The following is a 288,358-nucleotide window of genomic DNA, read 5'->3' on the forward strand; positions in this document are numbered from 1 at the left end:
GCCCATGACACAAAATGCTAGATGCAACTATTCCGTCATCAAAATTGAGATCATGCACTCTATATCTGTCATCCACAAACTTGACAACAACACCAAGTCTTGCAAGTGTAGATACAGAGAAAAGATTCTTTTTTATCTTTGGTACATAAAGTGCATCAAAAAGTGTGAAAGAGTGGCCATTCGTAGAATTAAGTACAATCTTTCCAACTCCCTTGACCGAATAAGAGACATTGTTGGCACAAGTAACTGTATTCCCACAAGGGACATACTTGAGAGAGGTAAACAAGTCACGATGTGAAGTAATGTGCTTTGTAGCACCACTATAAAAGTACCACACATGTGAATCTATAGCAACTGACATACACGCATCATGGATAGAAGGATCATAAGTACATTGTGCACTAGTCCACTTTGCATCTACATCAACATCACAATCTCCTCTCCAAGAAGATTCTACAATAGCTGCATTTGTAGTGGATCCAGTCCCCTTCTTGGCCTCTTTTTCCTTCAACTTAGGACCTTGCTTTTATCAAGTGATCATTAGCCTTGCAATAATGGCAACACACCTTCTTGTTTCCCTTTTCATTAAAAATCCCAGAAAAGGTGTTGCCAGCAGAAGCATTAGAAACATGTGATTTTCCACTATAGAAGAACCATACCTCCATGCCTTCTACCATTTCTACCTCTACTCATATCTCCATCTCTCTTGTGTCCTCATTATTTCTCTATCACAACAACCTTGTGTGAAGAAATACTAGTGCACAAGGTACATCTCTCCCCAAAGTCCTTATTGCCTACAGGCAAGAATAGGGTTTGGAAGGGAAACTTCTCTTCTCTTCACTTCTCTCATATCTACATTTTGCACATACTAGAGTTATTCTAGATGAATAATCCACATGATGTGAATTTATATCACTTCCACTCTGTGCGATCTATTACAATTGATGTATGGATTAGTCATAAAATACATTTTCAACAATGTATAGTGTTTCTTTTTGGCCCAGAAAGGCTCAATGAAATACTTCTTTCACCGGATCCCATCATACTACCCCTTATAGACTATAGCAACCTATTGATTGCATAAATAGGTTGCTATAGTTTGGGATAGCTTATATTGATTGCATAAATATGAAATGCAATCAATAAATGAGCGTGTGTGCATCTCTTACATCCCAACAAGATTGCTCAGCTATAGGCAAAACAACTCTAGCAGCAATAGACCTGCCAGAGCCTACAACATCCTCAAAAGAGTCTGCAACATCCTCATTAGAGCCTCTAGCATCCTCATTAGAGCCTATACCCACAAAATGCGAACATACATCAATACCCTGCATAACATTCCAAATACCCTTTGACACAAGAACATATGTCATCATGTAAGCCCACATTGGATAGTTAACCCCATTGAGTTTAACCTTAGAAGTAGCAAACATCTTGAAAAAAAATTTGTTGTTGTCAGCCATGGTGATTGACTGCACTTGATGTGAACACTACACAAACAAAGGAAAAACAAAATAGAACTAACACGTGCTATGTAGTGCAACCAAAAGAGGATTGTAAGGAACCTATTCTACAAAAAAATTGCACAAAAGGATGGAATTACCTGTGCAGTATTGCTTGAAGTGGCAACAACGACCGAAATGAGCCCGAATCAAAATTTTGAGCAAGCCAGCTCTACAAGCCTTGATGCCCACCAAAGCTCACCCAAAGCATAGAAAGTGAGCAAGCAGGTGCTGAAAATGCTAGCGACTATGCCCGAGAGGACGCAACTTACTCTAACATCAATTGTTGAAATTAGGGTTGTAGGGATGCACACAGAGCTTGGAGAAGATGAAGAAGCTCAAGGCACATAGTAGAGAGTGTATTTATCAGTGCACAATAGAAAGATAAGTTAGACCTAGAATGATGGGCATATACAAATGCATGGGGTAAAAAGACCTTCTAGTGAGGGAAAAATGCCCCGGTGGTCCTAAGTGTGTTCACACACATCACTACCACATATAGGGTAATAGCGAGTGCACATACTACCAAGCATTATGCCACTTATGAAACAACTACAAGATTCAAATGCATCACTTTAAGAAAGGCAAGGATGTCTCGATGGTAGCACTGCCAAACCTAGAAACACCAAATCACGATGGAATGTCAACAATGATGCAAGTACCAACAATGGTCCATGGAGAGGCAGGTATTAAAGTACCACTGGAAGGGGGCAAGGTAGAGCTGATTTTGGAAGGATAATTTTTAGTTGCTACACTTGCGAAAAATATGGACACTTTGCAATAGGTTCAAAGGCGTAAAGGCTACTATGGGCAATTTGCTTCAGAGGGTAAGGTTGCCTAGATCTCCACCCAGTCAATAAGATAATGAGGGCTTTGCCTCATCTCCAGCCCTTATATATAAGTGTGGCATTCTGTCCACATTGGTATGGCCACTTGGGCAGTAGGGCTGGGAAATCTCCCCCTGAACCCTGCCTTATTGGCTCTACAACCAGAACATGATTGACCTAGTCGTGACTTCTATAGGCTATGTGACATCACTCCCACTTATAAAGAGTTTTCATCTTCAAAAACAACATGGGAAAATATTTCTTCAATCAAATACGACATTCCCAAGTTGCTCCTTCCTTGTCGAAGTCTATGCACTTAATTAGTATCCCTTGTTACACTTTATGAAATGTCTATCTATCTCAATACCCTAGAATCCTTTCTAGTTCATGCATTATCTTTGGTGGCTCTATCAAGTCAACCAAGATCTTTGGAGAAACTACGTTCTCCAAACCATAAATTGATTCTCTAGTTTGCTAACATGGAAGACATGGTGAACTTGAGAAGTCTCTGATAACTCAAGTTTATAAGCTAGGTCCCCGATCGTTTTAAAAACTTTAAAGAGACCATATTAGTGTCACACTTTTTCAAATTCATGATTTTTTACTATGCAAGAATCTTTAGGAATAAAAAGTCACCTTCTACAAAGGTAACTTTTCTTTGGTAAAAACCATACATCAATATGAATGGTGTAAATCTAGTTGCTAAATGTTTGAAATTGTTGTAAGCAAATTCCAAAATGGGTAAGTATTCTTCTAAATTAGATTTCTTCTTACTTACATAAGAATGCAACGTATCCTCTAGGATTTGGTTAACCGTTTTGGATTGACCATCAGACTACGGATGATCTGTTGTACTCATGCTCAGAGTAGTATCTAGCGTTTAGAAGACTTCCCTCTAAAAATGACCCTATTGAACTTTCTATCTCTATTTGACACTATATCTATGGGTAGGCCATATAGCTTGTAGAGATGTTCAATAAATAATTCTCTCGCATTTCATTAAATTTCTTTATGGAAATAAAGAAAATGAACTTTGCAATAAACTTTTCCATTTTGGTTAACCTACGTACAACTAGTCTTGGGTAAAACGGTAATGAAATCCATGGAAATGTTTTCCTACTTCCATTGAGGAATATCCAAATGAAGGATTAGTCTCCCAACCTTGAGGCATTCATGTTTATTGACCTGATACTTATTGCATTCCAGTACATAAGTATAGATGTCCTTAAACAAGCTAGGCCAATGAAATCGTCTTTTAACAAATGCATAGGTCTTTTGAATCTCAAGATGACTCGCACTTGGACTATCATGATTTTATTTAAGAATGTGTGCTTAAAATTTTTCAATAGCTGGTACACACACTATAGCTGGTACACACACTATACCCTTGTAAAGTAAGTATTTGTTGTCAACGGAGTAGTTAGCATACTTCTCCCCATAATGAAGTTTGTCACCCCTCTTTAAGGCCGTAGCTATCAAAGGTGATGAAGGGTCTACATTAGAGCTCTCAAGCCCCAAATTACATCGGCCAAAAATCTCGATCAACCTCTCCAAACGAGCTCTCACTTCCCTACCCGTTGTACCTACAACCAGTCTCTGTCGATTGTTGACAAGGGAGGTCATTGTGTCTGTGAAATGGTGTGATCGTGTACAATGTACTAGACCTCTGTAAAAAATGGGATCATGTTGTAAGGAATGTAGTGACTCTAAGAACTCATTCTTGAAGATTGTAAATCTAAATTCAAGATCTGGTTATCATCAAGTTAGAACTCAACTAGAAGATGTTGTGAAGATAGCATTTAGGACCCGTTTTGGGCATTTTGAGTTCTTGATTATGCCATCAAGATAACCAATGCACCAACAACATTTATGTCACTAATGGATAGAATTTTATATCCATACTTAGAAAAATTCATAGTAGTTTTCCTAGTTGATATATTAGACTATAGTAGATCTCAAAAGAACACTTAGAACGTGTACATCTAGTGTTTGAGCTATTGAGAAAACATAAAATAATTGTGAAAGAAAGAGAATGTGATTTCTTTGAGATCAAGATTCATTATCTTGGTCACATTATATCCGCAAAGGGAACACGGATGGAACCTGAGAAAGTGGAAGCCATTCTCAAGTGGCTAGCACCAAGAAATCTTGACAAATTGCAAATTTTTCTTGGTATATCATGAAAATATGTGAAGGACTACACAAAGATAGCAATCATGTTGAAAAACTAGTTGAGGTAAAAAATAAGAGTATAAGTTGGGGGGAAGCCCAACAAAAGATCTTTGAAAAGCTCAAGGTGGCTATAGCAACTATACCTTTTTTTAGCATAGTGGATCTGAATGAGTCGTTTGTCTTGGAGAAAAACACAAGCAATGAGGATGTTGGAGCTGTGCTTATGCAAAGGGACACCCAATTACATTTGAAAGAAAAAAGTTAGACCGTGCCTAGTGTAACTACTTGGCCTATAAGCGAGAGCTGCTAGCTATAGTACATGCACTTAAATAGTGGAGACGCTATTTATATGGTGCCACTTTTGAATTTTGCATGGACAATGAAAGTCTTAGATGAATTTAAAATAAGAATGAATTGAAGGGAAGAAAAGCTCACTGGGAAAAGATCCTATAGGAGTTTAGCTTTCAAAAATTTCTCAAATAGTGGGTCTTGTTCAAGGCCATCATTTTTACTGTGTTTTTCTACATAAATATTACTTATAGTTTCAATCATGGAAACTATAAGTAATTACTTTTATATGCGTGCAACATCTTCTTTCTCTTTAACTAGAGCAATCTAGAGTTTCTCTTTATCTTTCTATAGGCTTTTGGCATGTTGTTTTAGATGCTCTATTTCTCAGTGAGCCCTTTGAGTGTCTACTTTAGCATCTTCTTGTTAGATTTTCATTCACCTCCAGATGCGTCACACAATGTCTACATGCTCCTCACCACTCACGTGCACTGGCCCTTGGTTGTGGGTTGGCCACCCGTACACCTGCGTGACAGGGATCTCAAGCACACTTAGGGTTGTTCATCACATTTTCATTTACAACAGCATATTTTAAAAGAGAGTGACAAGAAAATACCTCTACTTTATGGCCCCTAAGGACTACTCTGTGTTGCTCCATGGAAGAAATTAAAAGGGTAGAGGGGACAATATGGTCATGTTATAGTTTGATGACCTTACCACCATGCTCAACTTATAGGGTCATCATCCTATAAGGAGACACTACGGTCACCTTGTAGGGTGATGACCCTACCACCATGCTCAAACTATAGCGTGCTATGCAAATGACTCAGAATTACTCTAGGGCCCAGTCTATACAACCACTCCCTACCTAGGTACATGTCTACTCTAACCAAGTGTATGACCTAAAAGTCAAGGAAATCCTTGTAGTCCTTCATGGCTAATGAAACTCCCAAGACCATGATATTCCATACAATCGTATCATGAATGTTGGCCAACCCAACTTATACTCATGATTCCTTGCGGTCTTGGTCAACCTTAACTTCTTAAACGATGAGTAGTTTAAGGAGTTATGACTAGCTAAAATATTTATCAAAACAATGACTATGGCCACCTATGGTACTATACATGTGCACCATGTCATGAGGACCTATGCTAGGCTACCACATAGTGGTGTCACTGAAAAAGCATGATACTCATCACAGTGGCACAATCACCTCCTTGAACTCTCCAAAACTGAGAGGAAGCCTCTACATCATGTGTGATTGCCTAGACGATTTACTATCTCTCTTGGGCTCAGTACCACTACTTCTAGCTTTGAGCTTTGGTCGTTCAGCCTTGGTGTGCCCTACCTCATTGCAGCTAAAGCAGTGATTTTCTTTCTGCACTTTAACGTAGTTCTCTTTTTTTGGATTTTGGAGACTCTTTTCCTTTTGAATGGTTGCAATCATTTAGTCCAACGAGCACCTTGACTCCCCCGGTCTGTCCTCTCTCGCTACCTCTCACTACGGGACCCCTTTCTCTTAAACCTCAACCCCTTTCCTCTTTATTCCAAGCCCTATCTCCCCACCTCACGCACCACGATGTCTGATGTTATCATAGATTTGTGCATATTTGATTGCCTTGGATAAATCTTTCGAGTGAAAAGTCTTAACTACTCTAGATAATCATTTGTGAGGCCTCTCTTGAAGCCCCACAATATTTGATCATCTTGGATAAGTCTTTTGACTGAAGAGGCTTGACTACTCAAGATAATCATTTGTGAGGCCTCTCTTGAAGCCTAACAATATTTGAAATGCATGAATTTCTTTCAACTTGAGCACTATCTCTCTGAAGTCCAAGACGTATTGAGTTAGGGACTTGTTCTCCATGGATCACTTGTCCCATAACTTCCAGTTTCTTTCTTCTTCATTGCCTGGCAAGAAATCCTTTCAAAATATCATTTCAAACTCCACCAAGTGGCAAGATGAATTGTCAAGCTCATCCATCACTTGTACACTTGACAATCAATAAGAAGCTAGCCTCTATAGGTTTCTCGTGGCTAGGTTACTTTTGCAGTGCATGCATGTTTGACCACTTCACTAGGAATATAATCATAGAATCTTTGTTCTACTCTCTTTCCTCACCTCCAAAGCTAGGCAATTTAGAGACGAAGTTGTCTTTACAAACAACCATGTAGGTGCATCAGCTTGGACTCTCATAATACAGGTGAGGCTATGCTCACTTGTTCCATGTGCATCCTTCTACTATGAGAAAAAGGAGAGCCTTACGAAGGGACTATCAACGCATTTAGGCATGTGGAGATGCTATATAGTATCATGACTACATCACTCTATACTATTTCTAAGGTGGTCAATTTTGCATTAAAGTATTTGAATATCCTGCTCTAGATCTCCATCTCTCTCAGGACATTAGCAAGGTTGGCTAGGTCATGGTCCTTGCCATCATAATCCAAGGTTTCTTCATCATCGCGCTTGGTGATGGCAGTCTCCATGAACTCTAGCTCATTGTCCAGAAGTGGGTCATCAAGGTTGGCGATATCTACAAGCGTGCCGAGTCCAATGGCAAGGTCTACAAACGTAGAGAGCATTGGTAGATCATATGAGGTGACTAAAGAGCATGCTCTAGAACGTGTCACGTTGGTAGGTCACGTGCGGTGACCAGCGAAAACACTCTAGAACAAAAGGGAACCTGACATCTATGGCCAGATAGCTCAGCCAAGGTTAAAGTCGGCTATCGATGGGAGCAAACTCAAAAGACGTGGAGAACTGGACTGTGTTGGGGGGACACATTATAATGGGCAAATTTTTTTATTTTTCTAGCAAATAAATGCTTGAAAAAAAAATGATGGAGATTTGCACACGAAATTCTAACAAATGAGTGATAAAATAAAATAGTCACCCCCTCTCTTTGGAGAGTCACGAAGTGACGTTGAGGGTGGCGGTGCATCATACAATCCACTATGAGAGTTGACCATGCCAAGAATTTCATAGCCAATGAAGCTTGCTTGAAACTTCTTGTTGCTCGTCAACGTGAACACCCCTTAGTGAGCTTAATACTTGAAATATTGAATCAATCAATACTCTCTTAAAAACTTAGAGATTTTGTATTATTCTCTATCTCTATAATGACAAAGCGAAGAGAGAGAGAGAGAGAGAGAGAGAGAGAGAGAGAGAGTCAACCAGGCATGTTCAACTTTGCTACCTGATGGTGGTGGCACCATCGAAAGGGCGAAAGGCAGCAAGGTGGTGGCACACAGCAGTGGAAGCTCATGGTGGGGTGGTGGTGCGGTGGGGTGCATGTAGCACAACAAGCAAATAGCAAGAGTAACTATGGGTGCACGGAATTGATGACTAGAATAGGCCAGTGGAGGTGGCAACACAAGGCAACAGATGGGTGGTATGTAGCGGCGTTGCTTCGGTGATGCTAGTGGTGGCCAATAGACAACAATGACATGGGTAGTGTAGCATTGGGTGCCTATGGCAGACTGGTAGGGTCCAACGTAAGGCGCTACTACAATGTCTATCAATGGTAGCATGACAATAAACTACAAAGTGGCTGCACCCTTGAGAGATACCCCGCCCAAGGGGTCTATGAAATAATACAATTACACTTTTATACCATTCAATATACATCACAGTTGCGAAATCATTCAAGCATAGGGGAGGAGTTCTCAGTGTCCGACCTAGCATGTAGTTTAAGCCATGAAGCAGTAGACTACATCCAGAGGTACCTAGCGACTAGTGCTACCTTGAATGTGTAGTATGAATGAAAGTGTACTCGAGAAGGTGACCAACTAGAGGGTGAATATATGTGTACACCACATTACGGGAATAGATAGATAGATAGATAGATAGAGAGAGAGAGAGAGAGAGAGAGAGAGAGAGAGAGAGAGAGAGAGAGAGAGAGAAAGAGAGAGAGAGAGAGGAGTGAAGGGTGAAACAGAGTGTGCAGAAACATAAGAGAATGACAAAATAGAATCTTTCAATGCGTCGACTAAATGAAATAAGTAGCCATGAATAATTGCAAGTACCAAATCTGGGTATACCATAACTTCAAAATATAAATGGCTAGCAGATTTATCAAACCCTATGTATGGATTGATCAGTCCACCCATCCACTTTTTCTCCTACTATGGACATAGAGAATTTCACTTCATAGGGAATGAGCCAAAACACCTCTAACCTACTTGAGCTAGACATAAGCTGAGGCTGCTTTGCCTCCCTCCATGACCCTGAGCTATGAAAGGATTCTAAACACCAGTAGATGTTGGGAAATCAACACCAACCATACCAATTTAGGCACCACACCTCTTTAATGCCCAACATCAAGTGTTTAGGCAAATCCAAGGTAAGATCCTCGACGCGTTAGCCATGTAGGTTGTTGAAGCCCTGATGCACTAACTGTGTAGGAGCTTAACAAATAAGAAAAAGATATAGGCAACACCCCCAATCCAGCAAAGCCCTAGTTCATTGATCCTTTCATCTAAGGCTAAGCAATGTAGGTGATACAAACCATGTAGCGACAGCGTCATGAGAAACATAAATCATGAGTCCTATCAAAATAGCACTTTGCATGTGCACAAACAATCCTTTCCAGGAAATCAAGTACAACGTTTGTACCCTTACATGTCTACCATAAACCATCAAACCACTTCATAATCCAATCCAAGATATTAAACCATAATCCAATCCCATCACCTTGGTGAGCACTCCAACCAACGCATGGGGATGCACATATGACCTGCAAAACCACTTTTTCACATAACATGGTTGTAAAAAATTTGGCAGCACAGCCATAACAAAAAAAATGATCTAAAAACCACATCATCTTTCACAATCCGAATCACAACCATAATCCACAAGGCATCTCAACCCTTTATCATAGACCATAATCCTTACTGAACCAACTCTCACACTTGGAGTTTTGGCTATACATGCTACAACCAAACCAAGCCATCACACATGGCCCTTAGGGAATGATTTTTTTTGCATAAAATAATTCCACCTAGCAACTAAATAGACCTTCAAAATTTTATTTTGATAGTGTTTAACCAGATGGATTATGACCGCACCTCACCCTTCTAGCAAATAGAGCTAGTTTTGACCTAGAAGGGTGGAAAGCAGTATACACATGCACATGATACCAGTGATCTAAATACATTTATTAGAAATCTTAATCAAGGTTTTGATTTGGTTGAGTGGGTTCCTTCATCCGATGAATCTATATAGTGGTTCTCCAAGGAGCATGGGGTCAAATATTGACAAGTGTAGTCTATAGCAAGCTGTATTTTGATCATAACTCTTTACTCGTGGAAAATTTTCATATAACACATAAGAGAAAAAAATTTAAATGATGTGTTTAATCCTTGGTTCAAAGGGTTCACTTGATTCATAACGTCTTAGGAGATACAATCAAAATAGTGTTCGTACCGCTATGTGACATGAAACAAAAAGCATTTTTTATGCACCTACATGATTATAAACACATTGTATCTATATATTAGCATGCTAAGCATCATGAAATAAGCATGAATAATTCTTGTACACATCCGGCAAGCCCATACATACCTACATATACGAAAAAGCAACCATCAAGAGGGTAGTTACTCAGAAACGAAGTAGAGAGAGAAAGAGATGATGCTATGGAGTTGAGAGCTTCTTACCTTGATTGAGAAATGATTACCTATGGTTGAAAGGCTTCCTAATTTTCTACAAGAGGGTGGTGATGACGGCTACATAGAGATTTTCACCACGAAGTCGATGATGAGCATGTACACCGTGAAAAGAGAAGAGAATATAGTAAGCAAGTGGAGAGAGAGTGTGTTCTTCTGCTTCTTCTTCTTGCGAATGCGAGAGAAGTTCTGAAAGAGATCTTTCACCACTCTGTATAATACATATGTATAGCCTTGTGGCAATAGACACAATTGTCAGCACTGAAAACTGAGTAGAGGAACTCCTTATATACTGTTCTTGCAAGTTCGGAGTGTTCCCCATGGCAAACAGGGCGCCCTCTCTTCTACTAGAAATAGATCTTGCTTATGGGAAAAGACTTCAATCTTTTCTAAAAGCAAGGATTTTTCTTTTTTGCAGTCAATTCTAGTCTTACCCTTCAATTTTTGTTCAATAAAACAAGTATCACAACAACTAATAAGACCATCGTTGAACGAGGCTTCACCATGATGCCCTGGTGTAATTACAACTTTCTTGTTTTACCTTGGAATATTTATAATTTCCATCAAAATTTTTGTTTAATCTCGTTTCTTCACCATATGGTCGTTTTGTACCCAAACGGTGATTAAAAATATTATTTTTAGGTTTAGGTTATCCAAAAAAACACATTATTTTTTGAAAACACCGAAAAGCATGGAAAGCTAAAAATTACATGAAAAACAAAAAAAGGAAAATTTTTCTTAAATTAGAATTTCAGCTACGTTGCTAAAAGATGAACCCATAGATGATGAATTATTCTGGAGTATGGCAATGGATGGGCCAAATCCAAAGTGGTAGGATGCGTATGATTTTCTCCAATTATGAGGATTTCTAGAGGATTGGTCCAAGTCGAGTAAGAAAGAACTCATTATTAAGATTTTCTCCAATTCAGAGGATTTCCAGAGGATTGGTCCAAGTTGAGTAAGAAAGCACTGATTATTAAGAGTCTAAAATTAACTATCATAAGTGGATCATTAGATTTGCTAGGAATTGATGCAGTGCTAAGAAGATACGTGCCTATGCAAGGTAAAATACAAGTGATAACTAAGGGTCATAGTGGGAGATCAGGGGGATCATTTCTCCACTGATATCACTTACAAGAAGATCTTATATGCAAGATTATGGTGTCATAGCATGATGGAAAATCTAAGAGCAGTTACAAGATCATCAAGACCATTCTTACCAAGATTGTGCAAAAGGAACCTCATAACTAGGATGATAAGCTTTAGATGGCACATTGGGATTATAGAACAACTTACAAGATCACGATTGATATGACTCCATTTTTAATGGTGTACGGTACAGAGGTAGTAGTGCCCATGGAGTTTGTTGTTCCTAGCCTTTTTTGTTCGTAGCCTTTGGCCATTGAAGATGATATGGACTATAACTCAACATTGATGAACATGGTAGATGAGCCGCTAAAGCTGGATGAGATCAACAAAAAGCTTGTCATAGATCTTTGCTATGGGTAGAAGAGGAACATTGAGCTTTCAAGTCATGACTGGCATCATCGACAAGAAGGATAAAGAACTTGAAGAGATACAATAAGAAGTATCCTCAAGAGAAGCCCAATGTTCTGTGCCTCATCAAAACATCAGTAAGTATGTGCTTGAGAAAAATGAGCAAGCCCTATCAAAGGTATGGAGCATGGAGGTGATCATGGAAGCCACCAAGATCCCATGTGATACTACAATAATCCAACAAGTTATCAACACTTTTGACTTTGATGTAGGCACAATTAGCATTAATTGAAGGACTCTTTAGATAACACATTCCCATATTTTCAACATGCCCTTTGATTCAAAACCCCAACATTGCTCAATAAATGTGATTAGCAATTTTCTAAAGGAAAATCTCAATCTAGGAAGAAGCGAAAAGATGGGAGCCAGGGCAGGGCGTTCCCATTTCGATGCTAGAACACAAAGTAGCCTACAATTTTTTTCTTGAAGCCATCAGTTTGAAAAACAACCCCAAATATGTATCTAAACGATGTTCACCGTGATTCTGGCCAGAATAATGAGCACCAAAGTAGTAATCAATTTGAGTTCGATCTTATTAAATAGTGTGGTGACCCAAACAACAAAAGTACAAACTCAAACAACAAAAGCATGGTATGTCAAGCTGTTTTTCTACTCGGCAACCAACAAGTCCTATATCAGTGCATGTGAATGTTCAAGATGCCCTACTGAAGATCAATGGAGGTGAAGCACCCAAGGACCACACCATTGGTTTGGATTATCAAACAAAGAAAACTACTCTAATGACTACAAGAATGAAGAGGCCCTATCTAGAAGAGACAGAAGTGGACCATCAAAACCAACTAACAAGAAACAAAAATTAATGAAGGAATTTTCGGATCAACTCAAGGCCCAAATCTATCAAACTATTTTTGCATCAACTATCCAAATAACCATAGAGTCAATATTTGAAAAATCCCTAGGAACCTCAACAGACAAAGGATTGTGTTTTTGGGCACTCCATAAGAGACTACCATGAAATTCCCAAAGAGTTTTGATCAGGCCACTACTTTTGAGAAACCATTGTGGTAACTTCTTCTATTGTAGAAACATATAAAGATTGGCTACAGGCCCTGGAAAAGAATCAAATGGTAAGCAGTTTGGTTGTGGACACCTCTGGAAAGCTACGTATACCATATCGAGTGCCTTTGCTTATCTACCAGACTGATAGGATAGAGAAAGAAACAATCACTTATGGATGCATCGCCATAATCTAGAAGGGATGGAGCACTATATTAAATTCCATAGGTCAGATGATGGAATTCATAACTATGTGCATGATTTGTGGCTACCAATCTAGTGTTGTATTTGCTCATTGTGCTATTTGCATAGTGTTTCACCTTGTAAAGCCACTAGAAGCCAATCAAAAATTTTCCTTGTGGTAACGAAACTAAATCTAACATCTCATTTCACCAAGGGCAGCCATCTCCTTATCCTTGCCGACTCCTTTCTTGTGCCACTTTGAACTCCCAACAACATCCTATCACTTAACTTTGACTCATTCTAGGAACATTGTATGAGAAATAGACCTCCTCTTGTATTATGATGTTTATAGATGGCATGACGAAGAGGCTCTATTATGGTTTTTTTTGGGGCTATCATGGCCACTAGCATCAATATTACCATTGACATTAATATCACATACTTGATCTAGTATTCATGTTATAGCCAACATTGGTGACAAATCAATACCATCATAAGCACGGAATTCATGAGAATTACTATAGACAAATTGTTGTGGTTGAAAAGTTAATAATGCAATCAAATCATATATTGAGACATTTAACAATCCTTTCCTTCAAATTTTGGCGCTCATCAACATTGACATGTAGATTAGTATGGGGGTGCATTTTTTGTTGCCAAGCCATGCAGTGCATGCATCTTACTGATGTGTGTGTTAATCTGATATTTTGACGTGGTAAGAGACCCATAATTTAAAATATTATACAAGTTTTTGTCCAAATGATCTTATTCTATGTTTAACAACATAGACCATGCCTAAAACCTAATTCTTATCCTATCATTATAGAAACCCAACTTGAGGTAATGCAACAAATTTTATCAACTTCTAGTTTAAACAAATTTTTCTTTAATTTCTTAATTGTACAAAACTTTGAATTTTTGAAAACTTAGTCTTCATCTTTCTAAATTTTAAAGAGTTTCTTCATAAAAAATCATTCAAAATCAATACAAGTCCTTGGCAAATATCCTTTACCTTCCACTTGCAGAGATATGGGCAACATGAGATAAATATTATGAAATTTATTGTATTTGGATTTCATTATGACTTGTGTAAGATATGTAGATCAAACCAATGAGTAGTACCGAATCTAACTTTTTGAGATTGAGGAAGGTTCAAGAACAAGTATAGATATTTTTAATAATGAAATGTTATAGGTGTATAGCATTTCCATATTGTGAAATAAGGAAGGTATTCGGGATTACTAAACTTTAGTAATTGGGATTACTAAAGTTTATTATGCTATATTATGACAGACAACTAGTAGATATTGTTAAGTTAATTTCACAGGTTGTGAGAGAACTTTTTTGGAAACCTTGAAGTCGAACCCGTCAACTCTTAAATACATTTAAAAAGTAGTTAAGATTTTACTTAAAGAAGGCACAATCAAAATGCATAATTTGTGAGTTTGGGTTAACCATGTGAGGTGGTTTTTCATTCGATAAGTCATGTTTTCTTCATGTGATAGATATAGAACCTTAGTTTATCATCATGGTTTACAAGACTCATCATAAACCTAAAGGGTAGCTGCTATTCGCATGAATATGTTGTAGAAGAATAAGACTTACATCAATGTTCATGCATCAAGTCCTATGTTTCAACTCTAGAGTAATGATAATAAGAAGAATGCCTAAAACGAATAAGAGGAAGACTTACATCAAATGGTGAGGGTCATTTGCTCTTGGTGTCAAGTTCTAGGTTTTAATTCCATGCAATACATGTCCAAAATCTTCCCTAATGTATGTTTTCAACATCCAAAGGCCTCCACATCTTGTACCATTTATGCACAATGATGCACCATATAACTATCATGGTCTAGAACGTCAACTTTCTCATAACGACATCATTCTATGTGGATTGTTGTAACATTTAATGGCCTATAATCTTATGTGTAGCGGAAATTAGCATGAACATAGTGGGCATTTCATTAGAATAGATTCCTAATGAGAATTACAAGAGTGCTTGGGTGGAGAGAGCAACAAAAAGCATACACCTAGTTAGATAGCATCGACAATACTTTCAAAAGAGAGAGAAATTAAGCTATTGACAACAGTTGAGGACCGGATTTGCATGGAGCCAGTCCCCCCTCCAAAAGGCTTTGTATTATGGTTTCTCCCATCAAGAGAGACATTGTACAATACAATTCTTTGTGTTCCTTCAAGACTAGCTAGTGCAATGAAGATGGAAGCTTCATACACCAAGCAAAACACTTAATCAAACACAACTTGAATTATCCCCGTTCTCAGACCCAAGACCTCACACACCTTCGAAGATGGTGAGAGCTAGCAGGGTATGAGAGTAGATTGAGAAGAAAAAGAAGTATCTTACGAGAAAGATGTACATCTCCTCACATAATCACTCATATTAGCATAGCTTAGCTTAGTAATTAGCTTGGTAGAGAAGATGAGCATGCATTGAAGCTTGGCTCTTGGTTGGATTTGCATCCATATGCCAAGAGAGTGTTGATGTAGGCTTCTATCTCACAAGCTTGGAGTAGGTGATGAGCTCTCCATTAAAGCTTGGGAGGAGATAGAGTATTTTCCCTTCACACATGGTCAAGTGTGAGAGTGTGTGTGTCAATGCCAAGCAAAAATCAGCCCCCCCTCTCTCTTGGGCGAGCCCTAGCTGCTAATTAGGTCTGGCTTTTGCCTCATTGGACCTCCCCAGGTCAAGCCAATAGGAATTAAGCAGCATAAGTGATAGCCTTCTGACATGTGTCCCCCTTTCCCCTTTTGTGAGAGCTTTAGGTAATTAAATAATTAAACTAAACTCTCATTGGACCCCTTTGCCTCTTGGCCAATAGGAATCAGGCAAGCCATGGGGCTCCTGAATGCTCATTGGACCCCTTGGGAGACTGCCCAATAGTCTTCTAGGAGACTTAATTCTCATTGGTTTCTTTTATTAAATGTTTTTAAATTAATTAAACTAGATTTACTCTAGCTTAATTCTCATTGGTCCACTTCAAGGGTCTTCCAATAGGAACTGGGCACACCTTGTGGGCATCTGGCCTAGGGAGCTGACATGTGTCCCTCATTCCCTTTGTGTAAAGGGAGCCTGTGTGTGTGTGTGTGGCTTTCTCTCTCATCCCCTAGCTTTGGGGCTCGCCCCCTCCCATGTAGGGATGTGCAAAGACTTTTAGGGCACACACAAAGCATCCAATTTTTCCTAGGGTTGACCTTTGGACACAACCTTTGAATTTTGGAACCTTAGCATTTTGGAAGTCTTAATGGGCTGAACCTTAGGGTCTTTTTGGCCCATTGTTTCACATGGCTCTTTTGCAGATGGCCCCCCCTTTGGATCCCTATTTTCCCTCCTTTGGATCCCTACTGTGGCCGGTCTGCTAGCTTAACCAATATTCTAGCTTTTTCTCCCTTGGCACTTCCCCACATTAAATGATCAGTTTAATATGAGAAAATCATTTAGGAGAATTAGATATTGATTATTATGACATTACCTCTCTCTTGAAATCATAGTCGTCCTCGACTATGGTGTAGAGAAGATAAAGCATATGCATGAGTCCTTTTCTTAGCGGGTAGAGGATCCCTATGTTACCCTACGACATCATTCCATAATGGATGACTAGTCCATTTGGCGCTTGAGAGCCTGAGGCTGCCGCAAGCATGTCTGTACATTAGTCCTATCAGTCTTCCATAGTAGAGTGACAAGCTCTACTTGGTGTTTGGGAGACGTCGTCTCCGCAAACTTGATCTAAGCATGCATAGTACTTCATTTTTGTGCACAAATAAAGAAAAAGAGAGTCTTATAAGACAAAAATTTTGTTCATTTTTAACATTTTGTACATTTGCTTACTCTTGGGAAGCATTGTAAGCATTGACAAGGTTTAGGTTATCCTTTAATTGTATGCCTTGCATCCATCTAGCATCTTCAAAAGGATAATTCTTAAACTTAATAAGATATCGTCGGATAGTCTTACCGCCTCTTAATACCTTGTCTTCATGTCGGAGAATGGACTCGGGCTGCAGCACCTCCTCGTGGTCCTCGATCTCCGGTGGGTCTTCAATAGTTGGTTCTTGAGGTGGCTCTCCTTTGTAAGGCTTTAATAGGCTCACATGAAAAGCATTGTGTATGAGCCAATGATTGGGCAACTTAAGTTGATAGGCCATCTCATTGATTGGCCTAAGAATCTGGAAGGGACCATAATACCTTTTTGCTAGTTTAGCATAGTACTTTTGGTGGCCCGTAGGATTCTTGCCCGTCGTGTGCCTTAATCGAGCCTTGGGAAACTTTAACAAGACCCAATCGTTTTCTTTAAAGGCTTGGGCTCTTCTGTGCTTGTCAGCAGCAGCCTTTTGCCTTTGCTGTGAGATAGAGATAGCATCCTTAATCTTTTGGAAAGATTCTTGTAGGTCTCGGCTATACTCATCTGCAGCGAAGATCTTCCCATGTACCTTAAGTAGCAAGGGACTTTTTGATCTTCCCTCAATTACCTCGAAAGGTGCTTTTCCTGTGGAAGTATGTACAGTGTTATTGTAAGCATACTCTACTAAGGGTAAGTACTTCTCCCATTGGGATCTTTGATCTACTTCCGTTACATAGGCTTTTAGTAGATCAAGAATGGTTAGGTTAGCTATTTCACTTTGGCCATCAGTTTGTGGATGATAGGCCGAAGAGAAGTTTAGCCTTGTTCCTAAATTCTCAAAGAGACCCTTCCAGAAATTACTGGTCATTCTAGGATCTCTATCCGACACTATGGACATTGGCAAGCCATGGTACTTGAAAATTTGTGAAATGAAGAGGGTTGCCATTTGATGGGCTTTGATAGTCTTTTTGACAGGTATAAAATGAGCTTGTTTACTGAACCTGTCTACTATCGTCCATATTCCCGTATTCCCATGGATAGACTTAGGCAATCCAAAGATAAAATCCATGGATATGCTCTCCCAAGGTGAATTAGGGATTGGCAATGGTTGAAGCAATCCAAGTTGCTTCCCTCTATCAAATTTTGTCTTTTGACATACCACACATTTGGAAACATACTCGTGTATGTTCACTTTCATGGTAGGCCAATAGAAATATGTTTCAATTCCCTTTAGGGTAGACTGAATCCCTCTATGCCCCGCATATGGGGGAGCATGAGATTCATACATTACTTTCTCACGTAGTGAGTTAGTAACGCATAGTCTATTGCCATAGAGAAGATAACCATCTTGTAAAGTAAATGGTTCTTCTTTCTTCCCTAATGCAAGGGCTGAAATCACATCTCTAAAATCGGGATCAATAGCATACTCATCTATCATTGAAGATAGATCATTGTGAGTTGCTATGGAAACCGCATTCACTCTCGGTCGTCTTGAGAGTGCATCGGCTACTTGATTATGCTTGCCAGCAATGTGAGCAATATGAAAATGAAATTGCAAAAGAAAATTTGCCCACCTCATTTGTTTGTCGGAGAGCTTGGTCTGCGTCATGAAGTACTTAAGACTTTGGTGATCCGTTCGCAGAATGAAAGGAGTCCCCAATAAATAGTGCTTCCATGAGTCTAAGGCATGTAGAACTGCAAGGAGTTCTTTTTCGTATATGCCTAGAGCTTGCTCAACAGGGTCGAGCCTTCGACTCTCATAGCCTATGGCGTGCCCTTCTTGGAGCAGAACAGCCCCAAGGCAATCACCACAAGCATCACATTGGACCTCAAATGGTTTTGAGAGATCCGGTAGTGTAAGCACAGGTTGAGAGATAAGCTTTTCTTTAAGCTTTTCGAAAGCATTGTTCTCCTTAGCAGACCACGTATACCTAATATTTTTCTTTGTTAGGTCATGTAATGGTCCTGCAATTCGTGAGAACTTTTCTATGAAGCGTCTATAGTATGCACACATACCTATAAAGCTTCTTAGTTCATGAAGATTCCTTGGTTTAGGCCATCCTTTTATTACCTCTAACTTGGATGGATCCATTTGGATTCCATCTTGAGAGATAATGTGACCTAAATATTGAATCTCTTGCAAGAAAAATTCACTTTTCTTTCGATTAACATAAAGTTTATTCTCTCTTAAAACTTGAAATATTACCTGGAGGTGTTGCTTGTGTTGCTCCAATGAATTAGAGTAGATGATAATATCATCAAAGAACACTCCAGTGAAGGTTCGATGAGGCCTGAACAGCTTCTCCATCAAGCGGTTGAATGTGGCTGGTGCATTGGTCAAGCCAAAAGGCATGACAATGTATTCGTAAAGACCAAATGTAGTACGAAATGCGGTCTTTACAATGTCTTGATCAACTATCCTTATTTGATGATAGCCACTTTTTAGGTCAATCCTACTGAAGTAGGTCGATCCTTGTAGCTTATCAAATAGGTCTTCTACCCTTGGAACGGGAAACCTATTCTTGATAGTGATCCTATTTAGTGCTCTATAGTCGACACACATACGATATGTGCCGTCTTTCTTTTGCACTAATAGCACAGGTGAGCAAAATGGAGATGAGCTAGGCCTAACCATGCCCTTCTCAACTAACTCATGCACTTGCCGCATAATCTCCTCTTGTTGAGCTTGAGAAACTCTATAAGGAGGTTTGTTAGGCGGTGAACTTCCTAGAAGAAGTTCAATTGCATGGTCGTCATTACCTCGTTTAGGAGGTAGCTCACAAGGGATGTCGTCAATAAAAACATCTTGAAACCCCTTGAGAAAATTAGATAACTCTAATTCCTTTTGGTTGCTTTTATTTTCTTTTGTTAAAGCATTAGGTTCATTTTGAGAATCTTTAACAAAAATCATGTACACGGAAATAGAGCTCTTTATTGACTTGTTGAAAGCTGGTGTATGTACAATGGGGATGGTGTTACCCATCTCCTTAGCATCTATATACATGTCCTTTTCCCTGAACTTAAAGGAGATTCTCCTTTCAGGAAATTTAACATCGGCAGCCAGGCGGTCAAACCATGGTGCCCCTAGGATTACATCCTCATGCTTGAGAGGAGAGATAAAGAAGTCCTCTTTGTCCACATAGCCTTGGACATGAAGCCTCAATTTCCCGATTAAGGGAGTGACTGAAGCTTCTTGCCCCTTGAAGGCACTGTCTGCGGGTAGGATATCTCCCATCTCGTAGGATTGTATGCCTAGCTTGGTGGCTAACTCCATAGATATGAAATTGTGAGTAGAACCAGGGTCAAAGAGAATAAAAGCATCATGTTCTCTTACCTTTCCCCAAGCATGGCATAGAGAAGATCCTTTGTGGTGAGTTTGGTGAATCTCCTCCTCTTGGATTTCAACCAAAGAAGCTCTAGGAGGATCTTGGCGGTTGTTCTTTTGGGGACAAGCGCGGTATGCATGCCCTTGTTCGCCGCACTTGAAACACCGGTTATCTTTACGATAACGCTCAAGCTCTTCAGGAGAGAGTTTATTCTTTCCTTTGTAAACTCCCTTCTCTTTGGCTTTGTTGGAATTGCCCTTAGGAGACTTTTGGACATTGTCCTTCCCCTTAGGCTCATTGGAACCCTTGTTTTCCGGGGGCTTATTATTTCTTTTACCCCCCATTTGGAAATTGATTCGCGAGGCCACCATAGTATGGTGTATTACCGCCGATATGGTACGTGGCCTTTGGGAGTTGACATACTCCGCCATTTCTTCGGTTAAGCCCGCACAAAATTGTTGCTTTTGCTCTCCAAAATCCAACTTTTTGAAGACAGTGGCTTTGAGTTGTAGGTCCCAAAACTTGTCTACATATTTGTGGATGGATTCATTGGGAGAGAGCTTTAAGCTTCGCCATTCGGTGAGTACTTTGTCTTTGGCATCGGTGGCTAAAAACTGCTTCATAATGGAAGCTCTTAAAGCCTTCCATGTTCGTGGAGCTTCACCGTTGGCTCGTAGGCTAGACCACCATTGTCTGGCGGACTTTTGAAAGTGCATAGCTACATAGCGTAGCTTTGAGGACTCCGTGAAGCCCTCATCTCCAAACGCCGCATCGAATTGCTGGATAAAGGCCAAAACTTTGTCTGTAGCACCAAAGGTGCCATCATAGGTAAGGAAAGAGATGCTCTTCCCTCCCTCTTTGAATTTCTTTAGCTTGGACGACCTCTTCCATGCGGCATAGGATTTCCTATGGCCTCTTCTTTTTGATGGTTCAAAAGTTGCACCATCACTTGCTTCAGAAGATGAAGAATTTGAAGAAGGTGGAGAAGAGGGTGACCTCTTTCGCGCCTTTTTCTTGTCTTGATCTTTGTCGTCTTCACCATAGCTTTCATAAGAGGAAGAGGATGAAGAAGATGGAGAAGAGGGTGTCCTCTTTCTCGCCTTTTTCTTCTCTTGCTTTTTATCATCCCTCTTTGAATTATGGCGTGGAGAAGAGTGTAATGGTCTTCTCCGCTTTGGTGGTGATGGAGAGCGTTTAGCCCGCCGTCTTCGTGGAGCCATCTCCGCCGAGGTGACGGGAGACTCGCTTCTTTCTCGTTCCTTCGGTGGAGGCTCTTGAGTTCTCCTTTGGGAAGGAGATGCATCATCAAGAAGTAAGTTCTTGAGCCCTTCATATGGATTCTCTTCTTCTTCCCGAATCGGAGAGAGACCTCTTTTGGTAGTCTCACAAGGAGGCTTCCTAGGTGTTCTCTCGTTATGGTGATGAGCTTGGAGAATCCCGTGAGCACGGAGCTGCCGTTGCACTTCACTTTGGAGAGATGGATTGCCCATGGCTTGTTGAAGCCTAGAAACTAGATAGTTAACAAGCATTGAAGCATCATTAGTAGCTTGCTCATGAGCAAAATCAAAGTTATCAACATTAATTTCACTCTCTTTACTATTGTCAGCCATTCTAACAACTTTTAGGTATAAACTTTTTAGGTGTACTTTGGCACTTCAAGCCCTAGTTGCTACTCCTCTTTACCCCTTTAGAAAAAGCACTCAAGCTACTGTACCCGCGGCTCGAATACCATTAATTGCAAGGAATAGAAGAGAGGGTCTTTCGACACCAAAACAGCACCGGCTCCTGTCAAGCTTCTAATAGCTCAATAGTGGTTAAGCCGTAGGCAAGCCCCGTAGGACTCCACTATTAAGACCATAGCTCTCGACGGTGATGCCTTGTTAACTGCACAAAGGCAGGCGCACTGCAAGGCTGAAAAATCCCTATTCTACTTACTCACAGGCAGTTAATAATACCAACCATTTGTAGCTAGCTTGAGGACCTCCCTTCTTGAGCAAGAAAAGAGAAACCTTGAGCTCTGATACCAATGTAACATTTAATGGCCTATAATCTTATGTGTAGCCGAAATTAGCATGAACATAGTGGGCATTTCATTAGAATAGATTCCTAATGAGAATTACAAGAGTGCTTGGGTGGAGAGAGCAACAAAAAGCATAACACCTAGTTAGATAGCATCGACAATACTTTCAAAAGAGAGAGAAATTAAGCTATTGACAACAGTTGAGGACCGGATTTGCATGGAGCCGGTCCCCTCTCCAAAAGGCTTTGTATTATGGTTTCTCCCATCAAGAGAGACATTGTACAATACAATTCTTTGTGTTCCTTCAAGACTAGCTAGTGCAATGAAGATGGAAGCTTCATACACCAAGCAAAACACTTAATCAAACACAACTTGAATTATCCCCGTTCTCAGACCCAAGACCTCACACACCTTCGAAGATGGTGAGAGCTAGCAGGGTATGAGAGTAGATTGAGAAGAAAAAGAAGTATCTTACGAGAAAGATGTACATCTCCTCACATAATCACTCATATTAGCATAGCTTAGCTTAGTAATTAGCTTGGTAGAGAAGATGAGCATGCATTGAAGCTTGGCTCTTGGTTGGATTTGCATCCATATGCCAAGAGAGTGTTGATGTAGGCTTCTATCTCACAAGCTTGGAGTAGGTGATGAGCTCTCCATTAAAGCTTGGGAGGAGATAGAGTATTTTCCCTTCACACATGGTCAAGTGTGAGAGTGTGTGTGTCAATGCCAAGCAAAAATCAGCCCCCCCTCTCTCTTGGGCGAGCCCTAGCTGCTAATTAGGTCTGGCTTTTGCCTCATTGGACCTCCCCAGGTCAAGCCAATAGGAATTAAGCAGCATAAGTGATAGCCTTCTGACATGTGTCCCCCTTTCCCCTTTTGTGAGAGCTTTAGGTAAACCTTGTGGGCATCTGGCCTAGGGAGCTGACATGTGTCCCTCATTCCCTTTGTGTAAAGGGAGCCTGTGTGTGTGTGTGTGGCTTTCTCTCTCATCCCCTAGCTTTGGGGCTCGCCCCCTCCCATATAGGGATGTGCAAAGACTTTTAGGGCACACACAAAGCATCCAATTTTTCCTAGGGTTGACCTTTGGACACAACCTTTGAATTTTGGAACCTTAGCATTTTGGAAGTCTTAATGGGCTGAACCTTAGGGTCTTTTTGGCCCATTGTTTCACATGGCTCTTTTGCAGATGGCCCCCCCTTTGGATCCCTATTTTCCCTCCTTTGGATCCCTACTGTGGCCGGTCTGCTAGCTTAACCAATATTCTAGCTTTTTCTCCCTTGGCACTTCCCCACATTAAATGATCAGTTTAATATGAGAAAATCATTTAGGAGAATTAGATATTGATTATTATGACAATTGTTGTAAGGATATGGGTCCTACGAGCAAGGCCACCGGCATGATCGGACAGTGTGTATGCTAGAGGGAGACTATAAGATAGCACGGTTGGGTGAAAACTAGCACACGCATTACCACCGCCCTTTCATTGGTATCCGAGCTATTTTTGGAAAAAGGGAAAATCGGGTTGCATGTGCGTGCGATGTGCTGCTTCTCTCCCACGTTCCGCTGACAGCGACGTCTCCACTGTGCAGCAAAAGAAGACAGACACAATTTCCTGTGCGCAATGCGCATAGACAGACAACGACAACCGACCGCGGCCGCCTCACCTACACCCTCCACAACGCAAGACCAAGGGAAACTCAACTGATAACTCAACAGCATCGAGGCTCTGAAGGCTTCCGTTGGCACCGTTGGTTGCGCACGTAGGAAGTCCCGCTTAACCCTTGCATGAAGGAAGGTTGAACCCATCCCATGAGGGTAAGAGGCCAACACTTTATCATCAAGCTATTGACCTTTGTTGTGTATAACAAGGAAAGATAGCATACTTGTGTTTAAAAGAAAGCTAGAAGAAAAGGGAAGGCTTCAAACTTCAAGGAAGTAGTTTCACCCTTCCTTTTCACTTCTTAAAGGAAGGAAAGTTTTCCCCCAAAAATTCTTTTTTCCTCAAGGAGGTAGCTTCAAAGTCAACAAAAGCCTTCACAAAAACGATGAGTTTTTGTGAAGAATCAACAAAGGTGTTCTTACGACGAACGACACGTGAAGCGCTACAATTCTTGCAAGGCGAGGTTCGCATGCAACGCAAATCACGAAGCATACAAAACACAAAGACTTCAATTTCATTAGGTATAAGTTGAAGTTTTTTTTTCTCTTTACATTAGTGTGTGTTTACCATGGCCAGTGAGGATATCCCACCTACACACACTTTTGATTTTGAGCACGTAGATCAAAATCAAGGCACCACGGGTGCTGCTGACACTAATATGCATGATGATGATGATCTAGGAGATCATGGCCTTGTAGACATGGCTACTTTCAAGACTTTGGAAAATCGCCAAAGTGTACTTGAACGCAACCTCTCTGCACTCAATGCAAATGTTACCAATCTTACAGAGTTACTTGTGAAATTTATGAATTCACAGACGGCTCAAGGAGCCACAAGTGACACGGTTCAAGGAAACCAAGATTGCGCGACTCAAGGAGTCCAAGAGACAAGTGCTTCAGAAGATGCAGAAGGTAGCAATGTATTACTTAAGAATATCACCATTCCTGAGTTTCACGGGGAGAAGCGTGATCGCAACAAGGATGCGGTCAATACGTTCTTACACAAATGGAGTGATATTCATAGATTGAGACACACCCTGGATATAAAGACGTCTGTGGAAAGAAGTCTATTTCTTAAAGGCAAGGCCTATAAGTGGTGGATGACATTTCCAATAGATGCTTGTCCTCCATCTTGGGCTGCGTTTCAAGCTTCTTTCTCCAAACAGTTTTTGGACTCCAACGAAGAACATAAGAATTGGTTAGCATGAGATGTATGCCACATGTCTGGCCTCTCTCTCACACAGTACCTTTTGAAGTATCGGGAAATCATATTAAAACTAGAAGGTCTAGATGAATTCCAAAAGATACGGGGTTTTAATAGGGGTCTTGACAAAGACTATCGTCTTCATTTCAAGACTCAACATCCAAAATCTTTGGAAGAAGCCATCAGTCATGCCCAAAGATAAGATGACGACCAAGAGAGGAAAGGAAATGTTCCCTACTCTAAGAATAATTTTGCTAAGGGCAATGTGGCTAAGAGCCAATGGCGAGGTAGATCTCCCACACGTTCCAAGAGGAATAAGAGACAATCTACCTCTCCACGCCCACAAGAGGCTAAGAAGCCTAAGCAATCACGAGATACTCCACGTGGGTCTCTCAACACTGCTGATTTTGAGCGTGCACAGAAACACAATTTGTGTTTTAGATGTTTTTCATACCAACATAACAAGAAAGATTGTCCTCTTTTGCAAGGCAAAGAAAAGGCCATGCACACGGTGCAACGTTTCACATTAGATTCATCTCCTAAATATTGTGGTGTAGAGGTTCTTCATATGGAAGAAAAGCACAAGTGTCGTGTGTCTACTTCATTGTGGCAGCCTACCTTTGGCCCCCATGATTTGATTCACATGCATGGCACTATTAACGGACAACGTGTTTGTATTTTAGTGGATGATGGTGCAACTCATAACTTCTCGAACTATAAGCTAGTCATGAAATTGAAGCTTACACAGACTCCCTGCGCTCACAAGTATGTGGTTGAATAGATGTCTGGCAATGATAAAGAAGTATGGGACACGGTAGTTCAAGGGGTTGAGTTTATTGTTCAAGATCATACAGTGACCCTTGACTTTCAAGTTATGAACATGGACCGTGCTGATGTAGTTTTAGGATGAGAATGGCTGCATGGTTTAGGAAACACATTGCACACAAGTTATGAACACAACTCCTTATCCTTTATGGCCAATGGTAAACATGTGCTTTTTCTTGGTGAGAAAAATATACCATATGCACCTCTTATATGTAAAGTCGAGATTTCTATTTTGCAGAAAGTAGATTAAATAGATTAAGTCTTTTTGTGTTACTGCTTATTTCCAAGTCTTGTGAATTCTCAAGAGCAAAGTGTGGTAAATTCTAGTAATGGTATGCAAAGTGCAATGAATTCTAATGATAAACAAAGTGTTAACAAATCTAACGAGCAAAGTGCTCTCAACTTTAATTCTATAGAGCAACGCGCAATTGTTGTAAAGCAAACATTACAGGAATTACAAGATTCTCCATCCCAACATAACTCTAGTTTATTTTCTCCTTTTACATGGCAATAGCTGACTCACTTACTCACTTACTCACGCAGTATAGTGATGTGTTCTCAAGTGATTTACCACCGGGTTTACCCCCTACCCGTGATGTGCAGCATGGCATAGATGTCTTGCGGCACTTAACCGGTGAGTAACCACCTTATCGTATGAGTGCTAAAGAAGCCAAGGAGGTTGAGAGTCAATTGGTTGACTACCTCGCCCGTGGTTTCATTAGACCTAGCACTTTGCCTTGGGCATCACCAAATGTGATTATCTTGTAATGGTTTTTTAATTTCTGTACATGTAAAACTTATACGGATGCAAATTCTTGGTGTTCGCTGGAACTTCTCTCCCAAGGAGTTTAATGTTGCCTCTGTATATTCTTCATAAACTGGTTTATGGTAATTTGACTGCTAACACAAAGAAAGTTGAGACATGCCAAAGAGATTATTCAATGAAGGGCCAAAACCTCTATGCATACGAGGTCCACTTGATTGATTTACTAGCCCATTATTGATGATTGCTAGTTACCTTTTTAACTTTCGATGAATTGAAGTTTGGATGATATTTAGATGCTATAACCAATAAGCCGATGTCACTTGAAGGTTTTGATGCAAAGAACAAAACTTCTCACTTGTTTGTGATATGTGCCTTATAATCAAGCCAATTCAGTGTCACCTTAATTTGGACATTTGTGAAGAGAAAAACAATGATATTTCTAAACCCTTTAAGCACGTGTGGGAAAAGGTCCCTAATGTTAAAAGAATGCAAAATTATTCTTCAAGGCGGTCGACCACACACAACCACAAAACGGCAATAAAGTTACACTTTTGTGGTTACCAAGCCACTAATTTGACCATAAGCTTTATGTACTTGACCTTTTTGAAGAGCAGATACTATATTGGTAGCTTTCATTGCCTTTTCAACCTACGTAGATATTTTGCTTAAACTAAAAAACTCAAAGAATTGCTCTTCAATCCTTGTTTTTACATATTATCTTCATTTTTTTAAGGAAACCTCCACATAGCACAAAACTGAAAGGCTATCTTTGGCCACCTCATTGTGGGACTGTGTGTGTGAACCTAAGTGTAAGATGAAGTCACAGGAGTGGGAATGCGATCGACAGGAGGAAGTTAAGTTCGTTGTTTACGCTGACGACATTAGGGTTTCTTGAAAATCTGGGGTTTTTGGGGGGCGATCATTCCTTGCAGATAATCCCTCAATCTTCAGATAATGACCATCTCCCCCACACCCATTCTTGATGATGCTGCAGTTCGTGTTGCCGTGCGAGCTCGCCCCCTGTTGGAGAGGGAGCTTTCAGAGAACTGCCAAGAATGTGTTATGTACTCCGCCGACCGAAGTGAAGTCACCGTTGGCAAGGAGAGGAGGTTTACCTTTGATCATGTTTTTGGGCCCCATGTGGGACAGGAGGAAGTATACATGGCTTGTGTGAAGCCTCTGGTTGAGAGCTGCATTGCAGGGTATGTCACTTTATCTCAAATTTCTTTACATCAAATGCAGAAACATATTTTGTTAGGATGGCAATTCACAGCCTTTTGTGTCTGCATATTCGTACCAGTTAAATTCGTCCATGTCAATTTGTGGTTTGGACACAGAAGTGCAGTAATTATACATTCGTAGTAGTCACAAAGAGCTCATGCTCTGACACAGTCATGAGACAAAATGAAAAGGCTAGTTCTTTTTTAATCAAGTATAAGAAATAAGAGGGTTGCTTGAAAGGATGGCACACATTTTCTGGCCTCATCTTGTTTCCATAATGCAAAAAGATTTGGGTGCAGGGCAAGTGCATTGTATTGTCTATTGGAATTCATGTGCAGCTTCTTCAGAATGCCTGTTCAACGTGAAGCTTTTGGAATTACCCTTGTTTCCATAATGCAAAAAGATTTGGGTGCATGGCAAGTGCATTGTATTGTCTATTGGAATTCATGTGCAGTTTCTTCAGAATGCCTGTTCACCGTGAAGCTTTTGGAATTACCCGGCCCTGCTCCAAGATTGGGATTAATTAATTCCTGTTGACCTGCATATTCTGGCCCGGAATAAACCCACATGGGTTTTTGGTGCCCATGGTGTCACCGTATATATAAGTCTGGGACCTCCTCATAAGCAACAAAGGATACAATGCAACACTAGATCAGTACTCGTTAGGGAAGGCAAGGTGCTCTTTTTTGGGCATAGAAATATTTAGTTGAGGATCAATACCATCTAACCCAATTGGAAGTCAGTCTTTGTTGGCTAATACTTTGAGATATTTCAATAGATTATGCTGAAAAACATTCGTATTACCTTCAAGGTTTCTAGATTTTTGAGCATAGAGTATGCTTTGAGGACATCCACATCACTCACCATGCACCCTATACAGCCTGCTCTGCTCCATATAGGAACAGTCATACGTCCTCAGATTGGCCAAACAAGCACACGAGTACTACTAAAGACGTACTTACCAGTAGAAAATTCTCAACACCACCTACTTATATTGTGTGTGTTGTGGATCCTTTGATGGTGTAATGAGACTTGGTCTCGTGTTGCAAACCTTGTTTACTATCTGCGTTTGGCCTGACCTAAAGAATGTTCACGAAGTTCGAAGCTTTTTGGGCTTGTGCTCTTATTATCGACGGTTCATCCGGAAGTTTACAGAGATAGATTCACCGTTGCATTTATTGACTAAAAAAGGAGTTCCTTTTACGTAGGGAATGATTGAGGTGACTGCTTCTCAGACACTCAAAGGAAAATTGACTACCGGACCAGTGTTGGCTTTGCCGGACTTGCAAAATCCATTTGAAGTTTATTGTGATGCTTGTGGTCGTAGTCTGAGAACAGTTTTGATGCAAGAAGGTCATGTGATTGCTTATAAAGCAGGATGTTTTCACGGCCAGAATTGGTAGCACAGGTAAATAAGAAAGAGCTATTGGCAGTGATCCATGCTCTTACACAGTGGGGACACTATTTATTCGGAGCCGATTTTAGAGTCTTTATAGATCACGAGAGTTTACTCTACTTCTTGCCACAGAAGCAGCTTTCGGAAAAGCAAATGCGATGGGCTAACATCTTGTCACAGTTTTACTTTCAGATTGTCCATGTTTAGGAACAAAAGAATTTAGTGGTAGATGCATTGTCTCGGAAGCCCTTGGTTCTGGCTATTTCCGCGATTCATCACAGAAGCTTCAAGGATATGGTTGACCAGTACGCCACAGATTTTGACTTTGCAGATATTTTTACTCGGATACAGAATGGGGAGACAGTTTCAGGTTATCCATATGGAATGGCTATTTGACGCGGAAAACGATGTTGTGTGTTACATAGCCTTTGAGGAAAAAGGTCTTGACAGAGTGCCATAGTCCACCTTTTACGGGTCACCGCGGCATAGATACCACCTTGAAGGGTGTGGAGCGTTACTTCTATTGGCTAAGACTGAAAAAGGATGTAGATGATTTTGTTCGCAATTGCTTAGTATGCCAAAAGGTCAAGTTTGACAGGCATAAGGTATAGGGACTACTACAGCCTTTACCCATTCCCACCCGCCCCTGGGAAAGCATTGCTATGGATTTCACCTTTGATCTCCCCAGACTCAAAGTGGGCACGATGGCATTTGGAGTGTCATTGACAGATTTAGCAAGCAAGTTCACTTCATTCCAGTAAAGAAAACAGTCAAACCTGATCATTTGGCAAGATCGTTCATTGCTCAGATTTTCCGCTTACATGGCATACCTGAGACTATAGTCTCCGACAGAGATCCCCGATTCACGAGTTTGTTTTGGAGGGCCATTTGAGAGAACATTGGCACGTGGTTGCAGTTCTCATCATCATTCCACCCGCAGACAGATGGGCAATCTGAGATAGCCAATTTAGGGGTTTTGGATTTATTGAAGTCTTACATCTTGAATTAGAAGACTCAATGGGATTTTTTTTTGCCTTTGGTGGAATTTTCCTACAATAACACGGTTCACTCTTCGACGGGGAAGGCGCCATTTGAGGTAATCGAAGGTGCTACAAAGGTCCCTCCCTTTCTAAGCACCAAGGACAAGATTTTTGAAGCCGATCAATACATGAGGGACTTGGACACTGCTTTTGCCAAGGTTCACGAGGCTCTAGAGAAGTCTCAAGCACGGCACAAGAAGGCAGAAGATCAACATAGACGCGACTTGAAGTTGAAGATGATTGGGTGCTCTTATGTTTTAAGAAGGCACGCCTAAGGAAACGAAAGGGAAAGGAGCGGCTTTTTCCAAAGCTTAGCATGAGGTATTATGGCCCTTTCCAGATTCAAGAAAAGATAAATGATGTATCCTTCAGACTCAAGTTGCCAGATACTTGGAAGATTCACAATGAGTTTCATGTGAGTCTTTTGAAACCCTTTAAGAGTGAGGTGCTAGTTGATGGGGAGCCTGATGAGCAACCCAAAGTGGAAGAGAGCGAGGAGATACTCGTTCTAGAACAGATTCTGGCACATAAAGAAAGAAAAAAGAAAGGCAAAGTGATTCGGCGGTTCTTAGTGAAATTTAAGAACTATCCGGCATTGGATGTGAAGTGGATGGAGGAGGACCTAGCAGATACTCCTTAGATTTTGGAACTTTACCTTGAGGCTTTTGGATTAGCTTCGTCTATTCTGAAAGATCCCGCGGATGAGCAGGGTTGAATCTACTACAGACGGGATTGCACAAGAGGGGAGTCGCTCCGCTCCTTGTCACATATTGCCTAGATGGAATAGTGTCATTGATTTCCCTTTGGATTTTAGGGATACTGCTGTGCTGACAATATTCTACTGTATGACTTTATGAATATTGAAAATGGGAATTCTCGAACTTGGAACCTGATTGATGAATACTCTCTCATGTGATTTTGTTTGAGTGCGAGATTAAAAGATGAAATGACTGTAACATTTCGGTCTTGAGAATCTATAGACATGAGAGTATAGACATGTCCCTCTCGACTTTGCCATATGCTCGACACAATTCATTTGTATTTTCATGGTTTTCCATAGATATCAGGGACTAGTCCAATAGTGGGTCTAGCTCTCTTAGCTGGAGGTGGCCCTGCGGATCTTCTGTTGTGGGAGCAGAAGGTTGCTCTAGAGACGTCGAGGCTCGCTGAGGACATGTAGTGAATGTGTGTCCTGTTTGAAAACATTCGAAACATCGGCCTTCTTGTAAAAGGGTTTCTCGTTGACGCTGTGTCAGACAAGGCCTTTGAGGTTGGGTTTCACGAGACTCCTGAGAATTTGTTCGTTGTTGCCGAGACTTTTGGCCGGAGTTGGTGCTGTGGTAAACTCCAAGTTTCCCTTTATGAGTTTGTAGCCGACCACGGCATGGTCCATAAGCTCTTGCATGGTTGAGACTTGCTTGGATAGACAATATTCCTGCATGATGGTAGTCCAATGGTGTATCACTCACATTGGTCCTGCAAGGAAATGAACTTAAAGGACACCGGAAGGTAGACGTCGAGAAACCTTTGGTTATAGTTGTCCATGGTCTATGTAGCAAGCATTTTCAAGTTGCCTCATTCTGCCAAGATCTGGACTTAAAAGAGACAATTTATATAACTGCGTGCAAATATTGTCTTGAAAGCTTGCCAGATCCTTGGAGCATGCGGTTGCGTCGCAATGGAACTCCACCACTGCATGGCATTATCTTTAAGAAATCCCGCTGCTCAAGAAATCTTCTTGTATAGTTCCTCAAAGCAAAGATGCTATCGAATTACTATAGAATTGCAATGCTTTCTTCTGATCTTTCATCCTGCAAAAGGTGAAAAATTTAAATGTTGTGCCACCATCTTTGAAATCTTTCGGTTGGTTAGGCGCGTATCCCTGGTAGAGATAATAAGGGTATCTATATGGGCTCCAGCCATTGTGGCCTCGTGGTGGTGGTGGTGGTGGGGGAGGCAACGACGGTGGCAAAGGCGGTTGCACTGGATTAGGGTCAGATGACTGCACCATATTCCTGAAGACTCCCTAGATCGGAATAGACGGCTCAGAAGGTTGCCGGTTGGAAGCTCTCGTACTTTCTGGTGCCGGAGGAGGAGGCACCACCTGGGGCATCAGAGGGGGTAACATGTAATTCAAAACTGTTGAAAACTTTGCAGCATCGGAAGATTCTGTTGAGGATGCCGCGAAAGAATGTCGCCAAGCTCATCGAGGAGAAAGTGGGAGTATTCTGGTGAATCCATGAACGCCATGTCTTGGGTTCTTTATAGCTTATGCCCTGTAAGACAGAGCGGTGAAGACGGGAGAGCGCGCGATGCATGATGAAGTAAGGGTGGGAGTGGCTAATAAGTCTAGGATCAGGACACGATCTTTATATAAATTTGGAAGTGTCAGTTTGCTCAGTTTGCTCTTTGGTGGGACTGGTATGCTTTCAGAAAAGCACACCTCTGAAGCTCTAATACCATTCACGGGGACGGCACCACATGCCAATAGAAAAGAGCAGTCTGAAGAGACTTTTAGCACTTCAATAACAATTAAACTGAAAGAGAGAGAGAGAGAGAGCACATGCGACACGGAGTGGTGGAATTCCACCCTAGAGAGTACTGGCCCCAAACCGTGGCACCCCTTTCGGTATTTCTTTATATTGCTCAAACAAGGTACACTCTGTGGCTCTTGCTTTGCATGTGCCCGTAGTACAATGCCAGAGTGAGAGGCCACAGTTCATATCTAAAGGCCCTTGGCCATTCAAAAAGCAGTTTACATAAACTCAAAAGCATCTGGTCCAAAAGCGTTGAACCCAAAAAGCTGTCAACGCGAATTACGAAAATTTGTACACCTGTCATGTCAGCAGCAATTGGCGGAAATCTGTATTGGCTGCCATGTCAGCACTGTCAGCGAGCAAAACGCAGAAATCTGGAGGGCACCTAGTGGAGGCGGTCCTTTATTAGGAGAGATGGACAACAGATCTTTCCCATGGAGTTATCCCCTCAAGGCAGCCCATCTCGTGGGTATCCTAGTCAGAGATAAAGCACCATCTCTTGTGTGCCAGCCTAGGAGGGTATATGTCAAGTTCTAACTTTCTCTCTCCAGTTCCTCCTTGATGCCAGGAGGTGGATCGGTGTTGGGGACCAAGGTAGGGGCAATAAGCAATGTCAGTAGCAATCGTGGTTGTGTGTACCTCAGGTCTATCCATTGGGGCATGTCAGATCTATGCCGGACCACCTTTGGTCACTTGTATGAGCAGTTTGTTATGAGCATGGAGAGCCTTTCCCAAATCTCTCTCTCTCTCTCTCTCTCTCTCTCTCTCTCTCTCTCTCTCTCTCTCTCTTTCTCTCCAAGTGTACTATTGCGCTGTGGAAAGAGCTGGCATCAACCGTAGAACACGAAGCCAAACTTGCTATGCCATGGGGCAGTCCCACAGACAGTGACACTGACTCTCCAAAGGATGGTCACAAGCTGCACACGCTACCGAAAAGCCACTGTGTAATAGCCAACTCCCAACTGTTGTAGCTCTGTGTGCAACTAGCCATTGGAACAAAGCGACTCTCCTCGGCTGTCTGGAGTTCCACAACCGCTCCCAAAAACCTGACAAGAGCTCAGCTACAAGACCCTCCTCCTGCGAATGAAGTGTTGCAGCAGGACGAGCCTCTCTCCGTGCTGCCAGTATGTGCCCCCCAGTCGAACAATGTACTGAAAGAGGGGGATCCCAGGGTGATCGGCTGAAGAGAAGGGGTCTCTCCAAAACCACTCTCTAGGGTCCCACTGTACTCGTGCTAGAGGGCAGCTCTCCCAAGCCCAAAGACGCCAGTGACCTGTCTCAAGATCTGTCGGGTGAGGATCTATGACACAATTCCTCCCACAGATGCCCACTACTCGTATCCTCTGAAAACGACACTCTGCAACCTGTAGAGCCTCTACTTAGACTCTGTGTAGGCGACCCTCTCCTTGAATTTAAAAAAACATGGGGGATACAGACTCCGAGCAATAGACTCCGAGCAAGCACGATGAGGACCTCCAGTCCCGTGAATATCCCCATCTGGGAGCTGCCGTCTCTAAAGGGGTGAGCCAATCAGCTGGTAAAGCCTCTGTAATATCCTGACACATGCTCTGTACCCCTCTCATGCCTCGTATCTGGATGCTCTGTGCCTCCTCGGACAAACCTGAAAACTGAAGCTAGTCGCTGAGAGTGCGGGCGGAACCCTTCCATGGGACCCCAAGAAAAATGAGGCCTACTACCAACCAGGTGGCCTCTCTGAGTTCTAGCCATGGGGTTTCCAAACAAGGGGCTGTCTCAAGCGCTCCTTCGTGCAAGTGGGCTGATGCTGCTCCAGGCTGCTTCTCAGCTGCTCCCAAGACCTAAGCAGGCTCGCAGCAAACTGATCCTCCAACCTCCTGATCAACTTTGGGCATCTCTGTAATGATCCACTTGATGGAAGGGCTCCAAGGGCCTCCTGCATGAGGGACTCAAGCTCCAAGCCGGTGAAGCAACAACTCCTTCTAGGGCTCCTCCCTTGGAAGCAGTCCTCTAACCTCAAACTTCCCAAGGGCTCTACTCTTTTGTTGTGAGGGCCACGCCAAGGACCGTCGGTTGCACCATCTCCAAATGGATACACCACGATTCTTGACCAAAATTACACGGAACGGGAACGGGGAACGGGAACAGGGGCCTCCGGAACGTTTCCGGAATCCCCCCCCCCCCCCCAACCCCCAAAAAAAAAAGCGGAACGAGAACAGGGGCGGGAATGTTAAGCTTAAAATATGCTTAAATTAGGTTGGATTTAACCTTTATGTTAGTAGAGAGCCATACACACCCATTAGTTCAAGTAGAATCCTATTAGGCATGCTTTGCATTGTTTCTTCAGTCTTAAGGCTTACACGGGATTGCGCACTACACTCCACACATGAATTGGGATCATCCTTTACAAAAGCATCTTGATTCTTCATAGAAAGAACATTAGCTCAAAGTTGAATAGAGTCCGGACTCCACACAAAAGCTTGGAGCAAAAAGATGATAGATTATATAGATGGCTTACAGGGCCAGCCAGGCGCTACAAAAAGACATGTAGAGTCTAGAGTGCTAAATAACAACTGTAAGAGTCACTAGGTGACATGCCAAGACTCAATCACTCATGTGGTAGTGCAATACAAAAAGAGGGCAAAGCTAGCGGCCACAAAGGAAACAAATATCAAATTCCAATGAGCAATGAGTCATGACTCATGCTTGATGTTCACCTCTAGTAGGGGTAGAAGAGCATCCCACCTCACAATCTGTAGTGGTGTCCTGAATGTCATGAATATCATCCCAATCCTCCTACATAGGCTCATCCTCATGCGTAGATCCTCCTGCCTCTCCAAGCACCTCTACCCGTGCCTCCATCTCCCACTGTAGAAAAGGATCTGTCACTTTGGATGCTGACTTGCAAAGGATTCTTAAGTTTGCACTTACAAAAACAAGGTCATTTGCTTTCTCCACTCCAAGTCGGTTTCTCTTTCTAGATGCAATGTGGCTATATGCACTCCACAATTTCTCTAAGCAAGAGGAGCTAACCGCTTGGCTGAGAATGCGGACGACAAGTCGCTGAAGATCAGGACCATCTGAACTATTTTCTTGCCACCACAAGACGAAGGAAATCTTGGTGCGATCAATCTGGGCATCGGCTGTCCCAAATGATCCTCGCATATCCCTGTACAATGCAAGCTGATCCTTGATTTTGTGTTGCATGTCACGATCAGGGTGAAGCTTCTTTAAGATGGTGTTCCAATGTGTGTTCACCTTCGAATCATGCTCTTGTCCTGTATCTTGGAACTGTGTGTCCAACACAAAAGCTGCACCATGAAGAGGTGAACTATAGGCATTCCACCTGCTAGTGCAAAGGTCTTTGATTTCTTCGAGCTTATATGGGTCCTGCTCAAGATCTTCAAGTGCCTAGAGCATGCGATCCATTGCTTCATAGACCTTGCCAATGCATGGTTGCATACCATCCATCACTCTAAGTAAGTGGATCACTGGTTTCATCATTTGTCAATAGTCTTTAGAGACTCCCAGAACTCAGGATCCTCTACCTTCCCTGTACAAATGATCCCTACGACTGTACTTGCACGGGAAGTCCTAACAAACTCTGTACTGATGAAAAGTTTCCTCACTGCACTCTGACACTCTACAAAGCGGATTATCATAAGATAGTTGTAGGCGAAGCGGGTCTCACAATAATGTAGAAGCACTTTGTCCCCCAACCGCTTCAAGAACTCGGCTTGAAGTATGTTGTGGTTGTTGATGAAAGCAACCACCTTGACGTGGATGCAATGAGAGGCTCTATTCAAGGTAGTTTGCCGAAATCCTTCAAGAGGTTGTTAAGGGAATGTGCCATGCAAAAGGAAACCGTGATGTGAGGATAAGCGCTGTCCAAAATAGCTCCAGCTGCCTTGTTTGATGCCTCCCCGTCGGTGACTAGTCCTATCACAGGATCTGCTCCAATGGTCTCTATGGCGAAGGCCCACTCTCCCGCAAGGACATCTGCTGAATTTTCCTGTTCCGTTGCATCATGGGAGTGGGCAAAAGACATCTCCCCTTTGGAATAGGCAACAATGCCATGAATGGACCTCCTCCTAGTGTTGCTCCATCCATGGTCACGCCATACTTTGTCCATTGCCTCTTCATGTTGAGGGTTGCCATCTCCACAACGGCCTTCTCTCTGTCGAGTAGAGTAGTGTAGAGGGCCTCGGAAGAGGGTGGTACATAGCGTGCCCCATACTCTCCAATCCTCGTGCACATGGTCTTGAAGTACTCCAACCTACGTAGACATTGCACACAAGAGGTATTAGGATTTACTATCTAGATGAGAATGAGAATCGAGATGATTGATTGTGCGAAAATGATAGTAAGTCTTACCAGCCTTTATGAAGGGGATGCGACCATGATAGAAAAGCGGGCAACACTTGCATCCACATCCTCCTTGCTTTTTGGATCCCAAGTGGTATATAGGGTACGTTGGTGAGATTTGGGAGTGGAGATCGGAGTAGTATTAGGCGTTGAAAATGCCGATCGAAATGATGTCGCCGCCGTCTCCGTCGTTGCCGCATTTACTGCCACCACCAACCGATGAAGAAGGTGTAGAAGAGGGAAAAACCAAGTTGTTGGGGTCGATTGCGGGACGCTTAGGCCTTGCCGCTTCTTTCTCTTCTTTGTTGGCTTTGATGGCATCCTTGGCAGCAAATACCTTCAACAATTGCTCGTTGACATCCTTGCATATTGCTACTTGTTGTCTCTCTAGCTGAAGGAGGTGAGCACGGACTTTGGTTGTGCCGGATTGGCGTGCCGCATAGTTTGCACTTCCATGCGCGTGCACCACCAGCCTTTCTACAGTGCTGACAGTATAGTTTGGCTTTCCTGGATTTGGAGGAGTTCACGGTGCAGATTGCTACCTCTGGTCTTCCTGGAGTTTTACACAGCTTAGCCACCTGGCCACACTGGGTTACAAGTTCATGCATTGACAGGCTTTCGGTAATTCTCATGACGGTTCCTGGGCTTCCCCATTTTCTCCAGATGGTTTGACTACAGACACCACAGATCCTATTGGGCAGGGGACACTTGTAGGTCTATTGACACTTCTTTTACGACAAGGAGTTGTTTTCACACTCAGCTCGGGACCTTCACGTAGTATCTTCACCCTGCATCGACGGAGTACAGCAGTTTACTACGCTGCTCGTGACGGCATCTTTCCATGGAGATTTCTTGGCGGTAGAGACACCCCAGACTGCTGCTACACTCACAGAGTTCGTCGGAGTATTTTCTTTCAGTGGACATTGCAGTAGATATCTTCATCATTTGCCTCACATCTTCGGGTTCATGCGGTTTGTCAACGTTCGGTACTGAGAGGTGTTAGATTTACACCACTTTGCTGCTTCACAAGTCTAGGGCATACATGTACGGCTAGTGTCTCTTTGGGCTGGCCACCCTTTGCATATGCATTTAGACTGCATCACTGTCCGGCCGCCTACATATATTTTCATTTATCATTTTCTTGTTGGGTCGTGGGGGTATTTTCCAAGAATTTGCCCTACATCCCCTTGGCCACCTATTTATAGGGCCAGGGGGGTACCCACTTTCATCATATTGATTGTACAGAGGGTCTTATGCTCATGGTAGTCATGGGGGGCTGATCGCCTCGTCTTCACTATATCTTGGGTTTGTGGTCTACTGTCTCTCTCTCACGCTTCCGCACACGCACTCTCAGAATACTGATAGCTTTTAAAGGAAAAAAGATACCCCCCCCCCCCCCCCCCCCCCCCCCCCCCCCCCCCCCCCGCCCCCCCTCCCCTTGTGTGAGTCTTGAGAGGTTTGAAACCTCCCCCAAACAGCCACCTCTCTCACTCTAATTTTTTTGAATCTTGCTGCCCATTTCGGATGCACATTCTACTCGTTCCGTTGTTACGTTCCGCTTTCGGAACGTTGTTCCGTTCCTGGCATCCTTTCGGCGACCAGAACCGGTCGGAACGCCGATTCGATACGGTTACCTCCCATTCCGTCCGTTCCTTGCTAGTATGCAATTGGTGAGAGTTCTCTAATTCACCCTTGGTTCAAGGTCACTGACGCTTTCCCTGTTATGACTGAGCAAAGCGTCAATACGTTTTCTTAAGATGAGTGTATTTACAACTACATGAATTCCTCGTTCCCAAGTTCGATCCCCACTCCATAGATTGGAATCCCTTTTCCCCTTTCTTGACTTAAGTGAATGGACAATATAACACATTGAGTTCAACTTTCCGGCCAACAAACTAACCCTCCGGAATCCACCCTCCCACCAAATGGTTTCGTAAATGCACCTTTCCAACGTTGTACTATGATACTTGGAAAACAGTTTTTCAAAGGTGTCGAACCAAGAATATATTTCAAGCATTTGAAAGCAACATCATGCAAACTATTGCATACCCTTCAAGTGTACATTTATCACATCGTTCCTACTTTTAAAAAAAAAAGAATATTTTACTTCCTTTTTCCTTTAGTATTAGGAAAGTTATCTAATTATCTTTCAAGCAATCACATATACTTCTTCAAGCATATCCCTATCCTTGTCCCAAGATTCGGGTATCGTGTCTTCTCCGCCACGTGTGGAGGCGATGCCTTTGCACAATTTCCAATTCTTATTTTTCTTTATTTTATTTGGAGAAGACTTACAAAATTAATCTACCTTAAGTTCCTTTTAAATAAATATTCCGAGAAGTAGAGCAAAGGTCCTGTAGTAGGCTACAGTGTCACTTTCACAGAACACTCAATTAGTACGGTTGGTCTGGCCTGGTTCACACTAGTCGGACTCTGGACGGACTCTGTGGGCTGGGCTGGGCAGTGACACGTGGCAGGATACGGACGGTGGTCTAGTGGACATCGTGGCCAGGTCACCATAACCACTCACTTTGGAGATTGGCTTAGGTGGCTGACATTTATGAGCCGTTGGGTCATTATCATCATCGGCTTCACCTTTGGTCCAGCATCGTCGTCGAGAGCAGCGAGTCTTGCACAGAGCACTGTTTCACCATCCCTGCACATCTGAGCCTCGACACCCCCATTTGTACCTGTGAGTCCTGGGCTGGAGCTGAGTGTGCTGCCACGCCAGAGTCTGTACATGGTTCTTTGAGATAGTCGAGTCCACATGTTCTGGTCCACTGTTGTGTCTTTGTTGTTCTATTGTTATCCATTGTTTTTGTGTTTCATTCTGTTTGAGTGAGTTTCCATCTGTTGAGTGAGATTGTCACGCACATTGCATTGAGGGGCACCCACACTGTAGAGAGCACGACACATTATCCGCGCTACAGGTGCTCTCATTTTGGCGATCACGGTGGGACCTTAACTGAAGTCTCACTCTGTTGAGTAGCTGGTTTCTTCGCTTCGCTTGTGCAGCCTATTGGTCTGGTCCAATTTCACCCTTGACAACTTAATCTAGCTGGTCTAGTCTCTCGCCTTGCTGGTCTGGTCCTCTCTCGCCCTAGTCCACCCAGTCCTCGTCCTGGTCTAGTCCTTCTCGTCCCTGGTCTAGTCCTGGTCCAGGCCAGGTGGTCTAGTCACTCGCCCTGGTCTAGTAGAGTCTAGACCAATGTTCAGCCAAGTGAAGGTTGTCTTGCCCAAGTGAAGGTCTTCTTGCCCAAAGCTTGGTGGGGTTGGCGGTTACTGCATGACACATACAAGGAGGTCATTGGAGCGTGAAAGTTCACTACTGAGTCCTCTGAAGTACTACCACAGACGGCGTCAACCCTTGGTGCCCAGTAGAAGCATATTAACCCCATCACCCATACCTACTCATACGGCTACCTCTATTCCTTCGACCGGTTCTACATCCTCCATGTCACCTTCTCCGGTAAGGCTCTCCCCCATCTTGTTACAGCAAACTAGTGAGCAACAGACTCAGGAGCAGGAGGCCATGGAGGAGCTCACAAGTGTTCTGGCAAAGGTGAACATCAAGTTCCCTACCTTTAAGGGTCTCTCCACAGAGGATGCAGACGACCATGCTCGGAGGTTTGTCTCTCTTTGCAAAGGTCGTGGCCTCAATAGAGAAGATGCATACCTGGTGCTCTTTCCGTCCACCTTGGATGGTCTTGTAGATAAATGGTACAGTCAGTTTGCTGAAAACCACTTTACTACTTGGACCATGTTAAGACAGCAGTTCTGTGAAGCTTTCAGACCAGGGGATTATCAAGAGAAGATTCTAGATGAGTTGGCCAACCTGTTGCTCCAGCCCAAGGAGACATTTGCAGAGCTCATGACCAGAACAAAGTCCTTGGTCGCCAAGCTGCCTCAGCAACCAGGGGAATTCATGGTGAAGAAGTGGGTAGAGAAGGCTCTGCCTAAGACTTCTCAACAAAAGCTCAGAGAAAGCCTCCGTCCTGAAGCTAGTCTGGAAGACTTTGTTGCTACTGCTACTAGAATAGAGGGAGCAAGAATGCAGTTCACTGACTCTCCTAGGTTAGATACTGCCCCTATACTCGTGGACAGTCCAACAGACCCTTTGACTTCTTTACGAAGGGAACTGGAAGCCCTAAAGTTACAGCGGGCCCTGCAAGAAGAAAGATCCTTCTCTCTCAAACAGGAGAAGCCTCCACATCAAGAGGCTTATGATCAACTTAAAAGAGAGTTAGAAGAGCTCAGGTCTCAGCAGGAGACTAAGGCTATGGTATGGTGTAGTTCATGCCGCTCTCCAGGACACCCTCCACAGGACTGTCCCCTTCACTCTTATTGCCACTTCTGCGAAAAATCGGGTCATGAAGATAAGGATTGCTACTATATAAAGGGATTGCACAAAATACAGCAAAGTCTTAGTCCTACACTCCAACAGGGGTTAGCACCAGCATCCAACATGGTTTCCCACTACGGCCATCCCAACTACATGCCACCTTTGCTCAATACCCCTGCTGTCCAAGGTATGTCAAGTACTTTCCCGACTCAAAGTTTTTATAATGCTAATGCCACCTCAACCCCTCAGAGATTCTACACTTCAGCCTCCAACTCCATGCAGCAACCACCTCGTCCCCCGTTTCGTCCTTCCAATCGGCCCATACTCTGCTACAGATGCAGAGAATATGGGCATTATCAGAGCAAGTGTCCTTTACGTGAGGGGTCCCCTCCTTGTTGTCATTGCCCTGATTCGAAGGATCACTACAGTAAGGATTGTCCCACGCAAAGGGCATCCACGTCTTCAGGCTCGACTCAGAACCAGCAAGATTTCACCTTCCCGAAGATAAATTTGATTACTGTGAACACCGTGCCTCAACCATCACCTGCTACTCATGTGGTTAAGACACTGCAAGTGGAGGAGCCTGCTGGTGTCCTTACTCGGGCACAAAGAGCAGCTCTTGGTCTCAGTCTGCCCACAGGTCCACCTCGCCTGTTCCCACTTCCTCAATCTGGTCTATTTGACCCAAAGGACGAGTCCTTCAAAATTGTTCAGAGCAAACCATCTTCCCTGTTATCTGACATTGATGGAGCCTTCTTGGAAGCAGTGGCTGACTTGGAACAGATTAAGGTCCCAAAGGGAGCCCAGTTCGAAGGCGACAAGCCCACAACAAAAGCCATCTTGAAAAATACTTTTCAGCAGGTGTCACTATACGACATGCTAAGGCTCGACGCAACACTTAGAAGTGACACCCTGTCAGTCATTCAGTCTCTGTACCCGGGGGCTGGGCCTAGTGGCGGGCACCTCCTTGTACAGCCCTCAGAGTCTTATTTGATTTCCTATCCAACTGCTCCCCTCACAGATAATAAAAGTCCTCGTCTCACTGTATCTATTCTTGGGCACCAGCTATCCGGCGTCATCGTTGATGGTGGATCTGGAATCAACCTGATGCTCTAGTTTACTATGTTAGCTCTAGGTCTACAACCTACTCGCCCTGCCCCCTTCACAGTTACATTGGCCGATCAACGAACAGTATACCCAGTGGGCATCGTGGACAATGTGCCTCTGCAGGTACAAATCTTTACTTTTAACTTGGATTTTGTGGTGGTTCGTCTTCCCCAGGTTGAGGGCGGATTTCCTTTGCTCATCGGAAGACCATGGCTGCGACACACTAAAGCACTTCATGATTGGGGAAACGACGCAATGTGGATACAAACTTCTAGCTCCTTGATGCAACCCATCCTTTTGGAAGGAGGTATGGATCCAGCGGTGCAGCAAGTTTCTTTGTCAATGGAAACCAACCCTGAACAAGAACAGCCTACTACACCTGAAGGGTCAGACGAAGATCTGCTGGAGTGGTTGGAGGCTACTAAATCTATGCCTTGTTATGGAGTCTCTATTCACTCTTTGCCTGAAGGAACACCCTCTTCAAATGATTCCACAGCAACTCAATCTAATGTGCCACCTGAGCCTATGAAGAAGCATAAAAGCAGTAAGAAATCTCTTCTACAGCAGTTCACCCCCCTTCAAACATCAACCCCTTTGGTGTCTGCTTCTCAGACCAGAACAAAGCTCTCCTCTGTGTCTAGCAAACTCCCTTCACCGAACCCTGCCTGCAAGATGAATTCCAAGATCATGATATCTCTCTTGCTCATGATAGCTGCGTGCTCTTTATTTGCACCCTACCCATCACCCTACCCTTCCCATCTCCCCCTCAACCTCGAGCTAATCCTTCCCCCTCCCCTCGCCCTACCCTCCCCCTCTCCCCCTCGCCCTCGCCCCTACCCTCACCCTCGAGCTAATCCCTCCCCCTCCCCTCGCCCTACCCTCCCCCTCTCCCTCTCCCCCTCGCCCCTACCCTCGCCCTCTCCCTAACCTTCCCCCTTTCCCATCCCCTCGCCCCTCGCCCTAACCCTCCCCTTCCCCCTCGCCCTCGCGCCCCTTTCCCCCTCGCCCCTCGCCCCTAGCCCCTAGTCTCTTGCTTATGGCCCCTAGTCCCTGGTCCCTAGTCCCTAGTCCCTAGCCCCTAGCCTCTAGTCCCTAGTCCCTAGCCCCTCGCCCCTAGTCCCTAGCCTCTAGCCCCTAGCCCCTAGCCTCTAGTCCCTAGTCCCTAGTCCCTAGTCCCTAGCCCCTCGCCCCTTCCCCCTCGCCCCTGCCCACCCCTGCCCTATCTAATAAACCCAGCCTCAGCAGCAACCGCTTCTGCCTCAACAGATGATTTCTCGTGGCGGAACCGGCCACTACGCTACTCTCAGACGTCTAGGAATGGCTAGGAAGTATCTCTTCAAGGAGCCAATAGCTATGAAATGGCTGGAATGCCTTCGAGCACATCTGATACAAGCTTTATGCCGATTGCAGCTTTGGCATCAGCCTTAGCATCAGCTCCTCCTCAACAACAGAGATTGATGTTGGGCGAGAAGCTGTATCCAATTGTAGACCATTTAGAACAGGATCACGCAAGAAAAGTTACCGGCATGTTACTGGAGATGGATCAGCCAGAAGTTTTACATTTAATTGAATCTCCTGAGGCGCTGAACTTGATTCTTCCATCTTCAGAACCCACAGAGTAGGTATCAGAAACAAGAAACGGGATCATCTTCAGTAGCCTCAAGCTCCCTTTGCAACCCAAAAATTCTCGTCAAGGAGTCTGCGTTTCAGTCTGCTTCGTGAACCCTTCATGCTCTTCCTCAACAACTACGACTGGCCTCTGCAACTCCTTCAAGAGCCTCTCATATGCCTCCTTTAGAGCGACTACACTTCATTGGTTTTCAGCTTGAGAAGTGCCAAGAGTTTGCTGCAGCTCTTTACACTCTACTTGGAACTTCTTTAAATTCTTTGTCATCATCTCTGCATAAGAATCCGCCATCTTGTGTTGTGATCGAGCAAAGAAACCTCCTCCTCCAGAGTTGAATTCTCTTGCCAGCTGCAATCATTTCTTGCATGGGTGGGCCAAGCACCTGCTTCAAGAAAGATGTACATGCAGTACCGATTGGTTTTATTTCACATTTTTTCAGTATATCCTAGTTTTTCAATATTTCCTCTCACCGAGACGGTGAGCGGTCTTGTGGCGGGCAACTTGTAGCAGGCTACAGTGTCACTTTCACAGGACACTCAATTAGTACGGTTGGTCTGGCCTGGTTCACACTAGTCGGACTCTGGACGGACTCTGTGGGCTGGGCTGGGCAGTGACACGTGGCAGGATACGGACGGTGGTCTAGTGGACATCGTGGCCAGGTCACCATCACCACTCACTTTGGAGATTGGCTTAGGTGGCTGACATTTATGAGCCGTTGGGTCATTATCATCATCGGCTTTACCTTTGGTCCAGCATCGTCGTCGAGAGCAGCGAGTCTTGCACAAAGCACTGTTTCACCATCCCTGCTTATCACAGGACACTCAATTAGTACAGTTGGTCTGGCCTGGTTCACACTAGTCGGACTCTGGATGGACTTTGTGGGCTGGGCTGGGCAATGACACGTGGCAGGATACGGACGGTGGTCTAGTGGACATCGTGGCCAGGTCACCATCACCACTCACTTTGGAGATTGGCTTAGGTGGCTGACATTTATGAGCCGTTGGGTCATTATCATCATCGGCTTCACCTTTGGTCCAGCATCGTCGTCGAGAGCAGCGAGTCTTGCACAGAGCACTGTTTCACCATCCCTGCACATCTGAGCCTCGACACCCCCATTTGTACCTGTGAGTCCTGGGCTGGAGTTGAGTGTGCTGCCACGCCAGAGTTTGTACATGGTTCTTTGAGATAGTCGAGTCCACATGTTCTAGTCCACTGTTGTGTCTCTGTTGTTCTGTTGGTATCCATGGTTTTTGTGTTTCATTCTGTTTGAGTGAGTTTCCATCTGTTGAGTGAGATTGTCACGCACATTGCACTGAGGGGCACCCACACTGTAGAGAGCACGACACATTATCCGCGCTACAGGTCCGACTAACGAGGACAATTGGGGGATAGCTCATTTAGGTTCTTAGCCTTTCCAAGGTCCATTTTTACCAAAAAATTAGAAGGCTCTTTAATTACATCACATTCTTCTCCCTTATCTGATCCCTTCTTGGAATCCCTTTTCCCTTTCTCCTTTTCCTGTTGGCATCTGGTCTACCCGGACAAGGCCGATTTTTAGACGCTTCCGTGGGTTTCACCACCCGGCCTAGACACACTTCAATCCGATCCCAATTCTAGGGCCTTGAATGAACTTGAGCTCAAAATATAGACCAACGGTTATCAGTCCTAGCTAGAAAGGACCATCCCCCGTTGCATCCCATAGGTAAACACCTGCACCGGCCTTTTTCCAAACATGTAAGACAAGTTTCACACTTAAAACTTCTATGTTATGCTAGGGCTATCCACGTCAAATGTTCTCGGTAAATCTTAATCCTAGCTGAAATTTAGAGCGAGTTCCTTGAGTGATAATCCCTTGGTTCCTATTTCCATTAAATGTCTACTCAAACAAGATCTTAATGGGAGTTTAAGGTTTTGTCTCGACGTAAGTGTCAAGTTAACTCCGTCTTGGACGACCTCCATTTGTTTTTCTTGCATCATTTTCTATCCATGAGGCATCTTCATGGAAGCGAGGCGAGTTTTATGTTAAAGCAACATGGTTGTCACTTCGGTGAAACTATCTCTTTACTCCCCCCCTTCTTCATAATTGCAAAACAAATTTGAAAGTAGACGAACTTGAAATGAACAATGCATATGCTCTTTACAATGATCTTTGCTTTAGTGTGAACCATGAGTTGTAAACACAAAACTTTAGAATGTACCAACTTGTAATGTTAAGGTAAATACAAAACTTCCTCTTCTTTAATTGATTATGCAAGAATAGAACCCTTCAATGAATGCGACATTCCTAAGAGTGAACATGTTAGTGTAGTGAGAAATGCGCATGCAATGAAGTATGAATGGTTAAAACGTTCTTCTTTGAGATGGGATTTAGACATACCTCGCTACCGTTGAGAGGATTATTTCCGTAGCTAGGAGTGGTTTAAGGATTTGGGGTTTTCCAATTGACAAAAGTGGAGGGAGGATGACCCTACTTGGAAGGGAAATCCTCTTTCAAAGAGAACTCTTTTGGTTATGATAAAATAACCCTTCAAAACTCAACTCCTTCTAGAGAGAATAAGATATTAACTTTAGTACGCCACTAAAACTTTCACACACATAATTCATGCAAAAAAAAAGAAAAGTTGGAGGTCTTTCATGAGAGCATTATAATTCCTCTTTTGGAAAATAAGATTAGTGGGAAAAACAATTCCATTACTTAGTTACCTTTGATTTATGGCATTTACCTTTATAAGAGTAATTTAGGTAAGAAAATAAAAGTAGGTTAAAAATCAATAAATAGGTTTTTGTGCGAGATTAAGGGATAATTAAAGATATTAGTCACCATTCATCATGCATATTATCTAGGTAAATATAATCTCCTGTCACCAATGTGCAAGATGTACTGAAAAGCATTGCAAAGATCTGAACCAAGCAAGTCCAAGTACTCCAAGAAGAAGCTGGGAGTCAAACCATCCTCCCCTGGACAACTACCTTGGGGAAGTGCTCTAAGGGCCTCATGAAGCTCCTCTAGCTGGAGAGGAAGCTCTAGACTCTAACGCATCTCCTCAGTAACAAGGCAAGGCATCTGTGCCCAAACCTGCTCTCTGCATGCATCCTGACGCTCTAACTGAGTCTCAGCTGACAACAAATGATGATAAAAGTCAGTAGCAATTGCACGCATATCCTCTGGCCCTAGAGCAACCTATCGGTTCTCCTCAACTGACTGACATTGGTGTGCGCATGACAGGGTCCCACCGTCTCAAAGAACTCCCCAGTAACTCTGCCGCCCACCTAGGGCCACTGAGATGTCTGCCGATGGAAGGCAAACTCATGACGCCTCTCCTCAATTCTAGCTAGCTTCTATCGAGTCTACTGTAGTTGCTCCTCCAACCAAGGACTGTCTAGATGATTCTCCTGCAACCTCTGCAAGGAAACAATGCCCCGTTGGAGACGCTTCTCCTCCTCCTAGATGCAGCCAAGCGAGTTGCAGACGTTTGGAGGAAGAAGCGACTAAGCTCACCTAGTCTAGAGGCCACTATACTAGCAGGGGTGTCCTCCGTGTCCAAGCACTCTATCCAAAGTGCCACCACTCGCTCTCTAAGCTCTGGATCTAGCAAGATCCTCTCAGGAATGTGGAGCATGGTACCCCCCCTCCTCTGTCTGTCTGTCACAGTGAGGATCACTAACACTCTGCGGTCATAGCGAGAGAAAGATAAGCTGTCTGGGCTTCACAAAGACTGAATGTTGCCAAACATCAGAAACGCTCAAGGTCATACATTGACGCTCCCAAGCTCCCAACTCAGCCTCGTGCACACTATCATGGCTACCTCCAATCCTGTCAGAGGGGTCCTCCAACATGTTGAAGTCTCCCCCAACACATCACTGCTCTGCATGTGGCAAAGACTCTACAATATGAGACCAAAACTCTGCTCGTGCGCTTGCCACATTGGGCGCATATATGTTCACGAAGCCCATGAGGCAACCCTGAATTTGCATAGTAATCCCATGGGCCCTGCCTGGCACAATAATAGCTTTGCCCACAATGGCATCCTGCAACGAGTCTGCAATAGTCATACATACCCCTCCTTGGATACCACCAGGTCCAAATGCAGCTGACCAAAATGTCTCATAGCGACCATGCAAAATCTAATTGCATCGTCTAATGTGACTCTCACAGAGATGCTGCTCCTAAAGCATAAGAATATCAATCTCACCATCCACTAGACATGACTGAATCTCCTGACGCAACCGACCCCTCTCGCGCTCAAAATGGGGCCCTCCTAATCCCTGCACATTCCATGAGACAATCCTCATGCAGTCAGTGAGAGAAAACCGATGTTGCAACAGCCGCCATCCTCGCTATCTTCGAGGCCCAATTGGATGGGGAGTAATGTGCATCCGAGCGACCCCGAGATAGGTGTGACTATAAAGACCAAGAATAAGAAGAGCATACCGTGTGTCGGGCTACCTCCTTTGTCGAGGAGTCCTCATGTATATATACATAGCATGATGAAGGTCCTACCCCTTGAGCTGGATGAGGGCAGGATTAGGAGAGGATGATCACGTAGGGGGTCTAGTGGGTGAAATGGGAGGGGAGAGGGCAGCAACGGGGGGGATGGGAGGAGGCGGGGGGGGGGGGGGGGGGGGGGACGGTGGGTGGCTCGAGGGGAGAAGGGGCAGTTGATGGTGAAGCTGAGGTGGAGGGTGGAACTGTGGCCTTGTCCTGCTGTAAGGAGTCAAAACGGTTGGCCTGGTATAGGACGATCAGCAGGGTGGCCGAACTAGTGTTGGGTGGTCCCTGGTGGCGACGACCATGGACCTGCTGCCATCCCTCCTCTACCTGGGCACCAGTCCCGGAGGAGGATCTTGCCTGAGCTCCCTGAGTCTCTGTCTGCTGTGTCTGGCTAGCATTAGGAGGTTGGGTTTGGATCTGGGTCTGTGGTGAAGGTCTGGGCCTCCTTCGTGGACAGGCCTTTGCTAGATGGCCCATTTGTCAACAAATAAAGCACTGGTTCGGGAGGCCCGAGTACAACCAACCACCACTTACCCGGGGTAGTAGAACGACCTTTGGGAGGGGGTGGGTGTCAAACCAGAAAGCGTATTGTAGGTATGCCATCTGGCTTGGCAGCTACAGAAGTTGCCGTGTGAGGTGTCTGCAGGACAGTCCCAATCTCTGAGCCAATCCTGGAAAGGAGCGGGAGATACTCTCTCCTCAGGCCTGGGAAGCAGACTAAGATGGGAAGGTCTGCCTCCTCAGCGAGAACATCGGTAGGCGGATCAAATCCATGGCGTCATTGCCGAAAGTGAGCTCTAGCTGCTCGGATGGCGAGGGGCTCATCGCAATGACCTTGGACGCCATCTCGGGAGACTCAAACTCTGTCTGATAGTAGCTGTGCCCGAGGAGTGGAACGTCGATGATCTTGCCCACCTTTGCTAAAAGGCGGGTCTAAAGGAGATCTCGCACCTTCCCTCTGCTAGGTCTGGTGCCGATAATCTTGCAGATAATAGAGGTGGCCTGAAGGCGCGCCACCTCTGCTTCTAAGCTCGCTTGCTCTGTCGGCGACGGAGCAAGTTGGATGGTGGGTTCCGCGGGCTCGGGCTCGGGCTCGGGGGCTTCCATCGAGTCCCTCTTTGGCGGAGCAGAATCCTCCATCTGTGTCTGTTGCTATGACGACGAATTGAGGAAGAGCGTAGGCAAAGAGGACGACAAGGCGTGGTTGAGAGGCGGCAACACTGCACTAAGCAAACAAGGGGCAGGGTATGGGGAGGCGGGATGGGGGCGAAAAAGGAAGGGGGGGGGGGGGGGGGGGTTTGGGGCGGGTGCTGGCGGATTGCGATGGCTAGCGGGAGGGGTAGCGCATAGGCAGGGGTAGCGGGCTGCAGGGAGGCGAGCGGGAGCAGACTGAGGACAGTGCGCACAACAACACAGCGCCGGTGGGGGGGGGGGGCACCGAGCAGCAGCGAGCGTTTTCAACGATCCTCACTTCTTTGGTTATTTTTAGCTTCTTCTTTTTGAGCTAATGTAAGCTAAATACTAGAAATAAATACTACTACAAACCTACAAAGAAGAGGCTCTAAAAATAACCATCAATATGATCTCTAACATGGATGAAATACTCTACCATTGTCCCATCATGTTCCTGTGCCGTCCCTGTGTGGAACCTGTGAAGGCTCGCCTCACCATCTCGAGTGTGAAGAAAGTAGAAGTTGGAGGAGAGGGCTCTAGCGGGTCTGGTAATGGTAACTGCTCTCTACCGTGGGTGCATCTTTATCAGCAGCACAAGCAGGCATGCAACAACAGGGACTCGCCCTAATGTCTGTTCCATCGTCATGCTTTGTCATTGACATATCTGGTGGTGTGCTTGACGGTGAGCATGAATGGAAGGATTGCTAGTCTCGTCTTCACGCTGCAAGCAGTATAGAAAGGCATCACACAACAGGCCGAAAGCATGCCAGCAAGGCCGGCGGCCCACAAGGCTATTGGCAGCACAGTACGGAGCCGACTCAGCCAAGTGTGCTTGTTTGACGCCAAGTGCATTTGTTTGACGTCATCTGTGACGACGGTGTTGCAGTTGAAGCAGTGGTCATTTGCTAGTGCATAATGATTTTCTCTTTTTCTGTTAGAAATGGCGTTTTATTTAAGAGGTGGTTCACACGATCTCATTTATAAAGATCATCTAACCACGGTCAAGCACATGAAATGTGTGGCAAATGGCATGCAACCAACGAACCCTCCAAATATCTTTGTATATCTTCAATGACACTCCAATCAACGAGTCTTTTTTTAAATGTGTTGGGATTAGACACTGCCCCAGCAAGTGATGTGACTGGCTGGAGGTAAGACCTTCTTTGTGTCCCACTCTCATGATGGTAACGGGTAAACCTAAACCGAGGTTTGGGAGTAAACCAAAAACCCCGCATGATGGTAGCTCGGTAGTAGCACCAGGTTGTGAGCCAAAAACTCGTGGTGTCATGAGAGTGTAAGGGGGCGTACAAGGATGATGATTGTGCCAAGTTTGGCTGAAGGGGGCGATTGTTGGGGTCAACCCAACTTGGGCAGACACACCATTGTGTGAACATGTTTTAATGCTTATAAAAAGCCTAAAATCTAAATGGTAACTCCTTTTTTTTTCTTTGTCTACAATCGTGTATTTTATCCTCTCACTCTCTCTTCTCTACTGTTCTTTCCCCCTCCATAGCCATGTCTGTGAGAGAAGTTATAGGCTTCCGAACCCTCTATAGAATGGCTATGAGGGAAGCAAGTGAAGTTGCTTGAAGCGGAGTATCTATCAAGGCCATTCAAAACTCCTAATCCTATTGTGCCCATCTCAAATAGGAATCTCCATACTCTGTAAACTCGTTAGCATCCTCTGAGGTCCTAGAGAGCCCCATCTCACTGGAGTCTAGCTCTCTCAACATCTCCTTGGAAGTGTCATAGAAGGATCCCCGATGATACTCTGTGCTATCATTGAAATCCGCGAGTAGGATAACATCTCCATTCCTCGAGAACTCTCAAATATCCTTATGTTGTATTATGTATGGTAACTACCCCATAGGCAAAGCATAATGAGATGTGCTAGGAGGGATATAACATATGGCGATGTAGAGAGCTTTGCCCTCCTCCAGTCCATGACGTGCTAGAACGTTCAGGACATTTGGAAGACCCTATGACACACTGTGGGAGTGGGGGTTTTATGTTTGCCTTTTTCGGCCACTTGGATCCATTGGCTTCCTGTACTTGGTTCTTGGTGCGAGTGAGCATCTCTACCCCTGAAAAGGTCTCCCGTGCCCTCTTCTCCTCCTACTTGGAAGGTGAGCACTTGCACCTCAAAGATATTCACCATGGATGGCTGAATTTCTCCTCTTCAAGCTTGGTCAGGGAGCGGATGTCCTCCAACTCTTCCTTTACTTTGTCAACTTCTTCATCTCTTGCCTCCACTTTTATTTTGAGAGAGGCACATGCCACCTTGAGAGCCATGATCTTCTCTGATAGGGCCCTATTGACGATTTCAATTGATGGGATCCTGGCAGGTTTGGCCAATAACTAGTACAGATTTTGAGCGACTTGCTTGCACAAATTTGTATTGTCTTATTTTTAAGGTGGATGGGATACTGTCCCCTTCACCGGATTGCAATGATTTTGTTTTCTGTGGAATATCAGGAGTCTGAATCCATAGTTGCCAATTTGTGGCCTTTCATTGTTACAGATTTACTTTCATGAAAGCAAATCCAATCAGAATCAGCAGGCTGACCATTGGTTGCCAGTTTTTTGACTTACCTAACTTGGCTCCACATTTAGCTTAACTAGGGAGGAGGGAAAGGGAGAGGGAAAAAAAGTAGGGAGAGAGGAAGCAGCAGCAGCAGATGTGAAGGTTTGTTGTCCGTATATAAGTCATCAAGGTTGTTTTTGTTGATTGTGTACAGACTTAATTATCTTTCATTTTATAGGAAATCTTATTTTTGAAGTACTGGCTCAACTTATTAGTTAGTTTCCTACGTCCTGCTTGTAGTTTACTGTAAAATACCTGATGTGGTTTTCCGCTGCAACATCTCGTGTGACAGAAACTTACTGTGTTTGTTCTGTAAAGAATCTAAGACTATTTATAGAAAATACTGACCATCTTTTTGTGGAATGCTTACTTAGATATAATGCAACAGTGCTTGCTTATGGACAAACGGGTTCTGGAAAAACTCACACGATGGGAAGTGCAAACAGTAACTTCCTGCAGGAGCATGAGCTCGGAATTCTTCCTCGCGTCATTCGTCAACTTTACAAAAGCATAGAGGAGGAAAACCGGGCTGAGTTTCTGGTATGTTTGGTCATAAATTAAAAATTTAGGTGCTATGTGTACACCAAGGAGAACAAGATCTAACAATTTAATGCCCTAATACACATTTTTACGAGGTTTTGTGGGAAAAGCCCAAGAACATGGTCTGCTCCCATATTTCAAGAAACACGTCAAAATTGTGTACCTATGGAGTCTGAATTCTCTTAGTGGGGTATGTGGATATGCACGCGCTTTTATGGTGGACTATTTTTCACTGCACCCTCCGAGCATTCATTGGAGTAGGACCTTTTTGTAGCCGCTGGCATTGGCCTAAAGGATAACATCCCTTCAAAATAGGTATATGTCATGTTGATGGTCGTTATAGTGAATGATTCGTTCTTCTCATGCAGCGATTCACACATGGCTTTTGAATGTGCATCTCGGGTCAATATGCGGAGCTTTATAGAGCTTCTTATACCTTTTCAGCCAATTCCTCTGCTTGAGATTGTGGAGTGCTTGGATGAGTAGTGTTTTGAACATCCAGGCAGCTTCTCCTTTGGTCTTCATGCATTGACTGTGACAATGCGTATCGCTTGCTCATTCCCTCGGCCTGGATTGCAGAACCTGGAAACCATTTATGGCATTTGCACAAGCCTCTTTGTTGGCAGGAAAGTATCTGACTAAAGACTTGGAAGTGAACACTGTCTTATCAAAGGGTCCTTTTTTTTTTCCTAGAAGAAGATCCATTAGTTAAGAAAACTGCCCAATGGGCCACTAGCTGCCCCTACTAGAGAGGGCTACGTCAAGATGTGGGGAGACTCTCCAAAAGTAAGATATGTACAATGATGGCTAAATCAAGATAGACACCCCCTGAACCATGGTGAAGAAGGGCCCTGGTCACTCCAACACTAGTTTGGAGGAGTTTTCATCGGTTTATGCATCCACATGCATCAGAAGGAGTCAACATCAGAAGCACAGAAAGAATCCCAAGATACAGCAGTTGTGCCTCACCTTTAACAGAGGGGGATGTCACGTGCGCACTCCACTTGCGCTACGGGGCATGCTTTTGCTACAGTCTAGCGTCAGTCTTAGCTTAGGACCTAGCCTGGCACTTTGTGAGCCTCTAGCAGGACGTGCTTGCCCAGGCCTAGTTGCATGCCCTCACTTGCACAGTTAAGTCACTTAAGCATATAGGCATATGAACAATCACTTAATTCATTTATTAATAATTGATTTTGACATGACATTTATTAAAAGTAGGTATGAAAATGGCTAAAGGACCTATAAAAGAAGCCCTTTGGGCACCAATAGAAGGCAGAGGAGCAGTAGAGAGCCTCTTAAGAAGCACTAGCAGGACCAACGTTTTTGCCTTACAAAAGCCAACGTTTTTCGCGTTTTTCCCCACTAGCCATCTGACGTTTTCAGCCCAGCATCGCCAGCATTTCATCAAACCCGTGTTTTTTGATTCAGCTTCAGATCCAGTTCAGCGTTTTTAGATTCAGAATCAGATTAGTGTTTTCAGATTCAGATCAGATCAGCGTTTTCAGATTTCAGATCAGATTAGTGTTTTCAGATTTCAGCCATCTTCATCTCCTTGTTTTCATTTTTCAGCCCGTCGTCGTCCTTGGCGATAGCATTCAGTCATAGCCTCGATGAAGACGTAGCCTCTTTATCATCGTCGTCGTCGCAGTACCAAGCACCAACAATACCAAGTACCCGCAGTATCCAATCCTTAGCCTCGTCGTCGTCGTCATCGTCGTTATCGTCGCTGACGCAATATCAAGCATCTACGTAGTACCCCTTAGCACCTCATCAATACCCAACATCAGTAGCATCAAGTACCCATTAGCATCTCATCATCTGAACACCTAGCATCATTGTATTAGCATTGTGCAAGTAATAAGGCAAGTATTTGCTCTGGCAAGAGAGCAAGGGGGCCCTTCAGGGTGGTTGGGACCCGACATTCCGTGTCGTCTCTCTTTTCTCTCTCTCTCTCTCTGTGTGTGTGTGTGTGTGTGTGTCTCTCTCTCTTTCATTCAGTTTAGTTCAGTTCAGTTCTTTCAAGTGAAGTAAAGTAACCCTGTGTTTGTGTGGAGTACTAGTTTCGAGCTAAATCCTTAAACACTTCCATTGCACCTGACACTCTCGGGGTGGAACTCGGCCACTCCCCGTCTCGTGTGTCGTGCACTCTCTATCTCTTTCAGTTTAGTTGTTATGTGAAGTGCTTAAAGTTGTTGAGGTTGTTCTTTTCTGTTGGCACGTGGTGCCCGTCCCTAAGATAGTGGTATCAGAGCTTCAGGCGTGTGCTTTTTTGAAAGCATACTGGTCCTACCAAAGAGCACCCAGAGCAAGATGGCGCTTCCAAGATTTGCATGAAATTTTATTAAAGAATCTTCGTACCCCGACCCCGGACTTATTAGCCACTCCCACCCTTACTTCATTGCGCATCGGGCGCGCTTCCATCTTATCGCTCTGTCTTACAGGGCATAAGCCATAAAGATCACTTGCAAGAGAAGGATTAAGGATTTTTCAAGCCGCTATTTTTTCTCAGAGGCAGTGCCATGTAGTGGTGGATGTCTATAGCTACTAAGCCGCACACTCCAAAGACTAGGCAAGCTTTCAAGAAAATTTTTACCCGAAGTTACACGCCTTGAGACATCTTCCTTTGGATTACAGCTTTTGGTAGAGTTGGGTATCTTGAAAGGCTTGCCACGGAAACCCTTGTAGATTACGACTTGAAATTTCTCGACATCTCTCATCAACTATCTCTTCCCGAACCGATAACCTTGGAGGCTCAATGTAATTGGTATATCTTGGGGCTACCATCATTGCCACAGGAACATTGTCTGTCGAAGCTTGTGTCGATTGTTCAAGAGCTTATGGACCATGTTGCGGTCAGCTATAACCTTATCGAAGAAATCTAACCGTAATTTTGGTGCAGGTTTTAGAATGGAAAGCAAGTCGACTTTCGAGTTCGACTTCGAGCTTGATTGATATCGAGAATGCTTTTTCAGTTTAAATTAGCAGTTTTCAGAATCTGTTTGAGAACTTGTTTGGTGATCCTGTTTGGAATTTGTTTGAAATGGATGGTATTTGCTTTAAACCTGTCTTGATGCCGATTTGAACTGTTTGACTCTGGTTTTATAATATTGGTTTCAATGCTTGGCGATTTACTCTCGGGTGGAGTAATGAGAAATGCTGTTTTGGTCTTGTCTGAATCTCGGAACGATGCATACGGGATGTCAGGACGCAGACCGGATTTGTGGGGAGCGTTTCGTTGTATGCTTTCGTTTCATTCCAAATCTCAGACCATGATCAATCGGCAACGTATTTAGTAATCGCATCTAGATCCAGTCGGGACTCATAGATGTTCGATTAACTAATCCTTATTGCAATCATGTCTATAGAGATTTATGAGACCAAAATGCTGTAGTCATTTCGTCTTTCAGTTTCTGCACTCAAACAAGTCAAGTACAAATCAAGTTAGTCCGGTAGAATCTGGCCATCGATGCATCCCGTTATAAATAACGAGATGGTGTCTGCTGCCCAACTCTAGAAGGTATCTACCATATCCTGTGGTATCCTAGCCTGTGTCGTCTAAAGATCTGCCGATCCCCATCTCCTCCGGGTCAAGAGTCCTCATAATATCGGGCTGCTCCATGTCATATATCTCACACTGTCTGGTCTGGGTGAGGCCGTTGAAGTCCCCCATGAGGAAGACTTCTCCGAGTGTGGAGTAATGTAGGATATCCTCCGATAGAGACGCGTATGGGGAGTCACTATCTCTGACTTGTCTCGCACCCTCCTGACCCGTGTATCTAGATCCACGTGGAGGAAAATAGTAAATGGCTATATAAATCCATCTCTGATGTGATATCTCCAGACGTACCCATAGATATCTGGCCTCCTCATCCCTGCTCATGATCTGAATGTGACTCTGTAGAGTATGTCTAAATAAAATAGCCACTCCCCCCGACCCTCTAGCTGTACTCTGGCGTGTAGTATGCCTGAAAGCTGACTCCCACTGGAATCCGGTAATACGAGGTAGTCCCCTCTCCGGGCTCTCATGAGTCTCTGTGATACATATGAAATCATGCCCCTCCATGACCTCCTCTAGCATGTCTGGCCGCGTCCATAGAGAGCCATTGCAGTTCCATACTGCCCCTCTAATCAATATCTCCGGTGGTACTGATGTCTCATAGGCCATGTGGCCCTATTTAGTAGGGCGACCATCGATAAAGACCCTACCATCACGGTAGAAGGCCTTTCTACCCTCCCTCCTGGCCTGTAGGATCTGGGGCATGCATGCTCTCCTATGCTCAATCTGCATCCTGGTCAAGTCCTCATCCATATATATGGTCTCACCGGGCCGCCCACGTAGTATGGCTCGCTTTCTAAAGAAAGCAACTCTATCCTCCTGAGACTGCATCTGTAAAATAAGAGCTCTAGATCTAGTTGCATCTTTCCCTGCCCTCCAGACCCGTGTGAATGGCATGGTCGTGTATCCCATGCTCCGACAAAACTCCTGCGCATCTGAATCAGGTGAAGCCCCTTCTGGGAGTCCAGTAATACGCACGTTTAGCCTGCGTGCATAACGTAGCTTCTCCTCTTCCAGTGTGTCATGAATCTTCTTTCGCATTCTCTTCCTGCACTTCTTTCTTGATTTTTTTCTTTACTACCTCGATCCAATTCCCTTGCTTTGCATCTAATTCTTGTATCATGTCTTCCTTGAGCTCCGCTATGCATTCTTTTTTCAGTCCTTCTTTGAGTTCCTCTATTTGGGAGATTTCACCTTCTTCTCGTGCTACCCCTCTCATATGATGTATGTCCTCTTGCATGCGGTGAAGTTCTCTAGTGAACTCCTGCTGAATTTCTGCGTGTGCTAGCTTCCATGCATCCCTTTCTGCAGTAAGAACTTTAATCTGCTCCTCCGTTTGCTTCCTCTCCTCTTCCAATTGCTTAATTTTGTCCGACAACTTGCGCATCTCTGTGTTGAGTGCTTTGTCAGCCTCCTTCTTGACCTGGGAGATGGCCCGAGCTATCATTTCCTCCACCTCCCTCTTATCAAGGGGTGCCATGATGGGAGGGTGGGGTGAAGGAGGGGCGCTCGTGCGGGTCACCAAGTGTTGAACCTCATACCAATGTGGGACTGTACGGCAGAGAGCAATGCAGGTTGAGGGCAGGGCTTAGGGGGGGAGGGGTGTTCGGCAAGGCAGCAGAGGCGTGGGTTCAACCAAGCTGGTTAGAGTGTGCTGCAGCCAGCAGAGGCCGGGATGGCCATGACTGTATGGCTACTGCAGGCTGAGGGCAGGGCTGGCCGGAGGGGGGGGGTACTGCAAGGTGGCGCAGGTGGGCAGCGAGAGGGTGGCGTGGGTTCTGCAGGTGGGCAGCGAGGGTGGCGCAGGAGAGAGAGAGAGAGAGAGAGAGAGAGAGAGAGAGAGAGAGAGAGAAGAAGAAGAAGAAGAAGAAGATTGTTTTAACGTCGTAGAAAACTATCCCGAGAGAGAGAGGAACTTGACACAAGGCAAGGATTAGTACTCAATGAGAGAGAACTTGACACAAGAGAGAGAGAGAGAGAGAGAGAGAGAGAGAGAGAGAGAGAGAGAGAGAGAAGAAGAAGAAGAAGAAGAAGAAGAAGATTGTTTTAACGTCGTAGAAAACTATCCCGAGAGAGAGAGGAACTTGACACAAGGCAAGGATTAGTACTCAATGAGAGAGAACTTGACACAAGGCAAGGAGCGGTACACAATGAGAATGAAAATAACGAACCAAGAGAATATGTAAGATGGTGGTTTATGTAGCCCCAATATGGATCCAAATGAACTCACAGTGTACAGTGACCTAGTGACTGTGTCATGTGTAGGGTGCTAGCCTAGAGAGGTATCCCACAAAGTTGGCTCGAAGAGACATCACACGTGGGCAATCACATATACTCTTCCGACGGCTGATACGGCAAAAGAAGAGAGCTTTCTTAGCTCAGCTTGAGAGAGATATTTAGGAGTTGCTCTTGAGCCCGGAGTCTAGGGAGGCTTGGTGGCTCTTTAGAGAGCACTCACCCTCTCTTTTCTTGGACACAATATGCGTCCTCTCTATACAAAATAGCAGAGCAGTTACAATTGTCAAACCAGCCCGAGCCCTGTCCTCTCAATTCTTCTTTATTCGCAACAGAGATGGTGAGGCGAGCCATTGATAGACAAGACGCAAGGAGGGCATAGAATCATGGTGGTATAGTGGCATAGCATTTCGTACATGCTAGAGATCATCTTGATGGTTTGTTAGCCTTCATGTTCAATAGGGCCATGTGTGAAAGGCTTCCTTAGACTCGGAGTATGTCTACAATTGTACCACTACTCAAGTCTCGAGATCTGACTCTACCTACCAACTATCACACTATCATGATTGGCCACTCATTGGCCAAGCTGTATGCATCTATACTTGAGCATGAGTTGAGCACATGGGCAAAGAGAGAGGGTGTACGATCTTCATGACAGGCTAGATTCAAGAGGGGATTCTCTACACTTGATCATATCTTCATGCTTAGAGCGATCATTGAGGAGGGATGGGAGGAGAATTTATTGTAGCTTTGTGAATTTCAACAAAGCCTTTGACAGAATCCCAAGAGCCAGACAAATGCAGAGACTACACGACTTGGGAGTCCCACAGGCACTTGTATGGAGTATCATGGCACTCTATAAGATAGTTTTAGGGAGAGTACAGATAGCACAAGGTCTTTAAGAGCCTATTCAATGAGCCTATTCACTCTACTATTGGGGTGAAGCAGGGATGCCTACTTTCTCCGACTTTGTTTGGATTGTATATAGATGAGATTTCTAACTGCAGGGGATAGAGGGTCCTAGGTGTTCAGGTACATGGATACCTCTATCGCTTTATGCCAATGATATTGTGCCAGAGGCTATGCAGAGACATCTAGATGCATTACATGCTTAAGCACATGATAGTGGGATGTCCATCAACATTGGCAAAACCAATCTGATGGTATTTATTACTACAACACAATGGGTTAGAAGATCAGCACCTATTTTTACATATGGACACGAGATAGTGGAGTTTGTAGACACCTATACATATCTTGGTGTTGAATTCAGTGGACCTACTTTCTCCACGAGAGGTGCTACAGAGGCAAGAATGACAAGCAGATATGCACCATTAGGAGTACTAGCTTCAGTTGCAGCTAAGGCCATGGGACTACCGACAGTTCGGGTCATGACTACCCAAATTCTCCAAAGGTAGTTTTATTGCCTAGGGTGAGTAATGGGTGGATTTGCCATAGCGTGGAGTACTCAAGTCTCCCAAACTAGTGCTTTATTTGTAGACAAAATGGCCATGTTGCAAAGGCCTGCCCACGCACGAGAGCCTTGCCTACTCCACTGCCACAGCCCATCAGGGCTAGACAGTCACATGGGTCTGAGACCCCCCACCTCGGACCAAGGAGGGCCCCACAGGTACAACAGCAGCATTGACTAGTGCTTAAGAAGATGAGAGCTAGCAGCAAGACCCTGGCCGCCGTTCGACAAGGTCAGGCTCGTCGCCCCACTAGCACCCTGACAGTCGGCCTACTGCAGCTCGACAGGACTGGGTTCCTACGGGAAACTGCCTCGACCCTCTACAGCAGGATGACAGCTCAGACTTATCCCAGCCCCCCCCTCCCCCTCCTCCACCACCCTCTCTCCTTGTCCCCTCCCCATTCCCCCTGCCACCTCTGGAGTGTCTTCGACGGTGACCGACCCTCTCCATCCCCGCCTTCTTCCACGCTTGGGACCTGAGCAACCCTCCCCCACTGCACAACAATCTTTGGGCAGCAATTTTTCTGCAAGTAGATTGATTTGGGACGGAGTCCTCAGGCTACCCCTCATGGTTCAAACTTTAGCTTCGGGACTATTCCCAGAAGGCTATCCAATTTTGAAATTGACATACGCCAATATCTCTTCGGATATTCTTTTACGCAGTTCCTTGCTGACCCGTTTACAGACCTTGATGCTGCCTACTTCCAAGACTAAGTACATGTTCTATTTTTGCCAGCTTGACGAACAGACACCCTTGCCACAACATTGGGTTTTTCTTTTCCAATGTGTGGCAAGGATCAGCAGGATTCGACTATGGACATAGCACTTGGGTGGTTGAGGACCCTGGCCCTAGAGTTCTCTCACCACAAGGGAGACCTGGGGATCACAGAAGACCTTGTGGCCACTAGCCAAGTACACGGTGTCGGAACTTGATACTACAGGAGGTATACAGATTGCGGTTCATTTTTTTGTGGATGCCCGGTGCCCACCATGTTATGTATACACTAATGAGGGCAAAGAAGGTTGCCCAAAGGATTGCACATACATTTTTGTGTCATGTGATGCAGCAACGCTCGCCTCGAGGTTGGTCAGATGTGGGTTACTTCCCATCCAAGCCGGCCTGGAAGATTGCTAGGTTGGTTGTTGCAGTAGCATCAGTTTTCTATCATTGACATAATCTCGTGGAATGTGCATGCACTTGGTGTACACTAGGTTTTACGCCAGAGGGGTAGACTACGACAAGAGCTTCAAAGATGCATTGTGGGTGGCGTGATTGATATACTTATGCTTCAAGAGCATCACCCTTGTGAGATCCGTATTCATTGCTATGGATGGACCTTGTGTGGTTGTTATGAGACATTTTGGTCAGCTGCTTTTGGGCTGGGAGGCATTCAGGGAGGTGTATGTACGACTATTGTGGATTTCATGGTAGAAGGTCATTCTGGGCAGAGTATTATTGTGCCATGCAGGGCCTAGTGGATCACTATGTAGGTTCAAGGTAGCCTTGTGGGCTTCTTGAACCTTTATGCACCCAACCATGCTAGTGCACGGGCTGATTTCTTGTCACATATTGTGGAGACTTTGCCTCATGCAGAGCAGTGGTGCCTTGGGGAGGTCTTTAACATGCATAAGAACCCTTCAGATAGGATTGGGGATACTGTACACGAAGCTGCATTGGCTGCTTGGGAGCGCCTATGTATGACTGAGGATTTCGGATGTATAGCAACATGAAGGCTTGTTCAGCCCTCAAACAGTCTCTCTTTCTCTCAGTCATCCAACCGCAGAATAGGTGGGGTGAATCTATCTAGGATAGATTGTTTTATGCTAGTAACCGCATCTGTCACAAACTGGTGACATGGCTAGCCCCGGACACACATACCCCCTGCGGATATGATTGCCTGGAAAATGCACCCTAGATTGCGTTGACAGCCTGACACGTGGCAGCCCGGATTTTACAGTGCACATTGCGTTGAGAGTGTCGACGTGGCATTCCGTACGGATTTGCGTAAAAAGCGCTGGCTGATTTTTATGGCAGATTTTGGGCCTATTGCTTTTGAGTTAAAAGCTTTTTAAGTTAATGATTTTGGGGCTCTGCTTTTGGGGCATCCCTTGTACCAATATATAAGTTGATAGAGCCTCACTTCTAAGAGCATCTGGATGCAGAGTCTGAGAGTGAGCACCCGCCAACTCTCTTGTAATTTGAGCACAGATTAATATCAAAAGAAATACCAAAAGGGGCGCCAGTTTTTGGGGCCAATACCTCTGGGCACGGAACTACGCCGGGCCGTGCCAATTTTGTGAACTGTTTTGAAGTGAATCTCTGTTGTGTCGCGGTAGAATCCTGACTTGGGGTGTCCAAGTTTGTTACAGTGGTATCAGAGCGCGGCAGATTTCTCTTCTACTGGGAAATCCGATCCTTTTCTCGCGGCACTTATGGATTCCAACAAGAAACAATCGACTTCTTCTGCATCTGCGAATGCGGGAGGAGATCACGAAGAAGATTCTCATGAGCAAACAGAGGAAGAGTACGGCCCACCTCGACCTACTCAGTTCGAGATTGAAGAGATGGAACGCCGACAATTGGTTGACGAGACAACAAAGCAGATGGTTAAAATTGCGAAGGATCCGAAACTTGCAAAATTTTTGTCTCAGCAATCCATCGCAGAAGGACACACCCAGTGGGGCAGAAGGCCACAGAACCACCCATCAAACCGGCACTCAAGAAACCTCCTTCTCTGAGGATGTTTACAAAGCAAGAATTACAAGAGGTGGTTCAAACACAGATTAGCCGGCTTTTGGACGCAAACAACAAATCCAAAAAGCACGATAAAAAGCACAAGAAAGGGATTGTCTTCCCGGGTTATTTGGGTCGTCAATCTTCTTTTGCATCGGCGAGAAAGCAGAAGAAGCGTGTATGATTTGAAGGACTACCCAGTTCTTCTTCTTCTTCTTCTTCTTCTGACAGTTCTTCTATCTCTTCTCACTCGAGCGAAGAAGACACAAAAGGCAAAAAAGCAAAGAAAAAAACAAAGCTTCAGAAAGGGCAAGAAAAAGGCAAAGAAGCCTAGATTTTGCTCAATTCTGACAGTCCTATAGAGGAGTCATCCTCAGACAGTTCGGACTTCGACGATCATATGTTTTTACAAAGCCAACCAATATGACTTCCTCGAAGATAAAAGCAAGAAAGTAAAAGAAATCAAAGAAGGTGGACAGTCGATTAAGTTTGACTCTTTTTCTGGATTCCGAGATGCTCCAAGGGCTTTGGCCTTCATACAGTAGTTTGGCATAGCTTTCTTTGGAGGGCATTACTCAGAGTACTCCAAGATTAGGAGGGCTACATCTTTCTTCAAGGGAAATGCTCGAACATGGTGGTCCACCCTTCTTCTGAGAAAGGAAGCTCGAGTTAAATGGTTGAAATTCAAAAGGCTTTTTATTTCTTCTTGGCTGACTCGGGAGTACGAACGAGATTTACGAACTGCTTGGAATCATCTTCGGATGACCAAGGGAGATTCTTTGGACTCTTATTGCGAGAGATTTTGGAACTCTTTTCTACGAGCCTCTTCATTTAAGAAGGTCTCATTTAAAGAACAGATTAAGCACTTTTGCTACGGAGTCCCTACAGAGATCCGAGACTACTGCCTGGAACAAAAGTCGAATTCTATTCAAGAATTGATGGGTCATGCGAAACGGGGTTTTGCGATACATTCTGGAAATTTGACTTACCCCACCAATGAGATCTTGACTCAGAGAACCCAACCGACCTCTCACAATGAAAGTAGAAAGAGAAAGAGTTCCCAGGCCAAAGAAAAGAAAAATACACGTCCCTACCTAACTCTTAGAGAAAGGGCTATGTATCTCAAAGAAGGGAAGTGTTTTGGTTGCGGGGAATTTGGACACATCTCCGCAAAGTGCCCCAAAAAGGCACAGCAAGAACAGACTGAAGATAGGCCAGAGAGTTCTAGAGCAACAGAGGAACGTGGCAGAAAAGGCAGATGAAAACAGAACTGGTAGCACATTGCATGGGGCCCGAATCGAATTAGATGAACGAAAGTACAAAACTTTGCCGCACTTAGGGCAAAGTGAGAGATCACGAAGCCCTTAGTTTCTTTGATGGAGGAGCCAAGGCAAACTTCTTTTCACTTGAATTGGCCGCTTGATTTGGAATTACGCCCGACAGGCTGAGGCCACAGGCGGCGGACACAGTTCTAGCAGCACCTAGACGAGATGTTTCCATTACACCAATCATTGGCAAACTTCGTTTGCAATGTCAGGGGTATTTAGGGCACGAGGACTTCTACGTAATGCCCTTAGGAAGGTTGTGACGTCCTCCTCAAAATCCCTTGGTACCACAAGAACAAAGCCATGGTTGACTATCGGGCTGAGAAAGCGACTTTGACAAATGAAGGGCAAAGAGATTGTACTTGATGAAATTCAGTTTATTTACTCAATTTTCTGGAGAGAACTGAATGATGATTGAAGGTCGAATTTTTTGACCTCGAAAAGTGCCAAGATTTTCTCGACACATGCTGATTGTTTCTTTGAGGGCCTGCCAGGCGAGTTGCCACCATCTCGTCTTGAGGATCACACTATTGATTTGATACCTGGAAGCACACCACCAAACCGGCCATCTTATCGTGTTACCGAGAGATTATGAACCAAGTGAAAGACCTTTTGGAAAAAGGGTCTTATCCAGCCGAGTACTTCACCCTACTGCTCTCCGGTGTTGTTGGTTTTAAAGAAAGACGGATCTTGGAGAATGTGCATTGATTATAGAGCTCTCAATAAAATCACCATCAAGAACAGATTTCCGATTCCGAGGATTGATGATATTATTGACAGATTACAGGGATCCTCTTGCTTCAACAGGATCGATTTGAGAAGCGGATTTCATCAAATCTGAATCGCGCCGAGAGGTGTCTACAAGACAGCTTTTTGGACAAGCTTTGGTTTATATGAATTTTTGGTGATGCCTTTTGGCCTTACCAATGCTCCAGCGACTTTTAACCAAATGATGGAAAGGATTTTCAGAGAGTACAGATCTTTTGTTGGCACTTTCTTTGATGACATTATAGTCTTCTCCAAGGATGAGGCAGAACATAGAAACCATCTGCTAAAGGTCTTTCAGGCATTGCAAGATCACAAGTTAGTAATCAATGCCAAGAAGAGTGAATTTTTCTTACCAGAAAACCACTTTCTGGGACACATCGTCTCAGCAGCAGGAGTACAGATGGACCCGGCCAAGATTGACACGATACGTGATTGGCCCCATTTGAAGAATATTCATGAAGTTAGGCTTATGTTCTTACTACCGACGGTTCATTAGAAAATTTGCAGTGATCGCTTCCCCTTTGCACATTCTGACACACAAAGGAGTCCCTTTTTCGTGGGGGACCCACAGAGGTGACTGCCTTTCAGACTTTGAAAGAGAAATTGACTATGGGACGAGTTTTCGCTTTGCCGGATTTGCAAGTTATTCGAAGTATATTGTGATGGTTGTGGTCGTAGTATGGGTGCGGTCTTAATGCAAGAAGCCCATGTCATTGCCTATGAGAGCCAATTGTTTTCAAGGCCTGAATTGACAGCACATATTTATGAGAAAGAGCTTTTGGCGGTTATCCATGCTCTTTCGGAGCCGATTTTACGATCTTCACTGATCATCAGGGTTTACGCTACTTCTTGTCACAAAAGAAGCTTTCGGAAAAGCAGATGTGGTGGACTAACATCTTGTCACAGTTTCACTTCCAAATTGTCCATATTCAGGGACAGAAGAACTTGGTGGCAGATGCTTTGTCCCGGAAGCCGTTAGTCTTGGCTATTTCCGCAATTCACCATAGAAGCTTCGAGGATATGGTCGATCAGTACGCCACAAATCCAGATTTTTCGGATGTATTCACACAAATACAGAATGGGGGGGTAGTAGCGGGATATTCCATACAGGATGGCTACTTGATGAAGAAAACGATGTTGTGCGTTCTAACCGAATGCCACTGTCCACCTTTCATGGGTCACCGCCGCATTGACACCACCTTGAAAAGTGTGGAGCGTTACTTCTTTTGGCCGAGACTCAAGAAGGATGTGAATGATTTTGTATGCAGTTGCTTGGTATGTCAGAAGGTAAGTTTGACAGGCATAAAGCACAGGGATTGTTACAGCCTTTACCCATTCCCACCCACCCCTGGGAAAGTATTGCAATGGATTTCATTTTGATCTCCCGAAGACACAGAGTGGGCACGATTGTATCTGGACTGTTATTGACAGATTTAGCAAGCAAACTCATTTCATTCCAGTGAAGAAAACAATCAAGCCGGAACATTTAGCAAGACTGTTCATTGCCCAGATATTTAGATTACATGGTATGCCTGTGACAATAGTCTCTGATAGAGATCCCCAAGTCACGAGTTTGTTTTGGAAGGCTATTTGGGAGAACATTGGCACACGGTTGCAGTTCTCGTGATCTTTCCACCCGCAGACAGATCGGCAATCTGAGATTGCAAATTCAGTCGTATTGGATTTATTGAAGTCTTACATTTTTGATGAGAAGACTCCTGAGATTATTGAAGGTGCTACGAAGGTTCCACCCTTCCTAAGCACGAAAGATAAGATTTTTGAAGCCGACCAATATACGAGGGACTTGGACATCGCTTTTGCCAAGGTTCGGGAGGCTTTAGCGAAATCTCAAGAAAGACACAAGAAGGCAACAGATCGACACCGTCGCGATTTGAAATTAAAGGAAGACGATTTGGTGCTCTTAGGTTTTGAGAAAGCAACCTTGAGAAAGAAAAAGGGAAAGGAGCGGCTTTTTCCAAAGCTTAGCATGAGATACTATGCACCTTTCCAGATAAAAGAAAAGATCGGCATGTTATATCACTTGCTCATGAGTAGAGATAGTGGAGAGGCCTGGTGACGCATCCGCGAGCGAGGGCGCCCGACACCTATACATGATCCTCACCTTTGGCATGATTATGCAGAGCGCCTCTACCAGATACCAGGGCAGCCACCTATACCCACACCACAGAGACCACGACCGATTACAGCATCATTCTTACATCTCATATGGTGAGCAGAGCCATCTCACACCTCCTGCATGGACGAGCCAGAGATCAGTCTGGATTACAGGCAGAGCATTTGATTTATGGGAGAGATACCCTGGCACCACTTATTGCTCACCTCTTCAATAGGGCTCTAGTAGAGGGATTCCTGGACTCGTGGACAGAGCATACCATTGTGCCTATCCACAAGTCAGGGGATGTTATGGACCTGGGCACATATCGCACTATAATGATAGGGCCCATGCTGGCCAAGTTATATGGAGCAGTATTGGAGGAGGCATTGAGCACTCTAGCCGAGACGGAGGGTCTTAGAGCTCCAGGCCAGGCAGGATTTCGGCGGTCTTTCTCTACCATAGACCATATCTTCACTCTTAGATGTCCGGTTGATCAGACTCGAGTGAAGAAGAGGAGATTGTATTGCTGCTTTGTGGACTTCCGCAAAGCTTTTGACACAGTACCTAGAGAGAGGTTATTCAGACGACTGATGGATCTAGGTGTGGGTGAGGAGATGATTTGGGGGATATATGCATTGTATGAGCATGTTTCTGGCAGAATCAGATGTCCAGGAGGTATATCAGACACTCTTGTTAGCACCATTGGGGTGAAACAGGGGTGCCCTCTTTCACCTACACTATTTGGACTCTATATTGATGAGATTGTGGACTTCATTCAGCACAGAGGAGGAGATGGAGTGGAGATAGGCGGGGCTACAGTACACATATTGCTCTACGCGGATGACATAGTGCTAGTAGCAGAGTCTGCTGAGGGGCTACAGCGACATCTTTCAGCGCTTGATGATTTTTGCTTACAGCGAGGGCTTTCAGTGAACCTTGGTAAAACCAAGGTTCTTATCTTTCATACTTCAGCACAGGTCAGGAGGCAGAGTGCATTTATAGCAGCAGGAGGGAGCATTGAGATTACAGGGTCATATGTTTACCTTGGCGTGACCTTCACAGCAGCATCAGGGGCATTCTCGATGGCACAGGCAGCTAGAGACAGACTCACTAGAGGGTATTCAGCAATGGCATTGATGGAGAGACAGTGTCATCAGGCACACTTTCAGGAGCCCCGTACAAAGGGGTGGCTGTTTGATACACTGGTCACACCAGCACTTATGTATGGGGCTGTGATATGGGGCCTAGGGCTAGCTGCTTCTGTATGGACTCTAGTGGAGCCACCACAGATACTCATGATCTCTAGACTCATTCGCAGCAAGCCCTCAGTACCACATGACATCATTCGAGCCGAGCTTGCTGCACCACCTATGCTGGTTGAGGCACTTTTTCAGACTGTATGCATGCTGCACAGACTTCAGAGCATGGACAGAGATCGTGTTGCATACCGAGCCTTCTCGGCATCACAGGACATGGCATTGGTAGGGGATAGGACCTCATGGTATGCTCAGACACGGGATTGGTTTTCTTCTTAGGGACTGGATATTGATAGATTGCCGCCACTACAGTACGACACTCAGGCCCCCACCTATTCCCTCACACGATCTGAGAGGAATAGGGTCATTAGACAGGAGATATGGCACACCTACATTCAGAGGACATGGGTTGACCCAGGACATGAGCTACCATCGAAAATGCTACATTACCGCGAGCATTTTCTACAGCTATCAGAGCAGGGGTTCATTGAGACCCCCTTATACATGCAGAGATATATGCCACATCACCTTCGGGTGGCCATTGGGCAGCTTAGAGTGTCCTCGCACCAGTTGGAGATTGAGAGGGGCAGAGCCAGAGGCATACCACGAGATGAGCATATATGTCCCATTTGTCATACAGAGGTGGAGAGCGAGGAGCACTTCATGGTGAGATGCCCAGCTTACTCGGAGCTCAGAGTTCAGTTTGGCATAGAGGATACACTCCAGCAGTGTATAGCGAGGAGTGACCAGATCCAGCTAGGCCGCTTCCTGACCACTGCTTTTAGCATGCGTGAGCACATTCTACAGCCACTACAACAGGCAGGTGCGAGCACACAGTGGACTATTACAGAGTTCTTCCAACGAGAGGTGTCTAGCCAGAGACCTCCGACTCACGCGAGCGGGCTCACGCTTCAGCAAGCCGACACCCAAAGAGCGCGTCGTAGACCACGAGTCCCTGGCTATCTGAGACGGCGACCACATCATGACGAGGTACTGAGGATACGGGCACTACATCAGCACCACCTGGAGATGAGGTATGCATCTATGCTTTGGACCACCAGGCTGTAGGAGGCTCTTCGATCACCCTCCCCTATGTATGACATTCTCCACCCACCTCCTATAGTATGCTTTTAGCTGGACATTGCCCACCATCATGTGGCCTTGTATTATATTGTGTAGTCATTTTCTGCTGTGACAGAGCTACACACACGTGCCTACACTGCTATGTTGCACACACAAGGTAGCCACTATCCGTGGAGTCGGAGCTACCACCCACTCTCATACTCATTCACAGTAGGCACAATCAGTTTATTCTTTCTTTTCTCTCATTTTACCGACACCCAGATCACCACTTTTGTATATGATTTGGTCTCACAGGCCAACTTTGGCCTTTAGTAGACGTAAATAAAGCTCTCTCTCTCTCTCTCTCTCTCTCTCTCTCTCTCTCTCTCTCTCTATGCAGCCTCCGTCGATGCTGTGTAGTCCTCTGCAGTTGTGGGCGTTTGGATCTCCCCAGCTCAGTCGCTCGGTCGATCAATGTGCCTTTGGTGTGAGGCGACGAGCTCTGCTGTGGTAGTAACTCCTCCGGGTTTCCAGTGGTGGCAGCTCTAAAGAAATCTGTGATCTATCTCTGAGACTGGCTAGCCTCTCCTCTCATCAGGCTCTCTCTGTGTCTGGATCTCTTGTGATCTAGCTATCCCAGCTAGCTGCTTAGTTCACACCTAGTAGTTTAGGATTCCATAGTATTTTATTTTGTCATTCTGTCATTTCATTTTTGTCATCTTGTTACTCTGACTTTGTATCAGATCCACCACATTGTAACTTTGGTCTCATAGGTCACTTTGGCCTTTTGAAGACGTTAATATAACATTTCGTTTCTCTCTCTCTCTCTCTCTCTCTCTCTCTCTCTCTCTCTCTCTCTCTCTCTCTATGCAACTTCGTCAAAGTCTTCTGTTAGTACTTTCCTAAACCTCGCGACGAGAAATTACAACACGCTGAATTCTCTGTTTTCGGCCTCTAAAATACACCAAAACACGTGTATGATGATTCCCTAGCTTTCCAGAAGCTCTTGGGAATGTTAGGCAACAAAAATGGCCAAAACCCTAAACCTGCAAAAATACACAGCAGGCTGTAATTCTCTGTTTTGGGCTCCGTTTTGTGTGCCGGTTGCATCCTTAGCAAGCCGTCAAGTTCCTGCACCTGACGGCTACTTGCCCTTTGATATGGACGAGATTTCTTGCGAGAAATCTCTCGGAATCAACCTATATCTGCGGAGGATTAGCAATTAGCTTATCTGGTACCTGTGCAAGAAGCTCTTGCCTCGGCAATCATGCATAAACCCACACAGTTGTAGATACAAATGAGTAGCCCTTGAGCTTGGCATCACATTTCTATATTCAAAAGGGGAGAGAGGTGCACGAGAGCGAAATCATTGTGCTACATAGAACAGAGGAGAAGGCAAGATTTCCATCAAAGATGCAAACCAACACCCAATACACATGCACATTGTAGTCACTTAATGAAGAAGAAGGCATCCCCAAAACAACCCAAATGGATTTTTGGTGCCCCCTCCTAGCTGAGGTGTCTTGTAGAATCAATCTAGAGTTGCCAAGTGTCCCTTATGGCCTTTTGAGTTAATTTCCTAGTACCCACCAACTTATAAAGTGTCGCGTGGGGCCTAACTGACTTTGAATTGAGTGTAGCTACCCTTTTACTACTCGGATCTCAATGCCGATTGGCCCGACCAACTCGGGGCGACCTGGCCTTCACTGCCACAGATGAAACTCTCGGCCATCGGCTGTTTCACACTGGCCATGCAATGTCCGACCATTTGTGACTTCAATGGGAGGTTTCCAAAAATTAAATAAAAATCAAGGGTCGTCACACCTCGTGACAAAGCCACTGACAAGATGAGGAGGGCCAAGGCCTTTGTACCGCAAGAGACTATTTGTGCAGAGCTTGCGGCTCCCCTGTTGGTCATAGAGGCACTTACTAGACCCATCACTTTTATACACGGCATGTGGGATCTCCCAAAGATAGATATGCTCACCTAGCTTTGGATTCTTCTCGACATCTTGTCTCACAGGGAGACACATCTTGTTGGTATGTATGGATGGCATCAGGGTTTCAGCTACATGGATTTAGTATGGACAGACTACCCCCTTTGTAGTACTCATTGGATGCATGCTCTTTGTCTCACATGGACTGAGATTATTCGCCTCATTAGACACGATTTGATTCAGCTAGACACCAAGAGGACATGGATAGAGCTGAATGAGAGCTTGGCACGAAGATGGCTTTCTAGAGAGGGCATCTTCTCTAGCTCACAGACGATGGATATGTGATCAGGCTTGCCTATATGGACACTCATTTATCCCATGGGATATGATGTGCTATTGATCAGATGTGCACATCATCGCATCAGCTAGAGATTGAGACTAGCAGATTTCGGAGAGTACTAGCAGAGACCAGGATTTGCTAATTGTGTCATATAGAGCTAGAGACAGAGTTACATCACATATGTCATTTTCCGGTATACTATGAGATACGAGGCCGCTTTCACTGTCTACTCAGAGAGGGCTTTGGACATTTTAGCTTTTATTTTGTATCCAGATATCGTATCCACTAGGATTGTATCAGTTTGGTCTCATAGGTCATTTTGGCCTTTGAAGACGTTTAATATATATTTCATTTCATTTATCCCTCTCTCTCTCTCTCTCTCTCTCTCTCTCTCTTGTTTGTTCGTTAGGGATAAGGGGGGGGGGAGAGAGAGAGAGAGAGAGAGAGAGAGAGAGCTTTATTAACGTCTTCTAGAGGCCAAAGTCGGCCTATGAGACAAAACCATATACATGTGTGTATCCTTTGGATATCCAAAAAAGGATAAAAGTGCTGAAAAAAAATGATACAAACTTCTAGAGGTGGCTACGATAACCTCATCAGAGGTGGAGTGAGTACATGTGTATGTATATAAGGAGCGTATGGAGCTCTATTTCTAGTGGACGTGAAACAACTATATGCTCAGGGAGTACAACCATGAATTGCAAAACTAGCTCCATCCGGTACCAAATTGGGGGTGTAGTATATAATACATAGGTGGATAAGGTAAGAAAAACCCCTGTAGTATAGCAGCATGGTCGGAGAATGCTCGATGTATCTCTCTTTGTCTGGCTCGCTCATGCTGTGTTGGAATGTGGGGAATCTCTCTTTGGTGTGCTCGTTGAGCACGATATCCTACTGCTCTAGGTCGTCTCCTGGATCGGACCTCATGTGCTTGCTATAGAGTGAATCGCCTCGATGTGGTAATGACATGTGGTACTGGGGTCGCTTGATGGAAAAAGTTCGTAAGCTGAGACTATCTACCTTTACCGGGTGACTGTAGTAGCATATCTCTATGTCTTTGAATCTCAAGGAGGAAACTCCCCAACTATCTCTGATCTTTAGAGTATATGAGCTTTCACTGTGGGCTGTCCTATAAATAAGGCACAATAGCGACTTCGTATAAGCTCGAGAACTGCAAACATAGCGCTCCTGGCTCTCTACCCCTGCTGTGTCAAATTCACTGCGCTCTGGGAGTGTGAGATGCTCACCCCGTCTCAATCTCTAATCTATGTGATGAAACTCTAAGCTGCACGATGGTCACTCTGGCACTATGGGACATGTAGACATCCATCTATCTAGCCTCTGAATGAAGCCGTTCTCCAAGATGGTCATGAAATGATCCTTGTAGTACAACATCTTCGTTGGAATAGGCTGTCTCGGTGTGATCCATGTCTCCCTGATATATGGCTGCCAAAGATCCCGTCTGAGGACTCGAACCTCTCCTCATGGGAGAGGCGGATGAATGGCGAGTCCGTCTTACTAAAAGGGTGGTAGCTGCTCTATATCCATTGTGTCATTTGTGCATACCATGATCCACTCGCTCCTGTCTCTACTAGCTATTGGGATGCCTCAACTGCTCAATACGATAACTTGTTTGGGGGGAGCTATCATACTCTCTAGATAAAACATACCATTTGAAAAAGAGCCTCCACTAGCATGGGTTGTGCGGCTAGCTCTGCTTTGATGATGTCATGTGGCACTGAGGGTTTCCCGCGAATGAAGCAGGATAGCATAATGATCTGTGGCCTCTCAATCTGTGTCCACCAAGCTCCCGTAAGGCCCGATGCCCAAACTGGCGTTGCATACATGGGAGCTGGGGTGACTAGGGTGTCGAATAGCCACCCCTTGGGGTGGGGCTCCTGAAAATGTGCCTCGTGGCATTAACGCTCTAGCATTGCAAGTGCCGTATATCCTTGTGTGATTTTATCTCTGGCTGCACTCACCATAGAGAATTGTTGTGTAGTAGCAGTAAAAGTGATCCCTAGGTATACATATGAGTCAATGACCTCAACTCGCCCCATTTCTAGTGTAAAACATACTCTGCTCTTGATCTGCGTGGATGAATGGAAAATAAGAACCCTGGTCTTACCAAGGTTCACGGCGAGACCTCTCTGTGTGCAGAAGTCATCGAAGACCTGGAGATGTCGTAGTCTCGTTGTAGCCCCTCCTGTGACTCAGATACTAGTACAATATCATCAACATATAACATAATGTGAACAGATGTACTTGCTAAATCCATGTCCTCGCTCCCAGCTCAAAGGATATGCTGTGACAGCTCATCAATATATAGACCAAACAAAGTAGATGAGAGAGGACAACATGCTTCACCCTAATGGTGCTAGCAAGAAATGGTGAGGTGCCTCCTAGACAACGTACCCTAGATGAGACGGGCTCGTAGAGAGCAAAAATCCCCCAAATCATCTCCAAAGGGACTCCTAGTGACTAAAGGTGATGGAAGAGTGTGTCTCGTGGTACTGTGTCAAAGGCTTTGCAGAAATCCACAAAGAAGTAGTGCAGATTTCTCTTCTGTGCCTTTGTTTGATTGATTAGACAACGCAAAGTGAAAATATGGTCTATTGTAGGGAAGGCCCATGTGAAACCTGCCTGTCCTGGTGCTTGTAAGCACTCGCGCTTTGCATAAGAACTTAGCTTCGCCTCTAGTACTTCTCTATAAAGCTTGGCCAATAGGTGACCAATCATGATAGTCCTATAGTTGCCTGGGTCAAGTGGATCCATGGACTTGTGGATAGGCACAATCGTGTGCATAGTCTACTCTGAAGGCAATCCCTCCCCCAATGATCTATTGAAGAGCATCGCAATGAAAGTATCTACAACATATATAAGGTGCTCGCTCTGCATACTCATGTGATCTATGGAACGTTCGTGCTGTAGGCGGCGTATAGCTCTCTTTACCATACCTGCTGTGAAGAAAGTAGAGATGGTCAGGCGGGGTCCCCCAAGCTCTGGTATGGGTGGTTGTCTTGGGATTTGGTAGAGCCTATGTGCATAATCATGCCATCTCTGTGGATCCTCAATCGGGGTGGATGGGGGAGGCTCCCGTAGTGGATGCCAAGCCACTGCTGAATCCTTGCTCATCAGTAAGTGGAAGAGATCTAGCTCCTGTGCCTCCTCAAACTCCCGCTTTTTATGGCGGGTGAGGGATGTCATCTATCTACGGGATCTCTCTCCGTGATCTCGCCTAGAGCATGCTGTGTACATAGGCGCTTGTATAGCCCTTTCTACACTCATCATCATACCATCTATTGTGGGACATGGTCCTAGAACGAGTACTGTTGCTAGTGTGTGTGATATGTGGAAAGCTATCAACTTTCAAGAGCTGAATCATGTAAAACAAATGAGAGCTGTATAGTGAGTATGTCGAGGGGTGCGGATGGATCAAGCTGATATATGCCACTATAGACATGCTGAGTGTATATGTCGGAGAGAGCGTGTGTAAAGTAGATGGTGGTGTGGAATGTGGAGGTGGTTGGGGTATGTGATGGTTGGGTGTGCTGTCCAAGGAGAGAGAAATGTAGGTATGATCTACTCCAATTGGTATGGGTGGGATCGTAAGAGATGTGATCAGGTGTGCAGCCTCTCTAGATCCAATGACATAGTCAACTGTGCTCCCCCCCTGTGGTGCCGATGATGGGATGCAGGTGAGGTCTCTTGAGTTGGGCCACTTGGCCATCCTGTTATAAATAACGAGACGATGCTGTGAGCCAAGTTTGAGTAGGTGTCTCTGTCACAAACTGGTGACATGGCAGAGCCACCTGGACATACATACACACGCGTGCTGATGTGGCAGCTAGTACGGACACCCGGAAAATGCGCCGACAGGCTGACATGGCGGTACGGATATCCGCGATACGCGCCGATTGTGCTGACGTGGCAGCAGCGTATGGATTCCTGCTTTTTGCGTTGACAGGGTATACAGATTTTCCGCAAATTATGTTGACAGCTTTTGTTGGCAGATTTGTGATCAATCAATTTTTGGGACAATTGCTTTTTATTTTTAAAAGCTTTTGGGCTCTACTTTTAGCAACCCTTGGAACTCTTTATAAGGACCCTAGGGGCTCACTCTGCAGAGCGTGTGGACGCAGAGTCTAAGAGCGAGCACCGGCGGGCTCAATTGTACTTTGCTCAAAGATTAATATAAAAATAAATACCAAAAGGGGCGCCAGTCTTTGGGGCCAATATCTCTTGGCACGGAACTATGCCGGGCCGTGTGAACTCTCTTGTGATCTATGAACTAATTTGAAGTGAATCTCTGCTGTGTCGCGGTAGAATCTTAAATTGGGTTTCCAAGTTTGTTACAGTGGTATCAGAGCACGGTCGATTTCTCTTCTACTTGGAAATCCGATCCCTTATCTCGCGACACTTATGGATTCCGAAAAGAATCAATCGACTTCTTCTGCGTCCGCTGATGCGGGAGGAGACCACACAGAAGATTTAAATGAATTAACAGAGGAAGAGTACGGGCCACCTTGGCCTACACAGTATGAACTTCAAGAGATGCAGCGTCGATAGCAGGTTGACGAGTGCACAAAGCAGATGATTAAATTTGCGAAAGACCCTCGATTTGCAAAATTTTTGTCTCAGCAATCCATCGCTGATGTGTACACTCAATGGCAGAAAGCCACCGAACCACCAATCAAACTGGCAATCAAGAAACCTCCTCCTTCGAGGATGTTTACAGAACAAGAACTTCAAAAGGTGGTTCAGACTCAGATCAGTCAGCAATTGAAAAAGCACAAGAAGGGGACTGACTACCCTTGTTATTTGGGCCGTCAATCTTCTTTTGCATTTGCAAGAAAGCAGAAGAAGCGTGTACGCCTTGAAGGACTACCCAGTTCTTCTTCTTCCTCTTCTTCTGATAGTTCTTCTAGCTCTTCTCACTCGAGTAAGGAGGACAGAAAGGGCAAAAAGCGAAGCAAAAAGCAAAGCTTCGGAAAGGGCAAGAAAAAGGCAAAGAAACTGAGATTTCGCCCAGTTTCTGATAGCTCTACGTAGGAGTCATCCTCTGACAGTTCGGACTCCGATGACCGTATATTTTATGCAAAGAAGAAGCACTTCTGTAGAGCCAACCAATATGACTTCCTTGAGACAAGAGCAAGGAAACAAAAGAAGGTGGACAATCGATAAAATTTGAATCCTTTTCTGGATTCTGAGATGCTTTGAGGGCTTTGGCCTTCATCCAGCAGTTTGACATAGCCTTCTCTGGAGGGCACTACTTAGAGCACTCCAAGATTAGGAGGGCTGGATCTTATCTCAAAGGAAATGCTCGAACATGGTGGTCCACTCTTCTTCAGAGGAAAGAAGCTCCAGTCAGGTGGTTGAAATTCAAAAGGCTCCTTATTTCTTCTTGGCTGACCTGGGAGTACGAATGGGATGTAAGAACTGCTTGGAACCATCTTCGGATGACGAAGGAAGATTCTTTGGATGCTTATTGCGAGAGGTTTTGGGACTCTTTTCTACCAACCTCTTCATTTAAGAAGGTCACCTTTAAGGAACAGATTGAGTGGTTTTGCTGAGAACTCCCTACAGAGATCCAAGACTACACCCTTGAACAAAAGTTGAATTCTATCCAAGCTTTAATGGGGGGTTTCTCGATACATTCGGGAAATTTGACTTACCCCATTGATGAGATATTGACTGAGAGAACTAGACAGACCTCCAACAATGAAAGTAGAAAGAAAAAGAGTTCGCAAGAAAAGAATGATACACGACCCCGACTGATTGTTCGAGAAAGGGCTAACTATATCAAAGAGGGGAAGTGTTTGGCTGCGGGGAACAAGGGAACATCTCCGCCAAGTGCCCCAAAAAGGCACAGCAAGGACAGACTGAAGATAGGCCAGAGAGTTCGAGAGCAGCAGAAGAACGTGGCAGAAAAGGCAAGATCAAAGCAAGAGTGATACCATATTGCATGGGTACTGACACAAGCCTGATAGATGAAAGTATAGAACTTTACCGAGCTTGGGGCAAAGTGAAAGATCAAGAAGCCCTTGTTTTTTTCGATGGAGGAGCCAAGGCCAACTTCATTTCACCTGAATTGACGGCACGGCTTGAGATTACACCTATACCCGACAGGATGGGACCACCAACAGAGGCAGTTATAGCGGCGCCCGGATGGGACATAGCCATTACCCCTGTCATTGGCAAACTGCGTTTGCATTGCCAGGGGTATTTAGGGCACAAGGACTTCTACATCATGCCTTTGGAAGGGTGTTACGTCCTCCTAGGAGTCCCTTGGTATCATAAGAAGAACGCCGCGGTCGACTATCGGGCTACGAAAGCAACTTTAACTAATGAAAAGGGCTGAAAAATTGTACTTGATGTAAAACTTAAGGGCGAGTCCGTCCCTATTGTATCGGCTTCAGCCATTTCCAAATTAATGAAATCTAGTCTCTTTGTTTACTCAATTTATTTGAAAAAGGTGAATGATTGAACACATAACGAACATGTCTGAACTTGACAAAGAACACCAAGATTTTCTCTACACACATGCTGATTGTTTCTCTAAGGGCTTGCAAGGCGAGTTACCCCCATCTCGTCCTGAGGATCATACCTTTGATCTGATTCCTGGAAGCACACCACCGAACTGGCCACCTTACCGTGTTAGCTGAGCCTAGAATGAAGAGATCATGAACCAAGTGAAGGACCTTCTTGAAAAGGGTCTTATCCAGCCGAGTACTTTACCCTACTACTCTCCGGTGTTGTTGGTATTAAAGAAAGACGGATCTTGGAGAATGTGCATTGATTACAGAGCTCTCAGTAAAATCACTATCAAAAACAGATTTCCGATTCCAAGTATCGATGATATTTTTGACCGACTTCAGGGATCCTCTTGTTTCAGCAGGATTGCGGATATCATGAGATCAGAATCGCTCCGGGAGATGTCTACAAGACAACCTTTTGGACAAGTTTCGGTTTGTATGAATTTTTGGTGATGTCTTTTGGCCTTACCAATGCTCCAACACCTTTCAACCAAATGATGGATAGGATTTTTCGAGAGTATCGATCTTTTGTCGGCACTTTCTTTGATGATATTATATTCTTCTCCAAGGATGAAGTAGAACATCGACACGATCTGCTACAGGTCTTTCAGGAATTGCATGATCACAAATTAGTTATCAATGCCAAAAAGAGTGAATTTTTCTTGCTGGAGATACACTTTTTGGGACACATCGTCTCAGTAGCAGGAGTACAGATGGACCCGGCCAAGATTGAGACTATACGTGATTGGCCAGATTTGAAGAATGTTCATGAAGTTAGAAGCTTCTTGGGCTTGTGTTCTTACTACCGGCGGTTCAATCGAAAGTTTGCAGAGGTAGCTTCCCCTATGTACATGTTGACTTAGAAAGGATCCCTCTCTCATGGGGACCCACAGAGGTGACTGCCTTTTAGACACTTAAAGAAAAAATGACTACTAGACTAGTGTTGACTTTGTCGGACTTGCAAAAGTCATTTGAAGTATATTGTGTTGCTTGTGGTCGTAGTCTGGGGGCGGTCTTAATGCAAGAAGGCCATGTGATTGCCTATGAAAGCCGATTGTTTCAAGGCCAGAATTGAAGGCACAGATTTATGAGAAAGAGCTTTTGGCATTGATCCATGCTCTTACTCAGTGGCGACATTGCAGTAGTTGTACTTTGCAATGATCAATGAAAAATAAATACCGAAAGGGGCGCCAATCTTTGCGGCCAATATCTCTTGGCACGGAACTACGCCGGGCCGTGTCGACTCTCTTGTGATTTATGAACTAATTTGAAGTGAATCTCTACTGTGTCGCGATAGAATCTTGACTTGGGGTGTCCAAGTTTGTTACAGTCTCCCATAAGCTGTGGGGACTACTATGTATGCTGATGTCCTTGCTACTATGGCCTAATCTAGTGGATGTAGAAGCTCGGAGTCCCCAAAGTCGTATGTCTCTTGCTCGTTGAAGTCCCCTATGAGGAAGACTTCATCGAGGCTAGAGTACTCCATGATCCCGTCTATTAGGCATGCATAAGGTGAGTGTCTCCTGCTTTGCCTCTTCGTCTCTCACGATCAACGTTGTCGCACTCTGGTACGTCTGTAGTGATTGTAGCAAATTTGGATCTTGATAGGGCGAAATAGCATGAGGCAATGTAGATGAAAGCCCCCTCATGTAGCTCCACTCTGTCCACACGAATTGTGCCTCTAGGTCTCTAGTCAAGATCCGTATCCTGCCTTGTAGCTCCCGTCGATATAGAACTACTACTCTCCCTGAACCTCTGGAAGTGTGGTGGGGCATACACTTCTATGTGAGGACTCCCACACATTTCCTTGTACTCTCGGCAATCTCTCTGGGATCTCATGTGTCTTTATGAGAAGTATGATGTCTCAATCCTCCATCACCTCTGCTAGTCTCCCTAGATGTGGCCACAAGGATCTCTGAGTGAGGTGCCTCATAGTCCGCGAGTCCCTAGTCAGTGGCCTTGCCATCAATGATGACATGACCGTCTCTGTAGATGGCCCTCTTGCCCTCTTTGCAGGCCTGTGGTACTCGAGGCATGCATGCCCGTTTCCATGCATGTGAGATCATCATCAAGCTATATGGGTCACCCATGTACTACACGCAATGCGACCCTCTTCTTCATGAAGGTAGTCCTCTCCACCTCATTCGGAAGGTGGAAGATGGGAGCTCTCTTTTTGGTGGTGTCCTTCCTCGCTCTCTGTGTCTTAGCGGCTTGAGGCAAAGCTCTTTGGCATCTTCTTCGGGGGTAGAGTTGGGTGTCTTCATGATGCCCGTCACTCGCACATTGAGACGTCGTGCTTCTCTCATCTTCTTCTCCTCTATTGTGGTTTGTATAAGGAGGTTCTCACCTTTTTGGGTTTTCTCTGACTTCTTTGTGGAGGTTAGAGAGAGAGAGAGAGAGAGAGAGAGAGAGAGAGAGAGAGAGAGAGAGAGAGAGAGAGAGAGAGAGAGAGAGAGAGAAATGAAATGAAATGTTATATTAACGTCTTCAAAAGGCCATAGTGACCTATGAGACCAGAAAGTTACAAGGTGGTGGATCTGATACAAAGTCAGAGTAACAAAATAACCTAATCAATAGTACAAAACAAAGATATATATTATGGGATTCTAGATAGGTCGATGTGAGCTAAGCCGAAAAATTGAACAAGAATGGGCGGCTAGTTGGGATAGCTGAGTCACAAAAGATCTAGCATCGGTCGTTGGCGGATCTCATCAATTTCCTCCATGGTTAGTAGTCTGACCGGGGGTTGTGCATGCCTGGCTAGCGTGCTCTGAATCTTTTGACGTAGCCTCCGTCGATGCTGTGTAGTCCTGCGCAGTCGTGGGCGCCTGGATTTCCCCAGTTCAATCGCTCGGTCAATCAATGTGCCTCTGGTGTGAGACGGGGGGGGGGGGGGGGGGGGGGGAGCTTTGCTGTGGGAGTGGCTCTTGCGGCTGTCCCGTGTCTGCTCTGAAGAAGTCTGTAATCCGTCTTTGAGACTGGTTAGCCTCGCCATTCATCAGGCTCTCTCTGTGTCTGCGCAGCTCGAGCAAGAACAAACCAAGGCATCTTTGATCTTCGTATCCCATTACTCTTGAGAGTGGTCCAAAACCCTCTCTGAATAAGCAATGGAGAGAGAGAGAGAGAGAGAGAGAGAGAGAGAGAGAGAGAGAGAGAGAGTCCAAGCTTCACTTCGGGTCTTGCTTTTACCGTTTGCCAGTCTCGCCCATTCTTCATGGCGGCTTTGCCGGTCTCGAATTCTACACATGGCGCTCCATCACCACTTGCCTGTCGCGTGGACTACACTGGCGACCTGTTGACACGCATTGACTCCAAAGTACAACACTTGGCACAGCATGCCTTGGTTGGCCGGATGATTGGACAGTCTCCACCTCGATCTTCTATACGTGATTGGTGTCAGACTGCCTTGGGCACTACTCAGGGACAGATCTCGGAGGGGCATATTCATGGTACGTCTTTCAGATCCCGCCACTGCCTCAGCTCTCTTGGCTCGCTCTTCGATACTCTCGATCGCAGGATGATATACTTGACGAGGTGGTATCCCAAGTTTACTACTGAGGAGTTTGACAGTCGACATCTTATTCCCAGATTCCCTCTGACACTCTCCTTCCCGGATATGCCTCTCCATTTTATTGATGAGCATCTCCTCCAGATGATTGCTGCTCATTTTGGCATGGTAGTTCCAGGATCCTGTATCTTCTCATATGGTCCACCTCACATTCAGCTCTTGGTGTTTGGGGATACTTCATTACCAGATACAGTTACTGTGGCTGTGCGCGATCGAGACTACTCTTGCCGAATGGTAGTCAGTGGCCGCCCAAGACAGTGCTTATGCTGTCACGAGATAGGACACTTGGTGCGAGATTTCCCCACCCTGCCACGCCATCGGCGGCAACAACAGCCGGCTCGTGGCACACATGCTCAGCCACGTGGTCAGCGTCAACAACCGGTTCCTCCTACTACCACTCGAGCACCTCAACAGCCTACAGGTGCTCCTCGAGCTTCGACCCTCCATGTTCCTCCCTCCGCTTCAACTCCCACTGAGGCAGCATGGCAGACAGTGGGTCGTAACCATTCCTTCTGTCCTCGTCAGCAACCAACAATGCATGCAGCCCCTAGTGTTACCTCTCCTGCTCCCTCCCAAGTTTCCACCACCCCCTTACCCCCTGCTTCTCCTCTCCATTCTTCTTCTTCGGCACAGGATCACTTACCTCTGCTACCAGCTCCTCCTTCACCTGCCGTTCCCCCGCCTGCTCCTTCCCCTCTTCCCGAGGTCCCTGTTCCCATGCAGATGGATCATTCACCGCTATTACCTCTCCCTTCTCCTCCTCTTCCTCTCGCCCTTACTCTCCCCCCTCCACCTTCTGGTCCTCCCCCTCCCTCAGCAGCTCATACTTACGTCCCACGCAGTTTTCTCAGCTCTTGCCCTCTTTCCTGGGGCACTCATCGGGCTGAGATGTGCGGTGACTCAGAAGGGCCATTGCGGGTGCAGCTCTACCTTATGCATCACAAGACAGGTTGTGTTCCCTCTATAATAGGCAGTCGCTCTCAGCCTACCCATTCCTTCTTCCTTCAATTCCACGCTGCTCAGGAATGGTCCGAGAATCAGGTTCTACATTTTGTGCATGCACAATCTATGGCTCAGCTTCATTTATGGTTGTCTACTTCCGCTCCTGATGTTTTGTCTCCTCACTACCCTTCATGTATTGGTGCTATGGAGTGGAGTGATGTTTATGCTTGCTATTCATTGCCTATGGTCATTCATGTATCCTCAGATGTGGTGCTTCCTATGTCTATGCGCATTTGGGGTGTCAAAGCTGCAGCATCGGTAATGCAATGTAAACAAGCTGAGGTCCGCAGTTGGTGCAATAAGACACCATATTTTAGAGAGGGCTTGCGGGTTGCTTTCCTACCGCCCGAAGCTCACCCCTTGGATGGCCCAGCTGCCTTCAAGAAGATGCGTAGTTAGTCAGATGCTCTACAAATTCTTTCATGCAGTCTATGGATTTACATGTAGTTTCTTGGAATGCTAATGGTTTACAGACTTCTCGGGTAAGAGGTTCCCGTAAGCTTTTACTTCGCAGAGATTTACACGCTCATGTAGTGGGCACTGTGGATATATTACTAGTACAGGAGCATAAGATTGCCACTCCCTTTGGTAATCTCATGCCCTCGCGCGCCCACACTTTTTGGGAGCCTGCTCTGGGCCTTCATGGATAGAGTTGCGGTGTATGCATCTCAGTGGGGCCACGTTACTTGGCCGCAGTTCAGCAGCGTGGTACCCTTGTCGCTGGCAGAGCAGTCTATGTTTCTATTCGGATTCGGGAATCTATCATTGGTTTTATGTCAGTCTATGCACCCACTACTCCTCGGGAGAGGGCTACTTTTTGGTCCTCCTTGGCTGCTGTTCTACCTGCTGTAGACTCTTGGGTTGTTGGAGGCGATTTCAACAATGTCGAGAGCGACTTTGATTGGCGATCCATCACACCTCCAGTTCTATCATCCATTTCTCCCGATGAGTAGCCAGCTTGGGATCGATTTCTTCTAGCTATTCAAGGTGTTGACGCCTGGCACATACCCTCTTTTGGTCACCACCCTGCTACATTACATTACTCGTGGGGATTTCACAGACAGCAGGGGAGATTATTAGAGCGACTTGATCGTTTTTATATTGGCCCTTGGGTAGCAGCTCTAGGTGGATTTACTACTATTTGGAGAGGGACCAGCCTCTCAGATCATTTACCCATCTCATTGTTTATCTCCTTCACTAGATCCTCTGCACAGAGACGAGGCTGCCGCATCCCTGACAGTGTTCTCACCACTGAAGTTTTACAGCAGCAGATTCGTGACTTATGGTCCACGGGTGCTTCTTATTGTGGTCCCCCTGGAGAGTTTCTTGCTCATTGCATTACTCAGTCTAGTATTTACTGCCGTGATCAGACTGCTATTATTCATCGTCAGTTGAGAGTACGTGAGTCTGATCTTCACATTCCTCTTGGTTCCACTCAGCGCTTGCTTGAGGAGTGGCCTCAGGATGCTTATCTCGCTGCTAGACAGACAGAGCTCACAGAGGAGATTCGTCGCGTACAGGAGGCTAGGTCTGAGTTCACTCATCATGCTTCAGTATCTCATTGGATAGCTAAAGCTGATCGAATGAATAAAGACTTCTTCGCTGCGCATAAAGAGCGCCCTCCTGGCACCACCCTTCGGACTTTGTGCGATGCTCAGGGGACTCTACATATGCATCCTGATGTTATTCTTGATATGTCTGCAGATTATTTTGAGGCATTGTTCACTGCTTATGTATGCACCATTGAGGTTTTACTTGCCCGTGAGAAGATCTGGCATCACACTCGACACCGTTGTACAGACACTATGGCAGAGATCTTGTTGGCACCCTTCTCACTTACAGAGCTCCATGCTGCTATCGAGAGTCTTGATCCATCCTCCTATCCAGGAGAGGATGGCCTCACTAGAGCTTTCTTTTTGACTTATTGGGATGTATTGCATATACCACTGCTTCGCCGTTGTCAGGACATCTTTGCATCAGGATATATGCATCCGGATCTTTGTTCAGGTCTCATATCTCTTATTCCGAAAGAGGGTGACACCACTCAGCTTCGACAGTGGAGACCTATTACCCTACTCCCTTCGGTCTATAAGATATTAGCGTTACTGATCAGCCATCGCTTGAGACGGTTCTTACCAGATATTATTCATACTTCTCAGATAGGCTTTGTCATGGATCGATGCATACTGGATAATATCTTCACTTTTTATGAGACAGTAGAGTGGGCCAGATCATCTTCTGAACCTCTCGCTTTCTTCATCCTTGACTTCGAGAAGGCATACGATCGTGTTGAGTGGGACTTTCTCGAAGGATCATTAGCGAGGATGGGTTTCCCTTCGAGATGGATCTAAGGCATTTCCGCTCTCTTCAGGACTGTCAGCAGTGCTATTACTATTGGTGGCCGTGTCAGTCGCAATTTTGAGCTTTCTCGATCTGTCCGTCAGTGATGTCCTTTAGCAGCATATCTGTATCTGTTTGTAGGAGAGACTATGTCCGACTTTCTTCGTGCTCAGAGTCATGCATTTCGTGGCTTGACCATGCCAGTACCTACAGCTCCGGACCTTATTGATCAGGAGTTTACTGATGACACTATGCTGATGTTGCGCTATTTGCTAGCTGCTCTTGATGCCATGCGGGAGGCCCTAGAGGTTTTTTGCATTGCCAGTGGTGCACGCATTAACTGGCATAAATCTCATGGGTTACTGGTTGGCAGTGATGACATACATACTTGGGGGGTAGCTAATGGTTTCACATGGCTGCAGCCGGGTCAGACATGCAGATACCTGGGCTTTCAGGTTGGATTTGATGTTTCCTCACAGCAGCAGTTTGCACCCGTACTACACTCTATTCGTAGGAAGCTATGTCATTGGTCTTCACGTCATCTGTCGTTGGCTGGCCGTGCATTGGTCGCCAACCAAGTCATTCTGGCTACAGTATGGTATACGGCCTCTTGTTGGATGCTACATTCTGGTGTGATAGCTCAGCTCTGCCGACTAGTGCGGAACTTTTTATGGAGTGGCACAGATGGGACTACTGATACTCGTGCTCGAGTTCGCTGGTCCATGATTATTCGTCCTAGGTCAGAGGGAGGCCTTGGCATTATTGATCCAGAATTACAGAGCCGTGCCCTTCTTACCAAGCTTATTGTTCGGGGTCTTTTTCCCGGCCAAGAACCTTGGAAGATGCTTCTTCAGGCCGCTCTTTGCACAGTGACTCCACGCCTCGGCACTAGAGATGGTCATACTTGGTATACAGGGTATCGTTTCCTCTTTACGGATGCCCCCTTGTCCACCACCCTCTCACCCTTCATCCGATCGCTCCTTCAGATTTGGGTTTCCATGCGACGGGCTATCATACGCTCACCTCCCTCATGTCGTGAGGAGATTGAGCGCCAGCCTCTCATTTGGAATGATGCAGTTCTTGATTCTTCGGTTAATCCACCTTGTCAGCTTGGAGAGAGGACTCACATTGATTGGGCTGCTTGGGACACTGGCCCGGCTGCCTCTATGCGGTTGTTTCATGACACACGTATGCTGGATGCAGATTTTGTGGCAGAACATTATGACATTGGTCGCGGGGTGAAAGACAGACTGCTTGAGATTGACTTGGCCGTTCCTTCACAGTGGGAAGCAGTCATGCGAGGCACGGTTCAGATGCCTCCACATTGTGGCTGGGAAGGCCTCTTTGCTCAGAGCACTCTCTTATTAGTTTGTTTAGACACCATGCTGTTCACAGTTGCTACTGACTACTCTCAGGGGATTCATGCTAGATTGACATATGATGCCACCTCTCCGCACCCTGTCTCCCCCGGCGCTCGATGGGAGGCCATACGAGTAGTCGGCTCCCGCGGGAAGCGTCGTTGTGTTGACCCCCGTTTCGCTTCCGTTGATGCTACACTTTGGAGGCTCTGGGTGTGCAAGGGTCGTGCCCTATCTCAGCTTTATTGGGACCCAGGAGAGTGGCATTGGCCTCACTCTGAGCCCACCGGTGCACCTGTATCATTCTTTGAGTACACTGTCAGGATTGGAAGGTTAGCATTGATGAGATAGCAACCAGAGCAGCCCACTCGTATGCGTTTCTGGTTACATTCAGGTCTCTCCCATGCCTATCTACAACAGTTTTGGTCAGCCATCTGGGATTTACATGCGGCTCGTCGTATTTCTTTTTTCATGTGGATGATTGCACATGCAGGACTTCCAATTGGGACTTGGCTAGCTACTATGGGTCATGATCCGCTATGTACTCGCTGTCCTTTGCGACTACTTGAGTCACCTGCACACTGTCTTTGGTCATGCTCAACTTCTCATGTAGTGTGGCTTGTAGTTTGCTTTTTACTTAGAAGAGCGGGTGTTCAGCATAGATTTCTCACTTGGGGATCTATCTCATGGTTGATGCCGATGCCCGGACTGCATCTTTTCTACGAGGGCTCAGACACAGATCCAGCCCTTATGCTTACCTCGACTGGTTACCGGCGAGGGACTTTGGCTATGCTACCACAGATAGCTTGGGAGGGGGATCCTGAGACACGTGATGAAGTTTTCTCAGTCATCACTAGCATTACACTATGGAATGTTTGGAGAGCTCGTTGTCTTCACATTCTCAGTGCGGCTCCACAGCTCCTCCAGGATACCCTCACTGCCATTTGGCTGGACATCATTCACACACTGATTTGGCAGTGGGATTCTTCCTCAAGTACATCTCGAGCAGCCGAGGCTCGTCGATTTGCCTTCCTTCGGCGTTGGGCCCGATTCCCACTCTTCTTCACACTTACAGGTGGCCAGATTACATGGCATTATGCCCCTCCTCGGTGGTTTCTCCTCCACTCATCACAACGACCACCATGAGATTGTTCTAGTTGAGTTGTCACTATAGTGGCTCTCATTCTTACATTCAGCTTATACACCCCACGTGATAGGCTATTTTGGCATCCGCTGGCGATTATATTGTACTCAGTAATATACAGCCCTGACTTTTCCACAAAAAAGAAAGAGAGAGAGAGAGAGAGAGAGAGAGAGAGAGAGAGAGAGAGAGAGAGATCTTTTTACGTCTATTAGAGGCCAAAGTCGGCCTATAAGACAAATCAAGTGTACATGTGTGTCCTCCATCTATTTGGAAAGGAGAAAAGTACAAGGTAACAAAATGTGTCGTGTGGAAGGGGGATTTATGTCACGTGCACATCTAACCCTATGTGTACGTGGACAAGCTACTTCATGACATGGGTTCAATTCAGTTCATTCAGCCTAGATTAGGAAGTGTTCTGGCACTTTTGTGAGTCTGTTCGCAAACTGTGCATGTCCAGACACTTAGAGTAGATGCATATCCTGTAGTTGCACACAACATAATCATCAGATTTTCATATGAACCCATCAGGAGCATTTCTACAGTGCATAGACCTATTTTCCCTATTTTAGCCAATTTTCACTTATTATTTTTAAGTGACTTTTGTTGGGAACTAGGTCGGGCAATTTTAATAGCCAAGTATATAAGAAACCCTAGCGCTAGCACTTTTTGGTAGAAGAGGCAGCAGGAACCTTGTGTTCATCAGGCACCTTCTCAGCAAGACCCCCCTGGGCGGAACTCCTAGCGTTTTCAGCCACAAGAACAAGCAGCGTTTTCAGCCTTGCAGAGCCTCCAGCGTTTTTGCATTGTAGATCCACCTGGCGACAGCAGGACACGGCAGGACCTAGCGTTTCCATAGCAGACCATAGATCAGCCCTAGCGCAGCGTAACCGCGAAACGTTTCAGACCCGAAACGTTTCACCACGAAACGTTTCACTCTAGGCTAAGGCCTCACTGAAACGTTTGACCAAAACGCCAATTTTGTGTATATATGTATCGACAAAATAGGTGTTCATAGGATAAATTCTCTAAAGGAAATTTTTTATTTCAAGCGTTTCACTCCAGGCGTTTAACCTTGCAGATGAAACGTTTCGGCCATTTCACCCGTTTCGCGTTTCAGGCCTGCTGAAACGCGTTTGCGGTTACGCTGCCCTAGCATCAACAGATTTTCACAGCAAGACAAAATTCAGCCTAGCGTTTTTGTATTAGCTTGGCCTCTCAGGGTTTTGCATATTTACCGCGACGAAACCACCACGAGCACCAGCGTTTTCAGTTTTCAGCATTTAGACACAGTAGCCCAAGTCCTGAACCTCGCAGTTCTAACCTTCCCGCAGCAGATCCTCGCCGCACGGTGAGATCCAGCGTAGTTTCTAGTTTCAACCCGGTAAACGCAGATTTCAGCATCTGCGTTTTCAGCGCGTCGTCGTCGCCATCGACATCATCATCGACATAGAGTCAGAATTCAACAGATAAGGATTTGCAGATTTCAGCCCGTCTCGTCGTTGTCCTCATCGTCGTCGACATTGTCGGCAAGTCAAGCATTGTAGACATTTGTGTAATCAATAGTAGACCGCTCTTGCCATAGAGAGTGGGGCCTTCGGAGGAGGGTTTGACAACATTTTGGTGTCGTATTCTTCTCTCTCTATCTCTCAGTCTCAGCACGTTCATTCATAGTGTTCATCCACTTTGTTTGTGTCCATTGCAGGCCTCATTGAAGGAACGGAAGGTTCTCCCTTTTGTAAGTAAAAGGAACCTTGAGCACAATTCGGAGCAGTCATCTTGAGCAAAGCTGAACATTCACTTCCGCTGCACCTTACATTGGCATCAAAGCTTTGGCAGTGTTCTGTATCACTCAAGGAAAGAACCACAAGAATTTTTTTACTTGTTGCGGTCACACATAACCGAAGACCTCTTGGGCATGTCGATTCCTAATCGTGTTTCTGAAGAGTGACAGGAAACCCAAGAAAGAAGGGCTTGTCCAGCCTCTCCTTGTTTCTCTTTTCACTCATTGAGAGCGGACCGTGCACTTAGCGGACGGCCAATCGACGTGAGGTGGGAAAAAGCAACATTGGTGTGAGTGCAAGGCCGCCAAGAAGTGCGCCCACAGGAAAGAGAAGAACTTGGGTGAAGAGAAGATCCTTCTCTAACATAGATTGCAGGCGAAAGAAGAACCTCAAGACCCTCAAGAACCTCAAGAACTCAAGAACCTCAAGAACCCAACAACCCAAGACCCACAAGAATCCAAGTTCCTCGTGAACTTAAGAACCCAAGACTTCAGTGGATGGTCATCACCCGAAGCGGAATGGATACTTCGCATGGAGGTGGTAAGCATGGGAGTGGCGAAGAAGAGTTTTCCCCACCAGGAGTTTTTTCTGACCCTCCCCCTTCCCCATCTACGCCAAGGATTTCACTAACTCCTATGGAGGCTTTGGACAAGATGGTGATGGACAGGAAGTTAGAATGTGAACCAAGAAAGGCAGCAATTGATTGTAAGTACGAAGAAAGAATGGCTGCCATAAAGCGTGAGAGAGAGCAAGCACGCTCGGAAGCCCAATTACACAAAGCAGAATTGGCTCGCGAGCGCGAAGAAAGCCGGTTAGCCTTGGAGCGTGAGCATGAGCAAGCGTGCTTGGCGGCCGAACAGAGAGCCCAACACATGCAAGAGTTGTTGCGACTCTTTTCTAATGTGCAGACACAGATTGCAAAGGATCAGGAGAAGGAGACTCTCTCAGTCTTTTCTTCTTCAAAGCATGACACACATGATTTGCATGATAAATGTTAGGTGCAGCGGAATGATTGTTTGCGCTTTGCTCAAGATGAGTGCTCCGAACTGTGCTCAAGGTTCCTTTTGTTCTTATGGAAGGTAGAGCCTTCCGTTCTTAATGAGAGAATGCTATGATCACAAACAAAGTGAATGGACACTGTTCGCGCAAGTGTATGAGATTGAGAAATAGAGAGAAGAGAGATACGACACCAGAGACGTTGTAAAACCCTCCTCCAAAGGCCCCACTCTCGTCGGCGAGAGTGGTCTACTTATGATTGCACAATCTGCTACAAATGGTATGCACGGACTAACGCAAGTCTAGGGACGACGATGGGGATGGATCTCAGGCATTTCCGCTCTCTTCAGGACAGTCAGCAGTGCTATTACTATTGGTGGCCGTGTCAGTCGCAATTTTGAGCTTTCTCGATCTGTCCGTCAGGGATGTTCTTTAGCAGCATATGTGTATCTGTTTGTAGGAGAGACTATGGACGACTTTCTTCGTGCTCAGAGTCATGCATTTCGTGGCTTGACCATGCCAGTACCTACAGCTCCGGACCTTATTGATCAGGAGTTTACTGATGACACTATGCTGATGTTGCGCTATTTGCTAGCTGCTCTTGATGCCATGCGGGAGGCCCTAGAGGTTTTTTGCATTGCCAGTGGTGCACGCATTAAGTGGCATAAATCTCATGGGTTACTGGTTGGCAGTGATGACATACCTACTTGGGGGGTAGCTAATGGTTTCACATGGCTGCAGCCGGATCGGACATGCAGATACCTGGGCTTTCAGGTTGGATTTGATGTTTCCTCACAGCAGCAGTTTGCACCCGTACTACAGTCTATTCGTAGGAAGCTATGTCATTGGTCTTCACATCATCTGTCGTTGGCTGGCCGTGCATTGGTTGCCAACCAGGTCATTCTGGCTACAGTATGGTATACGGCCTCTTGTTGGATGCTACATTCTGGTGTGATAGCTCAGCTCTGCCGACTAGTGCGGAACTTTTTATGGAGTGGCACAGATGGGACTACTGATACTCGTGCTCGAGTTCGCTGGTCCATGATTATTCGTCCTAGGTCAGAGGGAGGCCTTGGCATTATTGATCCAGAATTACAGAGCCGCGCCCTTCTTACCAAGCTTATTGTTCGGGGTCTTTTTCCCGGCCAAGAACCTTGGAAGATGCTTCTTCAGGCCGCTCTTTGCACAGTGACTCCACGCCTCGGCACTAGAGATGGTCATACTTGGTATACAGGGTATCGTTTCCTCTTTACGGATGCCCCCTTGTCCACCACCCTCTCACCCTTCATCCGATCGCTCCTTCAGATTTGGGTTTCCATGCGACGGGCTATCATACACTCACATCCCTCATGTCGTGAGGAGATTGAGCGCCAGCCTCTCATTTGGAATGATGCAGTTCTTGATTCCTCGGTTAATCCACCTCGTCAGCTTGGAGAGAGGACTCACATTGATTGGGCTGCTTGGGACACTGGCCCGGCTGCCTCTATGCGGTTGTTTCATGACACACGTATGCTGGATGCAGATTTTGTGGCAGAACATTATGACATTGGTCGCGGGGTGATAGACAGACTGCTTGAGATTGACTTGGCCGTTCCTTCACAGTGGGATGCAGTCATGCGAGGCACGGTTCAGATGCCTCCACATTGTGGCTGGGAAGGCCTCTTTGCTCAGAGCACTCTCTTATTAGTTTGTTTAGACACCATGCTGTTCACAGTTGCTACTGACTACTCTCAAGGGATTCATGCTAGATTGACATATGATGCCACCTCTCCGCACCCTGTCTCCCCCGGCGCTCCATGGGAGGCCATACAAGTAGTCGGCTCCCGCGGAGAGCGTCGTTGTGTTGACCCCCGTTTCGCTTCCGCTGATGCTACACTCTGGAGGCTCTGGGTGTGGGAGGGTCGTGCCCTATCTCAGCTTTATTGGGATCCAGGAGAGTGGCATTGGCCTCACTCTGAGCCCACCGGTGCACCTGTATCATTCTTTGAGTACACTGTCAGGATTGGAAGGTTAGCATTGATGAGATAGCAACCAGAGCAGCCCACTCGTATGCGTTTCTGGTTACATTCAGGTCTCTCCCATGCCTATCTACAACAGTTTTGGTCAGCCATCTGGGATTTACATGCGGCTCGTCGTATTGCTTTTTTCATGTGGATGATTGCACATGCAGGACTTCCAATTGGGACTTGGCTAGCTACTATGGGTCATGATCCGCTATGTAGTCGCTGTCCTTTGCGACTACTTGAGTCACCTGCACACTGTCTTTGGTCATGCAAAACTTCTCATGTAGTGTGGCTTGCAGTTTGCTTTTTACTTAGAAGAGCGGGTGTTCAGCATAGATTTCTCACTTGGGGATCTATCTCATGGTTGATGCCGATGCCCGGACTGCATCTTTTCTACGAGGGCTTAGACACAGATCCAGCCCTTATGCTTACCTCGACTGGTTACCGGCGAGGGACTTTGGCTATGCTACCACAGATAGCTTGGCAGGGGGATCCTGAGACACGTGATGAAGTTTTCTCAGTCATCACTAGCATTACACTATGGAATGTTTGGAGAGCTCGTTGTCTTCACATTCTCAGTGCGGGTCCACAGCTCCTCCAGGATACCCTCACTGCCATTTGGCTGGACATCATTCACACACTGATTTGGCAGTGGGATTCTTCCTCAGGTACATCTCGAGCAGCCGAGGCTCGTCGATTTGCCTTCCTTCGGCGTTGGGCCCGATTCCCACTCTTCTTCACACTTACAGGTGGCCAGATTACATGGCATTATGCCCCTCCTCGGTGGTTTCTCCTCCACTCATCACACCGACCACCATGAGATTGTTCTAGTTGAGTTGTCACTATAGTGGCTCTCATTCTTACATTCAGCTTGTACACCCCACGTGATAGGCTATTTTGGCATCCGCTGGGGATTATATTGTACTCAGTAATATACAGCCCTGACTTTTCCACAAAAAAGAAAGAGAGAGAGAGAGAGAGAGAGAGAGAGAGAGAGAGAGAGAGAGAGAGAGAGAGAGAGAGAGAGAGAGAGAGAGAGATCTTTTTACGTCTATTAGAGGCCAAAGTTGGTCTATAAGACAAATCAAGTGTACATGTGTGTCCTCCATCTATTTGGAAAGGAGAAAAGTACAAGGTAACAAAATGTGTCGTGTGGAAGGGGGATTTATGTCACGTGCACATCTAACCCTATGTGTACGTGGACAAGCTACTTCATGACATGGGTTCAATTCAGTTCATTCAGCCTAGATTAGGAAGTGTTCTGGCACTTTTGTGAGTCTGTTCGCAAACTGTGCATGTCCAGACACTTAGAGTAGATGCATATCCTGTAGTTGCACACAACATAATCATCAGATTTTCATATGAACCCATCAGGAGCATTTCTACAGTGCATAGACCTATTTTCCCTATTTTAGCCAATTTTCACTTATTATTTTTAAGTGACTTTTGTTGGGAACTAGGTGGGGCAATTTTAATAGCCAAGTATATAAAAAACCCTAGCGCTAGCACTTTTTGGTAGAAGATGGGAGCAGGAACCTTGTGTTCATCAGGCACCTTCTCAGCAAGACCCCCCTGGGCGGAACTCCTAGCGTTTTCAGCCACAAGAACAAGCAGCGTTTTCAGCCTTGCAGAGCCTCCAGCGTTTTTGCATTGTAGATCCACCTGGCGACAGCAGGACACGGCAGGACCTAGCGTTTCCATAGCAGACCATAGATCAGCCCTAGCGCAGCATAACCGCGAAACGTTTCACCCCGAAACGTGGTGTTTTACCCCGAAACGTTTCACTCTAGGCTAAGGCCTCACTGAAACGTTTGACCAAAACGCCAATTTTGTGTATATATGTATCGACAAAATAGGTGTTCATAGGCTAAATTCTCTAAAGGAAATTTTTTATTTCAAGCGTTTCACTCCACGCGTTTAACCTTGCAGATGAAACGTTTCGGCCATTTCACCCGTTTCGGGTTTCAAGGCTGCTGAAACATGTTTCGCGGTTACGTTGCCCTAGCATCAACAGATTTTCACAGCAAGACAAAATTCAGCCTAGCGTTTTTGTATTAGCTTGGCCTCTCAGGGTTTTGCATATTTACCGCGACGAAACCACCACAAGCACCAGCGTTTTCAGTTTTCAGCATTTAGACACAGTAGCCCAAGTCCTGAACCTCGCAGTTCTAACCTTCCCGCAGCAGATCCTCGCCGCACGGTGAGATCCAGCGTAGTTTCTAGTTTCAACCCGGTAAACGCAGATTTCAGCATCTGCGCTTTCAGCGCGTCGTCGTCGCCATCAACATCATCATTGACATAGAGTCAGAATTCAACAGATAAGGATTTGCAGATTTCAGCCCGTCTCGTCGTTGTCCTCATCGTCGTCGACATTGTCGGCAAGTCAAGCATTGTAGACATTTGTGTAATCAATAGTAGACGGCTCTTGCCATAGAGAGTGGGGCCTTCGGAGGAGGGTTTGACAACATTTTGGTGTCGTATTCTTCTCTCTCTATCTCTCAGTCGCAGCACGTGCATTCATAGTGTTCATCCACTTTGTTTGTGTCCATTGCAGCCCTCATTGAAGGAACGGAAGGTTCTCCCTTTTGTAAGTAAAAGGAACCTTGAGCACAATTCGGAGCAGTCATCTTGAGAAGCTGAACATTCACTTCCGCTGCACCTTACATTGGCATCAAAGCTTTGGCAGTGTTCTGTATCACTCAAGGAAAGAACCACAAGAATTTTTTTACTTGTTGCGGTCACACGTAACCGAAGACCTCTTGGGCATGTCGATTCCTAATCGTGTTTCTGAAGAGTGACAGGAAACCCAAGAAAGAAGGGCTTGTCCAGCCTCTCCTTGTTTCTCTTTTCACTCATTGAGAGCGGACCGTGCACTTAGCGGACGGCCAATCGACGTGAGGTGGGAAAAAGCAACATTGGTGTGAGTGCAAGGCCGCCAAGAAGTGCGCCCACAGGAAAGAGAAGAACTTGGGTGAAGAGAAGATCCTTCTCTAACATAGATTGCAGGCGAAAGAAGAACCTCAAGACCCTCAAGAACCTCAAGAACTCAAGAACCTCAAGAACCCAACAACCCAAGACCCACAAGAATCCAAGTTCCTCGTGAACTTAAGAACCCAAGACTTCAGTGGATGGTCATCACCCGAAGCGGAATGGATACTTCGCATGGAGGTGGTAAGCATGGGAGTGGCGAAGAAGAGTTTTCCCCACCAGGAGTTTTTTCTGACCCTCCCCCTTCCCCATCTACGCCAAGGATTTCACTAACTCCTATGGAGGCTTTGGACAAGATGGTGATGGACAGGAAGTTAGAATGTGAACCAAGAAAGGCAGCAATTGATTGTAAGTACGAAGAAAGAATGGCTGCCATAAAGCGTGAGAGAGAGCAAGCACGCTCGGAAGCCCAATTACACAAAGCAGAATTGGCTCGCGAGCGCGAAGAAAGCCGGTTAGCCTTGGAGCGTGAGCATGAGCAAGCGTGCTTGGCGGCCGAACAGAGAGCCCAACACATGCAAGAGTTGTTGCGACTCTTTTCTAATGTGCAGACACAGATTGCAAAGGATCAGGAGAAGGAGACTCTCTCAGTCTTTTCTTCTTCAAAGCATGACACATGATTTGCATGATAAATGTTAGGTGCAGCGGAATGATTGTTTGCGCTTTGCTCAAGATGAGTGCTCCGAACTGTGCTCAAGGTTCCTTTTGTTCTTATGGAAGGTAGAGCCTTCCGTTCTTAATGAGAGAATGCTATGATCACAAACAAAGTGAATGGACACTGTTCGCGCAAGTGTATGAGATTGAGAAATAGAGAGAAGAGAGATACGACACCAGAGACGTTGTAAAACCCTCCTCCAAAGGCCCCACTCTCGTCGGCGAGAGTGGTCTACTTATGATTGCACAATCTGCTACAAATGGTATGCATGGACTAACGCAAGTCTAGGGACGACGACGGGGACGACGACGACGACTTCAGGGCTGAAATCTGCGGTCTTCTATCTGCTATCCATAAAAACGCTATGGCTGAAAATTTGGGACTGATTTGGAGTGGCTGAAAACTGCTGTTTTGGCTGCGTTTTTGAGGGCTGAAATTGCGGTACTTCTGCAATCATCTAGGGCTGAATCTGCTGCTGTTCATGAATGCTGAAAACTGTGACTATTTGCTGCAGAATGGCTGAAAATAGAAAACGCTGGCAGCTCTTGAAGGCGTTAGTAAAAACGCTAGGGGTCTGGGCATGTGGGCGATGACTGCAAAGCTGAAAAACGCCAGCTTGGGGGGAGGTGGTGAGGATGTCCAAAAACGCTAGTGCTGAGGGTGGAAAACGCCAAGGGCTTGATGCTCTTGATGGTTCTTGCTGAGAAGGTGCCTGTTGAGCGGGGAGCTCCTGCTGCCTCTTCTGCCATTTAGTGCTAACTTGGGTTTGCTTATATATTTTCTTACCCAATTTGCCCTACCTACTTTTGTTGGAAAGTCACTTAAATTAATAAGTGAAAAATGCCAAAAATAGGTAAAATAGGCTAAATGCACTGGAAAATTTCCCTGATGGATTCTGATGGAAATACTGATGATCATGTTGTGTGCAACCAGAGGATATGCATCTACACTAAGTGACTGGGCATGCACGGTCTACGAATAGACTCACAAAAGTGCCAGATCACTTCCTATTCTAGACTGACCGGAGTGACTGAACCTTGCTCATGCTGTAGCTTGTCCATGGACACATAGGGTTGGATGTGGCACGTGACATTCCCTCCTTTTCAAAGTGAGGTACTGGTACCAAACTGTATGGCGTCGAGGGAGATCGCCAATAGAATCCGGAATCCTGGAAGGGACTCTTCGCCGGCCCACTCTGATATGTGGGTCGTGCGGTACTTAAACTTCATAAAGGTCTGCAAAGCCTTCTTCTTTGGGCCGCGCCGAAAGCGACACAAAGTCTTCTGTGACTCCTTCGATGCTTCAACTTCGTCGAGAGTCGAGAGTCATGCTTCTTTCTTCTTCAAGAATCTCCATGGCTGAAAATTTCTGAAACCATTTCCAACACAAAACCATGAACATACCTATTCCATGTAAAGTGAGTGGAAAAAATATAGTCTTCTCTAAAGACTGTGTATGCAATGTAGATGAACATAGAGACGAAGTGACAACCCGTTCATCAAACACATGCAAACAATGAGATCGAATCTTTCTCTTATAATCTAGAGCAATCAACTGTGGTAAAACACAATGGAAATGCCCACGCTTGGTGCTCATACTGTCATGTGCTCGTTCGTAAACTGTGTCATGCCAAGGAAGAGACATGGAATGTGACTTCCTTACATACATACTTTTCAACTTTTCATGAGAAATCCGCATACATTCGTGCTCATCCATGAGAGAAACGTGCTCAACATACAATATGTCATGCCTAGAAAAAGGGATCACATAACGATGGTGACGAAAATACAGGAAACGATCACGAATGAAACACTCGAACAATGCGTGTGTATCAATCATGCGAACACATAATACTTCATGTGAGGGTTCTTTGGACCTAGGCTCAAGAGCCAAGATCGGTTCTTCCTGAATGATCGAATCGTCCTGTGGGGGTTCTTTAGACCTTGACTCAAAAGCCAAGATCGGTTCTTCGTGATTGATCGAATCTACATCGAGGTTAGCTTCTCTAGAAAAAGCATCCACTAACACATCATCCTTGTGAACAATCACGTCATCTTCATGCAACTCATCATGCTTGTGAGAAATCACATCTTGATCATGCAAAACATCATGCTTGTCATTGGCATCCAAATCATCATGCTTATCATCATTATTCAAATCATCATGCTTATCTTTGTCATCCAAATCATCATGCTTCACACATTCATGCAAATCCTGTGTATCATGCGTTGGAGAAGAAGAGATGGAGACAAAATTCACCCTAGCGTCAACAGATTTTCACAGCAAGACAAAATTCAGCCTAGCGTTTTTGCATCAGCCTGGCCTCTCAGCGTTTTGCAGATTTACCGCGACGGAACCACGACAAGCACCGGCGTTTTCAGTTTTGAGCACTTAGACACAGCAAAACAAGGCCCGAATCTCGTAGATGTAACCTTTCCACAGCAGATCCTCGCCGTACGGTGGGATCCAGTGTAGTTTGCAGTTTCAGCCCGGAAAACCGCAGATTTCAGCATCTGCGTTTTCAGCGCGTCATCGTTGCATCGTCGCCATCGACATCGTTATCGATATAGAGTCAGAATTCAACAGATAAAGATTTGCAGATTTCAGCCCTTAGCGTTTTCAGATTTCACCCTGTCTTGTCGTCGTCCTCATCGTCGGCAAGTCCAAGCATTGTAGAGATTTGTGCAATCAATAGTAGACCGCTCTCGCCATAGAGAGTGAGGCCTTCAGAGGAGGGTTTGACAACATTCTGGTGTCGGATTCTTCTCTCTCTATCTCTCAGTCTCAGCACCTTCATTCATAGTGTTCATCCACTTTGTTTGTGTCCATTGCACTCTCTCACTAAAGGGACGGAAGGCTCTCCCTTTTGTAAGTAAAAGGAACCTTGAGCACAGTTCGGAGCAGCCATCTTGAGCAAGGTTCAATATTCACTTCCACTGCACCTTACAATTTATCTCTAGGGGGTATAGGTGCGCATCTCTATGCTCAGGGAAGTACAATCATGAAGTGCATCATGCTGACTAGCTACTTCCTACATCAAACTAGGGGTGTAAGATCTGATACATGGGTGCGTGTGGTGTAAGGGCTACACGTATGATCACGGCTGGGTCTACCAACATTAGAGAGAATCTCTCCTAGGCTGCCTGGTGGTGGCACCCAGATCTGCATGCCATGGAGTCTCGGAGCTGTTTATCATGGAGCTCGGGAGTGTCTCCTAGCTCTAAGCATCTCAGCCTGCTGTAGAGTGACCTCTCTCTCTGTCTGTGTGATGGGTGGCAGCTCTCTATGCTTGTGTGATGGGTAGCAGTAGGGTGGTCGTCCTCTGGCAGAAAGACTGTAAGTTGTGTCTGTCTGCCACCCTCCGCTACAGGTGCCAATAGTGTCTCTCTATGTCTATGCATCCCACTAGGACGACCAAACTAGCGCTAATCTCTAGACTCCATGATCCATTGTAGGGTGGGCCGTCTTGTGAAAAGAATCTCATATTTGTCTCTGATACTCTCATATGCTCTACATTTGTAGACAAAGTGATCCTCGTCCTCAATTACCCTTTTTGTGCAAAGCTGGCAGAACCTCTCAGCTTGGGTGTATGGGCATCTCTTCCTGTCTCTATCTCTAGCATGTGTGATGATACTCGGAGCTAACCAATTGCCGTTCATGAGGTATGTGGCATGTCCATTTAGCATGGTGTCTGGATGAACCCCTCGCCTAGCATGGTCAAAAAGTGCTCATTGTAATACATCTTGGAGGGAAGAAGCTGCCTAGGTGTGATCCACCAGCGTGGTGTGGCGGGATCTATGCGAATGATAGTTATATTTATTGCCATAGTGTTATTGTATTGTATGGTGCAAGAACTAGTTTTTTACTCGGAAGTCATAAAGCCACTTGTCTAGTGGACGAGTTCTCATGCAATATAATAATTTCTCTGCAAGGAGTAGGACTAGTTTGTGACTCTCTCTAAGAGCGTGGGTCAGTTATGAGGTGAGAAGCCATAAAGACTTTGATGGCATGCTCTTTTTTTTGTAGGACTAGGAATGGTCTGACTAGATGGAACTTTTTTTTCCCGAGGAAAAGATCCTTCTATTAGTTAATGAAACTGCCCATAGGGCTACAACCACCTCTGCTACAGAGGGCTACAACAATCATACGGGGAGACTCTCCCAATGAAAAAACAGCATATGGACAAATAGGGCTAAATCAGGGGATGGGAGGAGGAAAAAGACACACAGGTGGACGGTAGTGCCATCTGAGCACACCTTGGACCATGGTGAAGAAAGCTCGAGGGTGCCATAGTCAAAGGAACGCCTCTCTACGCTCCCGCATGCGGTCTTAAGTTCCCTGAAGTCTCTCAAACTGTCCCTTGAGAGTATGGATCAGCTACAACCAAAAGTCTCGAATAATCTCCGTTGGTGGCACAAGGCGAGCCTCAAAAATGCGGAAGCAGCGGGCCCGCCATATGAACCAAGAGTGTCAAGCTCCCAAAACACCTCTCTCTCACTGCACCTCTCCTGTGGAGTAAGCTCTGTAGCAGGCTGGAGTGTAGGTCGACTCCCCTGTATCACTATCATCCTGCTGGTGGAGGATAGCTCAAACTGTAGTGCAGGGCCCGTGAGAGTGGACTAGGCAGCTGCCGCCCAAGTGTACTGCTGGGTTGTGGAAAGAGCTGGCATCAGTCGAAGGACTTGAAGCCACACCTGCTGTGGCATAGGGTAGTCCCAAAGACAGTGACGCTAACTCTCCAATGGATGGTCACAAGCTGCACATGCTTCCGAGAGGCCAATATGTCCAAGCCAGCTCCCCACTACTGGAGCTCTATGTGCAACTAGCCACTAAAACAATGTGACTCGCCACGGCTGTCTGGGATCCCACAACCTCGCCCAAAAAGCTGACAAGAACTCATTTGTGAGGCCCTCCTCCTACCAAAAAGGTGCATAGCAGGACGAGCCTCTCTCCGTGCTGCCACTATGTGACGTCCCAGTCGAACAGTGTACTGAAAGAAAGGGACCCCTGGATGGTCGGCTGAGGAGAAAGGGTCCCTCCAAAACCACTCTCCAAGATCCCACTGCACTCCTGCCAGTGGACAGCTCTCCCAAGCCCACAACCTCTAGTGGCCTGTCCCAAGCGCTGCTGGGTCAAGATCTATGACACAAGTCCTCCCACAGATGCCCACAACTTGGATCCTTTGAAAACAACACTCTGCAACATGTGGGGCCTCTATTGAGACTCGGTGTAATCGACCCTCACCGTGTAGCTCGAAAAACATGGAGGGTACAGTCTCTGAGCAAGCCCGAACTGCGATGAGGACCTCCAGTCGCGTGAAGGCCCCCATCCATCTGGGCACTGCTGACTCGAGAGGTGTAAGGCACTCAACTGGTACTGCCTCTGTGATGTCCTGACACATGCTCTACACCCCTCTCATGCCCTGTAGCTGGATGCTCTGAAGCTCCTTTGACAAACCTAGAACTGTAGCCAATCACTTAGAGTGCGTGCTGGACCCTCATCCATGGGACCCTAAGAAACGTGAGGCCTACTACCAACCAAGTGGCCTCTCTAAGTGCTGACCATGGGGTTCCAAACAAGAGCTTTCTGAGACGCTCTTCCGTGCAAGTCGGCTGGTGCTGCTCCAAGAGCGAAGCAGGCTCACAGAAAAACGATCCTCCAGTCTCCTGCTCAAGCCAACTCTGCGCATCTCTATGAAAATCCATCTGGTGAAAGGTCTCCAAGGGCCTCTTGCTTGAGGCACTCTAGCTTTGAGCAGCTGAAGCAAAAACTCCTTCCAGGGCTCCTCCCTTGGAAGTAGTCCTTTGACAACAAACTTCCCAAGAAGGGCTCTGGTCTGCTATGCTGGGTCTGATCCCCAACCCCCCTTGAGAACAAGGTAGAGTGATGACTTGCTAGGCCACTTTGGCCCGGACTATCTGAGTGTCGCGCCCTAACCAAAGGAAGGTCCTGATCAGCCTCTACCTGGCTGATGCAGGAACTCGAAAAGATCTAACAAGAAGTAATATACCACGTCGTAGCCAACAACACCTGGTTGGCCACTACAGCTCTCCCTGCCAAAGAAAGTCGTGCTGAGCTCCAATCTAATAGGTTCCTCCTGATGGACAGGAGGAGGGGAGCAATTTGCTGCTCAGGAGACAACAAGTCCAAGCCAATCTGACAGCCCAAGTATTGAACTGCAGTCCTTGGGGGGATCCATCTAAAGCCCTCACCTGGCAGCCGATCAGGCGTAGGAGCACTGCCAACCGAGAAAGCCACTGTCTTCCTCCAGTTGATCAGTGCACCTGATGCACAACAAAATGTCTCAAGAGCCTGCTCATACCTGTGTAGGTTTGCCTCCTGGCCCTCCAAGTACAAAGCTCAGTCATCTGCAAACTCAGCATCCAATAGCTCATTGCCCCGAATAGGGAGCGCTAAGCCACGCAAACCAACCTGCTGTGAAACCAAAATCTTGCTCATCGCCTCAACGTAGAGCAAAAAGAGGAATGGGGCAAGAGGCCAGCCCTGTCTGACCGAACATGTGAGCATGAAACGATCACCTCTACCTCCTGCCAAAAGCACCTGACTGTGTGCATGTCTCTAAAGAGCTGACACACCTCTAATCCAGGCACCTGAAAAGCCCATCCTGTGTAGAGTGCCCTCCAAAAAGTCCCAGTCAACTCTATTGTAGGCCAATCGAGAAGAAGTATCACCAGATCCTCACCACGGAGGTGCGCAAGGGCAGATGCCTCCCTAAAAGTAAAGACATTGTCAAGGATATTGCGCTCCTTGATAAAACCTGTCTGGGTTCCATGTATAATGCTCTTTAGAAGTGGTTGAATTCTCAAACTCAGAGCCTTGGCAAGAATTTTGTAGGCTGAGTTAAGAATGGTGATGGGCCGCTAGTGCTGAATCTCATCCAAGGAGCCACCTTCCTTGGGAATGAGGTAAATCAAGCCCGCACTCATGCTGTCAGGTATCTCTCCTATGTGTAATATGTACTGAAAAGCGATGCAGAGGTCTGAGCCAAGCAGGTCACAGTGTTCTAAGAAAAAACTGGGAGTCAAACCATTCTCACCCGGACAGCTACCATTGGGATGTGCTCTGAGGGCCACGTGGAGCTCCTCTATCTGAAGAGGCAGCTCAAACCTCTGGTGCATCTCCTCAATCACAAGACAAGGCATCTGTGCCCAAACCTGCTCTCTGCATGCATCCTGACGCTCTGGCTGAGGCTCTACTGACAACAGGTCACGGTAAAAGTCAGTAGCAACTGCACGCATGTCCTCTAGCTCTGAAGCAATTGACCCGTCGAGCCTCCTCAACTCGCTGACACTGGCGTGCGCATGCCGGGGTCCCACTGTCTCAAAGAACGCCCCCGTCACTGTCACCCACTTGGGTCCATTGAGATGCGTGTCAATGGAAAGCAAACTCATGACGCCTCTCCTTTGTGTTGGCAAGCTCATGGCGAGCTTGCTACAACTGCTCCTCCAACCAGGGACTGTATGGGTGTTGCTCCTGCATCCTCTGTAAGGAAGCAACACCCCGTCGGAGGCGCTGCTTCTCCTCTCTCGCTCCAACCAGGCAGGCCGTAGACTCCTTAAGAAAGAACCGACTAAGCTGAACAAGTCTAGAGCCCACTCTGTCAGCAAGGGAGTCCTACATGTCCAAGCCCTTTGCCCAAAGACCCACCACTCGCTCTCTGAGCTCAGAGTCCAACAAGATCCTCTTAGGGATGCGTAGCATCGTGCTCCCCCTCCTCAATCTATATGTCACTGTGAGGATCATTGGTGCATGGTCCAAAAAAGATGTCCCAGCCAAGGTGCAGACTGACCCACACTAGCGTAAAAGCGATCTATCCTAGATAGATTCGCTCCTCCCACTCTGCGATCAGAACGAGAGAAAGCCAAGCTGTCAGGGGGTGTGACAAAACCTGAGTGCTCCCAAACATCAGAAACCCTCATAGTCATACATAGCCGCTCCCAAGCTGCCAGCTCAGCCCCGTGCACAGTGACATGGCCACCTCCTATATGATCAGAGGGGTCCTCCAACATGTTGAAGTCCCTTCCAACACACCACTACTCTGTTTGCGGCAAAGACTCCACAACCTGAGACCAGAACTCTGCCCGTGCACTTGCCACATTGGGTGCATAAATGTTCAGGAAACCCATGAGGCAACCCTCAACTTGCATAGTAATCCATTGAGCTTTGCCTGGTACAATAATACCTTTGCCCACAATGGCCTGCTGCAAAGAATCCGCAATCGTCATACATATCCCTCTCTGGATGCCTTCAGGTCCAAATGTAGCTGACCAAAACGTCTCATAGCGACCACACAAACTCTGTCCACACCGTCTAATGTGGCTTTTACACAGATGATGCTCCTGTAGAATAAGAATATCAATCTCACCACCCACAAGGCATCGTTGAAGCTCCTGACGAAGCCGATCCTTGAAATTGGGGTCCTCCTAATGCGTGCACATTCCATGAGATGATCCTCATGGAGTCACTGAGAGAAAACAGATGCTGCAATAGCTGTCACGATTGTGACTATGTTAACAGCAATACATCTACTCCTAGTTGCAGATACGCGAAGTGCCTTGCCAAGGAGGACCCCTGCGCTTGGATGGTCACGACCCTTCGCTCAAGAGACGTGCCTCTTCACCAAAAGCCACACTCCTTCGACGACTGGTCACACCCCTTCGCTCTACGGGTGCGACTCTTCGCCCAATGGTTGCAGCTCTTCGCTGAAAGGATGTGTCTTTACATCTAAAGTCATGTCTCTTCACCATGAGACGTGTCTTTTCATTTGTGTCTCTTTGTCTCTTATATAAGGAGCCTATTGTACTTAGTTTCAAGCAGTCATTCATTCAATCAACACAGAGTCTTCTGAGTCTTGTTTTTGAGTTCAGTTCAAGTTTCTCAAGTCTTAATCATGAGTTTAAGTACTGAATTAAGGATTAGTACCTAGAATCCTTACAGTGGTATCAGAGCATTTTTTTTTCCCCGGGACCTGAAGGTTGTGAGCCTCTCACCCTCGCCGCTACCCTCTCCCCCCCTTCCCGGAGTTTCATGGAGGAAGCAAAAATGCGAATTCTATAGGCGATGTGTAATCGACACATGTAACCCCTACCTGCACCCTCACCGGACGAATCACACATCCTCAGCATACAGGAAAGCTCTTGCTTACCCGGGCTGATATGAGGTGGAAAATGATGGAATCCCTCGTGCACAGTTGCTGGTCATGCGCCCTCCCCGATTGCTCTACTTTGCGCCCCGCGCCCCTCTTCAAGTGCCGGCGCACTTCTTGCTGAGAGGGCGTGTGACCCTTGGTGCAACTCCCTACTCTCAGGTGATCGATCCCCTCTTCTATGCTGCTGCAATCAGCCAAACAGCACACTGGAGTTGTTTCTTTTTCCTACACTAGTGCCTTTTGGGTAAATCGATGGTGTCTTTTACACATTTCACACAAAGGGTAGCCACTTTTAAAATCTGAAGACCAAATTTTTTAAAGGGCCACTTTGGGCACCCACTTGAGCATTAAAAAAACTCACGAATTCAGCTAGTGTACAAACCCACGAATCCAGCCAGCGCTTGCATAAAAAAGAAGGCAACGTAAGCAAAATCCAGCACTGGCTCCTTGCCTCTCTCCTGCGTGCATTCTGACCCACAGCCATGGCAGATGATCACACCTAGGCGCCTATTTGTATCTCTCATACATAGATGATGTTCCGGAGGAGAGTTTGCCAGAGAACCCCCTTCCTCGAGGTTATTATTATTCCCGACACTCCATCGATGGACACAGAACCAGGAACAGATTCTAGAACCAATTCTCCAGTTGAAGTATATACCAATTCCAAGCCGGAATATATTCTAATTTTCGATTTTCCAGAATCAGTACCCGTTCGCGAACCGGTACCCGTTCCTGCGCCTCAGGTCGTGCCGACCCCACAGGATTACGTGATTTACGTCACCCACGTCACGGAACTCTGTTACAAAAGTGGATGGTGTGGAACATCTACAGACGCGCAAGTCTCGTCGTCTCCCACACTTCGAGTACATGCTTGGGAGGTACCCTACTCCCTGACAAAGTGCAGATTGGACGAGTCAACAACATTATCTTCCTCCAGTCCTTGGTGCGTGTTCACGGCAAGCTCTTAGTCCCGGATTACACACCTTTGTCGCCGCTCCAAAGGAGACACCTCCCATCGACGAGGTCGAGATCTCCATGTCAACGTCCCAGGAAGAAGATGGTCAGCAGGCACAGATGCTTGCCCTTCTCAAAGCTCAAATGGAAGCTATGCAACAGACTTTCTCAACAAGTCTTGCTTCCATCAACAATTGCTTGGACCAGTTACAGATGCAAAGCTTAGAACCGACCAAAATCGGAGGTTTTGTAGTCCAAATTTTCTCACCCAGAGCATGGTTTCTCAGAGACAACTAGACACAAAGTACCTTCGTGCGAGCAAAAGTCTCAGCATGAATATTCTTGGGAATGCTGTAGTTCTAAGCAACCAACCTCTTATCAGAATCATCAGCAACAGAAGCAGCAATATGAAGCTTGTAACGGATCATCAGCAATATCAAGATGGGCTTACTTAGTGGCACATATATCTGACTGTAGTCGAGTACTCGGTTGTGAACGCCGCGACGCTGGAGAAGTTCCCCCTCGTGAGCCATGCCCTACATTTAAGTCTTTCTTGTCTGATGGTGGTAAAGTTGAAGATTTATTGATCCTTTCCTTGTGCAAGAGGATTATGCACAGGTCTAAGAGGAAACAGGATAAGCTGCCAGTCAGGCATAAGATGTCTAAGCGCACACATTCTGGGCACACACAAACTAGACATTTAAGTTCAAACAACTCCCTCTACCTCCCTCTTCTCAATTGGAAGCCTTAATACCCGCTGAAACAGCTGAAGATTCAAAAGATTCTGGCTCTTGTGTGACAACGGACAAGCATAGGACCCCTTCTTTGGCCGTGATTTAGGCAGAAAAAGTCTCCTCGTCATCGCCCTTGCAGAATAAAGTCTAAGTCTTCAAACTTGAAGACTCAAGTCCTTGCCTTCAGCGGTGCAAAGGATAAAGCAGATACAGACTCTTGCAGCACAACTTTAGTCGCTACAATTGAATCTTTGGACACAACTTGTTCTATTGACAAACCTTTACAGATGGATATACCTCCAAACACTACTTTGTCTCAGTCTACGACATCCCTTCAAGAGAAGTTTACTCTTCGAGATAAACCAATGGAATACCTTATAGATTTCTAGCCAGTGGTCATCACTCAACAGAAAACTCAAGTCAGTTTACCAATAATTTCACTAGAAGCAGATACAAATTCAATCTTTTATTGGACAAAGCTCGAAGTTACAAACGACTTTGACAAAGGCACTTATCAAGATGCAGATATGATCAGGTTTCAGTTTGGCAAAATAGTCATGGTCAATAACAATGCCATGACGTGGGACTTAACAGAAAGAGCTTTGGCTGCAGAAGCACAACAACAATACATTTCCTTCTCCCGGAGTTTCTACAACTACCCTGAGTTTTATTTAAAGAGGGAGGGAATGTCACGATTGTGACTATGTTAAAAACAATACATCTACTCCTAGTTGTAGATACGCGAAGTGCCATGCCAAGGAGGACCCCTGTGCTTGGATGGTCACGACCCTTCGCTCAATAGATGTGCCTCTTCACCAAAAGCCACACTCCTTCGACGATTGGTCACACCCCTTCGCTCTACGGGTGCGACTCTTCGCCCAATGGTTGCAACTCTTCGCCGAAAGGATGTGTCTTTACATCTAAAGTCACGTCTCTTCACCATGAGACGTGTCTTTTCATTTGTGTCTTTTCGTCTCTTATATAAGGAGCCTATTGTACTCAGTTTCAAGCAGTCATTCATTCAATCAACACAGAGTCTTCTGAGTCTTGTTTCTGAGTTCAGTTCAAGTTTCTTAAGTCCTAATCATGAGTTTAAGTACTTAATTAAGGATTAGTACCTAGAATCCTTACAACAACAGCCAACCTCGCTATCTTTGAGGCCTGTTTGGATAGGGAGTAATCCTTATCCGAATGACCTCTAGACAAGCGTGTATGGAGTGACTGTCCCACCCAAGCCGAAGCGGAGCGTGCAGCTCGTAGGGCTACATCCTCTATCCAAGAATCCTCATGTACAAATACATAGCAAGGAGGGCTCTGAGTGTGAGCAAACAGATGCACAACAATGTGCTTGCAACTCGCTGCATCTAGTGGCATCACATTGAACTTGGCAAGAGGCCAAAGTGTCTGTACCAGATTTGTCACCCCTAAGTCCCCTGTGTGGTGTGAGAACTCAGTAGCCTGAATCTGGAGCCAGTCGAGAATTGTGTGTAGGGTCCACTCTGTAGGATACTCGAGCTGCAAGAAAGAGGATGTGTACTTTAAAGCAAGCCTCCTCCAAGTCAGGAGAAGAGTCGCCCAGGAACTATGTGAAGCTGTAGTCGAAGAAGTCCCAGCGTCTGCGAATGTCAAAGCTAGTCAAACCTCTAGGGACTGCTGCAAAAGGAGAAGTCTGCACCAGAAAAGGCGGTCTCTGCCGAGCAACACGGCTCGTAGAGAAAGCACTACCAAGAGATCGTCTCGCGGCAGATGCGTGTCCAATCCCCTACGTCTGAGGAGGAGTAAAGGAGGGGTCGGCAGATGAGGCTGTGGGTCCCACTGGGGAGAGAGGAGAGGCGATAGGCGAGGGAGGTGGAGCGGCAGCGTCTCAGGGAAGAGGAGGTGGAAGCGGAGGATCTGAAGTGGACAGGGCTTCCTTAGGCGTGTCCTGCTGAAGGGGGTCAAAACGGTGCCCTCTTGGAACCTAGTGCTGCTGGGCTGCAGGAGGTCGCCACCGGGAGGAGCAGTGGGGCGAGCCCGCCCCTATCAACGGTGGCCAGGTACGTGCTGTCAACCGTCAGTTGTCTGATTGCTCGTCTCTGTCAAGGTACCAGCGTGTGCGTCCTGTGTATCTGGCTGCTGGGCATGCTCAGCCTTGGGAGGCTGCATATGCGCTGTGGGTCGAGATCTCCTACGAGGACAAGCCTTTGCTAAATGGCCCATCTGTCTGCAAATGAAACATTGATTCGGGAGACCCGAATACTCCACTCTATGTCTGATCCAATCCCCACTCACTCGAGGCAGCAGTACCACCTTCGAGAGGGAGTGCGTGTCTCAAACAAGAACCCGCACAGTAGGTATGCCTGCGGCCTTGGCCACAACTGAAGGTGTAGTGCGCGGAACCAATCCTGCGAAGAAGAGGGAGGTACTCTCGCCTTAAACCTGAGAAGCAGACCAAAATCGGCAAGTCGGCCTCCTCCTCAAGCACATCTGTAGTAGGGTCCAAAACCATGATCTGAAGTAAGCTCGAGCTGCTCAGATGCCGAGCGGGCTCATCGAAATCACCTTGGCCGTCATCTCTGGAGACTCGAACTCTATCTGGTAGTACCCTCTCCCGAGGATTTGGACATCGGCGATCTTGCCCACATCGGAGAGAAGGCGAGCCTGAAGTAGATCCCGAACCTCACCCAGACTAGGCCTAGTGCCAATGATCTTGCAGATAACCGAAGTGGCTTGCAAGCGTTCCACTTTGGCCATCAAGCTCGCTTGCTCTTGTGGCGAGAGAGCAAGTTGAAGGGTTGGCTCCACGGTGTTGGGCGAGGGGGCTTCTGTAGGTCCGTCCGAGGTGGAGCAGAAGCCGCCATTCTGTGTCTGCTGCTGAATCGAGAAGGGCGAAGGTGATGAGATACTCACAGTAGGCTGAAATACAGTCTACCTACTTGCTGAGAAAGTGACGTGAAGGAGGATAGGGATGGGAAAAAGGGAGGGGGGGCGGGTGATAGAGGGAGCACGAGGCTGAGATGGGGTGGGCGGGCACGAGGCTGGGGTGGGAGGGGGCGTGGCTGAGGCTGAGGGGCGCGGGGCTGAGGCGGGCAAGCTGTGCGCTGGGGGCAGCTGCGCGCAGAGCAGGCAGTGGCAGCAGCAGCGCGCATGCGAGGGCTGACGGGATGCAAGGAGGAGACGGGGGGCCGACTAGATGGAACTTTACACCTCCATGATGGCTTTTATCTAAATGTATGCTGCTTTTGGTGTGCAAATTATTTTTTTCATAGGAGTGGTGGAGCTACTATAATGTACAATCGATGAGATCTGATACATCATTATTAATTTCATGCGCTTTTGGACACACTCTCTCAGAGAGTGGGAGGGTTATGGAAAAAGCATTCAGAAAGGCTTGGATGATATGCTCCATCATTTCTCAGAGTAGAATGGCTAGATAGATAAAACTTCGAACCATCATTTCTCAGAGTAGAATGGCTAGATAGATAAAACTTCGAACCTTAATGATGGGTCTTTTCTGTACTCCTACATCTTTCCTGTGTTCTCAACATTTCAATGCCTCGACGCATCTTTGTTTACTATTGGTTATGCGTTTCTTAATGCAGGTAAAGTGCTCTTTTGTGGAGATTCATAACGAAGAGATAAAGGATCTGGTTCACCCAGAAACCCCTTCTAAGTCAATTTTTATACGGGAAGATGCAAATGGAGACTTAGTTCTTGCTGGAGTCCGTGAAGAAGTTGTGACTAGCTTTGAGGACATGATGAAGTAAACACACCTCATTTCTAAAAATTAGGCTTTCATAAAACAAGCTCATCTGAGTTACTCTTTTTACTAGTGAGATGTGCTTTTTGCTTATAAGGTTTCTGGAGATTGGTTCAACATATCGAACCACTGGTAGTACACTAATGAATCAACACTCAAGTAGATCTCATGCAATTTTCACAATCATTGTGGAGCAAAGATCTATTGAAGAAAGCAGTGATATTGATGTAATCACTGCAAAATTTCATTTGGTAGGTAGGTGTGTCTATACAGCTCATATTTTAAGCTACTTGTGCATATTACCACTATAGCCTCTTGATTCACAGCTTCTGCATGTAGGTAGATTTGGCTGGGTCAGAGCGAGCTAAAAGAACAGGTGCAGTTGGAGTACGTTTCAAAGAGTCCATCACTATAAATTCTGGTTTACTGGCTCTTGGAAACGTGATCAGGTCAGTTTTCTCTTGGCTCAGTTTTTTTTTGCTGGATGTCACGTTAAATCTAAACTCACCAGCCTTTGACAAATGGCTCGATGATGATTAATCCTTGATACAGAGAAGTTTTTTGGGGGCCCTCTCACTTGTTTGATTCCAAACAAGGCAAAACGATACAGAGCTCTGAGTATTACAACGTAAAATTCTGGGGGAACCAAGTTCACGATCAACAAGGTCTTGGGATGGAGTCCCACTCACCTATGCTCTTCTTTCTCCTAGGGGAAGACATGGATTAAGTTCCCATGGCTAGGGTGAGGGTGAAGGGAAGCTATGGTAGGAGAGAGAGGGTATTCATCTTCATAGTAGAGGAGGGTGAATGATGGTGTGTATGCGTGTGGTGATCTAAATACATCAGCCAGAAGAGAGACCTGGAATGCATTGAAAGATTTCACCTCAGGATACGTCATAAGTGGACAGCTCGACAGCTCTTAGATATGCCAAATGGCTTGATGATGATTAATCCTTGATACAGAGAAGTTTTCTGGGGGCCCTCTCACTTGTTTGATTCCAAACAAGGCAAAATGATACAGAGCTCTGAGTATTACAGCGTAAAATTCTGAGGGAATCAAGTTCATGATCAACAAGGTCTTGGGATGGAGTCCCACTCACCTATGCTCTTCTTTCTCCCAGGGGAAGACATGGATTAAGTTCCCATGGCTAGGGTGAGGGTGAAGGGAAGCTATGATAGGAGAGAGAGGGTATTCATCTTCATAGTAGAGGAGGGTGAATGATGGTGTGTATGCATGTGGTGATCTAAATACATCAGCCAGAAGAGAGACCTGGAATGCATTGAAAGATTTCACCTCAGGATCTCTTAGATATGTCATAAGTGGACAGCTCGACATCTCTTAGATACGCCATAAGTGGACAGCGCCCCCCCCCCCCCCCCCCCCCCCCCCCCCACCACCACCACCACTTTTCAACAAGAAATGTTTCTCCTTCATATTAACACACATATGCTTTTCTAAGATCATTACAAGTGGGAATCGGGATGGTTTAACTTGAACTTCGTGTTCCCGTGACTATATTTTCTTTATGAGAATTGCAATGATTCCGAGGACCTGGCCTTGCCTTTTTTCTTTTGTCAATCTAAAAAAGGAATTGCATTTCAGGAGGCTTGGAGGAACTAGGAGATCTGGCGGTGAGGCGATCCTTTTTAGATAAGAGCTGTACAATGTAGTGCAAGTGGGGCGAAGAATGTAGAAGCTAGATATGCATGGATTAGATAGCATACAGTCATAGCTCAGAACATACGCACAGCCATATGTTGTTTTTTCCCAATGTATTCTGGTTTTGTTGCACAGAAGGGTCTCCATACGTGCCACTATATGAGGATGTCATGAAATATCTTGGCATTGGGGATGTTTACAGGAGATCTTACTGCCCGCACAAGCAATCAACAACCGGCTTTTTATGCGGCAAATAGTCAGATGTCTAGATTGTGCTAGATATCGTTGGACTACTAAGATCAGCTAAAGATAGAAAGTAGTTGCAGATGGCACACATCTATTTGTATTGGGAAGTGCACACAGGCTGGTGATTCTTATGGGTTATCACATTGGTTAGAAATGGATGGTTTCACATGCTGGAATAGTAAGAAAAAAACACCTACAGTAGATTATAGATTGGAATGCTAGGCTTGATACCAGGTGCTCGGAAGTTTAAGATCTTAGGTAGACCTATTGGCCTAGCAGAAGATCATGCTTTCTTGAAATTCACAGTGATACAGGAGCATGCATGAGACACGCAGTCATGTTCCAGTGCAGTTCTGGCAGACTCACCAGAACGGTGAGTAAAGTTGTGGCGAGCAACATGTAGTTGGGCACAGTGTTGGTCCATCTAGGATAGCTTACATGGGAGTATGTATGGCGGCTGGACGATCACTAGCAATCTCTATTCATTGGACTATTGAACATAGTAGACCAGGTGGACCTTGCTCACTGAGCCCATTCGCCGGTCCTGATTACTATCGAGAGCACTTTGTCTGAAATGTTGGATGGACACTTAGGCGGAAGATGGACAAATGGTAGCCAGGCCATCAGCATGGCCGCTAGCCTACCTGGTATGCCGCCCATTTACTTATGGGATTATCAGTGCTATCATCAGTCTAGCAATGTCTTTGGTCTAGAGTCTTGTAACAGACCTCTCACTTTTTTTTGTAAATCTGCTTTGATTAATTTACAAGTGGGAAACCTCAAAGCGAGGAAAACCCACGAAAGGGATACAAAACAGGGAGCACTATGAGGCTCCGAAGGCTAGAAACAGTCAAAGTAAATCCTGTAGGTACCAAGAGTGATGTCTCCAGCATCATAGGCAAAATGCAGCACTTGACCAAGAGATAATTTGAAATAGGGAAAGGGGTCAACAAAAGTGCCCTGGAACATTAAGGAGTTCCTATGATGTTAGATGGCCAACATAGTCCAAAATCTGACCCAGGTGAAGAAGACCGCAAACTGAGATTGTGGTGATCGAAGCAACCCAAAAAGCCAAAATTGTCTGTGAAAAGAGCCGGAAGGAAAACGCAGTCGAAGAGCAGTTGACACTTGCCGAATGAAGGCTCTGGAGTGACGACAACACCACAGTAAGTGTGGCACGGTCTCCCCAGCTTCAAGGCATCTGGGGCAGCGGGAAGGCGCAATATGCTGAAAGCTGACAAGCATTCTAGCTAAGGTGAACATCAAGGTTCCGACTTTTAAAGGTCTTTCCACAGAGGATGCCAACGACCATGCTGGAAGATTTGTATCCCTTTGCAAGGGTCGTGGCCTAAATAGAGAAGACGCCTACTTAGTACTCTTCCATCCACCTTGGATGGCTTAGCAGATAAATGATACAATCAGTTTGAAGAGAACCACTTTACAACTTGGGCCACATTACGAAAACAGTTATGTGAAGCTTTCAGACTAGGGGATTCGCAAGAGAAGGTTCTTGATGAGTTGGCCAACCTGATGCTCCAGCCCAATGAGACTTTTGCGGAACTCATGACCAAAACAATGTCTTTGGTCGCCAAGATTTCCCAACAACCAGGTGAGTTTATGGTCAAGAAGTGGGTAGAGAAGGCTCTTCCTAAGACTTGTCAACAAAAGCTCAGAAAGAGTCTCCAACCTGAAGCGACTCTAGAGGAGTTTTTTGCTGTTGGTACTAGGATAGAGGCGGCAAGGAAGCTGTTCAATGACTCTCCTCAAGTAGAGAGTGCCTCTGTACTCTTGGAAAGTCCAGCTGACCCCTTGACTTTTTTACGTAGGGAACTAGAAGTTCTATAGTTACAACGAGCTCTTCAAGAGGAGAGATCCTTCTCTCTTCGACAAGAGTAGCCTCCTCATCAAGAGGCTTTGGACCAGATCAAGCGCAAGCTAGAAGATCTTCGGAGTCAGCAGGAGTCTAAGGCTATGGTCTGGCGTAGCTCATGCCGCTCTCCAAGGCACCCTCCACATGAATGCCCCCTTCTTCGGGGTTATCTCCACTTCTGTGAAAAGTCTGGATATGAGGACAATGATTGCTATTATCTCAAGAGATTGCGACAAATACAACAAAGTCTTGGTCCTACTCTTCAACAAGGGTTAGCACCTGCATCCAACATGGTTTCCCCCTATCGCCATCCAAACCACATGCCACCTTTGGTGACAGCCCCTCCTATGCAAGGTATGCAGATCACTTTTCCCTCTCAGAGCTTTTATCATGCGAATGCTCCCTCAGCCCCTCAAAGATTCTACGCCTCCAACTCCACCTCTATGCACTAGGAGCCAGGACCACCTTGTCCTTCAACTCGCCCATTGAATCGGCCCATTTCGTGCTACAGATGCGGGGAATATGGACATTACCAAAGCAAATGCCCCTTGCTAGAAAGGTCCCCTCCGTGCCGTCATTGCTTTGAAGCTAAGGATCACTACAACAAGGATTGTCCCAAACTTCGTGCATCCACGTCTTTGAGCACAAGTCAAAGCCAAAATGAAGTTACCTTTTCCAAGATCAATCTGATAGCAGTTAGCACCATCCCTCAATTGTCACCTTCTACCTATGTGGTTGCCCCTCAAGACATGTTGCAGTTGGTAGAGGAGCTTGCGGGTATCCTCACTCGGGCCCAGAGGGCAGCTCTCGGTCTTAACATTCCAGCAAGTTCAACTCCCCCACACATTATCCCACCAGTGACCCCGTAGTGCAACGTTCAGAGTGCTATATGATATCACATCCCGCTCCTCCCCTCACTGCTTATAGAAGCCCTCGTCTCACTGTGTCCGTCTTGGTGCGGCAATTCTTTGGAGTGATAGTGGATGGTGGATCTGGCATCAACCTATTGCCTGAGTTCACTATGTTGGCTACAGGTTTGTAGTCTACATGACCTGCTCCCTTCAGAGTGACACTGGCTGAGCAGCACATAGTGGACAAGGTGCCTCTGCAGGTACAAGACTTCACCGTAAGCTTGGATTTTTTTGTGGTTCGTCTTCCCTAGGTTGAGGGAGGATTTCCTTTGCTCATCGGTAGACCATGGCTACGACACACTAAAGCATTGCATGATTGGGGCAATGACGCAATGTGGATACATACTCCTGGCTCCCCAATGCAATCCATTTGCCTAGAAGGAGGCATGGATCCTGTAGTGCATCATAATTCTTGGACAATGGAAAGCAACCCTGAATTAGAACAGCCTACTCCACTTGATGGGTCAGACGAAGATCTGTTGGACTGGTTGGAAGCTACCAAGTATATGCCTTGTTATGGGGTCTCTATTCAATCTATGCGTGAGGATACATTCTCCCTAATGTTTCGATAGTGCCTGAACCCAATAAGCTGAGGTGAAGTTTGCGGTGTTGGTGAACTCTTGTAAAGGAGATTCATTTCCTCTCCAATGATCCTTGATAGACTCGCCAAGTCCAAAGGCATCCAGGCGAGTTGGCTGGTCGCCTCGAAGAAAACTGACAAAATTTGGAGGGTCTTCTTTGGTTTCTACTCTTTGTCAGCGTATCTCACTGTGCCAAGTTGCCTACTTCTTCCTCATATTCTGCAAATACCTACATTTCATCATTATTCTCCATAGAGCACCAGTCAGGTTGATTGCATTTTCCTGCTAGTTTCAGTATTCTCTTCTAATTTCAATGGTCTCTGCTAGTTTCAGTGTTTTCTCTAGTTTCAATGTTCTCTCTCACCGGGACGGTGAGTGGTCTTGTGGCGGGCAACCTGTAGCAAGGCTAGTGTCACTGGCATAGGGCATTCAGTTAGTTGCAGTTGGGCTTGAGTTCACACTAGACGGACTCTCACTTGGGCAGTGACACGTGGCAAGTGATACGGCTAGTGGACACCGTGGCCAGATCACCACCACCTCAGTTTGGAGATAGGCTCAACTGGATTGGGATATCTGCTAGCTGTTGGTGGCTCTTTAGGGGATACATATATGTGTGGTTGGTTCCAGTCGTTGGATACTCTATCATCATTATCTACTCTGTATGGTCGAGCGTCTTGAGTTCATGCAGAACACGTCTGCACTACCCCTGCACATTTGAGCCTCACACCCCCATTGTACCCGTGAGTTCTGGGCATGGAGCTGAGTGTGCTGCCATGCCAGAGTCTTTACTGGTTCGTTTGAGTTAGTCGAGTCCCATGCTGTTCAGGTTCTACTGTTGAGGCACTGTGCCACTCTGTTATTCATTGTTTTCAGTGTTTCATCCTGTTGGAGTGAGATTTCACGCACATTGCACTGAGCCTTGAGGAGCACGCACTATAGAGAGCACGACACATTATCTCCGCTTCAAAAAGATTGAGGTAAACAAAGGCTCCTTGGATTGCACACGTCTCTAGGCACAAAAGTACTTTCTCCAGGGTTCTACGTCAAGACATCACCTCTTGTTCATCTTTAGACCACCTGTTCAAGAGCCTGATTGAGTTCAAGATGATTGTATCCCATCTTGTAGTCGTTTGAGTAGAAATTATCCTCCTCTTGATGTACCAGAAGCTGATATATAAGAACCTCAGAGGTCTTATGCTTTCTAGGGAAAACAGGATACAATGCAGGAATTTTTATAGCTTGACAAGAAGAATGATAAATTTCTTCCTTTAACATGCAACCATACTATGAAGAGTTTATCATGAAATTCCCGCATTTTGTTGCAAACACCTTGTGTAACTAGTTGTGTCAAAATTCAGTCTTTTGGGCTGTAGATTGGACAGCATTCAAGTGTCCAGTCGAAGCATTTATATCAAAATAGCCATTTGGATAATTGTATGACCATAATCTACTTGTTATGTCTGTATCTTTGATCTTAACAGCATGCAATAATAAATTTGTATGTGGCATAACATTCTTCTTGAAGCCTCTCGTTCTTGCAAGGCTGGTCAATGAATGGTTAGGACACTGTGATATACTTGGATTCATGTTGTTTTCAAATCAATATGTTGTAGATTAATCATTCAATGATCCTTTTGTGCTCGTGAAATCTAAAGTGCACTAGGTGATGAACGCAAACGAGGACAGCATGTACCTTACAGGCAATCCAAACTCACAAGACTGCTTCAGGTTTGAATCAGTTTTATTGCTGGAAGAAATTTATTCTTTGTAAAATTCCAGATTTTTCTTACCCTTCATAAATATATTTTATTTTCAATTGATAAGAACTAGCTGCTGAAGGTAACATATTAATTACTACTGTTTCTAAAACGTTGCAGGATTCTCTGGGTGGGAATAGTAGAACTTGCATGATTGCATGCATCAGGTGCTACTTCTGACCAGAGATATTATCACTATCAATTTTTCTCTTAAGCTATGTTGAATTTTCTCTCTGTTTAAAATTCCATGAACATCTCTTGAGTCGTCTATTAGTCCCAACCAGATCATTAATTTTCTTTTTCTTTTTCTTATCTTATCTGAGGTGGAAGAAACACGTCTTATTGTGTTCTCTACAGTACCAGAGAACTAATTTTAGGAGCTCTTTCTTTATTGGTTTTTAAGCCTAGACTGATATCAATCTTGTGCTCTCTATAATGCTAGAGAACTAACCTTAGGAGCTCTGGTTGTACAGCCTAGACTGACACCAATCTCCTTACCTTCTGAATTTTCCATATAGCACACAATAAAGTTCTGGGTGACAGCATCTTAAAGAATCCATGCTAGAGGTTCAACAATATCAGCTCTCTTGTATTGTGTTTTTTTCAAATAATCTACTTCAAGAGATATTTTTGAGAATTTTATCTTCTGGGGGATTAAGTTAGAGCTAGATCTTACATGTTGTGTGGGCACATTATGAGATCAACCCGAAAGGGCGGTGGTAATGCGTGTGCTAGTTTCCACCCAACCGTGCTATCTTATAGCTTCCCCCTAGCGTACACACTGTCCGGCCGTGCCGGTGGCCTTGCCCCTAGGACCCATGTCCTTACATCACCCCCCCCTTTGAGAATCGTTTTCGTCCTCGAAAACGAACGTAGGAAAACGTTCTTAAGTGCGTAGACATTCTCCCATGTAGAACCTTCTTCAGGTCTATCTAGCCATTTTACCAATACCTGTCGTCTGACATGATGTCTGGTGCGAAGCTAATGAGAGTCCAAAATCTTTTCGGGCTCATGAGGAATGCTTGGCGGTGTGATAAGGTCAACCAACACACCTGTGTCAATGACATTATCATTGTGTCCTAGCTGTTTTCGTAAACGGCTAACATGAAAAACAGGATAAACTCGTGAGTGCTCTGGAAGAGCTAACTTATAGGCCACTTGACCTATACTTTTGAGAATGGTAAACGGTCCACAATAGTGTGGTGAAAGTTTAGCAACTTTTCCCGTCTTCAGACTGTCTGAATGCTCCGGAACTTTGAGGAAAACCTTGTCTTCTTCTTCGAAAGTAGCAAGACGTCGATGCTCATCTGCGTACTTCTTATATCGATCTTGAGCTTGCTTAACGTTCTGTCGAGCAACTCGAAGCATGTCAAAATGGTCTTGGAGAAAATCCTTCGCTTGTTGTATCTTCTCCTTGGCCAACCCCACCGTAACGGGTGATCTAGGTTGAAATCCATACAAAAGCATAAATGGACTAAACCCTGTAGTCACATGCTTCGAACTATTATAAGAAAATTCCAATATAGATAAGTAGTCTTCCCAATTGGTTTGCTTCTTGCTAACGTATGCTCGTAGCATATCCTCTAGCACTTGATTAACTCTTTTTGTTTGACCATCCGTTTCTGGATGATCAGTCGTACTTAGATTAAGTTTAGTTTCCAACTTTTGGAACACAGCTCTCCAGAAGTGATTATCGAACTTTCGATCTCTGTCACTAATGATACTGGCTGGAAGACCGTAGAGTTTATATATATGCTCTACAAATAGCCGTGCTAATTCCGGTGTCTTAACCGTAGTCTTAGTGGGAATGAATCGACCCATCTTTGTGAGACGGTCTACAATTACCCAAATGGCATCATGGCCACGATTTGTAGTAGGTAGTCCTACTACAAAATCCATAGAGATACTCTCCCACTTACCTTGTGGAATCTCTAAAGGATGTAAAAGGCCACCTACCTTGAGGCGCTCTGCCTTATTAACTTGTCACTGTTGGCAGTTTAGTACGTACTCTTGAACATCATGATGTAAGCCCGGCCAATAAAATTGCCGTCGAACTAAGGCATACGTCATACGGATACCTGGATGACCAGCACTTGGACTATCGTGACACTCAAATAAGATTTGGTGCTTAGTGTCTGAGTCCTTTGACACACATACTCTACCTTTGTGGAGTAAGTAGCCATCATCAATGGAAAAATTCTTTCATCGCTTAAGCTCTTCTTGAGTAGGGGTGGAGCTCTGTGTGTTGGAGTTTCTATATGCGCGTGCAGAGACATGTTGATCTGGCTATTCATAGACATGTGAGTGTGAGGGATTCCTTTTTAAAATTGCACTCCACACTTTAGCATATGATTGATCTTGTGCACACTTGCCACGTAATGACTCCAAAAATCCACTCTTTAGTTCCGTGAAAGCAAGTGAATTAATCTGAGGCATCCGACTTAGTGCATCCGCTACTACATTATATCGCCCCTTGCGATATCGTAGCTTACAATCATTATGCCCATCTAGCTTTACGGCCCTTCAAGTCTGTTTGATAGTAAACCATTTGATACTCTCATGGTCGAAAACTACTTCAAACTTGGCACCATATAAATAGTGTCGCCACTTTCGTAAAGCATGAATTATGGCATAGAGCTCTTTGTCATAGACATAATAATTCTGTTGATCTCTATCTAACTTTTTACTTTCAAAGGCTATAGGTCTTCCCTCCTGGAGAAGTACCGCACCAATGGCTTTATCACTAGCATCAATCTCTACTACAAACGGCTTAAGTGGGTCGATGATTGCTAGGATGGGAGTAGTGGCTATAGCTACCTTGAGCTGTTCGAAACTGCGTTTTTGGGCTTCTTCCCAAGAAAAGGTCTTACCTTTTTCTTTAAGTTGATATGTCATAGGAACAATGATTTTGGCATAGTCACGGATATATTGTCGATAAAATCCAGCCATGCCTAAAAATATTTGAAGCTCCTCAACTGTGTTGGAATGTGGCCATCGAAGAATGACAGCAACCTTGTTAGTGTCCATCTTGATGCCAGAATAAGAGATCACATGACCGAGGTAATGTATCTTTGTTTTAAAGAAATCGCACTTGCTTTGCTTAGCATACAGCGCATGAGCTCATAGGTGTTCAAACACTAATCGTAAGTGTTCTATGTGTTCATCTTCAGTCTTACTGTAAATGAGAATATCATCAAGGAAAACCACAAGAAATTTTGGAAGATAGGGACGTAAGACACTATCCATAAAATGTAGCTGGAGCATTGGTTAGACCAAAAGGCATAACCAAAAATTCAAAATGCCCGAACCGGTTCTAAAGGCAGTTTTGGAGATATCTTGCAGTAGGATACGTACCTGGTGGTATCCTAAACGAAGATCTATCTTTGTATAGTATCTTGCCCCGTGGAGTTGATCAAACAACTCATCCACTCGAGACAGAGGATACTTGTTCTTGATGGTTATCACATTTAATCCGCGATAATCTACGCACATGCGCATAGTACCATCTTTCTTTTTTACCAATAGAATTGGTGATGCCCAAGGCGAAGTGCTAGGTCTAATGAAACCACGAGCGACGTAGTCAGCCAACTGACTCTCAACCTCCGTGGCTTCTTTAGCACTCATACGATAAGGTGGTTTTCTCACCGATTTAGTGCCTAACAAGACATCTATGCCATGTTGCACATCACTATAGGGGGTAAACCCGATGGTAAATCACTTGAGGACACATCACTATACTCTGTGAGTAAGTGAGTCAGCTTTTGCCGTGCAAAAGGAGAAAGTAAACTAGAGTTATGCTGGGAAGGAGAATCTTGTAATTCCTGTAATGTTTGTTTTACAACAGTTGCACGTTGCTCTATAGAATTAAAATTGAGAGCACTTTGCTCGTTAGATTTGTTAACACTTTGTTTATCAATAGAATTCATTGCACTTTGCATACCATCACTAGAATTCATTGCACTTTGCATACCATTACTAGAATTCACCGCACTTTGCTGTTGAGAATTCACAAGACTTGGAGACAAGCAGTAACACAAAAAGACTTCATCTATTAAATTTGCTTTCTGCAAAATAGAAAGCTCGACTGTACATATAAGAGATGCAGATGGTATATTTTTCTCACCAAGCAAAAGTACATGTTTACCATTGGCCATAAAGGATAAGGAGTTGTGTTTATAACTAGTGTGCAATGTGTTTCCTAAACCATGCAGCCACTCCCGTCCTAAAACTACATGAGCATGGTTCATGTTCATAACTTGGAAGTCAAGGGTCATTGTATGATCTTGAACAATAAGCGCAATTCCTTGAACTACCATGTCCCATACTTCTTTATCATTCCTAGACATCTGCTCCACCACATACTTGTGAGAGCAGGGAGTCTGTGTAAGCTTCACTTTCTTAATTAGCTTATAGTTCAAGAAGTTATGAGTTGCACCATCATCCACTAAAATACGAACACACTGTCCGTTAATAGTGCCATGCATGCGAATCAAATCATGGGGGCCAAAGGTTGGCTGCCACAATGAAGTAGGCACACAACACTTGTGCTTTCTTCCATATGAAGAACCTCCACATCACAATATTTAGGAGATGAATCTAATGTGAGGCGTTGCACCGTGTGCATGGCCTTTTCTTTGCCTTGCAAAAGAGGACAATCTTTCTTGTTATGTTGGTCCGAAAGACATCTAAAACACAAATTGTGTTTTTTTGCACTCTCAAAATCAGCAGTGCTGAGAGACCCACACGGACTATCTCGTGATTGCTTAGGCTTCTTAGCCTCTTGTGGGCGTAGATTGTCTCTTATTCCTCTTGGAACGTGTGGGAGATTTACCTCGCCATTGTCTCTTATTCCTCTTGGAACGTGTGGGAGATCTACCTCGCCATTGGCTCTTAGCCACATTGCTCTTAGCAAAAGTATTCTTAGAGTAGGGAACATTTCCGTTCCTCTCTTGGTCATCATCATATCTTTGTGCATGACTAATGGCTTCTTCCAAAGTTTTTGGATGTTGGGTCTTGACATGAGGACTATAGTCTTTGTCAAGACCCCTATTAAAATCCCGTATCTTTTGGAATTCATCTAGACCTTCTAGTTTTAATATGATTTCCCGATACTTTGAAAGGTACTATGTGAGAGAGAGGCCAGACATGCGGCATGCATCCCATGCTAACCAATTCTTATCTTCTTCATTGGAGTCCAAAAACTCTTTGGAGAAAGAAGCTTGAAACACAACCCAAGACGAAGGACGAGCATCTATTGGAAATGTCATCCACCACTTATAGACCTTGCCTTTAAGAGATAGACTTGTTTCCACAGCCATCTTTATATCCGGGGTGTGTCTCAATCTATGAATATCACTCCATTTGTGTAAGAACGTATTGACCGCATCCTTGTTGCGATCACGCTCTTCCCCGTGAAACTCAGTAATGGTGATATTCTTAATTAATGCATTGCTATCTTCTGCATCTTCTGTAGCACTTGTCTCTTGGACTCCATGAGTCGTGCGAGCTTAGTTCCCTTCAACCGTGCCACTTGTGGCTCCTTGAGTTGTCAGTGAATTCATAAATTTCACAAGTAACTGTGTAAGATTGGTAACATTTGCATTGAGTGCAGAGAGGTTTCTTTCAAGTACGCTTTGGCGATGTTCCAAAGTCTTAAAAGAAGCCATATCTACAAGCCCATGATCTCCTAGATCATCATCATCATGCATATTAGTGTCAACAGAACCCTGGTGCCCTGATTTTGGTCTACGTGCTCAAAATCAAATGTGTGTAGGTGGCATATCCTCACTGCCCATGGTAAACACACACTAATGCAAAGAGAAAAAAAAAAAAAAACGACAACTTGTACTTTGAGAAATTGAAGTCTTTGTGTTTTGTATGCTCCGCGATTTGCGTTGCATGCGAACCTCGCCTTGCGGAAATTTGAGCACTTCACTTGTCGTTCCTTGTAAGAACACCTTTGATGATTCATCACAAAAACTCATCGTTTTTGTGAAGGCTTTTCTTCACTTTGAAGCTACCTCTTTGAGGAAAAAAGAATTTTTCGAGAAAAACTTGCCTTCCTCCAAGAAGTGAAAAGGAAGGATAAAGCTACTTCCTTGAAGTTTGAAGCTTTCCCTTTCCTTCTAGTTTTCCTTTCAACACAAGTAGACTATCTTTCCTAGTTATACACAACAAGGGCCAATAGCTTGATGGTAAAGTGTTGCTCTCTTACCCTCATGGGGTGGGTTCAACCCTCCTTCATGCAAGGGTTAAGCCGGCCTTCCTACGTGTGCAGCCAACGGAAGCCTTCGGAGCCTCGGTGCCGTCAAGTTGCCGGTCAAATTTGCCTTGGTCGCTCGCCTTAGTCACCCGCTGTGGAGGGCGTAGATGGGGCGGCCGCGGTCGGCTGTTGCTGTCTATCCACGCACTACTCGCACGGAAAGATGTGCCTGTCTTTTTTTTGCTGCACATCGGAGATGTCGCTGTCTGCGGAACGTGGGAGAGAAGCAGGGCGTCGCACGCACATGCAAGCCGCTTTTAGCCTTCTCCCAAAAATAGCTCGGATACTAGTGAAAGGGCGGTGGTAATGCATGTGCTAGTCTCCACCCAACCGTGCTATCTTATAGCCTCCCCCTAGTGCACACACTATCCGGCCGTGCCGATGGCCTTGCCCATAGGACCCATGTCCTTGCACAACCTCTCATTTCTTTATGTAAGTGAACGCCGGGTTCTGATGAGACTATGAGAGGTAACCAGCAAGTATTGTCTTGCATTTTCCCTTTAGTCTTAATGGTATGAGTGTTTCTTTAATGGCATCCTTCACTTATAGAAAAATGATGAATGTCTTCTTTGTTTTAAGTAGGAAAAAAGTGCATGGAGGATGGCGTGATGAAGGATTTTCTGACTACCTTTGGGGGGTTTTGAAGATAGCTTTGTTATGTGATTTCCTAATGATTTTTTGGATGGGGGTTTTGAAACAATCAAGGCCTATCACCTTTTCTTGAACAGCCTTTAAGGTGCTGGCAAAGGTGATTAGTGCTATATTATGACCATGGCCATACATGAGACACTGTGAGAGTCTATTAAGAACTCTTATATTCTTGACCATTTCGTGATTGATGGAGCAGAGTGGATTCTACATGATGGTTCGTGTTTGTTTTTTGTGTCATCAAAATGGATTATCTGGATGAAAGGAAAAAATCTTTAAGAGCTTTAATTAACTATTTTGATATCATTCCATGCCAACTATGAGGTAAGAATGTAAGAATGAAACTAAAACAATGGTTTTTCCTCAGTTAATAAATTTGATTTGGGTTCCAACAGTATTGTTTGGAACCAAAGCAGGTGACCCAAAAAATTGCCGTTTCCTTGCTCTTGCCATACCTTACAGCAAGGAATAGTGGCTAGTGAGTGGGTATGGGTGGGGATCAGCATGGTTGATCATACCATGGCTATTAAATGCCATACATAATGCCGTTTGACCACATAAGTGGGGATCAGCATGGTTGATCATACCATGGCTATTAAATGCCATACATAATGCCGGTTGACCCCATAAGTGGGAGAAGAAAAAGAAAGTTGAGTTATATCGAGCAAAATGAACACTTGTTCATCTTTCCCTCTCTCTTGCCACCTCACCCTTAGTCTTTGCATGTCATGCAAGCCATAGGGCGCTCTCTCTCAGCTTTGGGGAATGTGGGGGACTGACGAAGAGTCACCTAAGCTCTTAGAGCATGTTTTGGCTCATACAAGAGCTCTTCACCACCTCTACCGCTAAGTTCTCACAGAATTAACCATTGCCGCATCTTTTTATTTCATGGTGAGTAAGGTTTCAATAAATATTATTATTGTATGCTTATCTATGGCCTAATCAAATTGGTCCTCATGGTCAGTCCTTCAGAATTTCAGTTACCTCATTGGTTGGAAAACTCAGATTTAAAGAGGAGGTGGGTTTTGACTCATCTTGAATGCAAGATCAATTATTGAAACTTGAAAGCTTTCTACGTAGCCACTGCATCTAAGTCTATGCATAGTCCATGCTCACCAAAGATGCATGGCGGCCAAATATTCTTGATATTAACTTCTACATGGTTTCTTGTAGCAGGGCTACAATGTCACTTGCACAAGACAAGCGGACGGACTCTGGCCTGAGTAGTGACACGTGGCAGTGATAAGGGTGGTGGTCTAGTGGACATCATGGCCAGATCACCACCACCACAATTTGGAGATAGACTTAGCTGGACTGGATATTCTGCTAGTGGCTCTTTAGGATTGCATATATGTGTAGTTGGTTCTACTTGTCGAGACATCATCTACTTTCTATGGTCTAGTGTCTTGAGTCTTGAGTCTTGTGTTCAGCACCGCACATTTGCACTCTCCCTGCACATTGGAGCCTTAACACCCCATTGCACCTATGAGTCTTGGGCTTGGAGCTGAGTGTGCTGCCAGCCAGAGTCTATATGAAGTTTGTCGAGTTCCATTGAGTTTTGAGTCTGTTGTTGTGGTTTGAGTTGTTGTTGCATTGCTGTGTGATGTTTTCTTGCTGTTAGAGTGAAGTTTCATGCATGTTGCATTGAGGAGCACCCATTCTAGAGAGCACGTCACACTTTCCCGGCTACAAGTGCTCTCATTTTTGGCACGCCCGGTGGGACCTCAACTGAAGTCTCACTCCAGTCCATTGAACATACATGTTGAGGAGCTAGCTGGTTCAGCTCCCCGCTTGGTCTAGCCTGCTTGTGTGGTTTAGCTTGGTCTAGACCAGCTTCGCCCTCGTCTAGCTTGGTCTAGTCCATCTTCGCCTCGTGGAGCTTGGTCTAGTCCCTCTCACCCCTATCTAGTAGGAGTGATCTAGCCAGTCTAGCCTTGTCCAGTCGAGTTTGGTCAAGTGGGTCTCGACTACCCAACAAGTTCAAGGGTCACCGTGCCCAAAGCTTGGGTGGGTTTGTTGCTACTGCATGACACATACAAGGCAGTCTAAAGATCGACAAAGCCCACTACAGAGCCCTCTGAATTACTACCACAGAAAATGTCAACCTTTCGTGCCGAGTAGAAGTCCGCCAGTCCCGCTACCTCTGCCCTCCCACGCATCTACCTCCACTCCCTCAACCAGTCCTTCACCTCTCAGGTCACGTTTCCCAGTACAATTCTTTCCCACTGTGTTACAAGAAGCTCTTGAGCAATATGCTCCTGAACATGCAGCCATGGAAGAGCTGACAAACGTTTTGGCTAAGGTGAACATGAAGCTTCGGATTTTCAAAGGACTCTCCACAAAGGATGCAAATGACCATAAAGGATACATACCTACAAAGGATGTAGACGACCACAAAGGATACATACCCACAAAGGACTTGGGCTTTCTAGGGTCCAAGGCTGGGACGGTATCCCAAAGATGACTATGTTTGAGATAGAGCTCCATTCCAACTTCCATACTTTGATAGTTTGTGCCATTGAGCTTATCGATGGTGTGGTGGGGATTCTAAGAGATAGCATAAGGAGAGGAGAAAGCAACAGAAATCATTACAAGGTTCTCGATTTCTTGGATGGACTGCTTAGCTTGATGGGTTGGAAGATGCTATAGGGAGCTCAAGAGTGAAGGCTAATGATGTCATAGTTGTTGTCCAAGCTATGCATGATAAAGGTGATGATCTTATTCAGCCTGTTTGGACAAGCAACGAATTTAAGGTTGCATATTGTCAAGTTTTCTACTTTGTACTAGTGTGGTTATGTTTTGCCTCTTCTAGGTGGGTATGTAGTAGATTCTCATTCTAGTCTTTAGCTTACATTAGGATTTAAGATTTTGTTCTTTTAAAGGTTTTTGTGGTGTTTAAATTCTAGGATTAAGTCTTTGTGATGTTTTGTCCTTGTTTATTCAAAGTTGAGTATTTGTTTCTAAGCTTCATACAAGTAAGTTTCAAAGATTTTCAAGTGCGTAATGGTTTGTTTTTATTTATAAAGTGATTTAGTGATTTCTTTATCTGTTTTCTTGTGTCTCTTGCTTTTATGTTTTGGTGAGTGTTTTAGCCTCTCTTATAATTCGTAAGTTTGGACTCTTCTGACCTTATGAAGGTATATACATGCCATAACCGAAGATTATAGTAAATACCATCACATGTCTATCTTCCAAAAGCTACACTCTCTAGCATTCTAAACGATGAAGTAAGAAAACTGAAGGTCTTGCAAGTTCTTTAAAAGAGGTCTTTTACAAGGTCAGCATGCAGTTATGTCAAGGCTGAAGTGCAATCTTCTTGAGACAAGAAACTATGCATCTCTTCACATGCAAGCAGTCCTATAAGACTTTCATAAATTGGTGCAGCTCTTATGCATGTGGTTTTATGATACAACTCTTGTGCACATGTTTATGATACAACCGACTCAAGTGGGTGTGATTTTAATATTACAAAATCAAATTGCAAAAAACTTACTCTGATAGTTTTCTACTAAGATGGCAATGTTTGTGACCTCAGCCTTGCTGATATTAACCAGGAGGAGACTCTGAATACACTCAAGTATGCTAATCGTGCTCGAAACATTCATAACAAACCTATTATTAATAGAGACTCGCGTGCTCTACAAATGAACCAGTTACGACTACAATTAAAGGCAATTTCTAACTCTTGGCAATTGCAAGAACTATCATAGGCCTGTATCTATCTCATTAATAAACATGTTTTCATCATAGTCCCTTCTAACTTTAAATATAGCCTCAGTGTTCACCTTGTGATTCTTGTGATAGTCATACATGTAAATATCTTTCCAAATATGACCTCTTTTCCAGTATTTATGACGTTTTCATGTGATAGCAGCAGGGTTATGTAATGTGATCTCATAAATGACCCTAGTAGAGAGATAGAGATTGATTCACCTGGCCTCTGCCACAAGATGTAATGTCACTTGGATCACTTTCTGCACCTGGTCTTATCCAATGACAACAGTATAAGGTTGTCTATGTGTCGCATGCTATGAGAAGGACTATAGGCCAGCTGAAAGTATTCTCACATAGTCTGGAGAAAGAGGCAGGGAGGGGAGTGAGCATACTAGGAGACACCCAAACATGCAGACTGAGCCATCAGGAGAGAGTCACAGGAGCATTGACATAGTTGATGCCCAATGTACTATAAGATGGGGGGTGACCTGTGTTTAATCAAGGAAATGATCCATCAATGGAATATCTAGATTAGAGGCTCAAACCTCTTAATCATGCAGTTGCATGGAGTCACAAGAGCATCGACATAGTTGATGCCCAATGTATTATAAGATCAGGGGAGCACCTCTTATTAATCAAATAAGAAAGCGATTCATCACAGTTCGAGAGACTCCGGGGCAGCTCCAACCTCATGCGGGAGCGAAAAGAGCCTTACTTGCGACTCTGGCGCCTAGGGCCTTTTTCCACCATGGTCCAGGGGGCTCCAAGATGGCACTACCGTCCACCTGTGTGGCTTTTTCCTCCTCCCATCTCTGGATTTAGCCCATTGTACATATTTTTCTTTTTCATTGGGAGAGTGTCCCCTTCTTGTTGATGTAGCCCTCTCTAGCAGAGGTGGTTGTAGCCCTATGGGTAGTTTTATTAAATAATGCAAGTGAGCTTGATGGCTGAGGTGGAACGCTTGCAAGACACCTCGGTTATCAGCAAGATCATTGGTACTCGACCCAACCGTGGCAAGGTTCGTGATTTGCTCAAGGTGATTTCGATGAGCCCGCTAGGTATCTGAGTAGCTCGAGTATACTTCAGACGATGGCATCATGGCTTCAACCCTGCTACAGATGTGCTTAAGGAGGAGGCCGACTTGCCTATCGCAGCCTGCTTCCCAGGCTTGAGGCGAGAGTACCTCCCTCTTCTCCCCAGGATTGGTTCCATGTTCGGGATAGTTCTGGAGTCTCTGCGCACTCCAGCTTCAGTTGTGGCCAAGGCCACAGGTCTACCTACTGTGCGGGTTCTTGTTCGAGACACACACTCCCTCTCGAAGGTGATACTGTTGCCTCGGGTGAGCAGGGGTTGGATCAGACAGAGTGTGGAGTATTCAAGTCTTCGAATCGTGCGTCATTTGCAGACAGATGTGCCACTTAGCAAAGGCCTCTCCTCGCAGGAGAACCCGACCAATAGCGCATGCGCAGCCTCTTGACACACAGGCTAGTACCTTGACAGAGGCCAGCGATCAGACAGTTGACAACTGGCAGTAGGTGCCTTGCCACCGTCGGATAGGGACAGGCTCGCCACACTGCTCTCTTTAGTGGCCGACCCCCTACAACTCAACAGCATTGGGTTCGGATAGGCAACCATTTTGACCCCCTTCAAGAGGACCCCCCTTGAGGAGGCTCTATACGTCTCAGCTCCGCCGCCTCCACGGCCTCCCTCTCTGCCACCCTCAGACGCCACCGTCGGCCTCTCCCGCCTCCCCATCTCCATCTTCACCCCCACCTCCCACTCCGCCTCTCCCCCCGGTGGGGCCCTTAGTCTCATCTCTCGACCCATCTCACACTACTCCTCAGATGCAGTGGCCTGGACACGCATCTGCAGCGAGGCGATCTCTGGGAGGTGCTTTCGCTCTGAGCCACATGGCTTGGGAGGGATAGCCCCATCTGAGGCCGCCTCTTCTGGTTCAGACTTCTCCTTTTGCAACATTCCTCAGGGTTTGACCAGCTTTGACATTCGCAGACGATTGGACTTCTTCGACTATAGCTTCACACGTTGTCTAGGTGATCCTTCTCTCGTCTAGGTGATCCTTCTCTCGACTTGGAGGAGGCTTTCTTTCAAGTCCACGTCCTCTTTGTAGTAGCTCCAGGCACTAAGGCTCTAGATATAACAGTAGGCTTTTCCTTTCCGCTGTGCGACAGTGATCCTACAGAGTGGACCCTGTATACAGTTCTTGGCTGGCTCCAGGTCCAGGCCACTAAGTTCTCACACCACACAGGGGACCTAGGGGTCACAAATCTTGTACAAACTCTTTGGCCTTAAGCCAAGTTCAGTATGACGCCGTCGGATGCAGGAGGTTGCAAGCACATTGTGGTGCATTTGTTTGGTGACACTTAGAGCCCCCCTTGCTATGCATTTGCACATGAGGATTCTTGGACAGAGGATGTAACCCTACGGGCTGCACGCTCGGCCTGGGCGTGGGTGGGACAGTCAATTCACACGCGCTTGTCTAGAGGTCGCTCGGATGCGGGTTACTCTCCATCCAACTGGCCTCAAAGATAGCGAGGTTGGCTGTTGTTGTAGCATCTGTTTTTTCTCACACTCCATGAGGATTGTCACATGGAATGTGTAGGTATTGGGAGGGCCCCATTTTCAGCGTCAAAGGGGTCGGTTGCACCAGAAGCTTCAGGGATGCCTTGTGGGTGGTGAGATTGATATTCTTATGCTACAGGAGCATCATCTGTGTGAGAGCCGCATTAGACGATGTGGTCAGATTTTGCATGGTCACTATGAGACGTTTTGGTCAGCTGCATTTGGACCTGGAGGTATCCAGGGAGGGGTATGTATGACTATTGCGGATTCTTGGCAGCAGGCCATTCTGGGGCAGAGGTATTATTGTGCCAGGCAGAGCTCAGTGGACTACTATGCATGCCTTATGGGGTCCCTGCACATATATGCGCCCAATGTTGCAAGTGCACGAGCAGAGTTTTGGTCTCATGTTGTTGAGTCTTTGCCGCATGCAGAGCAGTGGTGTGTTGGGGGGGACTTCAACATGTTGGAGAAATCCTCTGACAGGATTGGAGGCGGCCATCCTACGATGCACGGGGCTGAGTTGGCAGCTTGTAAGCGGCTATGTATGACTATGAGGGTTCCTGATGTTTGGCAGCACTCAAGTTTTATGAGACCACCAAACAACTTGTCTTTCTCTCGCTCTAACCGTAGGGTAGGAGGAGTGAATCTATCTAGGATAGATCACTTCTACACCAGTGACCACATTTGTGACATGGGGGGATTTGTTTGCATCCTGGCAGGGACTACTTTTTCACACCACGCGCCAGTGGTTCTCACGGCGATATATAGACAGAGGAGGAGGAGGGGGGGTGCGGCGGCTCTGCATCCTTGAGAGGATCTTGCTGGATCTAGAGATTAGAGAGCGAGCGGAGGCGCTTTGGATAGAGAGTTTGGACATGCATGACACCCCTGCTGATAGAGTGGCCTCTGGACACTGGCAGAGTTTAGTCCCTTCTTCCTTCACGAGTCTGCAGCTCGCTTGGTAGGGAGGAGGAGAAGTGTCTTCGACGAGGCATTGCTTCTCTATAGAGGATGCAGGAGCAACATCCAAACTGTCCATGGTTGGAGGAGCAATTGCAGCAAGCTAGGCAAGAGCTGACTAGCATTGAGGAGTGGCGCCATGAGTTTGCCTTCCATCGACAGGCATCTCAGTGGACCCAGATGCATGACAAAGTTACAGGGGAGTTCTTTGAGACAGTGGGGCCACACCATGCACACACTACTGTTCGTCAATTGAGGAGACTTGATGGGTCAGTTTCTTCAGAGCCTGAGGATATGCGTGCAGTTGCTACCACGATCTGTTATCAATTGAGCCACACTCAGAGCGCCAGGATGCATGCAGAGAGCACGTTTGGGCACAGATGCCTTGCCTTGTTACTGAGGAGATGCAACATAGATTTGAGCTTCCCCTCTAGCTAGAGGAGCTGCATGAGGCCCTCAGAGCACTCTCCCGTGGTAGCTGTCCAGGGGAGGATGGTTTGACTTCCAGCTTTTTCTTGGAGTCCTAGGACTTGCTTGGTTCAGATCTTTGCAGCGCATTCCAGTACATTTTTTACACTGGCGAGATGCCTGACAGCATGAGTGAGGGCTTGATCTACCTGATTCCCAAAGAGGGAAGCTCCTTGGATGAGATTCGACAGTGGCCACACATTACCATCCTCAACTCATCCTACAAAATTTTAGCAAAGGCTCTGAGTTTAAGGATTCAGCCACTACTAGAGAGAATTATACATGGGTCTCAGACAGGTTTTGTGAAGGAGTGTAGTATCCTTGACAACATCTTCACTTTTTGGGAGGCGTGTGCCCTCGCACGTCTCTCCGTGAACCTCAAAGAACAAGTATGGTACGGACTCCGAGGGCCCGAACTGCGATGAGGACCTCCAGTCCCTGAAGACCCCCATCCATTTCGAAGCTGTTGACTCTAGGGGGGTGAGCCACTCCAATGGTATAGCCTCTATAATGTCCTGGCACAGGCTCTGCTCCCCTCACATACCTCGTAGATGGATGCTCTGAGTCTCCTCGGGTAGACCTAAAAACTGTAGCCAGTCACTAAGAGTGCAGGTAGGACCCTCTGCCATGGGACCCCAAGAAACATGAGGCCTATAGCCAACCGGTGGCCTCTTTGCGTGCTGACATGGGGTTCCAACTTCCAAACAAGGGGCCGTGTCAAGCGCTCCTTTGTGTAAGTGGGCTGATTCTGCTCTAGGCCACTCCTCAACTACTCCCTAGATCCAAGCAAGCTCGAAGCAAAACGGTCCTCTAATTTCCTGCTCAACCCAACTCTGCGCATCTCTGTGAAAATCCACCTAATGGAAGGGCTCCAAGGGCCTCCTGTATGTGGCACCCGAGCGCGAAGTCGATGAAGCAACAACTCCTTCCAGGGCTCCCCCCTTGGAAGCTGTCCTCTGACCACAAACTTCCCAACAAGGGTCCTGCTCTGCTGTGCTGGGTTAATGATCCCTAGCCCTTCTTGAGAACATGGTAAGGTGATGACATGCCAGGCTACCTTGGCCCGGGCGAACTGAGTGTCGCGACTTGACTAAAAAAAGTTCTTGATCAGCCTCTCTAGCTGGCTGATGCAGGAGCTCGAGAAGATCCAGCAAGACATGATGTACCACATAGTGGCCAACAACACCTTGTTGGCCACTACAAAAGAGAGCCTTGTCGAACTTCAATGCAACAATTTCCTCCTAATGGACAGGAGAAGGGAAGCAGTCTGCTGCTTAGGAGACAAGTCAAGATCAACTTGACAACCCAAGTACCGAACTGCAGTCGCTCGGGGAATCCATCCAAAGCCCTCACCTGGCGACCAATCAGGCATAGGAGCAATGCCAATCCAAAAAGCCACTATCTTCTTTCAATTGATCAGTGCGCCTGATGCACAATAAAATATCTCTAGAACTTGCTCACAACTGAACAGGTTGGCCTCCCGGCCCTCCAAGTACATAGCTATGTCGTCGACAAACTCAACATCCAGTAGCTCATCGCCCCGAATAGGGAGCGCTAAGTCACGCAGACTGAGAAACCCATCCTACATAGAGTGCCCTCCAAGAAGTCCCAGTCAACTGTGTCGTAAGCCTTCTCAAAATCAAGAAGTATCACTAGATCCGCGCGCGAGGACAGACTCGTCCCAAAAAGTGAAGATGTTGTCAAGGATAGTGCGCTTCTTCACAAAACCTGTCTGGGTCCCATGTATAATGCTCTCTAGAAGTGGATGAATCCTCAAGCTCAGAGCTTTGGCTAGAATTTTGTATACTGAGTTGAGGATGGTGATGGGGTCGCCATTGTCGAATCTCGTCCAAGGAGCCTCCCTCCTTGGGTATGAAGTAGATCAAGCCCTCACTCATGCTGTCAGGCATCTCTCCTATGTGCAAGATGTACTGAAATGCGTTGCAAAGAGCCCTCCTTGGGAATTTTGTTATTAGAGGCCTGCTTCCAGGGGAGGAGCCTTGGAAGGAGTTGTTGCTTCAGCGGCTTAGAGCTAGAGTGCCTCATGCAGGAGGCCCTTGGTGCCCTTCCATCAGGTGGATCTCTATAGAGATGTGGAGTTGGTCTGAGCAGGAGATTGAAGGATCAATTGTCTGTTAGCCTGCTCTGCTCTTGGGAGTAGCTACGGAGTGGCGTGGAGCAGCACCAACCCACTTGCACGGAAGAGCGCTTGAGATGGCCCCTCGTTTGGAACCCCATGGTTTGCACACAGAGAGGCCACTTGGTTGGTAGTAGGCCTCATGTTTCTTGGGGCCCCATGGCAGAGGGCCCAACCCGCACTCTAGGCGACTGACTTCAGTTTTTAGGTTTGCCAGAGGAGGTACAGAGCATCCCGCTACAGGGCCTGAGAGGGGTGCAGAGCATGTGCCAAAACATTATTGAGGCTTTACCAGCTGAGTGGCTCACCCCTCTAGAGTCAGCAGCTCCCAGATGGATAGGGGCCTTCACGCGATTGGAGGTCCTTATTGCAGATCGGGCTTGCTCATAGTCGGTACCCCCCATGTTCTTGAAGATACAAGGCGAGGGTCCACTACACAGAGTCTCAGTAGAGGCTCCACAGGTTGCAAAGTGCTGTTTTCAGAGGATACGAGTAGTGGGCATCTGTGGGAGGACCTGTGTCGAAGATCCTAACCTAGCAGACCTTGAGACAGGCCACTAGCGGCTTTGGGATTGGGAGAGCTGCTATATGGCATGAGTGCAGTGGGATCCAGGAGAGTGGTTTTGGAGAGAGTCCTTCTCTTTGGCTGACCAACCTGGGATCCCTTTCTTTCAGTATATTCTTCTCTTCGGCCGACCACCCTGGGATCCCGCATGCGATCGGAGATGCCTTGAAGTCGGTGGGACAGGGCAAGCCTCGAAGATTCGGAAGCAACAGGCCCGCCAAATGCACGAGAGTGTTAGAGCACAGACGAGCTCCCAACACACCTCTCTAGGAGCTGTTGTCTCTAGAGGTATGAGCCACTCCGTTGGTAAAGCCTCTATAATGTCTTGGCACATGCTCTGTACCCCTCTCATGCCTCGTACGTGGATGCTCTATACCTCCTCTGGCAAACCTAAGAACTGAAGGCAGTCGCAAAGAGTGCGTGCTGGTCCCTCTGCCATGGGACCCCAATAAACATGAGGCCTACTATCAGCCAAGTGGCCTCTCTGAGTGCTAACCATGGGGTTTCAAACAAGGGACTATCTCAAGCGCTTCTCCATGCACGTGCATTGATGCTGCTCTAGGCCACTTCGTAGCTGCTCCCAAGCAGAAAGCAGGTTCGCAGCAAATCAATCCTCCAGCCTCCTGCTTAGACCAACTCTATGCATCTCTGTGAACATCCACTTGATGGAAGGGCTCCAAGGGTCTCTTGCATGAGGAACTCAAGCTCGAAGCTGCTGAAGCAAAACCTCCTTCCAGGACTCCTCCCCTAGAAGCAATCCTCTCACAACAAACTTCCCAAGAAGGACTTTGCTCTACTGTGGCGGGTCGATGATCTCCATCCCCCCCTGAGAACACGGTAGGATGATGACCTAGAAGGCTACTTTGGCCCGGGCTAACTGGGTGTCGCACCCTGACCAAAGAAAGGTCCTGATCAGACTCTTTAGCTCAGCAAGACATGATGTACCACATAGTAGCCAACAACACCTAGTTGGTCACTACAACTCTGCCTGCCAAAGAAAGTCGTGCCGAAGTCCAATGTAGCAACTTCCTCCGAATGGATAGGAGGAGGGGAGCAGTCTGCTGCTCAGGGGCAAGTCCAGACCAACCTGACAACCCAAGTAACGAACTACAGTCGCTAGGGGAATCCATCTAAAATCCTCACCTGGTGACCAATCTAGTATAGGAGCACAGACAACCCAGAAAGGTACTCTCTTTTTCCAATTGATTAGTACGCGTGATGGACAACAGAAAACCTCAAGAGCCTGCTCACACCTGTGCAGATTGGCATCCTGGCACTCCAAGTACAAGGTTGAACGGTCGGCAAACTTAGCGTCTAAAAGCTCATCTTCCCTAATAGGGCGCTCAAGACCACGCAAGCCAACCTGCTGAGAAGTTAAATTTTCTCATCGCCTCGAGGAAGGGGGCAAGAGGGCAACCCTGTCTGACCGAACACGTGAGCAAGAAGCGCTCTCCTCTTCCCCCTACCAAGAGCACATGACTGTGCGCACGGCTGTAGAGAGCTGACACACCTTTGATCCAAGCATCTATGAAACCCATTCTGCGTAGAGTGCCCTCCAAGAAGTTACTGTCAACTTTGTCGTAGGCCCTGTCAAAATCGAGAAGGAGTATCACCAAATCCTCTCCTCAGAGACGAGCGAGGGCAAACGCCTCCCATAAAGCGAAGGTGTTGTCAAGGATACTACCCTCCTTGACAAAACTTGTCTAGGTCCATGTATAATGCTCTCTAGTAGTGGCTGGATCCTCAAGCTCAGAGCCTTTGCTAGAATTTTGTAGGATGAGTTGAGGATGGTAATGGGTCGCCATTGTCGAATCTCATCCAAGGAGCCTCCCTCCTTGGGAATTAGGTAGATCAAGACTCATGCTGTCAGGCATCTCTCCAGTGTGCAAAACGTGCTGGAATCTGCTGCAAAGATATGAACCAAGCAAGCCCTAGTACTCGAAGAAGAAGCTAGGAGTCATCCTCCCATGGACAACTACCTCGGCGAAGTGTTGTGAGGGCCTCATGGAGCTCCTCTAGCTGGAGGGAGAGCTCAAGGCTGTGTCACATCTCCTTAGTAACAAGGCAAGGCATCTGTGCCCAAACCTGCTCTATTCTGACTGAGGCTGAGCTGACAACAGATCACGGTAGAATTCAATAGCAACTGTACGCATATCCTCAGGCTTTGAAGCAACTGATCCGTCGGGTATTCTCAACTGACTAACATTGGTGTGCGCATGGTGTGGCCCCACTGTCTCAAAAAACTCCCTAGTAACTCTGTCACCCATCAGGGTCCACTGAGATGCCTGCCGATGGAAGGCAAAATAATGACGCCGCTCCTCGGTGCTACCCAACTCCTACCTAGCTTGCTACATCTGCTCCTCCAACCAGGGACTGTTTGGATGCTTCTCCTGCATCCTCTGCAAGGAAACAATGCGCCGTTGAAGACGCTTCTCCTCCTCCCTGGCTGTAGCCAAACGAGCTGTAGACTCTTGAAAGAAGAAGCGACTAAGCTCGGCTAGTCTAGAGGCCACTCTACCAGCAGGTGTGTCCTGCATGTCAAGGCTCTCTGTCCAAAGTGCCTCCACTCACTCTCCAAGCTCTGGATCTAGCAAGATCCTCTCCAGGATGCGTAGCATCGCACCCCCCCTCCTCTGTCTGTTTGTCACAGGTGCGTGGTTGGAAAAGGTGTTCCCTGCCAGGATGCAAACAGACCCCCCCAAGTCATAGATGTGGTGGCTAGCATAGAAGCGGTCTATTTGAGATAGATTTACTCCTACCCTGCGGTCAAAGCTAGAGAAAGACAAGCTGTCTACGGGCCTCACAAAGCCTGAATACTGCCAATCATCAAAAACCCTCATAGTCATACATAGCCGCTCCCAAGCTGCTAACTCTGTCCCATGCACAATATTATGGCCACCTCCAATCCTCTCAAAGGAGTCCTCCAACATGTTGAAGTCCCCCCCAACACACCACTGCTCTACATGCAGCAAAGACTCAACAACATGAGACCAAAACTCTGCTCGTGCACTTGCCACATTGGACGCATATATATTCAGGAAGCCCATGAGGTAACCCTGAACCTGCATAGTAATCTACTGAGCTCTGCCTTGCACAATAATACCTCAACCCACAATGGCCTGCTGCCATGAATCCGCAATAGTCATACATACCCCTCCCTAGATTTCTCCAGATCCAAATGCAGCTGATTAAAATGTCTCATAGCGACCACGCAAAATCTTACCACATCGTCTAATGCGGCTCTCACAAAGATGATGCTCTTGTAGCATAAGAATATCAATCTCACCACCCACAAGGCATCGCTGAAGCTCCTCACAGCCTTGCCTCACGTAATTGACCCCTATGAGACTGAAATTGAGGTCCTCCTAATCCCTGCAGATTCCATGAGATGATCCTCATGGAATCAGTGAGAAAAAACAGATGCTGCAGCAGCAGCCAACTTGTCTATCTTTGAGGCTGGTTTGGATGGGGAGTAATCCGTATCTGAGCGACCTCTAGACAAACGCGCTTCAAGAAATTGTTCCACCCAGACCTAGGCTGAGCGTGCAGCCCGTAGGGCTACATCCTCTATCCAAGAATCCTCATGTACACAAAGCAAGGGGGGCTCTGAGTGTCAGCAAACAAGTGCACCACAATGTGCCTGCAACCTGCTACATCCGGCAGTGTCACACTGAACTTGGCTAGAGGCCAAAGTGTCTGTACCAGATCTGTGTGGTGTGAGAACTCAATAGCTTGGATTTGGAGCTAGTCAAGAACTGTGTAGGGTCCATTCTGTATGATCCCTGCCGCACAGTGGAAAGGAGCAACCTACCGCACTATCCAGAGCCTCAGTGACTCGGGCTGCTAGAAAGAGAATATGGACTTGAAAGCAGGCATCCTCCAAGTCGGGAGAAGAGTCACCAAGGAAGCGTGTGAAGCTGTAGTTGAAGAATTCCCATCGTCTGCGAATGTCAAAGCCGGTCAGACCCCAAGGGACTGCTGCAAAAGGAGATGTCTGAACCGGAAGTGGCATCCTTAGGTAGGGCTATCCCTCCTGATTCATGCGACTCATAGCAAAAGCACTACCAAGAGACTGAGGAGGAGTGTGGGATGGGTCGGGTGATGAGGCTGAGGAACCCAATGCTGCTGAGCTGCTGCAGGAGGTCGGCCACCGGGGGGGCGGTGTGGCAAGCCCGTCCCTTTCGACGGCGGCCAGGCACTTGTTTCCAACTGTCAATTGTCTGATCGCTGGCCTCTATCGAGGTACCAGCCTGTCTATCCTTGGTACCTGCCTGCTGGGCATGCTCAACTTTGGGAGGCTACACATGCACTGTGGGTTGAGATCTCTTGCGAGGACAGGCCTTTGCTAAGTGGCCCATCTGCCTGCAAATGAAGCACTGGTTCGGGAGTCCCCGAATACTCCACCCTTTGGCGTAACCAACCCCTACTCACCCTAAGAAGAAGGATCACCTTCGGGAGAGTATGGTGTCATGAACGAGAACGCGAAGTGAGGGCACACCGATAGCCTTGGCTGCAACAAAAGTTGCCGTGCGCGGAGTCTCCAAGACTATCCCGATCTTGGAACCAATCCTAGAAAGAAGCGGTAGGTACTCCCTCCACAGGCCATGGAAGCATACTGAAATAGGCAAGTCTGCCTCCTCGACAAGAACATCCGATACTGGATCGAAGCCATGGCGCCAATGTCAAAAATGAGCTCTGACCGCTCGAATGACAAATGGGCTCATCGAGATGACTGTGCGCTCCTTGCCGCACTGTCGAAGCAAGGGACTTGCCAATACACCGTGTGCGAGCCACAAACGGCTCCAAGCACACAACAAGCCTAAACTAGCAAGCTCAAGAAAACAAAGGGTGTGTCACTCACCGCTCTACGCTCGCCTTCGTGGTGGATTCCTCGCCGCGATGAAGAAGAAGCTGCAGTCGTTCCGCGCTCAACCGCTTCGCCGCCGTCGTGCCTTCGTAATGCTCGATCGCACACACACTCTCCCTCTCTCTCTCTCTCACACACACACAAGGAGGTGAAGAAGAAGAAGATGGAGATGGAGCAAGAGCACTCTTCAATTGCACAAATGAGAGAATGAGTAAAAATTAGGTTTAGTTGGCTTTTATAGGAGCTCACCCCATTCACACTTGGGCGCCCATGCTTAACCAACTAACCCTAACATGTCCAAGTTAAAGTGCGCCTCTCATCGACGATCACTCTACCTTTCCCTATTGGTCCGACAAGCCCGGTACCTGACTCTACCAAATACATAATACGCGTCCATCGTAGGTGATGGGGTGTCCGTGAGCCGTGAGGGTTAACATGCCCCCCTTCCTGATGTAGATTCCGTCCTCGGAAGCTATTGAGTTGAAGCTGGGTCGTCGAGGTGGAAGAGCATTTGAGATGAATGTCCTTAGCCTTCTTCAGTCACTGCAAAATCAAGCAACATTGGCACAGTAATTGCATTCTCTTAAAAAGCATATGCAGTTTTAGGTAGACACATTGATTGGAAAAAGAATTTCAAACAATTTGTCAGCAATGAACATTAAATTGCAATGTAATCAAATGCATAAACAGATGTAAAGGTAAAAAATTAAACAAGTCTGGGGTCGCTAATTTGACGGTCGAAAAGCACTAGAGATCGAATATTAATACCATGGGTAAGCTTCTTAATTTTCTGTGGTCAATTAAGTTGTTTAATCGCGAGAGCCAAGTATTCATGTTCGAGGGCTGACTAGAGGCTATATCTAGAAGACTTTGTAGTTAAGCTACCATAAAAGGAATTTCTCATGAAATCATCGCCTGACTGATTACTTTTTCTTTGACCCCCCAAAGTCTTTTCACATTGATTCAATTATGAAGTGGGTGCTTATTTTGTATGCCTTGGGTTTTTTGCTTCTCAAGGAAAAGCGCCCACACTGGGAACCTCTAGGGCTCAAGTACCATAGGCAATACATGTGAGTGAAGTACCAAACCAAGCTGAGATTTCTCTTCCAGCTTAAAATTTTACATTGTGGCACTTTGATTTTTTGTTTGTTCATTTTCAGCATTTAAATTTTGTAACTTTGGGGGGTCATATAACACTGTTACCCTCCCCAAGCTCATCACATTAGTAAACTCCCTTTATAATACTTAAGCTAAAGGTCAATAGGGTCAAGCCCACTAGAAAGCCCTAGTACATTTCATACAATGCTGCCTAAATCGGATTAAGAACCTAAGTAACCATTTCTTATTAGGAAGGCATTCCCCATGGTATTAAGAGAAGATTTCTAATACCTAGCTTGGTCAAACTAGCTTAGTCGGACTGCTTGATTTTTAAACCTATACAAGTGATTATGACAAAACATTACATTGAATTAAATGTTTGATACTAAGCAAATGCGGTGAATATTATGATACCAATCACAATCAAGGCAGACAAACATGGATGCAAAAAGATAAGGGCAATGCTAATGGATAAGAAACACCTGTTTGTGTTGATGGTCGCGCTTGATTTGAAGAGTGAGTCGAGATAAAGATTCCATGAAGGTCCAAATCCTATCAATAGCAACACGCTCCTGTACACACTATGAAACACAAACAATACCTCTAGGAGGCACATTAGTAGGAAAAGAGAACTTCGCTAATCACGCAACTCTAAAACAGTAACACTCCTATCGTACTAATCTTACCTACCCTCCATCACTCAAGTGATGAGGATCAAAGGTGTTTTATGGCATAGGTTTCTGTTTCACTATACCAGATGTGACATGTGTAGGTCTGAGTCAATGTTTTGACTTTAATGTGCATACTCGTTTGCTAATTGCTCTTGCTCTTTTTTTTTTTTTTGTGAGTATAAAGCTTTATATGTACATTCCCTAAGATTGGAGATATAGAGGTCAGGGAAAAAGGTTGAGAGGGAAGCAAATGAATGATGACTGTCAGCAAACACTCCCCCCTTCGTTGGGTAGATCATACCGTTTGAAATGAGCTTGTCACCCTTTGAAACCAATTATTCCAGTTGGTAGTAGGTGAGGATTTTTGTCAGTAGTTTTCTATTACCCTAGGTGCCTTGTCAAGCTGCAAGGGTGGTAAGGTACTCTCCCAGGATCGAACTTGAAGTGGTTCATTAGGTGATTCTTGAACACTGGGAGGTGTGGATTCTTTTGTAGCTTCATGGAGGTCCACTACTATAGATGGAGGCTGTGTAGAAGCTTTTACCTCTATGGATGTATTACATGAGGAGCTAGAATCTTCATGGGACTCCCCCCTTCCTGAGCTAGGTGGAACAAATCGTTCTTTCTTTGGTACCCAAACTAGCTCGGGAGCGGGTGTGTAGCATTCTGTGATTTTTTCCTTTCCACGATCATTGATTCGTTTTGGAGCTACGTGATTGGGCTCACTTGGGTCAAGTGATAGGTAAGAGCACAATCTACGTTTTGGCACCCAGATTTGATCATTTCCTTGATAGTAGCCTTGGGCTTCCAATAGTCGTTTAGGGATCCATCGCAACATTTTCTTACTTTTCTTGGAGCGAGTGGTACGTTTCTTACAAGGCTTCTGTTTTTTAGCACTAGCTATGGTCACTAAAGAAGCTTTAGGGACCCACTTGTATGTTTTCTTCGTTACATTAGGATGAGTCTTGTCAGAAGCGATATGCATTGCTTGTAGCATATTTAAGGGTATAGGCATTTCATCCCCCTCAGGTGTTACCCAGGTCGTCCCCCTATTTCCCCAAGTGTCTATGGTTGATGCTAGGTGGACCCAATCCACATTGTCTGATTCCGTCATACCCGGTAACACATCCATATAAGGAGAATCTTGGCCAATGTCTGTATCCTTCTTACAAGTGTAACAATATTGTAGTGGAGCCGAGTGAACTGTGGTGTCAGAGCGATGATCAATAATGGTTTTACTCCCTAAGGGGTGTACCTTACCAGTCACCAAATCCACTCTAAGGACAGAGTCTTGGAATTGCAAATAGACATGATTTTTAGACCAATCGTGAACCATTTGTGCTTCCCTCATGAATGGTCGTCCTAAAATCATTTCATATGACATAAGGTGTTTAGAGAAATCCATTACAATGAACGTATGTCGTACCTTGTGTCCTAGAACTTTGATCTTAAGATCCTTGAGCATCTCCATAGGTTTGGCTATGGTACCATTTGCCATCTTTACCACAATGTTAGTAACACTGAGGCGGGGTTTTCCCATGGATTCCCAACAATCTTTTGTAACGATGCTAACTCCCGCACCACCATCAAGAATTCCCTTTATAGTTAATCCCTTGGTAGTGATGGGTAGGGTCGCATTAGACTCGTTGCCTTCAAAATACTGCCCTAATTCGTTAATGGGTACCTCGATCACAGACTCGTGTCCATCTAAGTCAAGTGATTGCACATGATTTTCCTCATCAATCATAATCGAGTCAGGCCTATTTGGTTGTGCAAACTGCGGTAATCCCGTTTGTAGCTCTCCGTTAAGGAATGCTCGAAGTGCAAGGAATAACTCAGGATCTCCATACAGCTTTGCTATGATCGTGGTTCGGACCTCAGAAGACATGAAGTCCACTAGTTTGGCAACATTCATTGGCGTTTTGCAAGGTGTAGGTCCTTGACTAGGAACTGGTGAGGATGGAATCTCATATTCCTCAATGGGATCAGGTATTCCTTCGTTAAACATCCTTTCCAACAAGAAGGGTGTATGCTCACTTTCTGATGTCCCGTCCTCACTCCCTTCTTGGATGATACTAGATATGGCTAACGGTCTATGGTTCATGTGGGGTGGATGAACTTGCGTGGGAAACACTGTGTCATGAATTTTGACATGCATGGGTTCTGGTTCTAGTTTCCTTTGAGTATCCTCCACTAAACCTTTTAGATGTTTCACCTGCTTAATCTCGTCTACTGGGTTTGGGTACGTCCCAATCTTCTTTTTACGATTCTTCCCTTTTTGCCCCTACGGTTTATCTTGGGGGTCTTGGATTGGATTTGGAAACACTTGTGGTGTTTTCAGAGGCTCCTTATGGTTTTCTCTTGTTCGGTTTTCATTTGGTTCTATGTTACGGTTTTCTTTGTCGGTCTTTCCCTTTGTGGTATTGGTTCTAGTCTCCATTGTCTCGACTGAATCTGAATCATCCTCGAGGTCATTCATATACACGGGGTCATCTCCTGTTCTTATGTTTGTTTTGGAACTTGGCTTTGAATTTTCCGTATTCTGCGACTTCTTCCTTCGTGTCTTCTTTTTCTTTGCTTGGATAACTGACGCGGTATCTCTCTCTTCAAGGATATGGCCTGGCCCTTGAAGCATGGACCGTGTAATCGCATAAGCGGGTGCGACGGGTGGTATTGGCGATGTCACACTAGCAATTTCGACCAAATTCAGGGGTGTGATTTTAGGCGCATTTGGGTTATAGGGGCATTGGGCAATCAAGTGATCTATGCCACAACGATTACATGTGAGTATTGGCATTGCAGACGTGCTCCCTTGATTCATTTGCATCTGTGCAGCATTCTTTTGCAGCCTAATAGGGCACTCCGCTACTCGATGTGGTCCACCACACTCGTAGCATTGAAGAGGTGGCCTCCTAGCCTGGGTGTTGATATTTTGACCTCTGGATGCGAGAGCAGCAGCTTGATAAACCGGCTTGACTTGTCCCCAACAATCTTCCATGTAGTATATAGGACATTCTTCCAATGTATCAAGTCCGTAGGCAATACTAGTGTCTATTTCCTCCTCACAGCCATCTGCATAAGCATTTGATGACTCGCAACCCACTTGGTTCATAGGGGCGACTCTTGGATGCGGGGGCTGCGGTCCTAGCACAGGAGGTGGTAGCGGTGTAGCTTGTACAACATTTTGAGATCTAGGGACCATGTGTTGCGGTAGTTGCTCAACAGGTGGAGCAGGCATCAATACAGGAGCTCGAGGCGCATCCGTCCAGGCTACAGGTGGTCTATTTTCCATCATACGTTTGATCATTAAACAATCCTTAGCTTGGTGACCATACCTACCACATGCATTGCAAGTTCCATTAAATTTTACTCTAAACGTAGGGCACTCACTAGTGCTATGTGGACCTAAGCAAATGGAACACCATTGTTGCTCCGTACATGTGACTATTTTGAGGGGGTCGATTATCCTTAAGAGACTCTTGGATTGCCTTGGTGAGGTCTGTCAAGAATGTCTCAAATACCTTTGGCTCATTGGCAATGGGCTTTGCAGTCATGGGTTCATACTCAATGGCTTGTGAGCTAGTGGATCTCGTGTGAGTAGACACCCTCATGCCTGCTATCATCAAGTTGTCCTCTAATTGGATTGCATTGGCAGTGACATCTTCCCAGGTTGTGATACCTCTAATCACTAGTCCATTATAGATTCCTTCATTCCTCAACCCTCGAATGAATCGATCAAGCAGTTGGTTATTGTTGAAGCGCTCATTTACAGGGCAACGAGAGTTTAAGTGCTTTAGACGACTAATGAAGTCCCTTACTGACTCTCCTTCCTTACGTTCGGCCTTCTGTAGCTGAGATGCTACACCCCAAAGCACACCTTCTCGTATGTACTCCTTTAGAAACAACCTTCGAAGGGTAGGGTAGATTGTTTTCTCGTCGACCCTTAGGGTCCTATACCAATCTCCAGCCTTCCCACTTAATGTCAAGCTTAAGGCATTGCACTTATGTAGTTCGTTGCGTTCCCCTAAGGAATCACATACTTGTTCAAACACTTCAATGTGTTTTCTAGCATCTTCGTCCCCATTGAATTTTTGCTTGAGTTTGGCAATTTGTACTGCCTTACTTCTAGGCTCTCTATCAGATGCGTGACGCATATTTTCCGCGATAGATCGACCTATGGTTTGAGCAAACGCTGCCAAGTCACCTATGTGAGGAGGTAGGGCCGGTGGAGGTACTCTTGGAATCATATGTGGGAGAGGGACGGGTGCCGGTCTTGGCATATGTGTAGATGATGCAGGATATGGAACATAACCGGGCATAGGTCCACTCGGATAAGAGCTAGGGAGCGGCACTCGAGGAGCATAAGCAAGTGGTACAATTGGAGGTGTGGGGGCCATGTGTGCATAAGGGGCTAGAGGCACATATGGTCGAGGCCCCATATTAGGTACTACGACACTAGGTAGTGGCACTGCGCTAACCGTAGATATCATCGGTACATTCTCTGTCAGGCTTATCCCTGGAGTGAGCACTGGGTTTTCCTTAATAGAGGGTTGAGCCAAGTTAGGGAAGCTAAAGTTTTCGCTCGGAGGCTCAGATTGCATAGAGACCCCAGGTGAAATGACGTAAGATGGGTCCATGGGGCTCATTAGAGGAGTCTCCATTTGTGATAGAGTAGGCTGTTGAGCCTTACTCGTATCCAGAAATCTCATGGGGCCAGTTGAGAGTATATTTACCCCTCGGTTTTGCCTTTCTAATTGAATAATGCCATGGATAACATTACAGATCATTTTCTGTTGATCTTCGATGCTCGTTGCACTAGAGGTGGATTGTACAATCTCTATCCATCCTACATGGTAGGCGTGGCCAGAGTGTAGATCCGTCAACACCTCAGTGTGGAGGTCGTATGTCGAATGATCATTAATGAACAATCCTTCTAGAGTCGAGGTGTTAATGGTTTCTTGTGAGGTAGAAGCAATGTTGCTCCCCGTGGTTTTACTTGCCACCAACGGTACTCTAGAGGGAACTTCTGAAGGAGGCAGCTCAACAGGGCCTTCTTGGTAAGAAGTTGGTAGGATATCCACATGGACACTCTTTGGGGGTGTGGGGTCCACGTGCGATGTGAAAGGAGAGTCCACTTCCCCACCCCCTTCGTGTGCTTCATTTGCATCAGGTTCTGAGCGAGTAGCTCTACCTAATGTTTCCATGAAACGGCTAAACATACTAGTACTAGGCTGTGGAGCTTCGGGAGGTGCATGGCCTTCTCTCTCAGTGTTTTGGGTAGGGTATGCTTCCATGATTTCTGAGTCGGAGGAGGAATCACTAGCGGCTATTTTAGGGTCTTGGGTGGTGCTACCTTGTGTCCCCGCTGAGGGTCTAGAGCTTATCGTGGATGGGTAATGGGTGTCCGTATGAACAGAGGCACTACCAATGTGCTCGTGTTCTAGCACCCGCCCAGAGCGTAAGTGCATGTGCTTTTGATACCCTAAGGTGTCAAAAAGCTGCTCTAGGAGGCCTTGTGACTAGTTTTTAGCGTGTTTTTTGTTTGTTTTTTTGCTAGATTTTTTAGAGCGTGTCGTGGAATGGGCCGTGTGATAGCTCGAAACGAGCGTATCGGTCAGAGGGTCGTGCCGTGCTTTACAGCCCTCCGTTTGGTCACTCTATGTCCTCGGAATCCCTAAAACTGTCAATTTCCAGTAGGGAACTAGGCCCAAACTAGAAAGTCTAAGGGTGCAAGTGGGAAGAAAAAGGAGGAGAGTGGAGGACTTGTCCCACATGCTCTCATTCTCTCTTGAGGGAGTAGGGTATATATATAAGAGTGAGTCTAGTATATATCATAAGATTGAGGACTGAGGCCTGGGCCTGGACCTGGGCCTGGGCCTGGGCCTGGGCTTGGGCTTGGGCTTGGGCTTGGGAGAATGATCCCGATCCCGATCTATCTTTTATACAAACCAACCCGTCCGTTTTAAGAGTCACGTTTTTTATTTTCGGAAAATTTCGCCGCCCGCTCACTCGCGTTGTTAATTTCCGATTTTTTTATTTTTTTATTTTTTTGAAAATATTTTTTTTCCCAGAATTTTTTTTTTTTTTTCTGGAGAAAAACCAAAAAAACTTAAATTTTTTTTCTTTTTGGTGCAGAAAATACAGAAATTGAAAACGCAGATATGCAGATAATTGAAAAACGCAGAAATGCAGAAATTGCAGGAAATTGCAGAAATTGCAGAAACAACGCAGAAATTGCAGAAAATGCAGAAAAAAAAAAACGCAGAAATGCAGAAAATTGCAGAAATTGAAAACGCCGAACTTGAAAATGCAAAAATTGCAGAAATTGAAAAAACGCAGACAATAGCAGAAATTGAAACTTGACAGCAAATGCAGAAAACGCAAAAAACAGAAATCTCCACACACTCCTTCCCTGCCTTTCCTATGATAGAAATTGTACCACAAGGAAGCGTAAAGTGCTAACCGAGCTTAGTGTAGGGCATATCCCCGGCAGCGGCGCCAAAAATGTGCGCTCCTTGCCGCACTGTCGAAGCAAGGGACTTGCCAATACACCGTGTGCGAGCCACAAACGGCTCCAAGCACACAACAAGCCTAAACTAGCAAGCTCAAGAAAACAAAGGGTGTGTCACTCACCGCTCTACGCTCGCCTTCGTGGTGGATTCCTCGCCGCGATGAAGAAGAAGCTGCAGTCGTTCCGCGCTCAACCGCTTCGCCGCCGTCGTGCCTTCGTAATGCTCGATCGCACACACACTCTCCCTCTCTCTCTCTCCCACACACACACAAGGAGGTGAAGAAGAAGAAGATGGAGATGGAGCAAGAGCACTCTTCAATTGCACAAATGAGAGAATGAGTAAAAATTAGGTTTAGTTGGCTTTTATAGGAGCTCACCCCATTCACACTTGGGCGCCCATGCTTAACCAACTAACCCTAACATGTCCAAGTTAAAGTGCGCCTCTCATCGACGATCACTCTACCTTTCCCTATTGGTCCGACAAGCCCGGTACCTGACTCTACCAAATACATAATAGGCGTCCATCGTAGGTGATGGGGTGTCCGTGAGCCGTGAGGGTTAACAATGACCTTGGCACCCATCTCGGGAGTCTCAAACTCTATCTGTATCCTCGCTCAAGAAGCTGGATGTCAGTGATCTTCCCAACCTCTGCTAAAAGGCGGGCCTCGGGGAGGTCAGGCACCTCGCCTCTACTGGGTCTAGTGCTGAGAATCTTGCAGATGACAGAGGTGGCCTGAAGGCGAGCCACATTTGCCTCTAAGCTCGCTTGCTCTCTCGGCGATAGACCATGTTGGATGGTGGCTTGCGTGGGGTCGGGCGAGGGGGCTTCCGTCGAGTCCCTTTGAGGCAGAGCAGAATCCTCCATGTGTGTCTGCTGCTACAATGTCGAAGGAGAATGGGATGAAGGCGAGACCAGAGATCGGATGCGAAGCGAATGGTGGCGTCCTTGCCCTGAGTGAACAAGAGCCAGGGAGGGAGGAGGTGGGCTTTGGGGGAGGTTGGGGGGGTGGGGAGGGATGGCGCGAAGGGGGATAATAGCGAGCAGAGAGCGCGTCAAATTACAATCACTTCATCCACTTGGTTTCGTGTTGCTTGTGAATCTTTTTCTCCTCATGACTGGGTTTTCGGAAAGCGCTCGCATGCATGTTGTCCACAGCATTTTCAGTTGCTTTTTTATATGCTTTGCTACTGGGGTTTTTGGCATAATTGATGGGTGTAAGAGGTATTCAACATCATGTATTCAAGTTGAGAGATATCTTGCTTTGGAATGGTTCTTCGCTCACCAGTGCTGGGGTCATTTCTATGGCAAATGCCCGGGTATGGAAGGATGGAAGCGTTGCCATCTTGGTTATGGGCTATTCATGTTTATGTCCAATATTGGACTTCTAGCCTTTGTACATAGCTGTTTGATGGGTCGTTTGACCATTTACATTTCTTTTAGGTAATCAATATGATTACACATCACGAAGGAAAAAAGAGATGCATCAAGACAACCTGGCAGAGTTGAATGCTAAGGACAAGGAGGTTGAGCGTTAGATTCCTTGATTGTCAATCCACATGGAATAAAAACAGATTTTCCTGTTCTGGACAGGTGGCATGGGCGCTGAGCCAGTGCCCATCAATTAGGATAAAACAGACATAGAGGCTCATCAAGTTTTATTACAAATTTATGTATTGTGGTGAGAACGGTATTACAAAAACATTCCCAGATTAAACTGATTTCATTTATCCTTTTGTAGAACTTGCAAGAAGAATTGATAAATATGCGGTTACGAGAGAAGGACGATGCATGTGCTTTAGGTAAGTAAAATTACTCTTTCCAAGCCTATGAAACAGTTTTTGCTTCCTGATGTCCTTGAAAGTTAAAATGTTTTTTCCTCTCGTTGAGTAAGCAGTAGCATTGTGCAATAATATGAGCAAACTTAGGATTCATGAGCAAACTTAACTCTTTGCAACGTAACACGTGGAAATTTTTGCAGCTCTTCTAAGAAAGTTTACCTTTCCCCTCAACTATTCTACTTTGTTGCACAGTGTCTTTTAGTAGTACTTGTGACAATGGAACCAACACGTGATGCAGAGGGTGCTAAATGTTTTAATAACATTTACTAATTCTTGTTTTACATGGTATGCATCAATTATGAGCTTAACTCTTGCATAAGGGTAAGATAATATGTACTAGGTGCAAGCAACTGCTATAGATAATCAAATCAGTGTAACAGTTTGAAATGATGTGGATTTCTCATTTCTTAGACTATGGTGAATTTTTGAAGTGGTATAGCAAAGTTGCAGAAAAAGTATGTGCTTGAAAATGTGATTCAAGTAAAAAGTTTCCTTTTGTTAAGTGATGGGCTGCAATTGGTCTTTAGAAGATTTCCATTTTAGGCTTCAATTCTTGGATGATGGCTGCAATTGATCATTCTATATCTAAGAAGATTTCGAGTTTAGCCTTCAATTCTTGAACACAAGTAAAGAGGGATAGAGGGCACATGTTTCCTCTGTAAACAAAGCTGTCTGGTTATTTCTTAGAAGGGGGATTGCTGAAAACCTCTACTTGAGGATTATTTGGAAACGTAAAAAGAAGCTACACATTAACTTTCAGATCTGCATCTCCAGCATTGCCTCATCACTATCTCAGAAGGGGTCCCTCAAAGGGAATTTCCAGGCAAACTAGAGTTCAAAAAGGGGGCGGTGAAGTAGGACATTGTTGTGCGCACTTTTGAACACCTCGGTTTGTGTAAAATTGTACATATGGACATGATGCCATGTGCCAAAAGGGTGTGTGGCATTTCTTTTTGTGGCTTTTTTAGAGTAAGCACATGTACCTGCAGTGCAAGTTGCTAGTGTAGCTCCAACTCTCGGATTACTATAAGTGTTCGTAGGTGAGTGTTTTGAGCCACAGCTTGCATATAACTTAAACTCATGTACAAACATAAAAAAGCTCAGCCAAATATGAGAAATTAGCATATTTTTGGTCGTCATACCTTCTTCATGCTTTTTGATGCAGTTTTTTGCCTTCAACTAGCCTTCTCGACAAGTAATCGTGCTAGGACATCTTGCTGTTCATGCCAATTTTGCACATAGTGGTGCAGGGATTTGAAATTTGTGGTCTTCACAACTTTCGTTGCAGAAAATGCAGAGAATTTTTGAGGCTTGAAAGCATCCCTTTTGGAGCTACAATTTATTTTGCATAGGCTACAGGTATGGCAGCCCATCGCAGGCAGTTTGGTGTAGGGTGAGTTGTGGAAGCTCGCTTGTTTTGTGGTGTGTATATACTTCAAAATGCGGTTTTGAAGAATCATTTCTTGAAGGGGAAACCTCTTTTCCTCAAGTGCATTGGTTGATGTGTGTCAGGGTAGGGTAGGTGCTTTCTAGTTTCCATGGTGGGAGATGTTAGAGAATTACTGGAAGGCTACAAAAAGGAGTCGCAATCAACTCAACCTCCTCAAGTTATGACTTATGAAATGGTAAGACATGCTTTTCTTACAGACTTTCAACACGTGGAAGACCCACAAAAGATATGACAATCTATTCAAGCTTAGTACAGGGTGAAAGCCAAAGAAGACTTTTTGAAGGCATTCAGTGCATTATGGAAAAAGTGGTGTACATCTTTGGGGGCTGAAGTTCCTCCAGCCATGTTAAAGAAGGACGGATTTCTTGCAAGCTTGAGAAGATGCCTACGCTTGAAGGTAGAGCTGAAGCAACGAAAGACCTTTGAAGAGGCAATTGAAATTGCAAAGAATAAAGAGTGGAAGGTGGAGCGTTTTAATCAACTTGGAGTCAATGCCGAGCCAAAGGTTGAAGTAAAAGAAGTGCAAACAAGGGTCCTCATCAGGGAGCCGAGTTATGATCAACAAGCCTCTTAAGACATGAATGCTTTTCGCAAGGAGATGCAAGAGGTGGTAGGTCTTCTGAAGAATCTGAATGTACATATAATGGGAGGTGAAAGAGATCAAAGCTACGGATATGGTCGTGGCTATGGAAGCAATGAGGAGTTTGTAGGTGGTAGAGGAAGAGGCATGGTTGGAAGAGGGGATATGTTTTAATGTTACAATTGTGGTGAATGGGGTCATATTAGCCCTCAATGTGACAAAACCAAAGAGAATGGGTGGCGATATGTTTCCTCTTCCATTATAGATTCCTTCTCGAGCTCAAGATTATGATATTGAGATCAAAGGGGAAGCAAGATCAAGTGGTTTAACAACTAAAGATAAGGGCAAGACAAAGGTAGTAAGCATAATCCGTTTGGATAAGAACGCGGATGATTTAGGAGGTATGGTTATGCTCGTAGGTAAGAGGGTTACAAGAGAGCATGACGTGAGTGATGCAAAGCTGGTATCTCCATATAAAGCACGGGCGAATGTCTACAGGTTGAAGAAGTATGTGGCATGGTTGATGACTTTGGTTGAGGATGAGTCTTCGTTTGACGAATTTTTTATCGTGTGGTTGATTATGAAGATGAAATGAGAACTCCATCACCTCGTTTATAGGCTCTCTTTTCTAGTGCTGATCATGAATGATTTAGCAGACTAGGGTGTGGCAAACTATGTTGCGTTCACTTTTGAACACCTCTTTTTTTGTAAATTTGTACATATGGACATGATGTTATGTATCAAAAGTGTTTGTGGGCTTTATAAAGCAAGCACATGTACATGCAGTGTTGACGTGGTAGATTGTACGGATTTCCGCGTTTTGAGTTGACAACCGCTGATGTGGCAGGCTGTATGGATTTCCGCAAATTACGCTGAGTGCTCTTTGGGCAGATTTTTACAACAAGAAGCTTTTGGAACTCCTTGCTTTTGAGTTTAACTGCTTTTGGGGCTCTGCTTTTGGTAACCCTTGTAAGAATAAAAGAGCCCTAAGGGCCTCACTCTTCAGGGCATTTGGACGCAGATTCTGAGAGCGGAGGACCCTACGGGAGTTGTAACTTTGATCGAGCATTAATATAAAAGAAATACCTAAAGGAGCGCCAAGTCTTTGGGGCCAAGCTCTCTGGGCACGAACTACGCCGGGCCGTGTCGACCAAATTGAACTGTGATTTTAAAGTTGTGAAGTATTTTAAGTAAATCTCTCTGGTGTCATGACAGATTCTAGACTTGGGGTGCCACAAGTTTGTTACATCGTGGGGTCCTATGGTAAAGGGTCCAACTTGCACTGTTAGGGATTCTACAGTTTGCTGCACTTCCTGAGGAGATTCAAAGCCTCAACTGTGACACATGACGGGGGTGCAAAGCATGTGTCAAGATATTGTAGAGGCTATACCAATAGAGTGGCACATCTCTCTTGTATAAAAGGTGGTAGCACGGAATCTTGAAGGCAGTTCCCTCGGTTCTCACACTGGTATCAGAGCTCAGGGGAGAGCAGCCATGGAGGAAGGGGGAAAATCTTGGAGCTTGCATGGACTCTCTCTCTCTCTCTCTCTCTCTCTCTCTCTCTCTCTCTCTCTCTCTCTCTCTCAGGCCTACAAGTGGACAAGGTGGGTTACTTGTCCATTATCGACCAAGCATGTACGGTAAGTTTTGAAAGTTTTTCATGCATGGCATGTGATATCTCAAATGACTATGAGCACAGTCGCTGGCCGAATGAATTATATCATCAAGAGTTTGTAATTATGAATGACAATCTCAGAGTCTAGCACGTCTTGTGTATGAAAGAGTCTCGATCAGAAGCATGGCTTCTCTTGAATACCTCGATAGAACATACTCATCGGAGGTTAAATTTTGATGCAAAGGAAAGACCAAGCAGCACTGCTTTAAACTCTCAAGGAGATCGGCACGGCCTGTTGCTAGACTTGATGGAGGCACAGGTGCTCAGCATAGCCAACCTTTTGTTCCAATTCTAAGAAGCCGGAAGCATCTTTTTCTTCTAGTTCCAAGTTTTGGGACATGGCTCCTAGGCCAGTTCATTAAATCCGATGCAATCCGAAATGGTCATTCTCAACTCATTGTCGGCAAGACAGATTTAACAGGATTTCAAGGGTAAATGCCAATAGCATTGGGCAAACCACGTACCTAGATGTGATGGATTTTCATATTCTATTATGGTCCAACTAACTTAGCACGGCTTTCACGTAATTGCAGGGGACAGTATTTAGTTCTTTCCCAGTGGACTGTGAACATAACATTAGCCATAAGCATTGGCAAGTACACTTACGGATATGCAGGTTTGGATTTGTTTTTGCTAAATGCATGCACACTAGGTGTTATGGGCCCTAGTGTTTAGCAAAGGCTGATTTGGAGCGTCATGCACATTCATTACATTAGTACTTCTAACGCAATTCTCTATGTGCAATATCTCTATGAGATTAATTGTAGATCTATCAATCACCAATAGAGGTGTTGGCTCGGTTTGGGTGCTGTAGATCAGCTCACTACAATTAACCAAGATGGTTGTTCCTAAAATTATTGATTAATCAGTAATAATGCAAGGAATTGTGATCTCTGTTTACCAATGATTTTGGAGGATTGTTTGTAAACGGTGGGGAAACACATATCAGTATTGCCAGTCATCCAGAGAGGATACGCAAATTACAAGTGTTAATCTTGTGTTATAGAATATGCTAAGCGTGTACGTTATCACCAAGCAATCCAATTGGAAAGTTTATTTCTCTAGTTGGAGGTTGCTTACCATGACGCAAAGCATGTTGCGAGGCTAAGTTTAGTCTCTTTATATTTACATCAGGCTCTCAACCTCGATCAGTAGTTACGGTGGGGTTGTTTATTGATGAAGATTGATAACAAGTTAAGGACTTATACTTTGCTGATGAGTTACGTCAGCAGTGAAAAGAGGTACTCTTTTGGGTACGTCTTAGTTGTGATAACTCGTTTAGCATGCTGAAGTGAGTTCTAAATGGAGTCTATATGCTATGTCATGGGCCGGTTAAAGACGGTTGCAAAGGGACAACAATGTGGAACTCAAGATTCTCTTCTTGATTTCATTGAACCTCCTACTGAACCGTGCTCCGGTCAAAAGGAGAGTTGGATCCATGAAGGATGCCACTACTGAAAACATTAGTGGTCTTTATGATGCTAACACCACTTTGTATTCGATGACAAAAATGCTTCTCCAAGGGGGGAGTAATCATTAATGTAATGCTTAGGGAAAACTGAGGGGGGTCACAGACCTAGGCCAAAGGGTCAGCTGCTAGGTGTGGATTGGGGATTCTTAACCTGGATGGCCAAGGGCCTATATAAAGGGTGGTAGGGCGGAGAATCCTGAAGGCAGTGGTCTTTCACTCAACAGGAGGTCCACATTGCAGCTAGAGCTTACTCAGACACACAATTCTCCATGTTCTTTGAGGTTCACAGAGAGAGTCACATCCACAGATCACTTCTGAGACACCAAAGGTGGCCGAGCATTGCTTTCAGCAGATCCGAGTTGTGGGCAGCAATAAGAGGACTTGTGTGATAGAGGGAGGATTTGTGTGATAGACGCTGACCTGTCAACTCTTGATATAGGACATTGGCCGTTATGGGCTTGGGAGAGCCGCCCTCTGTTGCGAGTGCAGTGGGACTCAAGGAGGTGGTTCTGGCAGGATCCTATTACTCCAACCGATCACCCAGGGACTCCTTTTTTCAGTATATAGCACGGTTGGGACGGCACATACTGACAGCGCGGAGAGAGGCTCATCCTGTTGCAAGTGATCATTGGCAGCAGGAGGGTCTTGCGACCAAGTTCGTGGCAGAATTTTCGGGTTGCGTTGACATGCCGTGTCACGCATGTAATGCGACAATGTCTTGAAAACTCACTTTCTATGCCTTTTGAATCAATGGGAACATTTGCCATCATGTACATATGCGCTGTGTGGGAATGGTTGTTGTTGTATAAATACCTTAACGGGAAGTTATGGCCTTGGATCCAGTGCCGTAAGTGCTTTTATAATGTAAATGATTCCTAATATGCTTTGAAAATGTTGATGGACCTAGTGCAATGTGGTTGAGCACTCGTCTCGTCTAGAAAGTGCAATGCGGACGATCTAATCCAAAAATAGCAGGTTTCATGCACAACAACAAACGATGCGTCTAAAATGCTTGCAAGTGGAAAAATGAGGTTCAACATGTAATTTGAGTCAAAAGGGATTTTTCCACAATCTTAGGGATTTTTCCCAACTCATTTGGGCTTTTTACGAGCCATAAAATAATAAAAAATAACCCAAAACTGGCAAAAGAGGAGTCAAAATGGCATAGCAACAAAGGTGGATGTGAGGGCTATTGTGTGGGAAGCTTTGAAAAGAGGAAAATCAGCACTTGAAGCCTCTCATGCAAAGGATACACAGGTTGCTTCTATGGTGTGCTAGTGCAGTCCATCACTATTTGTACCCTATTTTCGAGTGTGTGGGTGATCTAATTTTTTTTCCCGAGGAAAAGATCCTTCTATTAGTTAATGAAACTGCCCACAGGGCTACAACCACCTCTTCAAGAGAGGGCTACAACAACCATGAAGGGGAGACTTTCCCAATGAAAAAACAGCATATGTACAATGAGGCTAAATCAAGAAATGGGATGAGGGAAAAGCCACACAGGTGGACGGTAGTGCCATCTGGGTACACCCGGACCATGGTGAAAAAAGGCCCAGGACACCAGAGTCGAAGGAAGGCCTCTCTATGCTCCCGCATGTTGTGGGAGCTGCCCTGGAGTCTCTCGAGTTGTCCTCTGAGAGTGTGGATCGGCTCTAGCCAAAGATCGCCAACAGTCTCTGTTGGTGGTACAGGGCGAGCCTCAAAGATGCGGAAACAACGGGCCTGCCAGATAAACCAGAGTGTCAGGCCAGTGATGAGCTCCCAGCACTCCTCTCTCTCACTACACCAATCCTGTGGAGTTACGAGTAAGCTCTGTGGCAGGCTGGAGTGTAGGTCGCCTCCCCTGCATCACTACCATCCTGCTGGTGGAAGATAGCTCAAACTGAAGTGTCGGGCCTGTGAGATTGGACCAAGCCGTGTGTATTGCCGAGCCGTGGAAAGAGCAGGCATCAGCCGAAGAACACGAAGCCACACCTGCTGTGCCAAAGGACAGTCCCAAAGACAATGACGTTGACTCTCCACAAGGTGGCCACAAGCTGCACATGCGGCCGAGAGACCACTATGCACCAGCCAACTCCCAATTGCTGTAGCTCTATGTGCGACCAGCCACTGAAACAAAGTGACTCGCCTCGGCTGTCTGGAGTCCCACAACCTCTCCCAAAAAGCTGCCAAGAACTCAGCTGTGAGACCCTCCTCCTGCCAATGAGGTGCTGTAGCGGGACGAGCCTGTCTCTGTGCTGCCAGTATGTGACGTCCCAGTTGAACAGTGTACTGAAAGAAAGGGACACCTGGGTGGTCTGCAGAAGAGAAAGGATCCCTCCATAGCCACTCTCCAGGGTCCCACTGTACTCGTGCCAGTGGACATTACTCCCAGGCCCACAGCCTCCAATGTCCAGTCTTAAGAGTTGCTGGGTCAGGATCGATGACACATGTCCACCCACAGATGCCCACCGCTCGGATCCTCTGAAAACAGCACTCTGCCACCTGCGGGGCCTCTATTGCAACTCGCTGTAAGCGTCCCTCACCTTGTAGCTCGAAAAACAGGGAGGGAACAGTCTCTGAGCAAGCCCGAACAGAGATGAGAACCTCCAATCGTGTGAAGGCTCCCATCCATCTGGGCGTTGCTGACTCCAGAGGCGTGATCCACTCAACTGCTACTACCTCTGAGATGTCGTGACACATGCTTTGCACCTTTCTCATGCCCTACAGCTGAAAGCCCTATAGCTCCTCTGACAAGCCTGAAAACTGTAACCAGTCACCTAAAGAGCGTGCTAGACCCGTTGCCATGGAACCCCAAGAAACATGAGGCCGACTACCAACCAAGTGCCCTCTCTGAGTGCTAACCATGGGGTTCCAAACAAGTGGCTGTCGCAGGTGCTCCTCCGTGTAAGTAGGCTGGCACTACTCCAAGCCTCGCCGCAAGTGCTCCCAAGATCAAAGCAACCCCACAGCAAAGCGATCCTCCAGTCTCCTGCTCAAACCAACTCTACACATCTCTGTGAAGATCCATCTGGTCGAAGGCTCCCAGGGGCCTCCTGCCTAAGGCACCCTAGCGCGAAGCCGCTGTAACAAGAACTCCTTCTAGGGCTCCTCACCTGGAAGAAGACCTCGGGCGATGAACTTCCCAAAAAGGGCTTTGCTCTGCTGTGCTGGGTCAATGATCCCAAGCCCTCCCTGTGAACAAGGAGAAGGGGAGCAATCTGTTGCTCGGGAAACAAGTCCAAACCAACCTGACAACCCAAGTACCGAACTGCCGTCCCTGGGGGAATCCTACTGAAACCCTCACCTGGCGTCCAGTCAGGCACAGGAGCACTACCAACTGAGAAAGCTACTGTCTTTCTCTGATTGATCAGTGTGCCAGATGCATAACAGAAGGTCTCAAGAGCCTGCTCACACTTCTGATACTTGACCTCCTGGCCATCCAAGTACAAGGCTGAGTCATCAGCAAACTCAGTGTCCAGTAGCTCATCTCCCCGAATAGGGAGTGCTAAGCCCCGTAGACCAACCTGCTGCAACACCAAAAACCTGCTCATTGCCTCAGCATAGAACAGAAAGAGGAAGGGGACAAGAGCACAGCCCTGTCTGGCCAAACGTGTGAGCATGAAACGATCACCTCTACCTCCTAACAAAAGTACCTGATTGTGTGCCTGTCTGTACAAAGCTGACACCCCTCTGATCCAAGCATCTGAGAAGCCCATCCTGTGTAGAGTGCCCTCGAGAAAGTCCCAGTCAACTCTGTCATATGCCTTCTCAAAATCGAGAATTAGAATCACCAGATCCTCACCACGGAGCCGTGCTAGGACAGAAGCCTCCCAAAAAGTAAAGATGTTGTCAAGGATACTGCGCTCCTTGACAAAACCTGTCTGAGTCCCATGTATAAGGCTCTCTAGAAGTGGCTGGATCCTCAAACTCAGAGCCTTTGCAAGAATTTTGTAGGCTGAGTTAAGGATGGTGATGGGACGCCACTGTCGAATCTCATCCAAGGAGCCACCCTCCTTGGGAATGAGGTAGATCAGACCCTCACTCATGCTGTCAGGCATCAATCTTGTGTGCAAGATGTACTGAAAAGCACTACAAAGATCTGAGCCAAGCAAGTCCTAGTACTCCAAGAAAAAACTGGGAGTCAATGCATCCTCACCTAGACAGCTACCACGGGGGAGTGCACTAAGAGCCGTGTGCAGCTCGTCAAGTTGAATTGGCAGCTCAAGCTTCTGACGCATCTCCTCAGTCACAAGGCAAGGCATCTGTGCCCACACCTGCTCCCTGCATGCATCCTAACGCTCCGACTGAGGCTCTGCAGACAGTAACTCACGGTAAAAGTCAGTAGCAGCTGCACGCCTGTCCTCTGGCTCAGAAGCAACTGACCCGTTGGGCCTCCTCAACTGACTGACCTTGGCATGCGTATGCCGAGGTCCCACTCCCTCGAAGAAAGCACCAGTCACTTTGTCATCCACCTGTGTCCACTGAGATGCCTATCGATGAAAAGCAAACTCATGGCGCTGTTCCTCTGTGCTAACAAGCTCCTGGCGAGCCTGTTGTAGCTGCTCCTCCAGCCAAGGACTGCCTGGATACTGCTCCTACATCCTCTGCAACAAAGCAACGCCCCGTCTGAGATGTTGCTCCTCCTCTCTCGCTGCAGCCAAGCGAGCCAAAGACTCTTGGAGAAAGAAACGACTAATCTGAGCTAGTCCTGAGGCCACTCTGTCAGCAGGAGAATCCTGCATGTCCAAACTCTCTGTCCAGAGAGCCTCTATTTGCTCTTTGAGTGCAGAGTCCAGCAAGACCCTCTCTGGGATGCGAAGCATCGTGCTCCCTCTCCTCTGCCTGTCTGCCGCTGTGAGGATCAATGGTGCATGGTCCGAGAAGGAAGTCCCTGCCAGAATGCCAACTGTCCCACCCAAGTCACTGAAATGGTCACTAGTGTAGAAGCGATCTATCCGCGATAGATTCACTCCTCCCACTCTACAGTCTGAACGAGAGAAGGCTGGGAGCCTCACAAAACTAGAGTGATGCCACACATCCGAGACCCTCAGAGTCATACAGAACCTCTCCCAAGCTGCCAACTCAACTCCATGCAAGTAGCATGGCTACCACCAATCCTGTTAGAAGGGTCCTCCAACATGTTGAAGTCCCCCCCTATGCAGCAGTGTTTGCCTGCGGCAGAGACTCAACTATCTGTGACCAAAACTCTGCTTGTGCACTTGCCACATTGGGCACATAGATGTTCAAGAAGCCCACAAGGCAACCCTGAATCTGCATAGTGATCCACTGAGCCCTGCCTGGCACAATAATCCCTCTACCCACAATGGCCTGCTGCAAAGAGTTCGCAATAGTCATACATACCCCACCCTGGATGCCTCCAGGTCCAAAAGCAGCTGACCAAAAAGTATCATATTATCCACGCGAGAGCTGACCACAACGTCTAATGCGGCTCACACAGACGGTGCTCCTGTAGCATAAGGAGATCAATCTCTCCTCCCACAAGGCAACGCTGAAGCTCCTGACGCAGTCGGCCCCGTTGACGCTGAAACTGGGACCGACCAAGTCCCTGCACATTTCATGAGACGATCCTCATGGGAAGCGAGAGAGAACAGATACTGCCGCAGCAGCTAAACGTGCTATCTTCGAGGCTGGCTTGGATGGGGAGTAATCCGCATCTGAGCGTCCTCTAGACAGACGTGACTGCAACGAGTGCCTAGCCCAAGCCCAAGTAGAACGAGCCGTACGTAAAGCAACCTCCTCTGTCCAGGAGTCCTCATGAATGTGTACATAGCGTGGCATGGCAAGCATTGCGTATTGGCAAAGAAATAAACCACAATTTGTCTACATCTTGCTGTATCTGGAGGGGTCACCGCAAACTTGGCCAATGGCCACAAAGTCTGAAGCATGTCTGTAATTCCTAGTTCTCCCATGTGGTGAGAGAACTCTAGGACCTGTATATGCAACCACTCCAACACTGAGTCGAGAGTCCACTCAGTCTGGTCCCTGCCGCAAAGGGGAAAAGAGAAGCCAACCGCCGAGTCCAAGGCTTCTATCCCCCTAGCTGCAAGGAACAGAAGATGGACCCTGAAGCAGGCTGCCTCATGGTCTGCTGAAGGGTCGCCGAGAAAACGCGTAAAGTTATAGTCGAAGAAGTCCCATCGGCGCCGAATGTCGAAGCTCGTCAAACCACAAGGGACTGCTGCAAAGGGAGACGTTTGTACCTATAGAGGGGGTCGCAAGAAAGGCTGACCCTCTCGCTAAGCGACTCGTGGCAAAGACGTTGCCAAGAGATCTCCTAGCAGCCGGAGACGGCCCTGCCCCTTGGGTCGACTGTGGAACTGGAGCGCGAGGGGGGGTGGAGCAGGGGAAGTGGTGGAGAAGAGGGGTGGGGGCCCGGGGGGAGTGGCAGAGGTAGAGGGACGGGGGGAAGAGGCGGCGGGAGCTGGAGGCGGGGGGACGATGATGAGAAGGGGGGAACTCTTGGGGGGGGGGGGGCTCAGGACTATATGACACGGGAATGGGGGCATGGGATCTATGGTGAGAGCATCGAGCGCCGTAGATCTTGTCGGCACCGCAAAAAGTAATCTCGGGTATAAAAAGTAATCTCGGGTACCCGAGATTACTTTTTATACCCGATATTACTTTTGGTCACATTTGGTATAAGAGTAATCTTGGGCCCATACCATCACAATAAACACGCGGGTGCTCGTGGTTAGGGCATGGGAGTCGCAAAGGTGAGGTCTCAGGTTCGAGGGTCGGCCGCGAAGTAATCTCGGGTGCAAAGTAATCTCGGGTACCCGAGATTACTTTGCCACGCCCGAGATTACTTTGCCACCATCTATGGCTCTCCTTCATCCCACCGTAGATCCCACCCCCTCAATGCCCGTGTTAGATAGTCCCCGGGGGGGGGGGGCTGTCGAGGGTGAAGCTGAGGTGGGGCCTCGAGGAGGGACCTCATCCTGCTCAATAGGATTAAAACGCCTCCCCGTGGGAACCCACTGCTGTTGGGCAGGCGCCTGAGGACCACTCTGAGTGCCAAGCTGTCGTTGTGGCCCCTGCTGTCGTCGACCATGGACCTGCTGCCATCCCTCCTCCTTTGGAGCCCCATGCTTGGAGGGTGGCTCTGCATGTGTGCACTGTGTCTCTGCCTGTGGCTGCTGGCCAGCCCTTGCAGGCTGGGGCTGAGTCTGTGGTGTAGGTCGATGCCTCCTCCGTGGACAGGCCTTCGCAACATGGCCCATCTGTCGACAAATGAAGCACTGGTTTGGGAGGCCCGAATACTTCACGCTCTGTTTAAACCAACCCCCACTCACGCGAGGCCGAAGAATGACCTTTGGGAGAGTGTGAGTGTCCCTAACCAGAATGCGAACTGAGAGAATGCCGGCCGCCTTGGCAGCTACTGAGGCTGCCGTGCGAGGTGTCTCCTGGACAGTCCCAATCACTGAGCCTATCCTGGACAAAAGTGGTAAGTACTCCCTCCGCAAACCAGGAAAGCAGACAGAGATGGGGATGTCTGCCTCCTCTACCAGAACATCTGAAGCAGGGTCAAAACCATGTCTCCACTGTCGAAAGTGGGCTCGAGCTACTCGGATGGTCAATGGACTCATGGCGATGATTTTGGACGCCATCTCGGGGGTCTCGAACTTGATTTGGTAGTAGCCTCGTCCAAGAATCTAAACGTCCAAGATCTTGCCCACCTCTGCAAGAAGGCGGTCACGCAGCTCTCCTCTGCTGGGTCTGGTGTCGAGAACCTTGCAGATGACTGAGGTCGCCTGCAGACGATCCACCTCTGCGGCTAGGCTCGCTTGCTCTGTTGGAGTAAGAGCAAGTCGAATGGTGGGCTCAGCGGGGTCAGGCAAGGGGACTTCATGAGAGTCCCTCTGTGGCGGAGCTGGAGCCTCCATCTATGTCTGCTGCTGTGAGGAAAGGGCGGAGAAGCGTCGTCGAAAAGAGAAGCTTTTGTTGGACCGAACCCGTCAATGGTACTGGCGAGGCCTGACAAGCAAGATAGCCATCATTATGTTGGATTGGGAGGCGGGGCTGGGGGGCTGAGGTAAAAAGAGGGGCGGTAGGCGGGTAGGGTAGCAGGTGGACGGGTGGGCAGGCGGGCAGGGCAGCGGGCGGGCAAAGGGCAGTGGGCCAGGTGACAAGCAGGTAGGGGGCAGCGGGCAGGTTGGGCTGCGGGCAAGCTAGGCAGCGCGCTGGTGGAAGCACGCAGCAGGTGCGGGCAGGGCAGGCGGGCAGGGCAGGCGGGCGGGCAAAGGGCAGTGGGCCAGGTTACAAGCGGGCAGGCAGGGGGCAGTGGGCCAGGTGACAAGCGGGCAGGTTGGGCTGCGGGCAGGCTAGGCAGCGCGCTGGTGGAAGCACGCAGCAGGTGCGGGCAGCGAGGGCAAGGGGCAGCGATTGCGCGCGATACCTCCTTCTTAGAGAATGGGTTGCATTGGGGAGCCAGAAGTATGTATCCACATTGCATCGTTTCCCCAATCATGAAGTGCTTTAGTGTGTCGCAGCCATGGTCTTCCAATGAGCAAAGGAAATCCGCCCTCAACCTGGGGAAGACGAACCACAACAAAATCCAAGTTAAAAGTAAAGTCCTGTACCTGCAGAGGCACATTGTCCACTATGCCCACTGGGTAGATTGTCCGCTGGTCGGCCAATGTAACTGTGAAGGGAGCAGGGCGAGTAGGCTGTAGACCTAGAGCTAACATAGTGAACTCGGGCATCAGGTTGATGCCAGATCCACCATCCACTATCACTCTTGAGAATTGCCGACCCAAAACGGACACTGTCAGGCGAGGGCTTCTATAATCAGTGAGTGGAGCAACGGGATTGGATATCATATAGGACTCTGACGGTCGCACTGGGAGGTGCCCGCCACTAGGACCTGCTCCAGGATAAAGTGACTGAATAATAGCAAGGGTGTCACTTCTAAAATTTGCATCTAGTCGCAGCATGTCATAGAGGGACACTTGTTGGAAAGTGTTCTTCAAGACTGTCTCTGCTGTAAGCTTCTCTTTTTCTACCTGTTGTTCCTCTGGTACCTTGATCTTCTGCAGATCGGTAACTGCTTCCAAGAAAGCTTCATCAATATCGGAGAGCAAAGATTTGGATTCTTTCATGGCACTGGGGGATCGCTTGTTAACAGCTGTAGGCAGGGTATCCACTGATGTGAGAATGTGTGGGGAAGTTGAACTTGATGGAATGCTAAGACCGAGAGCGGCTCTCTGGGCACGGGTGAGGACGCCTGATGGCTCCTCTGCCAACTGCGGCGGCTTATTTTGAGTGGTAACCACGTGGTGGGTAGAAGGGGGCGGCTGAGAAACGGTGCTCACTGCTATCAAATTGAGCTTGGGAAAGGCAAACTCATTCTGGCTTTGACTTGAGTTCGAAGCCGTGGATGCACGCAGTTTAGGGCAATCCTTACTATAGTTTTTGTTTCAGGGCAATGACGGCAAGGAGGGGACCCTTCTAGCAGGGGACATTTGCTTTGGTAATGCCCATATTCCCCGCATCTGTAGCATAAAATGGGCCGATTCAAAGGGCGAGTCGAAGGGCGAGGTGCTCCTTGCTCCTGGTGCATTGAGTTGGAGGTGGAGGCATAGAAGCTTTGAGGTGATGAGGGAGCAAGGGTATGATAAAAGCTCTGAGACGGAAAAGTACCTTGCATAGGAGGGGCTGTCAGCAAAGGTGGCATATGGTGTGGATGGCCACAAGGCGAAAACATGTTGGATGCAGGTGCTGGCCCTTGTTGAAGAGTAGGACCAAGACTTTGCTGTATTTGTCGCAATCCCTTGAGGTAGTAACAGTCCTTGTCTCATGTCTAGATTTTTCACAGAAGTGGCAGTAAACCCGAATGGGGCATTCTTGTGGAGGGTGCCCTGGAGAGCGGCATGAGCTACACCAAACCTTAGCCTTAGTCTCTTGCTGACCCTTGAGCTCTTCTAGCTCGCGCTTGATCTGTTTCAATGCCTCGTGATGTGGAGGCTTCTCATGTCTAAGAGAGAAGGACCTCTCCTCTTGAAGAGCTCGCTGTAACTTTAGGGCTTCCAGTTCCCTGCGTAAAGAAGTTAAAGGATCAGAAGGACTTTCCAAAAACACAGAGGGGTCCTCTATGTGAGGGGGGTTGGTGAACAGTTTCCTAGCCCCCTCTATCCTCGTAGCAGCTGCGATGAACTCCTCCAGAGTGGCGTCGGGCCATAGACTCTCTCGTAGTTTTTGCTGAGAAGTTTTGGGAAGCGCCTTCTCTACCCACTTCTTAACTATAAATTCACCTGGTTGTTGGGAAGCTTTGGCAACCAGAGACTTGGTTTTCGTCATAAGTTCGGCAAACGTCTCCTCTGGCTGGAGCACCATGTTGGCTAACTCATCCAACACCTTCTTCTGGTAGTCACCGGGCCTGAAAGCTGCACAGAACTGTTGCCTTAAGGCTACCGAGGTTGCAAAATGGTTCTCTACAAACTGGCTGTACCATTTGTCTGCTAAACCATCCAAGGTGGATGGAAAGAGTACCAAATAAGCATCTTCCCTGTTAAGACCACGACCCCTACAGAGAGATACAAACCTCCTTGCATGGTCGTCAGCATCTTCTGAAGAGAGTCCTTTGAGTATAGGGAACTTGATGTTTACCTTAGCCAAAACGCTAGCCAACGGCTCCATGGCCCCTTGCTGAGCCTGTTGCTCAGTAGCCTGCTATAGCAGAATAGGAGAGAGCTTTACTGGAGAAGGTGATCTAGAAGATATGGAACCAGATAAAGGAATGGGTGATATATGGGGAGGTATAGGTGATGAGATTGGACTTCTACTAGGTACCAGAGGTTGTCTTCTGTTATAGTACTTCAGAGGGCTCAGTAGTGCGCTTTGACGCTCGACTGACCACCTTGTATGTGTCATGCAGTGACCACCAATCCAACCAACCCTTGGGCAAGAAAACCTTGAACTGGCCGAAGACTGGTCTAGAATCTACTAGACCAGGCGTGACTAGACCAAGCTAGACCAGGGACAAGGAGGACTAGACCAGGCACAAGGACAAGTTAGACCAGGGCGAGAGAACAGTTGGACCAGGCGAGAGGAGAACAGTGCAAGGCAAGGTAGGCGAAGCTAGATAGACCCAACTAGCTTCAAGATTTTCACCTCACAGAGTGAGATTTCAGTTGAGGTCCCACCGTGATCGCCAAAATGAGAGCACCTGTAGCGCGGATAATGTGTCGTGCTCTCTACAGTGGGTGGTCCTCAGTGCAATGTGCGTGACAATCTCACTCAAACAGACTGAACAGAAAGGAAACAATAGACATCAACAGAGCTCACAAAGACACAACAGCAGACCAGAACATATGACTCGACTATCTCAAAGACTAATACAAACTCTGGCGTGGCAGCACACTTAGCTCCAGCCCAGGACTCACAGGTACAACGGGGGTGTCGAGGCTCAGATGTGCCGGGATGGTGAAGGCGTGCTCTGTGTATAGACTCACTCTAGACAACTACGTACAAGATGTGTAGAAGATGATGATAATGACCCAACGGCCCATAAATGTCAGCCACCTAAGCCAATCTCCAAAGTGAGTTGTGGTGGTGACCTGGCTACGATGTCCACTAGACCACCGTCCGGATCCTGCCTGCCACGTGTCACTGCCTAGCCCAGTCCAGCCCACAGAGTTCGTCCAGTGCGAACCAGACCAGACGGTTCACACCAGACCAACTGTACTGAGTGTCCTGTGAAAGTGACACTATAGCCTGCTACACCTGAGTCTTCTCCAAGGCAACTTCGGTTTTCTTATACATTTCATCCATGTTCTCAACATATCAATTTGTCTCATAGATCTTGTCCTTTGTATGCAAAATGGGAGGAACTTTTTTGCCGCCTTCAACAATCTCGAAAGGTGCCTTGCTTGTGGACGAATGCACCATATTGTTGTACGCATACTCAAGCATAAGCAAATACTGTTCCCACTTGCCCTTATTATCTGACACATAGCATTTCAGCAGATCCAAGACAGTAGAATTAGCCTCTTCTGACTTCCCATCAATTTGTGGATGAAACAAAGACGAGAACTTGAGCGTAGTGCCCATGTTCTCAAACAATCCTCTCCAGAACAAACTTGTCATGCGAGGATCACAATCACTGACAATTGGTTGTGGCATACCATGGTACTTAAACACATTGTACATGAACAAACGTGCCATCCGATCAGATTTTATCTTCTTCCTAACATAGATAAAATGGGCCTGCTTGCTGAACCTGTAGATAATGGTCCATATACCATCATTCCCTGTTGGCGTTCTTGGAAGATTAAAGATAAATTCCATAGCAATGCTTTCCCATGGCTTATCCGGAATCGGCAGTGGTTATAACAACCTTGGTGCCTTTTGCCTGTCAAACTTGACCTTTTGGAAAATCACGCATGCTCGCACAAAGGCATCCACATCTCTCCTCAAGGTAGACCAATAGAAGAATGTCTCTATCGCTTTAACTGTCACACTCAATACCACGATGCCCTGCATACGGTGGGACATGACTTTCTTTCATGACCTTATGTCACAATGGCCTAGTGACACAAAGTTTTCCATGCATCATCATAAAATCATCTCTAAGGAGGTAGTGCTCATGATGTTGCCCCTCTTGCAACTGTTCAAAGATCCTTGCAAAATCTTCATCAGTAGCATACTGTTCCTTCATGTCATCCAGCTCATGATGATAAGGAGTTGACACGGCTGAAATTTGTGGCTTCCTTGATAACGCATCAGCCACAACATTCTTCTTGCCTTCCACATGCATAATCTGGAAGTGGAACATAGAAAGAATGTTTGCCCATCGCATATGCTTTCCGGATAGCTTTGACTATGTCAAGAAGTATCGCAAGGTCTGATGGTCTGTTTGGACAACAAAATCAGCACCTAAGAGGTAGTGCTTCCAACTAGAAAGCGCATGAATCACGGCCAAGATCTCTTTCTCATAGACTTGCATAGTCTTCTCTGGCCCTTACAAAATTCGACTTTCATAAGCTACTACCCGTCCATCTTGCATTAGCACTGCTCCAAAGCTACTGCCACACGCGTCACACTGCACCACAAATGACTTCTTGAGATGTGGCAAAACAATTACCGGATCTGAAGTCAACTTTTCCTTTAAGAGACTAAAAGCTGAAAGCTCTTTTTGGGTCCATCTGAAAGTGACCTCTTTCTTTTGCAAAGCGTGAAGAGGTGATGCTATCTCTGCAAAATTCCTTATAAACCTTCTAGAGTAGGAACACAATCCCAAGAAGCTTCTGACATCGTGCACAGTCTTCAAGTCTGGCCATTTCTTAATAGCTTTGATCTTTGCAAAATCCATTCTGACACCATCCTTTGACACTATGTGGCCAAGGAAAGCGGGGGGGGGGAGGCAGCTGGTGAGGGCAGCGAAATGGGAGCAGTGGGCACCGAGGGCAGCGCGGTGAAGGGCAGCGGGCGGACAGGTGGCGCAGCGGGGGTAGGGGGCGGGCGCAAGAGGCGAGCAGGCGACGAGGGGGAAGCGCAAGGGGAGAGCGAGGGACAGCGTGTGCAGCTGGGGACACTGTCAGTGCTAGCGAAGGGGGGGGGGGGGAGGGGGGGGGTAGCAAGCGATGGTGAGCGGGGGCGACAGGTGCAGGTGCGAGGGGGGAAGCGGCAGCAGCAGCGAGCAAGTTTTTTTGTGAGGCAAAGTCTGACATTGTTACCCCCCTCTTTAAATCGCAAAGGTCCTCGATTGCATACCATAAATACATGCCACTGATGATCTTGTGCTGTTAGCACTCTTTTATCATCGCATGTATCCGCAAGAAAGGTCGTAACACATAGATACAAATGACTCAATGAGACCTTCATACTTTTGTCATTTCCATCTATTACACTGAATTCATATGTACATTTGATGTGCTAGCTCTATCATTAGCCCTCCTTTGCACACGTAGGGTTGGGGCATAAGCAGGTTGTAACCCAAAGGCTTCAAGGTAAAGCTGCAATACATTTGGTGACTCTGACAGTTCATGCTCTTCCATCCTCTTTGCATCCATAGGCGGATAGTTCTTGAGCTTCACCAACTAGCATCTTGCAACCTGTCCTTTAACTTTTCTATCCTTATGTGCCAAAATTTGCTTAGGTACCAGGATCTCATAAGTTCCTCAACTTCTGGTTGATCCTCATATGGCATATCTTCTGGCACATCACCCACAAAGGGTCTTAGAAGACTCACGTGAAACACATTATGAATCTTTCACGCATCAGGCAATTTCAGCCTATAAGCCACATCTCTGATCTTGTCAAGCACTTGAAAAGGCCCATAGTAACGCATGCTGAGCTTACGAAACAACCGTTCCTTGCCCTTCATCTTCTTTAACCTTGCCTTCTCGAAACTTAACAGAACCCAATCACCAGGTGATAACAGCAATTCACGACGGTGACGATGAGCAGCCTTTTTCTGCTTTGCCAGAGTCTTCTCCAAGGCAACTTTGATTTTCTTATACATTTCATCCATGTTCTCAACATATCGATTGGCCTCATAGATCTTGTCCTTTGTATGCAAAATGGGAGGAATTTTTTTGCCGCCTTTAACAATCTCGAAAGGTGCCTTGCCTGTGGACGAATGCACCATATTGTTGTACGCATACTCAAGCATAAGCAAATACTGTTCCCACTTGCCCTTATTATCTGACACATAGCATTTCAGCAGATCCAAGACAGTAGAATTAGCCTCTTCTGACTGTCCATCAATTTGTGGATGAAACGAAGACGAGAACTTGAGCGTAGTTCCCATGTTCTCAAACAATCCTCTCCAAATCAAATTTGTCATGCGAGGATCACAATCACTGACAATTGGTTGTGGCATACCATGGTACTTAAACACATTGTACATGAAGATAAAATGGGCCTGCTTGCTGAACCTGCAAATAATGGTCCATATACCATCATTCCCTGTTGGCGTTCTTGGAAGATTAAAGATAAAGTCCATAGCAATGCTTTCCCATGGCTTATCCGGAATCGGCAATGGTTGTAACAACCCTGGTGCCTTTTGCCTATCAAACATGACCTTTTGGAAAATCACGCATGCTCGCACAAAGGCTCCTCAAGGTAGACCAATAGAAGAATGTCTCTATCGCTTTAACTGTCGCATCAATACCACGATGCCCTGCGTACGGTGCAACATGACTTTCTTCCATGACCTTATGTCACAATGGCCTAGTGACACAAAGTTTGCCATGCATCATCATAAAATCATCTTTGAGGAGGTAGTGCTCATGATGTTGCCCCTCTTGCAACTGTTCAAAGATCCTTGCAAAATCTTCATCAGTAGCATACTGTTCCTTCATGTCATCGAGCTCATGATGATAAGGAGTTGACACAGTTGAAATTTGTGGCTTCCTTGATAACGCATCAGCCACAATATTCTTCTTGCCTTCCACATACATAATCTGGAAGTGGAACATAGAAAGAATGTTTGCCCATCGCATATGCTTTTCGGATAGCTTTGACTGTGTCAAGAAGTATCGCAAGGTCTGATGGTCTGTTTGGACAACAAAATCAGCACCTAAGAGGTAGAGCTTCCAACTAGAAAGCGCATGAATCACGGCCAAGAGCTCTTTCTCATAGACTTGCATAGTCTTCTCTGGCCCTTGCAAAATTCGGCTTTCATAAGCTACTACTTGTCCATCTTGCATTAGCACTGCTCCGATGCTACTGCCACACGCATCACACTGGACCACAAATGACTTCGTGAGATGTAACAAAACAATTACTGGATCTGAAGTCAACTTTTCCTTTAAGAGACTAAAAGCTGAAATCTTTTTTTGGGTCCATCTGAAAGTGACCTCTTTCTTTTGCAAAGCGTGAGCTATCTCTGCAAAATATCTGATAAACCTTCTATAGTAGGAACACAATTCCAAGAAGCTTCTGACATCGTGCATAGTCTTCAAGTCTTGCCATGTCTTAATAGCTTTGACCTTTATAGGATCCATTCTGTTACCATCTTTTGACACTAGTTGTCCAAGAAAGTGGATCTCGTCTCTAACTTAGAGCAGCGCGCTTGTGCCCTCGCCTGTGAAGTTGTGTCGTCCCCCTCCCTACCTGCTCGCCCCTCCCCCCCCCCCCCCCCCCCCCCCCCCCCTTTCCTTTCCCTCACTCTCTTCGCTCTAGCCCCCCCTCCCAGCTTGCCATCGTCGCCCTCAAACCTCCCCCCCCCCCGCCCCCCCCCTTTCCAGCTTGCCCTTGCCTCTCCTCAGCCATCCCCCCCCCCCCTTTTTTTTCACAGCTACACAGGTCGCAGACTGAGATGGAAAGCTTTAATGTCGGGATTGAGCTGAATATCGCAGAGCCGGACGTTCCTCTTCGAGGAACCTTTTGAGGAGACCCTTCAGAGGCCCTCCGACCCCCCCCCCCCCCCCCCCCCCCCCCCCCTTCGGCTTCTGCAATAGGTATTCATCTCTCTTCTGACACCTTACGCGCCATTCACGAATCTACTGTGAGCTTGGAGTCCTGTTCCTTGGCCTGTAAAGTGGTGGGAAGTTTATGCTCAGCAAGGCTATTGAAGGACTACTTTCAAGCTTCGCTGTTACACGTGAACTTTAAGATTGTGAATGTCTCCCCTCTCGGGAGAGGCTTCTTCAGGGTGCAGCTCGAGTCTACAAATCAAGGCATGGAGGTCCTAGCGCAGAGCCCTGTGGACTTTCATTTTGCTATAGGTTTTCTTGCCATATGGACACAGGGAATGGACCTAAATGGACTTGAAGGTGGAACTGCAGTTACAGCTAGATTTCTAGGACTTCTTCCAGAATTTGCTCCGCATGTTAATGAGATTGGGAGATGTTTGGGCTTTTTGGTTGGAGATGCTGTGATTCCTAAAGATGAGGATCGCACAATCTCCATAAGGATGGTGCTCTACCCATCCTTGGCGAAGAACCCTCCACAATTTATTTCGCTCCCGACCATCCATGGGGGCGAAATTCTACAGAGGGTTTTCTTCATTGGTCTTCCTGGCCACTGCTTTGTTTGTGGCAGCAAAGGCCATGTTGCTGCAGCTTGTACCCACCGCAGGAAATCTCTTGATCAAAGGCACAAGCTTCAAAACAAGAGGCACTTCATGCGAATGGGGGATTGGAAGCTCGTATGATAAGAAGAAGAAGTGAAGCAGAGAAATCTAGAAGGAAGGAAGCGAAGAAAAGAAAACGACGAGCTAGGAGGACAGAGGCTCCAAAGCTTGTGTATAGACGCAGAGCAGATGCTTCGTCTCTCTCCTCGGATACCTCTTCACCAGCTCTTCATGATCCGCCACCTATTTCTCAGGGCACAGATTTGGATATCAGCCGCAGTTCTGAAGGCATAAATTCAGCTTATGAGCGGCATTTCCCTTCTTGGGTAGAAATTGCTAAGAAGTCTGTTGAGGAGAAGTCTCTGAAGACGACTAGGAGGTCTTCTAGACTTAATCCCCATAATTAGCCTTGATTTGAGGCAATCTTGTATCTTAGATTGCCCTAGGATTTTTATCTTTTGGTGATACCATCTATGTTCTCTTTATTATTCTGATGTAATTCTACCTTGGGGTCTGTGCCCTTGAGGTGATTTTAATAGAAAGATCTTCTTTTTCGGAAAAAGAAAAACTTGTGACTGCGCAGCTCTTCGAACACAATGGTGAAGTGATGCCTATGCTCCTCTCATTCTTCGAATAGACTATCATGTCATTGAAGAATGTCCCGACAAACTGTTGATGCGAGCGGAAAATCTGGTCCATCATCTTGTTGAATGTGGCAGGAGCATTCTTTAGACCAAACGGCATCACTAAGAACTCATACAAACCAAATGTCGTTCTGAACGCAGTCTTGTGCACATCCTCTGGCCTTATACGAATCTGATGGTACCCACTCTTAAGGTCTATCCTGCTAAAAATTGCAACACCCTCTAAACGATCAAGAATATCATCAATCCTAGGAATAGGACACCTATTCTTGATGGTATTCTTATTCAACGCACGGTAATCAAACACATGCGCCATGAGCCATCCTTTTTCTGTACTAGGAGCACTAGGGAGCAAAAGGGTGAAGAACTAGGCTGAATCAGCCCCTTCTCTAATAACTCCTCAACCTGGCCCATAATCTCTTTCTGCTTTGTGCCGCGCTAATCCTGAAGGGATGTCTATTCGGTGGGCTACACCCTGGCACCAAATCTATCCGATGATCCTCAGGTCTCTCTGGCGGCAATTGCGACAGTAACAAATCAGAAAAACAGTCACTAAACTCTTGCAAAAATGCTGACCTTTCTTTATCGAACACAGATGAATTTGATTGACAATTATCTAAGACATTACGTGCAAAAATCAAGTACACAGAAAGATGATTCTTTATTATAGAAGTGATAGCTGAAGCAAATATAACAGGGACAGACTCCCCTCTGAGCTTTACATCCAAAACATGAGTTTTGCCCCTATGCTCAAGGGTGATCGTTTTGCCGAAGGCATCGAGCACGCCATGTACTCTGAACATCCACGGAATTCCAAGTAGCGCATCGCACCCTTCCAATGGCATGATATAAAATTCTTCTGTGTCTACATATAACTGAATATGCAGACGCAGCTTTCTAATAATGGGAGTAGCACAGTCTGAGTAGCCAGGACATGCCAACCCTGCCTCTACCGTGTACCCCATCTCTTCAGCTCTGATGCCTAGCTTCAAAGCTAACTCTGGTGAGATAAAGTTTGCTTTGGCACCTGGATCAAAGAAGATGAGTGTTGTCTGATCACTAACTTTACCCCATGCTCTACATAACTCGCTCGCATATGTATTGGGCTTATCACCCACCATATCTGGCACCAAACCTGCCATGGGTTTAGGCTTCTTGCCTTTCTAGTCCTCTTTATCATCTGAGTCAGCTGGTCTTTTCCTTTGTGGACAATTGGTAGCAAAGTGACCAGGCTGCTCGCAAATAAAGCATTTGTTTTCAGCCATTAAGACCTTTTCCTCCAGCGACTTACACACAAAAGGTTTGTTTCCTTTTCTATTTCTTTGCTTGCACTCTAGAAGTCCTAGCTAAATCCTTATCTTTGGTTGCCTTTTCTGACCTCCATGACGCTTCAGGAGCCGTTTTCACAAAGGGCTTCTTCGCTGAATTTTTGTTCTGCTGGCCTCATTTTTTGTTGCTGGGAAACCCACTGTCCTCTCCTTTCAACAGGGCAAGACCAGTGGTAGCAACTTCCATGAGCTGGTTGAGGGTATCCAGTGTGGTCTTAGTACAGTAGTCCCGAAGCCCTCTAGGCAGCCCACAACAATACTTCTCTATCTGCTCTGTCAATGGCACAAATCTATAGGAGGTTACTGAGAGTAATGCTTTGCAAAACCTCCGATTGTAGGCTCTTGCAAATAGACGCAGTGAGTTGGTGCCAATCTGTCATGACGTCGGCTTCAAATTCACTTGACAGCCAAGCAAATGCAAACATTTGCTTGAAGTAGACCCATGCTTGCATTAACAATGTCGTCCACCATGTAAGCGCATTGTCTTTCAAGAAAGTGGCAGCTTTCCTGACCTTAGAGGCCTCTGTAAAATTCCCTCCTGCATAAGCTGTATCAAATTGCTGGAGGAAAGTAAGAGCCTTCGCTTTATCCTCGAAGCCGCTGAAAGTGCTAAACTTTACAGTTGCACCACCTTTATAAGCTTTCGGCTTTTCCAGTGGCCCCAAATTGTCATAAGGAATTGCCTGCATCATGGGCACTATAGTAGGCATCATCGGCGCGTCTTGGCCATTGACATTCTGCGTCATAGGTGCCATATCTGGCTGCTGTCCAGAAAAACCAGCCATGCCAAAATGACTCTGTGGCACCCCAAACTAGCCTTGGTTGCTCTGAAAACCTTGCTGCATGCCGATGCTACCATACATGGGGTTTGGCATCATGCCTTGCATGCCCCCAAATACTGTTCCTGGCATGTACGGCTGACTTTGAGGCGCATAACCAACTATACTCTGGAACACCGATCCACCCCCGAAATACCCAGGATATAGCGTGGGTGGTGGAAAAACTGGATGTATTCCCTGGTAACCAGTTCCCTCTCCATTAAAGACAGCATGCGGGCTCTGGAAGGTGGCGGGCTGAACTGGCATAGCCTGTGGAATAGGCGTCCTAACCACCTGTTTAAGGACATGAGGAACCTGTTTTGGAGCCTCTGACTCCGCCACATGTGAGTGTTCCCTATCCTATTGAGACACATGAAGTACTTGGGCTTGAGCCTCAACAAGCTCTGTTTGCGGGGTAAGTTGCGTGTTTTGTTGTGGCACTGGTGGCGCTTGCAAGAACTCCATAAACCTTGGGTTCTACACCAGTTGTGAAAACACATTCACCGCGGCAACTAACTGAGTTCTGAACGCATCATCCTCAAGCTGCCCAGTCATAAAGCCCTGTTTTGAAGGGACATTTACATTAACAGGAGGTACAGACAAACGTGGCTGGGAGCTCTCGCCAATCTCGAACACCATAGGAATTTCCTGTCTGTCCTTCGAAGAGGAACCCTCTTCCATAATGCCCTTCCTTTGTCGGCCATAGTGTAATCCCGTGTTCCTGTACTCGTGTCTTTACCCAAAACAACCGAGGCTCACTTCTTGAGAAAAAAGTGATTGATATCTCCGCAATGGAACCTCGAAACCAGTCCGTGGGGCAGTAGGCTTTGGCTTTCACCCAAAATTCTTTACTTTAGACACACACAGAGAGAACGTGCAAAGGTAACCTTCAACGGGAATTAACACTTAAGTATACACACGGCTCGAAAGCTAGAATGCTTCGAGCAGTCGTCGACAACCTGTAGGCCCCAAAATTGGCGCCCCTTTCGGTATTTCTTTATTCTTTAAGAGGGTAATTACAAAGAAGAGTCTTGGGAATTCTTTACCTGTATCTAGCTAGATACCACCTGTTCTGGCAAAATTTCGGCAGCATAAGAGCCCCAAAACTTGTCCGAAACCAATTCCTTACTGGAATTCACTTCCACTGACATAAACCCTCTGATTTCTGCCCAAAACTAGTAAATTCAGCATGCTGTATTTACTGGTTTTTTCCCTGTTTCCAGCCCTAAACAGTCCTTGAACTGTCCTCTAACAGAGGGGCACTGTTCCCAATGGTTCTGGCATCCGTATGGCTGAAAAACAGTCCCAATTCAACGCATGACCAGCGCTGAAAATGCACCTGTACGGTGAGGTTAGGACCCTCATTAGTACCTGCTTTTGGAGCAGCAGTTAGCTACTCCTGTTCTTGCTCAAAGAGGCTCTTTCCTTAGCAAAAACGCATGTAACCACATAACTGTACATGAGTCAAATGAAGAGCCCTCTTGTGGGGCATCACATTACTGAACGTAGGGAAGAGAGAGAGCAGTGTGAGGTGTGCAGGACATGACTTCTTGCACCACACTGTACATGAGAGGGAAAGCTTGCATTCAATAGCTCTTAACCTGTGACAAAAATCTCTCAAATGAGCTCTCTCAGCTTAAATTTCAGCGCTACCTTCTTCTGCATGAGGAAAGTGCACCAAAATGTGCCAGTTGGCACATTTACAAGCAATTTTCCGTTTCGGGGTTGCCGCTTAAAAATCTCCCAACTGGTTGTCCGGTTGACTTTGCAGTAGAGTTCTAAAATGTTTCCCTTGTCATTCCGGAGGTAATGACGCGAACAGATTTCATGGCCCAAAATAGCAGCTCCCTAAATTTTAGGAGATGCTTCCGTTGGGCTCCCAATGGTCTTCTGACCATCTATCCCAATTGGGACGGCATCCAAAAATGCAATGTGGCCCACCCAACTGTCGGGTACTTTTCTTTGGTGACCCCACCTTGGCTTTGTGCCTTTATTGAGTTCAATTCCTAGTATCCACCAACTTGCTAAGTGCGACGGGGGACCTACATGATCTTGAACTGAGCCTAGACATCCTCTTACTATATGAATTCCAGTACCTCCCAACTTCCTGCTTGCAGGTGAAACTACTATTCACATTGGCCATACAATGTCCGACCATTTGCAACTTCAAAAAGAGGGTCTCAAAAATAAAACAAAAATCATTGGAAAGAAACCAACAACTACGGTTAGCAGTTGCCACGTCCTCGTGGCAGTTAACAGTTGCCACATCCTCGTGACATCTACACATATCATGGGACCCTCTATATAGACTCTTGTAGGATATGCTCAACCTCAGCAGTTTCCATTCCACTCTCAGGCGTTTTAGTAGCCGGCTCCCATGCCACAGATGCAGCCGACACAAAGAGTTTCTTGCGATGGCTTTGTTGGTGCTCACCGCCATGGGTGTGTTAGTAGACTGCCTGAGTACACTTCAGAACGGGTGCTTCCATCCATTGAGCAGCTGGTGGCGGCTCCATTCCCAGGGAGCCAGTTTGTTCAGAGCAGAGTCCAGTAGCAGATCCCACCATTGATTTGATGGCTCCTCCTCCAGAGGCCGATACTTCTGGTACAGTAGTGGTAACGACTCTCTCCCTTGGGTGATAGGATACGCCTGCTCTACTCAGTTTTCTTTTGTACATATGCAGTGCCTTGTGGGTTCTTTTTGTAGTTTCAGTGCTCCTCTCACCGAGACGATGAGTGGTCTTGTGGCGGGCAACCTGTAGCAAGGCTACAGTGTCATAGGCACAGTACAAGCAATTAGTTATAGCTGGGCTGGAGTTCACACTGGACAGACTTCGCCTTGGCAGTGACATGTGGCAAGCATAAGGGTGGTAGTCTAGCCGAGGCGGGGCGAGATCACCACGACCACAGTTTGGAGATAGACTTAGCTGGACTGGATATTTCTGAGCCGTTGGTCGCTCTTTATGGTTGTATATATCCGTAGTTGTTTGGAGTTATTGTTATCATCATCCACTTTGTATGGTCATCCGTCTTGAGTCTAGCATCTCCTGCACATTTGAGCCTCACAAGCCTATTGTACCCGTGAGTTCTGGGCTGGAGCTCAGTGTGCTGCCATGCTAGAGTCTGTACTAGTTTCTTTGAGCTAGTCGAGTCCCATGCTGTTCAGGTTCTATTGTTGAGTCGTTGTGTTGTTACCGTGTTATTCATTGTCTTCTGTGTATTCATTCTGTTGGAGAGATTTCATGCACATTGCACTGAGGAGCACCCACTGTAGAGAGTAGAGAGCACGACACATTATCCCCGCTAGAGGTGCTCTCATTTTTGGCAGGCCTGGTGGGACCTCAACTGAAGTCTCACTCCGTCGAAGGAGCTAGCTGCTTTAAGCTCTCACCTGTGCTAGTGTGCTGGTCTCGACTAGTGTGGTCCAGATTCAGCTCGGTCTCGTCCTGCTTCCCTCGACCAGCTTAGTCCTGGACCAGCTTAGTCCTGGACCAGCTTGTCTAGTTCCTCGTCCTGGTCTAGTAGCCTCTAGTCCTGGTCTAGTTCTCTCTCATCCAGGTCTAGCCAAGTGGTCTAATCACTCGCCCTGGTCTAGTGGAGTCTGGACCAGTGTTGAGTTAGTTGAAGGTCTGCCCTGTTATTCATTCATTGTCTTCTGTGTATTCAATCTGTTGGAGTGAGATTTCACGCACATTGCAATGAGGAGCCACTGTAGAGAGTAAAGAGCACGAGACATTATCCCCGCTACATTCAGTGAATGTATGGAGTATGAATTCAATCACTGGAAGAGAGGAATAAGACCATCTGATCATATTCTCTAGGAAATCATGGGAGCAGAGGAAATAACACTTACAGAGACCTGGTTTAATTATCCGTTCTCTGGTATGTACTACCATGGCAGCTCTTCTCACAACTCCATCCCTCAAGGATGCATGTTATCTTCTTTCTGCTTGTAACATGCATTTTTATGTGTGTATTTCAATAAGAAAAGAATGGTTCTCTTTCTTGTCATGTTTTTCCATGTTTGAGTTTCAATTCAGACTCAAATATTTTCCCAATACAAGTACATTTATTAGAACTTTGTGGCACCCTACTGATTACAAGGCAATTTCTTTGCTAGACTGTTACAGGTCAAGGGGTGATGATTCTTCATCAACTGATCTAACCAACCTTCCAGAAGGGATGAGCCGAAAGCCACACCGAGATAATCTCCACTCAATTCAAGATTTGAGGGTAGTTGACCTTCAATTGCCTTTTAACAGTTCCCTTATATATCACTTCAATGCCCTTGCTGACTCTTTCTCAAGAGGTCAATTGATGTCCAATACCTTTCTGAATCTTATGATAAACTCTATCTTTAATTTTAGGATTCTAAAGCATTGATAAGCAAGCTAAAGGAGCAGCTTGGAGTTTTGCAAAATGAAAACACTGTCTATCAGGTATTGCAGCAACTTTGTATCTAATTACCGTTTCTCAGATAATTTGCATGAGCTCTCCTGCAATTCAAGCTCCCAACAATGGGACGATCAAGTAATTTAATGAGATGATGTGCACCCTTACCTTGATTCATGAGAAGCACAATTGTCCACTATTTGAAAGTTCAGATACGTGCCAAAGAATTTCTTAATCTCATTAGAATTTTGTATGCTATTTGTTTTTCAGGAAAAACTTGAGGAAATCTCGACTGACATGAATCTTCTTTTGCGTATGATTCCATCATGGGAAACTATGAAAGAAATAGCTGAAAACCCTATATTATTTCTTCTTGCCATGGCCAAGCGCATCCTGGCTAGCACCAAAGAGGGAGAAATGGATCTTGGGGTTTGTAACATGCAGACAGACTGTAACATCGATATCGTGAGGAACACACAGCAAAAATTGGAATTTACTTGTTCACCATCATTAAGCAAAGAGATTCCATCACTGAATGACCAAGACAAGGTGATCCTTTGCTCAATATCTCAGCACTTTATGTGATTCTAGGTTCCAATGTTCATCCTTAAGGTCCCCTCATAAGTCTCAATCTTTGCATTGTGTAGGAAAATTCTCCTGCTGGCACCATGCATCTCTCAACTGATATTCCCAAAATCATTAGACATTATTTAAAGGCAATACAAGGGCTTGAGAAAAAGCTTTCCAACAAGGAGCAAGAGCTGAGAGAAAAGAATCGAGTACTGAAGGATGTACAAGATGATCTTGCAAGAGATGAGAAGATTTTTACTGAAAAGGTCAGCTTCATTTTTCTTTTCTCACTATTGAGCAATATTGTTGCCTGTCTTTTTCTCAAAATTTATGCTTTTTACTCTTGAAGTCACCAGATGAGAGAGATCAACGCATTGAAACTTTTGACAAGAGAGCTCACTGTGGAAAAAGATTGCCTTCTTCAAAAAATTCAGATGGATGCAACCATCATCTCAGATTTATCACACAATGCGTTGGCCAAAGAAGATGAATTGTCCATACTAAGGGCCTCAATTGATTCTTTACACATGCAACCACAGGAAAAAGATAGGAATGCCCATAAAGACAGCTTCTTGGTCTCCAGCAAGAATGGTCACCGTCAACTGTGCGCAATTTTTAATGCATTTGAGGAGCACCAGAAACCAGATCATCAGGTAAACTATATTGAAGCACACAAATGTATTGAAGAATAGACATCAAACCTGCAGCTTCAGTTGATCGATCCTATCTGACAAAATTAACAAAAGGCCAAGTTCTCTGTCTGGCTAGACCTTGGCACAGATATCAACTCAGTAGGCACCTATTGCACTCAACCTTATTTTTGAAAGTGCATTTTTTCTAAATCAAAATCATGAGTACTTTACCCAGCCAGTATATCAGGATGAGCGTTATGCATGGCAATTGCCTAGAAATTATCATGTTGTTGTCTAGAAATCATCGAGAGACACCACGATTATCATTGCTAGGAATTCTTGTGCTGCTGTTCCTAAACAAACAAGTGGTTTTCACCACAGCCCAATGGAGTAAATGTCAATCTTGGCGGTGTATGCCCTACACCTTATTGCATCTAAATACGTTTTAAGCTTAAAAAATAAAAGGTTTTTCATTGCCAACCATAACTTTATTACGTCATTCACTAAGATCTTGACAGGAGAGGGACGATGGCGAACGTGATGAGACACGGAACATACAGGAGGAAGTAGACACATGTAGGGAGCTAAGGCCAGTGAGAGGCAAGACAAACAAAAAGCTACGTATCAATTTTGAGAAAAGGTTTCAAGACTTGGCGTATAATATTTTAAAAGGAGGGAAATTTCTTCAAACAGCCTGTGTAAATGAGCCTCAAGCAGTGGATAAGGTGCCAAATATGACAAATGAAGATGATGTTGAGGTACATGCTCAAGTTAACATTCGGTTAACTGTCTTGTATTTTATTATCAAGAGCGTCTTAGAACATACCATGTTTCTATACTTCCTGTGATTCTTTCATTCTCTTTCAAATGGCTACTTTTGAAAACTGGCAGAACTGAATTTCTCAAGATTCATCAGTTTGTAAGATTTAAGTGAGCTTTGTAACCGCAATCACAGCCATTTATGTCTTTGTAGGTACGTTGCGAAGACATGCATGATTTAAACCGTTCAAACATTAACAAACAAGACAATATTTTTCAGAACGAACTTTGCAGTTTTTTCTCTGAAAATCAGGAGTCATTGCAGAGGTGAGATATTTATAAAAGCAGTTTTCCTGTAACTTTTGTGCAGTTCTTGGGTATCTGCACATTGTACAGAGTATAGTCTAGCTCCGACATCAATTCTTCCTATGATCATATACAAGGGTGATCTGATACTTTGTGTATTTTGTGTGAATCTAGACCAACAGCTGGAGTTGGAACCAAAGATCTATATCCTGGGACAGAATCTGCGGACTTCTTACCAAATGAGGAAGCTGGTCAAAGAAACCTAGAGATCATGAAGCAAGATTTCAATTATGTAGGTACAAGAGACGTGTACCTTGAGAAGAAACTAAGAGAAATAACACAGGCTTGGCATGCAGAGAAGCAGGTTGGTTCACTCCTAAGGTGCATGAATTTTCTTAAACTTCTTGCTCCTTATAATAATTCCAATATAGAACCTGTTCCATTTTCTCTTAACAGTATCTTATACAGTATTGCATTTAAGTCTTTTGACCCTCTGTTTTTTTTATTGAAGGCATGTAATAGGAGTGAAGAATAGTGATGAAATCTTTCTTGTGTGATTTTCTGGATGAGGGTTCCAAGAATGTTCGATGTCAAGATCCTTTGCACGCCAAACATGCAGATAAAACAACATAAGAAATAGACCTCTTACCCTCAGCCTCTGGTAGTGAATACAGAGGCAGCAAGCCACTCATTTAGATATTTCCATGGGTATATCTTCAGATTAGTACACTACGAGAGTTATATACTTGGAGTCAGCAGTAGCCACTCAGTCGCTTGGGGCTAGCTGTGGTACCTTCTTGAGGGTACTCTCCTCAGTACTGATACTAGTCTCTGTCTTAGTCTCGATTTGGAGTCGGTACCTCACTGCTCTTAACCATTGCACCTTAGCCTTTGCATCACCATTGTACTTGTGGTTGTCTCTTGGTCTGGAGTTGGGTGTGCTACTAGCCAATCATCAATCTTTATCTCGGTCTTGTAGTCACCTCTTGGGGCAATGCAAGTTCAGTTGAGTCTTATCTCTCAAGTTATGAGTGTTCCTCTGGTTTTCTACGTGGTTTATCTTGTTTATCTATTGTGCTATTTGTGCCTTTACTATCTTGCAGTGTACCTTGTGAATGAGTGAGGCTTAAGCATACTGCACAGAGGTGACCCCTTATCCCAGAGGAGCACAGTACTCACTTTCCTGTTACAGGTTTTTTTTTGTTTTTGGGCACACCCAGTGGGACCTCGCTGAGGTCTTTCTCTTAGGTTCGGAGTCAAGTGCCTGCTGCAGTGCTTAGGTATGACCCATATTCCGGCACAACTAAGGACCCTTTGGTGAGTCCACTCAAGAGTCCTCTCAGGAGCCCTCTCAACTGTACCACCAACATATTCTTACCTCGACACCCAGCCGAAGTTCACCATTGCCTCCCAGGTCCTCTTCTCTCAGCACAGCCCCTTCCTCCTGCATTGACAACCCTTCGCCACCCCAGTCAGCTGAGGAGAGAAACCCTAGCTCTCCACCTCCACTTTCTCCCCGACTTGTCACCCCCTCGCTCCCGACTCCACCCTCTTGACCAGAAGCCATGGAGGATGACCTGTAACTGAGTTCTGGCTAAGGTCAACATCAAATTGCCAACTTCTAGAGGCCTCTCCACCGTAAGGTATAGACGACCATGTACGACGGTTCACATCTCTATGCAGAGGGAGAGGCTTCAACTGTTGGGATGCTTACCTGGTGCTTTCTCCCTCCACTTTGGACAGTCTGGTTGATAAGTAGTATAGTCAGTTTACCCAAAAACCACTTCAAGACATGGGATAAGCTTAAGACCGCCTTTTGCAGAGATTTCCGGCGAGGTAACTCCAATGAAAGAGCTTTGGATCAACTGGAGATTCTTGAGCTAGGTGCTCGGGAGACCTTTGTCGAGCTATCCTTAGTCTTAGTCTCGGTCTCAGTCTCAGGTTGGAGTCGGCACCTAACCATTGCACCTTAGCATTTGCACCCCCATTGTACATGTGGTATAGTCTTGGTCTTGTAGTCATCTTTTGGGGCACTGCAAGTTCAGCGAGTGTCTTATCTCTCAAGTTCTGAGTGTTCTTCAGCTATGCTATGGATTTGTCTTGTTTATCTACTGTACGGTGTACCTTTACTATCTTGTAGTGTACCTTGTGAGTGGGTGAGGCTTCAGCATACTACACAGAGGTGACCCCTCATCACAAAGAGCACAGTTTTCACTTTTGTGTTACAACCAGCAAGATGACCTTAATGGGAGGCTTGGCTTTCTGAAAGAATGGATTATATATCTTTGAGAAACACACTATTTTCAATCATAGTCACATAAATCAGGAAATGTATTTGGAAGTAGCTAGGTTAAGCCTTGAGAAGGCTCATTCTTTTAATGAATTGAATTGGATAACAAAAGAGAATTGTTGAAACGCTTCAAGGCACGAAATGGAAGTTTTGTGTGGCTCTACTTCTAATCTTCTTTAATTACCAATGGTTGTTGAGAATACAACATCATACCAAGTATTGTGCTTTATCAAATGGCTTGAATGTAGTGAAGGTCTAAGCAAGCTTGCAAGTTTCTTTCACTCAAATTTCCTCTGGTTGTACTCCTTCTGTCCATATATGTATGAAAGTTTGATAGAGAAATAAAGGAAAAGCAAAAGAAAGTTGAGTTGAATGTCGTCAAGAAACCAAAATGATCAATAAGACAAATTTTTTGGACAAAACCCATTAATGTCTGAGAACAAAATAAAATGAAGTAGAAGTTCTTATGTACAACCTAGAATGAGAAGTGAAATGGATATTGTGTTGAACAATGAAGGGGCCGTATAAATGCCTTCAGAAGGCCTACGCGACACCAGTTGCAACAAAATTTATTAGGTTTGAATTGTGTCAATGAGTACCAGATAATTTCAAAACTGAAAAGTCCTTGTGATGGTTTAGAATCTTGAGACACTGTATATACCTTGCCATACAGTGACAAAGCCGTCAGAATGGTAAGATTCATGATGCATAATTAGAGAAACTCACTGATGGGATGCTGCAACACAGCCTATAACTACTCCTCGATATTGTCAACACACTTGCTCACATTATTGCCAACTCCATGCCATGCTAACAGAAAAATGCTTATTATGGATTTTTACGACACTTATTGCAAACTGTTTTCAGTCCTGACCTGCTAATGGGTGAATTTTTGCAACTGTTTATGTTGGAGAGAGTCATAGGCTTTGATTTTATTAACAAGACAAGAATTGACAATGATGAATGGTTGTGGATGTCAAACTCTTACTGTAGACATAATCAGTGTCTGTAATGTGGGAGCAGGGCAATAAAATTTACTTAGTACCACGTAATGCCAACAATGGAAAGGTTATAGAAACGTAATTGTCAAACCTGCAACGACATTCCACATGCATGAACTTGGCTGCTGCATAAAACCTATAATCTTCTTTTCTATCTTGCCTTTATCAGAAAGGCCTTTAAACAGCTGAAGAGATTTTTGTATCACCAATTAATGCCTAAATAACTCACATGCTGGTGTGTAGGCGATGGAGGAGATGGTGCAAGCGGAACGTGAAACCTGGGAGGCTCGTTCTATGTATGCACTTAGGAAGCAAGAGCAATTGGAGAGGGATCATCAAGCACTCAAGGAAGAGTTGGAAAACACCAAGTCCTTGATGCAAAAGGCTGGTCTTGGCATTCGCCTCTCTGCCCACAATGTCCGAGAGCTCGCTAATGGTGATGTTGACTTGAGGACTTCCATCACATGTTGACTACATGATGTGTATATCCACACCCTCAGCCACATACCATTGCTCTTGTAATCTCTCCTGGTAAAATTCCAATGGTGGCTACATATGCTTACAATCACCAATTTCTCTTGTGGAGTAGCTTATTGGAAAAGGCAAGTGCTTATTCATTTATGTAGCTTATTATTAGGCAATTTCTGACTCTTGCACTAGATGAGAGGATGGTATCAACTTGTGGTTCTTTCTCACCCATAATTAACACATTAATCCCAAAGTTCCAAAGCCTCTATAAAATGCTCCAAGTTTAAAGCAATAATTAAAGCATCCATGTAAACCAGCTAAGTGAATAGGGCAACTGGTCCTGCAAGGTGTACACATTGGATAAGTCAGCAACCTTCAGACACTTGGGATTATATTTTTCGCTAACAAGTATAGTAGAGACATTAAAGAATATTTAAGGAAACTATATTAATCATCATGCAATAGAAGCAAAAGGCTGCTTCTGATAAGCACCGACAAGTCATCAAAGCATTTTTAGAACCTCCAAAGCAAAGCACACTTTTCAATGGAAGATGCGAGAAAGCATGCATGGTCGAGCTCGTTACGAGTAGGGAAGCTTTCTAGAACGAAAGATAAACTCATGTATAAGATAGCGCAGGGTTCAAGTGAGCCTCATCAAACGGCGATTGAAGAGAGATCTATGCGGCTAAGGAAGCTCGCAAAATGATAGAGGTATGCATGCATGAGGAGGGCTTACAAAAAGAAATGCTAGATGAATTTTAAGTGGAGATGTACACAGCTTTAAACAAAAAGGATGCTTTGATTGAACATTGAAGGGGAACTTGTGGCATGTAAAGTAGCCTCTCACCTTCTTCTCCTAGGATCATAGATTATACATAGGAGGAAGAGCACATCAGGGAAAGATGAGATTTGAATGGAGAGTTGTGAGTTGGAGAGAGGACAAGAGTTGAAGAGTAGATGGATTCACTTTATGCATTAAAAGGGAGGCAAAAGAAAGACCATTTATAATGAAGTTTGCTGATTTGAAGAAAAGGAAAGAATTTTACTCGCACTGGCATGCCTTGAAGGGTGAGAGAATGTCTTCGGTTGGAGGAAGCTTTCTCTCATGCTTAAGTAGCACATCAGAAAGGATGAATGTCACATGTTCTCTAGGCTAGAAACGCAGGAAAATGGGTCGTTTGTAGAGATGGTAAAGAGTAATCAACGTGGGGTCCATACTTAGAAACTCAGCAATGGAACACAACTTGCATTCTGATTGTATGAATGGGAAGAACCCGCTAGGAAAGAAGCTCGCTGGAATACTAGTATCGTTTATAGGGAGAAGCTACATCCTGATATACAGGTAGTGCAGAGGGATCAGACGTTAGAGAGGATTGTCTGTGGTTGAATATGCTAGCCCAAGTGGGCAATCACCTGACATAATCCTGGAGGATGATATTATGGAGTACTCGAGGGTTTGGCGAACATTATGTTAGTTGGAGATTTTACTGGAAGGACAGCTTCTTGTCAAGTTGCTTTTCTTTATACATCAATGGAGGATATTTGTAAGTACGACCATGTAGTTCTTGGAATCGAGAGAGTTTCTGATCATTCATGTAGCGATGGAGGTTAGCCATACTCAATGGCATAGTGAGATGGCCATTGTCAGGAGGATTTATGTGTTATCCACAGCAGCGTAGACTAGCATGGTCGATTATGTAGGGTAAAACCCCCAACTTAAGGCCACCTAAGAGAGGGAGCCTAGATCTCCGATCTCCGAGCCCAATTATAACCAATCAGTAGCTCATTTGATTCGCTTCGTCGTGAGCTTTACGAAAAAATTGATCTCATCTTTTTTGACGATTGGAGCCGAAAGTTATTAATCCATCTATGCATTCTTGTGTAACAAAAATGGGTGTGAAAAAGAAGACACACCAACCCCAAAAGAAAGACATGGGTGCCAACAAAGATTAAAGTCATCCATTGCCCAATGAAAAGGTTGCATTTCAAATAAAATGAACGCTGAGCATTCTTTTGAATTGCACAAAGTTGGTTCAGCTTTGTCCTATTATTGGGGGTGTCATTGTCCTTTCTTTGGGGGGTGGTTTTTTTATTGGCCCCTTTACCCTACTCGCCCCTCTCTTGATCTTATACAACGTATCCGAGAGCTCTCTGTTTTAACGAGACCTGTTGGAGTTCCTGTAGATTATGCATACTATCTTTCATACTAAACTGCACACAATAAATGTATAGCCAACAAAGACATTTGTATCCTAGATAATAGTTTTCTAGGGATACAGATTGTACCTATACTTCCTTTAGATTGTGTCTACCACCATGCACCTATGACAAAGCTTATACACCAACTCGAGTCATGTTAATGTATAACGTGAGTTCGAAAGAATGGTTTTAAAATGTAAAAGTTTTAGGCAATTTAATAGAGATACATTAAAATAAGGGGTTTTTATATTCAATTTTGAAAAAATTTCATAAAACAAGGGTTCATTTTATTCATGCAAACATGTTAAAAGAAGGGTTTTTATAATACCCTGCGCACGTTACATAGCGGGGTACCGAATGGAGAACCCCTCGGAGTACACCAACTTACAAAACTATTCAGGCAGCAGTTACAACATTTTTCCCCACTCTTGTGGGACAAGATGGTAATGGTGTGTGTCTCAAGATATTTGGTATGATGATGGGTATCAAAAGACTAGAGGAAGATTCCAAAGCAAACAAAACGATAGGAGGCACCATATACCATCTAATGCCTTGTAAGGTGAGAGGAGAGAGTGTATATAGCCGCGCTTGAGCAGAACATTTACCAACGATTCTTGAGTTTTTTTATAGGGGCATGGAAACTCTTTCAGGAGTAGGGAACTAGCTATCATATCATCATCATTGGTTACACAATGACCGAGAGCTTTATGCTTCTATGCTTAAGCATGATCCGAGTCGTTGGGCAAAGAAAGAGGGTGTCCAAGCGTGGGAACATGCTGGATTCATGAGGGATTCTCTACACTTGAAGGCTAGGGGTCATATGCTCCCTAGCTATTATAATAGCATGATAGGCATTGGCCAAGCTTGATGCGTTCGTGCTTGAGTATGAGTTAAGTCGTTGGGCAAAGAAAGAGTGTCCAAGCATGGGGATACATTGGATTTAGGAAAGAATTCTCTACGTTTAATCGTATATTTACACTTCAAACCATTTTTTAGAAGGGTCGAGCACATGAACACCGTATTTATTGCTATGGATTTTTGTAAATCTTTTGATGCAATGCATAGAGCAAGATTGATGTATATGTTGTATGATGATTTGGGTGATCGGAGCGAGATTGATGCATAGATTGCATAATGATTTGGGTGTGTTCACTCTCTCCTCCACTTTTTGATATGTATATTGATAAGATATCATGCTATATTGACAAAGAGGGTAATAGAGGTGCACAATTATCAAGCACTTGGAAACTTTCATTGCTTTATGTGGATGATATTGTTCTGATTGATGACTCCCAATGGGGCTAGAGAGATAGTTAGATACATTACAAATGTATGCACTGGATAGAGATTTGTCTTTGAAGTTTGCAAGACCAATATGGTGGTATTTAACATAACACCACAAATGGGGGATGGCATAAGCATTAATATATACTTATGGTTAGGCATTGGTTGAGTATATAGACTCCTATTCCTTACTCATAAGTAATGCAACAAAAAAGAAAAACACATATGAGTTAAGGGTAGAAGCATGAATAGGTGGACTTAATACATGTGTCCGGGATAGACTCCTACCAATTTTTTGTGGTTAGGTATAGCATATCATACAAACTCTAATTTGCTTCCTTACCAGCTCAAACTCAAGTTCCCAAACATATATATACCTAGATGAATCCAGGATAAGCTCAAATTCACACTTAAAGGAAAGTGCAAGGTATATACCCATGGCAGTCACCCACAAGACATAGTATTGACTAAATACCATGACATCCCCACTAACATCGTCAGTGCCCAATAGTGGGTGTAGAACTAGGTACTAACATATGCTCCCAAACAAAACACACACCACACGCACACACATGAGCATACATCAACACAAAGTTCAGCGTACTGAGTTTCTGTCACGACTCCAAAGATCAAGGGCAAACTCAGCCATAATGAAGCGTAGCACTAAACGAAGCATTAAATATAAAAAAATTAGCACCAAAATGAGTTAGTTGATAGGGCATACGCACCACAAAAGATAGAAAGAATTAGCACAATTTTAATTAGCCGTAACTCGGACAAAAACTTCACAATGTGAAGTCTGCATGTCCGCTATACGACTGAAAAATATACCTAGATGAATCCAGGATAAGCCCAGATTCACCCTTAAAGGTAAGTGCAAGGTATAGACCCATGGTACTCACCCACAAGACAATATAACCATCAGCTCCATCATGCATAGTATTGACTAAATACCACGACATCCCCACTAAGGTCGTCAGTGCCCAATAGTGGGTGTAGAACTAGGTACTAACATATGCTCCCAAACACAACACACAACACACACACACACACACACACACACACACACACACACATGAGCATACATCAACACAAAGTTCAACGCACTGAGTTTCTGTCATGACTCCGGAGACCAAGGGAAGACTCAGCCATAATGAAGCCTAGCACTAAAAGAAGTTCCCAAACAAATGTTTCTATTTTGAAGTTACTACCTACCACTTTGCATCACTAGCACCCACCTTTGATAGCTAGAAGCTTGCTATAAGGTGGTAGCTACTAGGTCAAAAAACACATAGCTAGTGTATCGCCTACTTATGTTTTTACCCTTAAGGTGCTATGACTATAGTAGGAACATTGATAAACACACAGAAAATCAACCACATTCTAGGCGCATACATCAGTTAGGCGATGTGTGCTTGCACACACAAAGGACCTCATCCCCTAGAATTACAAAGGACAGTCATTGAGAAGAAGGATTGCAAGATATAATTTTATGGATGTCCACAAGAGGAAGATAAATGGGTTAATATCTATGTAGCATCACATCCACATCAACAAATCACCAAGGCTTTTGTGAATATTTTGTCTCAATGGGTTGAACATTTACCAAACATAGAAAAAACAAATTGTGACTGGCTTGCAATAAATCTTCTTCTCATTATCCTTTCATATTTACTGTTTCATTATGATTACAAGGCAAAAAGATTCCACAATAATTGTTATCTTTGTAAGGTACTTCAAATTTGTGATGTCCATGATGGATGATTAGACCATATGTTACCCAATTTGTTGCAACTAGGGGCAGCCCATCAGTAGCTAATAGCTCATCACTACAACACCATAAAAGGCACCCCGGCCACTTCCAAGATAGCAAATATCAGGATTCCTAGAGGGCTCACCCGATACTGATCAACCATGGGGACAAAGAATGGAGCATGTGTCAGTTTCAACCACCCATACATATATCATGTTTTTCATCTCGCAATATTGACACCATACCCACCATGTACCAAACTATTGGTGCTCGACCATGGAACCGTACTCAGATCATCGGAATCTTGTTATCTGCAATTGGTCTAGAGACAACGGATTGTTAGTGCTAGGCTCGACAAATCTTCCTAAGGAAGCTTGCTTATCAATAGTAGGGTGCAATCACGAAGGATTCCCTAGTCTGTTCTGTATGGTATCACGTGAGTGTAGAATGGGAGGGTTTTGGCAAGTGTGCATATCATATACAATAGGGTAGTCCCCCCAAAACTTGCATGCACATAGCCTACCGTAAGTTTGAGGGGAAAGAGAGGGACACAGGATACTTTAGGGCACTACGGAGAGGAAGATTGTGAACCAGGCTATTGCCACTCCAAAATATTTTGACCAAGTGCTCAAGCAAGAAGCTACTTGAACAGCTTCGATAAATCAACAAGGTGTTTCAAATCAACGGCCAGGTGGCGGCCTGCAAGCACTTGTCCGTGCCTTGTGCCCTGCACAATTCGTTGCTGCAGCCCCCGTTTCTGGCTTGGTTGATAGCATGTCCCATTGCTGCAAAGCCCATCCTACGCCCACAGAATACCCAGCATCACTGCAGCCCACACGAGCCTCCTCGTCACCATTTGCAGCAAGCTGAGTTGCCTGCGCACTGCCCCCTGTAATACGACCACTAGACAGCCCTTAGCTTTGCATTGCCACCAAACCTTCTTGGCCAGCTGCCCTGATTCTTGCACTTTATTTGGATAGAGCTTGCTGTAAATGCTATTGTTGTGAGGGGCAATGATGGTAGGATTGGACTGAGCGAAGCACCCGAAGGAGACATTGCAATTGCGTGGGGCCGAGGCAAGTTAATCCTGGAAAATCAGCCCAACATCCAGCATAGACAAAAGAAGCGTGGCAAATCATCCCCGACATTGAGAAAGTAGAAGAAGAAGTGAAAGAGCTCTTGAAGCTTATGGGCCTTTCGGAACCCACACACATGGGGGCTTGGAGAGTGGGAAAAAAGGCAAGTGATGAGAAAGGAAGTTCCAAGGAAAGATCACTCATTATACGTTTTCCTGCGTTGGAAGCTTGGAAGGAATTCCTGAAGAAGAGACCAACACTCCAAGCAAATTGGGATATTTTTGGACGATGACCTCACCCTAACACAAGTAGCACACATGCAAGAGTTGATGTCAGAGATCACGATAGCAAGGGAGAAACGAAAAATTACTTTCTACAGAGGATGGAGAGTAGTGTTTTTATGAAAGACACACCACATGACTGTGCGAGACCTATGGGACCAACTTTAAAATGGCAGCATGGAATTGTCATGGATCAATGAAGCTAGATGTAGGCACATTTGAGAATAGCCTCAAGGAAAGAGACATTATTACTCGGAGACGCATCAGACTCCTGGTAGCACATTACCTAGAGTGACGGGATACCATTGACAGACTACTTGTAGACAAGATGTGAGGTCAACTCATAGAGGACATGGGTCAGGAGGTGTGGCAACTATTCAGGGAGGATCTTTAGCCCCTCATTCGTATTGTTCGAAGGGATGGGAAGGCCAAGTATATGTGGTTCATAGTGAGAGAAGAGACAGGGAGGCCACTCCACATTGCAATATGCTATTTTTTCCCAACACATCTCATTATGCATTGCTCGAGGAACAGTCACCCTACATGATATTGGATGAGAACATATGGGAGTTCTCTCGGGATGGAGATGTCATTCTTTTGGGAGACTTTAATGCCAGGACGAACCGATCTCAAACAGCTTTCTACGATACCTTGAAGGAAATGTTGAGAGCATTAGCTGTCAATTATATGGGATTGGCTAGGTGTTCGTAGGATGAGGAGCACACTAGATATGGGAGATATGTGACAATGTGGGGACTGCGCATGGATTAGCCATCTTGAATGGCCTCGAGAGATTTTCAACATAGGCATCGGGCTAGCACAGTGGATTATGTTTTGGCTCCCAATATTATACCCTCTATTCAAGAATTTACAATTGGGCCCAGGCCTATCGGGGTAGACCATAGCAGTAGATCATGTCCTCCTCACGTTTGCCGTCTCATTCCAATTCAGCACATCTTGACTGGCACATACATCTATGCATACCTGGTACACTTTTACTATGGAGACTAATTCTGTCTATATAGATTTTATATACATACACTTATGCATAGAGGATCCAGGGAGACCTCTAGAGGATCTCACTTATATATTGGCAGATATTGCAGGATGCGGTAATAGAGACATATCCACACACTGAGCCTAGGTAGCGACGACGTTCTGGGAGCATACCCCAGAATAGCTTGTATGATGAGGGGTGCAAAGAGACAAGAGCCCAACTTCAGAGGGAGGTATTTCTAGGAGTCATCACTCATAGGCAATCACGGATTGCTTCTCCGTGTTTGGTGCGACGGAACAAGAGGGTGTTTCTAGTTCGATTAGAGCAGGATTTATACCAAAAAAATTTGAGCCAAGATTTAGGCGAGGCATGGCGATTCTTCCATGGGCATTCTCCTCCACCAGTCATCACTTCTACGGAGGTATGGGGTCAGTATGCATTATCTCTCTATACGGTCTCGGGGTAGCCACCTCTTCCAGATCCGCTAGAGGCATGCCTACATACATGTGCTTTGTTTACCACCAAGATGGTAAAGAAGGACATTGACAAGATGAGGACCAAGAGAGCATATGATCACAATGGCCTAGTAGCAAAGCATTTTATATATGCTAGAGATTTGCTTGCAGAGCTTTTAGCAGTGATGTTCAATAGAGCATGTACGACGGCCTACCTGATACTTGTAGTTTGTCTACTATCGTACTTATCTTCAAGTCAAGGGACCCTATGGATCTTGGGAACTACTGCACTATCATGATTAGACACACATTGGTACAGTTGTTCACATACATCCTTGAGTAGGAATTGATTAGATGTGTAGAAAAAATTTGTAGGCTACTTTGTGTTCTAGCATCGAAATGGGAACGCCCTGACCTGGCTCCCATCTTTTTGCTTCTTCCTAGATTGAGATTTTCCTTTAGAAAATTGCTAGTCACATCTATTGAGCAATGTTGGGGTTTTGAATCAAAGGGCATGTTGAAAATATGGGAATGTGTTATCTAAAGAGTCCTTCCATTAATGCTAATTGTTCCTGCATCAAAGTCAAAAGTGTCGATAACTTGTTGGATTATTGAAGTATCAAATGGGATCTTGGTGGTTTCCATGATCACCTCCATGCTCCATACCTTTAGTAGGGCTTGCTCATTTTTCTCAAACACGTATTTACTGATGTTTTGATGAGGCATAGAACATTGGGCTTCTCTTGAGGATACTTATTATTGTAACTCTTCAAGTTTCGGATCCTTCTTGTCAATGATGGCAGTCATGACTTGAAAGCTCGATGTTCCTCTTCTACCTATAGCAAAGCGCTATGACAAGCTTTGTGTTGATCTCATCCAGCTTTAGCGGCTCATCTACCATGCTCATCAATGTTGAGTTATAGTCCATATCATCTTCAATGGCCAAAGGCTAGGAACAACAAACTCCATGGGCACTACTACCTCTATACCGTACACCAATAAAAAATGGAGACATCTCAATCGTGATCTTGTAAGTACGTTGTTCTATAATCCCAATGTGCCATCTAAAGCTTATCATCCTAGTTATGAGGTTCCTTTTGCACAATCTTGGTCAGAATGGTCTTGATGATCTTATAACTGCTCTTATTACTATGCCACCATAATCTTGCCTATAAGATCTTCTTGAAAGTGATATCAGTGGAGAAATGATCCCCCTGATCTCGCACTATGACCCTTAGTTATCACTTGCATTCTACCTTGCATAGGCACGTATCTTCTTAGCACTCCATCAATTCCTAGCAAATATAATGATCCACTTATGATAGTTAGTTTTAGACTCTTAATAATCAGTGCTTTCTTACTCAACTTGGACCAATCCTCTGGAAATCCTCTAAATTGGAGAAAATCTTAATAATGAGTTCTTTCTTGCTCGACTGGGACCAATCCTCTAGAAATCCTCATAATTGGAGAAAATCACATGCATCCTACCACTTTGGATTTGGCCCATCCATTGCCATACTCCAGAATAATTCATCATCTATGGGTTCATCTCTTAGCGACTTAGCTGAAATTCTAATTTAAGAAAAATTTTCTTTTTTTTATTTTTCATGTAATTTTTAGCTTTCCATGCTTTTTGGTGTTTTCAAAAAGTAATGTGTTTTTTTCGATAACCTAAACCTAAAAATAATATTTTGTACCGTTTCGGTACAAAACGACCATATGGTGAAGAAACGAGATTAAACAATAATTTTGATGGAAATTATTTTTATAAATGAGGCATCATAAATATTCCAAGGTAGAAGAAGAAAGTTGTGATTACACCAGGGCATCACGGTGCAGCCTCATTCAGCCATCGTCTTATTAGCTGTTGTGATACTTGTTTTATTGAACAAAAATTGAAGGGTAAGCAAGATCTATTTCTAGTAGAAGAGAGGGCGCCATGTTTGCCATGGGGAACACTCCGGAGTTGCAGGAACAGTATATAAGGAGTTCCTCTACTCAGTTTTCAGTGCTGGCAATTGTGTCTATTATTGCAAGGCTATACATATGTATTATACAGAGTGGTGAAAGATCTCTATCAGAACTTCTCTCGCATTCGCAGGAAGGAGAAGCAGAAGAACACACTCTCTCTCCACTTGCTTACTATATTCTCTTCTATTTTCATGGTGTACGTGCTCATCATCGACTTCGTGGCAAAAATCTCTATGTAGCCATCATCACCACCCTCTTGTGGCAAATCAGGAAGCCTTTCAACCACAGGTAATCATTTCTCAATCAAGGTAAGAAGCTCTCAACTCCATAGCATCATCTCTTTCTCTCTCTACTTTGTTTTTGAGTAACTACCTTCTGGATGGTTGCCTTTTCGTATATGTAGGTATGTATGGGCTTGCCAGATGTGTACAAGAATGCTTCATGCTTATTTCATGATGCTTAGCATGTTGATATATACATACAATGTGTTTATAATCACGTAGGTGCATAAAAAGCGCTTTTTGTTTCACGTCACATAGCGGTAGGAACACTATTTTGATTGTATCTCCTAAGACGCTATGAATCAAGCGAACCCTTTGAACCAAGGATTAAACACATCATTTAAAAAATTTTGTCTCTTATGTGTTACATGAAAATTTTCCATGAGTAAAGAGTTATGGTCAAAATACAGCTTGCTACCGACTACACTTGTCCATATTTGACCCCAGGCTCCTTGGAGAACCACTCTATAGATTCATCGGATGAAGAAACCCACTTAACCAAATCAAAACCTTGATTAAGATTTTTGATAAATGTATTTAGATCACTGGTATCCTGTGCATGTGTATACTGCTTTCCACCCTTCTAGGTCAAAACTAGCTCTATTTGCTAGAAGGGTGAGGTGCGGTCATAATCCATATGGTTAAACACTATCAAAATAACATTTTGAAGGTCTATTTAGTTGCTATTCGGACTTATTTTATGCAAAAAAAATCATTCCCTAAGGGCCATGTGTGATGGCTTGGTTTGGTTGTAGCATATATAGCCAAAACTCCAAGTGTGAGAGTTGGTTCAGTAAGGATTATGGTCTATGATAAAGGGCTAAGATGCCTCATGGATTATGGTTGTGATTCAAATTGTGAAAGTCGATGTGATTTTTAGATCATTTTTTTTGTTATGGCTATGCTGCCAAATTTTTTACAATCATGTTATGTGCAAAAGTGGTTTTGCAGGTCAGATGTGCATCCTGTTGGAATTAGGGTTGCAGAGAAACACACACAGCTTGGAGAAGACGAAGGAAGCTCAAGGCACACAATAGAGAGTGTATTCCTTAGTGTGCAATGGAAAGATAGATAGCCCTAGAGTGATGGGCGTATATACAATGCACGGGGGAAAAAACCTCCTAAAGAGGGAAAAAATGCCCCGGCGGTCCTAGTGTGTTCACATACATCACTACCACATGTATATGGTAACAAATCCCCCCTGGAGTGATGCGGTGAACGAGAGCTGGCACATGAGTAAAGGGAAGTGCCATGCCCTGAGGACAGGATCAGTCCACAAAGGGGAGTAAGCCCAAAGCTTTGCGGAAAGCTTCAAGCTTCTCACGAGACAATGCCTTTGTGAAAAGATCTGCAAGGTTGTCCTGTGTTGGCACATAAGCCAAGCTGATCTCTCCTGCTGAGAGCCTCTCCCTGACATAGTGGTAATGCACCTCAATGTGCTTTGTGCGAGCATGAAAAACTGGGTTCCTCGCAACTGCCAATGCGCTCTGACTGTCAGTGTAGATAGTGTTGGCAGTGTCCTGTCCAACACCCAAGTCAGCCATAAGGCGTCTGAGCCATACACACTCAACCGTAGCTGTGAAGACTGCCCTGTACTCAGCCTCACAACTCGAAGTGGCCACAGTAGGTTGCTTCTTGCTCAACCATGATATACATGAACTGCCAAGCATGAAACAAAAACCACTTGTGGACACTCGCGTGTCAAAACAACCAGCCCAATCTGAGTCCGAAAAAGCATGTAAGTCTGGCGGCAATGATCCCCCCTTGGGATAAAACAAGCCAAGATGTAAAGTGCCACTAAGGTAGCGGAAAATCCTCTTGACAGCCTGCCAATGCTTAGACCCTGGGCTATGCATAAATCTGCTGACCTGCGAGACTGCAAACTGAATATCTGGCCTCGTGTTGCATACATAAATGAGGCAGCCAACAGCAGTTTGGTAAAGAGTGACATCAGCAGGATCGCCAGCATCATGTAGACTCAACTTCAAACCTGTTTCCATGGGAGTGGCAATAGGTTTTCAATCCTCAAGTCCAAACTTACATAGCAATGTCTCTATGTAACTTTTCTGACACAAGGCAATACCACCATCACACTGCTTAAACTGTATACCCAAGTAATGATGCAACAGCCCCAAATCTTTCATCTTGAAAGTAGCATTCAAATCAGCCTTAAATTCAGCAATATGTCTCTCATTTGGTCCAGTGATCAGCAAATCATCAACATAAAGAACCACAATGAGAAATACATCATCCTCACGCTTTACATACAATGTGCTTTCTGTTGGACTGTTACGAAAGCCTCGTTTAACCAAATGAGTGTCAGCTTTCTCATACCAAGCACGAGGAGATTGCTTCAACCCATACAAAGCCTTCTTACACTTGCACACTTTGTCCTCTTGTCCTTTTATGACAAAACCGCGAGGCTGCGTTACATAAACTTCCTCAAATATGTCACCATTCAAGAAAGCAGTAACAATGTCTGATTGATGTACATCCCAACCAAAATGAGCTGCCAATGCACATAGAAAACACACAGTAGTCATACGACAAGTGGGAGCAAAAGTCTCTTCATAATCTATGCCTTTTTGTTGTGCATAACCCTTTGCAACAAGTCGAGCCTTATGGCGATCGATCTCACCATCCGGCTTGCGTTTCAACTTGTAAACCCACTTCGTACCAATGGCCTTTTTGCCAGGAGGCAAATCACATAAAGTCCATGTGTCATTCTCTATAAGTGCATCATATTCTGATTTCATGGCAGCAATCCAATTTTCTGAATTCTGTGCTTCATCAAAAGACAGAGGCTCCTCAACATCATGTAAACTAGACACAGCCAAAGCATAACAATCTGATGCATAAGATGCATGGCGAGAGCCTGAACGAGTACGACTAGATAAAGGTGCATCCAATTTACTGTCACGCAAAGTGTGCACCAGCCATTTTGGCATACCTCTAGTCTGCTCATTTTCAGCCCTTTCCTCATCAAGTACATCATGTACATCTGCATCAGTAATAGGCTGTTCTAAAACATTTTCAGAAACCCCCATAGGCTGTACATTTGCCTCATTGGAACTTACATTCGTATTTCCACCACTGAAAAGAGGCAACAAAGTGTCATAAATGTCCTGTGAGCTTACATTACTGTCTCTAGTACATGACAGCAAGGGTTGAACAGAATCTTCCACAAACACTACATCCCGTGAAACCAAAATACGTTTTGTTTGCGGATGATACAACCTGTAACCTTTGCTTTCAACACTATAACCAACAAAAATACATTTGACAGCCTTATCATCCAATTTTCTGCGCTGCACTTGTGGCACCAAAGCATATGCCAAACAGCCAAAAACACGCATGTGCTCAATAGAAGGTTTTCTATCATGCCATGCTTCATATGGAGTAATAGACTGCAAAGCTTTCGTAGGACACCTGTTAAGTACATAAGTGGCACACATGATGGCCTCAAGCCAAAAAGAATGCGGCAAAGCTTGACTTTTGACCATACATCGTGCCATTTCCATTAGTGACCTGTTTTTCCTCTCAGCAACACCATTTTGCTGAGGTGTATAAGGCACTGTACATTGGTGTTTTATCCCACGACTAGCCAGAAATGCATTAAATTCATGAGACATATACTCCCCCCCTCGATCGGAACGGAGGGTGCCCATAGTACATTTTGAGACATTTTCAGCCATAGCCAAAAATTGTTTGAAGCACATAAAAACTTCGGACTTTGCTTTAAGCGGAAATACCCATGCATGCCTGGAGTAATCATCAATGAAATTCACGAAGTACAGGTAATTGCCCAAGGACGGAGTTTGCATGGGCCCACAAACATCACTATGCACAAGCTGCAACCTGCATGTGGCCCTAACTGAACCATCCTTTGGAAACTTAGAACGCTGCATTTTACCCAGAATACAGCCTTCACAAACATGTTTGATAGGTGCTTCAAGAGGCGGCAAAGAAGCAACCATATCAGATTTCTGCAAACGCAGCAAACTGGCAAAATTCAGATGACCAAAACGTGCATGCCAAAGTTTTGCATCTGAAATAGCCCTTGAATCTGCAACAGCATTTGCAAAATTTTGTCCACACTTGTCATACAAAGTGAGCTTATACAGCCCACGGCACAAAAGCCCAGATGCAACAATTTCATCACCAAAACTGAGATCATGAACTGTACATCTGTCATCCACAAATTTGACTACAAGTCCAAGTCTAGCAAGTGCGGATACAGACAATAGATTCTTCTTGATCCCAGGTACATAAAGTGCATCAACAAGTGTGAAGGAACTGCCATTAGCAGCAGTGAGCACAATCTTTCCAACTCCCTGAACTGGATAAGAGGCGTTGTTGGCACAAGTGACTGAATTCCCATGAGGGACAGACTCGAGAGAGGTAAACAATTCACGATGTGAGGTAATGTGCTTTGTAGCACCACTGTCGAAATACCACACATGTGAATCTGCAGCAACTGACAAGCATGCATCATGGACAGCAGGATTGTAAGTGCACTCTGCGCTAAAAGCCCATTCTGCATCAACATCAGCATCAAAATCTCCTTTCACAGAAGACTCAACAATGGCTGCATTTGTAGTGGAACCAGCATTTGCAGTGGAACCACCCTCTTTCTTCTTAGCCTCTTTGGCCTTCAACTTAGGACACGACTTGATCAAGTGATCATTGGCTTTACAATAATGGCAACGCATCTTCTTTTTGCCCTTATCACCAGAATTGCCAGACGAAGTGCTGCCAGCAGAAGCATTAGGAACAGAATTTTTGCCACTCGCAGCAGAACCATAAGAAGTGGCTGCATTACTGTTACCACCCTTTCTTTGAGAAGCAATAAAAGCCTGCTCAACTGCACGCTGCCTAGTCCTGTTTTTTCTAGAAAGTGACTCTTGCAACAGCAATGTGCATAATGCATCAAACTTGACAACTTCAGGATTTCCTTGGGTCATCAGTCTCCAAGTACTAGCAAAAGTCTGGTAGGAATCTGGTAAGGCATCAAGAACAGTCTGCACAAGGGAACTGTCAGAAATGACTTCACCTGCAGAAATGAGTTGCTCATTGATATCCTTGACACTAGCAAGGAAAGTGTCCATATCATCTTCCTCATGCATAATCTTCGACTCTAGCTCTTTACGCAGCAAAGCAATTTTAGCCTCATTGCGGCTTGCATAAAGACCTGCTAGAATATCCCAAGCCTGTTTTGCAGATTTTGCTGAACGGATGTGAGGAATAATGGTGCGCTTCACAGACAACGCAATCAATGCATGAGCCTGCGCATCCTTAACATCCCAACGAGCTTGTTCTGCTGTAGGCAAAACAACTCTAACAGCTGCAATCCTTGCAGCAAGACCTGCAACATCCTCAATATCGCCTACATCTTCAGAACCAGGACGTACATCAATGCCCTGCACAATGTTCCAGACACCTTTTGACACAAGAACGTGTTGCATCATATAAGCCCACATAGGGTAGTTGTCCCCATCCAACCTGTCCTCAGCAGCAAACATCTTGAACACATCTGTGTTGTTGTTGTCAGCCATGGTAAATGCTGCACCTGATGTGAAAACTGCCCAAAAATAGGAGAAATGGAGCGGGAACAACTTGTGCTATATAGCACAAACCGTAGAAGACTATAAGGCACCTGTTATGCAGAAAACGGCACTGACAGAAAATCTGCACAAAATGACGAAATAACCTGTGCAGTACTGCCCGTAGTGGAAACGGAGGCCGAAATGAGCCCAAAATATTTGTCGACCTGCGAACGCTTGCCATAGCTCACTGAAATCAGAGAAAGTGAGTAGGCGTGTGCTGGAGCAGCTGGCGACTAAGCCCGGGAGGACGTGACCTGCTCTGATACCAATTGTTGGAATTAGGGTTGCAGAGAAACACACACAGCTTGGAGAAGACGAAGGAAGCTCAAGGCACACAATAGAGAGTGTATTCCTTAGTGTGCAATGGAAAGATAGATAGCCCTAGAGTGATGGGCGTATATACAATGCACGGGGGAAAAAACCTCCTAAAGAGGGAAAAAATGCCCCGGCGGTCCTAGTGTGTTCACATACATCACTACCACATGTATATGGTAACACATCCCTATGAGTTGGTTGGAGTGCTCACCCAGGTGATGGGATTGGATTATGGTTTACTATCTTGGATTGGTTTATGAAGTGGTTTTGATGGTTTATGGTAGACATGTAAGGGTACAAACGTAGTGCTTGATTTCCTGGAAAGGATTGTTTGTGCACATGCAAAGTGCTATTTTGATAGGATTCATGATTTATGTTTCTCATGACACTGTCACTACATGCTTTGGATCACCTACATTGCTTAGCCTTAGATGAAAGAATCAATGAACTGGGGCTTTGCTGGATTGGGGGTGTCGCCTAGATCTTTTTCTTATTTGTTAATCTCCTACACAGTTAGTGCATCAGGGCTTCAGCAACCTACATGGCTAACGCATCGAGGATCTTACCTTGGATTTGCCTAAACACCTGATGTTGGGCATCAACGAGGTGTGGTTCCTAACTTGGTATGGTTGGTGTTGATTTCCTAACATCTACTGGTGTTTAGAATCCTTTCATAGCTCAGGGTCATGGAGGGAGGCAAAGCAGCCTCAGCTTATGTCTAGCTCAAGTAGGTTAGAGGTGTTTTGGCTCGCTCCCTACAAAGTGAAATTCTCTATGTCCATAGTAGGAGCAATAGTGGATGGGTGGACCGATCAGTCCCTACACTGGGTCTGATGCTTCTGCTAGTCTTTTCTATTTTGAAGTTATGGTATACGCAGATTTGGTACTTGCAATTATTCATGGTTTCTTATTTCATTTATTCGACGCATTGAAAGATTCTTTTTTGTCATTCTATTATGCCTCTGCACACTCTGTTTCACCCTCCACTCGTCTCTCTCTCTCTCTCTCTCTCTCTCTCTCTCTCTCTCTCTCTCTCTCTCTCTCTCTCTCTCTCTCTCTCTCTCTCTCTCTCTCTCTCCCCCCCCCCCCCGCGTAATGTGGTGTACACATATATTCACCGTCTACTTGGTCGAGTACCCTTTCATTCATACTACACATTCAGGGTAGCACTAGTCGCTAGGTACCTCTGGATGTAGTCTATTTCCTCATGGATTAAACTCCATGCTAGGTCGGACACTAAGAACTCCTCCCTTATGCAAATGATTTCGCAACTCTGATGTATATTGAATTGTATAAAAGTGTAATTGTATTATTTCATAGACCCCTGGGGACGGGTATCTCTCAAGGGTGTAACCGCTCTGTAGTTCACTTTCATGCTACCATTGATAGACATTGTAGTAGCGCCTTATGTTGGACCCTACCAGTAGGCACCCAATGCTACACTACCCATGTCATTGTTGTCTATCGGCCACCACTAGCATCACCGAAGCAACGCGGCTACATACCACCCATCTGTTGCCTTGTGTTTCCACCTCCACAGACCTATTATAGTCATCAATTCCGTGCACCCATAGTTACTATCACTATTTTCTTGTTGTGCTACATGCACCCCACCGCACCACCACCCCACCACGAGCTTCCACTGCGGTGTGCCACCACCTTGCTGCCTTTCGCCCTTCAATGGTGCCACCACCATCAGGCGGCAAAGTTGAACATGCCTGGTTGACTCTATCTCTCTCTCTCTCTCTCTCTCTCTCTCTCTCTCTCTCTCTCTCTCTCTCTCTCTCTCTGTGTGTGTGTGTGTGTGTGTGTGTGTGTGTGTGTGTGTGTGTGTGTGTGTGTGTGTGTGTGTGTGTGTGTGTGTGTGTGTGTGTGTGTGTGTGTGTGTGTGCTTTGTCATTATAGAGACTAGAGAATAATACAAAATCTCTAAGGTTTTAAGAGAGATTGATTCAATAGTTCAAGTATTAAGCTCACTAAACAGTGTTCACGTGGACGAGCAACAAGAAGTTTCAAGGAAGAAATTTTCACATCAAATTTTGGCTATAAGCTTGATTGGCTATGAAATTCTTGGCATGGTCAACTCTTGTAGTGGATTGTATGATGCACCGCCACCCTCAACATCACTTTGTGACTCTCCAAAGAGAGGGGGTGACTATTTTATTTTATCGCTCATTTGTTAGAATTTCGTGTGCAAATCTCCATCATTTGTTTCTTCAAGCATTTATTTGCTAGGCAAAAAAAAAATGCCCATTATAATGTGTCCCCCCACCACGGTCCAGTTCTCTAGGTTTTTTGAGTTTGCTCTTATCGATAGCCGACTTAACCTTGACTGAGCTATGTGGCCATAGATTCCAGGTTCTCTCTCGTTCTAGAGTGTGTTTGCTGGTCACCATACGTGACCTACAAATGTGACACAATCTGGAGTGTGTCCGTTAGTCACCTCACATGACATACCAATGCTCTCTATGTTCGTAGACCTTGCCATTGGACTCGGCATGCTTGTAGATATCGCCAACCTTGATGACCCACTTCTGGACAATGAGCTAGAGTTCATGGAGACTGACATCACCAAGCGGGATAATGAGGAACCCTTGGATTATGATGGCAAGTACTATGACCTAGCCAACCCTGCCAATGTCCTGAGAGAGATGGAGCTCTAGAGCAGAATATTCAAATAATAATGCAAAATTGACCACCTTAGAAATAGTATAGAGTGATGTATTCATGATGCTATAGAGAATCTCCACATGCCTAAATGCGTTGATAGTCCCTTCATATGGATCTCCTTTTTCTCATAGTAGGAGGATGCGCATGGAACAAGTGAGCTAGCCTCACCTGTATTATGAGAGTCCAAGCTGATTCACCTACATGGTTCTTTGTAAAGACAACCTCATCTCTAAATTGCCTTGATTTGGAGGTGAGAAAAGAGAGTAGAAAAAAGATTCTATGAATATATTCCTAGTGAAGTGGTCAAGCATTCATGCACTGCAAAAGTAGCCTAGCCACGAGCAACCTATAGAGGCTAGCTTCTTATTGATTGTCAGGTGTACAAGTGATCGATGAGCTTGACAATTCATCTTGCCACTTGGTGGAGTTTGAAATGATATTTTGAAAGGATTTCTTGCCAGGCAATGAAGAAGAAAGAAACTGGAAGTTATGGGACAAGTGCTCCATGGAGAACAAGTCCCTGACTCAATACGTCTTGGACTTCAAAGAGATAGTACTCAAGTTGAAAGAAATTCATGCATTTCAGGTATTGTTGGGCTTCAAGAGAGGCCTCACAAATGATTATCTTGAGTAGTCAATCCTCTTCAGTCAAAAGACTTATCCAAGGCGATCAAATATTGTGGGGCTTCAAGAGAGGCCTCACAAATGATTATCTAGAGTAGTCAAGCCTCTTCACTCGAAAGATTTATCCAAGGCAATCAAATATGCACAAATCTATGATAACATCAGGCATCGTGGTGCGTGAGGTGGGGAGATAGGGCTTGGAATAAAGAGGAAAGGGGTTGAGGTTTAAGAGAAAGGAGTCCCGTAGTGAGAGGTAGCGAGAGAGGACATACCAGCAAAGTCAAGGTGATCATTGGACTAAAAGACCGCAACCAATCAAAAAGAAAAGAGTCTTCAAAATCCAGAAAAAGAGAACTACATTAAAAAAGTGCAAAAAGAAAATCATTGCTTTAGCTGCAATGAGGTAGGGCACACCAAGGTTGAATGACCAAAGCTCAAAGCTAGAAGCAGTGGTAGTGAGCCCAAGAGAGATAGTAAATCCTCTATGCAGTCACACATGATGTAGAGGCTTCCTCTCAGTTTTGGAGAGTTCAAGGAGGTGATTGTGCCACTATGATGAATATCATGCTTTTTCAGTGACACCACTATGTGGTAGCCTAGCATAGGTCAACACGACATGGTGCACATGTATAGCACCATAGGTGGCCATAGTCATTGTTTTCATAATTAGTTTAGCAAGTCATAACTCCTTAAACTACTCATTGGTTAAGAAGTTAAGGTTGACCTAGATCGCAAGGATTCATGAGTATAATCTTGGGTTGGCCAACATTCATGATACGATGGTATGGAATATCATGGTCTTGGGAGTTTCATTAGCCATGAAGGACTACAAGGCTTTCCTTGACTTTTAAGTCATACACTTGGCTAGAGTAGACATATACCTAGGTAGGGAGTGGTTGCATAGACTGGGCCCTAGAGTAATTATGAGTCATTTGCATAGCACGCTATAGTTTGAGCATGGTGGTAGGGTCATCACCCTACAAGGTGACCGTAGTGTCTCCTTGTAGGATGATGACCCTATAAGTTGAGCATGGTGGTAAGGTCATCAAACTATAACGTGACCATATTTTCCCCTCTACCCTTTTAATTTCTTCCATGGAGCAACACAGAGTAGTCCTTAGGGGCCATAAAGTAGAGGTATTTGCTTGCCACTCTCTTTTAAATTATGCTATTGTAAATGGAAATGTGATGAACAACCCTAAGTGTGCCTGAGATCCCTGTCCAACACGTGTACGGGTGGCCAACCCACAACCAAGGGCCAGTGCACGTGAGTGGTGAGGAGCATGTAGACTTCGATGGGGAAGGGGCAACTTGGGAATGTCGTATTTGATTTTAGAAATATTTTCCCATGTTGTTTTTGAAGATGAAAACTCTTTATAAGTGGGAGTGATGTCACATTGCCTATAGAAGTCACGACTAGGCCAATCAAGTTCTGGTCGTAGAGCCAGTAAGGTAGGGTTCACGGGGAGATTTCCAAGCCCTACTGCCCAAGTGGCCATACCAATGTGGAAAGAATGCCACAATTATATATAAGGGCTGGAGATGAGGCAAATCCCTCATTGTCTCATTGGCTGGGTGGAGAGCTAGGCAACCTTACCCTCTGAAGCAGATTGCCAATAGTAGCCTTTGCACCTTTGAACCTATTGCAAAGTGTCCATATTTTCCGCAAGTGTAGCAACTAAAACTTTTCCTTCCAAAATCAGCTCTACCTTGCCCCCTTCCAGTAGTACTCTAATTCCTGCCTCTCCATGGCCCATTGTTGGTACTGGCATCAATCTCTACCACCTGACATTCCATCGTGATTTGGTGTTTCTAGGTTGGACAGTGCAACCATCGAGACATCCTTGCCTTTCTTAAAGTGATGCATTGGAATCTTGTAGTTGTTTCATAAGTGGCATAATGCTTGGTAGTAATGTGCACTCGCTATTACCATATATGTGGTAGTGATGTGTGTGAACACACTTAGGACCACCGGGGCATTTTTCCCTCACTAGAAGGTTTTTTTAGCCCATGCATTGTGTATATGCCCATCATTCTAGTTCTAACTAATCTTTCTATTGTGCACTGAGAAATACACTCTCTACTTTGTGCCTTGAGCTTCTTCATCGTCTCCAAGATCTGTGTGCATCCCTACAACCCTAATTTCAACAATTGATGTTAGAGCAAGTTGCGTCCTCTCGGGCATAGTTGCTAGCAGTTTCAGCACCTGCTTGCTCACTTTCTTTGATTTGGGTGAGCTTTGGTGGGCAGCAAGGCTTGTAGAGCTAGGCTTGCTCAAAATTTTGATTCGGGCTAATTTCAGTCTTTGTTGCCACTACAAGCAATACTGCACAAGTAATTCCATCCTTTTGTGCAAATTTTTTGTCAGTGCATTTTTTTGTAGAGCAGGTTCCTTACAGTCCTCTTTTGGTTGCGCTACATAGCACGTGTTAGTTCTACTTTGTTTTTCCTTTTTTTGTGTAGTGTTCACATCAAGTGCAGTCAATCACCATGGCTGACAACAACACAAATGTTTTCAAGATGTTTGCTACTTCTAAGGATAAACTCGATGGGGTTAACTATCCAATGTGGGCTTACATGATGACATGTGTTCTTGTGTTAAAGGGCATTTGGAATGTTATGCAGGGTATTGATGTACATTTACATTTTGTGGATATAGGCTCTAATGAGGATGTTGCAGACTCTTTTGAGGATGTTGTAGGCTCTGGCAGGTCTGTTGTTGCTAGAGTTGTTTTGCCTATAGCTGAGCAGTCTTGTTGGGATGTAAGAGATGCACACGCTCATTCATTGATTGCATTATCTATGAAATTCACTATTACTCCCACATTCACTTCAAAATAGGTTTGGGATACTCTGGCTAATATTTATGCAAGTCACAATGAGGCTTAACTTGCATTGTTGTGTAAAGAGCTGGAGTCAAAGATTATGCAAGAGTAACATGACATGGACACTTTTCTTGTTGGAATCAAGGATACGAGCAACACATTTCTACAGGCAAATTTGTTTTCGATAGTTCACTTTTGCAGAGTGTTCTCGATGCATTATCCGATTCCTACTAGACTTTTGCTAGCACTTGAAGACTTATGACCCAAGAAACCCTTCAAGATATCAAGTTTGATGCATTATGCACATTGCTATTGCTAGAGTTACTTTCAAGAAAGAACAAGGCTAAACAATGTTGTCGAGAAGTTTGCGGTCTTGTCAAGAAAGCATCGAGCTTTTGGCTGTGAGAATTTATGAGAGAACTCCAAAAACTATATGAAGGAGTTATACCATAGATGCCATGAAGTCTAGGGTTTGGAAGGAAGTGCAATCAAAGAAGCCCCACTCTTTCTCTCTTGCACTCACACACACAAAGAAAGAACACAAAAGAGCATATAAAAACAACACAAAGATAAAAACATCAAGGCTATGGTCGTATCGTATAAAGGGTAATATAAAAGGGTTAACAAATGAGTTAATGGCATTCAATCCTTGCCGAACAAATAGACTACGAATTGTTCTTTGGAATTGTAATTTTGTGCTTACCATAATATATACGTTTTGTCTAGTGATTGGGATTGATTGTGTGTAAAAATCCTCTTGGTTCATAGCAAGATAACTACATTTATGTTAAAAGAAAAGTTATAGTCTATAAGGGGTAGTATGATGGGAAATTGAGCCTTTTTGGGCCAAAAAGAAACACTATACGTTGTTGAAAGTGTATTTTATGACTAATCCATACATTAATTGTAATAGATTGCACAAAGTGGAAGCTATATAAATTCACATCATGTGGATTATTCATCTAGGATAACTCTAGTATGTGCAAAATGTAGATATGAGAGAAGTGAAGAGAAGAGAAGTTTCCCTGCCAAGCCCTATTATTGCCCGTAGGCAATAAGGACTTTGGGGAGAGATGTACCTTGTGCACTAGTATTTCTTCACACAAGAAAGTTGTTGTGATAGAGGTTGTTTCTTGAATGCCTTCAAGAGAAACTATTAGGACACAAGAGAGATGGAGATAGGAGTAGAGGTATAAGTGGTAGAAGACATGGATGTATAGGTTGGGCTTGGAGATGAAAAACAAAAAAATCAACAAAATAACAAAGCAAAAAACACCTTACTTATCAACCCCTTCGAGAGTATTTGCCAATTTGATGAAGATGGCAAGAGATAGAAGACTTCGGCTTTGATTGACTAGAGTTCATGTTTACAAGGATGCTTTCAAGTTTAGTTAATGTTCCTCAAAGGCAAGTGTAGGGATAAAGGCTAATTTGGTATGAATCTTCTTACTCCCCTCTTGAATGAATTTCTAGGAAGAAGAGGGTCCTTTTTATAGGTGAAGGTGAATCTTAATTAGGGTGGGATTAAGTGCTAATTGCAATTAACCTTTTCAAAATTGATGGTGTAGTGATGATGAAGCCTTCGCCCCACCACCTTGGTTTTTTGCATGATGCCCAAGTGATGACTAGGCCTAAAAGATGCCCCTAGCCATGTGGGTGGTTACCTTAGCTAGGATCCAAGTAGGTGATACTTGCTAAGCGATAATGTACACGGGTAGAAAAAGTTAGTAGTACTGATTTTGAGTGTGTGTGTGAGTGTTTTAGAGTCATGAGTGACCCCATTTAAGCCCCTTGGGTCATACTTATTGGTCATACGGCCATTTTTTGGCAGTAAAAATAGAGGAGAGAGAAATGGTCACCTCAAAAAGTAGGAGAGAGAGTCAAATTCGAAATCTTCTTTGGACTCTTGTGGAGAGGACTGATGTGTCTTCCCCTAGGTCCCGTAGCCCTTCCTTTTGCATGTAGTCCACACCTCCACATGGCTTATTAGGCCCCATTTTCTTCAGTCATCACCCACTTGTCCATTGAATAATATTTCCAATGTCTTCTAGCCCTTCACGTGTGCAAATACAATCATTCCATATCCCCATAATCCAAAGATGAGGAAAAGTATGTGTCCTCTTCCTCTTAAGTTTTCTTTGAATTATAGAGATGGCCCTTGAAGCCTTGTCCACTTCTCCTAGAGTAGATTCTTCTTCTTTTAGGTATATAAAAATAAGATCCTACTAGTTGAAATATGAGAAAATTATGAGAAACGTATAAAAGGTATTTATATTAAAAACTACATTAGCTATAGGATCTATCTAGAGTATGAGACAATAATAAAATGATAGAATGAAAGCACCAACGCTTTTTTCCCACTAGCGATAAAGTAAAAATATGTTACCCTTAAGAAAAATATTAGGATGAGGTAGAAATCAAGTTACACTTATACTTAGAAATGCATATATACATTATGGAAAATATTCTCATGCATCTAAAAGTCAAGAATTAATCTGTTAGCACTTGTTCTCACTATGTACGTGCCACAACTCGACAACGTGCAATTGATTTTGCTGATGGTCAAATAAAAGGTGGTAATAGCAATGTAGACACTTCTCATGGTTCTTCTATGAGTGGCAAATCACATGTTTCTAATGCTTCTGCTAGAAGCACCTTTTCTGGGATTTCTAATGAAACGGGAAACAAGAAGGTGTGTTGCCATTATTGCAAGGCTAATGATCACTTGATAAAAGCAAGGTCCTAAGTTGAAGGAAAAAGAGGCCAAGAAGAAAGAGACTGGCTCCACTAAAAATTTAGCTATTGTAGAATCTTCAGAGAGAGGAGATTGTGATGTTGATGTAGATGCAAAGTGGACATTTAGTGCACAATCTACTTATGATCCTTCTATCCATGATGTGTGTATGGTAGTTGCTATAGATTCACATGTGTGGTACTTTTATAGTGGTGCTACAAAGCACATTACTTCACATTGTGACTTGTTTACCTCTCTCAAGTCTGTCCCTTGTGGGAATACAGTTACTTGTGCCAACAATGTCTCTTACCCGGTCAAGCGAGTTGGAAAGATTGTACTTAATTCTAAGAATGGAAATTCTTTCACACTTATTGATCCACTTTATGTACCAAAGATAAAAAAGAACCTTTTCTTTGTATCTAGACTTGCAAGACTTGGTGTTTTCAAATTTGTGGATGATAGATATAGAGTTCAAATCTCAATTTTGATGATGATAGTTGCATCTAGCATAATGTGTTGTGGGTTGTATAAGCTCACTTTGTATGAATAGTGAGGGAAAAGTTTTGCAAATGCGGTTGTGGATTCAAAGGTTGTTTCAAATGCAAAACTTTGGCATGCATGTTTTGGGCATTTGAACTTTGCCAGTTTGTTGCATTTGCAAAAATTTGATATGATTACTTCGTTTCTGCGTCTTGAAGCACCTTCTAAGCATGTTTTGAAGGCTATATTTTGGGTCAGGATGTAGTGCTCAAAGTTTTCGAATGATGGTTTAGTAAGGGCTACATGCAGATTGCAACTTGTGCATAGATGTTTGTGGGCGTATGAAAACTCCATCCTTAGGCAATTACCTATACTTTGTGACTTTCATTGATGATTACTCCAAGCATGCATGGTGTATCCGCTTAAAGCTAAGTCAGGAGTGTTTATGTGCTTCAAGAATTTTCCAGCTATGGTTGAAAATGTCTCTAAATGTACTATGGACACCCTCTGTTTAGATCAAGATGGGGAGTATATGTCTCATGAGTTTAATACACTTCTAGCTAATCGTGGGATAAAACACCAACGTACAGTTCCGTATACACCTCAAAAATAGGCTTCTTTTTTAAGATGGCATGATGTATGTTCAAGAGTCAAGCTTTGCCACATTTGTTTTGGCTTGAGGCTATCATGTGTGCTACTTAGCCTATGGGGGTTTCTAAAAATGTTACAAAATAGCCTATTAGTGATGCAGACGTACATGATGTGGAAAGGGCTAAGAATGAGGACACTAGGGGTATGCCAAATTGACTGGTGCATACTTTGCATGATAGTAAATTGGATGCACCTATGTATAGTCACACTTATTTAGGTTATTGACATGCATCTTCTGCATCAAATTGCTATGCTTTTTCTGTTTTCAACTTATGTGATAAGGAGGAACCTCTTTCTTTTGATGAAGCACAAAATTCAAAAAATTGGATATTGATCATGGAATCAGAATATGATGCACTTATGGAAATGACAATGGACTTTATGTGATTTGCCTCCTAGCAAAAAGACCATTAGTACAAAGTGGGTTTACAAGTGGACATGTAAGCCGGAAGTGAGATTGGTTGTTACAAAGCTAGACTTGTTTCAAAAGGTTATGACAATAAAAAGGCATTGATTATGAACAGACCTTTGCTCCCACTTGTCGTATGACTAATGTCTATTTTCTATGTGCATTTGAACCTCATTTTGGATGGAATGTACATCAATGAGACATTTGTTACTACTTTCTTGAATGGTGATATATTTGAGGAAGTTTATGTAACACAGCCTTGAAATTTTGCCAAGAACGTAGCTTCACAATATTTGAGGAAGTTTACGTAATGCAACCTCGTGGATTTTTCAAGAAAGGACTAAGAAAATAAAGTGTGAAAATGTAAGAAAGCTTTGTATGGATTGAAGCAATCTCTTGTGCTTCGCATCAAAAAGTTAACACTCATTTGGTTAAACTAAGCTTTTGTATTAGTCCAACTGAGAGCACTTTGTATGTCAAGCGTGAGGGAGATGTATTTCTCATTGTTGTTCTATATGTAGATAATTTTCTAGTTACTAGTCCGAATGAGACACACATTGTTGAATTCAAGGATGATTTGAATGCTACTTTCAAGATGAAAGACTTGAGGCTTTTTCATGATTACATCAGCATACAGTGTAAGCAATGTGATGAAGGTATTGCCTTGTGTCAACCAAGCCACATAGAGACATTACTATGTAAGTTTGGGCTTGAGGACTACAAACTTACTGCTACTCCAATGGAATTACATTTGAAATTAAGTATTTATGATGTTGGTGATCTTGCCAATGTCACTCTTTATCAATGGATGCCTTATTTATGTATGAAATTTGAGCCTTGATATTAATTTTGTAGTCTCACAGGTTAGCATATTTATGCATAGCCTAGGGTATAAGCATTGGCAGGTTGTTAAGAGGATCTTTCACTACTTGAGTGGCACTTTACATCTTGGGTTGTTTTATCGCAAGCAAGGATCTTTGCCGCCTTATTTTCATGCTCAGATTAGGCAAGTTGTTATGACACACAAGTGTCCACAAGTGGTTTTTGTCTCATGCTCGGTAGTTCATGCATACCATGGTTGAGCAAGAAGCAACCTACTGTGGCCACTTCCAGTTGTGAAGCTAAGCACATGGAAATCTTCTTAGCTACGATTGAGTGTGTATGGCTTAGACGCCTTATGGATGATTTGGGTGTTTGACAAGACATTGCCAGAATCATCTACATTGACAATCAAAGTGCATTAGCACTTTGACTATCAAAGTGTTGGACAATACATTGCCAACATCATCTACACTGACAGTCAAAGTGCATTAGCACTTGCAAGGAACCATGTTATTTATTCTCGCAAAGCATATTGAGATGCATTATCACTATGTCAAAGAGAGATTCTCAGTAGGAGAGATGAGCTTGGCTTATGTGCCGATACAGGACAACCTTGTCAATCTATTCACAAAGGCATTGCCTCATGAAAAGTTTGAAGCTTTCTACAAAGCTTTGGCCTTGCTTCCCTTTGTGGATTGATCATGTTCTTAGGGCATGGCACTTCCCGATACACTTTGTGCCAGCTCTAGATAACCGCATCTCTCCTAGGGGAGATTTGTTACGATATATGTGCCAGTGATGTGTGTGAACACATTTAGGACCAATGAAGCATTTAGGACCGATGAAGCATTTTTGTCCTCACTAGGAGGTTTTACCCCTTGTGCATTGCATATATGCCCATCATTCTAGAGCTAGCTTATCTTTCTTTTGTGCACTAAGTAGTACACTCTTTGTTGTGTGCCTTGATCTTCTTCATCTCTTCTCCAAGATGTGTGTGCATTCTTGCAACCCTAATTCAAAACTGGCAGCACTCATCTTACCTATGTTCCTTTGACTTGCATTTTGTGCACCTAGTTACTTTCCCTAATGTTGTTCTAATCTTTGACATTTCCAAAATTTGTTTTGACATTGTTTCAATTTTCTTTGTCCAGGAGCCTTTTTTCTTATTGTTCACCTTATCATCTGATCCACTCTTAGACGAGCTTGAACTAAGGTTGGAACTTGACTCCTTTGTTGATGACTCACTGTCACTCGAGTCCCTTCTTTCTTTATGATCGTTCTCCTTGACATGTTGCTCCAACTTCAAATCTTTTTGTACCATATCATTGAATTCTTGGTGGGTGCTAGTACCTCATGTTCCCTAAGCTTCTTGCTTTTGAACACACTCAAGAACCAGGAACACATTAGCTTTTTTAATGGTAGTTTATCAGCTATCTGGTAAGTTCTTAATCATTTTTCACATGACTAACATGTTGCCTTGTTTGATCTTATCCAACTCACAGAGTATATCCGATTGTCTCCCCTATTTTTAGTGCATTCCAAACAAAATCCCTTGATCAATTTAGTGTATGTCCTCAATTTGCATGATAGATAGTGATTGTACAACTTCCTTGTTGCATCCTTCAATGTCTGTGAAGCAGTCAAGAGTGAAGGGGTCCTTCCTTCCAAATCCATCTGTTGTTTAACAAGCAAAGCTCAAAATGCTCTATCAACAATCTGATCTTTGACTTGAGAACTTTACAAAGTATAATGATAAAATTCTATGATCTTCAGCATACTGAGCTGAATGGGCAAGCAATTTTGTGATCAAATTAGATGAGAGTGAAATTGTGAAGGGTAGAAAGCTTGAGAGAGTATCAATGACCCTCATGAATAGAGCTCTCCATGACACAGAGGGAAAAAAGCCCTGAAAATTCTAGTGTGCAGTCAGAGAAGAACATTTGGTGGTTGTGGGTTCTTTTGAGGTTGATACTGAATATTTCAATGTGTTGAATTTGGTATTCCACCACACTAGTATCCTTGCAATAATCAAAGCTCAATAGGCTAGGGAGGAGCTAGATGTTGAGGGATTTGGTAGATACAATGTGGAATGTCACATGTGGGGAGACCTAAAGGCACTAAAGTGTATGTACAATGTGTCAAGGGGTGCCAATGCCTAAAGCCCCTATATATATTGCATGGGTGCAACAAAGGAGATACATCCTACTAATTGGAATAAAGATCCAAACTTTAAAGTTGTTTTAGATATTCCCCTTTCAAGTGTCCACCTTTGCACATTGCATGCACTTTATAGAATCATTGAGAAGATTTTCCACATCTAAATAGGGTTTGCTTGGAGCCTACAACCTTTATCATTTAGAGAAACTACCATAAACCGTATTGAGAGAGTATTGTCTAATATTGGACTTCATGGGGAGAATGTGGTGATTGAGTGAGACCCAAGAGGTCACCTGGTGGAAATAATGTTCCTAGGAAATATTCTTTTGGTGGGATGAAGGCCAAAATATTCTTAGGATTCGATGAAAAATTGGGTAGGGGTTCAAATCTAAAGTCTAGCACAACCAATGGAAGGCTCTACACAATGCTGTGAAGGACCATGGACTTGATGGTAGAGCAGGAAACGAGAAGACAGAAGTGTGGGAAGCCGTGGATGCAGCCTTTTCTTATAGTGATAAAACTCATTGGGAAAAGAATGACCTTTCCAACTTTAAGAAAGAATTGGACAGATTCAAAAAAGCCGTGACAAGTGCTTGGAGCTTAGAGCACTTCACACACTACATGGTATTCTACTAATTTTCTTCAATATTTGCATAAGTTTCTAAAGAAATATCTTTTTTGTGCATCGCAATATCTACAATTGTTAGGTTTAATGGCCATGTGGCCGACCGCCCATCACTAACTGCCGCTAACCCTAAGTGTACAACTATACACTTGTGTGAGCCACTAACACTAAGTACAATGTGTATTGTGCCTTAGTGCATAAGATAAGAGAAGAAAGAAAGGGGGCATACAGTACATTGGCTCTCCCCCTTCAACCTATGTGTGGCTATGGTGGTGTGTGTGTGAGTGTGTGCGTGCGTATTCTTCTTCTGTTGTGCTCCCAGCTCCTCCCCATCATCTGGTATCAGAGCGGTTTCATTCCCGAAATCTTTTCCGCGCGCGCGCACTTTCAAGAGTGCAAACAGGATTCCGATTTCGCCATTGGCAAGTTCAGCTTCCCGAGAGCGTTTCCACCAGGTGTCCTAGGGTTTACCGCCCTTTTGGAGCCATTCGAGCCATCAAAAACCCCATTCGAGCTATGATTCAGGAGCTGAAATTTTCAGCCCTCTTGTGGTAATTTGTGTTGTAGTGCTTCCATAGCCAGTTATTACAGGTACCTTTGTTGCAGTCTCTTCCATCTACGAGAGCCCACGGCTCATTTGAGAGTGTGTAGCCTCTTTCGGAGTGGCCTCATACACACACATAGAGTGGGAGCTTGACAACATTGTCTTCTTCGACTACAGGTATAGGCTACAGGTTTCAATGCTTGCGATATTATGGTTCCAGTGGGAGCATTTGTTTATGCGTACATGCATATGTTGACACTTTTGACAGTGTTTGAGCTCTTTTGAGAGGAAATTGACTCCCCGCAGGGATGTTTAGTTGCAGGCACATGCTTTTGACGCCTGTTTGAGCATCTTGATAGACTTGTACGTCTTTGTGGATACTGGCCACTGTACGCTTTTGTTGAGCCATCTTTTGGCTAGTACGGCAGTCCCGACCATTTCTGAGACTTGGTCCGAAAGATAGCCATTTCTAAGACTTGGCTATACGTTTTTTGTTGCATAACCTACGTTGTTGAGGGTCGATAGCGTGAGGTTTTCATTGAGCTGGGGTATTCTCAAATGTGGATTTACCTTCGGTGATACAGGTAGCTGGAGCATCCCTTACGAGGCCTCGCCATAGGATATGTATAGAGTGGTATAGGTGCTTTTGACGCCGAGTTGGCGGTCTATGCATGGTCAGTTTGACTGTTTATGCGCCTCAGTTGGTCTCTATATAGTGTGCTTTTGAGAGGCATTGCTCTCTTCTATGCTTTGTGAGTGACATACTTGGTCATTTTGTCTCGTATTTTGGTTGACATAGTCCCAAATACAAAGGAGACTCTGCCGAAATTTTCCCAGAAACTTTTGGTAGTTTTGTCACTATGTCTACTAGCAAAGACGTGACATTTATGACATAAAGAAGTTTGATGGCACTAATTTTCAGCTTTGGAAGAATCAGATGCAAGATGTGCTTGTCCAAAAGAAACCGAAATTGTCTATTATTTATGTGACACGGACTGAAGAGATGAATTTGACTCAGTTTCAGTGGAAAAAGCTTGATGAGCTATGCAAATCTACTATTAGATTGCACCTTGCTGATTCAATGTACTTTTCAGTGCTAGAAGGTGAATCTGCCTATGCTTTATGGCAAAAGTTATGCAACAGTTATGAAAAGGATACGGCAAGTAATAAGGTTTTCATGATGCAAAAACTGTTTAACCTTCGCATGAAGGTATCAGCCAGTGTTGCTAGTCATATTAATGACTTTGATTCTCTATTTGCTTAGATTCGGGCACAACGGATCAATATTGATGACGAGATGAAATCAATCTTCTTAATTTGTTCGTTGCCACCCTCATGGGATATCTTTTGCACAGCTGTCAGTAACTCTGCTCCTAATGGTGCACTAGTGTACATTGATGTCACTAGTTCTCTTTTGTCAGATGAAATGCGCCACAAGGCTATGGATAGCTCGCATCATGGCGAAGCTCATTATGTGCAAAAGGATGGAAAACAGCGTAAAGGTCGTTCTTGGAATCGTGAATCCAAGACTCGAAGGGCAATAGAGATGATTCAAAGGGTAGATCAAAGTCTCCTGGTCGTCGCAATGTTCAATGCCATTATTGTGATAAGTTTGGTCACATAAAGAAGGATTGTTATACTTGGAAGCGTGACAAAGGTAAAGGCAAAGGCAAAGACAATGATGATAAAGAGGAGAAACCAAAGAGTTTGGTTAAGATTGAAGAACTGAACATAGTGCAAGATGATTGTGATGCACAAGACATCAATATGTTGAATGAAAATAATTATGTATTTTATGATGCACAAGAAACTCTATCTTTGCAGAGTTCTATGCCAGTAGAGCTACTTGTTAGTGGTGAAGTGTCCCATAAATGGATTCTTGATTCGGGTGCTTCGTTGCATGTCACACCTCATAGGCATTGGTTTACTACATATGAGGAAACCATTGGCACTGTTACGCTAGGTGACAGCTACTCTTGTGACATTGTGGGCATAGGTGATATTGCTATGGTTATGACAAATGGGGTGAGGTTTACCATACATAATGTTCGTCATCTTCCAGCTTTGACACGAAATTTGATTTCGGTTGGACGTCTTGATGACTTGGGTTCCAAAGTCACTTTTCATCAACAGTCTTGGCGTATTGCGAAAGGTCATCTTATTTTAGCCCATGGTTCTAAAGTTGGTACACTTTATCCTCTTTATGTATCTAACAAGAACAGTGTCTTTTCTGTAACCGAGCTGCTAACTATTGCTTTGTGGCATAGCCGGTTAGGTCATATGTCAAAGAAGGCAATGGAAACTCTTTCTCGTTTGGGCTACTTATCGTCTTTATCATTTTCTGACTTTCCCTTTTGTGAACACTTTCAATATGGTAAGCAAACACGAGCACATCGTACACAGCCTTTTGACAAAGAAAGAAAGCCCTTAGAGCTTGTGCATAGTGATTTATGTGGGCCTATGCCTTCTAAATCCCATGGTGATGCGTCTCATTATGTTACATTCATTGGACGATGCAACACGACATGTTTGATTTTATGCCATGAAGTCTAAAGATGAGACTTTTTCTTGTTTCAAAAAGTTCTTATCTAGTGTGGAAAATCAGTCTGAACATAAGTTGAAAGCTTCACGCTCAGAAAATGGTGGAGAATATGTCTCCAAAGAGTTTGCAGACTTCTATTCAAGTAGGGGAATTAAGCGCGAGTTTACAACTCCTTATACCCCTGCACAAAATGGTGTTGCCGAACGAATGAATAGGACCATCCAAGAGAGGATTATGTCTATGCTATCACAGGCTAATTTACCGCAAGTGTTTTGGGTTGAAGCATTATACACTGCTGTGTATTTTATCAATAGATCACCACATGCTTCATTACAGTTTCGTGTACCTTTGGAGTTATGGTCAGGACATAAGTTGTCTTATGAAAAACTCCGTACATTTGACTGCGAATCTTATGCACATGTACCCAAGGATTTGCATGCTAAGCTTGACCCTAAGTCCAGGAAATGCATCTTTATTGGCTATGGTATAGATGGTCAATTTGGCTATCGTTTATGGGATCCGGAAAGTCGATCAGTAATCCGTAGCAGTGATGTTGTCTTCAATGAGACCAAGATGCATAGGCAGCCAACGAACGAGGTTGAATTTCGAAAAGTGACGTTTTTCGATGTATCACCTCCTGCACAGATAGCTCCAGAGACAATTACTACACAAGCTAGTACAGGCTCTGATCAGCCGAGGAGATCTCAAAGAGTCTCACATCCTCCAGAACGGTTTGTTCCAGGTGTGGAATTTGTGTTGCTGACAGATAGTGGTGAGACTTCTTGTTACAAAGAGGCTATGCTAGCCAATGATAAGGTTCAGTGGGAACATGCTATGAAGAGGGAGCTATCCAGTATTGCAAAGAACAAAACATGGGAACTTGTTCCATTGCCAAAAGGTAGGAAAGCTTTGCCTTGTAAATGGGTTTACAAGAAGAAGATTGCATCCAATGTTGAGAATTACAAACCTCGTTTAGTGGCCAAAGGTTTCAAGAAAGAATATGGTGTAGATTTCTAGGAAATCTTTTCTCCAGTGGTGGTCAAGATGACGACACTAAGAATGTTGCTTGTTTTGGTTGCCACTGAAGATATGGAGCTTGATCAAATGGATGTCATTACAGCTTTCTTACATGGTGATCTTGAGGAAGAGATTTATATGCAGCAACCTGAAGGATTTGTGCTCAAGGGCAAGGAACATTTGTTCTGTAAGCTTCTAAAAAGTCTCTATGGCTTGAAGCAATCGTCCAGACAATGGTATCAAAAGTTTGATGCATTTATGCGTTCCCTAGGCTATAAGCAGAGTAATGAGGATCCATGTCTTTACATGAAAAGACAACCAAATGATCTGCTTATTATGCTTATCCTTTATGTAGATGACATGCTTATTGCTGGTCATTCTAAGAGGGACATTGTTGACTTGAAAACCAAGCTGAAAAGTCAATTCGACATGAAAGATTTGGGTGAAGCCAATCACATTTTGGGTATGCGCATTACTCGTGATCGTAAGAAGAGGTTGTTGTACCTTTCTCAAAAAGAGTATGTGCACAAGGTTCTTGATCGTTTCAACATGCAGAAGGGGAAGGCCTTGAGTACTCCATTGCCTGCATATTTGAAACTAAGCAAGAACGATTGTCCCAAATCTGCTGAGGAAAAAGCTGCGATGGCTAAAATTCCTTATGCTTCAGCTTGTGGTAGTCTCATGTATGCCATGGTGGCTACAAGATCTGACATTGCACATGCAGTGGGAGTTGTCAGCAGATTTATGTCTAACCCTGGTAAAAAACATTGGGATGTTTTCAAGTCGATTCTCAGATACTTGAGTGGCATTGTAGATAGACAGTTATGCTATGGTCGTGGAGAGTCATCCATTCAGGGATTTGTAGACAGTGACTATGCAGGCTGTGTTGACAGTCGTAAATCAACAACATGTTGGATTTACACATTTTCTGGTTCTTCTATTTCTTGGAGATCTGTTCTTCAAGATTGTACATCCATTTCTACCACAGAGGCAGAGTATGTTGTATTGAGTGAAGCATGCAAAGAAGCTATTTGGCTTGCTCGCCTAGTGAAAGATCTTGGATTGGAGTAGTGTACACCAGTTCTTTATTGTGATAGTCAAAGTGCTATTGCCTTGGCTAACAATCCAGCGTTTCATTCCAGAACGAAACACATTGATGTGCGCTATCACTTCAGTCGTCGTGAATGCCTGGCAAACAATAGCCTTGATTTAGTGAAGATTCCTACATCAGAGAACACAACGGATGCACTCACTAAGCCAACCATCGTTTTCAACACTGTCGTAAGTTGATGGGCATTGGGTGAAGAGTGGTGCTCTTCCATTTTTATAGTCTCCCACATTGGCCATCAAGTGGGAGAATGTTAGGTTTAATGGCCATGTGGCCGACCGCCCATCACTAACTGCCGCTAACCCTAAGTGTACAGCTATACACTTGTGTGACCCACTAACAATAAGGATAATGTGTATTGTGCCTTAGTGCATAAGATAAGAGAAGAAAGAAAGGGGGCATACATTACGTTGGCTCTCCCCCTTCAACCTGTGTGTGGCTATGGTGGTGTGTGTGTGAGTGTGTGCGTGCGTATTCTTCTTTCGTTGTGCTCCCAGCTCTTCCCCATCAACAATCACACTCCTTGTTTTGTAAAGGAATATGAAAGCTTGTTGGTCTATCTACTAAAGGTATGGAGATGTCTCACTATCAGGAAAGAATCAAGTTTCTCAAACACACTAGACATGGTCGAGAAGCTCAAAAAAGCTAACAGTTTGCTTGAAGTATTCTAGTGGTTCGACAAACAATGTGGAATAGAATAAGATCACAAGAGGCTAAACAGTTATTAGATAATTTTGATATTGCTACATCTATACACAGGAGTATGCAAAAAAATAAGGAGTATGCAATCTTTACAATGGCTTTCCACTAGAGAGAGGCAGTACAGAAAATGGGTAATAATACAAGGATCTGTTATGGCTACTTGAGCAAAAACAATTTGTGCAAAAAAACCCTCAAACTAGTTAAAGGAAATAAATTTTCGTTGGCCTAAACTATATACTTGCAAAAATACTATTTTACCATTTTACCTTAGGGTTCTCATCATCTTCAAAAAGGTCCTCTTTCTAGAGGTCAATGGAAAAGCTTGGTTTATTCTCTTTTCTTTCTCTTGGAACTTCTTTGCCCATGTGTTCAATCTTTTATCTTTTCTAAATTGGCCGAAACTCCTTCTCTGTGGTAAGCCCTTGCTCTTCATAACTTTGAACAAAATTTAGTACATGCTCTCTAGCATGGAATTGATCAATGAACTTTTCAAATTCTATATCAAGCAATGACAATGGGCATGGTGTGTTGTAGTCCACAAAGACTTTATCATGCTCTACCCACTCTCCCAAAATAGCAAGGTAGTAGTTCCCTCTTAGATCGAAAAGATTTTATATATCATGTAGTAGTAAATACTCCTTTAATGTTTATCTTATAGGTGGGCATGGTTGCTGTGCACAACAAAGGATCAAGCTCTTCCTCTAGAATATGAATGGAATCCTCCACCTTGGTGATGTTCCTTGCCTTGAACTCTGTCACATCCAACTTGAATCTCTTTGCTTTGAAGCTTCTCTCTTTCTTATCTAAAATCTTCAGGTGTACTTTCCTCCACATCTTGGTCATTCACAGTTGTTGTAATTTGCAAGGATTTGGACTCTCCTTCCTTTATTGGAATAATAGTTAAAAAAAGATAAAAAATGCAATGTCTGCATTCACAAGTTTATAACCAGGCTTTCCATGCCACTCACGGTGATGGACCTTCTTCCAATCATCTTGAAGTAATGAAAACTTATTGGAGCCTGTGCTTGGTGTTAAATTGCCTCAATATCATTAAAGTGTACAAAGTTGCCAACCTTGTGCTCCTTGGAAAGGTCAGTAAAAACATTTTGATAGTCAAGAATTTCATTGTTGAACCCTTCCAAAAATCTCTCCAATTCAAAGGGAACATTAAACATTTCCCTGGCATAGGCAACCTTGGAAAGGTCAGTAAAAACATTTTGATAGTCAAGAATTTCATTGTTGAACCCTTCCAAAAATCTCTCCAATTCAAAGGGAACATTAAACATTTCCCTAGCATAGGCAACCTTGGAAAGGTCAGTAAAAACATTTTGATAGTCAAGAATTTCATTGTTGAACCCTTCCAAAAATCTCTCCAATTCAAAGGGAACATTAAACATTTCCCTGGCATAGGCAAACTTGGATAGCTACTTGACTTGGTAGAGTAGGTCCATCAACCTTTCATCACTTGTCTCCTCAACCTCTTCAATGTCCACACCCTCCAAACTCTTCCTAGGTATCTTTTCTTGCACAAAGAGAAGAGGAATAAAGATGGCATACATCAAAAACCTCACAAAATGCTATACTTGTGTCGTCCTTATGCGATTATAGAAAGTAGCGAAGGACGTCCAAACATATATATTTTGTGCAAGAAAAAAATATATTAGAAGCAACAATATGTATATTATATATATATATATATAAAGAGTTGTGTCGTGCTAACACGATTTCAGAAGGCACCAAAAGCTCATGAACATAAAGATTTTGCGTAGGGGAGACATTCACAAAAAAAAGGTGTGATGTCTCATCATTGCGTGATTTATGAGTTGCCAGAGGAGATGCTTCTGACTACAAATTTTTTGCGTAGGGACGACATGCTTTTTCTTTTAAATGGAAGTTGTGTCATCCTTGCATTCTTTTTTAGAGTTTAAAGAGGCGTTTGACCCCAAAGTTTTTGTGTAAGGACGACATGCTTAACAAAAAAAAAGAAGATGTGACGTTCCTACGCAAAAATAATGTAGTCGGCAGATATGGGTCCAATTACACTGTTTTGCATTGAGAAAACACTATGCCTTAAAAAGGGGTGTGTTGCTCCTACGTGAAAATAGAGTACTCGAACACATGTGGAGCTACTCTAATTTTTTGTAGGAACGACCTGTGTAAAAAAGAAAATTAGTTTTAGAAGTTGTGTCACCTTTGCATGATTTTTGAGTCACCAAAGAGGGATACAACCCCATTATTTTCACGTAGGGACGACATGCATCATTTATTTTTTTGGAAAGTTGTCATCTTTTGCATGATTCATAAGACAATGGAAGCATGTTCTAACCTTACATAATTGCATAGGGAACATATATTGAAAAGAAATACATTTAAAAATAATTTAAAAAAACAAAAAAACCATACCTTTGCTTCTTTAGCATGATTTGACCTTCTAGCACTTCTTGACATATAAATTTCTTCTCAATCCTCCTCGAGACCTGCAATCTATATTAAAAAATAGAAAAAGTAAGACACAAAGAATGGTAGAAATAAAGAAAGCATTATCCACATACCTTCTTTGTAGCAAAAGTTGTAGGCAAATCTATCTTGTCATTGTGTAAGTTGTGCCTCACTTGGTGCAATGTGCACTTGGTTCTTATCTTCAACATTGTCAAGTGTTCATTGTTTATCCATACATCAATTTTCTCAATGGGGTTCTCATTAAAATCATCCATGTTTCGATCTAAAGGGACCAAGTCTCCCCCCCTCCCCCAACATGATCCCATTGACTATAACAAATGAAATAATTATAGAGTTTTCTCAGGGGGTGCACTATGTATCATGTTAATGTATAACGTGAGCTCGAAATGAGGGGTTTTAAAATGCAAAAAATTTAGGCAATTTAACAAATGTACATTAAAATAAGGGGTTACTATATTCAATTTTGGAAAAATTTCTTAAAATAAGGGGTCATTTTATTCATTCAGACATGTTAAAAGATGGGTTTTCTTAATAGCCCATGAACGTACGTTATATAGGGGTAGGTGAACCCCCCAAGGAAGCTTTGGGTATGGATCATGTATTTACAAGTAATGAGCTAGATTTCACTTTGCAAAGGATCCTATTCACTATTTTTTGGCCCCAACCTTCATCCACAAATTCTAATGCATCGTCAATGTATAAGCACTTAACTGACATCATTGTTCTAAACACTTTCACATCTACCTTTGCAAAGAAATCCACAAATACAATGATGGGCATAAAAATTGAAACTCTACTTTGCTTGCTTGCAATTTTGGTCTTAAAAAGTTTTTGGATCTCATAAAAGATCTTGCATCCATAGCTTTCACTTGTTACTAAGCTTGGTAGTGGAACTCTCCACTTCTAAACCTAAGGAGTGCAACCTTGGTACAGTGGCACAATCCTTCATAGATTTTTGATGGGACATAAAAATGCATAAAGAAATATCATTTTTTTCCCAGAGAACCATGAGTTCTTCCTTTGTAAAGCTCTTCACCAATCACCAATGGATCCATGCCAGACATTCAAAATATCTATAACACTCTCCATCGGCTACCATTCATCTATGCTTGAGGGATAGAGGTCTGTAATGAGCATAATACAATAATATGTACAAAAAAAAAACCAAGAAGAGAACCACAAACAAGCCAAAGCAAATAATCTAGTGTGTACATATGAACCATTTACAGTTAGCACTATGGAGAGGGAATATGTGACTCTTTGGGTTGAAGGTGAAGCTCCTTGTGCATGCAAACATGTTGCACTAAAACCTCCTTCACTATCTTCTGAGCTCCAACAAGTCGGAAGTCTTTCACTCTTCCTTTCCAACATGACAAGAATAGGTTTTTGGATGAGGATTTTCTTCTCTCGCTATGTTGCATTATAACCCAACTACCCTTTGTTATGGATATTGGGATCCATTGGTTGTGCTCATCTAATGTGGCATAAGTCATGATGGTTTCAATGGATGTGCTAGGGATTTTAGATCGTGTGGACTCCATTACTTGAGGAGAATTGATGGTTTCAATGGATGTGCTAGGGAGTTTAGATCGTGTGGACTCCATTACTTGAGGAGAATAGGATACAGAGTAGATGAAGATGAAGAGAGGACAACGAGAAGAGGAGGGAGAATGAGATAGTGAGACAAAGAGAGGGGTGGGAAAAGGAGAGAAAAGAAGGTTGTGAGAAAATTCAAGAAATCTATTGGGTAGGTGAAAGAGACCTTCTTGAGGTAAAAGGACCATGTACTTGGAAGTTACCTCGGATTGTGGCTCAAAGAAAATTCATTTTAGACAATCAAAGCAATTTCTATAAAGAAGATTCTGTAACGGAAGCCCTCCCCTCATTGGCAAAAAGATTGACAAAAAGATTTGAGACAAAAAGATTGACAAGGACTTTATGTACTTTCGTAGGTTCTACATTTGTGTACACATACACTATAACAAAGCATTGTCAAGCACAACATGTTGCTCTAATGGCTCCTATCTAGGAATGTCATCATGAATTTTGTCACCCATAAGAAGGTCTTGTGTAAGGCAACACACCTTCAAGTGCGCACATAGGTGATTGTGTTTGGAGAGAGAGAGAGATAGAGAGAGAGAGAGAGGGGGGGGGGGGGGGGGGGGGGGATACCTTTTTGCAAGGTGTGGAGGGATTTCAACGAGAGGATGGTGGATAATTCTTTATTTTTTGATTGAGTAGAGTCATGCATTGTTATTTTGCCCTTCAAAGGAGATGATGCTAAGTGTTCCTTTTGCATTTGTTGACGCATACACAAGGGTCGTTGAGAAATTGCACTCCACTTTCGCATCTTGTATAGTGAGATGGTCTTGTAAGGACAAAAAGCATGTGGCAGGTGATCAACATCATAAAGCAGGCACTGGTTACAACACGTGAGTGATAGAGTCAAAGTCAATAGATATCAAATTCAATAAATTTAAATATGGGCCGATAGCTTGAGACCATCCAATGTGGGCCAAGGGCATGGTTGATTGTGGAGTGAAGAAACGAGAAGAGCACATTAGTCTTACCAAGTAAATATACACGCGTGAATTGAGGATTTAGATACAACTGATGTGATGATGGAGAATGATCCAAGTGACTCAGTACACTAATGAGAATCTAAAAAAAATCCTTAGGCCAACCAAGTAGGTATCCTAAATTTTGGTTTTGAGCTTTATTAGGAGGCATCTGCAAGGATACCTTGATTTTTTGAATGAAAAGGTAAAGGCAAAGCAATTCAAGGCTTTGAGGGAGGGATGAGGCATGAAGGGGAGCGAGAGAGAGAGAGAGAGAGAGAGAGAGAGAGAGAGAGAGAGAGAGAGAGAGAGAGAGAGAGAAAAGGTAAAGCAATTCAAGGCTTTGAGGGAGGTATGACGCATGAAGGAGAGAGAGAGAGAGAGAGAGAGAGAGAGAGAGAGAGAGAGAGAGAGAGAGAGAAGGAAAAGGTGAAGCAATTCAAGGCTTTGAGGGAGGGATGAGGCATGGAGGAAGGGGAGGGGGGAGAGAGAGAGAGAGAGAGCTGCGTTGCATTTATTCGATCGAATAATTCAATTTACATCGAATAACTCGTCATTATTCACGTATTATCGTAAAATACGTGGTATTTTTAAATAATTTATAATCTATTGATCGATAAGCTATTGATCGATAGTTTATCAATCAATACGCTAGATTTATATAAAAAAATCAAGCCACACGCACACGACTCTTAAAGAATGAAATCTTATGGGTTAAAAGAAGTCCGATTAGTGACTAAAAATAAAATCAAAACCCCATTTTGATAATGTTTAACCATGCATAAGTGATTGTACTATGACTACACCTCACGCTCCTTGTACATAGATCTAGTTTTGACCTAGAAGGGTGAAAAGCAGTACATGCATACACATGGACATCCACATCCATCCATGAGGTTCCATACATTATATGACATTACCATATCAATTTAATCATGATGCAAAACAACCCCACCACTTGATCAAACATATGCCACAACTTCATGCATATGCACAAAAATAACCTTTTTCTATTTTTGGATGAGTACATGAAATGCAAAAGAAAGTATTTGATGCAAAATGAATGCATCAAGATAAGATCCATAGCATAGAATAACACCTTACCACATCATATTATCTATATGAGACTCATGCGAACAAACGTGGCCCGAAAAGAAAGCCTCTTTATGAATAATTGCCTATACAATTCGGGTTAACTAACCATATACCTGTATATATGTTTATGGACAATAAACACTTGAAATAAACTCACCAAAACAACCCATTATAGAACATATATGAAGCACTTGTTAAACCCACCCAAAAATTGGAGATCTTGCATCCTCCCACACTTGAAAAATTGAGGTGCCAACTCTTCATGAATACACCATTACGTTCCCAAGTAGTATTCTCCTTAGGATAAGTTGACCATTTGACAAGGTGTTCCTTGATGGTTCGGTTGCGAAGAGGCTTATTTCTACCTTGAAGAATATTTTTAAGGTGTGTTTCAAAAGTACAACTTGTTGAAGTAGATAACATAGAATTTAAGAAAATGTGCTAATTTATATTCAGTCCCAAAATCATATTTGCACAAATAACACTATTATTTGTGCACATATTATAGCTATGATAGATTTTAACCATCAAATATCACTTTTAGTATCTATTCTAAACAAATAGAGCTAAGCGTATAGCTTCTAATGTTTAGAATTATACATTCGTACTATAGCTAGAAATGTAGCCTCTAATGAGTACAATTATTTATTTATCTATTCTTAAACAAGTAGAGCTAAAAGTATAGTCTCTATTGCTTAGAGTAATTTATTTAAACTTAGCAATAGAGTTAAAGAATAACTTCTATTGTTAATAATTATAGGTGATTCGAATCTATATAATTCTTATATTTTTAATGTATAAACATTAAAAATAATATTTTCTTAAAAAATTAAATATTTTTAAGTTGACAACTCAACCTTTCTATGTCGGAGGTAACCTGACACTTTGGTGAAGGGAATTGTAGCTAAGCCACGCAAATTTGGGCTTTATATACTACTACTATATCGATCGAAAACATATAGATCGATTTAAACTATCGATCGAAAGTTTATCGATCAATATGTAAGCAATAAAATGTTTTTTTGAAAAAAACTGATGTGGCAACGAATAATATGCACGAATAAATCTCTAGTACGTATTAATGGACCATTACTCAACGAATAAAACGAATGTCGAATAACAAATCATGCAACCCAGAGAGAGAGAGAGAGAGAGAGAGAGAGAGAGAGAGAGAGAGAGAGAGAGAGTCATCAAACATCCCATACATCATCTAGATGACTCTTAGGTAATATGTTTTTCCTACAAAGCAATTCTGGTGGCCTTGGTTTCAATTGGATTAGTGCTCACAAAATTTGTAGTCTTTAGGTGACATTCAGGTTTGGCTGTACAGTACCAAATTGGTAGTTTTTCTGCCAACAATCACTCTAGGCCAAACAGTACCAATTTGGTACTTCTTGGGCAGCAACTATTGTAGGTGTTACCATATACATGTGGTAGTGATGTGTGTGAACACACTAGGACCGCCGGGGCATTTTTTCCCTCTTTAGGAGGTTTTTTCCCCCGTGCATTGTATATACGCCCATCACTCTAGGGCTATCCATCTTTCCATTGCACACTAAGTAACACACTCTCTATTGTGTGCCTTGAGCTTCCTTCGTCTTCTCCAAGCTGTGTGTGTTTCTCTGTAACCCTAATTCCAACAATTGGTATCAGAGCAGGTCACTTCCTCCCGGGCTAAGTCGCCAGCTGCTCCAGCACACGCCCATTCACTTTCTCTGATTTGGGCTCATTTCGGCCTCCGTTTCCACTACAGGCAGTACTGCACAGGCTATTTCGTCATTTTGTGCAGAATTTCTGTCAGTGCCTTTTTTTGCATAACAGGTGCCTTATAGTCTTCTACGGTTTGTGCTATATAGCATAGGTTGTTCCCGCTCCATTTCTCCTATTTTCGAGCAGTTTTCACATCAGGTGTAGCATTTACCATGGCTGACAACAACAACACAGATGTGTTCAAGATGTTTGCTGCTGAGGACAGGTTGGATGGGGACAACTACCCTATGTGGGCTTATATGATGCAACATGTTCTTGTGTCAAAGGGTGTCTGGAACATTGTGCAGGGCATTGATGTATGTCCTAGTTCTGAGGATGTAGGCGATGTTGAGGATGTTGCAGGTCTTGCTGCAAGGATTGTAGCTGTTAGAGTTGTTTTGCCTACGGCAGAACAAGTTCGTTGGGATGTTAAGGTAGCGCAGGCTCATGCATTGATTACATTGTCTGTGAAGCGCACCATTGTTCCTCACATCCGTTTAGCAAAATATGCAAAACAGGCTTGGGATATTTAAGCAGGTCTTTATGCAAGCCGCAATGAGACTAAAATTGATTTGCTGCGTAAAGAGCTGGAGTTGAAGATTATGCATGAGGAAGATGATATGGACACTTTCCTGGCTAGTGTCAAGGATATCAATGAGCAGCTTATTTCTGCAGGTGAAGTTATTGCAGAAAATTCCCTTGTGCAGACTGTTCTTGATGCCTTACCAGATTCCTACCAGACTTTTGCTAGTACTTGGAGAGTGATGACCCAAGAAAATCCTGAAGTTGTCAAGTTTGATGCATTATGCACATTGTTGTTGCAAGAGTCACTTTCTAGAAAAAATAGGACTAGGCAACGTGCAGTTGAACAGGCTTTTATTGCTTCTCAAAGAAAGGGTGGTAATAGTAATGCAACCACTTCTTATGGTTCTGCTGCGAGTGGCAAAAATTCTGTTCCTAATGCTTCTGCTGGCAGTACTTCGTCTGGAAATTCTGGTGATAAGGGCAAAAAGAAGATGCGTTGCCATTATTGTAAAGCCAATGATCACTTGATCAAGTCCTGTCCTAAGTTGAAGGCCAAAGAGGCTAAGAAGAAAGAGGGTGGTTCCACTGCAAATGCTAGCTCCACTACAAATGCAGCCATTGTTGAGTCTTCTGTGAAAGGAGACTGTAATGCTGATGTTGATGCAGAATGGGCTTTTAGCGCAGAGTGCACTTACAATCCTGTTGTCCATGATGCATGCTTGTCAGTTGTTGCAGATTCACATGTGTGGTATTTTGACAGTGGTGCTACAAAGCACATTACCTCACATCATGAATTGTTTACCTCTCTCGAGTCAGTCCCTCATGGGAATTCAGTCACTTGTGCCAACAACGCCTCTTATCCAGTTCAAGGAGTTGGAAAGATTGTGCTCACTGCTGCTAATGACAGTTCCTTCACACTTGTTGATGCACTTTATGTACATGGGATCAAGAAGAATCTCTTGTCTGTATCCGCACTTGCTAGACTTGGACTTGTAGTCAAATTTGTGGATGACAGATGTACAGTTCATGATCTCAATTTTGGTGATGAAATTGTTGCATCTGGCCTTTTGAGCCGTGGGCTGTATAAGCTCACTGTGTATGACAAGTGTGGACAAAATTTTGCAAATGCTGTTGCAGATTCAAGAGCTATTTCAGATCCAAAACTTTGGCATCCACGTTTTGGTCATCTGAATTTTTCCAGTTTGCTCCGTTTGCAGAAATCTGATATGGTTGCTTCTTTGCCACCTCTTGAAGCACCTGTCAAACATGTTTGTGAAGGCTGTATTTTGGGTAAGATGCAGCGTTCTAAGTTTCCAAAGGATGGTTCAGTTCGGGCCACATGTAGGTTGCAGCTTGTGCATAGTGATGTTTGTGGGCCCATGCAAACTCCGTCCTTGGGCAATTACCTGTACTTCATGACTTTCATTGATGATTACTCCAGGCATGCATGGGTATTTCTGCTTAAAGCGAAGTCCGAAGTTTTTATGTGCTTCAAACAATTTCTGGCTATGGCTAAAAATGTCTCGAAATGTACTATGGGCACCCTCCGTTCTGATCGAGGGGGGGAGTATATGTCTCATGAATTTAATGCATTTCTGGCTAGTCGTGGGATAAAACACCAATGTACAGTGCCTTATACACCTCAGTAAAATGGTGTTGCTGAGAGGAAAAACAGGTCACTGACGGAAATGGCACAATGTATGGTCAAAAGTCAAGCTTTGCCCCATTCTTTTTGGCTTGAGGCCATTATGTGTGCCACTTATGTACTTAACAGGTGTCCTACGAAAGCTTTCCAGTCTATTACTCCATATGAAGCATGGCATGATAGAAAGCCTTCTATTGAGCACATGCATGTTTTTGGATGTTTGGCATATGCTTTGGTGCCACAAGTGCAGCACAGAAAATTGGATGATAAGGCTGTCAAATGTATTTTTGTTGGTTATAGTGTTGAAAGCAAAGGTTACAGGTTGTATCATCCGCAAACAAAACGTATTCTAGTTTCCCGGGATGTAGTGTTTGTGGAAGATTCTGTTCAGCCCTTGCTGTCATGTACTAGAGACAGTAATGTAAGCTCACAGGACATTTATGACACTTTGTTGCCTCTTTTCAGTGGTGGAAATACGAATGTAAGTTCCAATGAGGCAAATGTACAGCCTATGGGGGTTTCTGAAAATGTTTTAGATCAGCCTATTACTGATGCAAATGTACATGATGTAGTTGATGAGGAAAGGGCTGAAAATGAGCAGGCTAGAAGTATGCCAAAATGGCTGGTGCACACTTTGCGTGACAGTAAATTGGATGCACCTTTGTCTAGTCGTACTCATTCAGGCTCTCGACATGCATCTTATGCATCAGATTGTTATGCTTTGGTTGTGTCTAGTTTACATGATGTTGAGGAGCCTCTATCTTTTGATGAAGCACAGAATTCAGAAAATTGGATGGCTGCCATGCAATCAGAATATGATGCACTTATAGAGAATGACACATGTACTTTATGTGATTTGCCTCCTGGCAAAAAGGCCATTGGTACGAAGTGGGTTTACAAGTTGAAACGCAAGCCGGATGGTGAGATCGATCGCCATAAGGCTCGACTTGTTGCAAAGGGTTATGCACAGAAAAAAGGCATAGATTATGAAGAGACTTTTTCTCCCACTTGTCGTATGACTACTGTGTGTTTTCTATGTGCATTGGCAGCTCATTTTGGTTGGGATGTACATCAATCAGACATTGTTACTGCTTTCTTGAATGGTGACATATTTGAGGAAGTTTATGTAACGCAGCCTCGCGGTTTTGTCATAAAATGACAAGAGGACAAAGTGTGCAAATGTAACAAGGCTTTGTATGGGTTGAAGCAATCTCCTCGTGCTTGGTATGAGAAAGCTGACACTCATTTGGTCAAACAAGGCTTTCGTAACAGTCCAACAGAAAGCACATTGTATGTAAAGCGTGAGGGTGATGTACTTCTCATTGTGGTTCTTTATGTTGATGATTTGCTCATCACTGGACCAAATGAGAAACATATTGCTGAATTTAAGCCTGATTTGAATGCTACTTTCAAGATGAAAGATTTGGGGCTGTTGCATCATTATTTGGGTACACAGTTTAAGCAGTGTGATGGTGGTATTGCCTTGTGTCAGAAAAGTTACATAGAGACATTGCTATGTAAGTTTGGACTTGAGGATTGCAAACCTATTGCCACTCCCATGGAAACAGGTTTGAAGTTGAGTCTACATGATGTTGGTGATCTTGCTGATGTCACTCTTTACCAAACTGCTGTTGGCTGCCTCATTTATGTATGCAACACGAGGCCGGATATTCAATTTGCAGTCTCACAGGTCAGCAGATTTATGCATAGCCCAGGGTCTAAGCATTGGCAGGCTGTCAAGAGGATTTTCCGCTACCTTAGTGGCACTTTACATCTTGGCTTGTTTTATCCCAAGGGGGGATCATTCCCGCCAAACTTACATGCTTTTTCGGACTCAAATTGGGCTGGTTGTTTTGAGACGCGAGTGTCCACAAGTGGTTTTTGTTTCATGCTTGGCAGTTCATGTATATCATGGTTGAGCAAGAAGCAACCTACTGTGGCCACTTCGAGTTGTGAGGCTGAGTACAGAGCAGTCTTCACAGCTACGGTTGAGTGTGTATGGCTTAGACGCCTTATGGCTGATTTGGGTGTTGGACAGGACACTGCCAACACTATGTACACTGACAGTCAGAGCGCATTGGCAGTTGCGAGGAACCCAGTTTTTCATGCTCGCACAAAGCACATTGAGGTGCATTACCACTATGTCAGGGAGAGGCTCTCAGCAGGAGAGATCAGCTTGGCTTATGTGCCAACACAGGACAACCTTGCAGATCTTTTCACAAAGGCATTGTCTCGTGAGAAGCTTGAAGCTTTCCGCAAAGCTTTGGGCTTACTCCCCTTTGTGGACTGATCCTGTCCTCAGGGCATGGCACTTCCCTTTACTCATGTGCCAGCTCTTGTTCACCGCATCACTCCAAGGGGGATTTGTTACCATACACATGTGGTAGTGATGTGTGTGAAGACACTAGGACCGCCGGGGCATTTTTTCCCTCTTTAGGAGGTTTTTTTCCCCATGCATTGTATATACGCCCATCACTCTAGGGCTATCCATATTTCCATTGCACACTAAGTAACACACTCTCTATTGTGTGCCTTGAGCTTCCTTCGTCTTCTCCAAGCTGTGTGTGTTTCTCTGCAACCCTAATTCCAACAGTAGGCACCATTTCCCAGCTCCATAGTATCAATTTGGTGCTTCTTTGGACTTTGCGTTGTTCCCAAGAGGATGCACAATACAATTTTTTGGTAGCAATGCCCGAAGGTATGGATGCACATTCTCAATTTGGTACTTTTGATTTCCACCCAAACTTGGTAGTGTAATACCGAATCAGGTTTTGGAAACAAATTTGGTGCCTTCAGTACATCCTGCAAAGTACCCAACTAGAGAGATTGTACCAAAATCGGCTCTTTTTTGTATCTAGAAAAGTTCCCAATTTGGTACTCTAGATCCAGTTTTATATTATGCAATATACAAAAAAGTACCCAATTTGGTACTATGCAGGTTACTTTAGGTGTGTTTGCATACTACCTAAAGGAGTCCATAGTACTAGTTTGATACTTTTGGGAGCTTCTTATACTCAAATGTATAGTACCAAATTGGATTTCTAGTGGTTTCCTTGTTGCCTGCAAAGTACCAAACAAGATGCATAACACCAATTTTGTTGATTCTTGGAAAAACAAAGTACCCGATTTGGTACTACTGAATTACATTGGCACTATGCAGTATGTAGAAAAGTTTTTGTTTGGTGCTATGAATTCAGTTTGGTATTATGAAGGGTAAGAAAATGTACCCAATTTGGTACTATGCAGGGTGCTTTGAGTTTGTCTGCATATAACAATCTCAATTTGGTACTTTTGGGCATCACTCACACTTGGTAGTATAATACCAAACTGGGTTTGGAAACAAATTTTGTTCCTTCAAAGTATCGTGCAAAGTACCAATGGATACATAGTACCAACATTGGCGCACTTCTCTACCCAAAAAATCCATCTTGGTACTAGGGATTCAGTTTGGTACTACGGAGTTTACAAAAAAGTACAAAATTGGTTAACATTATAGTACCAAATTTGGTGCTTTTAAGGAGCATAGTACCAAAGATTATATGCAATTTATTTCTTTTGTGCACCAGGTACTATAATTCAAAAAATAGAGTATCTACTTTTAGGGGACTTGCATAGGTCACATAGAACCAAATTTGGTGCTCTTCTACACCCAATTTGGTACTATAGTCTAATTTATGGCAGTAGAATGCCAAATTTGGAATTTTAGAATGAGTTGGTGTTTTACAGTACCAAATTTGGTATTGTAAAATGCTTTGGTTCTCTACTCTTTTCTTGTAATATTATGAGCTCTAACAAGGATTAATTTTTGTTTACAGGTGGAGCTCTACAAAAGATTCAAGAGCACATGTATTGTCACTTAGGTCCTTTGAGACACTCAAACCATTATTTGTCCAAAATGAAAGAGCATTATACTTGTTGCTCTATTTACCATATCCAGATGGTATACTTCAAGGATGCTTTCAATCAAATGTGCCAGAACAACTTTGGGCATCACGCAAAAGAGGCTTTCCAATCAACGAGCAAAGAAGACCGATCAAAGCCAATTTCCGAGAAAATATAAGGAACACCCTTCACAAATTGATGTGAGTGCAAGGTATATTGAAGACATGATGAGTGGGTACCCGTTCAAGCAAAGCATCACATATCACCTTGCACACCAGTTTTCCAAACTCTACACCAATCAATCCTTTATGAGGTGCTCATGCCCCTCCATTGAGTTTCATTGCGAAGATTTGTCCTCATGATATAGCTGCAATCTACATTAACACACCGCACATGGTTTCAATACCTACTAAAGTGCACTACACATTTAAATAAATTACTAATGCAAGTCACATATTTTTTCCAAGAATGCCCATCAAAGCAGTGCTCCATACCATACATGCTTATCACATTTTGGTGGCATCTCAAAATCAATGCTCCCCCTTCTCTCAATGCTTCATGTCTACCTATCTCGCTTTGTGTCTATGTCCCATCACTCCGTCTCTTGTCGAGTCACTTCATCTCACTTAGCTTAAATTTTTTCATGTCGTTCACCTTAGAGAACCTTCCCATATGCCTATGAAAAGCCCCTCACATGAGAAGGTCCACTCAAAAATGTAGGGCCACCCTACCAAGTGGATGCATTCCCATAAATGCTGCTACTAATTGCATCCACCAATAACTGGCTATGGCAAAGCCAAGGACGTGGACCTGAATTCAATTGTAAAAAACCCCACATTTGTTATGTGCATTCAAATGCCAACTCCACTCAGCTCAAACAGACCCACACCTTCCTCCACTCCTATTGTGTGTCACTCCACGCCCCTTCTGCCTTTCCAAACCATGTGGACGGGGGAGACCTCTCGGTGCTTCTCCCAATGTATGATGACAAATGTAGTTAGCATGCACGAATGCACCTTGCAAGAAGTAATACTCATCGACATGTGTGAAAGCACGAAGAGACACAATAAGTTTGTTGGCAGTGCTTGCTTGCAAGGAGTAATAGATGTGTGCTGCCTATCATAAAATGCTGTACACAATTTTCACGCTTTTTGAAGCTATTTTAAGATGCCACTTTTCATCATTCCTTTAGATCTATTCTTGTAATAAAAATAGCCCTTGCATAAAAAAGCTAATTTGTCGAGAGTGGTGCAAAGAGACTCGAACAAGAAGGAGTGCAAGTGTGAGGTCCCCACCCCGTCGTATCAAACAACGGATCTAATGGTAAACCTGGTGGCCACTAGATCTATAGCGAAAGCAAACAAAATGGTTCAGGCTTCAACTAGCGGACGATCTCTCATCACAAAGTGAGTCGAGCTCGAGCCTACTAGCAACGAGATCTAGCTCCACCTCGCAGGGGAAGCGTACTTAACTATCTAGCGATCCTAAGACCCACCTTCCAAGAGGAGAGAAGCCCCGAGTGCCTTTTTCCCCATGTTTCAGAGGCACGTACTCTCGAGGATTCGCCGCTCTAGGGGCAATGAGTAATACCAATATCGAGTAAGCACTATGGGGACAGAGAGTTCCCGACCAATCGGGACCACCCATCTCATAGGCATTGGCAACCCGAGCCAAGCCCCCACTTTCCACCCCCACACTCACACTTCCTCGTGTGACCTAATTACTACCACAAAGGTTGTTCAACATAGATATTCCTTGTTTAATTCCGAATAACATGGTTCGTTTAAACAGCCCTTCAACCAGTATTGCAAACAACACCAAGACAGAATTCTAGTAAAAATTCTACTCAAACTTATTCATAAAAGTTCCAATGTTCTGGAGGTACAACATCCCCCCTCCAGCGAGAGTTCACTCCTCCCGTTGTCGCCTAGCTGCCCATACAACTAGGTATGTCCACCGCATAGAAAGCATGTCATGGACACTCCCACCGCATAGAAAGTAAGACGTGGGTTCCCACCGCATAGAAAGCAAGTCGTGGGTATCCACCGCATAGAAAGCAAGTCATGGATTCAAGAGCCCTAACGAGGAACTCTGCCCCCTGTGATTAGTAGGGGGGTCAGGACTGATTCAACATTGGAAATAAAATGAACATGTCGAGCTAAATTTTCCCTAGCAAACATTCTTTCCTCTTGCAAACAGCATACCCATCAATCATTTCTTTCCTACTTTATACTTAAATGTACTATGCATTCAATGCCGAGGTTCTGTCGGATTTCTCCAACATGTTCGGGGATATGTTCATTCCTAACTAATCGTATGCAATGTTAATTAAACAACTTGAATAGAAATTGGGACCTACCTCTTCCATTTCTTCATCAATAGCCCGTGAGATGGCCGGTATTTGCTCGTCCATGGGAGCCTTTCCTTTTCTGTTGACATTGCTTGTTCCCGCCTCGCGGTCGTGGGCTCCACCGAAGCGAGTTCTCTTAACCGGGGCCATTTTTCTCACTACTTAAATGATAGACTTCAAAAAAAAAGAGCTAAGGTCCGAGAGTAACATGACAAACCAATCGGCAGATTAGATTTATTAAAGACTCCTCCTTATGCACGAGGTTAGATTTTTCCCTTTTTGCCCTAGCAATTTTTAAGGGTAATTCTGTATCCACCCTATGGGAAACGACTCTAAGGTTAATTACTTGGCTTAGATGATTAAGAAATTCAGAGTTTTTCTAATTGATTCACGAAAGATATGAAGTAAGCAAGCTCATTCATTTTCCCTAGAGCAATATGAAGGTGTAGAGTGACCGCAGGTATGTGTGATGAAAAAACCTTCTTCTTATTGGACTAATGACGGATTAATTTTCAGCCTTAATCGCATCTAAATGTGGGAGAAGATTAAGTATAATTAAATTACAACTCTATTGAGTAGTGAAAGATTGAATTCTGACAAACCTACACTATTACTAGCTGACAATTTATTGACTATACCACCTAGAGAGAGAATCTTTCCTAATCATGCATTAATCCTTGATTAAGGATGATGAATGGCTGAATAAATTAACTAAATGAATGATAATTATGTAATGAAGTATAGCTATGAAAACTTAGAGAGCAGCTATAGAGAATTATAATTAAAAGTAGGCATAGTAGACAAGAATTATGAGTGGGTAATGATGAGATTAAGAAGAGCAGTAATTAAACCATAATTATCGTGATTAGGGGCTGAGAATCCTCTTAAATTTCTGATGCAATGAATCCTCAAGATGGGAATTTCGGCAGCACCTCCCTCCTTGCTTCTCCTTCAAAAGCTGTGTGTGTGCCGGCAGCACCTTCCCAGTGTGTAGGTGTGTGAGTATGCAATGTGTGTGTGTGAGCATACATGTCTGTCTATGTGTGTGTGTGTAGGCCTTTAAATAGGCTCCTACATGCTGAAAATTGATTTGTGTTGCTAATTGCATCTGGATGAGCACTCAGTCCTTGCATGGCAAGTCCAGTTGCCTACCCACCAAGTGTCCAGTTGGCTCAGTAAACCGACTCTCACACTGAGTTGCAGGCTTGGCAGCTTCCCCAAGACTCCCACAAAGCAAGAGGGCGCCCCCTAGCTGCTAAAGCAGGTCTGGAGTGGGCTGGGACCTATTCCCACACAGCCTCGGGCCCCCGGTGCCTCCCGGACAATTTTGTGAAAATTTGGTTTTAGGCTAAAACAGGTCATACGAATCGGATTTTGATGCCGTAAATTTCCATACGAAGCTCTAACTAAGGTGTACTGGCCCGAGTACCTGCCATATTTAACAGCCCCCCGGGGTTCAAAAATGTATTTTTCTCAAATTTGGGATACGGGTGCAGTTTTTCGAGACGATCAAAACTGGACGGTCGGGTGACCAAAAACTTACTATTTTTGGAAATTTTTCACAAAAATTATTTTAATTCACATTTTGAAGCTTTATAACATTCTAAACATCATGGCACTTACAGAATCTGGAAAACTGCTAAAATTAGTAACTTATTCCATTGTATTCATTTCGTGGTACAAGGGTGCTCTTGTGATCGGGTCAGAGACCTTACAACCTCCCCAACGTGAAAAATTTGAGATGTCCTCATCTCAAGAATGATTTTGGGTAATCTTTTAAGAGCGTCGATTCGTCTTCCCAAGTTGCATCTTCTTCATGGTAATCCTTCCACTTTACCAGATGCTCCGTGATAGTTCTATTGCTTAATTTCCTTTCTCTTGTTTCAAGTACATAGTCAGGTTGGAGTTCGAGAACTCCTTGTGCTGGCATGACTATCTGATCTGAGTCCAAAAATTGATCAGGGTTAGGAACATAGGGTTTGAGTAAGCTGACGTAGAACACATCATGAACCTTCAAGTTTGCAGGTAACTTTAGCTTGTAGGCTTGGTCACTTACAACCTTAACGATCTCAAATGGTCCACAATACCTTGGGCTTAGCTTCTTGTATCTGCCTAGCAATAAATTGCTTTTCTTAGGTCGGACTCGGAGAAAAACCTTATCTCCTTCCTTGAAAGTTCTATCTGTGCGGTTCTTATCTGCATAGTGCTTCTGCCTATCTTGAGCTGCCTGAATGTCCTGGCGAATGGCTCTAGTCCGTGCTTCCATATCTTCTAACATCTTTCTAGAGGCTTCTACTCTGATGGTTGGATCTGAAAAGTTCAGTGGTGCTAAACAGTCCTGTCCATAAAGAGCTTTGAAAGGTGACATTCCAATGCTTCTGTGTTCGGAAGAGTTATAAGCGTATTCTACCAAAGGTAGATATTGTAACCACTTCTTTGGCTCTTGTGAACAATAGGCTCTGAGAATGTCCTCGATGACTTGATTAACTCTTTCGGTTTGCCCGTCAGTCTGCGGATGATACGCTGTGATGAAGGCTAATTGTGACCCAATAGATTGGAAAAGAGAGGTCCAAAATTTTGATGTAAACTTGGCATCTCTATCGCTGACGATACGCTTGGGTAGACCATGTAACCTAAAAATCTCCTTGATGAATACCCGACTAACATCTGAAGCAGTAAAGGTCGTCTTTACGGGTATTAGATGAGCCACTTTTGTGATCATATCAACAACCACGAAAATAGAATCATAACCTCCTGTGGAAGGTGATCCTGTAACAAAATCCATACTGATGCATTCCCACTTCATCTGTGGTATGTCAAGAGGTTGAAGTTGCCCTGGTAATTTGATCCTTTCGGCCTTTATCTGTTGACAAGAAAGACATTGCCTCACATAGCGAAGTATGTCTCCTTTCATTCCAGACCAGAAATAACTCCTTCTGACGGCGTGAAGAGTTTTAGCATAGCCTGGGTGTCCGGATGTAGGGCTATCGTGTGCTTCATATAGAATGGCCTTCTTTAAAGCTGGTTCTCTGGGTACACAGAGTCTATGTCTGTAGTAAAGACATCCTCCCATAAGAGAGTAATCTTTCGCTTCAGGCATCTTATTCTGCTGGACTAATGAAGCCATACGTTGGTACTCTGGATCTTCGAAGGATGCTTCTTTGATTCTATCCGAGATAGGGTTATTTGGAATAGAGATAGCTCCGAGAAACGATTTTCGGCTAAGACCATCTACAACTGCGTTTTCCTTCCCTGGTCTATACTTTATGTCAAGGTCATATTCCAGTAATAGCTCTATCCATCGCCGTTGTCGCATATTGAGAATGGGTTGAGCAAAAATCCACTTTAAACTCTTGTGGTATGTAACCAATTGAAACTTGCGTCCAAGAAGATAATGTCTCCATAACTTCAGTGCATGTATAACTGCTAAAAGTTCCAGATCATGAGTGGGATAATTCTTCTCATGATCCCTCAGCTTTCGCGAAGTATACGCCACCAGTCTTCCTTCTTGAGTAAGAACTCCGCCTAGAGCAAACTTACTAGCATCTGTCACTACTTCAAATTCTTTACTGAAGTCTGGAAGCTTTAAAATAGGAGCTGAGACCAAGAATTCTTTTAGCTTAGCAAAACTAGACTCGTGCTCGGCCTTCCAATCGATCCTCATTCCTTTCTTCAGGAGTTCCGTCAAAGGTGCAGCAATACGTGCATAATCCTTGACAAAAATCCTGTACCATCCCGTTATTCCAAGAAATCCCCTTACTTCGCTGACAGTGGATGGTTGAGGCCAGTCAACGATGTCCTTGACTTTGTCTGGGTCCACTGAAATCCCTTCAGCCGAAATGACAAATCCAAGATAGTTGACCTTTGGTGAGCAAAAAGTGCACTTGCTCTCCTTAGCGTAAAGTTGGTGTTTCCGAAGAAGATCAAGTACTTTGCGAACATGTTCTTCGTGATCTGCCTCGTCTTTGGAATAGATCAGAATGTCATCAAAGAAAACCAAGACAAAATCATCGAGGTAAGGTCTGAAAATATCCTTCATAAGTCGGTTGAAGCTTGCAGGAGCATTTGTTAGACCAAAAGACATTACTGTGAATTCGTAGTGCCCATACCTAGTATTGAAAGCTGTCTTCGGAATATCTGATTCCTTGATCCTGATTTGGTAATATCCTGACCTTAGATCAATCTTTGTAAATATTTTGGTGCCGTGGAGCCTGTCCAAGAGTTCGTCGATCCTTGGAATTGGATACTTGTTCTTGACAGTTACCTGATTCAGCCCACGGTAGTCTATGCATAGCCTTAAGGTCCCATCCTTCTTCTTTTGGAAAAGAACTGGAGCACCCCAAGTAGAAGTACTGGGTCGAATGAATCCTTTCTCAATGAGTTGCCTAAGTTGTTCTTTGAGTTCGATGGCCTCCGGAAGTGACATTTTATAAGGTCTTTTTGAGATAGGTTCACACCCAGGGATAGTCTCAATCTCATGATCTACCTCTCTGTGTGGTGGAAGATTCGTAAGGTCTTCGGGGAATACATCATCATACTCTCTCAACCAGTTTGGTCGAAGTGAGGTATATGATTGGTCCACCTTGTTGAGTTTAACTGCATATATTTGCTGACCCTTCCTTAGTCCGTTCAAGAGTCTGTTGGCCTTAACTAGAATAGCCCTAGGTCTCCCATTTTCCCCCTGAATTAAGGCTTCATTACCCAAGTTATCTGTAAATGTAAAGTTTCCTTGTGCACAATGGATATGGGCCTTATTTTGCTTTAGCCAGTCCATCCCTAGTATCCCATCAAAGAATCCTAAGGGTAAGGTTTGAAATTGGGCAGAAGTTGGGTGTCCCCCTAAATCGAAGTCAATTTTGCCTGCAGAGTGTTGAGATACTACCTCCTTGCCGTTTGCTAACTCGACAACTAGCTTGCTTGACGGATACTTATCTAGCTTAAGCTTTCTCATGCATCTGGGTGAAAGAAATGAAAGAGTACTGCCACAATCTATAAGGAAGTTAACTTGTTCACCTCTGAGAGATCCTGGCGTATGAATGACTGTGTATTGCTCGCAACCATTGGGATTGTCAATTGCAGCATTTAGGGTTGCTCTCTCCACTACTTCATCACCCACAGTTGGTTGTACCACTGCGGCATTCATTCTGGCGGTAGCTCCACGCCCTCGCCCTCTGTTCATCCTTCCTCGTCGTCCTCTTCCATTAGCTTGGCCATGCCCATGGGTATTCAAGGGTATGGCATTGGATCTGGTTGCATGAATGTTCCTGGGGCAATTGGATCTGTAGTGTCCATGCTCGCCGCAACCATAGCATCGAACATCAGGGAACTCCATGGTTGTGGTGGTAGCCACAATAGGGTGCTGGTTATAGGTTTGGTTGGCTGGTCTGTTGTCCCAAGCAGTGTTCCTTGCCCTCTTTGCCCAATGATTCCTCCTATTCTGATTAGCCTTTTGTACTTCGAGAGCTAGAGGTTTAGCCCTCAACAAGGCATCCTGTAGTGTTGACGGCCTGAGAGCCTCCAACAGAGTGTTCAAGGGATCGATTAGTCCTTGACAAAACCTTGCCACCTGTTGTTCCAAGGTCATCTTAGGAGCATATCTCCGAAGAGTGACAAACTTTACATAGTATTCTTTGACAGTTGAATTCAGCTGCCGAAGTGAAAAGAATTCATTCATTCTCAAGGTCCTATAGGCAGGTGGTAAATAACGCCCCATTATCGCAACTTTGATGTCTTCCCAAGATTGGGAAGATCCTTTAATGTCCAGGTCTCTGCAACGTTGCTTCCACCATATCTTGGCATCGCCAGTCAAGTGGAACATTGCAAGCATGGTCTGATTTACGGGTTGGGTTCCCGCAGCTTCAAAGTAATCGTCCATGGCTTCCATCCATACTTCCGCATCTCTCTCCACATTTGCCCCCTCGCCCTTAAAGATCGGAGGTTGGGCTTGTTTGAGGAGAAGCTTCTTTTCTTGCGTTGCCGAGTACAGAGCAACAGGCGGTACCTACATGGGTTATACGAAATTCTTGATACCATTACATGGATTTCAAAATAGACACGAGACTTTAAATAAAATTCAAGATTCTACTTTATCAGGAGACAGGGATTCAGAGACAAAAAGCACTTTATTGATGGATATTTATTACAATCGAAACTCCTCAAGGTTTAGAATGACTGATGATTGCTTATTACATGGCTTTATGGATTTGCGTATAACATACGCCTAGGAAATGGTATTGACATGATGCACTAATTCATTCGTGTAATAGTTCTTATACACATTCTTGAGGGGATAATAAACTAAGATATCGGGCCGGAGTTCCGCTTTCAGTAATCCAAAGGTTTTGACTCGGTTTGCTGGAATCACATCTGTGACCTTCTCCAAGAGCCAGTCGTTGATGGTTTGGTTGGAGTTGCCCGAAACAGTCTGGTCCAATCGTGTGGACACCAAGTAGAATATCTCTATTACTCTCAACTCTTATCCCCAACGTATCTTCTTCAAGTCGGTAGCCAGGCACCCTAGCTTCCGAGCATTGATGTAATAAACCCCTCCTGGAAATGTCCAATCAAGTTCCCATCCTTTGTCAATGCGAGTGGAGTGTGGCGTATAAGCCTTCAACAGTATCTCCATGACATCTCGCCTGAACTGGTAAATAGGGGATCTTTGAGCTTGCTCATAAATAAGCTCAAACACTTGGAACTTCCGGTATTCTAGCACGGGGTCTTCCTGCAACACCAATGCAAGGAATTCGGATCAACTACCTATATACTTTCAGCTCCTTTTAAATGTTCAAACAATACGAATTTATTTCCCAGTCTAACCTAGGCTTAGCTCTGATACCAGGTGTGAGGTCCCCACCCCGTCGTATCAAACAACGGATCTGATGGTAAACCTGGTGGCCACTAGATCTATAGCGGAAGCAAACAAAATGGTTCAGGGTTCAACTAGTGGACGATCTCTCATCACAAAGTGAGTCGAGCTCGAGCCTACTAGCAACGAGATCTAGCTCCACCTCGCAGGGGAAGCGTACTTAACTATCTAGCGATCCTAAGACCCACCTTCCAAGAGGAGAGAAGCCCTAAGTGCCTTTTTCCCCATGTTTCAGAGGCACGTACTCTCGAGGATTCGCCGCTCTAGGGGCAATGAGTAATATCAATATCGAGTAAGCACTATGGGGACAGAGAGTTCCCGACCAATCGGGACCACCCATCTCGTAGGCATTGGCAACCCGAGCCAAGCCCCCACTTTCCACCCCCACACTCACACTTCCTCGTGTGACCTAATTACTACCACAAAGGTTGTTCAACATAGATATTCCTTGTTTAAGTCCGAATCACATGGTTCGTTAAAACAGCCCTTCAACCAGTATTGCAAACAACACCAAGATAGAATTCTAGTAAAAATTCTACTCAAACTTATTCATAAAAGTTCCAATGTTCTGGAGGTACAACATCCCCCCTCCAGCGAGAGTTCACTCCTCCCGTTGTCGCCTAGCTTCCCATACAACTAGGTATGTCCACCGCATAGAAAGCATGTCATGGACACTCCCACCGCATAGAAAGCAAGACGTGGGTTCCCACCGCATAGAAAGCAAGTCGTGGGTATCCACCGCATAGAAAGCAAGTCGTGGATTCAAGAGCCCTAACGAGGAACTCTGCCCCCTGTGATCAGAAGGGGGGTTAGGACTGATTCAACATTGGAAATAAAATGAACATGTCGAGCTAAATTTTCCCTAGCAAACATTCTTTCCTCTTGCAAACAGCATACCCATCAATCATTTCTTTCCTACTTTATACTTAAATGTACTATGCATTCAATGCCGAGGTTCTGTCGGATTTCTCCAACATGTTCGGGGATATGTTCATTCCTAACTAATCGTATGCAATGTTAATTAAACAACTTGAATAGAAATTGGGACCTACCTCTTCTATTTCTTCATCAATAGCCCGTGAGATGGCCGGTATTTTCTCGTCCATGGGAGCCTTTCCTTTTCCGTTGACATTGCTTGTTCCTGCCTCGCGGTCGTGGGCTCCACCGAAGCTAGTTCTCTTAACCGGGGCCATTTTTCTCACTACTTCAATGATAAAATTGAAAAAAAAAGAGCTAAGGTCCGAGAGTAACATGACAAACCAATCGGCAGATTAGATTTATTAAAGACTCCTCCTTATGCACGAGGTTAGATTTTTCCCTTTTTGCCCCAGCAATTTTTAAGGGTAATTCTGTATCCACCCTATGGGAAACGACTCTAAGGTTAATTACTTGGCTTAGATGATTAAGAAATTCAGAGTTTTTCTAATTGATTCACGAAAGATATGAAGTAAGCAAGCTCATTCATTTTCCCTAGAGCAATGTGAAGGTGCACAGTGACCGCAGGTATGTGTGATGAAAAAACCTTCTTCTTATTGGACTAATGACGGATTAATTTTCAGCCTTAATCGCATCTAAATGTGGGAGAAGATTAAGTATAATTAAATTACAACTCTATTGAGTAGTGAAAGATTGAATTCTGACAAACCTACACTATTACTAGCTGACAATTTATTGACTATACCGCCTAGAGAGAGAATCTTTCCTAATCATGCATTAATCCTTGATTAAGGATGATGAATGGCTGAATAAATTAACTAAATGAATGATAATTATGTAATGAAGTATAGCTATGAAAACTTAGAGAGCAGCTATAGAGAATTATAATTAAAAGTAGGCATAGTAGACAAGAATTATGAGTGGGTAATGATGAGATTAAGAAGAGCAGTAATTAAACCATAATTATCGTGATTAGGGGCTGAGAATCCTCTTAAATTTCTGATGCAATGAATCCTCAAGATGGGAATTTCGGCAGCACCTCCCTCCTTGCTTCTCCTTCAAAAGCTGTGTGTGTGCCGGCAGCACCTTCCCAGTGTGTAGGTGTGTGAGTATGCAATGTGTGTGTGTGAGCATACATGTCTGTCTGTGTGTGTGTGTGTAGGCCTTTAAATAGGCTCCTACAGGCTGAAACTCGATTTGTGTTGCTAATTGCATCTGGATGAGCACTCAGTCCTTGCATGGCAAGTCCAGTTGCCTACCCACCAAGTGTCCAGTTGGCTCAGTAAACTGACTCTCACACTGAGTTGCACGCTTGGCAGCTTCCCGAAGACTCCCACAAAGCAAGAGGGCGCCCCCTAGCTGCTAAAGCAGCTCTGGAGTGGGCTGGGACGTGTTCCCACACAGCCTCGGGCCCCCGATGCCTCCCGGACAATTTTGTGAAAATTTGGTTTTAGGCTAAAACGGGTCATACGAATCGGATTTTGATGCCATAAATTGCCATACGAAGCTCTAACTAAGGCGTACTGGCCCGAGTACCTGCCATATTTAGCAGCCCCCCGGGGTTCAAAAATGCATTTTTCTCAAATTTGGGGTACAGGTGCAGTTTTTCGAGACGATCAAAACTGGACGGTCAGGTGACCAAAAACTTACTATTTTTGGAAATTTTTCACAAAAATTATTTTAATTCACATTTTGAAGCTTTATAACATTCTAAACATCATGGCACTTACAGAATCTGGAAAACTGCTAAAATTAGTAACTTATTCCATTGTATTCATTTCGTGGTACAAGGGTGCTCTTGTGATCGGGTCAGAGACCTTACAGCAAGGTATGCTGCTACAACTCTCTCTCTCTCTCTCTCTCTCTCTCTCTCTCTCTCTCTCTCTCTCTCTCTCTCTCTCTCTCTCTCTCTCTCTCTCTCAGTGCTGCCATTGGCACAGTAGTGAAGGCCTTGTTATAAATATGTAAACTAACAACTATAATGTAACATTGATTCAATTGGACAAGGTGTGTCTGTGTGTATCAAGCCATGCCTTACTAGCAAGTACCTCTCTCTCTCTCTCTCTCTCTCTCTCTCTCTCTCTCTCTCTCTCTCTCTCTCTCTCTCTCTCTCTCTCTCTCTCTCTCTCTCTCTCTCTCTCTCTCTCTCTCTCTCTCTCTTCTTTTCTAGCGTGGGCATGTGGCTGATCTCTTCCATGATTTCCATAATTCAGTCCCTTCCTAACATCCTCATAACACTACATTGACTGCCCTTAGACTACGTACAACTTTTCATGCAAATTTCATTCCTATCCTAGCATTTAATTTCCTCGACCTTGTCCAGGTGCCATGATGCCGATTCCTTTGCACGACCATTGTGTATAAATATAGGCTAGTCCCCTCTTGCCCACCCTTAGCACCAACAAGGTTGAGATAGATATCGGATTGCCAGCCGGCATGTAGCCCACCTCTACCAGGTCACCCGGTTACTGAAAATGATTAAACATGAAAAATGTTTGATCATTTCAAAAGGTTGTTCGCCCACGCCAACTGCATGGACTTTACCCGATGTTTGCCATTAAATCAAATGTGGTGGGTCAAAATCTTGCAGTGGTTGACTTTCAAGAGAACCTAACCAACGGCCTTTGGTTGACACCATCTCCACATCCTCGCTCTAGTAGGCCCATGCCCCCTCCCCCCCCCACCCCCAATTTTTAATCGAGTAAATCCATGCCATTTATACAAGTTTTGCACCGCACTCCTCTTTGAAGTTTTTAATTGTAATGGAGATGTCAACAACGTGCTTCTAGCGCTGTGTTGGTTTTTATCCTTTCATCAAGTGAGAAACCAAGGGGAGGGAGAACGATGGAGATTAGTTACCAAGTTGAAGGATTGTCAAGAGGAAATAGAGAGTATGAGTTGGATTAGACTTAGATTACGCATGCAAGCCCTGTGCTAAGAGCCACAGGCAGCTCTCTTTGCAAGACTATGTATCTCTCTCAGTCCAAATGCAATCACCTTCAAGTATCACCTTCAAGGCTTATATGAGACAAAGATTAAGATTCATGTGGTATTACTAGATGATGAGAAAATTGAGGGTCTTGAGAGGGGGAGGGATAGACATTGAGGACATGAGAGGACTCAATAATAGAATGTAGTTTGTGAGAAGAGAGATAAGAATGCAAGGACAATAGCCATCCAGCCTTGTTTCATGCATAGAGGAGCTGCGACCTTCAAAGAAATCATTGTTAGACTAAAGCACTTTTGGTGACATAATCAAATCCTCATATCCTCATTGTAGAAAGGGCTTTGAGTGCTCGTGGATGATGCCTAGAAGTAGGCAAGGAAGGCACTTGCAATAAGACATAGGGGCTTGAAGAAACTGGGCAAGAAACTACTTTTGAAATTGTGCACATTTCAATAATGAAAGTTAACTTAATGATTAATGTCTTTTGTTTTCTTGTAGTGGGATACTTCTATCATGTTTTTATTTCATAGATGCTGACCAGTGCCCCAATGTTTCATGGACTAGGGATGACTCCTATAAACATCTTTTGTCCTATCACTTTTGAAAATCTCTTTAGTTCACAAATAACTTTATTGAGGGACTCACTCGTTTCTTTTGTTGCTCCAAAAAACTTGCTCGCCACTTGTAAGACTCACACAGAGAAACATCCATGTACATGCTCCATTTTTGGTACACATTGTTATGCAAACTAGGTAGTTTTTCAGCACATAAGTAACTTGGATTCCATATTGTGCCCTCGCCCTATATATGGATCATGAATAGAGATGCTTGCTTGGAGAGTGCCCTAAATGTGGTGTAAGAAGTTGTCATTTTTCCCAAAAAAGATTGCAACAGATGGCAGGGTGGTGATTATTAAGGTATTTAAGGATGTGGGTATTGGACAGATTAATGCCAAAGAAAAGAGAAGAAGATAAAGGAAAAAGATGGAGTTTTGGTTGGTTTCACCAAATGAGGTGATGTGTTCTCCACTATGGGACTGTAAACCAATTGCAGGCTCTTTCTCATTTCATTGTGTTGATGGCTACTCAACGCATAATCCATGTAATATGCCTTTTTGGATGCTATCATGCTTTTGTGATCCATGTGTGAATGGGCATTGGAGGAAATGCAATAATAAGCACCACATTGAAGAATGGAAATATATCTCCATCTAGCCATTGACAGAGTCGGTACAAGAAGATAGTGATGAGGATGAGGATGATGAGCAAAACTACAATTATCTATTTTTCTCCCAAATGAGTTAGGATTTAAGCATATACATGTATGGATGAAACCCTGAGGTGTTGAGCCAGTTACTACCCGTTGGGGATAACTTTGCAGTGAAGGCAACTGAGGAGAAAGAAGACTTCTACCTTCTAAAGTGTACAAAAACCATGTATTAAGCACCAAGAGTATTGAAGGACCTTTGGCATAACAAGATCATAAAAGGTGGAATCCCGGGTAGGTCACTAATAAAAATGTGACCTATCACGTGAGTTCAACAGAAGGGTATTTAAAGTTCTTGAAACTTACAAAAATATATATACAAAAGGGTATTATTTTTTCAAATTTGAAAAAAACTTACAGATTTTAAAAGAAAAGGTTACATTATATTCTTAACAAAATTCACAGATAAGGGGTTTTACAAACATGTCTTGAACTCATGTGATATGGTAGTTTTACACATAGTGAACCCCCTGAGGGTGGAATAACCACTTCAACCTATCTTGAGAGATATATGAAAATATCTACAATAGTGTGCGAGGAAGTGGCCAGGAAGGGAGCCATACAGTGTTTACCCCAATTACAATTCTAGTTACAGCCAACAGTTGTAATTCTCTTAAATAGAATCTTACTTGAGATCAACATAGTCTAGTGCCATTGTTGTGATATCAATTTGATACTTTACAGTACCAAACTTTGGTACTCCACAGTACCAAGGTTCTGCTGGCTATTGTAGTACCAAATTTTTTGTGTTAAGCTAGCTATTGTAGTACCAAATTTGATACTCTATGTTACCATACAAATTTGATACTCTATAGTAATGTAGTACCTAATTTGATACTCTATACTAACCACCTTTGGTACTATTTGCTACCTTTACAATCATTCAATTACTACCGTGTTACCAATCTTTGGTGGTAATATGCCACCAATTTTGGTATTGTAGTATCAAGTCTTGGTACTATGCTAAATGGTTTTAGATGACTATTGTGTATAGTTCTTATGCAGGCAGAGTTATAAAGCCCATTCTTATTGTGTAATAAGAATCCTTTCTGGTACTCGATAAAAACTACCACCTTCTTCTTTCTTTCTCATCCTCCCCTCCCTTGCTCTCATCATATCTCTCCCCTAGCTCATGTTGTCATCTTCCCTCCTCTCATCCAGCCTTGAAGGGGAACTACTAACCTGACAAATTCCACTTGTCACTATCTTCAAAGTCACGCTTGTCACCAAGTAGCAAAAAAGTACCAAAGTAGTAGCAAGAAAAAGTATGTGTACAAAAGATAAAGTGTGCTAGTAAAACTTTTCTAGGGGACCAAGATACACGCGCAATGATAATTTTCATAATTTTCATGAAAATTCCAGAGAAAATTTACACAATCCTTTACACATCATGGGGGGTCAAAGCGGTACGAATACCCCTCCAAAGTTACAAAGTACTTTGCAACGCACAACAAAATGTCATCCTCGACATCAAACAAGGGGATGCGGCGGCTGTAAGCTGTGGAAAACTTCTCATCTAGCCACCCACAGATCCATGGAAAAATGACCTCCATAATATACTTCGGCTTTTTCAAGTCATAATATTTTGGCTCATATCACCGAATTCCGTAGCACAAGCCGTAATCATTCTTCAAGGACTTGTATCTCGTGTCATCCACAAGGAGGGTATTCACTTCATTGAACTGCGGATGCTTGCGCCACACTCTTTTTATATGCTTTAGAAAAATAGGCTTGTCACCATACTCCTTTGAAATTGTTAGCACATCTCTGAGTGTGGGAGCCCACATCTCACATTGAGACTGGTCAAAAATATATGTGATAGAGAAACTAAGCAGTTAGAACAGTTATACAAATAAGAGTACCAAAGCAACAATCACACAGTACCAAATGAGCAAAGAACCAAAGTAAAAAATAGTAGGAAATACAATACCAAACACAGTACCAAAGTACACTTTAATACCAGAATGTGTACAAATCCGTAACAAAGTGCAAAATACTACCAAAATCAGTAAAGCTAGTTTGAAAGTTAAGGGATAAATACCTAAAAAGAGGTCTTTCATCTTCATCAATTTAGGGAAGCAAGCATTCATTATATTCATCAAATTCTTCCTTTGGCTACATGACCAGAGCATCATGTAGCATCGCTTCCTCAAGTTGATGATGAAGTCCTCCGCATCAGGTCTAACCACACAATATTTGTATCTGGAGACTTGCACACCTCGGGGCATACAGATGTTGGGAATGGGATATTCCACAAATCTTTGGGTTCTTCAACACAATCCTTCAGTAGCACTCCATTGACATCCAAAATAACAAGGCCCCTATTGCTCGCCATTACATCTGTGGGTATTGATGTATCCGGTCGTTCTTCATTTAGCCACCATATATCCCTGGCTACACTAAACTATATGAGTAGAAGAACATAGCCTTTTTGCAATAGCAAAGTTGGACATTAGGCACCATCAAAGTTTACCAATTTTTGACACTAGGACATGACAATAAAACATGATAGTTTACAAACACATTGACATCTTTCAAGAGTAGAGTGACATGAAACCATTGACATAAACAAAATGGGTTGGTATTTCATACTAAGCCAGAAGCAAGTAGAAAATCCTATCACAATAGCTAGTTCTTGCAGGTTCACGGTTGCAGGTTCACGGCTTGAGGCAATGACCAATGGGTCGCTTTCTAGATTTTACATTGAAGAGCTGGGAGAGAGTGGCTGAGTCAATGCTATCACCTATTTCTAAGGATGTTTCATCAACTGTCTCCTCCGCACCTTTGCCCTCCCCCAAACCTTTGGCCTCATTCGATCCTATAGATGCAGCTTTAGCCACTTTGGCCTCCTCCGTGCCAAAAGCCTCCTTCGTGCCTTTGGGATCTTTGGCACCTACAGCCTCTTGTGCACTTTTAGCAGGTTCCGTCGTCCACTTTGTCTTCTTTCTCCTCTTTCTACCCACCTTCTCCTTTGCAACTTTTGATGTTGCATCCAAAACTCTACCACCAAGAGAACTTCAATTGCCACCTCTTTAGCGGGCATTCCTTCGTTGATCTTCTCGCCTTGGTCAATCTCCATTTCAGCATTTTCCTCAATAGGATCACTTCCCCATTGTTCTTTCTCCTATTGTCCCCTTCCCTCTTTACCTTGTTTAACCCTCTCTTACACTTTGACTTTCAACTGCTCTTCTCCTAAGCTTGAGTCCACATTGCCCTCATCCCCTTTCCCTTCCATTGTGTTGGCATCAAGGTCTTGTAGTATATCATGCACTTCAGATTTCAACTGATCTTGTCGCCTACTTGAATCTACAATAGGCTCAGCCCCTTTCTCTTTGATTGTGATGGCATCAAGGTCTTGCAATATTTCTTGCACTTCAGCTTTCTCTTGATCTTCACCGAAGCTTGAGTCGAGAGCAGGCTCAGCCCCTTTTCCTTCCACAGTGATGGCATCAATGTCGTGCGGTATTTATTGCACTGACATGAGGATCTTCCTGGAACATGTGAGTCACATCGGACTTGCTATGACCACGAAGATCCTTCCGATCCACTGGGGTGTTGTCATGGGTGTCCGCACCAAAAGATCCTCTACCTACATATACACGAAGATGAAAGACAAGATTAGATCATCAAGTCAAATGAAAATAAGAATAGTGTCCAGCACTATTCTTATTAGATCATCAAGTCAAATGAAAATAAGAATAGTGTCCAGCACAACATCCCACTTACTCTTCAATAATGACCTCCTTGACACCCAAGCCTTTGCCTCCAAAGTGATTACAATGTCAAAGTACCAAAATAGTTCTAGAAAGTACCAAAACAGTTTCAAAATATATCTTAAGATCACCAAATGAACAAAAATGCAGCATAAGTACCATTGATTGTGCCAACATAGCACCCGGGACAAAATCGCCAGTACCTTATAAGATTCAAAATTAGTAACAAGATAGTACCAATGCAGTTCAAGAAAGTATCTCTGTTTCTTGGGGGGATGGGGTGGAAACACCTTTGTTGTTGCTTCTGCCAGGGGAGACATTCTCTCCTTGGATTTCGATTTCAGTTTGCATGGTGAAGGTGATGCCTTGCTGGCAGCAGCTCCCTTGGCCTTTGGGATTCTCATCATGGGAGAGCTGACGCGAGAGAGTAGAGTTGCTGCAAGCGCATGCAATGCTAAGGGGGGAGAGAGAGAGAGAGAGAGAGAGAGAGAGAGAGAGAGAGAGAGAGAGAGAGAGTGAGAGAGAGAGAGAGAGATATTTCACAAGGAGACAAGTGAGAGAGCACACAATGCACCTCTAGTTCAAACGTAGGGCAAACTTTTTGAAGCCACTACATCCACCGTGACACCACTACTCTCACAAGGGTGGCCCATTATAAAATTGTACAAAGAATTCTTAGAAATACCATCATATCTAGAAAAAAATAAAAATACAAATGCCATTTTCCTCCAAACTTTCTCTCCACAGTACCAAATAGGTGGAAAAAAAATTGGCCCTTTTTTGCACCACCAACCTTTGCTTTAATTTAGCATGATGTTTACTTGTTTTGGTGGATTTTTTATCATGACCTAGAGCAAGGTGGCTCTTGCAACATGAAGGGAGCACACAGGGCTTATTCTTGTGAAGTTTTGAAGGAGAACGAGGAGAAGCGGTTCTATTTATAAGGCATATGCAGTGGAGCATCATCATTTTTGTTTAATTATGAAGGGTATGCAAGAGAGATTTTCATTGAGTCAATAGGCAATGCACGCCATAGTCGATCAATGTGGGCGATGAGATTTTCATGTAATTGATAGGTGATTATAAAGCCGATCAAGATTTTTTTTTTAAAAAAACATCATCTTCAACGCTAGATTACTTCAAAAATCCATGGCTGGGATTGAGCCAAGCGGCTTAATCTCTTGGATCCCCTACAATAGCTTTTCTCGTTGCTCTCTATTCTCCAATGCTTGTTGATTTTTCTTGCTCTGGTCGTCTTGTTCCTTTTGCAAGTGATGTTGCTTGTCTTGTCTTTATTATTAGCACGTCTGCTTCCTTTTGTACTCAGCTTGCGCGATGCTATAAATCTATTTTCTTGCTTGTCATCGCCATTGCCCTGCTCAACGTACACTCTCTCTGAAAGACTCAACCTTCCTTATTTGCAATGCACTACTTGCTATTTTTACCCTAGAGGCAATCATCCCGTCAACTCCTTTTCTCTATCTCAACTCACAGGTTTCTTTTAATTGCAACTCATCCCTCCTTCCAAGAGCTCGCCAGCTCTTTTCTCTACTCAACACTCTCCAAAAAAAATCTTGCAGCTCAACATTCTTTTCCTTCTTAATAGATCTTCACGTCGCCCTCTAAATGCTGCGGGTCCATTTTTGTCGGTTTCTTTGGCTTTCATTCGCAGCTTCTTGTCCTTAAGGCGAGCAATCTCAACGGCTAACTCGTACGTAGCCGGGAATCTACCTTACACCTTCTCCTTGAGAAGCGGCAATAAGCCATGCGTGAACCAATCTTTTTTTAGGAAATCGGGTGCAGCTTCCCCCCTTGCCAGTGACTCAACCCATCGTTCCCACAAATCCACAAATTTGGACTCATAGGTGGCATATTCTAAAAGACCCTCCTGCTTCAAGTCTCTCAACTTGTCCCACAACTTTTCTGAAGTGGTACCTCCCCCAAAGCGCCTCTTAAAATAGGTTTTTAAGGGTTCCCATTCATCCTTGGTTGCTTGTGGAAGTGCATTGTACCATGATCTAGCTTCTAGCTTCATGAGATGCTTAAAGATTCTAACCCGGGACACATCCGTATCTTTGTTGCTCACTACACATGTTACTTCAAAGTCATCTAGGAAGTCTGTTACCAAATCCTCCCCCTTCTTTCCTTTAAATGTTGGAAATGCTACACTTGCCATGATTACTGAGAGAGAGCTAGAAATACACACTGCTTAACTTGCAAAAGTTTTTTTCTTCTTTACAAGGAGGCGTGTATACCCTCTTATACTAGGACATAGATTAAAACTTCAAACGGTACATGGCCTTGTACCAAAGGTAGGACAAATGGTTGATCTGATGCCAGAACCTCAAAAAATCGCTCCCCACCCAGCATGGTGTCAATGACGTGCTGGTAGTGAGCCTTCAAATCCAGTATCACCTTGATTGAGCGAACACGTGTTGATATGTGTGATCTGTCTTGAGGTAGGTTGTACTGATTGATGTGAAGCTTAGAGGTGCTTAGTCACTGTCCAAGCTTGTGGGAGAGGGTGGTGTTCTTTCCTGAAACAAACTCAGTAGATCCCTAGTTTCTCTAGTGAGAGTGTGAGCCAATGATTCCGTTATCTGTGCTGCAGCATCAGGTGCGACTTGAAAACTGACTGTGATAATTACCTCGGTGACTTGAGTTACCCGATTCTCAAAGTAGAATACTGTTGATTCTCTATTGTGTAGAGCTCCCTCCATTTTGTTGTTGTGGGTTGTTTGTAGGTTGCGGACATGGTTTCGACCTTCTCCTTCTTCTTCTTGGCACTTGGCCTATGTATATCCACTGGGTTTGGCATGTTGGTTGACTCTCCCACTGCAAATCGATTACCGTTACGCCTAGCACTCGAGATTCGATGGAGATGCGGAGTTCGTCTAGTTGTGCTTGGAGCTCTTCTTCTTCTGTCGTCCAATTAGCAAATCCTGCTAGCCATTCATCCATTCACAATAGTTTAGGGGTTTCCGTCTTGTAAACTGAAGGGTTTCATGAAAAGATCCTCAGTGGGGGCACCAAATGACGGGAGCAAAGCGAACCCCGAACCCCGACGGCCTCTAAAACACCGGGGACCGAATGGCACGCCTCGAGCCTGTCATGGTAAAGCAAACAAGGAGCACCACCTAGCTTCAGCGGCTAGGACGCAAATAACACACCACCATAACAAAGTTTTCATCCAAGAGATATGGATGCTTGGGAGTAATGATGAAGAGGAAAGGGAATGAGATCAAGTGAGAGAGAGAGAGAGAGAGAGAGAGAGAGAGAGAGAGAGTGAGGGAGGGGGTATAGCGGCTTAGTACTTAGGCACCACAAAAGGATGGCGAATCCGCACACCCTTCACACATACACAAGCTCACTCCAAACACAAGACTAGGTGGCGATTCCGCACACCTCACATGGGCAAAACATTGCAAGAAAACATACTCACAAAACCTCAAGCTTTATTTAGAGAATAAGGCGATGAAATGGGGAGCATAGGGTAGGGGAATGATTAGGGAAAGCATGGTAGAGCACATGGCGGATAGGTGGGAGTTGATGGAGAAGACTCGCACGAGGGTTATGGGCATCATCCTTCATTTTGTTTCCCTTCATCTTCCATAGCCCAAGGGTGTAGAGGTCATGCTCAAGACAAGCATGGTGATTGCGGTGATGGTGATGGTGTGGGTGTGTGTGTGTGCACTAGGCACACACAGTGCATAGTGTACTCTTTGGTGATGGTGTGTGTGTATTTAGTGTGATGGTGACCCCTCTTTATATAGGGGAGGAGGGGGGAGGAATTCTAGAATTTAGAAATGAAGAAATCATTATCTACATAGGCCATGTGACTGTGGGCCCCACTTGTCTGGCTGTGTGTATATGTGCCAGAACAGCAGTCTCATGAGAGAGAGACTAAGAGAGAGAGATGGGTTGATGAAAAAAAGTGAGAGGTGACATGGAGAATAAAGTAATTACAAGAGGGGAGAGAGGGGAGTGTGTTCAGAGGTGAATCTGTGTGCAGATGTGTGTGAACACAAGAAAAACCAGGTAACCACCGGGTGGGGATGGGTCTGTGGACACCTTTTTCAGTGAAACTGAGTGTGTGTGAGTGTGGGGGAGGTTATTTAGCTACAAGACAAGAGACATGGCGCCCTTTAGAGAGAGAGGGGGGTATTTGGGTCATGGGATATGATAGGAGAGAGAAAGAGGGGGTGGGGTATACTATTTTGGAAGATAGGGTAAGTTGCATGTTAGTTAGGGTGCATTGTTGGTGAGTTATAATGCATTATTGGTGAGAGGTGGGGTAGCTTGAGGGGAGAGAGAAAGGAGAAAGGACAGGGGGATGAGAAAGGGGAGTTGATCTTTTGAGTGGAGGAGAGGAAAAGGGACACAGGGCGGGGCAACAGTGAAGAAAAAGGAGGCAAGGTGGGGATGGGCTACCCCGCAGGCATGAGGTGGCCTATTTTACCTTTCTTATATATTTACATAATCATAGTTTATTTTTTTCTTACTTTTTCCAATGCCCTTTATCACTCCCTCCCTAAGAGGGGGTTTTCATGGGGTGAGGACGAGAGAAGAGGGGTATGGGAGCTTTGTTGTGAAAAGCCCCCATCATTAGCCCTCCGCTTTTGGCTAGACGTATTCATGTCTCTAGCTCATCTATTTGATCATTATCGTCGGAGGTGGCGGCTGATGGTGTGTCCTCATCTGGAATGTCAATTGGTGGAGCCTTTTCAAATCGAAGAAAATAAGGTTTAAGTCGCCAACCATTTACCCTGGTTTTATGAAGTTTTCCATCAGCGTCCATAAGCTGGTAGCTTCCATTGGCATACTTTTTCCTGATGATGAAAGGGACTTCCCATCGGAGCAGGAGTTTCTTATCCTTGCAAGTGTCGAAGCAATTGTCGTAGCGGAGCACCAACATTCCTTTCTTCAATTCTTTTTTCCGGAGATGCTCGTTAAAGCTAAGCCGTCTATGCTCTGCTTGTGCTGCATAATAATTTATTGCTTCTTCTCTGTCCAGCTGCAGTCTTTCCAAGTTGATGATGTGATCTCTCAAATGCATGTTGGGTTGTTGAAGTTGGCTTGCCATTACTCTGAGACTTTGTAGTTGCACTTCAATGGGCAAGATTGCTTCCTTACCAAATACTAGATGATACGGTGTGAATCCCAAGGATGTACGAAATGAAGTTCTGTAGGCCCATAAAGCTGGTAGTAGATACTTATCCCAGTCTCCAAGATGATTGTTTACCTGCTTGGTAATAATTTTAGAAACCATTCCATTTACCTTTTCAACTAGGCCATTACATTGAGGGTAATATGGTGAAGAGTGCCTCCTTGTAATGCCCAGTTTCTGCATTAATTCTCCTACCAAGTCTGCTCTGAAACCTGGCCCTCTATCAGAGATGATCTTTAAAGGTGTGCCAAACCTATAGCATATGTGCTCGTAGATAAATTTAGCTACCTCTACCACTATGATTCTAGTGGTGGTTGTAGCCTCTGCCCATCTAGTCATGTAGTCGACCCCCATGATAATGTAGAATTTTCCTGAGTTGGCCCTAGGTAATGGCCCAATGGCATCGATACCCCATTTTTCAAATGGTCCATATGAGAGAATAGGTGTTTGTGGTTCAGGCATAAGTGACCTAGTTCCGGCCTTTTGACACAACTTACACGTTTTTCACGAATGGTGTACATCATGGTTGAGGCTAGGCCATATGAAGCCTGCCTGCAAGATTTTCCTACTTGTTATGTCTAGGGCAAAGTGACCACCACAAACCCCGTCGTGATAACTAGTAATTACTCTCATGATTTCGTGAGAGAGAGGGACCTTCCTGAGTATTTGGTCCTTACCCTTACAGTACAAACCATCATTGATGATTCGATACCTTGTGGCCTTCCGCGTCAGCCATTGCTTCTGTCCCTTTGTTAAATCTGATGGGCATTCCCCTGTTTCCAAAAAATGCATGATGTCAGGCAAGGCATCACTTCCTTGAAATAGAGGGAGCTTTAGTTTTATTGCTCCAACCACCACTTCCTGTAGTCTTTCACTTGCTAGGGCATCTGCTTCTTGGTTTTGAGCCCTTGGGATATGGTGTATTTGAACTTCTTCAAACTTACCCAACAAGGTTTTTACACCACTTAAGTGAGTCCTTAAACTAGGATTCTTTCATGTCCATGCTCCATTTACTTGCCTTACCAGAAGTAGAGCATCCCCAAATACATTAAGGCGTTGTACACCTTGCCAGACGCACCATTGTAGACCCTTGGTTAGTGCTGCATACTCAGCTTCATTGTTAGAATGTGAATCTAACAATTGGCCCAACGAAAATACCTTTGTCCCTTTGTCATCAAAGACCACTATGCCTGCAGCTGCTTTGTCGGACGCTCGCTTGTAGGCTCCATCAAAGTAGAGAGAGTATGCTCCTTCTACCATCGGTGGTACTGGAGGTAATCGGACTTCTCCTTCCTTAGATTGTTTCTCCTTCCTTTCAAAGACTTGGTAGGTCATGAGTACCCCCAAACTTGTCCTTTTCGTGCTTTCTACCTGTACCGTGTAGTCAAACTCTTGCAGACGAACTAGCCATTTAGTAATTCTAGCAGACACATCCATGTGTTGTACAACATAGGGAAATATTTCATCCGTTGTTAGAATCCCAAATTGCTTAGGCAGCAAATATGAACTAAACTTTGTAGTTGCAAATCTAAGAGCTAGGACTAAGTGTTCCACATGGGTGAAACCTTTCTCTCCTGCTGTCATCATTCGACTAGAGAAGTAGATTGGCCTCATGAAAGATGTCGTCGTATCCTTTTGGAGTAGCACAGCCCCCAATGAGTCATCACCAACACTTGAGGTGACATAGAATTTTTCATCCCACTTAGGTGGTGAGATAGTTGGCAGAGTGTCTAAGACCTCCTTTACCTTGTTGTAGTGATGTTCGCTTTCCTCGTCCCAAGTGAAAGTTGATCTTTGAGTGAGTTGTTGCAGTGGTAGAACAAGTTGTGATAGTAGATGTATGAATCTACTTAAGTACCTCACCTTCTGTAGAAAAGAGACCAGTTGACATGCGGTTGCTGGTGAAGGTAGGGCTATGAGTGCGGACACCTTACTTGGGTCGGCGTTGATACCTTTTGCTAAAATTTCATGGCCTAGTAGAATGACTTTAATCTCCCCAATGTGGCATTTATCCACATTTAATTGCCCACCTAGGCTCTGCAACCTGGCCAAACCTTCAGTTACCTTTTCTAAATGTGAAATACGGGAGCTATATATACAAAAATCATCAATTAACACTCTTATGGATGTTCCAAAGAACGGTTGAAAAACATATGTGACATATCTTTGGAATGTGGCAGGTGCATTTGTGAGACCAAATGGCATAACCCTGTATGCAAAACAACCCCATGGCGTGATAAAAGTGGTTTTTAGCTGATCTTCCAAGGCTATGCGTATTTGAAAGTATCCAGAATAACCATCATAGATGGTATAGCATTCAAAACCCGCTACTTCATTCAGAATTTCATCCAAGAAAGGGAGAGGAAAGTGGTCTCTCTTTGTAGTTGCATTTAGTGGTTTGTAGTCAACACAGACCCTCCACTTACCATTTTTTTTAGGCGTCACCACTACGGGTGACACCCATTCTGAGTTTTCTACAGGATAGATGAATCCCGCCTCCAGCAGTTTCCTTACCTCGGCCAAGAGTGCCTTTTCTTGTATGACCCCCAGTCGTCGTAGCTTTTGCACAACTGGTTTTACCCCTTCCTTCAGCTTAATATGATGTTCCACCACTGTAATGCCTGTGATTCTTTCATAGTTGTCAATGAACAGGTTAGGAAATCCCATCAACATTTGCAAAAAACTATCTTTCTCCTCAAGTGTTAATTCCGTAGACAACATACCCTTCAACCTACTTCCTCCTAGGCCAGGTGATTTGCTCTCCTCTTCATTGGGTTGCCCTTTTGGTGATGGATCACCAGTTGTGCTTACCCTTTGTGTATCCTTCATAATGATACCCATCACATCAATGGAACTGTCACTTTCGTCGATGAATGTGGTCTCCTCCTCAGAACTGGAAGATTCGCTAGTGGTTTCATCTACCGATGTTTCCAGATTCATTTGCTTCTGCTTGCCAATCCTCATGTCGTAGTAGATTGTCTCCCCTTTCTTACCGATCATGCATAGAAGGCCAGTACCCCAGTCCTGTTTTGCCTTCATGGCCATCAACCATGGCCTTCCCAAAATTAGTGGATAGCCCTCCCCCTTAGTAGGCATTACAAAAACATCTACCTCTACCTCAGTGTTGAAAGCTTTGATTTTCACGGCACTTACCACACCCACACACTTTACTTTTGCGTTGTTTGCCATCTTTGCCTTGCATGGAGAAGGACTGTCAACCTCGAGCCCTAATCGAAGCATCATAGCTTCGCTCATTACACAGATTTGTGCACCTCCATCAATGTAGGTGTTTCCAACCCTCTTTCCTTTTATGTTTACGTCGACAATTGGAAGGATGTCATCCATGTTGCATCCCAAAATTGATCCGGCTACCTTTGTTTTGGAGCGTCTTGTACTTACCATTTTAGACCATTGTCGCCTTACTTTAGGTACAAGATGTAGCAGCTGTGGCCATGTAATCTTCGGTCCTTGCTCTGCCACATCCAATGTTAGATCATAGGGCTTAGAACTTTCCCCTAGCTGGAAGTCGGTGATGCCCAATTTCCGTCGTGGCCTGGATGGCCTCTTGCTAGTTTCTCCTCTCATGCTTCTCTCATCATCTGATTGTGTAGCCTTCTCCCTCCTAGCTCTTTTCACAGTCATGGCCTCAAGTGGTTCTAAAAAGGTTACCTTCTCCTTACCCTTGTCCCTCTCCTTTGCTCTGGGTGGATCCACTACTACGGCTTTTCCTTTCTCTTCTAGCCTTATGATGTTTACAGGGCGATCAGGTGGTGGGGCTGGTGGAAGAGGTGGAATGGATGCTTGTAGTGGTGTCTGGGGTGGACGTAGAATTTGTGTTCGTGGGGTTGGTGCTCGGGGTGGGGGTGTTCTTTCTCTAGGGGGTGACAATTGGTTCCTCCTACCTGCTCTATTATAGTTTTGTCGTGGTTTGGGACAGTAGTACATACCGTGACCGTCTTCTCCGCAGTTGTAGCAATGATACTCCCTGTTTTGTCATCGTGCTCTTCCAGGGTCTTGATCTCTTTCTTGACTCCTCCCTTGTTGTATTAAGTGGACAGACAAATTCTGCATATGTTGGTCAGTAATTTGGCCCAACATATCTTGTTGGTCATCTCTTACCCCAAGAGCCGGTGGTGGTGGTGGAATGGTGGTTGTCGTAGTTATTGGTCGACGTGATGTTGCTGTTTTTGTTGACTCGGTTTCTTTGGCTTTCATTCATAGCTTCTTGTCCTTAAGGCGAGCAATCTCAACGGCTAACTCGTACGTAGCCGGGAATCTACATTTCACCTTCTCCTTGAGAAGCGGCCATAAGCCATGCGTGAACCGATCTTTTTTTAGGAAATCGGGTGCAGCTTCCCCCCTTGCCAGTGACTCAACCCACCGTTCCCACAAATCCACAAATTTGGACTCATAGGTGGCATATTCTTAAAAACCCTCCTGCTTCAAGTCTCTCAACTTGTCCCACAACTTTTCTAAAGTGGTACCTCCCCCAAAGCGCCTCTTAAAAGCGGTTTTTAAGGGTTCCCATTCATCCTTGGTTGCTTGTGGAAGTGCATTGTACCATGATCTAGCTTCTAGCTTCATGAGATGCTTAAAGATTCTAACCCGGGATTCATCCGTATCTTTGTTGCTCACTACACATGCTACTTCAAAGTCATCTAGGAAGTCTGTTACCAAATCCTCCCCCTTCTTTCCTTTAAATGTTGGAAATTCTACACTTGCCATTATTACTGAGAGAGAGCTAGAAAGACACACTGCTTAACTTGCAAAAGGTTTTTTCTTCTTTACAAGGAGGCGTGTATACCCTCTTATACTAGGACATAGATTAAAACTTCAAAGGGTACATTGCCTTGTACCAAAGGTAGGACAAATGGTTGATCTGATGCCAGAACCTCAAAAAATCGCTCCCCACCCAGCATGGTGTCAATGACGTGCTGGTAGTGAGCCTTCAAATCCAGTATCACCTTGATTGAGCGAACACGTGTTGGTATGTGTGATCTGTCTTGAGGTAGGTTGTACTGATTCATGTAAAGCTTAGAGGTGCTTAGTCACTGTCCAAGCTTGTGGGAGAGGGTGGTGTTCTTTCCTGAAACAAACTCAGTAGATCCCTAGTTTCTCTAGTGAGAGTGTGATCCAATGATTCCGTTATCTGTGCTGCAGCATCAGGTGCGACTTGAAAACTGACTGTGATAATTACCTCGGTGACTTGAGTTACCCGATTCTCAAAGTAGAATAGTGTTGATTCTCTATTGTGTAGAGCTCCTTCCATTTTGTTGTTGTGGGTTGGTTGTAGGTTGCGGACATGGTTTCGACCTTCTCCTTCTTCTTCTTGGCACTTGGCCTATGTATATCCACTGGGTTTGGCGTGTTGGTTGACTCTCCCACTGCAAATCGATTACCCTTACGCGTGGCACTCGAGCTTCGATGGAGATGCGGAGTTCGTCTAGTTGTGCTTGGAGCTCTTCTTCTTCTGTCGTCCAATTAGCAAATCCTGCTAGCCATTCATCCATTCACAATAGTTTAGGGGTTTCCGTCTTGTAAACTGAAGGGTTTCATGAAAAGATCCTCAGTGGGGGCACCAAATGACAGGAGCAAAGCGAACCCCGAACCCCGACGGCCTCTAAAACACCGGGGACCGAATGGCGCGCCTCGAGCCTGTCATGGTAAAGCTAACAGGGGGCACCACCTCGCTTCAGCGGCTAGGACGCAAACAACACACCACCATAACAAAGTTTTCATCCAAGAGAGATGGATGCTTGGGAGTAATGATGAAGAGGAAAGGGAATGAGATCAAGTGAGAGAGAGAGAGAGAGAGAGAGAGAGAGAAAGAGAGAGTGAGGGAGGGGGTATAGCGGCTTAGTACTTAGGCACCACAAAAGGATGGCGAATCCGCACACCCTTCACACATACACAAGCTCACTCCAAACACATGACTAGGTGGCGATTCCATACACCTCACATTGGCAAAACATTGCAAGAAAACATACTCACAAAACCTCAAGCTTTATATAGAGAATAAGGAGATGAAATGGGGAGCATAGGGTAGGGGAATGAGAAGGGAGAGCGTGGTAGAGCACATGGCGGATAGGTGGGAGTTGATGGCGAAGACTCGCACGAGGGTTATGGCCATCATCCTTCATTTAGTTTCCCTTCATCTTCCATAGCCCAAGGGTGTAGAGGTCATGCTCAAGACAAGCATGGTGATTGCGGTGATGGTGATGGTGTGGACGTGTGTGTGTGCACTAGGCACACACAGTGCATAGTGTACTCTTTGGTGATGGTGTGTGTGTATTTAGTGTGATGGTGACCCCTCTTTATATAGGGGATGAGGGAGGAAGAATTCTAAAATTTAGAAATGAAGAAATCATTATCTACATAGGCCATGTGACTGTGGGCCCCACTTGTCTGGCTGTGTGTATATGTGCCAGAACAGCAGTCTCATGAGAGAGAGACTAAGAGAGAGAGATGGGTTGATGAAAAAAGTGAGAGGTGACATGGAGAATAAAGTAATTACAAGAGGGGAGAGAGGGGAGTGTGTTCAGAGGTGAATCTGTGTGCAGATGTGTGTGAACACAAGAAAAATCACGTAACCACCAGGTGGGGATGGGTTTGTGGGCACCTTTTTCAGTGAAACTGAGTGTGTGTGAGTGTGGGGGAGGTTATTTAGCTACAATACAAGAGACATGGCGCCCTTTAGAGAGAGAGGGGGGTATTTGGGTCATGGGATATGATAGGAGAGAGAAAGAGGGGGTGGGGTATACTATTTTGGAAGATAGGGTAAGTTGCATGTGAGTTAGGATGCATTATTGGTGAGTTATAATGCATTATTGGTGAGAGGTGGGGTAGCTTGAGGGGAGAGAGAAAGGAGAAAGGACAAGGGGAAGAGAGAGAGGAGTTGACCTTTTGAGTAGAGGAGAGGAAAAGGGACACCCGGTAGGGCAACAGTGAAGAAAAAGGAGGCAAGGTGGGGATGGGCTACCCCGTAGGCATGAGGTAACCTATTTTACCTTTCTTATATATTTACATAATCATACTTTATTTTTTGCTTACTTTTTCCAATGCCTTTTATCACTCCCTCCCTAAGAGGGGGTTTTCATGGGGTGGGCATGAGAGAAGAGGGCTATGGGAGCTTGGCTTGTGAAAAGCCCCCATCAAAGTCAATGAAGAGCTCAGTTTCTGCGTACATGATTTTTGTCAAAGAGTCTCTAACAGATACTAATGTTTCATCAAATGTAAATGGTAGGAATCAAGAAGTGTTAGACTTGTCTAATTTTCTAAAAGGATTCCAAGATGTGTTCATCGATGATATCCCTATGGACTTACCTCCAACACGAGGGGATGATGACCATCGCATTGAACTCCTTCCACGAAGCTCACCGCCTAACAATTTAACCTCCTTATCGAGTCTCACAAGCTCAACAAGAGGAGATTATGAGGCAAGTACAGGAATTGGTAGACAAAGGGATGGTGAGGCCTAGTTCCTCTCCCTTTTGTTGTCCAGTCCTTTTAGTGCAAAAGAAAGATGGTACATACCGTATGTGTGTGGACTATCAAGCACTAAACCATATCACTATCAAAAACAAATTTCCCGTGCCTCGGGTAGAAGATCTGTTTGATAAGCTACAAGGATCTACCTACTTCAGTAGGATTGACCTTAAGAGTGGCTATCATCAAATAAGGATAGTGGATGAAGATATCCTAAAGACCGCATTTCGCACAACATTTGGTCTTTATGAATATCTAGTCATGCCTTTTGGCTTGACTAATGGACCAGCTACTTTCAATCGGCTCATGGAGAAAATTTTTAGACCATATCGCAAATTCACTGGAGTGTTCTTTGATGATATCATCATCTACTCCAAGTCTTTGGAGGAGCATAAGCAACATCTCCAAATGATTTTTCAAGCATTGAGGGAGAATAAGCTTTTTCTCAACCAAAAGAAAAGTGAATTCTTCCTTTAAGAGATTCAATACCTAGGTCATATTATCTCTCACGATGGTGTCCGTATGGATCCATCAAAGTTAGAGGTAATAAAATCATGGCCTAACCCAAGAAATCTACATGAGCTAAGAAGCTTTATTGGTATGTGCGCATACTATAGACGCTTCATAGCAAAATTCTCTCAAGTAGCAGGACCACTACACGACTTAACTAAGAAGAACATTAAGTGTGTATGGACTGCTAAGGAGGAAAATGCTTTTGAAAAGCTCAAAGAGAAGCTTACTTCCCAACCAATCCTCGTGCTTCTGGATCTCTCAAAGCCATTTGAGGTCCAATGTGATGCTTGCGGTGATTTCCTTGGAGCAGTTTTGCTTCAAGAAGGGCATGCCATAGCATATGAGAGCTGAAGGCTCAATATTGATAAACAAGTATTGGGCATTTATGAGAAAGAGTTTTTAGCTATTCTACATGCCCTAGACACATGGAAGCACTACCTATTGGGGACTCCATTTATCCTACGAACCAACCACCAAAGTCTCAAGTACTTCATGACGCAAACCAAGCTTTCCGACAAACCAATGAGGTGGGAAAATTTTCTTTCGCAATTTAATTTCCATATTGCTCACATAGCTCGTAAGCACAATCGAGTGGCCGATGCAATTTCACGACGACCAAAAGTTAATGCGGTGTCTATAGCTACTGACAATGATCTATCCTTTATGATAGATGAGTATGCTACTGACCCTGACTTTAGAGACATAATGTCAGCCCTTGCTTTGGGGAAGAAAGAGGAACCATTCACCTTGCAGGATGGTTATCTTCTCCACGGCAATAGGCTATGTGTTACCCAATCCCTTCCTGAGAAAGTTATGTATGAATCCCATGCCCCTCCATATGCGGGGCATAGAGGTATTCAACCTACTCTCCGAGGAGTAGAAACGTATTTCTATTGGCCCACCATGAAAGTGGACATACAAGAGTATGTTTCAAAATGTGTAGTATGCCAAAAGACCAAGTATGATAGAGGGAAGCAACTTGGATTACTCTAGCTATTGCCTATTCCAAATTCACCATGGGAGAGTATATCCATGGATTTCATCTTTGGATTACCCAAGTCTATCCATGGGAATACTGGAATATGGACAATAGTCGATAGGTTTAGCAAGAAAGCACATTTTATTCTTGTCAAAAAGATTATTAAGGCACATCAAATGGCAACTCTCTTCATATCTCAGATTTTCAAGCACCATGGATTACCCACATCCATCGTGTCAGATAGAGATCCTAGAATGACCAGTAATTTCTGGAAAGGTCTCTTTGAAAATCTAGGAACAAGATTGAATTTCCCTTCAGCCTATCACCCACAAAGGGATGGCCAAAGTGAGATAGCCAATCTTACGATACTCGATCTACTCAAGACTTATGTTACCGAAGTAGATCAACGCTCACAATGGGAAAAGTACTTACTTCTTGTAGAGTATGCCTACAATAATACTGTACATACTTCTACGGAAAAAGCACCTTTTGAGATCATTAAGAGAAGACCAAAAAGTCCCTTGCTACTCAAAGTACATGGGAAGATCTTCGCCGCCGATGAGTATAGCCGTGACCTACAAGAATCTTTTCAAAAGATAAAGGAGGCTATATCCATCTCTCAACAAAGGCAAAAAGCTACTGCTGACAAGCACAGAAGAGCTTTAATGTTCAAAGAAAATGATTGGGTCTTACTCAAGTTTCCTAAGGCTCGATTAAGGCAAACGACGGTCAAAAATCCTACGGGCCATCAAAAGTATTATGCTAAATTAGCAAAAAGATACTATGGTCCTTTCCAAGTCTTAAAGCCCATCACTGAGATGGCTTATCAACTCAAGTTGCCCAACCATTGGCTCATACACAACGCCTTTCATGTAAGCCTACTTAAGCCCTACAAAGGAGAGCCACCAACTAAACCAATTATTGAAGACCCTCACGAAATTGAAGACCAAGAAGAGGTGCTACAACCCGAGTTGTCCTTCGGCATGAAGACAAGGTACTACAACACGGGAAGATTATCCGACGGTATCTTATTACGTTCAAAAATTATCCTTTTGAAGATGCTACATGGATGCAAGGAATACAGCTTAAGGATAGTATGAACCTTGTCAATGCTTACAATGATACATTAGAGTAAGCAAATGTACAAATTTCTTTTAAATGACTCATGTTTTTGTCTTATAAGACTAGTCCTCTTTTTAATTGTGCACAAATTTAACTAGTATGCATGCTTAGAATCATGTTTGTGATGACGACGTCTCACAAACACCAAGTAGAATTTGTCACTCTACTTTGGGAGAATGAAATGGACTAAAGAGCAGACATGCTTGGGGCAGCTATGTCTCCCAAGCACCAAATGGATTAGTCATCCATCTTGGAAAGATGTCGTAGGGTAAAAAGGGATCCTCTACCCGCTAAGTAAAATTGACTAATGACTAAGGCTTTATCTCTTCTACCTCATAGTCGAGGACGACTATGATTTCAAGAGAGAGGTAATGTCATAAAAGTTAATATCTAACCAACCCAAATGATTTTCTCATATTAAATTGATCACTTAATGTGGGAGAATAAACGGGAACAAGTGTTAAGATATAGATATGTGCTTATAGATCTATCTCAACACGGGGCCAATGGTAAAGGGGCCCAAATGAGAGATGGTCTATCAAAGAGAAAGGCTAACCAATGGAGCATAAGACCTTAGGGTTAGCTTCATTAAAGACCTACAATAATGTGTGTAAAAGTCCTTTGACCTTAGGTAATCTAGGGCTGAGCTTGAGGCGGGAACCCGGCCCAAGCTCGAGGTGCTTGTCCTGCTTGAGGTGCTTGATTAAGGTGCTTGAGATGCTTGATCTACTACATGATTGAGGTGCTTGACTTGCTACATGATTAAGGTACTTGAGGTGCTTTGACAAGCTTGCCTGAGATGCTTGTGGGAACACCCCCAGTCCAAGTGCTTAGTCATGCTTGATGACTAAGGTGCTTGAGCACCAAAAGTCAAAAGGATCTCTACAAAGAGTGGGGCGAGCCCTTTTCCTAGGGGCTAGAGAGAGAACACACACTCACACACACAAGGAAGGCCCAAGCTTGAAGAGGCAACAGGGACACATGTCAGGCCCCTACCCATGTTACCTTCATGAGATGCTTGAATCCTATTGGCTAGGCTTCAAAGGGGTCCAATGATAAATTACTTGAATTATCTAATTGTTTTTTCATTTATCAAGTCCTCTCTCTCAAAGGGGAAAGGGGGACACTTGTCCCAAGACTACACCTATTGCTAGAAATGACTCAAGCTTGTGATTGGCTAGGCTTGGCATGAGCCAATGAGCTTCAATGATGAGCTATAAGAGGGGGTCGACCTAGCAAGTAGGGGGGTTTCTTAGGGGGTATACTCACCCACACACACTCACAAACACACTCATTGTGTGCTATGCAAAGTGCAAGAGATCCCTCTCCTTCTCCAAGCAAGTAGAGGTTGAGAGCCTACACCAACACTCTTGGCTATGGAGTGCAAATCCAACCAAGAGCCATGCTTCAATGCTTAAGCTTGACATCTCCTTCTTCTTCATTACTATGTTATTATGTATGCTAGCAACAAGAGTTATGATAAGTGAGGAACTAATTCTTTCTCCTACGAAATGTTTCTTCTTCCTCTTCCCTACCCTCATTCCCTGCTAGCTCTCTCCACCTTCGAAGGTGTTTGAGGTCTTGGGACTGAGGCTTGGGATAGTTAAAGCTTTCTTCAAGTTTATGATATGTTTGTGATGCATGAAGCTTTCCATCTTCATTGCATCACCTAGGTCACAAGGAACACAAAGACTGTATTGTAACAAGTCTCTCTTAATGGGAGAAATCATAATACAAATGCCTATTGGAGGGGGGACCGGCTCCACATAAATCCGATCCTCAACTGTTGCCATGTTCTCTCTTGCAAAAGTATAGTTCATGCCAAGTTAACTAATTGCTATGATTAAGTTGCTATCTTCAATTATGTTCACCCGCTATGCTCACAAAGTCATTACTCAAAAGTACTCTCATTAATTTCCGCTACTCTCAAACTCAATAGGCCAATTTCATTACATTGGTATTAGAGCATTTGGTTTCTCTTCTCTTGCTTAAGAAGAGAGGTCCTTAAGTAGCCTATAAATGGTTGATGTTGTTAATTATAGTAGGGTAAGTGGAACTGGGATCTAATATCGGTTTTGTTGAGCCCACTATGTGGGGGGGGGATGGTGCACACCTCGGGAGCTTTGGACTTAATAATGGAGTCTTTTTAGACTTGCCTACGGCTTTACCATTATTGAGCCATAAGAAGTCCGAAAGGAGCTAGCCCTTGGCAACTCTGCTATGTTAGACCTACTCCTCTACTCTCTATAATTAACCACTTCGAGCCGTGGGTGTAGATACTTAAGAGACGATTTTCAAAGGCTAAGAGGTGTGGCAACTAAGGTTTTGAATTGCCAAAGCATACACTAAGTACATACATAAATTTTGTTAACATGGCTGACAATAATCAAGAGAGTAGAATGAACATTGATAGCTTTGATTTTGCACACGAAGGTGCTAATGATGATGCTCCCATGTTTGTGAATTATCTCGTTACTAGGTTGCAGCAAGCTATGGGCAACCCTGCTTTGCAAGACGAAGTTACTCAACAACTTCATGCTTATAGAATTTCCCTTCCTCTCCAAGAGGAGAGAGAGCTTAGGAGGCCTCTTGAAGAGACCCCCAAAAGAAGACTCTCTCCCATTCGAGAGGAGGAATCCAAAGAGAAAGAAAGCAATGAAAGTTTAAGTTCCTAGGAAGATGCGGCTCCACGAAGACGGCGGTCTAGACGATCGCCCACTCCTCCCAAGAGGAAAAGATCAACACATAGTCCTTCTCCTCATCACTCTGAAAGGCAAGAGAGGAAACAAAGGAAGAAAAGGGCTAGGAAGAGGTCACCCTCTTCTCCTTCTTCTTCACCTTCCTCCTCTTCTGAAGAAAGTTATGGTTATTCTCCTAGATAATACAAGAGGGGAGCACATTGCAAATCATTTCCTGCATGGCGACGGTCACAAAAGCTAAAGAAGTTCAAAGAGGGAGGAAAGAGTATCTCTTTTCTCACCTATGATGGCACCTTCGGTGCTACCGACAAAGTGTTGGCCTTCATTCAGCAATTTGATGTGGCCTTTGGAGATGAGGGCTTCACAGAGTCCTCCAAGCTACACCATGTAGCTATGCACTTCCAAAAATCAGCTCATCAATGGTGGGCTAGCCTTCGTGGAAATGGTGAAGCCCCAAAGACATGGAAAGCTCTACGAGTTTCCATCATGAAGCAATTCCTTGCAAGCGATGCAAAGGACAAAGTGCTTACCGAATGGCGCAGCTTGAAGCTCCCCTTTGCATCACTTGTAATTCCTTGCAAGCGATGCAAAGGACAAAGTGCTTACAGAATGGTGCAGCTTGAAGCTCCTCTCCCATGAGTCTATCCACAAATATGTAGACAAGTTTTGGGATTTACATCTCAAGGCTACTGTCTTTCAAAAGATAGACTTTGTCGAGCAAAGGCAGCAATTCTGTGCGGGATTACCTGAAGAGATGGCCAAATATATCAACTCTCAACGGCCTGGTACTATTAGCGAAGTAATCCACCACACCATGGTTTCTTTACGCATCAATTTCCATCAAGGGGCTAGACGTAATGTCAAGCCCATGGAAAACAAAGACAAAAATGATCCAAAGGGGAAAACCAATGTTCAAAATACTTCCCAAGTCAATTCCAACAACAACAACAATCGGTCCAAGGAGAAGGGAGTTTACAAAGGTAAAAACAAACTCTCTCCTGAAGAGCTTGAAGCTTTTCGCAAGGACCATAAGTGTTTCAAGTGTGGGGAGCAAGGACATGGCTATCGTTCTTTCCCCAAGAAGAATACTCGCAATGAGACTCCTAGGGCTTCCACCATCGAAGCTCCAAAAGAGGATGCTCATTGCAAAGGATCATCACTTTCCTATGCTTGGGGAAAGGTAAGAGAGCATGATGCCTTCATCTTGTTTGACCCTGGCTCTACTCTTAACTTCATATCAATGGAGTTGGCCACCAAGTTGGGCATTCAAGATTTTGAGATGGGAGATATAGTTGTGACTGATGCAGCTTTCAAGGGACAACAAGCCTCCGTTACTCCCTTGATTGGGAAGTTGAGGCTTCATGTCCAAAGCTATGTCGACAAGGAAGACTTCTTCATCTCTCCTCTCCAACATGAGGATGTCATCCTAGGGGCACCGTGGTTTGATCGCATGGCTGCCAACATGAAGTTCCCTGAAAGGAGAATCTACTTCACCTACAGGGGAAAGAACATGTATATAGATGCTAGTGAGCGTGGTCGCACTATTCCACTTGTAAATCCTCTTGCTTTTGATAAGTCAATGAAGAGCTCAGTTTTTGCGTACATGATTTTTGTCAAAGAGTCTCTAAAAGATACTAATGTTTCATCAAATGTAAATGGTAGGAATCAAGAAGAGTTAGACTTGTCTAATTTTCTAAAAGGATTCCAAGATGTGTTCATCGATGATATCCCTATGGACTTACCTCCAACACGAGGAGATGATGACCATCGCATTGAACTCCTTCCAGGAAGCTCACCGCCTAACAAACCTCCTTATCGAGTCTCACAAGCTCAACAAGAGGAGATTATGAGGCAAGTACAGGAATTGGTAGACAAAGGGATGGTGAGGCCTAGTTCCTCTCCCTTTTGTTCTCCAGTCCTTTTAGTGCAAAAGAAAGATGGTACATACCGTATGTGTGTGGACTATCGAGCACTAAACCATATCACTATCAAAAACAAATTTCCCCTGCCTCGGGTAGAAGATCTGTTTGATAAGCTACAAGGCTCTACCTACTTCAGTAGGATTGACCTTAAGAGTGGCTATCATCAAAGAAGGATAGTGGATGAAGATATCCTAAAGACCGTGTTTCGCACAACATTTGGTCTTTATGAATATCTAGTCATGCCTTTTGGCTTGACTAATGCACCAGCTACTTTCAATCGGCTCATGGAGAAAATTTTTAGACCATATCGCAAATTCACTGGAGTGTTCTTTGATGATATCATCATCTACTCCAAGTCTTTGGAGGAGCATAAGCAACATCTCCAAATGATTTTTCAAGCATTGAGGGAGAACAAGCTTTTTCTCAACCAAAAGAAAAGTGAATTCTTCCTTCAAGAGATTCAATACCTAGGTCATATTATATCTCACCATGGTATCCGTATGGATCCATCAAAGTTAGAGGTAATAAAATCATGGCCTAACCCAAGAAATCTACATGAGCTAAGAAGCTTTATTGGTATGTGCGCATACTATAGACGCTTCATAGCAAAATTCTCTCAAGTAGCAGGACCACTACACGACCTAACTAAGAAGAATGTTAAGTTTGTATGGACTGCTAAGGAGCAAAATGCTTTTGAAAAGCTCAAAGAGAAGCTTACTTCCCAACCAAACCTCGTGCTTCCGGATCTCTCAAAGCCATTTGAGGTCCAATGTGATGCTTGCCGTGATAGCCTTGGAACAGTTTTGCTTCAAGAAGGGCATGCCATAGCATATGAGAGCCGAAGGCTCAATATTGATGAACGAGTCTTGGGCATTTATGAGAAAGAGCCTTTAGCTGCTGTTCTACATGCCCTAGACACATGGAAGCACTACCTATTGGGGACTCCATTTATCCTACGAACCGACCACCAAAGTCTCAAGTACTTCATGACGCAAACCAAGCTTTCCGACAAATAAATGAGGTGGGCAAATTTTCTTTCGCAATTTCATTTCCATATTGCTCACATAGCTGGTAAGCACAATCAAGTGGTCGATGCACTTTCACGACGACCAAAAGTTAATGCGGTGTCTATAGCTACTGACAATGATCTATCCTTTATGATAGATGAGTATGCTACTGACCCTGACTTTAGAGACATAATGCCAGCCCTTGCTTTGGGGAAGAAAGAGGAACCATTCACCTTGCAGGATGGTTATCTTCTCCACGGCAATAGGCTATGTGTTACCCAATCCCTTCGTGAGAAAGCAATGTATGAATCTCATGCTCCTCCATATGCGGGGCATAGAGGTATTCAACATACTCTACGAGGAGTAGAAACGTATTTCTATTGGCCTACCATGAAAGTGGACATACAAGAGTATGTTTCAAAATGTGTAGTATGCCAAAAGACCAAGTATGATAGAGGGAAGCAACCTGGATTACTCCAGCCATTGCCTATTCCAAATTCACCATGGGAGAGTATATCCATGGATTTCATCTTTGGATTACCCAAGTCTATCCATGGGAATACTGGAATATGGACAATAGTCCACAGGTTTCGCAAGCAAGAACATTTTATTCCTGTCAAAAAGACTAGTAAGGCACATCAAATGGCAACTCTCTTCATATCTCAGATTTTCAAGCACCATGGATTACCCACATCCATCGTGTCAGATAGAGATCCTAGAATGACCAGTAATTTCTGGAAAGGTCTCTTTGAAAATCTAGGAACAAGGTTGAATTTCTCTTCGGCCTATAACCCACAAACGGATGGCCAAAGTGAGATAGCCAATCTTACGATACTCGATCTACTCAAGACTTATGTTACCAAAGTAGATCAACGCTCATAATGGGAAAAGTACTTACCTCTTGTAGAGTATGCCTACAATAATACTGTACATACTTCTACGGGAAAAGCACCTTTTGAGACCATTGAGGGAAGACCAAAAATTCCCTTGCTACTCAAAGTACATGGGAAGATCTTCGCCGCCGATGAGTATAGCCGTGACCTACAAGAATATTTTCAAAAGGTTAAGGAGGCTATATCCATCTCTCAACAAAGGCAAAAAGCTGCTGCTGACAAGCACAGAAGAGCTTTAATGTTCAAATAAAATGATTGGGTCTTACTCAAGTTTCCGAAGGCTCGATTAAGGCAAACGACGGGCAAAAATCCTACGGGCCATCAAAAGTATTATGCTAAATTAGCAAAAAGATACTATGGTCCTTTCCAAGTCTTGAAGCCCATCAATGAGATGGCTTATCAACTCAAGTTGCCCAACCATTGGCTCATACACAACGCCTTTCATGTAAGCCTACTTAAGCCCTACAAAGGAGATCCACCAACTGAACCAATTATTGAAGACCCTCTCGAAATTGAAGACCAAGAAGAGGTGCTACAACCGGAAGTTGTCCTTCGGCATGAAGACAAGGTACTACGACATGGGAAGATTATCCGACGGTATCTTATTAAGTTCAAAAATTATCCTTTTGAAGATGCTAGATGGATGCAAGGAATACAGCTTAAGGATAGTATGAACGTTGTCAATGCTTACAATGATACATTAGAGTAAGCAAATGTACAAATTTCTTTTAAATGACTCATCTTTTTGTCTTATAAGACTAGTCCTCTTTTTAATTGTGCACAAATTTAACTAGTATGCATGCTTAGAATCATGTTTGTGATGACGACGTCTCACAAACACCAAGTAGAATTTGTCACTCTACTTTGGGAGAATGAAATGGACTAAAGAGCAGACATGCTTGCGGCAGCTACGTCTCCCAAGCACCAAATGGATTAGTCATCCATCTTGCTAAGTAAAATTGACTAATGACTAAGGCTTTATCTCTTCTACCTCATAGTCGAGGACGACTATGATTTCAAGAGAGAGGTAATGTCATAAAATCTAATATCTAACCAACCCAAATGATTTTCTCATATTAAATTGATCACTTAATGTGGGAGAATACACGGGAACAAGTGTTAAGATATAGATATGTGCTTATAGATCTATCTCAACACGGGGCCAATGGTAAAGGGGCCCAAATGAGAGATGGTCTATCAAAGAGCAAGGCTAACCAATGGAGCATAAGACCTTAGGATTAGCTTCATTAAAGACCTCCAATAATGTGTGTAAAAGTCCTTTGACCTTAGGTAAGGTAGGGCTGAGCTTGAGGCGGGAACCCGGCCCAAGCTCGAGGTGCTTGTCCTGGGTGAGGTGCTTGTCATTCTTGAGATGCTTGATTAAGGTGCTTGAGGTGCTTGATCTACTACATGCTTGAGGTGCTTGACTTGCTACATGATTAAGGTACTTGAGGTGCTTTGACAAGCTTGCCTGAGATGCTTGTGGGAACACCCCCAGTTCAAGTGCTTAGTCATGCTTGATGACTAAGATGCTTGAGCACCAAAAGTCAAAAGGATATCTACAAAGAGGGGGGCGAGCCCTTTTCCTAGGGGCTAGAGAGATAACACACACTCACACACACAAGGAAGGCCCAAGCTTGAAGAGGCAACAGGGACACATGTGAGGCCCCTACCCATGTTACCTTCATGAGATGCTTGAATCCTATTGGCTAGGCTTCAAAGGGGTCCAATGATAAATTACTTGAATTATCTAATTGTTTTTGCATTTATCAAGTCCTCTCTCTCAAAGGGGAAAGGGGGACACTTGTCCAAAGACTACACCTATTGCTAGAAATGGCCCAAGCTTGTGATTGGCTTGGCTTGGCATGAGCCAATGAGCTTCAATGATGAGCTAGAAGAGGGGGTCGACCTAGCAAGGAGGGGGGTTGCTTAGGGGGTATACTCACCCACACACACTCACAAACACTCTGATTTTGTGCTATGAAAAGTGCAAGAGCTCCCTGTCCTTCTCCAAGCAAGTAGAGGTTGAGAGCCTACACCAACGCTCTTGGCTATGGAGTGCAAATCCAACCAAGAGCCATGCTTCAATGCTTAAGCTTGCCATCTCCTTCTTCTTCATTACTATGTTATGATGTATGCTAGCAACAAGAGTTATGATAAGTGAGGAACTAATTCTTTCTCCTACGAAATGTTTCTTCTTCCTCTTCCCTACCCTCATTTCCTGCTAGCTCTCTCCACCTTCGAAGGTGTTTGAGGTCTTGGGACTGAGGCTTGGGATAGTTAAAGCTTTCTTCAAGTTTATGTTATGTTTGTGATGCATGAAGCTTTCCATCTTCATTGCATTACCTAGGTCACAAGGAACACAAAGACTGTATTGTAACAAGTCTCTCTTAATGGGAGAAATCATAATACAAATGCCTATTGGAGGGGGGACCGGCTCCACATAAATCCGGTCCTCAATTGTTGTCATGTTCTCTAAATTCTCTCTCTCTTGCAAAAGTATTGTTTATGCCAAGTTAACTAATTGCTATGATTAAGTTGCTATCTTCAATTATGTTCACCGGCTATGCTCACAAAGTCATTACTCAAAAGTACTCTCATTAATTTCCGCTACTCTCAAACTCAATAGGCCAATTCCATTACACGTTCTTTGCAGTTTCCTAGCCCGGTTTGTATATAATCAATGTTTTAAATGAGCTAAAATAAAATAGACATTATATACATCAGAATGCATGTATCTTCTAAGAGGCTTTATTTTTTAAATGAATCAAGATAATGTGCAAAATATAAACTCATATATTTTGTTCTATCGGAAAATTTTGAATTGTTTTGGACTTTTAACATGTTATGTTAGATATGGATAATTTTTTTAGGAGTGAGTTATTTTTATTGCATTTTACATGAGTAAACATACCATTTTAAAGTCAAAATGATTATCAACCCGAATAAATATAATCTTGCACAACTTTTTGAAGTCTTTAAGTTACTGTATCCTTTGTTTCAACTAGTGTGAGAGTGCACGGTGAAAAATATAAGTTAAAAAATCACAATATTCTAAAATGTTTCGGATTGTTAACATGTATTGGTTGGTCTGGATGAAGTACTCATAAACTACTTGTTTGCTCTGCTTTTTACACATATAAACATTGCATTTTAAAGTGAAAATTGTTTCCAATGTTTATCAATACATTCGTGCACATTTCTTAAAGTCTTCAAGTCATGGTTATGGTTTGTCTAAACTAGTGTGAGAGTGTTAGTGTAGTGTGTGCAGCCATGAATTTGTATTTATTATGTTGTTTTTTATTGTCCAGTGCTAAAATGACGCCAGATCAAAAGAAAATTATTATGTGTGCCATTCGAAAAGAATGTATTTTGGCAATATCATCATGTGCAGATGGTCACATACAACAGATTAGTGAAAGCGATGTCTTCATCAAAGACCTCACTAGCACTATGTGGGAGAACACAGAGCGTAGGCTACGAGGTGAAGGCCAATATGAGTTGTTGATTCCAGCAGAGATTCAAGAATTTGACCCGCACCACAAGGTTAGGACAATGTTGATCCTTTGCTTGATATGTTGTCCACCTTCTGCAAAGCCTTGCTAGCAGGCTGGTCTTCCTCTTCTCTTGTATCTTTCATGCCCTTTGCATTCCTCTTACTCTGACGAGGCCTAATCGTGATGTTGTGTGTGTTTTTGTGTGATGGTGACCCCTCTTTATATAGGGGAGGAGGGGGGAGAAATTCTAGAATTTAGAAATGAAGAAATCATTATCTACATAGGCCATGTGACTGTGGGCCCCACTTGTCTGGATGTGTGTATATGTGCCAGAACAGCAGTCTCATGAGAGAGAGACTAAGAGAGAGAGATGGGTTGATGAAAAAAGTGAGAGGTGACATGGAGAATAAAGTAATTACAAGAGGGGAGAGAGGGGAGTGTGTTCAGAGGTGAATCTGTGTGCAGATGTGTGTGAACACAAGAAAAATCAGGTAACCACCGGGTGGGGATGGGTCTGTGGGCACCTTTTTCAGTGAAACCGAGTGTGTGTGAGTGTGGGGGAGGTTATTTAGCTACAAGACAAGAGACATGGCACCCTTTAGAGAGAGAGGGGGGTATTTGGGTCATGGGATATGATAGGAGAGAGAAAGAGGGGGTGGGGTATACTATTTTGGAAGATAGGGTAAGTTGCATGTGAGTTAGGGTGCATTATTGGTGAGTTAGAATGCATTATTGGTGAGAGGTGGGGTAGCTTGAGGGGAGAGAGAAAGGAGAAAGGACAAGGGAAAGAGAGAGGGGGTTGACCTTTTGAGTGGAGGAGAGGAAAAGGGACACACGACGGAGCAACAGTGAAGAAAAAGGAGGCAAGGTGGGGATGGGCTGCCCCGTAGGCATGAGGTGGCCTATTTTACCTTTCTCATATATTTACATAATCATACTTTATTTTTTTTCTTACTTTTCCAATGCCTTTTATCACTCCCTCCCTAAGGGGAGGTTTCCATGGGGTGGGGACAAGAGAAGAGGGGTATAGGAGCTTGGCTTGTGAAAAGCCCCCATCAGCATCTTTATCTTCTCAATATCCAATTTTCTACAAGAATTTTGATGGATGGAGTGGATATTATACATTGCATGTGGTGATTATTATCACTTCGTTTGTCTTATTTATTTGATGTAAAATAATAGTCGATGTGTAATCTGTTCACAAGATATTCCACAAGGAATATATGTTATGTTTGGCTTGGCAAATGAGTATAAATTCAAGCAAGCCCGCCAAGATACCCCTAGTACAATTAGAAACATATTTGGTGATCCAGATGTTGGTTCTGAGAATATCAATTGAGATTGACAAACTATGTATAATCGTGATATGAAGCATTGTATATGATCAAAACACATTTAATTCAAGCTCTTTCATAATGGTTTTTGACACAATCTTCCTTCTACTCTCAAGTTATATTGAATCTGTGAAGCTGTTAGCTGGTTCTAAGTTTGAGTGTTGTGGGTCTCCTTGTAATTCAACTTCCACATCTATTATCAGATTCTCTTTTATTTTGTCTATAGTGCATTGAGATACACTGACATTGAACTCTTCTTTGTCTTCCAGTTAACAATCATACAACCAGGTTGGCATTTCCTCCTTGTAGCCAGCACTTTCGATGTGATGCAATAACCTTTCGTTGCAAAAAATATACACTAATTTTTCCGCTCTGTCTGCTAATAGTCTGTTGTGAATAGTGCTATGAACATAGTTGTACATACTCCAATTTCTCTCTTAACTTGAGTTTGTTGTACATTGTGCCAGTACTTTCATTGCAAGGGGATGTAAGGTCAAGTAATTCTCTCCACCATTCATCATCCACCACTTCCATGCAGGTTTCTCTTTTGCCATTGACTGTACAAAATCATTCGCAAAAGGACCTTCTTTTAATCTAAATGCACTCATTTCTTTGATACAATCAATTCAGTCTTGAACGTTTGAGTAGAACGTGTTGACCATGTGATAGAAATCACTGACCACCTCTGTATTGGACATCAGATCTAAATTCCAATACTCCGGCCGATTGAGCATGTAAGCCACACTATTGAGTGGACTATTAGCACTCTTCCATCTTGCATGAAAATACTTGGCCAAAATTTGTCACTATTTGCCAGAGAATGGTAGTCGTCACTCCTTCTCTACTACACACTCTTTCAGCTCCTCGAGATTTTCAAGACTCTGTTTGACTCACCACCATGTCATCCATACTTTGCCCATATTTTGCACCTTTTGATCAAGGTTGCAAATTGTGAACATAACGGGCATCATTACATGGTATGCATCCATTACACTCCTCCACCAAGCAACCTTGTTTATGCTATTGCGTAGATATGTAATTTTCTCTTTGATTTTTTCTTTCTGCTCAAGCTACCATTCATCAAAGGCCGTGCAATTGAAGGTGTCAATCACAGCGCACTTATTGTGGAGAAGTGATTCCAATGTATAAAAATGCATGCAAAATTGAGTTTCAATAGAAAGTTTTAACACCATTGACATGCGCATTTTGTACAAATCGAGCACTCTTTGTCGTTTCAAGATAAATTTCAAAACCTGACGTGCTATGTCAATTATTTTGGCAAACCATGTGGTTTCTTCACTAGTGTACCAATCCTTCATTACCAAGTTTAATCTATGCGTATTACGACCATTGGAGAAAATGTGTGAAAAACACTTCTTTATTAATTTACTAGCATTTTTACAATTCTTTGTGTTGTCCATGACTACTTGAACGACATGTTCAACACCAATTTCTTTAATTACATTGATCAAGACCTCAGAAATATATTTGCCACTTTTAATTGCACTAGAACTGTCAATCGCCTTCATGAACATTTCTCCCCTTGGACAAACTAGCATTACATTGATCAATGGTCTTCTTTGAACATTTGACCAACCATCACTCACAATTGTGCATCCCAAAAGAGAAATATTCCCAAGTATTATTTTGCCAACACGCTCTTTGAACTCGATGTAACATTTGTCCAAGAGAACATTTCATATTGTATGATAAGAAGGAGCTGAAAATCCTAGGCCAAACTCATTGATTTTCTTCCAAGCGGCCTTCCAATGATTGTTGTCTACCATGACCAAAGCACTTCCAGTGAAGAATATTGCTTTAGCAAGTGCAGTTTGTGCTTCTTCTAGAGACTGCATCCGAAAGCTTTGATGCAATAATTTTTGACGCATTTGAACCAAGTCTTCCTTTATTTTTGATGCTTAAAAGGAACGCTGCTTGACATTTCCTCTCCCTGCACAAGCTGTTCTCCAAGGTTAGTTGGTGTCACCACAGGATCAGTAGAGTTAATATTTGGCTCTGGCTGCTCTTGACTTGCCTCCATAACATAGCTATATATTTGTTGTCTTTTGCCACCTTTTTTGGTGAGCTCTTCTCTTGAATGCTTTGTAATTATAAGTTCCTAATGATGTTCACATTTCTTACAACTCTTTTTAACGCTACCTCAAAAAAAGGTCCCTAATATGTGGTGCACCGCTTGATTTTGTTGTGAAGTACAATTTACATTGCTACTCCATATATGGACCGCATATGTTATGAGTATAATCCCACTCTTTACCACGAGCTTTTTTATTCTTTGGCTTCTTCGTACCACTTGTGCCGACATTTTTCTCCATTGCTTTTAAATTAAAATTTGAAGACAAGAGAACTAGATATTCAATTTTTAAAACACTTTTCTTCTCTTCAATATATATTAAAAAACCATTCACTACGAAAGTAATCAAGTCTGCACGATATGAGATTTGCAATGCACACTAGTCAATCCACATATCGATCACCTATGTTGTGAGCAAACATACACATTGCAATGCACTCTCTGCATAGCATAATAAATACAACAATGTTATGAATTTTTCAACCAATAAAATTATTATTATTATGATTTATACGTCCTCTTTTATTTACAAACAATAAGAAACATCTAATTTCAAATGCTACAAAGAATAATCAATTTCTACACAGAACGATGTCAATTGTTTGCAAAAAAATACACGAAAGCAATAAAATTTATGATTGGTCATGTCATACAATAATAATATTTCATAATACATAATGCAATCTCTGTATTGGGCAATGCATGAAATAACGCAAAGAAATCTTCAATATAATCACATAATTGAGGACTACTTGTACCCAGTCAAGGATTGTAGCCCCTTTACGCAACCAATTCAATATATAAAAGCTCTTTTCACCCAATTAAGAATTATAGCTCTTATATTGTGCAGTGATAATGTATATCAACTCAAATGTCCAGTACACTAGTAGAAGACATCCAACCCTTGATTATCGACTCGTCATTTACATATGCTCATCTTATAAAACCAATTACAGCCCTCATTTGGACCAATGACTTCGTCGTAATGAGCATGACTCTCCAAATTTTTAATTGTTTGGTTTCATACCTTATGTTCGGTAAAGGAATTAAATATTTTTAGAAGTGGTTACCTAATTAAGAATCACGTTCAGTCGAAAAAAAAGGACCTGTGACTCTATAACCTTAAGTCAATTCACAAGGAAATGACAATACCCGACACTCGGATACACTCCTCAGGGATTTGCCTAGTTAAAACACCACGGTAAGCACGTTGTTTACTTTATAATAATTATGGACGTTGGGGTTTTTTATTTTCTCGACGGATCTACGGAGCCATGCCTTTTACTCGGCGGGCCCGTCGAGAAAATAAAAAACCTCGACGAGACTCGCAGGGAATATTCTTTTACTTGACGGATTAACTGTCTCTATGGATTTTTGCAGGTCATCATCAAAATCACGTTAACAATTAACGTGATCACGTGTTTTTTTTTGTGTAATTACTAGAGTTATTAATGTAATCACACGATCGTGATCACGTTAATGAAGTCCCTGACTGTTGTTGCTGTTGAGGCTACCCTCCACTTGTTGCTCATGCTCTTGTATCCTTTGACTTTTCGTAAGCTCTTTTACTACACGTTGACCTTGCTTCCCCAAGTCGACCTTGCTTTCCCACCCCCTGTCTACTTCTTCCACCTCTACAATGCCGCTCGTTAGTGCTTTATTTTTACTTGTTACTTGGTGAGCCGTATGTCCTTTTTCCACTCTTTGGGCTCACAAGGGACCACATGGCACTACAACACGTCCGACAATGCTATGTTTTTTTGGGACTACTTGTAGCACCACTTGGTTGTTTGTGAGCTCAAAGAGTCAAAGAAAAGACGTCGGGCTCACCAAGTAATTATTAGATAGGAAGGATTTTGAAACTTACCTCTAAATTATTCTAAACGTCGTGAAATTAGGACTATCGACTTGCAAGGCCGGGCAACCACGTATTAGCTAGATAAAAACCCCTCATACTCTCTACGTATTAGCTACCTACCTAATATTACTCTCTACATCAAATACAAACCGCGCTGCTTGAGTTGACTGCAGAGCCTCTCCATCCCATCTAACTCTCTGCATACACAAGCTGCCGCTTTTAGTCCTTCGACGAGCATTTTATTATTATGGAGTATAGTGAAGGTGACAACAACCTCTGCGCTAGTGCTGATCAGTTTGTGGGAAACCTGAAGCTGCCATATCCAGCCGACGCTCCTGCTCCTGATCAGACACATCAACTTGTCAAAAGCTTAGAGTCTGCTCCCACTGGAGTCGACGAAAATGCTGCATACGCTGTGGCTACCAGCTCGCAAAATGTACTTGTCGCTGACGAAACTGAAGAACATTATGATATGTCTGAAGTCGTCTCTGCAGAACGTGAATTAGAGAAGAACATCTCTTCATTAGCAGCGCAGCATCCCATCTATGGACTCCTACGTTTGGAGGATGTAGGACTTATATTTGCAGCATTAATCGCAAGGGCATGGCATGAAGGTTATGGGAACCGCAGAGCCCAAGAGCTAGAATCTACACTAGCTGCTGCAGAGCTTGTCCTCGATTATGAAGGAGATGATCTCTTGAAAGATGCCCTTTCAAAGGAACCAGAGGAGAGTGTCGCTAAAGAACAAAAGCCCAATTTGGAAGAAGAGAATAGAGCCAAGCATGCAATCTCATCAAGAGAGCATGAAGAAGGTGCTCAATGGAAGCGACGACGACGGGTCCGTTTTTGGGACGAAGGACCACAGTATATTGCAGCAAAACTTGCAAATCAAGGAGGAGAAGTAGCTGAAAGAGATCTCAACACTAATGATGAGCTCATGAGAGAAGTAATCATTGCTGGGCTTGATTATCAAGATTCTAGTAGCCTTACTTGCTCATCCCTTGAGGACATCCATTCCACAATCGACATCAAAGGTTGTTGGCAGGGCTCAAGGGGTTTCCATCGATTGGCTAATCAGTCTAGCCCAGTGTAAGTCATCTCAAACTTTCCCTCTATTTTTTATTCATTAAAAAAACATATTCTGGCATTGAAATTGGACATTATCTTTCACATGCATACACAAGAAGTTTTGGACAATTCTCACATTGTGACTTACCTCAACATCATGAGCTTCTGTGAGGGAGGCACCGCATACCTAGCTAGGTATGCGATGCCTCTCGAGCAAAAGCTCATGATGTTATGCATTGTATGAAAAAGACTATGTTTTCCTACATGAGAAAATTTCTAAATCTTCTTGTGATATTGAGAATCCTGATGCACACAACATGCGTCGGCATTGTTTGATCGCACGATGATAATAAAGAAACATCATGAATAATCCATCCTCTTTTCATGAGTGTGTTATGCATGTGTCTCACTATAGGGAAATCTATAGCAACTATGTTATGTGCACATGCACCCACATTGTCCATGAACAACAAGACAATTCTTTGATCAGAGAATATAATTAAATCAATAACTTTACTTGTTTTTCTGCCTGTTTGCAGTGTTGATGGAGATAGGAGGATCAAGAAGCCAAAAAAGGGTTTTTTCAAGAAGATATTTGATATTTTTTTCGTGTGTCTCAAACCACACAATGAATGAAAAGGCAATTCATTGAACACTATCTTTACTAAATCATGGATATAAATAATTTCATGTGTTTTTTATTTTGTGTCATTGAATCCAAAGTTTGAGATTCTCATTTTTTGAGTCTATCATTTGGCCACTCAAATTGATCCAACCTTAATGAAAAGAAGAACCCTCCAAAGTGATTTGTTAATGTCAATGAGAATACTTAATCGAGCTTCTTAATCAAATGTCATGTGACACATAGATAATATATACATGCACCATTTTTAAGTTGGAAGGATCAACATGAAACATGCTCAGCAAATTAAAGCTAAGGATATGCATGGAGTAAACGTCCCAATTATCAAAGGATGCTACCCCTTTAAGAGGACTCCCTCCCCCCAAAAATCACATAGCGACGTTTGAGAAGATGGACTAGCCCATCTGACGTGGGGTTCTCCCATTTGCAGGGATTTGAGTTCGAGCCTGGAACAACATAGCCCTTCTGAGACATGATTGTCTTAAGTAAGTTTTTTGCATCGAGAACTATGTATTTCGTCGAAAAACCTACGCGCGTTGCCAGAATGAACATCGCGGCCAAACTTGTTTGGAAGCGTATGATGCAACATATCGTTTGCATCTACCAAAGCCGAAATCAAAAAAGAATGGCCCCAACACGACAACGCACAAGTTCACTGTCCTTAAGTTGGAGCCTTTACCCTAAATAGATTTGGTCATGAGAAATAGTTAATTCAAACACAAATACAAAATAAATCTTGAATGTACTCAGAAAATTTATAAAGCAAGAAAAATATGCCAAAAATAATTTATTTTTTTAAAAGCCTATTCATGCAAACATGCCACTTTTCCTTAACTTGGAATACAATTATGTTAATAAATTAAAAAATGGTTCTCAATCAACACCATAAAGTTCTAATGCCAATATAATTTGACATGGACACTACATCTATGTCAACCATATATTGTGTGTATACCTTGTCGTAAGGAAATATTTTTGGAGCCAGCAAAAATAAAATCCTTGATCTATGATAAGGTAAGAGATATGTGTTATCATCAATGTTATGATTAACATGCTAGAACTCTATCTTTGTGACATCAACTTGACTTTACGGCAACGACTAAAAAATCTACTACCAAGAAAGTTAACATATCTAAAAACTTAACATATTTACCTCTGAAAGTGAACATTGTTTATGGACATGGCTTTAGGCTACATTTTATTTAACATCCACTCTTGTATGTGATTAATGACAGCTGTAATTAAGCCTTCAGATCATTATGTTTGTGTAACTACACTCTACAATACATTGATTATCTTCCTATTTCTCTTTATTATATTGATCATTCCATTAGTATAACAAAAAACCGTCAAGTTTACCAAGGTCACATCTCTCAGTTTTGGAACCTAAAATTGCAAACAAAAATTTCTAGTAATGAAACAAATGAAAGTCAAGGATTGTGGGGATACCAACAATCAAGCAAAAGAGGTGAATCAACTCTTTCTCACATACTACAACATTTTTGGGATGCTGGATGTATGCATGGATGAGGGCCCCCCCCCCCCCAAATCACCATAAGAGAAAAATTCCAAAAATGACAAAGGAAAATAGAAAGACAAAAAATTGCATGAGCGACACTAGCCATGGCAAAGGGCGTGGTAGTTGTCAAACATCGATATACATGGTAATAGACATGGATATATCTCCGCATATATTACCACGTTAGTTACCGCAAGCATTATTGTGCTTATTGCCACTACACGGCTTTTCAAAAATAAACATGATCATTTGGGCCCTCCAAAATTGAGCATCTTTATTTTTGACTTGCATAAAACATGTCAAATATCAATTACATTTTGAAAAGTGTAAAAATAATAATAATAAACTTTGAAATTATATGTCACACCTTACCTACATAATTTGAAGCACAAAAGAAAAATATTTAAATTTAACTATAAATAAAGCCAAAATTCCAAATGAGTTTTATGTACAAATCATGAGGGTTTGTTATGCCATATTTGCACTTATAAAAGAGGACCACAAAAAGAATCTATCAATTTAAACCCTCGCTCTAACATTTAATGGCCTAGTAACTTGTGTGTAGCGGAAAATAGCATGAACATAGTGAGCATTTCATTAGAATAGATTCCTAATGATAATAACAAGAGTACTTGGGTGGAGAAA

At 44.2% G+C, this 288,358-nt stretch overlaps 1 protein-coding gene and 2 pseudogenes across 4 annotated transcripts; 2 read left to right on the forward strand and 1 right to left on the reverse strand.

Moving 5' to 3' along the window:
• Positions 1–27,654: 27,654 nt before the first annotated feature.
• On the forward strand, positions 27,655–186,121 carry LOC147456047 (kinesin-like protein KIN-4C). Of its 4 annotated transcripts, none has more exons than XM_086514625.1 (18): positions 27,655–28,079; positions 53,112–53,277; positions 110,887–111,047; positions 111,142–111,295; positions 111,384–111,493; positions 117,968–118,040; positions 118,190–118,236; positions 128,515–128,650; positions 150,290–150,350; positions 179,496–179,608; positions 179,743–179,814; positions 180,038–180,316; positions 180,415–180,603; positions 180,694–180,990; positions 181,488–181,727; positions 181,943–182,055; positions 182,209–182,415; positions 185,569–186,121. In XM_086514625.1, exons 1-18 carry the CDS (start codon positions 27,832–27,834, stop codon positions 185,699–185,701), a joined length of 2,799 nt encoding a protein of 932 aa, XP_086370751.1. In that variant the 5' UTR covers positions 27,655–27,831; the 3' UTR covers positions 185,702–186,121. The 4 variants fall into 4 exon arrangements, with proteins under 4 accessions (XP_086370751.1, XP_086370750.1, XP_086370752.1 ...); XM_086514624.1 differs by having other exon boundaries at positions 182,209–182,398; positions 185,569–186,114; XM_086514626.1 differs by lacking the exon at positions 181,488–181,727 and having other exon boundaries at positions 182,209–182,398; positions 185,569–186,113.
• Positions 57,449–58,313, reverse strand: LOC147456048 (uncharacterized; annotated as a pseudogene).
• Positions 68,097–69,872, forward strand: LOC147456049 (uncharacterized; annotated as a pseudogene).
• Positions 186,122–288,358: the final 102,237 nt, after the last annotated feature.

The sequence above is a fragment of the Adiantum capillus-veneris genome, chromosome 6 (genome assembly GCF_014529385.1).
Source record: "Adiantum capillus-veneris isolate H3 chromosome 6, ASM1452938v2, whole genome shotgun sequence".
Taxonomy (NCBI): Eukaryota; Viridiplantae; Streptophyta; class Polypodiopsida; order Polypodiales; family Pteridaceae; genus Adiantum; species Adiantum capillus-veneris.

What these genes read in the sequence shown, in the direction of transcription:
- LOC147456047 (XM_086514624.1), top strand. Translation starts at nt 27,832, where the DNA reads ATGACCATCTCCCCCACACCCATTCTTGATGATGCTGCAGTTCGTGTT. An exon ending in TGCATGATTGCATGCATCAG is followed by an intron (nt 118,237 to 128,514) that starts GTGCTACTTCTG and finishes TTGTGACCTCAG; the next exon opens with CCTTGCTGATATTAACCAGG. An exon ending in ATGAAAACACTGTCTATCAG is followed by an intron (nt 179,815 to 180,037) that starts GTATTGCAGCAA and finishes TTTGTTTTTCAG; the next exon opens with GAAAAACTTGAGGAAATCTC.